Below are 288,358 nucleotides of genomic sequence, written 5' to 3'. Positions count from 1 at the left end.
CGTTCATGTCTGGGCAGTGGGTTCGTCACCTCATTATCAGCCGGTAGAACTGTCAGAAGTGGGAAAAACTAGGTTGTAATGTAATCTGGTCACTGGACTTTTTCCTCTTCTTAATGACGGCCTTTCTCGTTCTCTCTGCCCTTCTGCTCTGCCTAGTCACGTCTGATAGACTCACGCGGTAAGGAGAACGGGCCGATTGCATAATATGATATTGATCTTCACCCGCGGGCAAGCGCCATTATCGCTGATAACCATGTAGACAAGACAAACAATCTAAAATTAAGAAAAAAAAAATAGAAGGAAAGAATGCATTAATTCGCAGTGCAAACCTCCGAACATCTGTTAACTAGTTAGGCTTGGTTAATAAGCAAAATAATTAGGGTTTCGTCGTGTTTGATTCCCTCAGCTTCTTCTTCTGTGTTCATATCTGGAGAGCAACGAGCGCTGCTACCCTCAGGCAGAGGAAGCAATAATATGAGCCCAGGAGAGCCATTCACAGGCAGGGAGAGAGGAGGCATCCAGAGGAGGCTCCCCGGCTCTCCACCTGGGCGTCTGGGAGGCTAAACGGCGCAGATATCGCTTATTAAACCATCTGCCTCATGCTAATTAGATTATCGCAGATAAAGAGAAGGAGTTTTCTTTGTACATTTTAATGAGATAATGTGTCAACCAATTGCACAGGGAAGATGGATGCAATTCGGGGACGCCGACTGCAGAATTTCAGGTGAAGGTGTGCAGGGGAACAGATGCAGGTTTGAGGGTGATTAATCGCATGTATCCCAAAAAAAAAAAAAAAAAAAAAAAAAAAAACAGCTAAGGGGAACGAAAATAAAAACAGAGTACAGAACCTCTAGGATAAAACTTATTATCCGAAAGCTGCAATGATGGATCGACTTCATGGTTCGAGGACACCCGAATCGGCAATTCACAAGCATTACTGAGTTTTTCTTCAACTCACAATCCATAGGTCATTAAATATTATTAACTAAAATTCAGATGCCATAAAAATCTGTATCAAAACAAACTGTGAAATAAACAAAGCATATCAATATTTATTATGTAAAAAAGATAAAAATCATTTCAATACTTTTAAAAATTTTAAGTGAATAACAACATGCAAGTGTCATTTCCTCCACAACAAATTATTTTATAACACTTTTTTTCTCAAAAGTGAGATGAGTGAAACAAAAATGTCAGCAAAGAACATCCATGAGATGAAACGAGACAAAGCAAATAGTATTTTATTACTGTTTTTACTGTAATTGTCAAATTGAGTATGTATGAAAAATTATGATTTAGTATGGGTTTATGATTTAAAAAATTGCTAGCTATTAAATAAGCCTTAAAGTTAATGAACAAAAGTCTTAAAGTTTTTTTAAAAGGTCAACATTTTAAATAATGTTAACATTTTAAAGGTTATTTTCATCACTGCAATTTGTGGTAGAAATTCCTGTATGAATAAGATTTTCAATTGAATAGAGGTTGTAGAAATTAAATTAGTTTGGAAATGTTCATGAGTTTGGGTAAAGAAAAGTGAAAAGAGTGTAAGTGTGTTCTAAGAGATTTTTCAAAAATACATATGACTAAAAAAAGCCCCAAGTTGAAGGAACAATCTATTATTATTCATACTAAATATAATCATAAATCTAGGACCAAACAAGACCAGTATTGATTTAGTATTGCACGCTGGTAACAGGACTGACATAAAACACCTGGTCTAACAAGCACCTGGTTTCCCTTTTTGCTATACGTAGATAAATTCCAGCTCTGAAGGAGGGAAAACTGAGAGCTCTGCTAACTAATGAAGCAAAGGCTATCGATTAGGCCCGTCACAAGAGGAAGGCATAAAAGTACACATTCAATAAAGGACTTCATATCCCGTCCAGCTAGTGTAAAGGTTAAGTGCTAAGAAATATTACCGGGATCAATACGCGACTGCAACTTCACATATAGCACGCCATGTCTTCTCACCTTCTCACAAGACAACTTACAGAACAGAAAGGAAGTCCCATTTCTGTGAAAAAGCATGGAAGCTCGCATCCAGTGGCGAAAACCCCAGTTCATTGCTCGCTGCTGGTTAGCGGCATCTTGTAATAAAGCCTTCGCTGTCATCAGCAACTCAGCAGTGTAAACTGGAGCTTATTAAAATTTAATAACCGTCACTTTGTCTCTGTTCACAATAAATAACAAACTCAATTTCCTCCCCGTTACGGCAAGAGAGGCTCCTTAAGCAAGACAAATGAATGGTTTGCAGCACAGACTAACAACATTAACTGGCTAATTAAACAACAATAGAGGATGCCGGGGCTTCTTGCGATAATTATGCAATGTAGTTTAATGAAAAGGTTAACTGTGCATGAGGAATACGATGTCTTTGACTCCGTGCCAGACCAGTTGGGAAGCAGAAAAACACATTTTCTTGATTCAGGCAAATGAAATATGTTGCACAGCCCCTGCTTGGTGTTTTCTACAGACTCCAGCCATTAGTATCCCAGACAGCACAAACCTTAAATGAGGTGTAAGCATATGCTTTGATGGCTCTGTGATGATCTATTCTCAATTCAGTTCAGCGGGACCATGGCCTTATGGTTAGCATGTAGTACTGTAGTGCTCATGTGGGAGATGTGGGTTCAAATCAGGTTCACATCTGGTCCCAACGCCATTCAGTGCTTTTCATCCCATCATTTCCGGCCAAATATACATTTGTACACTTCTGTAAATGAAAAAAGCAAAAAAAGAGCTATACTGTATGTGTGTGTTTAATATATATATATATATATATATATATATATATATATATATATATATATATATATATATATATATATATATATATATATATATACACACACATACAAATACATATATATCCACACATACATATATATCCACATACATATATATATATATATATATATACATACACACACACACACATACAGGTGCATCTCAATAAATTAGAATGTCATGTAAAAGTTACATTTATTTCAGTAATTCAACTCAAATTGTGAAACTTGTGTATTATATATATATATATATATATATATATATATATATATATATATATATATATATATATATATATATAGTGTGTGTGTGTATACACATAAATATACACACTGTTTTTAGAAATTAGACATTTAATAAAGTTGCAACAAACTGATCAAAAGTGACAGTAAAGAAATAATGTAAGAAAATATTTCTATATAAAAACTTTTAAAAATTGTATTAGTCCAAAAAATAATTTGCTCCACAAAAAATAAGCAATACAACACTGATAACATTTTCAACATTGCTAATAATAAAAACTTTTCATGAAACATCAAATCATATTAGAAAAATATGAAAAAGCATTTTAGAAGGATTTCTGACAGATCATGTGACTGGAGTAATGGTGCTGAAAATTAAGCTATGCATCACTGAAATTAATTATATTTTGAAATATATTAAAATAGAAAACATTTTATTTATTTGTTTGTTTGTTTGCATGGGATACATATATAAATCACAGCGCAAATCTAAGAACAGCTTTGAGCTCAGGATCATCTGATAGGTGAAATCCTTACACAGCAGCACACTCACTGTGCTTCATATACCTGTATGCCTTTGGAAGCTTGCAGCGGCTGTAGTATACAGATGTGACTTCCAGTGTGGCTTCCTGGGGTTGATCAGGTGACTTACTGAGAGCTCTCCTCCACTGGCCTTCTCTCACTGAAATGCTCTGAGAATGTAATTACAGCCCCTGCTGAGAGGTATGGATAGCCATTTCAGTCAGCCGCATTTCCATAAGCTAAGCCTTTAAATATTCCATTAATTGATAATGTAAATGCCCTTGAGACGCAGACTTTAAGCTGCTAAATCACTACTAGGGCTTCCTTTCCATTGCAACACTACAGTCTCAGAAACAAAAGCTCTTCTAAAACCTTCCAACGGAGACCCAACGGCCCTCCTGTTTCTACATCTACACAGCAAGCCGTTTTTTACATCCATATCCCACCACAAGTTTACTAATATGAAGGGTTTAGATGTGGTTTTCACTAGTCCCTTGGATGAAAAGGCAACACTGGCCTTGTCAGCTAGTCTTCACTATATTGTTAAATGTCACTCTAGTTTGTGTACTGTTCTTTAGAATGGCTTTTTTTCTTTTCTTTTTTTTTTTTGCTGGATTTGAGATGTAGCAGAAAATGACAAGAAATTAGAGATCATGAATGCAATTTGAAGAGCTCGAACCTACATATGAGAATCATCACAGCTCAACATGCCTGGAAAATACACAAAGCTCCTCCTAATGTTCTGAGCCAGTGATGTTCTACAAAAATGAGAGAAAAGGGAAAATTGATTAAAAAATGAATACGGTACATATGTTCAGCATTATTTAAAACATAGCAAACCATGCTGCTTAGAAATGTGTGCATATTCCAACCACAGAGTGTTTATTAATTGAAATAAAAACCCTTTAGAGGAGTCAAAAACAAGCAATGGATCAATAATGTATGGCTGCGCATTGTGCACACGATGCGGCTTTTAATTATTCAGTAAACTAACTGACATACAAGTCCATTAGTGTTTTTTTTTAAACACAAAATTACTGTGCAGAAGAGCAGCTAGCTTTCACTTTTTCATGGCTTACGAGCGTAAAGAATTTATGATAGAAAAATATTTATCTCGTTTTGAAAGCGTAGGATGCAAATCTCCAATGATGAACCATAATGGATGATGTCTCTTCAAAAATAAATGCGGCGTACGGAGCATTCCCACTGCAGGCGTTTGAGAGGCTTTTGTCATGAATTTGTGATGAACTGTTGGTTGACAAATAGAAAAACATGAATATTGTAAGCATTTACACCGTTTTACTTACAAGTTGACACATTTAATATGCTCACTAAAAGCTAACAGGTTTAAATGACTTTTCCTCTTGCGGAGCGCAGAAATGTATTTTGCATGCAGGAGTGATTGTGTAAAAAGTCTTGTTAAGAGATGCATGTATGTTCTTGTATAACAGCATCTGTGCATAACATTTATCACAAAATTGCAGAACATTGCTCAGAACATGGTCACTAGCAGAAGCATGTAAACTCATGCACATACAGCATACAGCAATAAAACTGCCACTGTTAACAAAAATCATTATAGCATGATTTTATAGCAAGAAAGTAATATATATATATATATATATATATATATATATATATATATATATATATATATATATATATTCAAATGAATCACATAATATGCTGATTAATTAATCAAATGAATCACAGTTAATTGCATCACATATGTTTTGTATATATATATATATATGCATGTATATAAGATGCCTCTGTAAAGTTCCAAATTCCAATTTTATTTTCTACTGAAGTGTGATTTTTTTTGCTTTATAATATAAATTACAATTGTTAGTCTGAAATACCAATCTAAGGGTCTTACTATAGGGCCCAAAAGATATCCATCACAACTGTTTGTTACTAGTAAACGTCAGTGCCTTTGATCACTTCTTAGCTGCGTATACATTAATGATTTATTTTCCATACACCCCTGGAGGTGTGCTTAAAGTATTTACGCACCCTTTCTTTCCACCGCCTCATCTATCCCACAAACATGTCACCTCGTTACGCAAACTGACAGGAGTCAAAAAAGAAAGCAGAGACGGTAAACAGCTACACGACTCCGGGACCGAGCATTGCTTTCAGAAGATCACAGAGCTGAAATTGCACCTGACATTTCAAAAGACAAAAAAGTTACGCGCACGCACACTCCGCTGACAGAGTTTCTCCCCTGTTGCCCTCTCTGGGGTGTTTCTTTATTAATGAGCAGCACACATAAAACGCAACAGTATGACTGAGGGTGTCACTCATCAAAAAAACTCCATTCACAGCCGTCTCCTCGCATGGAGAGGAACCGTTCTTTTTTATAAGGACCAGAGACAATCGCTGATTGCCCGGTCTTTCAGATGACCAGACCTTCAAGCCTCATTTTTCAGACATGGTATGAATATTGTATGCAAAGTGAAGCTAGTTTTTGGCAGCACAGGGAGGCTAGGAAGGAGCCGTAGATATACAGAGGAAGGCTTTTCCTCAAAGACAGCTTTACTCTGTGGAGATGTGTGTGCGTTTGTGTGTTTTTTTGTGTGCAGGAAAAAGTGAAACCAAGAAAATACTTGAGTGAGTGACACTTTTTTTATTTTTCTCCCAAGCAAGAACTGTTATTTTATTCTTCTAATGCAACACGCCAACCTCTGGATGTTGTTTTTTTCCCCCTTTAAGATGTGATGCAGTAATGCGCTAATTTCTTTTCTAAGCTAGAAAACAAGACAAAAACAATCCCAAAATAGAATCAACTCTGCATTTAATTGTCCATATAATCAAAGAAGCTGAGCACGACAGAAGTTTTGGTGTGCACAGCAGAGGCGGCCGCTGTAACTCATAGCTGTGGGGCTAATAGGGTGGAGGGGGGAGAGTCTGGCAGGGACAGGTTTGATGTGGAGCTGTCACTGATGGAGAAGGTAGCTGAGCATGTCCAAAACACCAAACACAGACCTCTGCTCCTCCTCTGCTCCAAAAAACAGAATACAGGAACACAGTTGTTTGAATAATAAATACTTGTGGCACTCGAGTGGCATGGTGCCTGCAGAGACGCGCGCCCAGAAAACGATGTTGATGTGTGGGGAAAGCCAGGCCCGACATATGTTGCCATGAATAAGGTATACGGGACACATCAATGCAGCTTCCGGATTTCAGGTGCAGGAGTTTCTCTCTGGCGTAAATTGACACATCCTGAGAGGGAATAAACTTTTGCAGGAAAAGCAGCGTCCTTAGAAAAAATTTGCCACAATTCATGTCCCGAGTTGCTGACCAAGTCTGTGGAAGTTTCTCTGCTGATTTTCTCGGGAGATAGTATCTTATTACCTGTATAAAACCCCACTGGAGGAATAAAAAAAAAAAAACTGTCTCTTGCTGGTCATTAACTGGCTGATATGGCCGGGGTGACCATCTTGGATATTACATTTCTGGACTGATTATCAGTTACTATCATAATACAGCCGACAAATATACAACAGACGATATTAAAAGTCTACAGCATTTTCTCCAAATAAAAACAAATAAATTAAACTAAAATCAACAGTTTCCCAGAATAGCTTATTAGCTTTCTAATAAAATTATTATTGTGGCCTGTGACACATTTTAAGTTTTCCTGGATGAAGTTGTTCTGAAGTGAATTTAGAAGTCAAATTTGAAATGTGTATAAGATGGTTAAGTTATAAATTTCTTTCAAATTAACTTTACAAAGGTGATCTAAATGTAAAAACAGAGGAAATCATATGTGATACTGACTCATACCAGCAACATGTAATTCATTTTTAACTATCACTTTTGTTCCATATTTACAAGGCATTTATTAATTGTTGTTGTGCCTGTTTGTTGATCAATGGACTTTTGTGATCTTTGTGCGTGTTTTGTTTTGTGATGGCTGTGATACATTAAATGATTTATAAAAATTAGAAGATGCATATCAAGGGGTTTATGATAATACATTAATTCATAATCTCTTATTATATCCAAAAAATAAAAATAAAAACATGTTCATATATTAGATTCATATATACTGTGCATCCTCGGTCTTGGTCAGCATGGTCAGAACTAGAAGACCGCAAACTTGCATTCAGGTCTGGCTCTGTTCTGGTACAGAACTCTATTCACATTGGAAATTGCCAATCTGGTAAGTGCTAGCTAGTTAACATGACAACAAATGGCTGCACTTTCTAAGTCCCTGGTCTCTTCAATTCAACATTACACAAAGAAAAATCTGACTTTTGAGCTTCCTTTCTGGCTGCAAGGAACTAATAGTAAAATAATTACTTATTGTTTTAGGCTACTTTAGTATGCAATCCAGCAGTTCTTGCCTGTAGTAAATGCAGTAAAGCAAATACAAATGAAAAACAGAACCATCATCGATGAGATGCTCTAGAAGACGAACTTTACCTTCAGCCTCCGCTTCCCAGACAAAAGTCTAATAAGTGGCATCTGGTGGCGTTTCAGGATGGGACATTGTGAACTCTAATTTTAAGGCTGGCTCCATTCTGGCGTGTAACGCTTTTCACATCTAATATTCAGTTTTACTCTGAAATATGACACAATATGAAGTAAAATGGGTTTCAAATGTCATTCCTGACTTAAACTATGTTCCAAGACACAGTTTGACCACCTAAACTTAGTATAACTTCTTTTTTTCCACCAGGGAGTCTACTTTACATACAAAAAAAGGTTTAAAAAGGCTCTTAATTCATGTTTTGAAAAAAGATCACCGGACAGCTGACTAATAAAAATCAAACCGTACGCATGCAGGTACTAGTGGCGGAATATTTCATCCACTTTAGGACAGCGGTGTCTTTTGATGGCCCTGGGAATGGAGCCATTTTAGTAGTTGATGTGTCCATCCGTCGCCGATATCTAATACGCTGTTGCGCCGCGCACCGAACATGACAGAAAATCATTAGCCACCATTGGCTGCTAACTGTCACATGAATGATTGAAGAAGCAGTGAAGCGTTCAGTTTTGCATGGCAGTTAAACGTCCGCCTGAAAGACCGAGAGCCCGGCGAGACCCATGATGAAGCATCTTGGGAGAAGGCCACCGTCACCCTCCAACAGAAAGTGAGCGGGAGGGGAAAGAGCACCTGTGTTACAGCCAGCTAAGATCTGACACCGGGGTCAGTCGAGCCATATGGTGTCTGTTCTATACCAAAGAACTCTAAATGCCAGCTGATAGTGCAGTGAGTCGCTTTGCTACGAGATGTGGCTTTGCACAGCTAGCCGGACACAAAGAGGAAGTCAACACTTGAAGGGCACAAAGGGGAACGCTACCTTCTCAAAATCTCAGTAATCCCAGTCCCAAGGTGGTTTGAAGGGAGAGGATTTGCCTAGCAGACCAGTGGACGGGTGCAATGCCTGCAGACTGGAGGAAAGAGTCGTTCTGACATCGCTCCCCCAAGTGTGAGCCTCTATACTGTAATGAAAGGCCGTTTCCTGTCTTCTCCCCATACTGGGCCGTGTAGAGATTCTCCAGAGTTCCCCTGAGCCCCATCAGCTTCTCCTGAGAGAGAAAGAGAGAGAAAGACACACACACACACACACACACACACACACACAGAGACGGAGACTCAAGGGATTGACCAGTCTGTCTGTGCTCACTGACTACAGACGGTGTTATTCCGGCTCCCTCTCATCTCCACAGTCCGTGTTCATTAAGGTCATTACTGTAAAATGTTTTTCCTTGGTTTCAAAGTGGGAAACACGTGAATTAAAAAGGTGGAAAATCGTCAAATTACAAATTGAGCCAGCACCTCAATTATTTGCTTCATTTGATAATAACGTGTGGTTAATTATTCAAAGAGGTTAATTAAAACGAGGCTGATGAAACTGGAATAATGCGAGGGCTGCTAATATTTTCCCGTTTGTCCAACTTGCATGTTGGAGCTAAATATTTTTGACAATTAAATCCTAATTAATATAAACATCAAAAGATATTAAATCAACACTCACATGTTCACTCAATCATGTGTCTCAGCGCTTAATGGGTTTGCCATAAAATGTACAGGAATATTATATTACTCTCATTCATTTTATATATGTCTACATCAAAATCATGAACCGACTGAGACCTTATTGCATTAAAAACTGTATATTTTAAATACAAAAGGAGTATTCTCCCCAACTAGCATTTAGTAAATTATTAAGCACAAACCAGCAGAACATTGCAATGATTTTACTACAGTTAACTGGTGTAGATATGCACCACGAAGTGGAGAAACTAAAACCCTCTAAACCTTGTAAAATTACTGTAATAAATGACAATGTGACAAAAGACCCAATGCTCAATACTACTAAATACCCTATACTACTAATAATAAAAAAGATGCAATTATTTGTTAAACATGAGGCCTTTTGGGGTATGTTATTATTATCATCATTAATATTAAGACCGCAAAGAGTGATTACACTTTTATTTTTTATTATTTTCCTTTTTAAATTTGGTGAATTAGCATAATTGTTGTTCATTTACTGTGTTCATTTTTACTGGTTTATAATTGCATTGAATTAACTGAACTGATAGGTGGTCAATGATGGCATTATATAAAAAAATGCTAAAAAAAAGGCTTGTCGATAAATTTTTGAATCTGGAATTATGCATTTTATAAATGTGTAATGTAATCATACAAGCAAGCTATACTGAAAAGAAAGCAAACATTGTGTTTTTATTGGTGTCAGTGTGGATACCAGGTTAAGTTGGTGAGCGATAATCAGGGAGGTGAAAGCACTTGCTCAATCCCACTGGAGAGTCTTGACGTGAGCCCTACGGGGCATTATTATGGGACCCGGAGCGATGTTTCTGCTCCCAGTCTAACCGCCCTGCCAGTCAGCTTGTTTTATTTACTCTGAGCGCTGTGTCCATCTCACTGATCTGTCTGCAAGGGCTGGGGAAATAAAGCTGTTCGTCTTTTTATGGCTGCCGGTACTGTTTACGGCTGATGTGTCCTAACCGCCAGCCGAAGCTATTTATCTGCCTCCAGACGTCCGGCTCACTCGCTACGATTCCCTCGTGCAATATTTCACCTCGATCTCCATCCTCAACTGAAGTGTGTATACACATGTGTTTGGCGCTCACCGGGTGAATATCTACACACATAAAAAGACATTTAGATGATCACAGTTGTTTAACAGCAAAAGTTAGTTAAAATGGTTTGTAAAAAGGTTCGAAATCTTTCTTGCAGTATTTGCATAAAAAAAAAAAATCTTATCACTTAAATTGTTTTCAGTAGTTGAAAATAAAAATAAGATATTTTGAAGAATGCTCATATACTATAAAAGTCAATGGCTACCATCAATGGTTTGGTTACTAACATTCTTCAAAATATTTGTGTTTAGCAGAAAATAGAAACTCATACAGGTTTGGACCAAGTGGAGGGTGACTAATAATGACAGAATTTTTGTATTTTAGACACTTTGGCATCTTACTTATGTGTGCTACCAAGATTAACTACATCTCAAAATATTGATATACTCAAATACTATAACTATCCTCAATAACAATACTATAAAATAGTTATATTTTATTAATTACTATTCATTAAAGATCAAACTCAAAAAAATAACTTTTTCTTATTAAAACAGAAATATATATATATATATATATATATATTTTTTTTTTTTAAAGATTTCTCACTATATGAAAACAAACTTGTTTCCACAAAAAGCATCATGAAAGATTCTGCTGTTTTTCCATTTCCCCTCCCGTCTCCAGTCAGTAGGAACTGACCGGGCTTTTCGACTACAATATTTTCATCATGGGCTGGCAGCACCCTTTCATGCTTTCTCCTGCAGAGTTCATATAGACATGCTTGGTTTAAACCACCTTATTAAAGAAAAGAAAAAAAGAAAAAAGGGATTGCAGGAGGAGGGTGTGCGTGCAGGGGAGAGAAAGAGAGAAAACGAGAAAAAAAAAAAGATGCCGGGGCTGTAGTAAATCCTGACACTTCCACGCACACTTGAATTTGGTTTCAAACACTTGTCTTTCCGTACCATAATAGATGTCAGCTCCTCTGATGTCGCACTAGCAGGAGGCTGAATAAGGTCTCACTCTTCTGCGTTTTGAAGCTATCAGTCGACGCGACTCTGTGTTGTGCCACATCAAAAAGGGAAGACACCGCATCACCTGCCGTGCTCTGAGCGAAGTATCTTCAAATCAGTTGTCCAAGACATTTCCCCCTATTAGTGCTCCACTCCCACACAGGCTTAAAGACGCAGACGGGCCCCTTTTGGATGTGCTAAGCGGGCCTCTGTGTTACAGCTGATAGATCATACAGCCTAGCTGCTTTATTACGCTGAGTGGTGACATGTCCGTTAAAGCTCTGCGTGGAGAGGCGAGAAAAGAGGCTGGGGATGTAACGCAGGGATGGAGACACAAGCTGGTACGCAAATAATAAACAAAAGCACACTTGTGTTCACCCATCCACTGCTGAGTGTTTTGAAAATGCCACGTTTAATGCAGAGCTGCTAAAAGGGCCAAAAAGAACAAGAACATGGCAGAACGCATTATTACAGCTAATAAGTAAACAGCTGGTCAGAAATTTTCATTCCCATTTTTGTGGAAATCTGAATCATATAAAGGAGTCTCAGATAGACAATACTTGCACAATATAAAAAAGTTGAGTTTCAGTCACAATACAGCACAACTTATTGTTACCTAACACTTAATCATGAGGTTTAACATTTATATATGGTCAATTTGCAGTTTCACTGTTCGGAAAGACAAATTATGTCAAGTAACAAACATGCTTTTGAAATTGCATAGCTCTGGTACTCACATGGGTGACATGGTTCGAGTCAGGCCTGTGATGTTTCCTCATCTATTTTCCCAAATCTATTTCATGTCCCCTCCTCATGGTTTCTCTCTGAAATTATCTCTCAAAAAGACCTCAAAAGTCCCAAAAATTAGAAATGGATCGAATGTATTTAAATGTAAAAAATTAATAAAAATAATAATAAAAATTAATAAATTATAAATGAAACAAAACACATTTAAATAGAAACATATTAAATGTTATTAACAAACTGCAAAGAAACGTAAAATAAAGAACTGCAGATAAAATCAAATGTAACTGAAGCGAGTTTGAGGCGATGCTCTTGATTTCAGAAATGCCTGAAATACATGAATGCATAAAAAGAATGACAAAAATAAATATACTCACAAATAACATTAATAATACAATTAATCATTATTATTATTATTATAAAATCCCTTGTGCATGTGATTGGCTTGGAAGTGGTGTTTGGTGTATATGAAATAAACTAAAGGTACATCTACACTATAGGTCTGTATACAGATGCAAGACTCAGGGGTGTCTGTTTGCCTGTGTGTGTGCATTTCCTGAAAGCACGTGGGTACTGGAGGTGTGTGTTTTGGGGGTGAGTGTAATCCGAGTAGATCATGTTTTCCAGACCTCAGATGAAGAAAAACAGCTCTGGCAGTCTGCCGTTTCATCTCCTGCACTGGGGTCCAAAACAAAGAGAAGATGATTGATTGGATGATGAATAATTTAGAGGCGGAGAGCTGTGGGACGAGCAGCACAAGCGTGAGGCTGCCCCGCTCCTGGTCTCTCCTTAAAGATTGCATTACAAGAAAAAGTTGCCCCTGATTATACTAATGTGTGTCACTGTTCATTTGCTAAACTGTTGTATGGAAAACGAAAAGAAGCCAAAACAGAGTGGCACTTTGGGAGGAAAGAAAACGGAGGATCACGTGCAGTTAGTGCAGAACGGATTCAACGTACCTGCTCACACTCAAACAGAATCCGTTCCTACAGATCTTTGGGCTGAGGTGGACTCCTTATTACATGTCTCTGTAATGTTTGAACATATTTAATGAACATGCAGTACAATACACTGAATGAGCATAAATGTAAATGAGCACATCCTTAATATAAAGCACCTCTCCTCTCAGTTAGGAACAGTTACAAGGATGCTGGTTCAACACCATTCACCCATTGCAGTTACATGACTGACCACAGGGGGCGCTGATGTGATGCATTAGCAGCCACACAAAATGAAGAGGAGATACACACAGGGCTTTTTTCCAATATCAACTCTCATGAAATTTCATTTGGATTGTAAATGTACAGTAATTTACTGTCATAAATGTGTAATGGGTCCCTGAATCCACCGACATTGTGCTGGCTAATCAACTCATTTGAAAATGAATAGAGATCTATTAAGAAGGAACTCAGCATTTTGCATGGTTAAAAATGGACTTTTCCGCTAAAAGCCAGGAAGTTTTTTGGGGAGCGTTGTTGATGCAGGTCTCATTTTCTACAATTTCCTCTAACAGCCTAAACTTAGTTCATATTTATCATTGCCATTTTAAAACCGATGGTTTCAAAAATCCCCTTTGAATTAGATTATTGCACATGAAAACAAAACCGCATTTACAATGTTATTTAAAATTGAAAAAAGCCTTTTTAATTAAGAAAATAAAAGAGAAATTTTAAAAAGCAACAGGAAAGTGCACTACAAAACTGATTATTAGTTATGTTCATATTTACATTTTTTATATTATTTTATCTATATTTTTTATAGATTTAATGCAAAAATAAAAATTAACAGTTGATATATGATTTGCATTTACTTTATTAAATGAACAACAACATTCAAAAAAAGACAAGTCTAAAACAGAAAAAAAGCAAAGAAAGCGATATAACTTCACAACACATTGATGAAAAACCACTATGCTAATATCCCAAGAGGCAATCCACTGTAAAAACATGTAATCAAATTGAATTTCAATTTTGTGACCAAGTGGTGTGTAATGGAAAGATTGCTGGATGCAAATCACCTGCGCTTCTAGTCAGAAATCAAGTGGCGTGTGCATGCGTGAGTGTGTGTGAGAGCGAGAGTATAATTCACCCCCCGGTAAGAGTAAATTCAGAACGGTGAGGGTGAATCAGTGTCGAGGCGAATGATTGAGCCCTCTTCCTCAGATCCCGCCATCAATGTACAAATGAACAGCTTGGAGGTGAGATACCTGGTGAGGAAGAGGCGCTATCACACCAGTCGTCATTATTCGTCTCCTGTAGTCCCTGAGAATACTGACGCCGAGGGTCCAGGAAGGGGTTGGCCAAGATGGTGTCCTGTTCCAGGCTTATAATGGCCTCCAGGACAGAGAGAGATGGAGTACTGACAGACTGAGGCAGTGTGACAGGGCGCTGCTGCACTCTTTTAATTCTTCCACTTCTCTAGCCCATCACTCCTGTGCAGGGTACGGCGGACAGCGCTGGGAGGGCTACTGTGTGTGATGTGAAGCGGACCAGCATCCACACACACACACACACACACACACACGTGTGCTTAAAAAAAATGACTGAAGGCTCATCTATCACAGGAAAAGTGCTGCTGTGTTTCTGGTTGTGGGGTGGTGGAAAGTTGTAAGGTCATAGTAATTAAGAAAGACCTGGCTTTAAGGTTAGGATATCTCTGGCCACCTTTAAAAGTCCTTTCAAACAGCATTTTCAGTGCATTCTGTGCTTAACGTGAGCTTGAATTTATCATTGCAGTGTTTAGAAGTTTAAAGCTTCTGCATTGAAAGAGGTAACATTGTAAAACATTTTTTAAAAACTTTTACTCACCCTCAGGTCATTCCAAAGCTGTATGTCTGTCTTCCTTCTGTGGAACATAAGATAGTGTTTAATGTGTTAGAACTTTTATCCAAAAATGACAGATAGAAGAAAAATAGTATTTAAAAAAAAAAACTGTAAACATAAAAAAATGCCAAGGTCTTGAGAAACCTTTATGTGAGGGAGGAAGAAAATAAGTCATTATTTGCTCAGATTAACATATCGAATTGTGGTACAGTTAGTTGGTCATAAATGAAATAAGGATCAAAAGTTTTTAGACAAATAATGGTTAAAAATTTGGCCTATCGAAAGGGTTCAGACTATAATGAAAAAGTAATGTGGGCCACTTTTATGGTATTTACAATACTATAGCATTAAACACTGTCACTAGAACCTTACCATAACAATGATGAAGGGCTGTTCATGGCATGAAATGAAGTTTCCAATGCAACTGACTCTGAACAATCCCAGCTGCTGCTCTGTGTCATAGATCTCTCAGGTAATTTTGAGGTGAAGTCATTTTAACCTGTGAACACACACGGGTTACAGCTGAAGTCTCTGGAAAAGAAATGGAGGATGATAAGCAAGCAGTAAATACCAGTGCCAGTGAGGTATAGTGTTATACTCCTCTGACAGGAAAGAGACTGACATCACTGGAAAACAAAGAACAATAACACCACACGTGCCCAAAACATCGGTGACATGAATTTGCCAATTTATATCATAAATTGAGCATTCTAAAGTTTAAACTATTTTAAATTGGCTAAGATGTATTATCATATCTCATTTCCCTGAAATAAGATTGTCTGTTGAATTAAGTGCTTAATTTTGTGTTAAATGATTGACAACTATTTGGAGTAATTGATTCTATAATGACATATAATTCATGAAAGAACCTTCTGCATTTGATTACATATTTTGGATTATTGTATCTTCATGCAGCTAGTGAGTTTACTCTAAATAATAGGAGAAAAAGCAATTATCTCTAAACAATTTCACAATAGTCTTGTTAACAAGTCCAATTTACCACAATTATATTTTCGAAACGGTGGGTATTTGAAATGTTCATCCTGTAATTCTTCACTGAGACCGTAACTGTAAATGTGATTTTTGTTTATTTTTAAAAACTGATGGACTATTTAAATTCATTTTCTAATGATAAATGACAGCAGGCCGCAGAAATAAATGCATACTCTTCTCATATATTTCATAGTTCCAAAATAAGTCACTAAAATGTGTTTACCCAAATGATCCTGCTTGGATGCTTATCCTTTGTTCTTGATATTGTGTCACACTTTCTCAAGCATGAATGTTTTTTTGTAGCCTGTTATGATAGCCGTATTCTCTCAATTATTCTAGTGCCAAAGCCTGATTTCATATCACTGAGCTGATGAGGGAAGAAACTCATATGTGCAGAGCATGCTGGGAGACCAAAGAGTATATAGGACCTGGATGATTTTTAAGAATTGCATGAGGCTCTAGTGCTCGGGACAAATACTACTCACTCACAACTATCACTGATGCTCAGTGAGCCCAGATTCTTTTTGAACAAAACAATGCAGAAACACAATATCAGTAGACTCAAATACCTACTTCAAATGACTTTGGGCAAAACACACCCAGAGACTCCAAACGCCATCAGAGCAGCACTTTAACAGTCTTCTCCTCAGTACTTCACTGGTCAAAGAGAATGCAAATGACATGCCAGTCAAATCACCTCAGAGGCATGGGATGCGTTTGGAGCCTGTTTAAAAGGCCAGACACATAACTATGGTTTACAACACTGTATGAGTGGGAAGAGAATGAGAAAGAGACAAAAACACAGCCGATATTTTTGAAGCCGGCAGACGCTCCACATGGGGATTGCGAGCGCTCATCATCTTGTTTAGAGTGCATTAGCAGGCAGCGCCTCAGCCTCCTTTGCTCTAGTTTTCTTGTTGTCGGGGTGGAGTGTCCTGGGGCGATAACAGGAGCTATCCCTCCCTCTCTTTTCATTCCCCAGTACGCAGGGGCCTAATTTTCCATCAGCAAAGCATGAAATCAGCTGAGAATGTCACACAACAAGAGTCGCTGCGGCTTTGCTACGTGAATTTCGGCCTCTAAATAAAGTTAAACTCCTGGATGTAAGTAAAGTGGCCATGCCTGCGGTTTGTAGACTTGGTTCGAGTGAGTTAAACAACACACGCCAATTATCTAGAAATAGCCTTGAATTTATTCATTTAATTTAAAATCAGGGAATTCAACAAACATCAAGCAACATGTGACTGATACCCCAGACCAAGTTATTACTTTTATAAGTGATCAGACTAACCATTTTTATCTGGCAGATAATAAACTAAAAAAGTCTTATCTACACTAGGTAGTAAAATATCAAAAATACTTGGATTTGAGCCCAAGAACGCTGAAGTAATCACCTAGTAACTTCCCAAAAAAACAAAGTAAATGTATAGCACTGCCTGACAACCATTCCACAACAGTACACACTACTCACATTTTTTGTACACTAAATGTACTGTTATGTTTCAAAAGTTTCGGGTTGGAAAGATTTTTTTTTGTTTTTGAAAGAAGTCTCTTATGTCAACCAAGACTGCATTTGATCAATATGATCAATATGTTGATATTGGTATTCTTTCTATTTAATCATAAATACAGTAAAAATGGCACTATACTGCAATATTCTTAATACGGATACCGATTTTTAAAACCGATATATCGATTTAGCGATATTTTCCCCGATAATTAAGCGTTTTACCATAATCAAGTATCAGTTTTGTAATATCAGATTCACCTATAAATGCCACGATCTGCTGGGTGTTTTGAGAATTCCGTGCTGGATCACCATTGCAGCATGTCTGAGGGGAGACGAGACAACAAAGGCATGCAGGTACTTAATTTGCTGTAGTTAATAAACTATTTAACATAACAGCCATTTATGCACAAATTAGAGGCATTACATAAAAGCGTGACTCCTTGAGTTGGTCTCTATTTCTTAAAGCCATGTTAAATAATCCATCAAGTCCTGTCCCAATATAGACACACAACTTTGCCAGAATTAAATAATATGCAGTCATGAATGAGCGCATGTTGGAAATAAAAGCACTGAATTTAATTCTCTCTCTGTTGTCTATGCTCATAGTTAGTCTCGTGAAGTTGGAGTCACGTAGATAATCCGTCAAGATCCTCTCCCAATAAAGACGCAACTTTGCATGAGTTAAATAATACAGCCTGAATTTAATTCTCTCTCTGTTGTAAATTTGCTCATCATTAGTCTCGTGAAGTCACTTTCATATTGCTGTTCATTCAGCGGATTGATGATCAGGAACTGCTCCAGCACGGCTACTGCATGTAACTTTTAACAAGATTCACTAAAACACCTTAAATTGTATTAACATTCCATATCTAACCATTATTTTGCGAATAAACATCGAAATAAATACAACTTAATTATTACTGCCACGAGCAATCGCAGTGGGACGAATAGTTCTGTGTAACTGCATAGATAAACCGTGCTCTCAGCAGGCATTTCATAATGTAGAAGGACAAAACCATTATTAATCATTTTGATATAACATTCCAGCTGAGAAATGCACTAAAATACGATGTTTTGTTTGTTATATTCCAATACTCCAGAGATTATTATTCAGTGAATGAACATTATTCAGTGAATTATTCTCGACTCTGTAGCTATTAAACAGCTTATAAACCTACTAGAACGGTAGAACGGTTTATTTATTTTCTCCATTTGAAAACATTAGACATTCTACATTTATTTTGCTTATGGTTAATTTAAGAGTTGTTTCTGTTGAGGCTTTTTAGAAATAAAATGTTTTTTTATTGTTGTAATATAAAGATTAAATTTAACATGAAAGACTTATTTTCAACACTTAAAAAAATTACTGAAAAGAGGAAAAAACAAAGTAAAGTATGTTCTTACTTTATAACAGTAAATAAATATTGGTTCTGCATATCGGTTATCGGGCACATAAACATGTAAATAATTGGTATCGGTAAAAAAAAAAAAAAAAAAATATATATATATATATATATATATATATATATATCGGTCGATCACTAATTTTCAGCATCATTCCTCTTCAGTGTCTCATGATCCTTCAAAAATCATTCTAATATGCTGATTTAATTCTCAAGACACATGTATTTATATTTAAAACAATTGTGCTGTTTTTTTTTTCTTGCCTGTATTCTTTAATGAATAGAAATTTCAAAATAACAGTATTTATTTAAAATAGAACATTACAAAATAACATTATAAATGTTGGTAACACATTTTAAAGATGTCCTTGCATGTTACATGTACTTACTATTATAATAACAATAAATTATGCATAATTACTGTACATGCAAGTAACCCTAAGACAAACCCTAATCCTAACCATAACCACATAGTACTGTAAGTACATGTAGTTAATTACATTACTCAATACTTAAGGACACAAGGACACCTTAAAACAAAGTGTAACCTACAGTAAATGTCTTTACTGTCACTTTTGATCAATTTAATACATCCTCATCAATATATAAAACAAAAATTCTTACTGACTGAAAGTTTTTATTAAAAGAATCATACAAAAAAAATCTTACAAGAAACATTTGCCCATAGAGGAGTGTGAGGACTGTTTAAGTTTTGAAGTTGCTCAGAAAGTGAAAACTTTTAGAGAACAAATACGAGTCAAACTGAACTCACAGATGTGGTACTTTGCACTCCAGCAGTTCAGACTCCAATCGCAACTTCTTTCTCTCGTTCTGCTACACAAAACAACTTCCTTCATCAGAGGACGGTTACTCCAACAAACACGCACCCTAAGAGAGCAAGAGCATTTGAGCTATTTCTCTGTACTGACTGACAAAAAACCATGCAAAATAGATGACAAGAACACAAAAAAGGGAACATAATAAACCGGAGCTCAGTTATGATGGTTTTCCCTCTCAATAATGAATCGCCATCAGTGTAGCATCAACATGGAGAGAAGAGAAAAATACTGTAAGCTTGGCTCTCTCCGAGAACAAAACTTCTATATTTAATCTGTGCAGAGAGCGTCTTGTGTGCAAAGTACAAAAAAACAAAATGGATCACAAGTTCTGTAGCATGCAAATTGCATCCCGGATACACTCTGAGCTTATCTGGCCTTGTCTTTGTGATTGACAGGATTTTTTTTTTAAATGTGCAGATTATAAATATTTATAATTGGGTTGATATCAGCGCCGCTGAGTTGCCAACTGCATCTATTGAACTAAGGGAGGCAAGGAGACAGCGCTGTAAATCTTAGAGCACAATATGGCATGCAGATGGCATGGCACGCTGATAAATAAGCCTAGCTTTTGAGCGCTGCCACTTTTTTCCGCGAGTTAATGAGTGGAGCTATTTCAGTTTGGAGCTGTCAGCGCTGACGTGCGGTGCGGTCCTCTGCGGACTGCGCACGGCTCCTTGGGTTCAGGGTGAAGTCAACGGGAGCTCGCCGGTTCTCGCGTAATGGGAGGTGACAGTGAAACGAAGGGGGGAGACGGTGGGGAAAATATGGAACTGGATATCCAAGCGCAAAAAAACCTGATCCAGAACCCAGGAATATCACTGAAAATCGTTTGAGAGCACAGGAAGCGGCACCATGTCCGTCCTTGCACGGATGTCGTGCACGTTTTACCCCAGACTGCATCTGTCTTACATAAGACGTATGCTATATATTGCCTGACAGGGGTGACTCCCTCGCTCTTCCCGTGTACAGCCTCAACAGAGCCGTCCAACATCAACATCTCCTCTCCAAATAGGAGCTCTGAACCTCCTCTGGTCCTCGGAGTATTGCGGCAGAGCAAATCTCAACACAGTGGGCACTATTCTTCTAGAAAGGGCTTCAGGGTGAGGAATTTGGACACAGCCACAATGGCTTCATTATTCTTCTGTTGCCTGGCCCACTGAGAGTCTAAAACAGCTCTCTCCGGACTGCTGTCAGCCTTCCCCGTTTCCCCTAACAGAGCAAGAGAGAAAAAAGGGAGGGAAAGAGAGCAAGCAGACTTGATATGATGGTATGTTTTTTTCCGAGACACAAACAGTTTGCCTTGAAAAAAAAAAGGACAAAAAATGGAGAATTAAACCGGGAAGTCTCAGCAGAGGGCCAGCGTTTGACAACTAGGTCAACTAAAGGTTCGCTTGCACATCTCTGCTTAGTGTTTTCATTAATAAAACCACAGAATATTAAAGCTTAGACTGAAAACTACAGCATGAACCATCTTGGAGTTTTCTGCCACTGTGGGAATTGCTTCGGTTGAGGAGCTACGGTGGTGATTTCAGCGATACGATCATGTGTGGCCTCGGCGGTCGTATTGAACTCAAATCTACTGAACCTCGCCGAATCTAAAATAGCCACCCGTCTTTGATTGCTTTGCGGCACGTGGGTTCATACGGTACCTCACGGTATCGTGAGCTCTTTCAGCCTCGGATCAAATGTGAAACACCAGGCTAGGCCTGCATAAGACAGTGTACTGCATAAACTCGCCCGGCTTTCCAATAGTCAGAATCGAGGGCAAGCCTGCACATCTTCTCCGCTCAGAGATATCTCAGTGTATATTAAAAAGAGAAAAACGGCATGACTTTGTGCCAAACTTTGACATTTAGCTACTGATCTGATACTAAGTTACACATAAATACATGTAAATGTGCAAAAACAATTTGCAAACAAACAAAATAAGTCACATTTTTTCCCTTCGTCCTCTCATTCTATGCTATATTAAATCCCAAGGGGTGTTTGAATTTAAAGCAAGCATGAAATCCAAACCCTTCAAGCAGATTAAATTCAGAATCAAGCAGCCCATGTAAATGCTGTGACAACAGGGGGCCCTGTGCAATTAGCATGCTGGCTATTGCTAGTGCAATTAGGCAAACCAGGCAGCAAGAGCTGGGAGCCGGGGACATTGAGAAAGGGCCCGTATTTCCATTTTTTCCAGAGGACAGAAGTGTGTGAATCAGAATGAGAGAAATAAATGTTTCTGTTTCCTAATTTAATACTTTATACACTGAAAATAAACCAAGAAAAAGAAATGTAGTGTCGCTATGGGGAAATTTGTCAGTAAACAAGCCCAGAGCAGAGCGGCTGTTGGGAGAAAAGACCCATTTAGAGGAATCTCTCAGGTGGATCCATCAAAGTGGCAAGCTGAGGAACACAATGGAGGACCACCTAGAGGAATAAAATGCTCTCATTTGAGGGTACATCACATAAACAAGCATGACAGGCAAATTCTCTCTGAGCGTCCCACTGGAAATGCATGCAAACACGTTGGACTTAAACAAAAGGTAAAATTAATGTCAGTAAACAAAACCTGAATCCAGTGGGATACAGAACGTAACATGAAAATAATTTAGAACTACTTGAACTACTAAAAGAAAATTAAATGAAATGCAGCATTTACTCACCTTCATATCGTTCCAAACCTGTATGAGATTCTTTCTTCTGTGGGAATGAAGAGATTAGCGTTTATTCAGCACAGATGCAACGGATCAAAAGAGAGAGTGATACATTTACAATGTAGAAACATTTCAATTTCAAATAAACATGGTTCTTTTAAGCTTTCTATTCATCAAAGCATTCTGAAAAACGTTAAGCTGTTTTCAACATTGATAATAATAAGAAATGTTTCTTAAGCAGCTAATCGGTATATTAGAATGATTTCTGATGGATCGTGTGACACTGAAGACTGGAGTAATTCAGCTTTACATCACAGGAACACATTACATTTTAAAATATATTTAAATAGAAATAAATTACCTTAAATTGTAAAAAAAATAAAAATTTCACAATATTCAAATAAAGGCATGGTAAGCATAAGAGACTTGTTTCAGAAACATTAAACAATCTTATTATCACAAAGTTAACATGACTTCAGAAAACTAAATAATAATGCAAAATAATAATAATAGAAAGTCAAACAGGTTTGGCATGACACGCAGGTGTGTGAAATACAATTTAAATTTTTAGGGTGAACTCTAAAAACTAAAACTGTCAAAACATACAAAGAACAAGGCTTTCTTCAGTTTGTCAGCTGATTGATCCCTGATAGGTCAAAATTCTTGGCTCCATTTTGTTTTCACATTCATGCATCTTCCCAGTGTGTTTACGTGTCATATTGATGTGGACAGCTGCCACGAGCGATAGTTCCAGTGCGATGTGCCATTCCCAGACTGCTGATTTTGGAGAGCTCTGTGATCTCCCATTGGGTTGAGTGTCTTTAGCCCAAGGGCTTAAACTCATCTCACACTCCCAAAGCCCAACTCTGGACACATGACTACCTGTCAGGGGAGAGGCAATTGGGCTGCTTGACTGCAGCTGGGGTCCAGTACACACACACACACACACACAGTCATTTAATGGAGCATGCCAAGGTGATGGCAGACTTCTCCTGCATGTCTAACCCTTGCTGCTCATTTTTCCCCTCAGTCAGTCTGATGGGTCTTATTTGACATCTATTATAATGTGGTATAGACTCCATAGCACTCACAGCATGGTGAGACCGGAGATTCAAACACTGTGGTGAATACTACACTTTACTTTCGTAGACTTTAATCAGAGCAGATGCCATATTCAATTCGACAAATGAAAACGAGGCTTTGGGATAAAAGTACAGCCTGTTCACTATGCCATCCCTTTCAGCCAAAAAAACACTGAAACAGTCAAATCTCCAGTGGTCATAAACTCTGGAAAATGAGTTGTGGAAATTAAACAGGACCTAAGACCTTAAGGCTGTATGACATAATGAACAGACCATACATCTGACCATCACAACCTCGTTTTCATTTGCAAATTGAATACGACATCTACTGGAGCAAAATCAATTATTAGATAACAATTTGGTATTGATATTATATGCAATTATACAGTATTATATTATGTTATATTATATATTCAGACAAATTCTCAAAGGAACTAAGAATGATTTATTAGAAATATCTCATTATTAGTTCCCTTAGTTATATAAATGTGAGAAATTATTTCTCTTTTAATGCAAATATAAACTGTGCATATATATTTTACAAAGCTATTTTATATCAATTAAATTTGTACAATTTGTTAATATTGCTAATATTGTAGCATTTGGATATAAGAAAAGTGCATTATAAATAAAATGCATTATTATTATTCATATTTTTATAATAGATATTTTTTACTCTGTTTATTTATTTTGTTTATGGACAAGTTGGGTCAAATTGGGAAAGAAAATGACTTTCAGGGATGACTTTTAGGAGGACCACTTTTAAGAAACTAAAATAAGAGTTTTGATTTGGCAAATATTTTTGGTTACTTCATAATTTCTAATCTACAATTCACTTCACTATTATTTAAAAATACGAACAATAGCTGTAGTGTATGTGGTTGTAAAAAAGAAAAGAATGTAATGACTAAATTCCAGCCATTGCTGACATTATGTCAGAGATGCACAGAAAGAGGATCGGTGCTGGTTTTCTTTCCTGTTGCCTGTGGTTCTCTCTTCCCCTTTAGGCTAGCAGTACTTCCTCCAGTTTAGGAGCACATGGGCAGTAGTAGAGAAGGCTTCAGTTGTCCCAAGCAACCACAAAATACAACCTCTGTGCAGCAAACCACAAAAACGGCAAGACCTAGAAGCATCCATTTCAAATGTTGGTTCTAAAGACATCTTATTATTAGTAACAATGAATTTCAGCAATGTTGCTTTTTAACCAAGGTAGTACACACATTAAACTACAATCATTTCTCTACAAAAACAGATGCTCAATCACTCATGTGGCTCATAATCATGTTTTTCTTGGCAGTTATTCTAGGTTACTCCAAACATACTGATCACAAATAGGAAAAATACTGGAAGTGCTAGAACAAGTTCAATTTGCACATGTGACTGCAAAGAGTGAATCACAGTTGGTCTAGTAAGGCCCTCTGAAGATTTCTCCAAATTCTGTTTTCTTAGGGTGAAGTCAACAGTGTCCTTTACAGGGTGTACTTCTGATCCCTGATCATACAGAAATAGAAAGACGTTAAATGTAGCATGTGTCCTGAAGAACTGGGTGATGCTATTGTTCTCAGATGGTGGTTTGACAGAGAAAGGACTTCAAGACTGTATAATAATGCTTCACTTAAGAACAAGTGACGTTAAAGACATGATTATTGTGAGGTGACTCACTCTATAGCAGCAAAGATGAAAGCCAGTGCTCCTGAAGACACATTACAATATAGAATTACTTCAGAATGATAACGGACAATTAATCATATTTCTATATTAATAAATTACATATAATATAAAATTATTATATTTCACTCCAATATCATTATTTTTTATGTACATTTCATTTATTTATTTATTTATTTATTATTTAATTTTTTTGGAGACATTTGAAAATGTAAACATTTGTAGTACTGTAATAAAATTGCAAAAAAGAGAAAAGTGCTACAAATTGTATTATTACTAATATTACTATTAGTAGAACTGTCTTTTTAATGCATGCCACACATAGATATTGTGATACAGTGCTTAATCTTGAAAAAAATGAATTATTAATAATTTATTTAATTTACTCATTTTATCATATATACACATATGTACACTTACTGTAACAAAGTGACAAATATTTTATTGAAGTTATTTCTTCATACATTAGCATCTATTTATATTTTAGCATCATGCTAATTCTGAAGGTTTTACCTTATGAAAAAGAAATAAATATATAGAATAGATGGAAAAATAGAAGTTATTTATTTGTTTTGCATAAAGAGGAAATATGATTGGAACTAAATATAATATTGCATTGCTATATTGCTTTATCTGATACCATCCATGATACTTCATTGACGTTTGTCTCAACCTAAAATCTTTCAAAAATTTCAAAAGAGCTAGGCCTACATAAAAGATTTAGAAGAAAAGAAAACAGATGAATGAATGAACAGAGAGAGAGAGAGAGAGGTAGATACAGAGCTTGTGCCATGAAACTCTCATGTGGGTACATAAACATTAAGGCCAAGGAATGGAAAAGAGCATATTTGAGTGTAAACTGATGATTGTATTAAAGGGGCTGTGGGCTCACTCTGTGGCCTGTTACTGCTTTACAACATGGACTTCCACTTTTTACAGAGGGGGTTTTCTACTCGAGGTTTGGCTGCATAGTGAGGTCTTTGGACAAGGGCCCCTCGTTGGCACAGAAAGCCTCTCGGCACGGACTACAATGTTTCAATTACAGTCCACGTGAGCGAGGGTATTCAGAAGCGCTGACAAAAATGACAGAACAGATGCAAAACTGAAGCAAAGAACACTGCAAACTGCAAAACTTGTAGACACATTGCTCGAAAGCAACAAGGCGAATGCTATTTTCATCTGCAATATCACAGAAAGCAGTGAAACAAAAGGTTTCGCTAACAAAGCTTTCCACAGAGACTTGACACTGGTGTTAGTATCTATTTACATACTGAGAATGCGCTCGCAGCAATTTGCATAATGTTTTTCTGTAGCCGCGTGCTCTGGGGAGCTGCATTGTAACATATTGGTGCTTAATGAACTCTGAAAAAATTGATTTTCCACAGAGTAAATTAAGAAATGCATTATAGCTGTTAAAGCAATCTTGGGGGAAATCTGAGACTTCCACGGCGAAAGTATGCTTAGAAAGTAATAAATTACATGTTACACTTATTTGCTTTAATTCATGCTAATTTCACCCAATTAATGTATCACAGAAGCTTTGTGCGCTGTCACAAGAGATTTAATTATTTATCCAGGGATTTTGTTTTTCTTCTTGTATGTTTGCCGCATAGCGTCTACCTCAAAGCACATATACTGGTTGAAGTGTTTATGCTAATAAACGTCTGATGTATTTGCACTGCTGTCTTAATGACTTTGTGTGTTTACTTTATACACTGATTCTTTGTTATTTTTATTGCAGCTAATGAGCGTGGCTGTGTTCCAAATCACACTAATAGTATGTACATCTCTGATGATGAAGTACATACCTTTAAATATGTTTTAAGACAATGAACCAGTGGTCTTCCTCATCACATGCAAGCATTAAAATGTAGCTTATCCAAGTCATTTCACTTGTAGTTTTATGTATTTTTATTCAACACTAAAGCAGCTTCTCACTTTCTACCGCAATCTGAAATAGTATGATAAAAAACAGGACATTCAACGAGAAAGAATCAGCCAAAACAGAACAATCAGGCACAACCTACTCTTTACAGCACAAAGAATGAATGCACACTTTGAAAATCTACCAGAAAAAGTATCTTTGACATAGTATGATTTAAGATGCACAAATTATTATTTTGGATTACGGATAGTGTGTGAACTGGCTAGAGCTGGGGATATGGTCAAAAATGTTATCATGATATTATTTTCCATATCATATGATATTTATCATCATTATAATAGAGAAGGAAATGCTTTTCACAATTAATCTCCAATAGAGCCCCTAAATGGTGCTTTATGATTTGATACAAATTTATCATCGAAATTGTCTAATAAAAATTGTAATTGCAATCAAATTAATGCAACAATTGTTTTACAATAAAACAAGATTTTATTATTTTATTTATTTATTTTTATCAAATATGATGCTGCACAACACAACCCTAAAAAATATGAAAGAATATCTTGGGTGGACAATATTACTTAAAATAAAAGTACTATTATAATAACTTAAAGTTCATTATAAAAATTTTATTTTGTTGGTTTGTCATGAAGCATTTGAGTTTCATTGCATATTTGAAGGTAGCTTTTTCTCAAATGAAATGGTGAAAAGGTAAAAGGTGACTCTCAGAGCAGCTCTGGAGATGTAGCTCATGATGCAGACATTGAAAACATCTGGCGTCACGTGTGTTTGAGAGACATAAAACATGCAGACTTACTAGAAACATGCATTGACTGGCTTGTTGTCGAGTTTATTTCTGATGTGTGATAGACTGTTAGATTAATCCATATTGAGCAGATAGAAAGACCCCTTCTGTGTATTACACAGTGTGGTTGGCCTATGGGCGGCTTCTTATGAAGCATGAATATCTAATTTATGAGTCTAAAACAGAGGCCTGATTGTGTTCTCTTCCTGTGAGCGACATGGACAGGAGATCTGCCTTCCTTTGCACTCAGGCACATGCCGATGAGTCATTGTTTACAGACTTTTCAGATCTGCTGCCCTCAAAACAACCTTCCTGACATGACTTTTCCATTCACTCAGAATGCAGGCAATTCAAAGCCTGACACTGTGAAGTCAAACAACTCCTTTTTTACGATCTAAGGTTAAACTCCTTTTCTTCTAGTGGGCCATGGTGACATTAAATTAAAGCTAGCTCTTCAAAAACACACTCACTCTCTCTCTCACACACACACACACACGGTTTGCATTTCTTACCAGAAGTCTTATAAGACATCTGTGGACAGTTTCAAACATTTGCACTCCATGCAACACAGTTCCACTCACTATACAAGCCGGTTATGTCTTAAAGGCATTGATACACATCATTAAATCCCACAAATTCTGTCGCACATGCTGGAATCATTTTGCTTGAATTAGAGCTTTGTTTACCGGCTACAGTAAACAAAAACATCTATCTACCACCCAGACCTTTTTACAGCCTGTAGTTATGCGGTTTATAGCTATTCAGTGGTTTTACCAATGCTTGATAGTGTTTGATTTTGGCTGTTTATGTCTTTAACTTGAAAAACATTTTAACTATAACTATTATGCAAGTAATTAATCTTTTTTGTTTCTTATAATATATTATTTATTATATTTTTAGCCAATGACAATGTTTTCGTGAACACATGGCATGGAAATGCAGCTTTATTTAAGATTAAATGTATTTATATATTTAGCTTGGCCGTGACAGTTCTGTTTTCCCGAACACACAAAAATTGAAATGCTTTATTCTAAAAAAGTATAAAGAAATATCTTTATTTATTTGTTTTATTATTTAGCCAATGAAAATGTAGTTTTAAAAACATGGGACAGAAATTCTGCTATACTCAAGAATTGTTTTTTTGTGGTACCGTATATAGATTTTTTTTTTGTCGTTGTTGCTGTTTTTGTTGTTTTTGCATAGATTATATTCAGTACATGGAAGCAAAGCTAACTCCTGACAGATAAAATCAAGTTCCTAAATTGTCACACTGTAGAAGTAGAATGGCTTACGAAGGCAGTTTCATTATGATAAACAAAGAAATCTGCCCTAAACTGACACATTGTAGAGCTGTCAAAGAGTTTTAGTCACAGACCAAACCAAGGATAAAGAGAAACCCTGCCCAACATCCCTTTCTCTAGCGACACCTTCAATTTCTGGGGCAGCTGTGACTGTCCCATTCTGTTGATATTAAAAAGCTTATGTGGTGCTGGTTTTCCAGTAAATTAGAGAAAACAAAATCTCTTGATTAGTCAGTTAAGTGCCACATTAGTCTGGGACTTAATTAACAGATAGGGCAGCCTCTTTAAGGATATGCGACGATGTGTACAGAATGTTTAAACAGGAGATTGAACAAATGGAGCTTGTTAAACCTCGCTGCGAGTCACTTGACATCTTACACGACTGCAACTAGGGCTTCACAAATAGAATGTCAGGCTGCAGAGCTCCATAGATTTTGCTATGCTAATCTGGGATGGGGCAAGAAGAAGTACCACGCAACACCAGCTGGCACAACAGGATGTAAACACTCACAGAATCACAGGCTTGGCAGTCCAAAGAGCTGATGCAAGCAGACACGCACCGATACACTCGTGCATGATCAGACACATAGGTAACCCTGCATGGATTGCACTTTGAAAGACTGAGGATACCTGAAGAGACCATATAGGAAAGAAAAATCCTAAATGAGATCACTTATAATTCTCCTAGAAAGCAATGAGATTAAATGGAGAGCAAATGTCGAGTTTTCCTCTCAAAGCACCTGTTTCTCAGATGTTTCTCCTCTCACCGATGTCAAATTGTGCTGACAAGTGCAATCAATCAAAGTGAAAGATCTCAATCTGAACTCAAACACTTCTCAAATACTTCCGACATCAAAACGCTATAGGTTTTCACTCCCTACTGTTTGTCAATAACTAGAACGAGTCTGGAAGGGCATAACTGACAAGCGTTTACTTTTTTGTGGTGGGGCTCTAGTCTGAAGTTTAAAAACACTGGTGTACCCGTAAGTCAATCACATAACATTTGGTTTTGACGTGTATTATGCGCCAGTTCAGCTGCCTCAAACTTCCACTGGAAACACAGATATGCTGCGAACAAAAAAATTATAATCAAGCGAGTTTCGCTGTCTCTTTAACCTGAGCCTGCATGAGAGCAATCAAGGGAGACACAATCACAATTATTGCCTTGCCGGACTTTGGCCTCCCCAGTTTCTCGCTGACGACTGGTAACAGTTGACAAATTAAACTTTTCCCAAAACCTGTCGGGAGTAGGGCCACAACAACACCTCCATTCAAAATGTGAAACAAACACTCTTCTTGTTCGGGCTTCAGTTGGCTAATGCCGGGTATATTCTCCACAACAGAGCGAATTGCATCCAGTGTCTCCATATCTGCGATCGTTTTCGATTTCCCTAACCTAAACTGCAATCTTAAAATCGGCACTTACGCTTAGTTTAGCTTCTACGTCACGGCTCTCAGCCTGCCCTCTGTTCATTGATTGGACGGCTGTTGCGAAGCCAGAGGAAATCTGGGAGAAGGTATGCTTATGCTATCTCATACAGAGTACAGAAGCGAACTGAAATTGTGCGGAAGTACGAATTCTGACGTAGTCAGGCTAGTCAATAACTGTCTCAAGTCTCAATTTGTTCTACATTTACTATCAAGAAAAAACAATAAGATATTGAAGTTGTTACTGTAATGAAAACTGATGACTTTAAAGTTTCCCAGGAAAATAATTAAGTTAGTTAATTAAATTTCTGGAGCTATAAAACAGCAATCTGCAAACAGTAACATTTTATCTTTTAAATCCTACTGTAGGTTTGCATAATAACAACTTAATTACAATAATGACAATTGCATAATTAAATTGCTCCAAAAGCAACCTTAGGTGAAATATCACCTAAGACAAAGTTGGTATTAAAACATAACTAATATCCTATGACAAAGCAACCTCTGAATAATAAAACTTCCCTCTGGGTAAATGTATAACTGCTCATTGACTTCCTCAGTAGTTGCGAAAATAATAATAGTGATGATCAGGTATATCGCATCATTTTCAGGAAATGGCAACTGTAAATTCACACAAGACAATCCAGACACGGCGCTACCAAATTCATATCTGTAATTTAAGAGATGAGAAAAAGGCGGATATTTCCTTTTGAGGTGGAATAAATTATGCATCATTTCATTCCAAAGAGAGGTAATATTATACTGGCTTTGTCTGTCCTACTTTATAAATCCTGAGCTTTAAAACACTCACAAATGCACGCACACCAACACGATCCCTTTCACGCTAACACACACACACAAACGACACGATTTTTGCCAGTGCCACGAGATTTAGGAGCCAGTACACTAAAACATCACAGTTCACTGCCTGTGTTGCCGTCTCAGCATCACATTCTATCCAGAACAATGCGATAGCTGACAGCTTGCACAAAGATTCATCCCGCTAAGCGGAATTATTTCTGCCATGTGCTAATTTATTAACAACCTGTGCATGCTCTAATGTAGTAAATTTGCATATACATTTTTAACCTGAAAGCTAGATCATGAATATTCCTCGGGCAGTGGAGTATTTCTCTTTGTTAGTCACTTTCGATTCTTAGAAGAGGGACTGAGATGAGAAAGAGAAGCCACAATCGCTCCAATCTTCCATGAGGCACGTATTCTTCCAGGGCCGTATTCTGGTCCTTCCTTAACCTTTTGCTCCGAACACAGCTGAATCCCACATTAAACCAGTTAAGGTATGTTGCAATTTACTGCATCTACATGCGTTTGACTTGAAATAACGTAATAATGCAGGAAATAGATCACATTCAGTAATGCAGAAGTAGTGCAAGCACAGTGGAATGAGGATGGAGATTAAATTAATGAATGAACAAGTCTAGGAAGCTGGGGTGGCGGATTTTCATGAAAGACCACAGGATGAGCAGCTATTACGAGGTTGGTGTGGGGACACAAGCGGTTATTCCTGCGAGAGCAGGCTGCAGGTGCACGTTTCACACACCTGTGAAGTTTCCCTGTATTCCCTCGCGTCGCCCAGCGATGCAACAATCAGATGCAGACATAAACACCACACTGCTATGTGCAACAAATAGTACCTGTCAGCCTGACAGGTTGCCTCTGAATGGTAAAGAAGTAAAACAGAGACATAAACAGGTGTAGCTATTGTCTGAGGAGCCTGAAAAACAAATCAAGAACATCTGTAATGGTGTAATTACAGCAGAAAACAGATTTAATCTTGTCTAAGCTTGTTCTGAAAGATGATCTCAGGTTCAACCAGGAGAAGTAAAAAAAGAAGATCAGTTAGTTCTGGTGCTTTGGTTGGCCTTTTTTTTTTTTTTAGCTTATTATAATAATACCAACATCTTTATATTATAATACCTATAATTAGCATAACATCCATCCGTCTATCATTTTTTATTTTAAATAATGTAATGTATATAATATTTATCTATTACAGTGATTACTACCTAGCAGGAAGTTGTCATGAAAATAAATGTCAATGTAAAAATCATACTGAAAGACATCTTAAATGATCTTAAAATAGGCCTCATTTTCTTTAAGCAAAATATACATTATTTCATTTTCAGTTGATTCGAGTGTAAAATATGGGTTTTGTGTTCCATTTATAGTAGCACCCTCTATCATAATGTTTTGATGTCAGCGTAAAGATCGCATCAGATCTGCACACTGACAGACTTGAGTAAATACGCTAGCCAGATCTGACATGCCACTGACTTCACCACAAGATATCAGACTGAAAAAACTAAGTGATTAAACTGTTTATCTTTTATAAACCATGCATTCCACTGCTGATTGACAAAACCATAAATAGCCAAATGTGCTGCACATTCAGATGCATCTTTAAAGGCCAGAAGAAAACTGATATCATGTGTTTTTTTCTTTAATTACTGTCAAATCCAGCGTGTGTGGATCGCTATACACACGCTCAAAGCATCGCGGCAAACAAAACTGCCAATCATTGAGAATGACTACAGGCTATTGAGGCCTTTCATTTAAGTGATGTTAAGAGCAAACAAACAGCCCCCTACTTTGGTACCCACAACACATCCATATCAAAGAATGACAAGTAGCAAAGGTGACATCCAATTTCTAGCTCAAGGACTGCGAACAAGCAAATAAACAGGCATTTCCGAGCCACACGTCCAATTTAATTTGCCTCTCCCATGGTTCAATGCATTCAGGGGGTGCAAAAAAAAAATTTGAAGGTGCAAAAGTTTAATGTCTAGCTAATAGGCTAGACAAGCCTTCACAGCTGACTCTTGATAAGCAGTTGAAAAAGTTGGGAAAATGCATATGAAAAGTTAAGACATACAGTATGTTCAAAATATGTCTCAATGTGTCTCTTTCATTTTAAACCCAAAGCCGGTGTTGTCAGTGCTCGACTTCAAAAAGACGAGCTGTAGAAACTTTGAACTGCTCTGTGCCCCGTCTGTGGCTGTGGGCTTGTTTTCCTGATCTCGCTAACTACCGCTTGCTGTCGTTACATTGCTGTTGCTTCGCCTGCAGGTAAAGAGAGATTAAACAGCATGCGGTGCCCTTGTAAAGTAGCAAAGGTTTTATGGAGGGGGTCTTTAAATATTTAAGGTGTGAGTACAATGAGGCAGAGCTGAAATACAAAATACAAACCTGCAAATCATTTACATTTCATTCGCTGTGTCTATTTTACACTTAATACAATTTTTAGGAACAAAATTCCAAAAAGGAAAATAAACGCACAATATGACAAGCTGTTTATCGTGAGGTGATTGTCATAGGTTAGAAACGGGCTGTATTTTTCCTTGTTCCCAAAAATAATATACGAAAGAATTAAAATTAAACAACATCTGCTATATAAGAGTTTTCCATGTCACTATTTTTGTCACTTCACAACTGTATTTCAGCTATTTTTTTTTCTGAAATTACAAGAAAACAAAAATACTGAATGCAAAACATCCCCAGCCCTTGTCACAGTCAATTAAGTTGGCTAGGTAATGAATGCATTGTAAGGCATCCTCCATGTGTGAGGGTTTAAATGGGGACAGAACCTGAGGAGATTAATTGAGAGTGACATTTTTTTACTCTATTTTTCCCCCTTCCATGTCCTCCACGACTTGCCTTTGCTTAACTGATTGACAGATCTACCTTTCAAACACTACTCTCTGAAAGACTGTCCACTCAAAAGCCTCATTGACTCTGATGTTTAAAAAAGGGCAGGATGGTACATTATGCATATGCTTGACTTCAAGAAAAGGGATGGGTTTGGCTCACAAGGCAACATTTTTTATTGAACACTACTTTTACGCAAATTGATTCAATAAAACGTATTAGTCATGATTTAAGAAATCTTTTAAAACAACAAATAAAAAATTATGTGCATTATGCATGGCAAATAATATTGGTATGTTATTCAGATTGTGTTCTGGTCATTTTGACCAGGAGAGGAACTTTGTTTTCCCAAATATGCTAATAGTTATTGTTAATGTTATTACACTGGACTAAATCCAACTGCTATGCTCATACAAGGTATAACAACTTGGATCAATTTTGTACTTCTTGGAAATTTCCCATTCCAAAATTACTGGCCTACTACCAAATATCAGATTTAATCTTTGTGTCAACTTGCGGTCTTTCAATTACCACAGGTTTGTTTTGTGTTGTTCCTGTTAGGAAATGTTTTGGTTGTTTTTGAGTGAATATTGCCAAAATTATCCACTTACATAAGGTGCATAAGCTCAGATCAATCTGGCCCATGACCAATCAGTACCAAAAAGAACAAAACCCCTGCTAATTGAAAGAAAACAGGTTGACAAAAACTTGATTCCAAAATCTGGTCATAATATAGTGAGATTTACAAGCAATTTTTAAAAAGCTGATTTTCAGCACAGTACAAAGGATATTATATAACTGAAAAATTCTGTTAATTGATAAAGGGGTTTAATTTACAGTTCACAATGTGTCTTAAGAATTTAACTGTACAGAAAATGTAACCTTTGAAAGCCACATATCTCTGTACAAGTCCATATTTCAGAAGAATGAAGCATTGCTTTGGCTCTACAGTCCTTCTGCCATAAATATCACTAAAACAGCCATAATGCTGGGTTAGCTAAGGGCCAGAGGCCACTAGTTATCATCTTTAAGCTCTTTATCATTCAATATCATAGTACATGCTTGCACAAATCAAACTGCATATTTGCGTGTCCTCTTATGATGCAAGAACAGTGCAACTACAACTCTGAATATGTAATTTTAGAGTACTATAAAAGGTGCCGGGCAACGGCAGATATTCATTTCTGCCATACGGGGTGAAGGTGGTGGCCACGGGTCTCTAATGACTTATTTAATATTGTAAGAGAAATTACCCTGGTACCAAGGAGCGCTACGTCTCTTCAGCCTTAAAACAGAAACAATGGAGCCACCTTAATTGTGACATTACAAGCGGTGGCACAGAGAGGAACAGAGGGGGTTTGATTAAAAGGAGAAGAGGTGGATGACTTTGTGAAAAGGTCACTACACACTTACCTGGACTTCTCAACTCGTCCTCTTTCTGTACAAGAAAAAAAGTGGAAGAATATGGAGGAAAAAGAACAAAAAAAAACTCTCCCATGTGATTAGAGATGAATTCCAATATTTTCAGCAATGCCATTAGTGAAATAAGATGGTAATTTTCCAGCAGGCGGTATCTGGGCAGAAAATGAAGGAAGTGAGGGGGCGGCAGCAGGTTGTCGGTGGGAACAGAAGGCAGCACAGGTGGGGTGGTGTCGAGGTTAATTGAGAGGTTAACAGGGACAAAGGTTTGTCAAAGGTCAGGGAAGACCACAAGCCAGTGGGAAAGGCTCCGGTTTCTCCTGACTTATGCAATGTGGGTGGCCATGTCCCTGATGTAACAGTGCAATCCCTATTTCTTTAGTGAATGATTTTATTAAAAGGCAGATTTTAGTCATTAGAAACCAAGGTGGATAATGACCAATATAATAAAATGTTGAATATATATATTAATGTTCAGAAATTTGGGGTCATTTTTATTTTTTAAATTAAAACTTTTATTCAGTAAGGATGCATTAACTTGATCAAAAGTGTGAAGCTTTTTTTTTTTTACTTGATAGTCAAGTGTGAAGTTTTTTCTTTTTTTTTTACTTTAGTCATCAAATATACTCCTGAAAAAAAAAAATCGTGTTTGCCAAAAACAAATTAAGTAGAACAACTGTTGTCAGCATTGATAATGATAAAAAAATATTGGATCATGTGACACTGAAGCTAAAAGTTCAGCTTTGCCATCACAAATAAATTACATTTTGAAATGCATTCAAAGACAAAATAATTAAATTAGATTAAATTGCATAATGATATTTCAGAATATTATTGTTCACTGACCCCAAACTTTTGAACAATAGTGTTAATACAATTTGTTTACCATATTTGTCAATATATAAATATGGGCATTATGCATTGCAAAAGATGTTACGGTATGTATATTACAGTATGTAACAGACAAAATGGGAAAAAATTCTGATAATTGACAAAGGGGCAAAGTCATGCCATTCGGAAGCATAATTAACCACCTTCTGTTGTACAACTGAATAGACTGTACAACTCCTCTAACCTTTAATTCAGCATGACGTACCATCCTGAATCTATCACAAACCTTTAAAATCTCTCTGGAGACATTCCAATTTGATCCGCTGACTATGATGCTAACGATACACATTATATCCATCTCTGAACCTTGTACAGGTGAGTCAATTACCACATGCCTGAATGCGATGGGAAACAGCCCAGCTCCACTGATGCATGACATGCACCTGATAAACATTCAGACCACGGGCAGCTTTTTGAGAATAAAACGTGTAGCCGATTTTCAGTGAATAATCACACAATTCTGCATCACAAGCAGCCTCCAGTTTAACATTTTATTTTTAGAAAATTGCAATGTTGATGGTCCATTAACAAAACAACCCTTGGTACATACTGAAAACATTTAAAAAGTGAATTGAGGACAAAGAGGAAAAACACAAACATCAAAATGGGCTGAATACAGTATGAATACAGATAAAAAATGCTAAGCTCTATTCACATTCTTAAAAAAAAAAATAAGTTCCATAATTATGGCACCTGAATTTTTATATGTGAAAAGATTGCTTATTTTTTTTTTTATAGACTATTACATTTTTGTCTGCTCTTCTGATATTGTAATTAGCTACAGATTTGAAGACACATTTGTGTTGCAATTAAATTTAAATAACTGCCTATTTTCATCTTAGTCTTTACTTATTAAATAGTTGTTTTGCTCTGAACAGGGAGATTTTACATCAGTTTATTTGTCAATGTATAGATTTTTGTACTGATCTATTTATGTGCATTTTTCAATTTCTCTTCAATATATATAAATAAGAAATTCCTTCAAATTAATTTGGAGATTAAAACCTCAAGGAAATGACACGAGTTTTAGTTTGCTTACTATTAAAATGCATCTCTTTAATTTGAAAAGCCTTTACAGTAACAAACTTTAAGCATCTTAAATCAATTATACTTTGCATATTTTCAGTGTAAAAGCCAGTCTATGTAAGTTGTTTTTAAAGTGAGTCTCGTCAAAAGACACACAAGAACTAGTCTGATTTTGGAGAGGTAAAGTCTAGAGAGGTAAAGTTGTTTGTTTTGAACCGGGTTCAGTTGAATGTTTCAGGTCAGTTCAGTCACATTGGTGTTCTGAAGTGCAGTTTGGCAAATATGTCATGAGCAGTTCTTACTAGATGAGTCAGACGAATCACAAACGCACAGCGTACCGAAGGCATTGCGCACTATGAACAAAAAACCAACTGTGTTAACGTTGTGATGCTAACATTAGCTTACATAATGGCGACAAATGCCAGCTTTGTACAATTCACAAGAAGGCCTTAGGCAATGCAATCTGAACTACATGTATGATTTAACAGTCAAGGAAAATAACACTATGCCATAGTGTATTTAGTATTCACGTAAGTACTAAAGCAAAAAGGTGCTTTTATAGGATATCTTTAGCAAAGGCTTAATAAAGAAAAACAAAAAGTCAAGTTTACACGTAACTTGTAGAGTTACGAAAAATCTTGCATAAAGTGGATTTCGGCATCTGCATTCTACACTATTCTGTGTATCCAGTTCATCTGTGTTTCTTTAAAGCAACAGCAAGCTAACTGCTCATGTCGTTTCAAGAACTTAGGGACATTTAATTAAATGAGCTACAGTAGACAGTTTAAATAAAGACTACGAAATTTGGCATCATTTAAACAGCCCTCCCTGTTTTTCAGAAGCAGTTCAAAATAAGAATCCCAGTTAACACCCACAAAGGTTTGACCTCTGACAGTGTGAAAGTGCTGCGTTTCTCTCAAATTACAGTGATGTGCAGCACGACCTCAAGTTGTGTGACGTCTACTGTTTTAATTTCAACATCTGCAAGTTTTTAAAATTATAAAGTGTGAAGTGTCTTTAAAAACAAAATGTCAAAAAACATTTGCAAAGAGATGTAAAAACAGTAAATAGAACAAGCTCTGATACATTAAAGGATTTAATATAAAGCACTGAATATCTATGTTTTTATGCATTTTTTTAGTCTACGAGGATACTTAAAGTATGTCATGTATTTTAGTCCCTTTATGGTCATCTTGAGCTCAGGAACAGATTTTTCAGAAGTGTGAATAGAAAACACTCCATAGATCTCACTCACACAGTCACAGACACAAACACACTCCCTCTCTTAACATCTGTCCTGGCTTTGGCCCACATGTATCAGGGCTTTTATGTCGGGAAACAGATCCCGCAGCACTCCATGCAGATCTCCAGGCAGTCCGAGGACTCACAGCATGCATCCATAATGCCACAGTCCATGTCACAAGGGCAGTTGCAGTCATCTCCCAGGTCGTCTGCGCAGCAGCAGCAGCAACAGGCTTCGGACGTGCAGGTGCCGCACGATGCCTGAGTCACCACCATATTGCACAGAGTGAGAAATTCACAAAACAGGCAGGCCAGGATGCAGTGGACACAGCAGTCTGCTCTCAGAGTATTACAGTGGGCAGAACAGAAAAAACAAAAGAATTGAATAAACATACAATTTTTTTATTATTATTTTTTTTATTTAGTGTTCTACATTTCATGCAATGATATTTGCTATGCATTTTGCTGTTGCCAGTGGTGCAAAAACTTCACCTTTATAATCAAAATCACAAAAATTAGCCTTAATATTAAATCATTTGAAAAGGTAAATATATATATTTTTTTGTTTTAACGCAAAATCTTATTAAATTGTTTTATATTAGTATTATTTTTATAATTTAATCATACTATGGGGTAACAGTATGTGTGTCGTGTGTATGTGTGTGTGTGTGTGTGTGTGTGTGTGCGTGTGTGTGTGTGTGTGAAGGAGGTGAAGACGGTGGTTTAGCAGCAGTTAGAGCAAAAGAGGAATCAGAGAAATTCAAAAGGAATGAATTCCACTTTTGGGTTGATTAGTAGCTTTGTGAATAATGGGGTTATTATCATGCAAAAGCACAGGGTTGGTCACGTAAAGCTGATTAACAGCGTCCAACATTTTCGCCAGCAAATTGGCATGTTAATGCTGTCGTTTCGCTCATCTCTGATTAACATTTAACCTTCCTCTCTGAGGGCCACCACATTCGATGCCAAATTACTGTTGTTTAAGATGACATGGATACACAGTTTTGCAGGAGCACTGGCCGAGCATCTTTTAGGAAACTTAAAAAATTATAAAAAAAAAAAAAAAAAAACTAATGTATTTACATAGAGTATCCAGGCAGCCAAGTGGCCTGTTCGTGAATATATATTTTTTTTAAATAACCATCTGTCCAACTGTTAACTGTTTGTATAAGTAAAAAGGGGGTTTTGTAAGATCGCTTGCCAGCAATCTGTTGGGATACGTAAAAAAAATCAAACTATTTACTAGCATTTTCTGTGTTCCGTGTGTTTTGTTTTTTTTTTTATGTAGAGGACTCTCTCAGTTGAGGTAAATACTCTGATTTACTTTACAATCAGACTGTAGTGTGGTAATATGTACAGGGCATACAAAGTTAATGTGAATTACAGAAAAACCTAACTACAACAAAATGTCAATGTAAAAAGAGAAAATTTTTCACTCAAACTAACATTACAGCTTCAATAAGCAGAAAGATGCACTCATTGCGCTTCCGCATAAACAGTGCCGTAGAGAATAACAGTGAACCCCTACCAGCCTGGACGTGCCGCTCGGACCTCTAATCAACTGTAGAACCCAAACTGTGGTGCATTGGAGAAATCACAGCGATGTGTTGTGTATCGTTATCAGCCTAAAACCTGAATTTGCATGGCTTTCATCAGTCTGTGGTGAGCTGTCAGAGAGATCGCTGGGTTTGATTGGGCTCTGGTGAGGAGGGGGGGAGAGAGAGAGCAAGGACGAGGCCTGAAGACCACTGGATGTTCATGTTTGTTTGATCAAAGTGATTTTTTTTGTAGGCGTTGGAGCTGACCAGCGGTGGTGCTGTGCAGCCTGGACAGTGTTTGAACATGAAACAAGTTTGCATGCAGGCCCACCAAAGGCTTAAAACACCAGCTTTCTGAAAGGTCAAACAGCTGTACTTCCAGATTTCGCCCATGCCAACTTATAGGACAGCCACATCAACCATTTACAAATAAAGTACTTTTATATACGATACATATTAATCAAGAATTGCATGCTTGCTATTTGATTAGTCATTAATTAAATAGTGGTTCCATTTGCGCCATACCGGTGTTATTTTAGTATCCTTGAGATACTATTTAAATTTTTAGATTTCTATGAATTTAAGCATATTAAGTTAAACAAGTGAAAAATGTTGCTTTGGCAACTAGCTGAAATAAAGTTGTTGTTGTTTTTTTGATGTTATTTAAAGTTCAATTTATATCAAGCAATGATAACTTTTTATATAGTTTTAGTTAACTATAATAACCCTGTGCCATTCTATTAAACAAGTATGAAAAATTACCCGTCCACATCGATTCTTTCACTCTATTTTTCTTGTCTTTTTTTTAACTAACAATTTCTTTCTAGAAACGGATTTAAAAGCTACAGTACATAATGAATTCCCTTGGATGTATAATTTATCAGCAGCGATTAGTGTGAATCTTAAGGAATGAGAGTCTGTGTAATGTACACAGGAGACAGTCTGCCTTATCTCAGCTGCAAAACCGACACCGGCCCAATGAGAGGGTTCATGTTTAATGTCAGCCCGAGCGAAGGATGCCCAGAATCCACCAGGCCAAAAACAGCCCCAGCGCCTTGGAGGAAATAGTTCGAGACATCTGGAAAACTCCAAAGGCTAACATCAAAAAGAAAGGCAGCTTGACATAAAACAAGCTGGAAGAGTCACAGGCCGGCGAGCGGTGTGGGAACGTTCAAATGAAGAAAGACTGACTGCTGCATTGGTCGTACATGGCGGCTTTAGAGACCAAATGAGAGGGGGATAAAATAAAATAAAAAAGCAGTTAATTTGCAGTCAATACGGAAGTGAGAGCAGTAAACTTTTTGAAAGAGAGATCCAGATACGCTAGGGAAGCTGCAAAAATGGGAAAACACTGCATTACGATGCACCGCTAATGACCGTGCTAGCTTTCTGCGTACACCCCGCAGCCTTAATTGAATTTGTCAGAGGGATTTTAGACGACTGCGTGCTTACAACACAACACAATCACAAACACACCATCACTCAAGGTCCTAACCCACCCGCAACAGAACAAAAGATCTCTCAATTAGTTGATTTTCTGCTGTTATCGCAGTCGGCGACGGCGGCCAAGAACAGGAGGAATCGCAATCCCCTGAGCAGAGATCTTGCAAAGCTTTATTCTTCAGCTTCCCAGGCTGTTTAGAGGCTAATTTCACAGGCAAACAGATTATGGTAATCCGTGTAAACATTAAAACACAACAGCTTGCTGTTTTCCAGGGGGAAATTACTACTTGAGAGAGAACATATTGATTCAAAACACAGTTCTACAAATAACGCACGCACGCACACAAGCTGTAATGAGACAGACTTATTGAACTGTTCACCCACCCCCCCTCCAATTAAGATGTGAAAACTATGACGCCTTTTAAGATACACATTTCTGTTAAATCTGTGGGAAGATGATAACGATGCTACACACACCTCGCAGTAGGCTCCTACTCGCAAATCAGTGATACATTTTTTTGAAAACTTTCCAGTCTTGGAAAATGTTCACATAGTTTCCTGCCTGTTCACACACACAGGATCATGTGTCCCCCAGTAAGTGTGTGTGCGTGCCTAAGGTTACTTTTATAATAAATACATTTTATATATAAAAATTAAATATATATATAAATATATAAAAATTAAATATATATGAGAATTTCATTTACGTGCAGGTTGAGACATCAATTAAAAAAAAAAAAAAAAAAAAAAAAAATTATATATATATATATATATATATATATATATATATATATATATATATATATATATATATATATATATATATATATATATATATATATATATATATTTATTTTATATTTTTAAACGCTTTTGGGTTAAGTACAGTCACTGGTGTGATCCCAAGCCGTTCAGAATGATGATTCCCAAATGATCTCTTCTAATTCAGCTGAATGCCAGGTCGCATTGAATGAAACAGAAAACATACAAAGTGCTTTACAGAAAATCCAAAGTGCTCAGCAGGTGCAAGACTTTGCTTGATTTAAACGGGTTATGGTATCAGACAGGCATGATTGAACATCACGCAGTAAAGAAACCGCAATACATGAGCCAGAAAAGCTTCGCTGGTACACAGGAGCAAGGCTGAGAGCCGGTCTTAATGAGAGGATACTGTGAGAGAAGGTAGCGTCAGCCCCTGCTGAGGTGGGGTTGACACATGGCAGACCCCCCGCTCTCCGAAGTCTTGTTAAAAGGTCACACCTTGGTGACCATTACTAATGCACCAGCGATCTCCTTCATTACTGCCCTCTTCTTACCATCACACCTGACAATGTGCAAGCTGCTTTTTTCAGCTCGGCCTTCTGTTTTTCCTTCCCATTTGTAAGACAATACAACACCACAGAAATAAAGAGATCAATCTAGTTGGAGTTATGAAGGATTAGATAAAGCAGTGCATTTATGGGAAACAGAACAGAAAAGTCACATATTAGTTGCGGTTAGACGAAGGGAGGGGAAGACCAGGATAAGAAATCTGCAAGCGCATACAAGTTTGTGTGCGAGTGTATGTTTGCGTGTAGAATATCACATACCCTCTGGAGTTGAGCCGGGTTTATGGGAACCCGTAGAGCTGCTTTTGCTCCTTCTGCTGCTGTCGCTGTGGACCGACAGACTAGAGCGAAGCTTTCTCTGCATGCGGTGCGAGACAGGTGACGGGTGCTTCCTGGACTCAGATGTGGGACCGGCAGAGGGTGGCTGCGTGACCCCGCGGGGTGTGCCGTGGCCGTTACCTAGCACTGTGTGCAGACCGTTCTGCTGTCTGGCAGTCTCTCCGTCGATGCCATGTTGCAGCGATGTTGCTGGTTGGGGCAGAGGCTGAGGTTGAGCTAAAGAGAAAGAGACAGATTTTTTTGTAATCATCGGTTTGGACCAGAGAGACTTCACAGCTGGATTGGTAATATGGTGTTTTGGCTGAATTACTGGCCTTTTATAGCTTTTATTGCAATATTAAACAAATAAAACAAGAAAATAACTTTATGGCGAAACTTGAATGACAACTTTAGTAAATTTCAAGTAAAAAAAAAAAAAAAAAAACCATGATTTTTTTATTTAGCAAAAATTCACCAAAATGTTAATCACAAACTTTACACAGGGGATTCATATGTTCCATCATGCCCTGTAGAAAACTGAAATAAGGACTCTGTCTCCCATTCCAATTGCACTTAATCCCAGTTTATTAATGAGCTAATTATAATTAATATAATTTAGTAATTTCAAGGGAAAAAGGAAAATAAAAAGTATGGAATTACCTATTCAAATGTAATTCCTCACGCAACAGTGCTTGATTGTATTTTTATTTATTTTTATATAAAAATTACAGTTCTCAATTCCCAATCCTAGCACTATGAGCTCCATAACCTAAATACGCACTTCCATAAAACCAGGTGCTATCAGTCTTCGTACATGTGACACACATGACAAGGTCGGATTCTGAACTGAGAGGCTCTATCTGATGCAACAGTAGCCATGGCAAAGTGAGTACCGTTAGTGACACTAGTGTGTGTTCAGCTCTACTGGGAGTCTTATGGGTTCTCCTTCAGGATACGCACATCATGTTTATTGGGCTTCTTTGAATTATTCAACATTTTCCCGTATATTTTTTTTTTTTTTACTTTATTCTGGCTTTTATGCAATGATCTTTGCATTTCGTGTGGTGTGTTTTAAGGCAGCGACACCTGAAATTCTCAGAGAGCATGTGAAATGAGTTTTCTCTTAATTACTTTTTTCTTTTGATGGGAGGTCCACACTGACTGTGCTATTATTGTTAACAAGAGAAGAAATCCAGCCCACCTCTTTATAACAACATATCATCCTGGGAAGACACTGAGGGGAATGTAAAATAACACAATTAAAAACAGCCCATGGCAGCCTCATCAGCCACCTGTCCATCTGCATGTACACTACAGCTAGCAAACAGAAGCGATAACACTTTCAAACACATGTAGAGAACCAACAGGATACTCTATTGGCTATCAAGAGGCTTCATTTGTTTAATTATGATTCAATTCATTTTTGTATATTTAATAATCACTATACAAAGTGTGGAGTAGTGGTCACCAAAACTCAAGACTAGATGGGTGTTGGTCAGTGTTGTTATTGTTAACTAAAACTATTTAAAAATGTTTTAGTTAAATTGCTAATAAAAACACAATAATTATTAGATCGAATATTTCTGATTTTTTTTTAATAAAAATGAGATTTTAAAATAATTTTTCAAAAAAGATTTATAATATTTAAATGTATTCAAATTTAAATCAACTTCAAATTATTCTAATTTCAGTAAGTTGAAAGGTCACTTTCCTAGTTATTAAAGTACTTGTCATATTACTCTAGGAAATTTTCATGGAACATGATCTTTACTTAATATAAAAGAAAATCAATAATTTTGACCCATACAATGTTTTTTTTTTTTTTTTTTTTGGCTATTGCTAAAAATATACCAGTGCTACTTATTTTCATTTTTATATTTGTATTAAAACAAAATCTGAATTTAATATACACTAGTCAACATTTGAATTGGAACGAAAGGTTTAATCAAAGTTGCCTAAAACCAAAAACAAAATGTGTTCTGATCTTAGGACAATTTTGATGAACTTTTCTGATCCACTACAAATGTTGACTTCTATATATTATATATAGCCGTATATATACACATTTCACTTACCGCCTAATGTTGTCCAACAAAACAATACATATCAAAGGCTATGAAAACAAATATAGTGAATGTAACCATGTAAGCCTTTATATTATGTGCAAAAAAAAGGTTAAATTCACATTTCATTCTAACATTGTAACATCACAATCTAAAAACAAAAATAAGGCTTTTAAAGCAGAAGTTAAGTTCATTAAACTAAAAATGAAAATAAATGAAAATAAGAGCACAGAGTTGTGTTGGGCTATGTTGATTACTCCATTACAGTCAGTGTTATCATAAAACTAGACTTACTTGTAGTTTTAAAATATACTTTTATTGTCCAACTACATACATTTCAGCAAAGTGTATATTTTAGTCAGAATTATTCTGCTCCTAACATCCTGAGCTCTGTCTGTTTGGCGCGCATGAGCGGCGGTGCTTGTTCACTAAAGACTGTGAAGTTTAGCAGAGAATCCCAAAGCAAAAGGTTCATACACTTCTGACAGAAAAAATATAAATATTTTCATGGCTTTCTAACATTTACAAATGGAGAATATACCAGTGACAGCACATCTCAAACACATTAAACAGCACAAGTAGCCTAGTGTCAGCGGCACACGCAGCCCTTCTGTCAGAGCATATAATGGGCCGAGCTGCTTAAACTAATATGTGAAACGAAACCATAAACTATGTCTTAGCAGTTTTTAAAGGCCTTAATATGAAGCTTGTCACATGTTTAGAACAAATTGGATTATGCACTTTCTCCACAGCAGCTCAGTCTTTTTCCTCCGCTATATCTTCAGACATTCTTGTATCAAACTACTGTGTATTGATATATATGGTATTGCCTGATATCGAATCCCTTATAAAGAAAATATCCATATATCGTACAAACTCAATATACCGCCCAGCCCTAGTTCAGGGTCACAAATGGTCTTTTCTCCAAGAACATTTTTTATCAAGCTTTTTTAAGTTAAAGGGGTCATATGATGCTTTTTAAAGATCATTATTTTGTGTATTTGTGTAACAGAATATGTTGATATGCTTTAATGTTCAAAAAACACATTATTTTACTGTACATTACAGTAGGTCCTCTATGCCCCGCCTCTCTCAAACACATCGTTTTCTACAAAGTCCCCTCCTTCCGACAAGCGCAGTCCGCTCTGATTGGCCAACTGACCCAGTGCATTGCAATTGGGCGAACACCGCAAGCATTAGTCGGAAATGTAACCCCCCTTTCCATAATCGTGAGCTTCATCTTTCAAAATAAATGTAAAGACAGTTAAAAATGTCCTTAATATTACCATCAGTTCAAGCCCCAAAGGGGAACAGAGTCGCGTGACAGACGCAATCATGAAGCCCATATGTGTTTTCAGTACACAAGCCACGGACGGTTAAAACCGCTGACTCCACTGTTTGATCTCTCTCGCTCTCTCTCTCTCACTCACACAAACACACTCACACAAAGGACAAATTCAAAATCACATTATATGACCCCTTTAAAAAAAAATATATATATATATATATATATATATATATATAATCTAGGAAACCTTGAGTTTCTTAAGATAACATCAGGTTTTTCAAAAGGACTGTCCTTATAATAAAAGTTACTGTAAGATGTTTTATTTACACATTTAAAGAGCCACACAGATGGGAAATCAAAAATTACCTGCATTACAGTGTATGATGTAGCTGTCCATCAGTGTAAACAATGTGCAAAGTAATTAAACCAAAAAGTACACGATTTATAAAGTTATTGGCTTCTAAAGTAAGGAGTCGACTCTGAATCGCTGTTACGAGTCGTTATAGATTTCAAATCTTTTGCCCATCTCTATGTACGTCACTAGGAACACTTTGCATAATAATCTCCGCCTACCGTCTTGGGAGAAACGGAACTCTGACCTGCTCCACCCCCCACACAGACGCTCTGGTTGGTGTGATAGCGTCATGTCGAGGAGACAGTGTGTTTTTAATTGTAAAGGCAAGTTTGTTTTATTTTCACTGCCAAAGAATGAAGATCAGAAGAACCAATGGCTAAAACTAATTTTTACCACAATACCAGAGCAGTACAACAAATCCTTGTTGTGTTCACAACATTTCACTGATGACTGCTTTTCTAATCTCGGTGAGTACAGCAGGATTTTCAAAGCGTTTGGCCATAAAAGAGGGTTCATTACCAACTTTATTTAGAACAACGAGCATCTCCGAATCACAACGCGAAGTATGATTATGAAGTTATGTGTTTGTTTTCTCCCGAGCGTCTTATCAGTTTGTGTGCTGTCTGCAGCCTGTCTGCGCTGATCTTCATTTACAAAAACGTCATTAAAATTAAGTGTAACTCCGTGAATACTCAACGAAGAGACATGAGAGATATATCTATAGAAAGCTTGACATGTCTACTTTAAAACTAAACAAGTGCTGCCAAAAGCAGATATTCTGTGATAAAGTAATCCATATGAAAACCACGCGATGTCTGTTTTTCATGTCTCCCTTCGTTATATCTAATGTGACCATGCCCCCGCGCTTAACGCGCTATTCAGATTCAAACTGAAGCGCGCGGCTTGAATACGCCCACACAGAAGAAAAAGCAGCGAGACTGTTCAAGTTTTTTATTTTACTGTTTGCTTCGCGGTAAGAGGAATAAGACATAATTCACCCCAAACAGATGCTAACGCATTGTTTACCGTGGAGTTGTGTGCGGAACAACCAATCAAAACTATGTCAGTTGACCAATCAGAACACAGTATGCAACCGAAAGGTGGGGTTTAAGGAAACTGAATCTTTTGAACAGCTTCGCGCGAACCGTTTGGGGATCTCTGAGAATTGAGGTAATTTTAAAATGATATTTTGACAAAATGACAATGTTTTTTAACCTTGGATGGATTTAAACCTAATGTACAGGACTTATAAACAGTGATAGGAAGCTTAGAATTTTCATCTTACTGGCTCTTTAATTACAAATTAAATACTGACTTATAAAAAAGCACATGAGGTTTTAAAATTCTCAATACAAAAGCTCTTTCATTGTCTAACTGCATGCTTGGTAGCTACCTTACAAATAAAATCAAGTTTTAAAAACATAAATCAACAGCAGTTTTTAACAAGAAATAATTTATTAACTGATATTTGTACATCAGGACAGTCCACCCAGAGAGGTCTGATGTTAAGTGTGCTGCCCTAGGGCACAACGGTGATGGTTTATGGATCCTCTCTTGCAGCATTTGAACCAGACCTGATCTTTAATCACAACATTACATTACCTTCTGCTTCACCAGACAGCCTCAAAAGCGTCCCAGTCAGGAACACGTTGCACATGCATATTGCAACACGTTGCCAGAACAATAGAACAGAGATTGTTGTGGGCATCTGGTGCACACTGATAGGATCGCATGGGCCTGACAAAAGCCCAAAGGCCAATGCAACCCAAAAGAAAAGTTCTCCCTCAATAAAATATAAATGTTGCCTTCAACCCAAGGTATGATAGGTGATAAAAATTGAATACCTGCACTAAGCGTAAAAAACAAGCATTGTATTTCAATCGGTGATTGTACACAAGCTGACAGGTCCCATTAAAACACCATGTTATGGTGCGGAAGGGAGGGAGGGGTAAAAAGAAAACAGTCCAAATTGGTCTTCTAACCGCTCTGCTTCCAACATATCAACAACTGTTGAGAGTGTACATTTGTAGTTGAATAATACATGGTATTCCTCTACACACTCTGTCAAACACATCAGAGCCAAACAGGGGGTGAGTGCTTCTTGACTGTCTAAGCAGCATCCCAATTTGGTCCCCTGGATCTGACAGCCTCAAATATCCTGGGAGCATTTTTAAAAGGCCAGTGTTTGATGGATTCATGAAGAACACACAAATATAATTGCCATTTGTCACCGCACGTTCGGCGTACGCCCCACGCGGGGACGGTGAGCCGGGACGCCCAGGAGAGATGCCGTACCACCATGGAGTCGCTTTCTATGTAAAACTGTGGATAAACACCCCTTTGCCTTGGTGTCACAGAAAATAGCTCCGCTGGAAGAATTCAAAATTGTACCCCAAAGACGTGGAAGCAGAGCATGGCAGACCTCCCAAGAACGAATATGTATGAACGTCAACAGCGTGGAGCGGCATAAACAAGACTGTGAAAATTCGGTCAAGCAGGAGCGATGTTAGAAAGGAGGTGAGACAGGGCAGGATGTTCTCTCATTTGTGCTGCTCTCTATGGAGACTGAAAGGTAAAGAGAGAGAGACAGAAAAAAAAAAGTAGGTCCCTGTTTTTTTGCGGCTCGAGGCCTTTTAATATTTCATCCTAAGAGTGGAGCTGTTTGCTGTGCCCCATTAGGATGCCCATCAAACGGAACATACATTAATTCACTTGTCAACTCATGTCATCCAGCTAAACAGCCCCCATCCATTTCTTATCATCATCTGCTAATGGCTAACAATCATTACCTGTACAAAAGAGTTGGCCAGCAAAAAAAAAAACACAAAGTACTGGTCGACAATGAGAACATGAGGGTGAAAAACATCTGAGGATGAAATGGTCAAGTTAGTGGAGATTTCAGCTTAAATGTTTTGATCTTTTGTATGGTGGTGAAGTTATAACTGATAACAAGAATAATATGCGATTCTTCCAAGTTTAATCAGGTTTTATTACAAATTATATAATCAGCCGAAAGTCTAAAGCTCTGGTTTTTATAAATATATTTTTTAAATGAAATAAATTAAAATGCTAAAAACTAAAATATTAAAATGATAATTCATTACACATAATTATTAGAAAAATAATTAAATATAAAATTACATTAAACTGACAATATTATTAATACATAAATCCATAATATGTTTATTTTAAAATTAAATGTATATGAAAAGATCAATTCTCTAATATCAAATATATAAAAAAACATTATTTGAAAAATACTAATAAAAAGATGGAAACATAATCCTTCAGTCTAGGATTTCTGTATTAGAATTTGTTTAGCTCTTTGTATATATGAATGCAACACAAATAACGGTTTAATGCTCCATGGGCCCATCTCTCTGATTGAAATGCTAATTTGTAAATGTGCACTGACATACCAGGAGAGTTTCCACCATCTCCCAAAACAGCCCGGGGTGGCATTTCTCCTAACAAACACCTATGGCAAGCTTACACCTTTCAATCCAAAGAAATATACTCGCTCAGTAGAAATGATGGCCCCATATTTGGTTGGAGGGAAGGAAAGTAGAATGAATATTATTAAAAAGGGCTGTGACAGAAAAAAAAAAAGAAAGAAAAAAAAAAACCTTCAGCATATTAAAAATCGTTTACTCTACTTGACCTTCCAACTCTGTGGCAAAGTCTTACCTCCTGACAAGAGAAGTAAAATAATTTACATTTTCACTTAGGTGATTTATTGGCCACGCCTGATCCATTTTGTACATAAGATGATTCTAAACCTACCAAATAAAGTGTAAAACGAAAGGTACAAATTGCACAGGTGTCTGGTTCACCCAGAACTTTCCTGATATTGTCTCATGCACAACAGCTATATATATATATATATATATATATATAGGGGTGTAACGGTTCACAAAATTCAAGGTTCGGTTCGATACGATTCACTGGTGTCACGGTTCGGTTCGGTACGTTTTAGATACAGCAAAAAGAAAAAATTAGCAGATAAATTTCCTTGATTTTTAAAAAATGTTTTATTTATTAAAACTAACAAAGTATGTTTTTTTTATTTTTTACATTGAACAACGATGGAGCTATTCTTTACCCATATTCTATGGTGTTTTCTTAGCAGCATACTGTATAAACAAAAACAGCTCCTTATAAAAAAAAAAAAATGAAAATGTTATATTGTTGTATTAGTTATGAACAAATACAAAGATGTAACTTTTTATATGGAACTCTATAACTCTTTATATTGAGTGTGTTTTTACTCAATTGGTTCTCTATAGGGCTTATGTTTTTTGGAACAAATCAGGAATTACTGTCTGGCTGAAATGGGCTCAAGAAGGAATATTGTAACGGGGCTCAGTTACATTAAGCATGTTCTTAAAACCTGCGTTTTCCACTACAGAGTAAGGCACTCGCTCACTCAGTATGCGCTGAAGGCTCGTTACATATGGCTAAAGGGTCTTTCACACAGGACGCGGTACGCGCGGCGCTGGACCCTGGGCTCAGCGTTGCCCTTCAGATACAACGCGATTTGCGCTGCACCATGCCAAGAGCAAAGTAGGTGGAGTTTTCAAAACTGCCCGTGCATACGTTCTATTTATAACAGTTCTTCTATCTAATAACGTGCAGGCCTGTTAATTGTATCGTACTGCTCAGGAAATTCCGACACAGTACAGTACTAGTCCATTTTGATTTCCGTGTTTGTTTGGATGCCCCGACCGATTGGTAAAGTGCACCCAAACACCAGACCTGTTGGTTATTGGAGGATTTTCTATTTCTGGTCTGTTAAACGCATTGGCCATTTTTGAAACGAGCCTTCAGCGCGTGCTGAGTGAGCGAGCGCCTGACTGAGTAGCCTAACATAAACATATAAGTTGGTGTTTTTTTCTTCTTCGGGGGTGTCAGGGGCGTTGCCTGTTACGTCGTTTGGGTTATTGGGCTACCTTGTTGAATGCATATCATTATATTTCAAATTTTTTTTGTTTTTCCAAATATAATTAATTAGTCCAACGAACCGTTCGGTACATAGTGCGTACCGCGTACCGAACCGAAAGCCTCGTACCGAACGGTTCAATACGAATACGCGTATCGCTACACCCCTATATATATATATATATATATATATATATATATATATATATATATATATATATATATATATAAAATGACTATTATTTATTTATTTTTGTCCAATTTGTGTCTTTAATACATTTATTTGAGACTACTGTGTGTCTTGATCACAGTAATTGCCCTGTTCTTTGAAGCTGCTCCAAATGTCACATGCCAGAACTACTTTAACTCTATTACGGCACCTCCTCCGGTTTGCTGGCACCCTACAATATCTAATTTCTGAGAGACACCGTAGCTCACATCTTATTTTATACTCATTTCTAGCAGAAGATGAATAGGTAGTCACTATTACTCAGCTTTTTTTGTGCTACAGCACACTTTTAATTCTTTCTGACAATCATTTAAATTTGGCTGTTCGAATGAAACCTGCCGTAGAGAGGTGACACCTGAGAAGGCGTTTAATATTCCAGGGCCACCCTTTTTCGCAGTCATTCACTGTCTGTCCCGCTCTCACTCGCCTATTCTTTCCCTCCATCTCTCTGTAACAATGACAAGCTGAGCCAGGCGCCTGGGATTTACTAATTTCAAATTTAGTAATTTGGCTGCTGATTGAGTGGAAAAAAATAACCCCTTCGGACCTTGTTCTGCTTAATTACATTTTATAAGGCAGCCGGCAACTCCAAAGACAAGGAGAGAGATTGTGAAGGCTTGAGCTTTTCATCAATTATACTTCCATTTCAAATCTACATTTACACTATGTGGCGTGCTAGCCATCAAAATCATCCAAACCCTCCAGAAAACCCTATGATAGCATGGAACAGGCACAACCTATTTTCAAATGAATACTTATTGACTTTGTGATCTTAAGAAAGTCCTGTATTAAGCTGGTTTTGGATTAACCACCCTTGGATTTAACACATTTCACCACACACATTACCTATGTAAAGCAACATTTATTCGTTCAAACACAGCCAATGAAATAGACATTGAACTAAAGTGGCAGGGCTTTTTTTTTTTTTTTTTTTTAAGGTGCGTTTTTTAAAATGTTCCCATACATTGATTTATTTGTGGCGGCTCGTCACAATATAAAAACTGACCACCACAAATAGATTTTTCAAAAGGCTTTTACTACGTTGAATAAACATGAGCACTGCACAAAACCGGCATGGGTGTATTTATATCACTATAATGCTCAAGGAAAACAAGTGTCTTTAGAAAATTTTCAATGTCATTTCTATTTCATCTTGCCTGTAATGCCTGATAAAGCAGCGTTTGTGAGCTCAGCGCTGCTTTGTGTACAGCTGTAAGTGAAAAACCTTTATCTCTCCCACTCTAAAAGCACCTCCTGCTGGCAGAAAATGAATTTGCCCATCCAAGTCTGTTTTATCCATAGTGAATTGCATCCTGCATTCAAGTTTATATAATCAAATTAAACCCATTACGTAAACATTGATATCGTCTTGCTCTTCTGATTGCACTACAAGAGCTTGTTGTTGTTGCTGCTAAATTAGGCCAAAACTAGTAGTAGTAGTTTTCCTACTTTCACCTTGTTTCGAAACCCTAAACAACACTCATCTTCCCTTCTATCCGTTTCCATCATGATGGAATGGAAGAATGCCATAAACGCAGAAGTTTTTCACAAACGCGGTTATAAATGCACATCTTGCACGGATTTAGCCGTTTTACACAGCTACCACATTTTCTCGAAAGATCAATTATGACGTGACTCAGACCGAGCCTGAGGGAGCTGCCAAACTTCATACGTTGAAGACTACTCCACCCTCCCTCCTGACGACTGCAAACAAAAACTCCAGCAACACAGATGTGAGGAGGCTGGGGGTGTATTTTCAGTTTCAGTTACATCGGTGACTCAAAGATTCCACCAAATCCACCCAAAAAAAAAAAAAAAAAAAACTCAAAAAGGACTTGCATAAGGATCCAGATGCAGCCTGCATCTCTTGGAGGCTGTACAGCATGAGGCCAGACATATAGCGATCCTTACATACACTCCAGGGGCAACTAAATCCAGCCAGGAGAGTTTATTAAAAATATATATCTATCTATGGACAAGGTTCCTTTATTTGCTCAGCTTCAATCTCAGCATTAACTGCACTAATGTGACAGCTGTGGGTCACTGGACTCTGTCTTCGGGGTGCCAATCAAGACCTTAAGCCCAAGAATCAGGCTAAAGGACAGGGGTGCTCGTCTGTTTCTGAGAGGCTTTTTAACGGGAGATGGCCGTATCGATTTTAGCAGTAGCGAGAACGCTGTCTGAATGGAGTTGGTCGGTGGCTCCCCAGTCACCCCCGAGTGATCAGAGGCCTGGCGGAATGACCTAGCAGAGGTGCAGTGAACCTGCAAACATGCAGGGCAGGAGGGGAGCACATCACAAGAGATCACTGTAATAGAAAAGGGGTTTAACCTTAATGTTGAAGCCAAAACCCTGTTAGAGGACCAGTAATCCCTCCTGCTCAACTCTCATATCAAGTGCTTTTCTGCCTGGAAAAGGCAGCGTTGTGTTCTGGTTGCATTCATGCTCTCAAACATGCATCGGTGTACAGTTAATCAAAGCGTGGGCCTCAAATCTACATCTTATTAACAGTCAGACGCCACTATGCAATCTATTCTTCTTCGCATAGTTCAAACCCCAGTGCAGTTTCCCATAATGTCTACCTTGCGAATGAAAAAACACTGAGCTGATGGTCAATGAGAACAATCAGAAACCTATAGCTCACAGATGTGTAGATCACCTCTTCTCTAAGGTAATTTAAATAAATTTTACACACATAAATCTGCAGAGCACCAAAAGGGCTTTGGCACTTGCGAGGATGCTCACTGAAACGCTTGGAATTTTTCCATATGAAATATGTCTACACCAAGACAATGAGGAAATAATTAGCAGAGAGGTAGAATCACAATGGCCATTTTAATCAACCCCTGCGCAAGCATTTCACCCTATTTATTCCAGTTTTGATTCCATGACCCACGGCTAAGTAATCACTTGAAAATTACTCCTGTGTTCTAATGGGCTCTTGCGTCTGAGGAACACGTGGTCTGAAAAATTTGCATCTTGAATCAATCAACTCTTTCCGCCCAAAATGATCGAAATAAAGGCACTCTTCAAAAGTTAATGCAGGTGAAATGCATGTGTACTGTCTTAGAAATATTGTTTTGATTTTGAGAATTAATAGGAAAGCCTAATCATGAAAGTAGCCACAAATACCTGATCCTAGACCTAACATACCCCTGAGTGAGATCACAAAATTCCTGCCATAACAGAGGCGTTGTCTGTGCACAGAATGATATAAATGCTAAAAAATGACTGACAATCATGTGAAATATTCAGTGATTAAGCACCTCTTGATCATTACATCAGTCTCTTGAAATTCATTCAGGACAAAACAAGCTTTTCAGTCATTCAGCTAGGAGGCTGCCACATCCCACACATATGAAACTGTGAGAATCTGGATGTGTAATTGTACTGTATTGTCTTTATTGAAGCCCAAAATGACACCGATAGCTCAAGCATGTTCAGCCATCGTCCATTTCTGGTCACCCATGTTAACGGACAATGCTTAATAAGCGTGATTCATATTTTGTGAACTCTGCTAGCAAATTAAAGTAAAAATATAAGATAAAATGTTGTAAAGTGGCCAGTCAAGTTGATTTCCTATCAATTTCCTGCTCTGGGTTTAAAATATCACATCATACTTCCTAATCAAATTAGTGCACTGCCCTACGACCCTACTCCATACATACTAGGCCAGACAACCTCATATACATTGTATAGGCACACATACAGAATCTTGGGTAGATATTCACTTATAATCATTTATTAATAATAACTTTTAAAAGTGAATATATTTTAAAATAATTTATTCCTGTGATGGCACAGTTGCTTATTATTATCAATGTTAAAAACAGTTCTGCTTAATATATTTGTGGAAACAGTGACATTTTTTTTAGGTTTCTTTCATACATAGAAAGCCCAAAAGAACAATATTCAGTTGAAAAAGAAATATCTTTACCGTCACATTTGATCAACTGAATGCATTCTGAAAAGCATTCAAATTATTCATTTCTTTCAAAAAGAAAAACCTTTCTGACCCCAAACCTTTGAAAGTATGTGCATATCACTAGTACGAACTCATCTCGAGAGAAAATTAGGACAAAGTCAGCATACTGCAAGAGAGACAGATAAGGAAAAGGAAGAACAAGAGAGAGAGAAAGAGAGGAAACAAGGTTGATAGATTAGAAACAGGCTATTTTTGTGTCAAACGTGCATCTTGCAGGGAAGAGTTTTCTATCGCGGTCCACCAGATTTCCACACAACAGGACTGTGGGAAGTAGTTGTGTCAGGACTTTTCCCCCTCCAAAAGTGGTGAACATTTTCCAATCACATCCTTTGTTTCAAATCTTTGTTTGCCTAATTATTTCCAACCGTCTCAGTGATGAGTGAGAATTTCCAACACTCCACATCCATCTGACCTCTTTTGCATAAAACAATGCCTTGAGTTAGTCAGTTCAACAACTGAGCTGATCCAACTTCAATCTTACATGCGGAACAACAACCTCTGAGATGTTATCAAGCTCAACATTTTTAAAGTGCACAAACCCGTATGAGCAGAACAAGAAAAATCCTTATGATGCAACCTCATGCTTCACCAGGTAAGAGAGCACCTATTTCAGTACATTCAAGTTCTCAGCCTTGATTTCCAGATCCAGGCCAAACAAGGCCAAACCACAATGGGATATCCTTGCTCACTAAGCTTCTGAGACTTTGGCAGGAGAACAGCTGAAAGTAACAACTTCAATGCAATAGAAAGACGCTGGTTTAATTTCAGTACATTTTCTTTTAATCAACACAAACTTCACACAAATTAATGTCAAGACTCAATGCTTATGCACCTATAGCATTATCTTACCAACTAAAATCAGCAAGCAAAAAGGGCTTACATATACATTATTCATTATCGTAATCTCAAATCAAAGCTAACCCCAAAGGCAAAGAATATCAGCGCAGCAGTGAATACTGAAATCAATTATAATCACAGTAAACGTTTTAAAATCACATCAGTGTTTTTTTTTTTAGATGTAAGCTTCAGTTTTCAGTGGTGCAGAACTGTAGGAAATGCTGACAAAGGTTGATAATCCAAATGAGATTAGATCACAAACTCTTTGAAGTTTATGACAAAGTACTGACTAGCAACAAGAGAAACATTTTTTATCAGATCAGTTTCATATACGCATCACTGACTGATAAAAAATAAATAAAATAAAGTTAAAAACTAGATATTTCTGATTCAATAAAACTGTTAAAGGGAACTGTTTTTCTGTAGAAATGGCATCTGTTACACTGCTTCTGTTGTATAAAGTGAAAGTTATGATTCATTCTCAGTCAAGTGAATACTAAACTTTCGAGCAACATTCACCAAAAAATATGCATAAACAACTGTCACTGGAGTCTGGCCAAGGATGTCAAGCATGTTTGGATTACACTACTCACACATTTGTTAACACTTACTTCTTACAAGGTCATTATGGGATTGGTTCTCGGTCATGTGATCCTGCCCGTCTGAAGTGGCATCTCCTGGTATCGGAGTTTGGGATTTTTCTGTAGCATCTGAGGATTCATCAGTGCAGCTGTTGCATTTATCTGGACAAAAAAAAATATATATATACATTTTTCTTTAGAAGATTTTGCTCTACTTCACAGCTGCCTGGAAACCAAGCATGCAAAAGGCCAATACTGTGGTTCATACTGGCTCGCCTCAGTATCAAGAATAGAAAGACGAGCTCTAATTTTCCAGATAAAACAGATTCCTTTGTTGAACAGTTGCAAAACCATGTGGGCGGATCAGGTAGGCCTGGGCCAGAACTCTGGATCTAATTTTCTCGATTCTGCTCCCGGGTATACGATACCTGCCAAGGTTTTTACAGCCATAAAGAGCGCATTCATCTAAACTGGAAAATGGTTGTGAGCAAAACCTGCCTGATAGGCATACAAAAAGATAGGCATCCTTTAAATGCTACACTTAAACTTACTCAGCTCTAAGTCCGTAGAGTAAACGAGGCGGTATGCTTCTCCAATTCATTCTATTTGAAGTGGCCTTCGATGTGGCCGCACTCATATGGAGGCAGTAGGCGACCACTCATTTATTTAGTACTGTCAAAGCAGTCCTGTTACACAAACGTGTGTTTTTCTGTCACTCAACTGCATGCTGGTAATAAAGCATGTGACTCAGCAAACAGAAGTGCGTTTTCACTTTTGGTGAGACCAGAGTGTTTCGTTTTGGGGTTTTTCCTTTCTACAGCCCTCGTTACAGCATATCATGGGACAAGATCAATACAATACAGTAGCTCTAATACAGAGATTGATATCACTTCATCTGGGCTTGAGGCTGATGAATGGAAACCCTTTATTCCAGCCATGACTCCTCAAATGCACATACAGTACCAGCAGCCTCGTGATGCATCGCTGTATTTAGTGATTACAGTTTGAAATAAATTGCTCTATTCTCCAAGCATACACAGTCCCCAGGGAGGGAAATCCAGTCTTAACGGAGAGACTTTGAAGGCCCTACAAAAATCCATTTGTCACCGGAGCCTGTGATTGCTTACTTTGTCCTACTTTGCCATTTTTTGACAGTGCTATAATGATGCTTGGTATAAATAGGATGGTTAACGGTTCAGTGCCTAAGAAAAAAAAAATAAAAAGAAGAGGGGGGCCAAGCTTATTTTACATGTGATAATCTCCCAAGCAACTAGGAAGTTAATTAAAAGCTATAATTGGCAGTGGTTCCTGCTAATAGTTACCAAGGCGCTCCTTCAATCTTTATTGGAAAATAATGAAAACATTATCATGTCTACTGGCGCAACATACATACAGGGAATCTGTTTGCTACTTGCTATTTATGCAAGTCAGTTACTGAAAGTGGGTTCATCAAGAATGGGACACCAGGTAAAGTGAGACAAATAACTGATTTTATGATCAATTATCTTTAAAAATAAAATCAGGAGATAAAACAAATGCAATAATTAGCAATAAGGGTCAAGAAGCAAATGTTTTAATTTGTCTGATGTTATTACAGTGGGCATTGTCATAATGCTCTTTTATATTTCTAAAACATAAAAAAACTTTGAAAAAATAAAAAAGGACAAAATAAATAAAAATTAAAAAACTGCTCTAATCATGCTTTGTACTATTAAACACACATTTGCTATAAATTCAAAACCATTGTTTGACTTTTGCTGATGATTTCCCAGTTGTAAGTGTAATAAATTGACTAACTGTGTTTAAATACCTGTAACGTTCATTATCACACTAAAGCCATATTAACAGTTGTTTGGAGACTGTCATAACATTACATAAAAGGCTTTTGTTAGTTCTTTATTATGCAAAAACTCTAACTGTTGCATAGTCCACCATATTACTAGCATTATGAAGTAACGTCACAGTTTACAAATATGCATCCATCATTAATCGTCACAGCCCCAATACAAACATACAATTCATCATTCATGTTTCAAAACATGCATTCAATACAATAAAACAATCCGCACTTCCATTATATACATATGAATCAGAATCTCAAAAATTTAGATTTTCCCCGTCTCTCACCTGTTGATTTGGACAGAAGTGGGTTTGTCTCCTCTTGTAGCTGCTTTTTTGGCCCTTCAGGCCCCTCCAGAGGCAAAATAGTCTCCGAGGACATGAGCCAGATGTTTAGATACTAAACACACCCAAAAAAACAACAATCCCCCACGCAATCAGCCCTCAAACCTGTGAGAAAAACAACAAATTATTAATCACTGCGAAACCGGTTCACTGCGTTACAGTAAACAAACTCAAATCCAATATCTTTCTTAAGGGGTTAGTGACGTCATACGGCGAAATGTCGTTAAAGTTAGTGGAAAGTTTCGCTTAGGTTTTTGTCTCCACAAACGAAACTCAAAATGCCTCAAACACACTCCTAAACACCCTAGCAACTTCTTAAGTCAATGTTTTGTGTTTGCCAAACGTGTAGCAAATCATTTCGAAGTCTGCTGGTTACCTTTCAAACATGTAAACTCCCAAACGCCATTATTCGCATCCTTTCTTCAGGCAAAACGAAGTCCCGTTAGAAAAGGTTTCTTTACTAGTCTGTTTAGGATTACAATTCTGTGAAAACTATCGGATTCCTCCCAAAAACAGTACAAAAATCCCTGTCAAGCAGACGCTGAATGATGAGTTTGTGCGCGAGACTCCCGCGCGCTCGAGCTGCTGCTGCTGGAGAAACTTTGAGCTCAAACATTTTCATCACATCCGGATTCCGATGATCACAACCAGCTGCATTCAGATGTTCAAGCTGAGACTGTGAATGGTTCGTGAACTGAGACTGTTTGTTAAATGACTACGTCTGTCTTACAGACACGCATGTTTGTTTACCTAGCGACCTGAAGGAGTACTTCAAATTCTGACTTCAGTTGTTCCCACCATACCTGTCTAAATATAGCATAACGTTACTTGTGAACCAGATGCATCTAAAGGTTGTTGAAGTAGACTATTTATAAATGATAATCCAGGATTTTTGATTTCATGAGAACATTTTTACTTTTCTATTAAAAAGTGTTTCCAGCCTTGACAATTGCAAATTAAAAAATAAACAAACAATCAAATTAGGATACTTATTAATATAAATATAAATATTAACACTGTCTCTTTAATAACCCTATAAAATATACTATTAAAAAGCAGTATGCTATTAAAAAAAAGTTAATAGCCTTGACAGTTCCCTGACATTTATTTGTTTGTTTATTTATTTATTTAATGAATAAATACATGTTTATTGTAAGTTTTTTTACTGTCTCATTGACTGAGCAACTTTTGAATTTGAAGCCTCAAATACATTTTTGAAATAAACACAAAATAATTTTTCTGACTTCTTGATTTCATGTGAACATTTTCACTTTTCTATTAAGGTAAAGCCTATCTATCTATCTATCTATCTATCTATCTATCTATCTATCTATCTATCTATCTATCTATGCTGGTGGCTAAGCAAGGCAGATAACCAGGAGTTAGAGGTTTTCCATAATGGTTAGAACAACAGATTTCTATTGCGATTACATCAGTGCTTACTCAGTGTCTTTAAAACCTTTCAGTTCTCAGCTGTCTGAAATATGCATGCATACATAGCCTACACAAAGAGCCCTCACCTGATTCAGTCCATTCTCATGGTGGCCTTGCTGGTGGATAAAGCGTATGAGCATGGAAGTGATTGATGTGAAATATGCCCTCCTCATTGACTGGGTGAACTCCATTTTCTGCTCCTAATACAGAAATCACTCCAGGTCTGTGGCATAATGATTTACGATGAATCTGTGTCAATGTTGAACTCACAAACCCCACCTAATTCATCTTGCAGAGACCCTCCTCGCTGCAGAGAAATGCTGTATTCTCCATTTATAAGTGTTGAATCTATTACCCCACTGATTGGTAATAACTTTCGGCCTCTGTGCCCCTTAGACAATAATTACTCAGATACTGATGCTCTTTGGGACCCAGCACCAAAGGTACAACTCAGCATCAGCAGGGCTTAGCTGACCTGACTTGCTTTCAAAGTTATACCTTTCAAAGTTACAAGTAGCCTATTTAAGGGATGGGTTACCAGAAAATGAATGCGTTGTGTGAGAAACAGATGAAAATCTAATTATTATTCCCTTACATTCTTCCCCAAATCAAAGTGATATGGAGTACTTTTATGTATTGAAAAGAGCATGTTGCTGACATGAGTGTGGGTAAATAATGACAGGAATGTATTTTTTGGGTTCATTGTTGCTTAAATAAGTTGGAAAAAGTCTCTAGTTTGAAATTTTAATTGTAAAAGTGGCGTCTTAGTGTGAGGTAGTAGAGCTGGCATAAATGCATTTACACAATAATTACAGCTATATAATTTGATACTAGAGTCTAAGAAGGGTCAGAGCAGGCAAAATATCTAGTCTGGCTTTTATATGGCATTATGTCTTTACACTAAATTTGAGCATGCACATTACAGCCTTAACTTGGCTGTGTAAAGGATGCCTTTCCTAAAAGCCAAAATCATACATTCCCATTTGAATATTTCATTGTGTTTTTGTTCACGCGAGACAGCAGTTCTATGATATCCTGTGTATTCCGCAGTGACACTGCCACACAAATATTTATCTTGTGTTAAATCATGCACTTCTGAGCCGGAATAAGGAACTGAAGTCACAGAGAGTGCGTCAAGCCGTCATGTTGTGTCAGCAAAGCATCTGTCAGAGTCACATTTCAGAGCAAAGGGGAAACGTCTCTATTGACTTCATCTGTTTGTGTGGCAGCATGCCTGATTGCTGAAACGCTGCCAAATCACCCTGGGTAATCCCACTCGACGGAGTCCCTCCGAACGTTGGGGTTCACAGTGCATGCATGCAGGAAAACCGTCTGTCACCTCAACAACATCGCTGACAAAAAGCCACCTACCGTGATTTAGTAAATATTTGAGCTAAAGCACCAAGAGTGGATGCATACATGGCAACACAGGAACAATGGGCAAATAAAAAACAAACCAGAATTGAAAATGTGAGCTTTTTTTTTTTTGGAAGCTGACCCAATAGCCACTTAAAATTGTTCTTTGAGAGACTCTCGCACTGCTGAGTAATTATCATATGAATAACAGAAAACGCAAAGATCCTACGAGTACAAGAAGTGATATGCACACGCTCAGAGATCCGCCTACAGAAGTAGCTGCAGTGTTTTGTGTGAGCTTGATGTAAGGAACCCACTTTGAAGTTGGCAATTTCCTCAACTTCTAGATTGGCTTTCCTGAGAAAACTGTGCCACTCAATTATACCTGTTATTCATCAAGGAGAACAAATTGCTCCAAGCAGGCAGGCAGGCAACGAGGGTTACCTGTAGCTAACAAAAAGGCGCAGGAGGCCCCTTGCGGAGCGCTGCGACTCGACTCTATGCGTTCTTACCATTTGGTTTTTGTTATGGAATTAAAATTTCACACCAAATGGGTAGAAGGAAATGTGGTGTAATAGGAAACCTGTAATTAGCACTAATGAGCTTATTCTTGGGCTCTGTGATTGGAATAAAAATGCGAGACTTACCGATACTTTTCCCATCTCGACTTTAATGGCCAGCGAAAGAAAGGTGTCACTTTGAACCAAGGCGCAGGCACAATGCACATCAGTAACTGATCAAATCTTCAAAGAAACCTCGCAGAAGTCTCAGCTGAATGAAAAGAAGTTAATAAGTCCTGCTTTGAAGCCAACAGAAAGCCCCCCTACTTCTCAAGCGGACCGTGAAAACTGGACGAACCCTGACGACCTGGATGATTAATGGCGTTATGGTTATTTTTGACCATTTTTTTTCCATATTCGTACTCTTTAGGTCATTCTCCGATCAACATGCTAATGGCACTTGTTGTCCATTTTAACAGTAGGGACATCAGGGGACATTATCAGGGCAGCGCTGAGGTGGCATGGATAAATAAACTCATTAAAACAACAGGCCTCGTGATTAACAATGTGTAATTTCTACGATAGAACCAAAAACAAACATAATTTATTGCATGGTGAGAGAGAGAGAGAGAGAGAGTCAGAGGCCGAGAACAGTGGGGTGGCTTGTATACGCTAAATGCACATCTGGAAGGAACTGTTCAACCACTAAAATATGCAGGTATAATCAGTAACAAATGTCTGCACAGGCATGTTTTAAGTTCATAAATATGTATCTCTCAAATAAAAGGAATTTTGTTTGCTGTATGTCTGCGAGTTGTTAGATACTGTAACTAATAACATACTTTAAAGTAAAAGGCCATTGCCCAGTGTCTGCTGTGAAGTGCAGGCTGGAGCGTGCAGTCGCCCTGACTTACACATGAACAGCTGCAAAAGCACTTGTGATCAAAGTACTGATCCATATGCAGCCAATCTGACCTGGTTGACATTTCACTAACAACCTAAAATATATGTCAAATTATCCAGTCTGTCGCAATACCCCAGATTTGCTTTTAAGGATGTGGGTGTTCATGTATATTGAAAGAAAGCTCTTGGAAAAGAACATGGAGCAGAGAAGACTGCTTTCTGAAAAGTCAAAAAGATATCAAAAACCATACTATTAACTTTCTTATTGCATATTTCTGGTCATACATTTCCAGATTTATCAGTACACATTATCATATTTTACATTTGCCAGACAAAGTACGTTTTTCCAAAGCATGCTTTTTTTGCATGGAAGTCATTCATTTGTGCAAGTTCATGCATTCCCTGGGAATCGAACCCAGGACCTTGGTGTTAATAGTATAATGTGCTATTGCTTGAGCTACAGGACCCCTACTTCAAAAACAAAAAATACACCTTCTCAAGCATTACACCATCCTTTGTTTTTCATTCCACTTTCTTTGCATTCACCTTTGGATTCATACTTTGGTTACCTCTACCAACAAAAATATTTCCAAACGAAGCCACAAGCAGTTACATCTTGCAGCTCAATAAACAAAACAAAAACACCAGTATGTGGGTATACAACTTGCAACACACAGTATGTGGTGTTTCATTTATGAATTAATCATGTTTTGAATGAATTGATTGTGTAACTCATTCAATGTCTTCCTCATAAAATTTACTTTTTTCAATGGATTGATTCAAATGACTCACATATAAACACAGCCATCAACTGGCATAACAAGTTGCATTTAAAGTGCAATATGACAAATTTTACCCACATATGAATTCAAACTTGTGTAGCTAGAAACATTTAACATAATTGCTTAGAGCATGTTTCTGGCCTCATTTAGCAGAAAGCCTTACGTTTTCAGTTTGTGGATTCCCTGGGAATCAAAGCCATGACATTACATTTGCTAATGTGATATGCTACTATTTGAGCTATGGAAATGCTAATGCAAATGCCTCAAATGTGTTCTGATTCACACTAATATCGCTGTACATTATTATCATAATCTCTAAGGAACTTGTTTATTGATGTGATAATATTGTCATTCTAATCTCAGTTGTTTATTGTGACTCACAGATGTGGATTTAAAATAAACATTAGTAGGTAACAAGGGTCACGCTCAGGCAGGGGGTGGGTGGCATTTCTTTCCAGGCATACGTGACGTCCCATATTCACACTGCCCTGCAGTAAGCCCCCTCACGCTGAGCATACATACCCCTGAGTCCTGTTAACCCACCCCCGGGTACCCATGGATCAGTCTGGACACACACACACACACACTCCAGCGAGAAGCCTCCATGCATTATTGAAATACGGGAGAGAACACTAGCATTTCCACCCACTCTGATTAATTTAATGCTCTCTCTAAGTCCAAGATTAGGCTCTGGCATAGGTCGTAATTAAATATTGAAAATAAGAAAGTGCAGGAATATTCAATTCTTTTAAAAAAAAATCAGAGTTTTAATTTACCTCATGCGGTGGCGGCCTCGGTCACCTGCAGAGAGAGAATCCACACCGCATCACCAGATGCATGAAGCCCGGCTTGGCAAGGCCGTGCCTTTAAATTGAGCCCCCGTTCCAATTTATAGAACAGGAGTCAAATATTTATCCAGTTGATGAGGCAAACGCAGCGTGCTGCACTGACAATAATTAAAATCCGGCCCAGACAAAGGTGAACACCTGATCATTTCTAATAGTCTGTATTCGCGTGGTCAGGCCTGGCGCAGTTGATTTTTGTAGCTGCCTACTAGAAGTGTGAAGAAGTCTAAAGTGTATTTACACTACGGTAAACACAGCATGTTGAGCTCAAAATTTGTCAGAGTGACAGTGTCCATGTGGTTTGTTGTTATTAAACTATTTAAATCACATAGTACTGGCTATGTCTGTCTGTCTGTCTATCTATCTATCCAAGTCACATTTGTATCTGCATATAATATACATAAAAATAAAAAATGAACATGTTAATACAATATTTACAGATACATGCCCAAATTCTTTTAACTGAATTTATTATTTTGGGTGTTGTTATATACCAGTTTATTAATGTGAGATGTCATCTAATAATTCTGATAATAATGAGAGTGCTTTCTCTTCAAATAAACATTTGAAACATCTGACTGTATGTGTCTTAAATATATTTCTTTTTGGCAGCGTACAGTTAAACATGTCCTTCTAAATGTCATGTCTAAGCCAGGGACACGCCGCATCATGGCATGGCACGAGAGATGCGTGTTAAAACGAGGATTCCGACAAATCACAGATCAAAGTTGTCTAATTATGTAAATCATGAATTCTCCAAATGTCAGCATTAGGAAAGAGGATTAGGATTTGCCATGGTAAATGATAAATTACCTATCAAGCAGACGAATCAACAAAAGTGCAGCTAATGTAACGCACATTTGGCCAGTTTGAGAGATGTGGGTATGTTATCAAATAAACAGTGGAATGGATTGAATTACAGTTTAATGGTGAAAAAGCAAATACTGCCAGTCAATTTAAAGTGGTTCCTATGTTAGACAGTGAAATTTTATCTAAGACCACAAATGGTTCCCAGGAATAGATTCTGTACTACTAAACAGACACTACACATGACCAAACAGCTGTTGAGATGTTCTTGGATTGTGTGTGTGTGCGCGCGCTATCTGGTATTTATCTCCTGGTCATGGTGACAGCAGAATGTAAATTTGGCAAAGCACACTCCACAGATGGCAACGGCAGCCAAGAATCTGACCCATTTTCTCAGTTTCTCTAAAAGTCAGGCCACCCTGCTGCAGACACGAAGCACTGGGCTTATGAGACCAGCATGTATGTTCATCGATTTCTTGTATTGATGTCCAGCCAACAACAAATAAAACACAAACTAATAACATAATCATGACTTTATTTACTAGCCTACATGATGACACCATACAAAATCCCGCCCATCAGTCCAAAAATAAAGAACATATGGTACGACGGCTCTACATAAGCCTGTACTTTAGTGTTAATAAGAAATTCAGGCCTGTGTGATTGCACCTGGTCTGTCTGTTCCTGAAAATTCCTGAAATCCACTGTAGCGTCATGAATAAAAAATCATGCCCTCTTGCCTGCAGGTCTGTGGTGTTACTCACCTCCACGCAAAACACGCCAGAATAAACTTGAGACAGAACAAAACATTCGATATTACACCATTTGCATATCATTAGCAGAGCAGGAATCACCACCCCCTATGGGTTACTGGCTTATAAATATATTTAAATATATAAATATCATGAATACATTCATTGATATTGCCCTCGCATCCCCAAAAATGCACTGCTGCCATTATATAGCTATTTCTCCTGGGAGTGAAATGACATATTTGCAGAATCTCAGTCAGACATGTACACATTCACACACGCAAAAAGCAAGAAGCTGTTGGTGTGTTTTTCTACTTTTATCATCCTCATGCTGGAATCTGACTTAAACCACTCTTCTCCTTGTTCTGTTTTTGCGGTTCACAAGACAGAGTGATTACATCAGTGTCTTCAAGCCTGAAGACGTGAGCATGGCTCGGGGCGAACACCTGGATGTGGTTACAGCAGTGGTTGAAGGGCAGAGTGTGTATGTGTGTGTAGCGGAGAGATACACAGCCACTCTGATCGGCTCCCTTGCAAGCTCAGAGAAGCCCTCAGAAACTCTTATCACATGCGATTAATATTACAACCCTTCAGTCATGAGACAAGAGGCCACCCAAGTTTCCCATAAGGCCTTTAGTTTAGCGCTGCTGGCCTGTGTGTCGCTGTTTTGAAGAGCGAGAGTGAAATGTGTCACCCTTCCTGTCTCAGACTCAACCGCTTGATGCGCAATATCCTGGAGATTTAATGTCTAGACAACAAACAATGACCTATTTTTAGCTATTTTGTTAGTACATGATTTATCAGTGCACATTATTATTGCAAAAAATGTCAATTGTTTTGAAAAACATACTAAATTAATGTTAAATTAATATTCTGATTAAATGTCAATAATTTTTCCATAAATAAAAAATGTATTGCTTCTATATACTGAATTGTTTACCAAAACATGAGTTTCTCCTCCCCTGACACCACTTTCATTTTCAGTTGACATCATTTTTTTAAGACGTGTAATATAATGCACAAGTAATATGGACTACTTTTTTTAATTTACTTTTTTTTTTTCTTTTTACATTTTTGGATATTGAATGGCCCTGGTCACTATACGCTTTCATTTTATGTAAAGAGCACTCACAATTCCACTGAAGAAAGTCATACAGAAGTAAATGATTTCATTTTTAAGCGAACTTCTCCTTTAAGGACAGCTTATTAAGAACACTTTCTTGTTAGTGCTTGACCATGATTCATGTGACCATGATTCATCCAATCCTTTCATCGTTACTTGTTGCTAGCACATTGCTGCCGTACTCCACTTAGCCAATTAACAGTAAAATAAAACCAAACAGATTTGAGCTGATAAATCTTTAATGGTACGAGGGATTTAACACAAATGCACACTTGACAGTGCTAATTTAAAATAAATACTGAGCTTGATTAAAAATTCCCCCGGCTGATGGAAGATAAATGTTTAAATAATTTATCAGATTTAATTGACATGACTGTGATGTTGTAAACAGAAATATTTTGATGTTCATAATGTATTTCGACACCATGGCTTCTTGGGCCTCATCCAAGAGAGAAAGGCAGCAAAAAAAGGGATACGACCGCGAAAGTGGTAAAGGGGTATGTGTGTATGTATGCATGCAGATTTTCGTGTGTGTGTGTAGCTGTCTGATTCATACACTAGCTATGCACTGTGTAAATGAACTTTTGCTCATCTGTATTTACACATTACAGAGTTTGAGTGTAAGCTGCACTGCCATTGGGCATTTCATAATGAGTAATTATGGGGAAAAAGATGAAAGGATAGGGAGAAAAGGAAAAAGGGAAGGATGGTAAATTAAATGAAAAGTGACGAGAAGAGCATTGCAGTCCTGAAGCTCAAACAATAAAGCATGGTGCTAGCAACGTCAAGGTTATTGGTTCGATTCTCAGGGAATGTGTGAACTTATGTATATTTTTTAATGTAATACAGGTTGCTTTGGATAAAAGTGTCTTTTAAAAGCATGAATGTAAAAAAAAATAGGTGAGAATGGAGGAGAAACAGATTTGCATAAAGGAAATCTCTTTGAATATACATAACAACCCCGAGGTTATGGGTTTGATTCCCAGGGAATGTGTGAACTCATATAATTTATACAGTACTTTAAATGCAGTATAAGTTGCATTGGATAAAAGCACCTGCTTAGTTCATACAGTAAATAAAAGAACAAGTGAGGCCAGAATGAGAGGAGAAACAGGAATTATCTTTAAGCACAACTAATAACCTCTCATTCTTAAGGTTCAGGGTCCAAGGTTTTGGGTTTGATTCCCACGGAATACAAGAACTAATAAAAAAGTATATACTGCAAAAATGTATGCAATATAAGTTGCTTTGGAAATACTACTACCAATAATAATGAGGTGAGAATGAGAGGAGAAACAGATGAGCATAAAGGAATCTATTTAAACACAACTAGCAACACTAAAGTTGTAGGTTTGATTCCCAGGGAATGCATGGATTGATTAAATGTTAACTTTAAATGTGATCATTTAATTTGGATAAAAGTGGCTACTAAATGCATAAATGTTAAAAAGATGAGAGGAGAAATAGATGAGCATAAAGTAATTATTATTAAAATACAACTAGCAACCACAAGGTTATGGGTTTGATTGCCAAAGAATGGGTGAATTGTATGGAATAAGTAAATGAATGTTTCTGTGGATAAATGTGTCTGCTAAATGCATGAATATAAAAAATAAAAATAAAAATAGTGAAGCAGGAATGAGAGGAGAAAGAGATGAGCAAAAAGGAATTCAGCCTCACCCTGGAAAACTGACACTAAGAAAACATGTAAATACAGCAAGACATTCATTGTCAACATGTGCACATCTACTCTCCGTCATCCAGCAGGGCAGGCCGCGGGGGAGGATGTGACATGAAACTTCCTGAGACGCTGATCTCAAACCCACGAGTGGCATGTCAACCAGCTCCCATCCCAGATAAGACTCATCAGAATGCCGATAGAACGGCTTGAGAATGTCCACCAAGCAAACATCTCATCTATAAACAAACACTCTCACTCACCACCCTAAATGAATACATCAAAATTTGATGGAGCGGCCATGTTGCAGATCCACGACCCACAGCAAGACACGCCATGATACAATGTATACCAGCATACATGAATAGCAAACAAGAGGTTGCGATTGCCAGATGCTGTTGACTGAATTTTTAAAGATGTTTTTGGGATTTGACACAGGCACGACAGGGAAACACAAAGGCATACATGCTAACCCAAGCATTCTGATCCAGTAAACAGAGAAGATTTGAGAGGTGGAGTACACAATCTCAGTTTCAAAGCTGTACAAATCACATCAAGTTTACTGAAAATGCAGTGTAACACACAGAAACTACACGAAAGAGCATCTGCTTTGTGCTGACATTTCAGCACAAGATAGTTTATTGTGCCCTGTCGCCCCGCACATCAAAGGCAGACGTCGCTTTTAAATGAAGTCGCCCAAGTGGCAGAGCTTTTTATTAACTTCCAATCAATAAACATGCAGTCGGGGCGAGAGGTAATCAGGAAACACTGCCAAATAAGCTGACAATGAATCAAAGCTGCTGCTCGGAGGCAACAGCTAAATCCTAACAAGCAGTTTATTACCGGTAGCTGTTACTGACATTAGTCAAAACCAAGAAAGATAAAATAGAATAAGGAATGTGATGCTGGGAAAGCGCCCACAGGCTGCGTGTTCCTCGCATGCTTTTGATAACTGCACGCCTCCTCTTTGATATGATAACAAATATAAATTGTTTAAAAACATCAAATGCATGGGAAGTCAGGACCCACACTTCTATGGAACAGATGCAGCGGCAGACGAAAAACTCAAGGTGCTGAAAGTTTGCCTATATGGGATGATTAGCTGCTTTTCTGCAAAAGTTTCCTTTTGTTTTTAACAGAACCTCATCAGTTGGTCTAGAATTGCTTTCTCAAACCAATCGGCATTTGCTAAATGCATATGTGTAAAAAATTATTTACATGAGAATGAGAGGAGAAACAAATAAACATAAAGAAATATTCTTTAAACACAACTAATAACCCGAGGTTATGGGTTCGATTCCCAGGGAATGCATGTTCTAATAAACTCTAAGCTTTAAATGCAAGAATTTCCTTTGGATAAAAGTGTCTACTAAATGCATAAATGTAGAAAAGATAAGGAAACAACAGATGAGCAGAATTCTCTTTAAACATAACTAGCAACCAAGGTTATGGGTTCGATTCCCAGAGAACACGTGAACTAAAGCGACTTACAAATTAGGAAAATAGAAGCAATCAAAATCAACAAAAGAGCATTGATACGCAAGTGCTATAACAAGTCTTAGTTAGCTTAATGTAGTACACGTAGCAAGGTTTTTTTAACCAATAACTAGCAACCGGGTTCAATTCCCAAGGAATACATGAACTAATAAACTTTGCAAATGCAATCATTTGCTTTGAATAAAAGCTAGGAAATGTAAAAAAAAAGATGAGAGGAGAAACAGATGAGCGTAACAAAATTCTCTTTACAAACAACTAGCAACCAAGTTATGGGTTCGATTCCCAGAGATCATGAGAACTAATAAACTATAAACATTAAAAGCAATACTTAGCTTTGAATAAATGTGCCTGCTAAATGCATAAATGTAAAAAAGTTAATATAAGAAACAGATGAGTATGAACAACTGGCTACCCCAAGGTTATGGGTTCTATTCCCAGAGAACTAATAAATAAATAAAAAGATCAAAGTCCCAAGTTCTCTATACATTCTGGCATTCTGTTGGTATGTCAGACAGTGTGAAGAGCTTGTAAAACTTACTACAGGTTTAACATCAGGTGAAGGGGCAGCTTGAAATCAAGCCTGCTCTTGTTCAGGAGTTTGTTGTTTAAATCCCGGGCTAAACTGAAGCAGGAGTTATTAAAGGGCTGTACAGCGGATAGTGTGTGATCCATATGCCTCTGGTATACTAAGAAGATGCTACTGAGGAAAAAAAAATCTCATCCAAATAATTTTCTTGCCCTACAGGCAGTTACATGCAAATAAGAGATCAAAAGCATGTTGGGTGAAAAAAAGCAGATTGGTGTGAATATCATCAAGCAGTGGACTACATGCACTGGAGAAAAATGATGCTTATGCTCACTGACCAGGTACAGAGAGAGAGAAAGAGAGGAAGAGAGAGGCAGCAGAGCTCTTCACATGAAACTACAGCATCTTTGATCAGCACATACACGGACACCACTTTTCTTCAATATAAGTTCAGCATCCCAAAGAAAAGATGTGAGGCTTTTGAAAATACATGCACACTCATATATAGGCAACGCTAACCTAACTATCTAAATGAGCATATATTAAAGACTTCAGATTTCATTTAAAGCTGATAGCTACTAAACAAGGCTGTAAATGACAGAAGTACATTTCATTCAGTTGATTATAATATAATAATATACAAATAACTATACAAAATAAGAAACTTACACCCATAAAAATAGAATTCCTGCTCTTTATTACATTTACATACTAAATAAATGGTAAATAAATAGCAAATATATTAAAAAGTAAATATATAAAAATACATTTGTATTAAATAAAATTGAGAGTACAATATTGTCTCTAAAGTATACTAAAATATGTTAAACTAAATCTGGTTATGACACCTACAGCTGCTGTTAACACACTCTTTTTCTCTCACACACCTGCAAGAAAAATGCATGCATTCAGATTATGTATGGACACATTTAAGGCAATTAAATCTGATCAAACGTTTTAAAACACAGGCATATTATCATTATTATTATTATTATTTTAGCAATTTGATTTTGAATTTCTATTTAAAGTAAGCCTATTACTATTTTTTTCTGTTTAGTGTTAGGTCTTCATCACATCAGAGGAGAACTGGCCTCAAACACTGCATTGCTGTGACTATTGTTCCATGTTAATAGTCCATAAAACAGGGCCTTGACCAGAGGTCACTGTAAATTCCATTACAGCATCTTTAAGGACTTTCAAATATTTGCATATTTAATATCTGTTAAATATTTACACATTTAAATAGCCAAATATATATGAAAACTACACCTGATAAAAACGATTCAGCTCCAAAATCATGTCCTTAATTGTGCTCTGATAGTGTTTTTTAATTGAAAGATTTCTGCATGTATAATTTAATAAGATGTACATTTGAAATCGTATTAATGTGATGTTCTAGGGCACAGGCAAAGCCAGTGTATGCATTCAGACCCCAAAAAGCGAGTTAATTTTACTGGAGAATAGATATTTGCTTTAATCTCTAAGGAGTCGTGCCATTTAAATCCTCTAGTCATGGCGTGTGAATGCCAGCTATCCAGAGCAGCGCGCGAGAGAGGCTTCATCCGGCTGGATTAGAGACACATCCAAACACACAGCTGCATTTTTAACACTGGTCAGCAGAAGCATTGAAAGAGAGAGAGAGAGAGGGAGAGAGAAAGGAAGGCTTCTCCATTGAACATGAAGCTTTAATCCATCCTCTCATATCTTTTTCACCCTCTCTTTCTCTCTCGCCGCACCTTTCCGTGCCTCATTATTGCCAATCATTTGAATACGAGTGCCCACTGTCACCTGCTCTGTAATCTGATTACTTCATGCAAGAATTAGTATGTATATTTAATGCAGGATTTTCTTCTCTTTTTTTCTATCCCTCTCTTCTCAATCTTGATGAATGCACGGGCGAGGAGCGCGGCTGCCAGCGTCATGCTAATAAATGACAGCTGATTTATGCATCTGTATTCTTTTATTTATAAAAAATAGCAAGCAGTCCGATATTAATAATACAAGTGGATCCACTTTGATTAGGCCGGCGCGGCGAGCTGTGCATATTCAGCATTACAATTAAATCTTCTGATGTGAAATAGGAATGACACGCTAATGAAGCGAGCCAGCGAGCCTGAACCAAGACTGTCCAACATCATTATGGGATATCTCAGATGAAGAGTAATTACGCGCGGAACACTGAAATGTCATTAAAAATCTTCAGTAAGTGATTTAACCCACTATTCCTCACTAACGCCAGACTGTTTTTTCTCCTCCACCCAAGACCGAGGCCGAGCAGAAAGTTCATCTTCAGAAGTTCTGGATGGAGCGGGAAATAATAATAATAATCATATGCAGGGACTTAAGAGAGTGATACAATCGAGTGTCCTAATTTACTTTTAATTCGGTGCGTCGGTACTCTATACTGGGGGCACGTAATTGAAATCATTCTTTAATAAATTCTGATGATTTGGCAATTAGGTCGTGGTCTGTTTCCTGAGGTCGCCCTGAAATTGATAGCGATATTACTCAGGACTCTTTTAAATATCAAATCTCATATGTGGCCTGTATGTTTAATAGATGTTCATGCATTTGATTAGACGCTTAATCTGATTTCTTCGCGTCTGAAATCCCCCCTGGACCATAAAAATGTAATATTATTATTATTAGTGTTATTTAAAGAACATGATTCAAAACAACTGTGCAAAAACTTCTGACCAGTATATGAATATAATTATGTGTCTGATCAGTGTCAGCAAGTGTTTATGACTTTCATTATTTAATTTTTTTTTCTTTACTGGGAAGCTTTTGTGTAAAAATAATACCAGTTCTCCTGACTTTTAATTATCTTTGTGTGTTTTTGTGCTATATAAATAAACTCAGCTTTACTTTTTTATGAGACGTGGCTCTTAATTTCATCAATGCTTGTTGTTAACCCCTACGTGAAATTACATTTCATTACGAACGCCCATCATGCAAAAATTTTCTCCCATTTATTTTTAGCCTGCACAATAACTCTCGCATTTGAATCCAAATGGTGGTCCGCATCTTTAAGTGGCTCAGTGATCTGTGATATAATGTGTCAGGGGTTTTGTGGCGATGCAGAAAAGCAAATCAGTAATGGGGCCATCGTCAGCTGAGAGCAGGAGACGGGGTGAACACCAGCAACCCTGAGGAGGAGAGACAGATAGACAGAGAGGGAGCCGTCCAACCCAAACGTGCCTTGCAGCCATGCAATTATTTTCTGCAGTGTGTTCCAATATCAACTCGAGAGCAATGCAAATTATTTAAGACACACTTTTTTAGGAGCTGCAATTATAATAATGATGATCTCAATTAGCGTTGCCATTGCCTCGGACTATTTAGCAGGCGATTCTGCAGCCGCAGGCGAGTCCCCACTGGAGAGCAGGAACACAATGTCAGGGCTGAGCGGAGAGGGACGCTTTTGGCCTCTGAATCTCTAAACCTAATTTTGATATATATGTATATATATATTTTTTCACTATAGCACATCATTTTTGACACTTTTTGCTAAGAGACAACTAAATTAGGCTGTTGTATATGCAGACTGTCATATTAAATATGCAGTCGACTATCATACCCAATCATTTAAATAGGACTCTGAGTTTATGAAAACAAACAAAATCACATATGGAGCAATGCACTGAATGTTAAAATACACTTGTGAAAATATAGCTGCAGGAACCACGTTAAATTGTTAACATGACACTAATTTGATAAAATCACTTACCTTAGGATGTCTGTTTAAGTTTATATCACATTTATCAACTTAGTTTGACCATTTTAAGTCGGTTCACACTATGTCTTTGAGTGTATGGTGTGCAATGAATGTTCATCCGCCTAGAAAAATAGTACTATAGTACTATAATAAACATATGATTTGTGCATATAATACGTAATTTATATATGTGTTAACAAAACTGGGAGCTCACTTCAAAGTAACACTCCACAGACGTCCATTGCAAGTGCTTTACATTCCTAAATATAAAGGTTCCAAAAGAAGGTTTTCAGAGTAGAACAATTTTTAGTTCCCCAAAGAACATTTCTGTGAACAGTTCTTAAAATACCTTCTTCTTCTTTGGTAGTGTGAAGAACAGGATATGAAATAAGATCATTTAACACCCATGTGCATATTTGTCTTAAAGGTACAGTGCAATTTTTTTTTTTTCAATGTTAAAAGAACAGTTCAACCAAAAATGAAAACGTGATGGAAATGTACAGAATTTCTTAATTTTAACAGATTTGGAGAAATTTTACATTACTTCACTTTTTTTTCGTGCTATTTTTATTATTATCGCCTAGGAAATTAGTAAATGTGTCACCTCTACCTAAAGAACAAAATGTATGCTGACCTATTTCAGCTCTCTCAGTTCATGTGGAAAAGGCTTGCACCGCTATCCCATTCTTTTATTCATTGCTCTGTAAATAACTCCACTTTATGAAAAGCAGCGAATGTGACTCACGAATACCTCTAACCACAAGTCATTATTATTTCATGGCCTTTGAAAGAGGGGTCTGTAATGTGGCTCACACTTTAATGTCTGCGCTCGCTCTGATGTTGTGTGGTACACAGCGGCCCTTGTTGCACGTCGTATACCATCCCACACTTGAATTCACAAACACTTCCAAGTGCATAAAAAGCACGGAAGAAGTGCTGCGGAAACTGCTGGAGTAACTGCAGCAAACCGGGCGCAGGGGGGCGTTTGATTGGGCAAAACCTACACAATCCAAATTCTTCTCAGTGACCAGTGGAGGAGCTGCTAAAAGACAGATTCTCAGGGGCCTGTTAGCTCTGTCTTTGTGGTAAAGTCGAATCCCTTCAGAGTAAAAGGCCACTGACGGAGCGGCCCATCAGTCGAGATAAAACTGTTATGCATGAAAATGAGAGCTGGGTCACACCAGGGACTTGGGTTCAATCACAGCCTGCCCATGCACCTGCTCGTGACTTTGACAAGTTTGCTTTTACTATTTTACGCGCCTTTTACAATATTCTTGCAAATTCGTGGTCAACGCATTTCAATTTCAAAGGCAGAAATGAGGTTAAATCACATCTGTCTGCACTGACCCTGAGTAAAACGTGCCGTTTCCTTGGGAAAAGTGTTCATTTGTTTGATCAGAATAAAACCAGGATAAGAAATAAGACCATTTAACACCCACATACATATTTGTCTTAAATCTACAGCACTTTTTTTTGTTTTGTTTCAATATTAAAGGAACAGTTCACCCAAAAATGAAAATTTGATGAAAATTTACTCAACCTTAGGCCATCCAAGATGAGTTTGTTTTTAATTCAGAACAGATTTTCGGAAAGGTTGCATTACATCACTTGCTCACCAATGAATTCTCTGCAGTGAATGGGTGCCGACAGAATGAGAGTCCAAACAGTGGATAAAAACATCACAGTAATTCACAACTGCCTGAAACAGTTCTAAATCAATGTTAGTGGATTTTGATATAAAGGGATGGACTTTTTCAATGGAGGAATTGTTATAACAGATTATAGACTTTTTTTTTTTTTGCCAGAAGTTATAGTTTAAAGTTATAGTTTTAAACCCTGCCAATAAAACTTGTATTTTACCCCCCAGAATGTGATTTTCCCTGGGGACCGGCCTGTTTAAAATGACTTATTGATGGATGCAGCTTTTCGCTTCACAAGACATTAATTGATCGACAGCAGTTGCGTTACTGTTATGCTTTTATCAGCTGTTTAGACTCCCATTTTGACAACACCCCTGCAGAGAATCCAGTGGTGAGCAAGTGATGTTATGTAATGTAGTCTAAATATCTCCAAATCTGTTACTGTAATCCTACATCTTGGATGGCCTGTAGCCATTTTTAGCTAAATTTCTCTTGTGTGAACTATTGCTTTAATTAACTGTCACTCACGTTTTTGAAGATAGACTTGAATGTGCATGATACAAACCTACATTTTTATAATTCAAGACTGGAAACATTTTGTAACATGATATTGATGTACCATTTACATGGTAATGCAATGTTTGAATTTAAAATGGGTTTTAAAGGACGGATTTTGCGATTTTAAGTTTTCAGTTGATATATAATTTCTGATGATTTCTAAAATGTGATAGAGAAAAAGGCAAACCTTTCCACCGATATACGGTTTGTCTAGATTAGATTTAATTGTAATATAGTGAAGTAAATGTAGGCGTCCCGTATACGGGACCGGGTGACAGTTAAAGGGTTAAGATTCCTTTCTCCTACACTAACTTAAACTGCACAGACCATTGAGAGTACGACATCAGTAGGTTTAAACGTTGATCTTTTTTAATGGGCTGACATTTTGGCTCAACCAATGGCATGAGTTCGGGGCGGGACAATCGGTCAGTTTCTTTATTATTTATTCTTATTATTATCAATCCTAATTGGTTACAAAGTCACTAACAAAAGACTTAGCGACTCGGCTAGCGTGCTATGCAGATGCCCGGACGCCATGCATTATTTCTGGGAAATAAACCGCTCCCTCACGCCCTGCTTTCAGCGTTTAAAAGTAAACACGCTGCAGCTCAGCAGGGGGCCAAAATCATAGCAAATACGCATGAAGATGTGCCGTTTCCCCCTCAGAGGACCCAACTGCATCCAAAATAGCCTTTTCAAGTAAGTTGTGCCGGGCCTCGCTCTCCTCAGATCAAAGCCGAGGACAGAGAACAAGGGCCGCGTCCATTACGCGCACCTCTGGCTGCCTGGGCGGCTCCTCTCCCCTCGTCTAAACAACACTCGAGGTGCCGAGAGCCGGAACAAAGCCATGTAAGTCGGCTATTAAAGTTTTATTGTTTTTTTCCCGCCTCTCTTTTCCGAGCTGTTTTTGAGTTCCTGCGACGAATTCCTCCACGTTGCATAAAAGCATAATGCAGCCCCATTTCCACAGACTGCGTCTTTGTAGAATAAAAAATATATGTGTACAAAAAAAAAAAAAAAAAAAAAAAAAAAAAAAAAACTCCCTGATGTTGGAGGTAGACAGTTGCTTTTCAAATCCTAGTTTTGGTCCTTTATTTTATTCAGCAGTGAAAAGCCATGAATACAGAAAATAATGACGGCCGTTACAGTTCTCAATCGTGACCTCTATCGCAGAAATCCGTAACATATGGACAACAGTACACGGTAAAGAAAAGTATCAAAAAGGAGTCTCGATTCGAAGGAACCGAATCCAAACGAAAAGTCAAAAACAACCAAAAGGTATTCACCAATTACATAAACATTTTTTTTTTTTTTTGCTACAGTCTCAATTTACTGTATAGTACACAGGGGATCATATTCCCGGAGAATGATAGTTATTAAAAAGGATACATGACTCAACTGCCAGACGTAATGCTTCAGAACGTATGCACAGAGGTACAAGCAATAAATACACACATTAGGAAAAGCCTTACAGCTACGCAACGCAGATGCAGGAAAAGCAGGTTTGCTATTCTTAGCAAGCAATGAGAGAACAGTAAAAATTCAGGAAATTCAGGAGAAAAAAACACTGATCTTTTTAGCTTAGAAAAAAAATGTCTGGTAAATTCATGGGTCCACCAACATTTTTTTTTTGTATCTTTTTACATAATATGCACAATTATCAAAATTACAGACAAAATCATCCCAGAAAAAAAACCCAGACAATCCTAAAATCTATTGTAGGGGATTGCCGATCCGGAGGTTCTTCTGGTATTATGTGCAAGCAACTATTTTAGACATTTTTTTAAAATGTTTTTACAAAACCCATGCAAACTCTACAGGAAATATGCATTCTGTGGCTGAGAGTTTCTTTTGCCGATCATCATCATCATCATCATCATCATCTCCTCCCGGAAACAGTATAGCTGAGGTATGCACACTTTATGCACTTAGTCCATCAACATCATCATCATCATCCTGACGTTTTATTATACGTGTTTATTAATTCTTATTTCCAGTCCACCAAATGAATTTAGACATGCATTTTTTTAATAACACAATATCCCCTTACAGGTATTTTTACATATTCATTCTACAAATGTTCTGAGGACAAACTAGTTCAATGCAAACCTTCCACATCTGCCTTTGGGAATGTAAACTGGTGCTTTTGGTGACATCCTGTGTGAATCGGGCGGAAAAATGTGTCAGTGGCGTTCTAACGATTCGTGCAATCGGCCATTTTTCGCGTTGTGAAGAGGTAGAAGCCTTTTTTGGATAAGTGGGAGAACCCATTTTGTATCTTCTTATTCAAAGACGCTGCGTCCTTATATTTGGTGCCATAAAAATTATTATGAATGTCATCTTCAAGTCAATTTGCTGACTCTAGCAAAGGATAAGGGATACGCTTTGTTCCTGGATTCAGCTTTGCTGTCTTATTAGTGTGTGTGTGTGTGTGTGTGAGAGAGAGTGTGTGTTGGTGTGCTAAAACTAGCAGCCAACCCTTCGGTTTGGCACAAAACGAGAACAACTGCACAGTATGTTTCACACACAGAGAGAGACAAACTTTGACATTATCGGTTACAACACAAAGCAGTTATCCGTTTCAAATGGGTTTTCTGCATTAGAGAACAATCAAGGAAAGAGAGAGAGAAGAAAAGGAAACAGGCTTTGCGTTATTTTCATCTCCATCCGCTGTATAAGAAGAGGCAGAAGTCTGTATAACTTTGGTTTGACTGAAAACAGAAGCAAACTTTAAAGCAACAACCGCTTTTCCTTGATGACATCAGCAACGTTCAAATCAAAGTGTTTCATCTCAAATAACCAGTTTCTACTTATACATCATACATGGTTTAACCACAAACCTTCCCATGATCCAACACGGGCTGTGTCTATATAGCCATGAATTATACAATGAGTCTGAATCAATGGAGCAAAGCAAACGTCAGCTGGAAAAAGATTCGTCCTCTTCCTGTAATGGCTCTGTTGTTTGCTTTTACAATATAACCAAGCCACATCATTTCATATCGACTTGAAATCATGACTTTTTTGGCTTCACTAGATATCTTAAAGTTTGGTTACTATATTTTCGGTTTCGGCTCTGAAGAAACTGACGGATATAAGACATGACACGTTGGACAGTCACAATGAACAGTACATTTCACTAGTTAAAACGATAACAAGATGGCTTACGCAAATCATAATAATAATAAAAAAGAAGGAATACTAAAGAAACGTTTTCTGCACTTCCACAAATGGTTGTTTTGGTCATGATCCATTTATAGCTGCTCTCTTGCTCTACCTCTGTGATGGTCGCTGAATCGAGGTCTTCCCGTTTTATTTGGGGTCGACCGACATCACGAGGTCGGAGCGAGCGCTCCGTAAGTCAATCAAATTACATTAAAATCATTTTCTCTTTGTACAGGGCTAAAGGAGACGATCCCAGAGGTTATTCGAAGGTAGTTAGTGGAAAAAAATCTTCTCTTTGTACTAGTTAAAGTCACAGAAGACTGACCAAAGAGGCTGGCGGCTTCTGTCTAAGCTATCGGCCGTTGATAGTGTTGGCTTTGGTTTCTAGCTGTTGCCTGTGACTCTCTGCAGGTAGACAAAGCTTTAGAACAAGGAGGTAAAGAGACTAGAAGAATATGCAGAAACGCATCTTTTTCTTTCGTGTTTTTCCTCTCAGCGTGATACTCGCAGCACATTTCACGTTTTCAGCAGAAACGGAGCTAGTGAGACTCGAGACCTACTTTGTGAACTTTTTTTTTTTTTTTTTTTTGATGGCTGCAACAGTCTTGATACCTTGGTTGTGTTACTGATGTGATTTGAAGAAATGCCATTTACAGTTGGTGGTGCCGCAAACATGACTCAAAATGAACGTAAGCTACATTACGGGCAAAACAAAACGACAATGATGGGGGGGCGGGGGGGCAAAAACAAATTAACAACATCAACAACAAAAAACAGCTTTTTTTCCTTTTAAAAATTTTGTCAACATACAGGCAGTTACACTAATTTTTGATACTACTTGTGTGCAAAAAATAACAGAGCAACAACTTGAATTGAACCAGCAATTGCATCTAACACTGACGACTACTGTGGCTTGGATATTCACAAACTTAAAACTTCTTTTTTTGGCAGTATATGTGGCCGTTGGCATTCTACAAAACGGACTCGCTCCCGTTTCACTTCTGTCTTTTTTCGGTCCGTGAGCCTCGTGTTCGTTGTGTGAGGTGGCCGAGCTGATTCGAATGAAATCTTGTCCTTTTGTTCTTCCTTTTATGTTTGTTTTTAAACAGCAGACGTCTCATGTCTGTCCATCTGTGGTCCCTAAAGATCTGCGCTATAGATTTTCTTCGGGCCAGTCTCCAGATGCATGCTAAATAAATACTTCCGCCTGCTGCTTCCAGTCTTTTTGGGTTCGCGGTGGTTGTGGATTAGTATAGGGGTGGGGCCTGAAAGGGGCAGAGCCCTGGCGGAGGGGTGGGGCAAAATAGTCATTCCAGATCCTCCGATAGGTTGCCCTCCTCAAGCTCCCGGTCATCATCCAGCTCAGGACTGTGATTGGCTGTGGTCACCAATGACATCGGACAGTCCTCGTCATCCATGTTTAGTGGCTCCTCCTTGACGTGAATTGGAGGCCTGTGCAAGTGAAAAAAATGTTCAAAAATTTAGAGGAAGGTCTGGTCAAAAGATTACACTAAAATACTGCATTAATTTAATAATAATAATAATAATAAATAAAAAAAAACAGTATATAAAGAAAGCTTCCAATTTTTTTATATTTTACTAATTTATTCCAGTGATTTATTCCTAACCCTTCAGAAATCATTCTAATATGCTGATCTGGTGCTCAAGACACATTACTTATTATAAATGCTGAAAACAGTTGTGCTACTCAATATTTTTGTGGGAATGTCATACATTTCTCTCAGGTTTCTTTGATGAATAGAGTTAAAAAGAACAGCATTTAGATGAAATAGAATTGTTTTTGTAACGTAAAAGTCTTTGCTGTCACTTTTGATCAGTTTAATACGTATCTTCAGAATAAAAGTATTAATTTCTTTCAAAACCTTACTGCCCCTGAACTTCTGCATGGTAGTGTAATAATAATAATAATAATAATAATAATAATAATATTAGTCTTAACAAAATATTAACAAACAAATAAATAAACAGGATTTTCAGGACCTTTATTTATTAAATAAATAAATGGACATCAAATATGATTTAAGTTCAAATTATATTGTTAAATGAGAAGAAACAGACATGAAACTAGAACAGCTATAGAGAAATGTGGTTGCCAGTATATAATTTCCCCAGTGTTACACAAAAAATATTTGAAAGCAAAAATGCAGCTACTGACCAATCGGAATCAAGCATCACAGTAAGCGGCCAAATAAAAGTACCTATAGGCTTCGTAGTCTGTAGGAAAATCAAATCTACAATAAGATCTAATAACAAAACTGTAATGAAACACAAAACAGTGTAAAAAAAGATTAGACGCATTCAACACGGCACCCTTAACACAAGATGTGCGTTATCAAAGTCGCCAAAAAAAAGCGTTAACAACAATTAAACCCCGATTAATGAAGCGCATGTGGAAACGTGAAACCGTTGACAGTGAAATATGCTCGCCGCTGAGAAGTTTACTGATGGCACCTGCTATTTAAAAGGGAAAAAAGGAGTAGCTGCAGCCCCATTATAAATAATGGAGAATTTCTCATCCTCTCGCCCCTGGAGCAAAGAGGGGGGGTTTGTTGGGTGGGTGGGGGTAGAGTGGAGCTTTTTTTTTTTTATCTTGTTAATAGAAAGTGCAGGCCTTCGTTAATATGCAGTGGTCGTGATGGCACTTCTCAAGTGAGGAGACAACCTGCAGCTAGACTCCACCATTAATCAACTTCAGACTGCCAGTTGCCTCGGACACCATGATCCATGTTTTTAACTCCAAATGGATGAATATCTTTACCGACTGTCAATAAATGTAGGGAGGAGGGTAAAAAAATGGTGAAAAAACACAGAGTGGTTTGGCGAGGAGCAGTGAGATGCTGAAACGAGGGCGGAAGTAGGGTTACTAACAAGAATAATAACTCTGTCATACACAAACAAGGCTTAACATGATCTCGGGCCCTTGGCAGGGAGAGAGGTTTGTGCTACCATGATAAATCTGACAAAACCTAATTATTTCTGACACGTCGGATGCATCAGGAAATCCCACTGGACTGGAGAGAGAGAGAGAGAGAGAGAGAGAGAGAGAGAAAGAGAGAGGAATTCTTATCAACTAGTCTCTGTATTAGGCCGTGTCTGGCTGCTCTCTCCTGGGTCGCGCTCATCAATGGCACGGGGAACTTTGAATATGAAAAGAATTTTAAAAGGTACAGATTACTTTAATATTTATAGCAAAATAGATTAATATTCAGATGTGGAAGCGCCGGGATGTTTCTGTCTCCTGTACTCGGCTACGTGCGCAGGAGAGAAAGGGGCCGACTACGCCGGACCGCCACAATGATATATTTCACACCCTCAAGAAATACCTGCGAATGCGAATTAAAAAGTTCTCCTTCCTTTATTAAAGCAATTAATTCAAGCACAATGGCATTTGGTCATCAGACAATGTAATCTTGAGTAAAGATACACCCTCTTTGGCATGTCCATTGACTAATACCAGTTATTTTTTCTTTTAATGTGAATTTGACATGGTTTAATATAAATTTCATAGGCTTATGGAATTGGTTATTGTCATTTCCATTAGTTCTTATCATTTAACAGGCATGTTAAACATTAAAACATTGGTATAATGTTTGCAATCATTTATTTTGTTCATTGCAACAAAATCAATCTATAAAAGTCGTTTTTGACTGTCAATGACAATGGTGTAATTGCATGAATTCACTCTGCGATTTTTACAATGATGATGCTAAAATGTTCATAGACCTCTATTTTGCCATCAAAACATTTTGTAACTTTTCACTTGCCGCATTTATATACAAACTGATACACACTACTTATTATGTAGCAACAAATAATCAAGCTTTAGTCTTCAAACAACATAATTTTGGGATTTAGTGCAATCACCTGGGATTGCATATGTTTTTGTCATTTTAATTTGTCTTAATCTGCTCATTACTAAATATCTTTTTCACAGCTTTTCTTTGCAAGAATTTTATGCAGTTTTCGTAACTGTATTTACGTAAATTGTTTATTCTCATCATTGCTCTGCAATCTTAACCATAATAATGATGCCACAATCTATTTTGGTTTCAAAAAGTAGTACATAGTATGTTCACCTGTTGTTTAAAAAGATATTTGTCATTATAGTTCACCATGTTTTTATTAGGTCTTATCATTTTGCTGACACTAGAGCCATAAAATTGAAACTATAATGTTAGTAAACATCAATTTTGTCATAATTATGTTTGATGGGGCTATAAAAGACAGCACTGACCGTCAACGCTCACCTAACGTTTTACAGGCCACATTTATCGTACAATAACAAACAGATATACTTAAAGATATTACGGCGAGACAAATGATCCCGGTCGGTCCGACGTTCCACTGGCCATTAAGCTCGACACAGGCCTTTACTTCTAATGTGAAGAAGCATGGCTTACAGCTTTCATTTGCATTAATTATAAATCAGCGGCATGCTTGTGAGGTCGGAGGAGGAAGGAGAGAGGAAGAGAGAAATGATTAGTCCTTGCCGTCCCTTCTCCACTGTATTAAGATGTCAGGATGAGTCATTTTGTGTTTAATGAGAGGCTGGCATGAGAAAATCTGGAGCCAGAGTCTGTGCCAGTCTGTGTGTGTGTGTGTGTGTGTCTGTAGACACTGGCACAGTGCTTGAGCAAAGATGCTTCCCATGCCCAAAATGATCAGAGACAACTACAAACACTACCAATTTCAAGTGTGTGGGTTTAATAGTGTTTAAAATGTTTATTGCATGGTTCTCCGGAATACTTGATTCTGATTGGTCAGTTGCAACACAGTGATGTAATCTATGTATATATATATCCTGAATAATTACTGCTAAACATTCTTCTTTTTTTGCCACAAAATGCACATCATTCCTTAAATGAAGGAAAATTGGAAATATTTATCAATTTTACTTTCATAAAGTGACATTTTTCAGAGTAAGCAGTGGATAAACAGTAAGTCAAATTTAAATGTTCTCAATTTAATCCATTGAAAATTCACTTGATAAAAAGTGCATTTAAAAAAAAATTATGATTAGGTTTTATTTCATATTGAATTTTTAGATTATCTTTGTATTTTGCATGCATGAAAGCAAACAAAATAGAGAAAACAGAACATGTCAAAAATCATACATGTGCTCACACGCACACATCTAGTCAGACAGAAGCCATTAATGCAACATGTTCAGAGAAAGGTTAGTCAAATTGTTCTGTTTCTCAGGAGACAAAATGTGAATATGTTGTCCTCTTTAGCCTCTTCATTATTAAATGCAGCCCTTGAAAAATCCACCAGCAAAACATATTTCTTCCATTTTGAGCATGTAGAGGTCGTGTAACAGTGACTTCACCTTTTTTGAGCATTTATGTCTCAATGCTTCGGCCAGAAAGAAAGAAAATATGACAGACGGACCGGCAGAAAGAGAGAGAGGGAGTCTAAAAACACCAGACTTAACTGTCCGTTATTAAAAGTTAAATAACCTGAGGGAGTGAGAACACAGGGATTATGTCTGGATCTCAGATTTGGCCCAATTCACACTACTGTCCCACTTCTGAATCAAACACACTCCTATTAACACACATTTCCAGAGTGCGCAGTGTGTTTTTTAGCTAATAGGGTCTTGGGGTTAGCATTAGTAACTCTGTACATGGAAATGCATGAAATGTGTGCATGTGCAGGTCTGATGGCGTGCGACACACTTCCCGCTGCCCTTAACGCTCGTGCTACTATCTTTGGCTCGGTAAACACAGCCATCCAGCATGAGTGACATCACTTATTAGGGCGAGCACATGTTCTATATCACCATTCCTCCGACCGGCACCGCATTAATCTTTCATCAGCCTGTGCTCTCTCTCTCTGTCTCCTTCTTTCTCTCTGTGAGCCATTAAAAAAGATGGAAAGGCAAAGATTTTTAAGTAATTAATGATATAGTTAGCTGCTAAATATTAATAGGAACAGTCTTGCATAAAATATAACATCTAAACCTCTGCGATGCGGACAGTGGGGTAATTACAAGGGAATCTATAATTATGGCAGCCTTCACTTCTTACCTATTTTTACTGTATGTAAGAGCTGTAATCCAAGAACCAAATGTACACTTAACCTTCAGGTCTAGAGTTTTTTTTTTGTATGCATATGTAATTTAAATGTAATTAAGGAACCTTGGGAATACTTATACCTCTGCTAGTTCAAAGTGATAAATAAATAAATATATTTTTTATAATTAATAAATAATTATTTTATTACTGTGAATGTACAATACTCAATTTTCTGGCACAAAAAAAACATTGCTTTTCGCTATAATTTTTAAACACCTTCCCTTAACATTTTATAAATTGTAAATAAATAACATCAATATTAACTTTATTTTATTATCGCTAAACTATAATGATTCTCTCAAAATTGAAGGTAAATGAGCAGTTTACAACCCATTTTATTTCCATGAAATTACGCATCTTAAAATGAAACTGGATAAACAATGAGTAAGTTTGGTGAATTTGGTGAATTTAAAGACAATTTAGGAATTAATTTAAAAATTAGTGGATTTAATTTAATCAATTTAGGAAACTTGTGAATACAGAATAATACAGTGCTACAAATCTGAAATAACATATATATTTCTATTTAATTTCAATAATAATTCATTATTTCAGGATCTTAAATTCAAAATAAAATAAAAATTGACCCATATACTATACCACATGTTGTTGTTCCTCATGATAAAAAAAAAATGAATATATACAATATTTATATTTATAGTATTATCAATATTATCTAATAAAATAGGCCTTTTTTCATGATCCAATCAAATTCTGTTAGATGAAATCAAGCCATGATGAATATTTTGTATACCCATTACATTACTGACTTAATGTGCCACTTTCTGTCTAAATGCATGTGTATGTGTGTATGTGTGTGTGTGTGTGTGTGTGTGTGAGAGAGAACTCACAGTTGGGTCTGTGGGGAGTATCCAGGACTGCTGTGTCCGTTAGTGTCCAGGTGATCTAGTGTGCCGTTGAGATCTTCATGCATGCTGCTCTGTAATAGGCCGGTCGGGCTGCCACTCATCAGTCCTGGAGGACTCGCCCCCATCATACCTGACGCGCTATTCATCAAGCCTGGATTACCCAGCAACGGCAAAGAGGTCTCCGCCAACGCAGCCTACGAGAGAAAGAGTGAGAGAGAGAGAGAGAGAGAGAGAGGGAATAGTTATACTCAAGCATTTTCAAGGCTTTTCAGCAGTTGGCATGTCACAGCACACAGCTTCCAGCTCGTTCCAGATTATCTCCTCTTTCTTATCGAGTTACTTCCAAATTATTGCTGAAGAATCAGTATGATAAAAACAGATGAGAACTGCCACAAAGTGGCAGGAAAAAAAACAACTGGAAAGTTTCGAAGTTGCAAAAACAATCTCTTCACCTTACAAGACAGGCCTCAAATGAAGAGTGAATAAAGAAAGCCCGAGCATCCACATGATAATGAAACCATCCAAAACTTTACCTCAAAACAGTCAAAGAAAAAAAAAGACTCCTGACATTTTTGCCTCCTGCACATTAAAGTTATATACAGTAATTAAATTTTAAAGTTTTTGCCACGAGCACCTCGCTGGCCGACACTGCGAAGCCAAATCATTTATGACAGTTTGGATAAATATTAATGATTATGCCCTCGCATTTGCACAGGCTGCTATCAATCTGAGGCCAGGCTGGCAGAGAAGGTACCTGCCTCTACCACACGGTGTCCTTCTAGACTCTCACTGCCTGTGCCAACCTCACACACACACACACACACACACACTACCTGTAAGCTGGCGTTGAGAGCTGCCCCATAACCCAGACTGGATGGCAGGTTCTTAACCAGCGTTGGGCTCCTGAACACAACACCACAAATGTTGAATTATATATCTATTAATCTGACTGTAATAACATCTGAAAAACATTTACAGTGTGTTTGTTTGTGTGTACCCTGTTATCTTCTGAGATCTGCGTTTCTGATATTCCATTTCGTCCACGGTCCACACGGCACCCTTTACGTTCTCCACCCGGACGAAACACTTGTGCAGGCTGAGGTTGTGTCGCACTGCATTCTGTTAAACACACACACATACAAAAAATATATAATGAGTGCATTTACTTCAATACATTTATTTAAAATGCAAGATTTATCCATGCATTTTATTCTAAAAAAGTATTTTTTAAAGCTTTCTGCTGGTTTAATCAAAAATGAAAAATATTAACCAATCATATCACTGACTATTATCTACTGCTAAACACTATTATTGTTGTAACATACTATGACAGTTATTTAAAGATTAATGGCAGTAATGATTAGGAAATGTAGATGTTTCGGGTTTATAAAATAAAAGGAAAAAAGAATCAAGAAATCAAGAAGCATAAATAAAAAATAAAGGAATAAGGCGTGTATTGTACGTCGCCATAAAAGAATCTAATTAAAACATGTAGCAAAGAAGCCAAATAATAACCTTTGCTCATATTACATTTTTTTCATGTTTTATTTGAGGGGCGGGTGTTTTTTTGCTCTAAGAAAAGGGAGAGAGAGGAATAAAAAAAACCCTCAGACGCAGATCTCGCATCTGACCTGAAAATCCCAGGATTTGATTGATCTTAATGCCCATGGCTCTGAATATGATAATTTTAATATTAATGAGCAAATGAGCAGTTTTATTATGCATGCTATATAGTTATAACTAATAAGCTGGCGGGGCTGAGAGCTCGATCCCCAAGCTGAGCTGATGAGACCAAGCACAGATATTAAATCACCTTTCATTCCTTTTTAAAAATTCTTTCTGTTAATAAAATGACAAGCCCGTCACCAGCCGGCCGTGCCCGGGCCCTCACAAAAGAGCAGGGAGGCTCCGAATGGAAATTCCTGCTCCGCTATTGTAGAAGGAGGGACCCGAATATGCCGAAAGCCCCCTCTTTGTTCCAGTTGGGACCAGATTAAAATAGGGAGTTAATAAGGACAGAAGCGAAGAGAGCTGGAAACAGGAATGCATATGTGGCCACAAGGCCATAAAATGCCTAAAAACACTTTTCCTTGCATCTCCAAACACACGCTCCGGCATAAATAAGTCGTGGCCCAGCATGCATCTGTACGGGGAGCTATTGCACACCCTTGTGGAGCTGTAATCATACACCAGCATCATTAGCAAGCCAAATCCAAATTAATTCACTTTGCTAAATCTAGTGCTGGGAAATGCTTCGCATGCTGATGAGAGCCGGAGAAACCTTTGAGAGGACCTGCATCGAAGTTAAAATAGAAAGGGAAGAACGGCTGGCTGTGTATCTTATCGACACACCCCGCGCTCTCCTGTCTAAAAATAGAGGATGGTTTTTATTGTATCCTCCTTTTCTTTTCATCCTCGTCTGACAATGTATTTGTTGGGACAGAGATACAAATGAGGCCTTTTGTACTGGGAAATAAAGTGTGCTTCTTGGATGACAGGGGCATTAGCGCTTTACAGCCAAGCGGGTCTTAACCCCTCTCTCCATTTATCTTGTTCTCTTTTACTTTTTGTCTTGCTGCATGAGTTATAGTGTGTATGAAGCCTCAGCCGACATCAACAACAACAAGAAAAGGGATATAGCAGAGTATCCCTACAAGGCAAACAGCCATCTTTCAAACTAATTAACCAATAATATGCAGGGTGGGGAGGGAGAAAAATGAAAAGGAGACACTGAGAAAGCAGTAATACGCCACGTCTAACAAAAGGTGCTGATGATTGAGTGGCTGGTTAGTAATTAGCGCATCAGAGCGCACACCTCCCCATCAAGACTCGGCTATTAATTGCACCAAATTAGAAAACGATATCAGAGGCTGAATTATTCTTTCACTTGTCACAGAGCGAGATAAAGAGAGAATTCGTCCTTTTCAGGATGCAGGTTAAATAGAGGCGCGACTGCCGCTGAACGGCCCACGTCCCTTGCAGGCCTGAATAGCATGTTACCTTCCAGGTGGCGGCGTTGCGTCTGAAGTAGGCGAAGGTGCGCGTGAACCAGCTGTAGATTTCGTTGAGTGTTAGCTGCATGTCACCTGACTCCATGATAGCCTGCGATGAGATGCCATTAAGCGGCACGTTAGAAGCTGGAGTGCGTCAAAGGCGCTCTCACCCAGATTTAATTCAAGCAGCAATTAATTACAATCTAATCAGGCTAAAGCTAATTTATTTCCCACTCACCTGCCTGATGAGGGTTGCATAAGTAAACGGCGGCCTGACATCGGCGTTCTTGTAAAACTCGTAGTTTGGGGCAATCTCTGTGGAGAAAAATAAAGAAAGAAAGAAGCAGATAAATAAATAAATAAATAAATAAACCCAAATGTCGCCACCTGGGATAATTGCTAAACGTGTCTCCGCCAGGAATTCGTTCAGAATTTTATCAAATTAAAATGAGGGGCGAGCTGGAGGTGGGGGGAGACACTTCAAATCAGCATTTTACATGTCCAACTAAATACATTTTTAATTAATCTCTCTCTGGAGAAATCTTAAACATTAACACGCTCGTGAAATTAGAGCCTGCGTCGATATTTTGTATGTGTTTGAATAATTCATGCCTTCCCCGCTGCTCCAACACTTCCGGAAGACCAGTAAATATAAACATCAGACAAGATGTTTTTATATGCATCGCCTTCTTGAATATTGCATCATTTTATATTTGGCTGTAATTAAAATGCATTGAATATTGATGATTTATTTTATCCCCATTTGCATAAAGAGCGAACAAAAAAAAAAGCATCTACGAACCTGAGGACAAGGCCATGGAGTATTTGTCGGTGTGGCGTCTGCGCATTGCACCCATGCTGGGCACATTGGCAGGACTCAGGACGTTGGGCACCTGGGGCATCTGGGAAAGGGGCGTGACTGGAGCGGTGGGCGTGGTGGGCGTCTGAGGTAAGTTAGGGGGCGAGACAGATGGGAGGTTCTTTGACATGGTGACGCTGGAGACGAGATTCAGCTGTAAGAGAGAGAGGGGGATTGAAACCTGTGCTGGCTCATTCCTACAGCTGTGTTTCCCCTAATAAGCAAAGGAGGAAGCAGCCAATCTTCACTAATTACAGGATGAAATTGTATCATAAGAATTCTAATTAGAGCACGCTGTTAAAGATTATCTAATGATCAGGCTGTGAGTTATCCTGGCCCATCTCTATCCCATAAGAGCTCCCTGGATGCAAAACACACACGCGGTGAGAAGAACATCACCTGGCTTCCTGCCATAACCTGGTGCTTCGTTAGTGATCCATCTCGCTCTTTTCCTTTCTTACCACCCAAACACAAGAGTCAGGTTTTTTTTTATCAATATGCACATATCCTTAGCTTTTTTTGTGTCCCAACTTCACCCGAGTGGAAAATTCCACCCTGACCTTTAATCTCACCGTTAACTCCTTCAAATGGTAATGACATTACATATTCAAACCAAATTGCCTTAATTGCGAATTGGCAAGCAGAATTCCGGTGCTGTGAGAATTAAAAACGACCGTCAGTTGGACATCAACAATCGTTTGTGGCACGTGTTGATAAATACAATGAAATGTCAAGCCAGCTATTCTCTGGTGGCTGCTCTATAGACAATTACAGCTCCACTTAACGATAATGAGATAATGCCAACACTGAGAGTGGCATGCGCTATACCACTTCGCAAGAAATCAATGACTCCTCTAGGGGAATGTTGTATCCTGGCTAACGACTGGAACTAAGACCTTGAAAAGAAATTAACGACAGAGACGTGTTGTCTACCAGAGGGACATCTTAGCGAAAGGGTAAACGGTTATGTTGTTGACATTATATTACATGCTAAGTAAATACTTGTGTGTTAAAGTCAATAAGAAATCTAAATTTACCCCATAATTTTAAATGTGTTATTGGTCTTATTATGAACAATTAATTGTTGCACATCATAAAAAATAAAACAAATGATTACATTTTCTACAATAAATATTCTTTCATTTTGAATTTGATTCACGTTGAAAAAAAAAATCTAAAAATGTTTTGTCACTGTTACAAGCCCCCCCAACTCTGAAACAAAAACTAGCTTTGTTATATAACAGAAAATTGTGCTAAATGTATTGCCATTAGTATTCCCCTCTTTGTCCTTGCTTGCTAAAATGCAGTTTGATGCATATAATACATTGTGTAATTTGTCAGGGGCCGGGTCACGGCACCAGATTTGAGTTACGTCTCTCGTAATATCTTTCTCATTGTGGCCAAACCACCACATCAGCCCATAATTACACAGGTTCTGATACACTGTCAAACACTGCAAAAAAGCACTTCATAATAAATCCTATCAGTACTGAGCGAGCGGGGAAACAGATAGAGAGTGCGCTGCATGTATATTTAAAATGTTAAGACAAGATTTTCCTCCCCTCTCTTCACCTGGTTATGGCAACAAGCATAACATGTTTGCAGGCATACAATCTGGTGTTTGCAAAATGGAATTTATTAAAGCTTAACTGAGCAGGAGTGAATGAGACACAGGGATCAGCCCTTTACTACCGCTGCTCATCTGAATATATATTCAAGGTTGGCTGAGAGGATAGGAAGGGGTTGGGAAAAAAAGAGCCCCTCATTATTCAGGACTAGCAGCCTTGGTAACTTTGATTTTCAGCCATCCATGGCATGGCCAAAAGGTAACATTTAATGAAGTGCCATTCAGATTTTAAATGGGGTCGTATAACAGTGTACCAGCACCTTGTGTTGGGCTACTGATAGCTGTTGAGGGTTTGCCGGTGCTCATTTTGTCGTACTAACAAATTTGCACTATTAATCTTTATCAAATGTGTGGGATGGTTCTCTGTCTGCCCTGTGTGTACGAGGGCATGAAAGTACTGCCATATTATCAGTAACATCCTTTTTTGTTAGGAGGACACATGTGTTCTCTTTTGTACCTGTGAAACAGATAACATTAAAGCGTGTGCGTGAGCCCGACACTTGCACTAAGACAAAAAGGAATGAGCTGAAAAAAATCGCAAACCCTCGCTGATTATTTAAGAACTCGCCATAATTGCTCATCATCAAATGCAATTAGCAGTCCTTTCATGTGGGGTTTATGTAATGTAATACTTCATTAATATTATTCATTCATATGCGGTCGTGGATTATAGGCTGAACGTTTTTTTTATTAGAGTCAATTTCACCAAGTTGCTTGAGATCTGAGGATGAAAACGGGGAAAAAAAAAACCTTGAATAATAAATCGACAGGTGAGCAGTCGATTCCTGATAGATTTACAGGATAATTATTCTGTCTTGTGATTATCTGCTTTATACGGTGGGAGGTAATGAGAAAAAAATATGCTGGTGAAATTAGCTACGTGCTAAGTATGTTTTCCCCCACAAAATACTGAATAGCTAATAAATAATTCCAATAAATACAATTTATCACAGCCTACTCTCTTTTGTAAACACTTTAATTTCCAGCACAACACAACATGTCTTTTGTATTTTGCTTTTGATTAATGGTTAAGAACATCTTTGGGTGAAATCGGATCCAGACAGATGGGCCGTTTTCATACATTGCTCCATTTTTCTCCAAATACACAGCTATATCTCTGAATGTTTACAGATTACAGGTTATTTCTTCGCAGATAATCTTGCGGTTTCCATCTATCATTTCAAACTGTTTGTTTTCTGAAACGAAACGTCTTCCCCCTACTTTAAGTGCGCCTGCGGTCGTGGCACTAAACAGCTTTTACCGGCCAACAGGTTGTTTGCTGTGCTAAAGCCATCAGAGTGTAATGGCTTTGCGTTTTTGCCTGTGATCGGGTGTATGATTTAATGCTCTCTCAGTCCTGATAGGGTCCCAAGAAAGCAGGCATTACAAATCCCATTCTCCTCTCATCCTCCAGCCGTGTTTAGAGAGCTCATTTACCATCCGAGTCCTGTTTACTGTACGCGTACCAATATGCACTCACCGGTTTTGGTGATGGTTTGGGCTCTGAGGGCCTCATGTGCAAGTGTGCCATCATCGCCTGAAGACGCTCACGTTCTTTAGAAAGCTGTTAGCAGAAAGAGGGAGGGAGAGAGAGAAACAAGAAAACAGACCTGTTTTAGAAATGAGTGATTTTCCCCAGACTACCATAGTAATACATCTTGTTATCAAGATGATATCTTGTTATCATGTCTGCTTGTAATAAATCCTGCATACGGCCCAGACCGGCTTCCTTAAGCTCGTCTCAAAGACAGACATAAAGCAGTGGTTCTCAACCAGGTAGTCGTGACCCAAAAAACAGCCACAGGTCTTTTCCAGTGGGGTCATGGACAGCTGCAAAGCAACAATGCTAAATGCAAATAAAAAATGCAATTAACCATAAACTTGAGTATAGTTAGGATAGAACAATAAACAGGCTTATCAACATTTTAAAAGGAGAGGTAAACACATCACATATCTTCTCAAACAACTATTTCAGAACAAGTTCATCTGTCAGTTGGTAAAATGCAACATTTGTCTGTTTTATGCATTTTAACAAAAGTTTTAATTTTGTCATGTGACAAAATTGTGGCCTATATAGGTCTTGGCAATATTTATAAATAGTATTAATAAATGTTTCCCTATAGATCCTTGTTAAAATGTATTAGGCATAATGAACTATTAACTGTATTTCTTTACAGCATGTATTTATTAATGGGAATATTAATTCTTAAAGTTGAAAATATATTAGTATGTGTTAAAAATTTACATTAACCAAGATTAATAAATGCTGTAAAATACAGGTATAACCTTATTGCAAAGTGATTCCCTTTTATGTGTGATTTTTAGGACATCTTTGTTTCTTTTAGACAAGAAGCAGTTCTGTACAGTGGTGGATGCTTAATGTCCTTGTGTTCTGAAACAAAACCAGTTGAGAACCACTGAGAGTGAGAGAGAGGCAGATTAAAGCAAAGATAAGAGAACCATTCCTCGTGGTGCGGTGATGGAGAGCTGAAGGTGGTGCTCGGAGGTCACGGAAAACAAATAGCACTTCATCTTTTTGTCAATAGCAGAATTTAGGTCAGCAGAGCTCTGACAGTAACAAGCTACTCAGGCCATAAATTAGAGGGTCCTGGACGGTGATTCAAAGTCCTGTGGACACTGTTAGGGCTGGACTGGATCTAGCAGCTGCCGAGAGGTGAAGGGGTCCTGCAAACAGACTGCCAGTCGGTCCCGCCTCCCTGCCTCCTCCCGGGTCCTCCGAGGTCCAGTTAGTGCCCCGGCGATCTGTTATCATCAATCTAACTCACAGAGAGTGACAAAGACCGGCCCGCACGGCACACCGCCTTGAACTCTGCCGGTGAGCCAGCATTCGAGCTCTGAACCAGGCCTCATTACCACTGACGGAGGACAAAAAAAAAAAAAAAATGCCAAAAAGAGTGGAAAAAAGCCCAGAAGGACAGAAAACAGCAGCGCTGCTGTAATTGGTCACAGTGTAAGCACGCCGGATTTGTGGTATCAGCGAACAAGAGAACAAGTCAAGGGAGAAATCGTGATGTCCGTCTGTTATTTTACATATAAACAAGAATTATTCATTGTTCTGTTTCAAGAGCCCAACAAATAAATAGGGATGGTTTTGCAGAGCGTAAAAACCTTTAAAGGTTGAGGGGAACGCTTGGCTTGCATTCAGATGGGCATCACGAAGGCTTAGAGGAGCCACGATCAGAAAGCAATCCAGACTACAAAGGCTAGGCGGCTCTTTGCGTGCACAAACGCAAGGGAACCGCTAGATTTACATAAAAAAAATATGCACAGGCCGCAATTATTCTGAAAGCGAAACTGGTTATTTATTTGAAATTAACAGACGAAAGAAGGATTTTAACCCTGTGCGCCACATCCCATGATGCACAAGAAGGTGTGAGGCAAAGGACAAAGCGTTAACTGGCGGGAGAGATGGCCGCAGCGCTGAGTAATAGCATCCCTCAATCACAGCTCTCATTATCTCACCAGCGTGACACCTTAATAAGGTCACGCTCCAGCTACTGAAAATAGTGGCTCTCTTTAGAGGTTCCTTCAGGTGCAAAGTGTATTTAATTAACACAGTCCAGCCCAGATGCACGCATATTAATTGGACGGGATAGAAAATAAGCACAAACCATGATTCAATTATAAAGGCTTGTGATGGCTTTCACCTTTGTTGGGACGGATTTGCTCAAGGTGTCCCTTGTGAATTTTTTCACTTTATGTGCTTCAAGATTTTTATGGCAACAAGCTAATTAACAAAATGTTTGGTGTTATTCTGCAAAAAAACAGTTATAGTTGAACAAGTGTGTGTTAAAGACAACATGAAATCAAAATCAAGCAAAACATGTTGGTACTGAACATCCACTATTATTTTCAAACATGTTACCCGAACACTTCCACTGTCTGTCACTGGATAACAGGGCTTTGAACCAGTTCAAGGAATGAGAACGAAAATTAAAACCTGAAACTAACCAAATTTTGACAACAGAACCAGAAACTGAAAGGGCCATTAACCAGTGAATAACGTTATTTTATTGTTCAATTTAATATTTGAAATTTGCTGTCAACCAATCATGAATTCAGACATGCAAATGTGACGCTGACGATTCCAAAATGTGAAATCCCCTTGCTCAGCTGTAAATTCGGTAAGTCGCAATGGCAATGCATTAGAATTTATCTGAGGATAGTGTAAGATGGATTCAACAGATCACGCGCACATGCAGCACTTGTAAACAGAGAAAACAAAATAAAACTATAGACTTACATAAAAAGGAATAGCCTATATTGGCCAACACTAAATGTATTACACTTAAATCACTGACAGATGAACAAAGATGAGTTTCGGTTTATTGTGACGCGATCCAATGTTCGCGGAATGAAAACGAAACAGCAGAAAATTGTTTTTGTTATTTTGCAAATCTTGACAGTTTTGATCTGTATAAACAAACAGTGTTGGTATGACCATATGGCGCCGGTGCATCACACGCACAGACACAACATATTTTGTGACATTGCAGCCAGTTCATTATCAAGATAAAATACAGTTAAAGAAACATAAAAAGTAGCACTATTCCATTGTACAATCTTTTGCATTCAGCGTTACCGCCTCACTTGTGCTGATATAGCCGATGTGAAGAATGATGTCCATGTGTGTGAAGTACAAAGCTATTACATAATAAATAATATTTAAGCATCCAGATATGTCGCGAATATGGAAACATTTGGATTTGTACCAATCAAGGTAGTTTTACCTTAAATATATATATATATATATATATTTTTAATTTACGTTTTTATTGCCAAAATGCATAGCCTTAACCTTAGAGGATTTGTTGTGGAGAAAAGGAAACTAATCATTGTGTTTATCATAGATGGCCTTTGTGTGTGTGTTTATATGTTAAGATACCAGATATCTTCCTGTTTTTTGTTCTTCTGTTTTTTTTGTTTTTTTTTTTTAGAAAATGCTGTACTTTATTATTAATATTGTAGAATTTTTTTTTCAGAAAATAACGTTATTAATCTGTATTGTTTTTTTATGCGAACCGGAACGGAGGAACAGAAATGTTAAAATATAGATTCAGCTCAGAGTGAACAGATTGGATTTATTTTTGATTTTGTTTTCAAGCCCTGCTGGATAAGCAGTAAGCAGAGAGTCCCACACACAACCTGCCAATGCTTCAATTAATTCATTTATCAGATGTTTTTATCCAAATGACATATAAAATGTAAAGTTTAAAGCATACGTTAGTACACAAACTAGGCAAAGCTAAGCTGAGTCAGGCTGATTTCAAGTTTTGAAAATGCAACAAAATTTTCAATTTGTAGAGAAATCAGCTTACAAATCACACATGCATTGTCAATGTCATTTCATAGCAATAGTTCGCCCAAAAAAGAGAATTGACATTTACTCACCTTCATATTATCCTAAACAAACACTAAACGACACTAAACCAAATTAACTTTCATTGTATGGACACCAAAACACCAATACATTTTTCAAAACACATGCTTTTGTGTTCCATAGAGCAATGTCAGTCATACAGGACAACATGAGGGTGTGTAAATAATGCCAGACTTGTCATTTTTAGGTGAACTGTTTCTGTAAATATGTATATGCTTATATTCATGTGTCTACTGTACCTGTATCTCTAGCTGTTGTACCACCTGCATCTGTACTCGGCACTGGGCGGTACTCCTGTCATCCAGAGCGTGTTCATTGTTAAGGTGCCTGTAGGCAAACAGGAGAAACGGATGAGAAACCAAACCTTCATACACACATACGCAGGCTGAACTAATAATAGATGGTTGCTGTTGATCAACTACCACTGTTGTTGATGAATATGATTTGTGGATTACAGGACATCCATTCCATTAGCTTTTAACAAACCGCCGCCGTCTAACAAGTGTGTCCCGCGCTCGCTTAAAGCTGGTGTTTAACATCACAATAGCATGACTGTCATGCGAATGTGAGGCAGTGTTCAGAAGACAACGGCTTATGAGGGATGTTGGCATACAAAAGGCCTCGCGCAGAGGTTTTGTCTTCTACATTTATCAAGAAATAAATACAATAAATGCAATTTAACTCGAGTAACGTTTAAAAAGAGCCTCCTACGAAGAGTGCATTATTCTGCCGACATATTAAATGTATCTACTCATCCTTTCATTAGAATATTACGCAGAAGAAAAAAAAAAAACACTTCAGACTGCAGAAGCAGTCAATGGCGGTTTTCCTTGATTGGATTTTGTCTGCAGGACACAAAAGAAGCCTGCCATTAAAACAGACCTTTATTCCCGGCGAACGCACGGAGGCGAAAAGGTTTTTAAAAGTGTTGTGATGTTCAGTAATGAGCCTCTATCTAAATTATCATTGGTGACAAACCCACAAAGCGCTCTTTTAGAAGACATGCTTGTGAAATGCCAATGCTGCCACTCTCTTTCCTGTAATTATAGGTTAGCTTGCAGACCCTTCAATGATCATTTACAGTACAACCTCCAGTGCATTAGTGTGAGCTTAAATTGCACATACACACTCGCACGCAAACACACACCCACCCACACCGAGCTAGTTTTAACACTACTAAGCATTTTCTCTATTCATTCTCTATTCATAGCACAAGCTATTGTTTATGTGCAAAACGCAAAATAACAACGTATTCATAATCCTCCTCAAACACGCCAATCAAAGCAGAGGACATTTGAGAACACAATGGCCGCCGCTACCTTTCAATTACGCCCGTGCCCATTTAAAATTATTTCATTCCATCACGCCCGCTTTTGCTATTGTAATCGTTTCAGGTCTAATGCTCAGATATTCTCTATTATAAATCAAGAGTGAGATAGCATTGAACAAAAAAAAATTAAAAAACACCTAGGATGACTGGAGAGTCGGTGCCTTTCTCCGGCCCCATGCCTAATTGCGGTTTCAGAATGCGCATGCAAAGGAGCATTTCATTAATCATGTAATCAGGTTCCGCGCAGGGAACTAATGCTGCAAATACCCTTTTCATTTCAATGCTCATAATGCTATCTTATGCACTTGATGTATGGTGGATGTCATAAATTACAGCTGCTTCAAAAGCCTCGACTGGCTAGTTCTGCAGTCCCGACAGGTAGCTCGCTAAATAACACATCTTATCTTGCACGCCCCGTTTCTCATTAGCGCCTATCTAGATCTTAATCTCATTTCCTTGTTTCTTTTAGGAACGTGAGATTTTCTTATCTAATGGAAGCAAGTTTCTTTCTCCAAGAATAAATAAAATAAATGTAATTGTCAGGAAATGTAAAGAGTCACAATCATCGAAAATAGTCATAATTTTGAGATATATAAAAGCATAGATATGAGAATGTCACAAGTCTGAGACATGAAGTCACGACTATGAGACACAAAGTCAAAAACATAAATGTAAATATAAATGTAGCACCAATAGTAAAATATAAAGTGAAAAATGTAAGCTATAAAGTCACATTTGTGAGTTACTAAATACAGTAGCATACTGTATACTGTAGCAGTTCTGAGGAATTAAGTCGTAATTACCTTTATTAATAGCCAGCAGAATTAAATACAGCACAACAGTCTTAAGCGAGTGCTGACGTTAGCAAGAGCTAGTTAGTGTTGGTGATTACATCCAGATTACTACATGGCTATGAAATATTCAGGCAGTAGGTGTTTGACTATGCATTGATAAAAGCAGGGGGCTAGAGGGGGGTTAGATGCAGTCACCAATATCTCTTAATGAGCCTGTGGCGCTGGGTTTAGTTCAAACAGAGAGGTGAGAGGAGAATGAGATGGGGCTGCCAGCTCGCTCTGAGCAAACATCTCTGGAGCCGCCTGTAATTTATGGGTCACTTTACAGGCATATTGATTTTTGTTTTGAGATGGGGAATGAGGGCTCTGATGGTCTAAGAAACAGACGGACAGGTACGCAACGGACTGAGAAGTGCTTCGAAAACCAGAGACAGAATGAAATCATCGGAGCTAAAGTACGAATTACTTGGGCTTTTCCAGAAAGCATGGACCAATCAAATAATTTTGGTAATTCTCAAATGACTAGCAATTTCTAAAGGACTCATGACCTTCAACTGGACATGGGCTTGATTAATGTAACCTGGGACTTCCTGTTGGCTTTCATTAGCGCCCAGTTTAAGACTCAGCACTCTAAGTGGCGGAAGCTCTGCAGGTTGCTTCACTGGTATTAAATGTTAAATAGGTGAAAAGAACAATTAATTTCCCTGCATTAGAATGGGCAAGAGTTTGTTTACTGAGATACATAATCTCATATTGTGTCCAGATGGGAAAAGACGCTACAGCAAATGGCAAGCCTGCATTGACAGCACGTCAATCTTTATTACAGGCCAGCAGGTATGTCTGTATTTTTCTCTTCTTAAACACGTGAGAGGAAATCAATAAGGGATCTAGGGCAGCAATCTGGATCTTAAACAATAACAAAATTGCCTGCATGGCAGAACAACATTAGAACGCTATGAATTCATTAGCCCCCTCTTTTAGCTGCACATAACCCCCAAATAAGTTGCCCCGAATCAGACCCACAAGACATGTGCTTTGTTGCATTAATACACACGTCTCGAGGTGTACCCACGTGCTTGCATGCACATTCACGCACGTCTATTTGAACTTCAGAGCTAATATAACGTGCCAGGCACCTCTTGGCTACCCCTCTCCAGGTGCACCGCGCATGAAAGAGCACAGAGCTGCGCTTAAATGCTGATCTTGACAACTTTCTCAGCAACACAACAAAGATTACAAAACCGTGGCTGGTTACTTCTCCTCAAGCTACAAGCCTGCGCAGGTTGGGTGAATCCCTCCGCCCCCTGCTTCCCCATCAAAGGTGCCATTTGAATCTGACACCCATTTTATGTAAACCATTTTAAGCGTGTGTACCTGGATGATACGCAGCAGTGACTGGCATCTCCGAACAACATTAAAAGCTTCTTTCTGACACAACGATTGCTCCTCCAAGGCACAGCGCCACCCGCCATCTCAGATCACACTGTCTTTTGTGGGAGAATTTTCATGTACGAGTTACAGTACGGGCGTCTCACCCCCTTTTCTATGAAGATTTGGAGGATGACTGCTGTAATGGCATCCTACTGCACAGGCAGTCAGACAACAAGCGTTTTTATTTAGTTCTCGTCAATCATTGATTTGCATACCAGCTGAATTTTGCGGGAAATTGTCACATTATTTTTGATGTATGCTGTGCCAAAATAAACGTACATCAATGGGGTAGAGGGGGATAATTAACACTGTACTTTGAAGTACATGCAGTCTTTTGGTTGACAGTCATGACCAACTAGTTGCATGGTAACGCACTCAAAGGCGCTAAATTCTTGACTTGTTTGGAGTGGACTCTTTAAGACTAGCTGGTCTATAAAAGAATAGAACCACGTCGCCACTCTCAAAAGTCGTTTACAAGAACTGACGTGGACATTTACACCCACCAAACGCACCAGATTATTATTTCACAGTTAATTACAATCTAATTAGAATATTCAAATTAACCCTTTTTTCTACATTCTTTAATAGTGAGGCTCTTTCCTCGTAGTGGCAACGTGATAACCTGCAATCTTCAGCACTGTAAACACCTTCTCTTTTAATGTCCCCCCACTCGCGTAGCGGCAACAAAGCTGACCAATTACAAATGAGCTAATGAACTAAATTGTTGATGGAGCATGAAGAGTTCATTTCACTCCGTTAGGTGCACCATGACAACACCGCATGGCTATGAGGGTTGCCATTAGTTTCTGCTGCTCAACACAAGCCCATCATCCACTCACATAGCCGTGGAGATGCATGGTCATTTTCAAAACAGACGCCTTTGAGAAATCTGATTCACCATCCGTTTTGTGGATTTACAGCCAAGTGTGTGAACTGAGGTATGAAAACTTTTTAAATTGAAAAAGTAACAACTAAGCATCCAATAAGCATTAAAATAGATAAACAGATAAATTACTGCTTTAGGCCAACTGAAATTTTTTATGGATTCTTGATGATCACTTACTTCAAAAACTGTCCGAAGTCATCACAAATACTTTCACATCCTGGCCACTTGCACACTCCATGACCATAGAGAGAGTGTGATGCTCCAGTCTCTTCATGCAACGAACTGAAAAGAGAAATAATGAGCATTATATACGTGGTGGAAAACATGGTGGTGGTACCTGTCAGGATACTCTTACCAAAAGTTGGGTCAAACTGGCTCAATTTGGTGGACTTGATGCTTAGAAAAGCTGAAAAAACACACATGCTCTTTCTCGACATCACACCACCTTGTGATTATTGATCCAGAGTATTACTGAGGAGACACGAGTGTGTTAAAAAACACATGGCCCGGCCAAGTAAAATCGCCCATCAACATTTTTTCCACAGACTTTCACCTTGTAAAGCCATTACGGACAACTTGTGTAAACATCAGAAAACCGGCCCCTGCACTTTAATTTTCACCAGGAGATTCATTTGCGGTGGAACGGGCATTTTTAAGGACACAACCTGTTGTGAAAAAAGACATTGCGGTAAGTTACAACAGCCACTTCTAATGGTGCTGAGGGGCTAATGTGCAAAAGTGAGGCTAAGCAGACCAGCACGGCATGTGTTTATGAGCAGCATACACTCACACACACACACAAACCTCACTGGCTGTTTTACCTTGCCGTTATCGATCAAGCACATCTTAGAAAGCAGCTGGCTTTGACAACACAACACACTCCGTGATTACGAACGACCGGGGACCCGAGAGACTCCGCCAACACACAAGAAAAGAGTCTAACCTATTTCTTAAATTATTTCCCTGTCTCTCTCTCTCAGTTTTTTCCTTTTTTTCTTCTCTGCCTCTAAAGATATCTCTCTCAAGAAAGGGCTTTCTGTGAAGACGCTACGTTCTTGAAACCAATTACACAACACATCCACCCCCAGTGAAGTCAGCGGCTGTTGCTATGTACTAACATATGACCGCTACAGACTGAATAATACATGGGGAAATATGCGAATCTATGTCTTACAGCAGCCGCGGAGCGTATAAGAGGGCCATTGCGTGTATAAACGCTCAGGAAATGCCACACCGGCATAGTGTATTGTATTTACATGACAAGCCGCGCCAGTAAAGCAATTTCAAAAGAAAAGCGAGGTATTAAATACTTAATGTACAGTGAGCTGTGTGTTCCTGCCACTGAAAGATGCACCTCCATGCGTTTGATATACCGGAAGGCACTGCGTTCAATAGCGCACTGTCTCATGGGAGGTTTTGTCTCATTTCGACTGTTATCCAGATATTAATAAACTATTGATGAGCAAACAAACAAAAACACACAGCCCTCTCCCTGCAGGAATGATCATATTCCTTTTGCAAATGGGGACAAATACATCAACTGTTCTTTTCGTTTTTGTGTTGCACATGAAAAGCAGTTTAAACGGCTGTTTGGTTTGTGTTTGTTAACATGCCTTTGTGTTCATGTGCACACAAGACCCTCTATCAAGAGGTTTGTGATCACATATGTATGAAAAGGGATTTGGAGTTAGTGTCGAGTGAAACAGAGAAGACGCTTTTATCCAAAGTGACTTTACATGGCTAATCCAGCTGGATCTCAAGGAGTCAATGGTGATCGGGTAAGCGGAAGGATAAACCAGTGCCCTTCCGATTAGCTAGTGTGTGTGTAAGTACCTCTCTCTTCGGTTGTTGAGGGCCGGGGACTGGCCGTTGGAGATGCCATGATGGGTGATTGGAGGAGAAGCTTTGGGGTTGCTGGCGGAGGTAGAGGACGAGTTGTTGGTGGTGCTCAGGTCCAGACCGCTGTGTTTTAGTCCATTGTCCTCCATGGCGTGGCTACTGGTGACGTCTTTCCAAAGTTGCTGGAGTTCAGCGGGGCTTAGACCAGCTGCAAGAGAGTCACAAACAGGTTTAAAGACACAATCATTGACGAAATGGTCATCATGAGCTCCCATCTGCCCTTTTCTAACAAGGTAGGTAAACCTTTTCTGCTGTGCTGCGAAACTTGAGCATCACACTTAAGCATCTGCAGGTAAACTGGTGCAAGATCGACCTGGACGCTCATTCCTCGATTCGTTTCCGTGGTATCCGAAAGTGCAAAGCAACCAGGAACTCATCTGCACATGATTATGCATTCATAAACAAGCCTCTGTGTGCAGCATCAAATCATCATATAATCCCTTGGATGATAAAATGACTATTCCGCTTCGTGTCACCCCGGCTATACTCCAATTAAGAGACATTTCTAAAATATTGCCATCCAGCGCCATTTCGATAAACACAGTAGCACCAGGTGTTTGTTCCAGGAAAAAAGCAAATGGCAACAGCTCGTCTTCCTCAGAGCTCTGAGCTCGTACTGCGAGTCCGTAAACAACAACAACAGGCAAGGAGGGGAGGGAGGGAGAGAGTGAGAGAGAGAGAGAGAGGGGGAGAGAGGAAAACAACAAGCACACAGACACAGACGAGAGAGAAAGAGAACTAGGGGAAAATCATGAAATGGCAAGGAAAATGCAGCAAGAAATAAAAAAGGGGAGTTTAAAAGAGGACGCAAACACACACGCATGCTCTCAGGTGATCACGTGAGGATGTTACCTGGCGGCAGAGTCTGTCCGGGGAGGGTGGGCTGTCCTGGGCCGGGGGGCAGAGAGAGGAGGCCCTGCCTCTGCATGTTGAGCAGATGCTGCTGCTGCTGCAGTTGCTGCATTTGCAAGAGCTGCTGCTGAAATACCAGCTGCTGTGCTGCCAACTGCTGCTGCTGCTGTTGTTGCTGTTGCTATAGTGAGAGAGAGAGAGAGAGACAGAGAGAGAGAGAAACACTAATCACACACATTGACGAGAAAGTGTGTTTGATTATACATGTGGCCCAAGTGAAACAGAGCAGTCTCGTTCTCTTCGCCTGTTTGCGTGGACTCAAATCTGTGTGTGAGATGTGGGTGGGAGGGTGTGTGGAGCCCCCTCTTTCTGCCATTGATGGTTAACTGTCTTGCATTTCTAATGGTCCATTACAGCTTATGGGGACACAGGGAGGGGGTGACGGAGGGAGGGAAGCTGAGAGAGATTTACAGCACCCCCCCACCATCCCCTCCAAGCCCTGTTTACTGCCAGGCGAGCCTCTTGCATAAGCTGGCGAAGACAACAACAAAAACAACAACAACAACAGCAGCAGCGGTGGCGGAAACCACAGAAAACAATGCAGCGCTTCAGTGATCAAAGCGCAGCAACTGTGCTTGAAATCTTTTCATAGATAAAAATAAATCTGTAAAATCAGGCAAAGGCTGATGTTTAGATGCGAACAAAAAGGATTAGCAAAACTCAGTGAACAGAACAAAACAGAGAACAGAACACTTTTTGTGACAAAAAAAACCCCTTCAAAACAAAGCATTTAATTAAGTGAAATGAAACCGAAAATCATAGTATTTACAGTAAACATTTTTGTACATTGGATCTCATTTATAAAACATCAGCTATGAAAATTTATCAAAACTGTCACATATGGACATAAACTTGTAAAATAGATATACATTAATGTTACAAAATAATTAGTATTGAGTTAAATTAAACAATAATTAGCTAGATCCAATCAATAAAGAGCAAAAATTTGGGCCTCATTTATGAAACAACTGCAGATAAAAAGACATTATGTCCAACACATAATTTTATGTTGTATTGGTTTATAATACCATTTTTATGTAAACTCATATATGCAAATTCATTCTGTTGGTAAGTGAGGCTCAGTGTTTGTATAATTCCGTATGTGATGAAATGACAAGACACCATTCTTTAGTCTTGACTGTTCGGAAATGTAAAATGGTGTAGTAGTTGCATTTCCATGTTGTACAGACTCAATTTATTAGCTGTTTTTTAGGAGGACTGGCTTAAAAATGACTGAAGTTTGCTTCTGTGGACAAAGTCTCCAGAGGTCCATTAGCAAACGGAGAGCTAGTTTCTGCTGAGACCCTGTTAGCTCTCTCTCTCTCTTTCTCTCCCATCAGCTTTCCCCTTCCTCTTCTCCTGTCAGAATACATTACAACCTACTCAGTGACAAGAAAGCAAAGACCCCCATTACAGGAGGAAAGTTAAACTTACAATTTTTGCTTGGAATTACACTAGCGGTAGGACTGAGCAGACTCCAGAGGAAGACCTTCAGTCAAGACCGGTGAGGAAGACCTCACTCCTTTAGTTTAGGGATGAGAGAGCAAGAGAATGAGAGGAAAAACTTGTGATGCGCTCACTGGAAAACAGACTGCATAATGGAGTGAGCCGTGCGGATTGGCCCCGCCGTCTCGTGAGAAATAAGGGAGCAATTTCTATTCCATATTTGATGGCTGGGGCCTGAAAAAAATCTATTCTCAAATCCAAACAGAAACAAAGCCTTCGGGAGGTCAGTCCTGCTTTCTGTAGGCCCTGCATAATGGCTTGCTTGAAGAGAGACAATGGTAGAAGATGCTAGATGAAGAGACTGGTGGGGGCGGGGGACATTTCCCATTCACGATACCTAGCTGTTCAATTTAACTGCTTCCGCACGTTTTGTTTGGATTGCCGCCAACCCCCCCCCCCCCCTTTTTTTTTTTGAGCACTTCGCTTTTTGATGCCTGCTCCTGCGTGTCAGGAACCCTCAGTCTCCTTCTGTCTGTCTGTTAGATGGATCTACGGTCTGACTGTCAGTTTGATTTATGAGCTCGCTGCGGTCAAACTTTTTTGCTCATCGGCCCAAACCTGCTGTGGTGGTTCATTAGCGAGTGGACCCTGCACGGTACACTAAAACCCACATTTTACCGTCAACTTAACTCTGAACTGCCGACAAGAACGGAGTTGAGACACCTGACAATGTTGTCAGCCTAATTTTAGCAGGAAGTTTTCTCTGTGGTACTGTGAGCATAATGACAGCTCAGACTGATTTACAAGTCGCTTGTGGCTGGCGAATGCAAGGAAAACCATCAATTTGCTTCTTACATATGTGTATTGGTGTTTATCGTACCTCTTTCACTTGTTTTCCCGGGTGCTGTTGCTGCAAAAGCTGTAGATGGAGTTGTTCCTGTTGTTTCTTATAATACTCTTGCAGGTGTTGCTGTGGAAAGACATGGACATTCTCTATTACAATGTGTGGAATACAACAGATCATAAAAAAGTATAAATGCTTAGAACAAATGGGCTAACCGCTAGGCTAATTTATAGCCCCCAAAAATGATTGTTTAGGGGTTTAAAATATTTAATTGTACATTGTGATTGTTTCTCTTTTCCCATTAAGTTTGTTATAAGAACATCTGCACTCATCGCTAGGAGCAGATGCGTTTCATATAAACACTCTCAGAGAGCAAATGTGCTAAATGCTAGGCTAAAGCTAATCAGTTGATGTATATGGCTTGAAAATGTATGTAAATATCAATATATTTCCCTTGTTCCATAAAGTTAAAGTGCTTTCACTAACTGCTTGGAGTAAATACAGCTTCTAGAACAAATACGCCAACTGCTAGGCTACATCTGTAACAAAACAAAGCAGCTGTTGTACATGGCTTTTTATAATTTATATTTTACTTATTTCCCTTTTCCCACAGAAGTGTGGCCGTACCTCAAAGCAGAGCTACAACAGAACAAACAGATTCACAGCCGACTCTGGGCTCCTGAGGCCACACGACATGCCTGGATGTGCTTCTGCATGTCACATCATAAATAACATCTCTCTCCGGTCGAGACAAAGAGACCAGCACTTCCCCTCATCATGCGTCTCCATATGGACTTTTATGCGGCTGCACATTACCGCTAGAGGAACAATTAATCTTATTGCCTATATATTTTTTCCTCTCTGATGCCTTGACAGGCAGTGAAATTCTGAAATGAATGTGAAGCACTCAAAGGAGAGGATTCATCATTGTGAATTAATGCATTTAGCACACTTCTCCTCTTCTTAGAGTGCTGTCCTCAGGAGCTCATCGTCACAATACAGGAGCCAAGCTCTCCCGTCTCGTTCAGCAGGAGACGTCTTCAGCACAAGACGCTCGTCACCGTTTATACAGATCTAATTATAATCAAGGCTAACTGAGTTAATGGAGATGTTTTTAATGAAGAGCTCACTTGGAGAGATTTTAAAATCACTTTTCAAGATGTAATCTACTCTTGTCAGAGACGCGGTCTAGTTGTTAACTTGCATGCCTCGATATGATGTGGTGCTCATGCGGACAATCAAAATTTTAGCTATTTTTCCTAATCATTTCATGTCCTTACAGTACAACACCTGCTGAAAAATCAGCTTAAACACGTGAAAGCAAGTTTGAGTTCACGTACAACTAACTCTGTTGGACTTTCTTTTTTCTGTGCTCCATTTGTCCCCAAAAGACGTCCCCACTGAAAACAACTAATTACAAGCCTGTCCATATTTGTTTCTCTGATCTAAGTATGTCAAGGACAGATGAGAGGATCTGTATGCTACCATTTCAAAACACGACTGCATTTGGGACAGCGAGTAAGAGGGTGTGTTTATGCATGTTCACCTGCTGAAGCATGACTGCTTGCTGTTGTTGTAGGAGGGCTTGGAGCTGTTGGGGGGAAAGGACCTGCTGTTGAAGGATCTGCTGCATCTGTTGGGGTGTGATCACCTGTGGACTCATCATTGCCACAGACACTGGCACCTAAGAGAGACGGAGATAGAGAAAACACATTAGCCATGTCTTGTGAAAACTCTTCAACTGTAAAGCCATGCACTTCTCGAACTCTCTGGAAATGGTGCGAGTGCAGTATATGTAGTCATTTGGCAGTGCATGTGTACTTTCTTACTCTATATATTTTCTGTCAGCTACTCCCAATGGGCTGCGCTTTAAATAGAGGAGGACCTTAATTAGCTGAACCCTTCAACTCCCTCAGGCAATTTCTAGTGGTACAACACACAAGGCAGGCAGGAAGACGCACATCTCCAGAGCCAGCTGTGGGTCGTAAGCGGACACATGGCCTGTTGAGTAGCAGCTAAGATATGTAGCATGGATTCAGGCTGGCAAGGGTTTGAAGCTTTGAAAATTCTGTGAGAAACTCCTGATTGAAGCCGAGCTGCTATGAAGTATTCTGTTTTACAGAGGTGAGGGGAATTACCAGCTGCCTCTCGCTGCGCATTGAAGTTTCCAAGTTGCACACTTGGAAGAAAGCAGCCAGAGGCACAAGTCTTCCACGAGATGTCATTTTTAAAAATTCATGTCATTTTTTAAACGATAAGAATCATTAAAATGCCAGCTGTCAAACTGTGCGAGACAACTTTTGCAGCTAAAAAAACAAAAAAAACAAAAAGAAAATATTTTCGCAACCCAGCATTGAAATATAGCAAGCGAGATTTCTGGAAACATGTAAGATTTACATTAATTTGGCTAGATTCTTTGCTCGTGTCTAAAACTGTACAAGGAACAGAATAAAAATAATTGCCAGACAAATGCTATTTGAGAAAGACTGAAACAATTTTCCCCTTCTTTTTTTTCTGGACGCTGCACCTGTCTACAGCTGACTCTTCAGGGCATTCTTTGTACTTTATGAAGCAACAGAGCAGCTTCGACAGATGCTGTCTATCATCAAGACAGCCGAGCCTTTGGCGTCATGACAGGTAAACATCTCTATTGTTGTGGTTTCTGAGTTTGAGAAAAAGACGCCTGGCTCCATTAGACGTTGTGAGGGGTCCGAGCGACTCTTCGCGCCAGCTAATCAAGACTGCTTGATTGCTTTCCGTACGTCTGAGCTCTCAGGGCCTTGACACGTCCTTGTTTTAGTCTCCTGGCTCGGCCCAGCTCAGGTTCCCCTCTTTGATTAGCAGAGACATTTGCATGGTCACTACACATTTTTCATTTTAGAAGTCATTATGCATTAGCGCTCCTGAGCGCCGAGCTTGACTAATCCTGATGAACTGAGTAGCAGAGCTGAAGGTCACACTCCATCCCCACTCATATTCATATTCAAACAAATCCAAGCACCATTCTTCATTATACTGGCCCCAAAACTCAATGAGCATCACCACCATGGAGGGAAGCACATACACAAATACACTTTCTTTCTGTCTGTCTTTCTTTGGGGAGAAAAGGTGTGACAAGGGAGAAGGTATCAAAAAAAAAAAAAAAGGAACAAAGCAAAAAAGTCACAAATTAAACAGCTGCATGTAATTATGCAAATGTATGCTTACACCTTCAATGTTATTAAACCTTAAGACACATTTGTGATGTGTAATTACCCCCAGGTTCAGCCAGGGTTCTGTGCCGGCCTAAATGACAATATAAAGACCAAAGCATGAAAAAACAAGAGGAGATGTTCTCATTACGCTCATTATTTGTATATTTAAATGAGCTACAGACTGAATAACAAACGATCACCTCGCCTGCACTGTGGCTCAGCGAGTACAATAAACATGTAAATTTCAGAACAATTCGCTAAGTTTATTTATTTTTACCAAAGCTGACTGTGTGTTATATTTTCGCCTCGAACTTGCCAAAGAGAGACTCGAAATACAAAGGCGACTTGAAATAAAATGGAATTAGGATATGCCCCTCAGCCTCTCATTAGCTTTTTAGCAGATCGATGGATGATACGCATCATCATTTCATCGTTTTTCCAAACAAAAAAAGAAGAGACAAAGTTGAAGTTTCGGCCCACTTACTTCCGAGTCGCGCACAATGCTAATTCCAGCATTTAACGCCAGCATTTTCTGCATGTTATATCAGAGCTTGAAAGATGAAAGCAGATAAGTAATTGCTCTCCTGGTTCTTATTCTTCACTGACAACCCATAAATTTAATTTTACACACACGTTCATTTACATTTTCGAGTATATGACATGATAATTGGCGGAATATAACACCTCCATTCCGCTGGATACTGCGGGGGGTGATGATTGACAAGCTGGGTGAATTGAAAGGAACAGAGGCTGAATTGCTTCTCCCCGAAATGATTTCACCAAGACGGGGCATAATTAATGAGCGTTTGTTGAAGGGTCGAGCCATAAACAGTCACAGACAATGGGTCTTTTCCCTTGCAGGATGCCAGATGAAGAATATGACTGTGAGAAGCAATGATGCAACCCAACGAGTGCTAGAAAACCTAGCAGATAATGGCATTCTTCATGAATCAAAGCATCAACTTCAGTCGTCTGCACTTGAAGCACTTGTGCTGTGAGAAAATTCACTTACAGACCATCAAATGACATCAGTTTCTCACTCTCCTTTTAAACTACATGCACGTCCAAAAATGGCATTCCATGAAGCTTTGATTTCTATTGGAAAACTACAAATACAAGCTGATCTCCATTGACCTGCTCTTTAGAGCCATGAGGCTCAGCATCTATGAGAGAGCAGAACAAATAGCTTTAAATTGGTCAGTGATGAGAAAACATCAGTGGCCCTCCTGAAGAACAAGCAAATCATTACAGGGCTTTGGCTATGCCAAAATGGGTCTCGACGGTCAACTCCATATCATAAAAATGAAAAGCGCAAGACTTGAGCCTACCTGAAAACACATAAATTGTCCCATTGGTGTATTTCCAACAACAATGGCTGAGGGAGCCATGTTAAATAACTATAATTAATATAAATGCAAACTAGCTAAATGAAAGAAGTTTCTGAATTAGATGATTCAGGCTGAATGTGTTGAATCTTGGGGGCCACCACTTTAGAAAACCACTAGCCAGAGATACTTATGTTCACCAATTTCTCTTGTTCTCAAGGAATGGGGCTTTTCTTGGACTTCGGAAAAGATCATGACCTTTCCACTTTGGTAAAGCTAGGATTGCTAATTCAGTCAGTAATAAATGGTTTCACAGTCAAGGGTTTATTGATGGAGTTGCTTTATTTTGGGACATCCAATACGCACACTCACTGATTTGTAAGTCATTGACAATATAAACACATACTTATGCTAATCTAAACCTGAAACACGCTAACATACATACACAGTGATCGTTTGGATTAAAAGATCAATGTGGATGTTCTCTGGGATCGGAGTTAAGTAGATTACAAGAATGTTTTCCTAAATCAATTTATTTTACCCATGCTAAACAGTATGGGAAGTGTGATGCACTTCAGATGATGATAGAGTGGATGTGGCCTGCATTAGAGCTAACAGGGATACAATGGATCTTTCACACAGAATTAGATAACAACACTTTCATTTTTGTCATTGTAGGGAGGGATCAAATGCATACTACAGGAAGTTAAGCCTAATGTGCTTTCCAAAGGGAACTACGAGCGGAAGAGGAGAGCTTGTGCCATAAAACCGCTCAAAGAAAACAAACCAAATGTGATCTTCAAGAGTTTGTAAGATGAGAACGAAGTCTACATGAGTCTGAAAGTTGTCTTCCTTTGTTTTCCTCAAATATGTTTCTTAACATATCTGAAACGAAGCATCGTGTGGCAGTTAGAGGGAAATCTGTCTCTCTCACTCACTCCGGATCGTCCCCCTCCTCTTCCCTCTCTTGAAAGCTTTGTGATGTTGCAGGTAATAGGGAAGCTGTTGGATCGCTCTCCTCGTCAAGTGACACGAAGTAAATTACACAAGCTTCAAGCAGCTCGCTGAATTATAGTTCATCACTTGGAAAGACTTCCCACCACCGGGCTACACGTATCAGATCTGCCAGTTAGGATCCAATTAACACCCTGGCCAGAGTAATCAGACTGCATGGGTAAGGGCTGCTGGAACTGGTTTATTACTCCCATGCATCTTCTGTCAGAAGGTACAGTTGTTGCTTCTACATCAAAGCGGTGCAATGGCACTATTTTTTTCCCTCACTCCCACCATTCCACTGGTTCTTGCCTAAGGGTTGTGCTTCAGTTTCCTTTGCATTGCAATGTGAGCCCCTGCAAACCGAATCCCTTGCAATTTACAGATGCTGCCCACCAGTTCAGGTATCCGGGGTAAAGAAGGATGCTTTCCTGGTTACTAAAGATCACAAATCTGCAAATACAGTTTCTTCCCCCTCCTCCTTGGTTTTGGAGTGGCTGAACTTTGATAAACTTGGAATTCGAACTGAATTGGTCATACCTCAGAGAAAGCTGAAATGGAATTTTAACTGGAATGCTCAGAAAGTGCTTTCTAGGCAAACCCTCAACCCAATGAGGCCTATAAACTTCCAAATTCAGTGCTTTTTAAACTTTTACCAAAACTTTCCATCACTTTTAAATTGTAATTCTGTTCTGTTTCCTGTGCCAGTTTTGTAGTTCTTTTTCAATGGTTCCCCTTGATTGTTTTCCCAGTTATATTTTGTCTTCTTGTTACCCTCATTAACCCAGGATGTATAAATATCCCTTGTGTTTCCTATGTTTCGTGGTTAGTTGCTGGATGTACATAATGTGGTTCCCTCCTTTCTTTCCTTCCTTTCTTTTAATTTAAAGTCTTGAATTTAGATTCAAATTTTACCTGCCATCCATTGCTTGCTACTCTACTTAAGTTACAGTGTTATTGATTTATTTGAATGTCAATGTTTTTTTGTTTTTGTTTTTACAATTCTTTCTTACATTCAAATTCAAATTGCAATTCTGCACTGTTTTCGACCTCAATTCAAATTCACTTCCAATCAACTGAATTTAAAAGGCCTTCCAAATTCTCGTCTGAAAGGTGCACAACCCTACTGTTGGGTGAATACTGTTAATAATCAATGTTAATATAAGGGCACGAGTCTCCTCTCATAAATTCCGCCGCCTTTGTGCACGGTTCCAGTTGGCGGTCTGAGTAGATGAATTTTAAGGAACATGGCGCAGGAGTCTGATGCTCAGATGAGCTGTGTGTTGGTGACCTTTAAATCGGCGACACTCTGAGGATGGCTCACTGCTCAGGAAGTGATTGGGTTGAGCTATCTGCTACTTCTCTCTCGACTTGGAATACATGCGAGCAACGAGCCGCTCAGCCATCCTTCCCAAACGCAGGAACGAGGAAGCCTCTGGAAGGATGTTTGGTTGTGAAAAAGTTACATTAGCAAAGCTGGTTGGGTTTAAAACAAACTGTATGTTTCTGTTGTGGACGCAAATGCTGTAAAGTGTACCGTAATTGCATGCTAGTGAGCTGAAATTGCTTTGTTTGGTTATTTAACCTTGTAAATGTTGAGATATTGCTCTCTGAGCCTACATCGTCAACAGGTCAGAGGTCAACTCTTCCTCTTTAAACACCTTCCTGACACCTAAACAGCTGTATTATATCACCACAACAGCCTGTTGTAACACACCCACATGCCTCTGTTTGTTCAGCATCCTCCTGTTATCTTCTAACTGCTGTTTCGTCAGTATTCAGTATTGCTAACATGTGTTTTCACACAGTTAAATGCCCATCCTTCCATCAGGACGAGATGCCTGGGCGGCACACAGAGCCAAACAAACAAACCTGCATGTAGCTTATAGTTGGAGAATGGCAGCTTGGCTGATTGGGAGGGCAGGAGACACAATTGCCAGTCGCGCAAGCTTTCTGTAATCCCCCTTCCCTTTCGTCCTCTCGCTTTTTATTTGTGTTTTAAATGTCAGTGTATAAAATGCACAGGAGATATTGCCACTCGGAGGGAGAGGCGGTACGATGCGAGAGGACTGTTGTGTGCCTTGGGAAATCCTTGTAAGCAGCATGAAGAAGGCACAAGGATTTACGAGGAAGAAATAGGTGTTTATTGACTTCTCCTCTGGGCTTACGGGGTAATAATAGACCTGTCACATTACGCAAATGTGGAAAAGCGGCTTCTGAATGCGTCAAAAGCGCGAGATGAAGCACTGGATAGAATTAGTCAGCCAACAGGCTTTAGACACTAATACAAGTAATTAAAACCGTGAGCTGCAGCACTTAGATGCTCGTGTAGTAAATAATTTATACGCCATGATCTATGGATCACTTTCCCTGCCTTTCCTGGACAGGGAAAGGGGCGGATTCATCAGTGTCAGGGAACAAGCAGGCGTTTACTTTTTTATCCAAATAAGTCATTTTTCAAAATGCTTGTTACTTGGCATGTCTAAGTACACGCACATGATCTGAATTGAGTTTTTGTTATCATTTAAAAGAATAGCTATCAAAGAGAAAAGATATATAAAAGAATATTCCATTGGAGGTGAATGGAACCAATGTAAATGGTTTCAATATTACAGCCACAAGTCGAGAACAAGATGTGTGTTAACATTATTTTAGTGTGAAAAACTGCTTTCTAACCTGTGTTAAGTTAAATCCATGTTTAGAACTGTTGCTATGACAATGTACCTCCATAAACCCTAAAACAACTGTAAAAACTAAGATTTAAAACAACTTTAGAGCTCAAATAAAACAAGTTTTAAGAGAAGAATTGCTTTCGTAAAATCACAAGCTTCAAATTTCTGCTCCAGAAATGGGCCCCATTCACTTCCATTGTACGTACATCACCGTAATCTTGATTTTTTTAAGCCTTTTTTTTTTTTTTTTTTTTTTTTAAGAAAAAGTAGGGATGAGTCAAAATAATTTTTGGGTAATCAATAAATTGTTGATTGAGCTTAATTGGGTAAATGAGCATGAAATATTTCTTTAAACAGTTTTTGGGAAATAAAGGTTAACTAGATATTTAGATATTTAAAAGAGCACTGAATAAGTTAGTAAAAAAAAAAAAAAAGACTCAACAGCATTGATTAACTACACCTGAAGACAGCACTCAACAAGCCCTGATTCATATTGATTCATATGGCTAACATGAGGCAAGGATGGTATAAGCAAATGTAAATATTCAATATTTACCATCCTCTGGTGTTATTAGAGTCAGGGGCTCGGTCATGGGCCACCAGTTATCACAGACCTTCCTCATCCAATATCACTCGGCTTCCTCAGGAAGTATCGCACTGCAATTTGCAGTCACGCTGTGTGCCGGGAATCCATTCTCTGAGTATACAGACGGCTGCGAAACTACAATAGATACATGAAAGTGCATCCACCTAGGCTTTGCCTTTACAACTAATATCTTTGCACAGAAGGCAAAAAATAATCAAACAAAAGGAAAAACTTTCTCAAATACAAAAGTCATATTTGCCCAAACAGGCCTGAATATATTAAAAGCAAAAGGGACCGAATCTTTAACTTCCGCATAATTAGATACACAAGGGTGAGACTCTTGGAGAAGGTGTTGCCATTGTTATACTCTGTGAAAATATTAACGACGAGGGTTAGCGCCAATTTTCCCTTCCTTTAATTAAATGCACGGGGTATTAATGAGGTAAACCACCGCTAGCTGATAGCACTTATTAGCAGTGAGGAGGGCGCGCTCTCTCTCACACTTAATTTAAACCTAAAAATATGTAGCCTGGCAGATGTCAAGCGCTTACATAATTTGAGGCGACACGTTTGTATTGTGGGTATGTGAGAGAAATAACACATCGGCACTCAGTGGGTAAGTAAACAGGTTTGGTAATAGGGGATGCGACGTGTGCAATGCCGCTGTGACCTTTACCAAATCACCGACAACAGCAATGCGGCGCAGCTGGAATCAATAATGGCAAATTATCTTGGAGGGGTACAAATGACAGCTAGTTAGGATACACAATGCTACAGGAAGCCAGGAAAAGCTGCTATTTGGTTTCTGCGGAATTGTATTGTAAATAATCCAATAGAAAGTTTCCAAAAGCTTTTTATTCTTCATTTAGCCTGTTTAATTTTGACTTTGTAAAATCTTACAGATGAAGCGAATGGGGCAAAATCTATAAATGTTAAAACTCACTTTTAGACCACAAAACATTAACAATGTGAGTTATCTTGATTTCAGAGTGAGAAACAGATTACTAACAGCTTCTATGTAAAGTTATATCTAATTTTTCTTTGTTGCCATTTTAATGTAACTCATAAATCTCTCAAATGACTTGGAAAAATTATGGTTTAGACAGCTTTATAACACAAATAGTACACTTCAACATAAAAATTATAAGCTACACATCAAAAAATTGCCTCATTCACTTCCATAGTAAATGCTTCACTGCAACCTTGATTAATGCCTTTTTAAAGACAATGAACAAGTCAGTATTATTTTTTGTTTTAATCAAGAATATGAAACAAATTCTATCAGTTGAGCATGGAATATTCCTTTAATATGTCAATATCTTTTGACAGCAGAGATTTCAAGGTTGCCTGACAGTGAGCTGGGGGTAATGTAGCTGTAAACAAAAGAAAGGTTTCAGGTGTGAGGTATTTTGTTTAGTTTCTTTTGGAGAAGGGCAGGCCTGACAGGTTGAACAATTTTACTGACAGCTCCAGAATTACATTGCCAAATCAAACAGAGTAGCTGGAACAGAGGAAATCTTTTCCAGAGCACCATGTATTATGGATGGACTTAAGAGATTAGCGAGGAACTGCTCACCTGCAATGGACGCTGTTTGTCGTTGTTCTTTGGAGATTTCAGGCCACTGCCTGGTTGCTGTAGGAGTAATTGCCTTGCTGCTTGTAGGGCCTGCAAAGAAAAGAAAAGAGAAAAAAGGGACGCAAAATTAGTTTTTTTTTTCCATCCTTCTTCCTCCCCTTCAACTCCAGCACACTCAAATATCAAACACTGTGAAAGGTGACATCAACCCGGCGCATTCCATCCACTACACTATTCATTGTTGTTGATGAGCCATGAAGCATCTCTCAGATATACATTTTTCATGATAATCCATGAAGCCGTGATGAAAGATAAATACAGTTTGTCTAGCACCTCTGAAGAGCAAGAGGGGAAAAAACACACAGAGAGTGTCAGTGGTATTGACCTGTCTAGTGTGTGCTCAGCTGAAATACCCACTTCTCTGCAAATTACCGGCCCATTTGCATATTCATAATATCAATTTGAAGTAGAGGCAGGCGATGTGAAGTGTTCCTAGAAGCTGTAATTAAAGTTGACAAAATCAACATCAGATTACCTCAGGAGTGAATTAACAAGGAGCTGAGCATTAGCCGGGCCTCTGAGCACATGGGTGATGCTGGCCCTTCTCTACCAAATCACTCCAGATACCTACTTATCCAATGTCATACAACAATACAAGAATATTTGGTTGCTAAGGCAAGCGTTCCTATTGCTCATCCTTAATGTTAAGGGTTTGTTCAAATCTTTAACCCTAATTATTAAACTTAATAACACATTAAACTAATGAGTAAAGAATGTAACTCTACTTGTTTATGCTAGGGGTCGACCGATATGTGTTTTTCTGTGCTAATGCTGATACCGATTATTACAGATCAAGTAGACCAATAACCGATATTTTGAACCGATATGTATGTCTGGTGTAAAAATAAGACGTATAATAAAAAAGAATAACAAGGACTGTGAAAAAAAAACTTTCCTTAAAAGCTTTCAAATAATTTTATTAGCAAATCGGATTTGAAAGTAACCGATATGATAACTACAAAATTCTTAATATCGGTGCCAATAATCGGCTGACTCCTTTTGCTACTAACAAGATTGATACCCATTACTTTTTTTTTTTTTTATAGGGGATCAAACTGAAGAATTGGTGAAAAAATGAGTGAAAAAGAAAACATACATTTACATTGCATGAGTGAATGCTCTAGGCTCTTTTAAATTTGACCAATAAGCAACAACCAAGGCCGCCCTATCAAAACCACTTAGAAATGTCCTAGCCCAGCCACATGACCACATCAATGCTCAAACAACACCTCAGAACACCTTAGTAACCACCACATTCCCAAAGCAATAACAATCACCCTTAACATCTTACTAAGTTTTGCATAAGGAAACATCCACTCCTTTTTCTTCATGTTACAGTATATTTGTGTAAGCCTGATGGCAGGTTGTTGAAAGTATGTACCATACAGTGTTCCTCATGTATCTACAGTAATACTAATGCACACCTTCAAAGGACAGCAACTCTTTCCAGACTTCCAGGAGTTGTATATCGACTGTAGACAGAAGTGAACAACTACTCTGTGAACACTGCCACAGACGGCCTCAACGCCCCGACACAAGAAGAAAGCAACAAAATAAATAAAGCAATATAAACAACACAATAACTTCACAGGTGTTTCATCTGTCGGGGAAGAGGAGAGCGAAGGTCGAGGGGCGCGAAAAAAAAAAAAATCTCCTTCAGATAAAGAGTGACACTTCTTCCAGCAGAATCAAGGGCTTGTTTTATTTCCTGGTGCTTGCCAGTATCCATGACAACAGCTGCCCTGACAGGATGTGCATATGGCACTGCTCTGCCAGCTGGTGAGAACAATGTTTGAACTAGTACATTGAGATGCTGAGCAAACAGGGGGAGAGAAGGAGAGAGAGACAGAGAGAGAGATAGGGGGAAAAGTTGCCACGTCTTAACCCGCTGGGAAGGCAGCCATCCCCCTGATCAATTATGAAGAGACAGGGTGAGGAGCTGCCACTGTCTGTCTGGCTGTGCGGTGAGGAGCCAGGCTCTCCAAGATCCTGGTAAACAAACAACACAGTGGCGCTGGGTCCTAACCGCATCGATCTGTCTCCTCTGATGCACACACACACACAGAGCTGTTGTCTGATACTTCAGGGGACACCAGGATGTGGAGAAGAGCTGGACTACTTCAAATCAGTTCCCTGTCCTGTCCTGTCTTTGAACAAACCAAACAGAAATCAACCTGATTCTTGTGCTTTGAATGTGGCGTACTTATCTAACTGGATAAGTTTTGGGGAAAAAACAAAATTTCACATTTTGCAAACTAATATTTTTAGTCAATTTTAATCAAACTTTGTTGTAACTTATTGCTGCAATGTGACACTAAATGTTCCAGAATCAGATAAGTTTAATTTGAATGAATCATTTACATTAGTTTTGTGAACAGATTCAATGAATCGGGTTCATTTGTTCATGAATTGGCTGTCTGTTCATTCTATTCTGTACAGAACAATTTAAAGTTGACTTCTTTTATGCATTTATGATGCTTTTGGTCTTCTGAACCCAGTTTTATGTAAAGAATGGATTGAAAATTATGAAGAATACTATCCTTTTTTAATATAACAAAGGTGAATGGGAACTGGCAAGCTGCAAAGTGACAAAAGTTATAGAAACATAAGTCGGATTTTAATTAATCATTTAGATAAAATTTGCAAACAGGTTCATGAATCTACTTAAAAAGTACTTGCAGTTTGAATGGGGCATAGGCCCTACTTGTAAGTTTTGGGGAAAAAAAAACAAGGATTTATGTTTTGCGAACTAATCAAGTAGTATACTAAGAAAGTTTCTGCAAATCACCCGGCCTTATTTTTCCATTCTAAATGATGCATTTATCGATTAGTGATGGTCCTCATGGTACTTTAGGATGCATGAGTGAGTTATAAGTTCCTTCGCAAAGTCATTATTGGCAGGACTGCGTGGATGAGATTGTAAATTGCGGGAGATTTCACGCCCATCCAAGCGGTGATTGTGATCATGTGGCTTTAGTGGTCGGCTAATGGCTTTGGCACAACAATTAACAGGAGGAAATGTTTATCCGCGCACCGATCGATACAGACTCGCTGTACTCTGATTAATAAAAGGACAAAGTCAAAGAAGTCATTCAATACACTGCAGAGGTCAGGAGAGTGCCGCTTCCCACAGCACACGGGCGGAGACGTTTAATGGCTTTTCCATTACGAATGTGAACTCTGGGAAGGGGGGGAATGTAATCAACTCCACTTTGCATATTAGAAAAAACATTTGTTTAGAACAGTTAAAAGGATAGTTCTCCAGAAAACATGGGATTTTTTACTTCCTCATCCTCATTCCGAACTCATTCAGTTTTTAGTGAAACACAAATTGTATTCTAAAAGACTATTCTGGGCCACTTTTCAATATAACAAATGTGAATGAAAACTGGTAAGCTGCAAAGTAACAATAAAAGTTCCAGAATCAGATAAGTCTCATTTGAATGAATCATTCAGACTAGTTTTGTAAACAGGTTCAATGAATCTAAATTGTTTGTTAATGAATCGGGTTATATTTCAGTCTGTTCTTTACATAAAACTGGCCTGAGAAGACCAAAAAGCACCATAAATTCATAATGTAGTCCAAATGACTCTATATTCTTGTTTAAAGAACAGACTAAACAGACAGCCAATTCATAAACATATGAATCAGATTCACTGAATCTCTTCCCAAACCAGCCTATAAGATTCATTTGGACTGATCTGGTTCTTGAATTCAGTGATCTGAACACTATGGTAAACAGTCCATAAGACTGCATACTTTTGCAACTTAATGATTAAAGAACAATAAGCCACACGAGCCATATGGGCTACTATAATTATATATTTTTTTGCCCTTCTGAAGTCTCAGTTCTCCTTCATGTTCATTATATGGAAGAGTGACCAGAAATGGTTTTTTTTTTTTATATATATATATATATGAATGAAAAAGTCATAAGATTGGAATAATGGGCTGAGGGTGAGTAAAAGATGACAGAACTTCCACTTTTTGGCTGAAATATTCCTTTAAATGTTTCCAGCAGAATTCTTCACCTGTCCTTGTCCTGTAATGCTGCAAAAACATTCCTTATTAGTGACAACACTGCATTATACAGCTGATATTCACCCTGGTGTGAAAATACCCAGAATGCAACACAAAGGCATATTGGGTGCTTTCCAGATTCAACAAAAGCAAAGCAACCACTGAAGTTTTGCTGGACGGCTGAAAGCTGCTTGCTTTGCTTTGCTTTTCTTTACCCTATAAGTTTTGTTGCTGTGTAGAAGAAATGCGTGCTGCCATCCATTAATGCACACATTGTATAAACAGCACAATGCATCACATTCCTCAGAGCTAGGAGCTCAAGGAGAACCCGGGCTGGAGCGTAAATAACAAGGCACTCAGGAACATATTTGATGTTGATATCTATCTCTAAGGACTGGGAGGGGGAGAAAAAAAAGAACAGAAAGAAACAAACTTGCACATTCAGTACAATGAAGAGCACATGGAAGACACGCACACAAACACATGATTGTAAGGGCTTGGCAATCCTTATGAAAATATCATTCTGCCCAAATGGATCAGCTGTAATTGGTTTCAGAAAGCGAGGTGGGGGGGGAGGGGGCGATACTGGTCACTATTATTCGAAACTGGGGGAAAAACACGAATGTTTACACAGGCGTTTCTCAGCTACGTTAATAGCCGAGCGGAGCTCACCGGAGAGAAAAAGAGACAGGCGAAAGAAACAATATGTCAACTCTCTCACCCCTTTCACCAGGCAGTCTGTGTTAAGACTTAACACAGGGGTAATGAGGAATACATCTCAATGTTCCCGGCGCTAAAACAAGCATGAAAAATTTTAGCAGCCAGTCGCAGCTTAGCACATCATTAAAAACGCATCCTCGTTCCCAAGGATCAGCACTTGAACAGAGCTTTTACCGTCGCAACTGTGACCAAATGCATTACGAGACAAACAACTGTTACAGTGTAAAACTAGCTAAGGGAAACGTGGTGAATTAATCTGGATTTTTGAATTGTTTGTCCACAAGGGTGGGCTGTTTTGGCAAATGTCTTTAATTCAATCATATATATATATATATATATATATATATATTTTTTTTTTTTTTTTTTTTTTTTTGGAACGCAAGGCTTATCTGAACAACTCTAGATTAGAATGCTACACGTGTTTCGTTGGAAGTTTTGTGCTTCAGAAGATCTCCATGCCTGCAGTCGCAGAGGGCACATCAACCCTCGGCTTATGGAAAAGACGCACAACAAGACAGAGAAAGAGCGAGAGAGCATAGCCCTTATCAAGCCAACAGGAGTCGGCTGCCACGAAAAACAAAGGACAAACAGTTTAAGCTGAACAAACAAACAGAGCTGATTGGCCGGTGGTCTGTGCGGTCTGTGCAAAGATAGGGCCCCACTCTTGACAGCAAAATATTGACACCATATCTGTTATGTAAGTGTGTTTAGGACATAAGGGTCTGATGAGGGGCCAGGCCACTCATGAATAGAAAGCGTCGCTCCAGGCACGGATTTCAGAAACAAGACGTGCACTGAGGACATAACAGCCCTGCAGTGGTCCTACGTTGGGCACCACATGCATGTCAGTATGAATGACAGCTGAACACGTTAAAGGTCCGTTTGGACACAACGGCAGTAGGTCAGTCTGTGGACAATGTCCCAACCTCTGTTGTGAGGAGGCTGACTGACAAGGGCGGAACAGACCGCCTTTTATCAAAGGTCATCCATAGCTGTGATCTGTGTTAGCACTCCAGTCGACGGTGAACCAGGGCTTATCAGAGAGGCTGGTCGGGCTTGTTGAGCTCCAAAGACTGAAGCTGCACCTAGCTCTATGGAGACAAACAAAGTTCAAACTAGCAACCTGAAAATGTTGAATTTGGACTGAATTTAGTTTTTATGTGAAAGCTCTGAATACCATCAAACATTTTCAAGTAATTAACAAGCTCCATTTAATATTACAACACTTATAGTAATAATATTTTAATGTATTTTTGATCATGAAAATTACTTTTAATAATAATAACCTAAAATTTGATTATTATTTAATGCATTCTTGATACAAATTAATAACAATAATAATGTAATAAAACAAAATAATACTAAGTAAACTCAATTTATTATTAGAAAGATCGACATGATGAAAACTGATGATGACAATTACATTTAATAACAACAAAAAACAAATAGTTTTATGTATTTTTAATGATGAAATTATTGTTGTTTCTAATATTAATAATAATAATAATAATAACAAAAATAATAAAAGTAATTAGAATCATTCCAAGTAAATTGAATTAAATTAATAAAATATATTTAAAAACTCAGAGGGAAAATTAGCTATTTTTTAGTTTGTTTATGTGTTGTTAGTATTAGTAACTTGCCACTTTCACTTGGATTTTTTTGATTTACTTATAAATAACATACATCACCCTTTGTTCTGTTGCTTCTTTTGGTCTTCAACTTTCTTCTTCCTTTTCTGGCTTTAGCTAAAGGAAAATTCTGTCTATCCACCATGTGCATATGTAACAAATAAATGACTTTGACTTGTGTGGTCTGAGTTTAGTTCTTTAAAAAGGACTCAAGTGGGAAAACAGCAACATGTCCAGTAAGGATGAGCCGTGTGCTTGCAGCATCCATTCCAGCAGCCGACACAAATAAAAAATGAGGAGAGGGGAGTGAGCGAGATGGAGAAAGGGAGCGAGATCTCAGTTATTGTGGATACAGACACAGAGTGTTTTTCCTCAGCCAAAAGCCATACTTCTCAGACAAGAGAAAAGGATGTGGGAATAATGAGTGTTTTTATGTATGACTCAATAAATCAGCGGTGTGTGCAGCTCGCGGGCCGGTCCGTGGAGACGCTCCTCAGCTGCAGGGCCAAGCGCGAGCTAACCGGCAGAACAATGGGCTTCTGTGAGCTGCGCTCTCTCTTTTTCTCCTTTCATTCCTTCTCCAGCTTTTTCCTCTCAATCGCTCGTAAGCAGTTCCCGTCTTTCCTCGCTCCACACCTCATATCTCCGTCTCCCTCGCTCGCTTCTTGTTTATTGATTTTCTAGATTAAGGATCCCATGGAGAGGGATTGTAACACACAACCATAAAATTATTTTGGGGTGTGCTTATTTGCCTTCCCCTTGCATCTATTTGGCCTGTGTCTGTAGACAATTATGCTTCCCCAGCCCAGTCTCAGGTGCTAATAATGAAGGACAAATAGAATCATATGTGTAAACTTCCCCTTCTGATGAAAATTTATATTAACTTTCTGCCACTGTAAACACAGAGGCATAGCTCAGCCCTCCCTGGTGAATTCGAGATGAATTCGCTCATTTCTACCCCAGAAAGCCGGGCATTTACGGGAGGGAGAGAGAGAAAACAGAGATCTGCTTCATTGTGTAACCTCACACTTATTTTTTCAAGTGCAAGGAGACAAAACACGAGTCTGTCCAGCCCATCAGGGTGAGTGTGTATGTGTAGACAACAGCAATGTGTGCCTGTGTGTGTGTGAATGCATGGCCCTCATTGGGGAAACAGTGCCAGCAATAACAGGCCAAACAGAGTCGGCTTCCTCCGTTCACTGCAACCACAAACATTCATATGCTTCCCGCCTCCTGCAGACACCGTTATGGATGTTTCTCGCAAATCCGCGCTGCACTTTTGCACTGGACCAAGTTTAATAGTTTACAGTATCGCCAGCAACCTGTGGAGGGAATTAGACGGCAGGAGCCCCGTACTGAAAACAACATCTGTATCCCATTGAAATCCAGAAACGTACTGAAAAGAGCAAGAAAAACCATTTCTACTCTAATTTGATGCTTTTGCTAAGATGAGCATCACTATTACTGTTGCTTAGAGTGATTTTTGAAAGATTCCTAGGCCTAGTTTTAAACTATGTTATGCTACAAACATAAATGGTACAGTACTTTTATTCATGATGCTTGTTTGGGAAAGGTGTGCTGTACAACAATAAGGATTTTTATGCTTGCTCAGTTAGGCCAGCTAAGATTTCAAATTGCACTGCCAACATTTCATTTGCCGACTGTAAATTAATTTCACTTGCCTATTGTTATTTAATTTATAAATGTTAAAAGTATTTTGATGTAAATACTAAAATATGTAATATTTAAATATTTTAATATTTTAAGATGTACATTCGCTTATTGACTAACTATTTCTTTTGGATTCTAAAAGTTTTTACTGGTGGACAAGACTTGTGATAAAAATGTTTGCACAGTAACAACTTACAATTTGGTATCATATAATCTAATGCAGTTAATTTTAAAGATGCTTCATAAAGAGGCATCACAGATCAGTTCTGAAACCAAGCACCTCTCCTCCTCTGTATCTCTCTGGGAGCTCAGACCTTGTTTCTCCACATCTCTGTCTGGCTCCTTTACTTATGAAATTCGATCTCTCCCTGCTTCTCAACGGCAGGCTTTGGTAAAACCTTGCTTTCAACTGCTGTATATCATCTGGGTTTAGATAAGGTGACTCTACTGGGCCTTTTATCTGCCTTCCTTACAGAGGCACGATCAAGGATGAAGACTGCTTTTCACTTATACCATCAACACGTGCCAGCAAGTGCAGGTCAGGGAAGGAAATAAAGGAAGAGCGAAGCGGCGACCGAGTCCCCACTTCCTAGCATGTGCTCGATGCACTTGGCTTCTTTTTCAAGTGATTATGATCCATCTCTTTTTCACAGTTCCACGCCACTGAGCATCACACGGTCGGAGGAATACCTCTTTATAAATGTTGCATTGAGGGGCGAGAGAGAGCACATGCAACACTTCATTTAGAGTGAGGCCGGAGGAAAAAGAAGGAAAAGAATAGCACAGAGCCTTTGTCAGGCTGAGCGAATGGACTTGTTTGCATAGTGTTTGTTGACAAGAACTTATTAAGAAGCACATATAGCGGAGTACACAGCTAGAGGCAAAGATAATAGCACAGAGCCTCTCTCTTAGTCTCAATCTCTCAGTCCCATTGAAAAAAGAAGTGTTTGTGCAGGGTCTCAACAGCAGTACACACAACCATGATGAAAATACAAACGCACATATGTACTCCAGGTAGGAAAGTTAAAAAAATGCAAATCCATTTTTTTTTAGCCATATATTAGGGTATGTATGTATGGTAGCTTCAACTAAAAGTATGAGATATATCCTCATTTAGGTAATTGTATATATTGCCTGATCACCCTCCTGGCAGCACTCTAAAAGTCAATAGTGTGTCTGAGTGTGCATGTGTGGTCCACGGCGAGCTCTTACACTGTTACCCACAAAGGTCGATTGGCCCCTTTGTGACCTTTAATGTAAAGCACAAACCCTTGATTATGGTGCAACTAACCACAGACAGCACGTTGTGAAACAATATGCGGTTTCTCCTCCAGCTGGAAAATACGTGCTGAAGGAAGCTCAAAAATGGTGCTCTGACATTATCGCTTTTCAATAGCGCAGGAAAAATGATCACCACAAAATGGAATCGGGTTACAAGAGCACGAGCCACTCCAGGTGAAGACAAACTATTGTTTTCAGTCCATTTACCTGAGTGTTCAACTGTCATTAGTTTGCGGTGGGCCTCTAGTCCATTCAGCCTGGGTGATGGATCTTCCCAGCCCATCTCAATGAGCGTCGGGCTGTGCTGTAGATCAGCAGAGTTAATAGTGTTACATCTAGCTGGTGGTGGGCCAATGCATCTCCGTCAATCCTCCTCGCTGACGGAGCGCTGGGGCCCCGGGCCCTCCCGGCTACGTGTGCCAGCGATCTGTAGCGTTTGTCTTGTGAATATTCCAATTACAGTGTGTTCCTGACCTTTTGAGTGAGCTGAGCTGGGGTTGAGTTATCTTCCCTCCTGACACACGGCACCTATCAGTCAATGTTTCAGTGAAAGAGACAGATCTCTTCTAAGGGTTTCAGGCTGATTACAAAGAGCTATGGATTGTTACACATACCCCTAGACATGCGGCGATTAAGATGCATTCAATGCGCAGATAAACATACGTGTTCACTCAAACACATCGGCTCTGTGTATTCACATGCCATGTATCTGCTATAATCAGCCGGCTAACTGCCTGACTACACTCGCTCCCGTAAACAAACCCTTTGACGGGCCTATATGGCTTTTATGAGGTTTATTTCACAAACCTAGCGTGAACGAAAAAGTAATACTTTTGTAGTTCCCTCCCCCTCCCCACAGCTAATCTACATCTTTCATTGAATCAAGAATGGAAATGGCCAAGAAATGCTTCTTTTTCAATTTCATGCTGAGGTAGCTCAACTTAGTGGATGTAATTTCTCCTAACTAGAAAATTCATCACAATGTCGTTGACTTATTTCGACCATGAGAGAACCCCCCCCCCCCTTGTGTCATTCTTTTTTCCCCTTTCTATGCTTTGATGAACATCCCTAAAGAATCATCACTCCCTTCATAACATGTCTGATCATAACTAGACAATTACATGGGCTGTTAAAAAGAAGTGACTACGATCTACATCAAAAGAAATGACAGAGGTCACCATCTAAGAACATGCATGCCTGGCACAGTAAACCACAACTTGTATATACAACATGAAGTATATCACATATAATTATAAAAAAAGAGATATAAAATAAGACTGGATGAGCCACATATCAAAACAGACAACATTTACACAACCGAAATCAAGCAGTTTAACTACAATACTTGTCTGTGAATATTGATTTTCAGTATCTGATCATATTGCTGGTGCCATTGTTTTATAAAAGGTCCTCAAAACCTCTTAATCATGGTAAAAATCACAGCTAATTGCTTTAGTAGCAACTTCTTTTAAGCCAAACCGAAACAAGCACCCATGTCGCCACACAACTGAGAAAATACCCAGCGGGCAAATTCATGCATCAAATAACTCCTGGTAAATACCCCTAGCAATAACAATCACATTTCAATTGAAATGGAGTAGCATTGGAAGATTTAAGCGTGAAAGCAATATCAGCTTAGCGTCAAATCAAGCATGAAGCCTCACACACAACCTTAATTCATGTTTTGCATACGACGACAGCATTTCCTTATCGCCACGTTCGCTCAATCCCTCTCACGCACAATGTGGCTGGCGTATGCTGCTAGTTCTTGTTTTTTGTGCACTCTCTGTGGTTTTCTGGCTCATGATGGAGATGTTTGGGCTGAAATGACAGCGACGGAGAGGGGATATAGCATCGATCCTACACTTTAAAGATAAAAATGTCCCGGACGAGCCCCCAGAAATAACACCCACTGAGATAGCCTGCAAGCCTGGGCTAAGTGACATGTGCGTGCATTTGAAAAGCCTCTTGTGTATTTGCGAGCTGAGGCTGGGCTTATTTACAACATTTGTTGAAAAGCCCTGAAGAGCTGCAAGCTGAGAGGGTCTCTTACATTTGTATTCAGTGTCTGGGGGCAGTGAGCTATGAGCCAGGCCAGACGCCACTCATATGATCCCTCTCCCACTCATTCTCTACCAGCATTATGGAATTCAAATATTCAAGTGGAAGAGTGGCAACATCTGACTACCTTGTGCATAGTAAATAGAAAGAGGGAAAGAGGGAGGAACAGGGGGAACGGGGGGGGGGAGAGAACAGCTTTTGCAATAGTAGCCCTTGACTCCTTAACCAGATTTACATCATTTTAATATTTGTTCCGGAAAACCTTCACATACAAACATCCCCAGGCAGGCGTTTCACAGGCTGATTTGTTACTATTCATGGATAAACCGGAGAGAAACTGTAATACTAGACATGCTTGTTAAATTCACAAGGCTCCAAAGCTGCCTTCTAGAAAATCCTGCCTCTTGGTTGTCAGCTTAAGACGCCGGGCATCTGCATATGTGAGCTTTTTAAGCTCTGTTAAATGGTTTGTGGTGTCATAGGCTGTCAGAGATACTGGGAGGATGAGGTTCAGGATGCTCTAGTTTCCTCACCATGTTTTTATTGCGTCTGAGTTCAAGGCGACTCTGAATGACTCCCAACTCTCAGGAGCCTTGCTCTGAATCACCTGCTTCGAGAAATACAGCTTTTGGTTCAGTTGATCAAGGTTTGGGGAAAGAACTACACTACCCATAAGCACCTGCTCCAAAGTCTTAAAACGCAAAAGTATGTCACTTTGGTCTCCAGTGGAGGCTTCTGCCCTGAGGGCCGTTTCTACAGGCAGGGCTGTTGGAAAACATCGAAACAGCAGGAAATGAGATGTGAAGTGGTCATTGATCTTGACTGGCTGACTGCTGGAGTTTTATTTACACACTGAGGTTAAATGCAATTGCTAAACACAAGCGGCTGGTCAGAGTCATGGCGTAATGGTTAACCCATACGCTAACACATTGAGCCATGGACAAGGAGAGTCTAATATTGAGTCATAACATTTGCCAATATCCCACTTGCTCCCAGCCTTCTCAATCAGCCTTCTTCAATCAATAAAGTGGTATCAAATTAAATAAAACAAAATACAACAAGTATAAATTAAAAAGGGGTATTTATAAGAGTATAGAAAAACAATAAAATAAAAAGTACAAATACATAAAACTGTAAAATATTGTATTAATATTTAATACAAAACAAAGATGGACTACATAAGCACTGGTAAGGTAATAAGTCACCTTTGCAATATATAAATAATTCTGTTCCAAAAAAAAAAAAAAAATTGCCCTTGTTCCCTAAATATGCAAACGTGGCTCATTTCATTCATAACTCAAAGACTGAAGGTGTGTGTGTCTCACCTGCACGTCTTTGACCTGTGTTTCCCCCCATGACGCTACTAGTGCCACCCAAGCATGAGCAATGTTCATGAGTGTTTGTTTCCAGCAGATTTCACTCTGTTCCTTTTTCTCTAAATCCCCCCCTCCTCATCTTGTCCCTCGCTCAATCTCTCTTTCAAAGCCACGGCTTGACATTTCACTCGGTCTCTGGAGAGGCCGATGGGAAATGGAGTTACTACTGCAGGCGCACTGTAAATTCCATACAGCCACATGTTATGTGGCCTAAACACAAATGACCACTCCAGGATCTGAGCTCAATGGTGATAATAGAATAATGCCTGTTGTCGTCTAGGGAGAAACGAAGCATGCACATCCGTCACGGAGAGCCTTATATCTTGCAGTGTCATCGCGAGAAGCATCCCGCCTCTATATGTCAAAACGATGTCTGCTGATAGTGAAATAGTAACCACGGAAAGTCATTGAGACGCGTTTTATTTTGTTTCTAGCATTAACCTTTGTGAAAGCTTTATGAAATGTGGCTCTGATGAAACTGTATGTGTGTGTGTGTTATTTACACACTGTAGTGGAGGAGTCTCGGGCCGGTGTGATAAAGCTAATGAGCTTCTTTGTGCTGGAGTGTAAATGAGACAGTCACCTCACTTTCACTATCTGCACGGTAGAGACTCCAGGGGTGATTACTGCTTTAAATTATGCTCAAGGGCAAAGCGCTATTTGCATCAGAGGGGCTTTTATTTGGCTGATGAGCGGCGAAAGCCGTCATCACCCTGCCTGAAGATGTTGCACTCGCAGCTCCCGGTGGACAGCGGGGGAGACGGAAGCGAGACTGGCTGTTTGTGTGGCGTCTCTGCGTTACTTTGTTACTTTCCACTCCTGAATGACAGTCAATGGACCCCTAGAGACGTTCCCTCCCACCTCTTCTGAATGCATGCATGTGTGTTAATGTGTTTGTGGTGTGATGATGGAGTAAGACTCATTGAATATCAATTAGCACTGTGGTTTTTCTCGGTTATGCTTCTGTTTATGGATATTTTCCAGGAAAATCTATGTGGAAAATGAAGTAAATAAGTGCAAAATAAGTCCTATTTAGATAATTCGTTTTCCATGGACACCTCCTCCCTCCTCCCCAAGTGGCTCCCTCAACTGCGATACTACCTCCAATTTCATTTGCTCTTACACCTGGAGAAGACGGGAAAAATATGGCTGACACTGGCTGTCAGGCGTCTCATCTCAAGCTAAAATGTCGGGTTAATTGCTGTCATTTTTACACTGGGCCAGTGACTTCCTGTAACAATCACTGTTAGCAGGGGAGAAAAATATAACATGAACAATGTCCTGTGCATCTGGACACGACATTCATAAATACACGTGGAAGAGTGGCTAATAAAAAGAAAGAGGCTGATCTAAATATAAATAAATAAAACAGAAATATTCCATGAGCCAATGGCATGTTTATATAGTATAAAATACTGCAGAATCTATAACTGAATTTTAATGAATGAAAACAAAATGCATGGCATGTGGATTTTATAATGGCACCCTTTTTACTAATATACCACAGAGAACTTCCTCTAAGGACAGGAAGTTAAATTGCAGAGTACAGCTAACTCAGTGGTGTGTGGTGGTGTTTTAAAATGAGGCAGAAGTTGCACACACACACACACACACACACACACACATGTATAGATATTTAGGCCTCCGCTGTAACTTTACCTGCTGGTGTCGCTGTTGGACAGTGTTACTTTATAAAATTGTAATGTCGTATTTAGTAATATTTGCGATTTAGGTTTGTAATATTGATTATTTTGTCATCCAATTTTTTGAGGAGACACTGACTCCCTTACCTCGGAGGGAACGCCCCTGGGCTAACTATACACTATACATCCATATGATCACAGATTATTATACTAAAACATTCATCTAGAGGTTCCATTATATCACACCACATTATCAACAGATCAATGCAAACACATTCTTGTATGCACACATCATTATAAATATTACAACATTAAAAGCTCATTTAACAACAGCCTACAGATCGATGACGTCCAGGTCCTTTACCACCATTCTTGCAGAAACATGAAAAAAAAAAACTTCAATGCTGCAATGCTTCTTTCATAAGATTATTATGGAAATATAATGTATAGCAAATGTAAAACTGTCTCTGAAAATGTTGGCAGAAATATAGCCACAACACACTGTAAAACTGAATGTAAAATGTAAAAATTGTTAATAAATAATAATAATAATAATAATAAAACAAAAAAAAAAAGATCAGAAGGCAATTTGAAATTTCTGAATGTTTTTTTCTGAGTAAGAAAGTTTGGCAATGGACAAAAATATTCAATAGTTCAATTACTAACGGCCATTTTTAACTGGACTGTTTCATCTCTCTCTCTCTTTCACACACAGCACCAAACTCAGAGATCTAGGTGGTTATTAAGCGGATGTGTAGGAATTCTCTGACTGTGGCGTGTGTGAGAGGGAATTGTGCAGGAAGTGTGTGAAGTTAACAGCACCTGGCCTCCGTTTAAAAAGCCTCCCGAGGCCTGTTAGCTGGCCCACTCATTTCAATGCGTCTGTCTGCGCTCTCCCGCTCGCTCTCTGGAAGTCAAACATTGTCACTCTCTCCACTGTCTCTATGGCACTTATCTCTCCTCTCTTCACTCTTTCTGCTTACACTGCCCTTTTCTTCCACTCTTAGTGTGGGTTATCTACAGACAGATAACACTAAATCTATTCAAGTAATACAGGAATAATAACACTGTATTAATATAATATAATGATAAATAAAAGGAATAGAATTAAATATGTATAAAATGAAACTTTTACAATTGAATAAAGCAAGATCAATGTTATTTGTTATTGTAATCTATTGTTAACTTGTTAAACTAACATGTTCAACAACAACATTATTTGTATTATTAATACTAATAATTGCAGTAATATTATCACTTTTATTTCTATTTGTGTGTACAGTAATAGCAAAACAATAAAAACAACATTAACTTTCTACCAACAAGAAACAACAATAACAGTGATTATTATATAATAATGAATATAATAACAGTAATCATCATCATTTAGCTGAAGGCTAGTTGTTTTAATGGCTTTTACTGTATTCTGTTTAATAATGACACTGAATATACAATTTATTGTATATACAAATTTTTGTTATTTATTTTACATTAAATGCACATTTATATACATTCATATTTAGAATATCAATATTTCATTTTTATTTTTTATAATTATGTGTGCTTACTGTAACAATAAAAAAATATTTTATATAAAACATCTATCTCTAATTTTAAATTACAATAATTCATTAGAATACATAATATTATTTAACACTTCATTTTTTGAGTTGGTTTATAATATATTGATCATAATAAATACAAACCAAATATATAATATATAGATATTGACATTTGCATAATTAATATAAACCTATAGTTAAGATGTTCATTGTTTAATATTTCAATAGGTTTATAATAGTTATAAAAATGATAAAACATCATCGATCAACGACTAATAATTCACAAATATGAACCATTATCAATAATGGTTTTGATACAAGTTTACAAAAACACTTTTGTAGGACCCAGCATTAACCACCGAGCACTGATCTCGCACACGCTGAAGTGTGCAGGTTAAAACAGAAGTCAGTAATGAGAAAGCAGGGGGGGTTGACCCCAATCAGACGCGTGTGTGAGACACAGAGAGAGCGAGAGAGACGGCCGGTGTGATGATGAATGGGAGGAGAGGCCGTGAGATGGGGGTGCCGTTGTAATCACCAGCTGGAGAGGGTGGCTATGAAGGGGGGGCGCTCGGAGGGGCCCACAAAGAGCCGCAGGACACACTTCACTCTGCTACACTGATCCTGTCTTACCCACGGGCCCATGGGCTGCTTTCAGCTGCTGTCACCAGGACGGATATTACACACACACACACACACACACACACACACACACAGTCATAGTAATAAAAACAACTGCTGTTTAATAGCTATAAACTTAAACTGCCAAAAAAAAAGAAAAAAAAAAGAAAAGAAAATACTATTAGGAATTATATATACAAAAATATATAAATATACATTAAAAATATAAAATCAATAATTGCGGAATTATTTGGCCTACTTCTTAGCATTTTAGTAGTAAACATTCACATGGCAACAAAAAACATGGAAAAAGTATTGAAAGTCTTACTTAAATCCTTGAAAACACAACAAACAGTGCCTGAGGAATCACAAATTCTGTTTTCAGACACATACTCACATCCAATGACACACTTGCGAGTGAATAAGTGAACACACACTCCACACCGCCAGCAGACTAACCCTGAGCTCAGCCTGACCTCTCATGCTTCTCTTTTGGTGAGCTGTCAAACCCATCATTCACTGCACCGAGACACATACATACATGCATACAGTACACAACTGTGCTGTTTCTGAAGTCAAAATAATTATGCAAACATCCCCTATATATATTTTGAAACAAATACAACATGCACTGGTCAGTTGGGGTTTCTGGAGTGAACGAGCTGTAAAGGTGTTGTGAAGTCAAATAAGGAGGCCCTCTAGTGGCCACAAACAAAGAAACACGAGCAAGGCTCCGTACTTCACACACAACATGCTTGGCAAACTCAGCCAGTACGCTTCTTGCACAGAAGCACCAAAACACCTACAAAACAGTAGTCAAAAACAGCCCAAATTCAACCAGATTTCTGCACTAAACTCTTGAAATCCGTATCATTACACTAAACTTAAATGTAAACCACCACTAAATAAGCACTAAAATACAGTAAAAACAAGAATAAAACAATAAAACAGTCCAGTTCCTGTCTAAATGTGCACAACTGAAGGGTGTCAGTCAAATAGCTGCCTGCTGAGCCCTATGTGAAAGCCAGCGAGAGAGAGAGAGAGAGAGGGAGGGAGAGAGAGAAAGAGACAGAGCGCGGCGGATGACAACGGACGAGGGGGGAGAGAGACGCAACTTACCTGCTGTTGTTGCAGATGCAGCAGCTCGACTGCGCTTACTTCACTGCTCGTCTCCCCACTTGATCTTCCATCTCTACTGCCAGCATCTAATTGGCTGCTTAGGATGCTCATTCCATTTTGACTCATTGAACTGTTGCTTATTGTCTCATTGGCCGACTCCTGCATCATGACTTAATACCTAGAAGTGATTAAGAGGCACCGGTTAAGGCTCTTGTTACAATCCCCTTTAGTTGCCTCCTAAAAAGGGAGGGGGGGGGGGGGGGGGGGGGGGGGGGTAAAAAAGTAAAAGGAAAAATGGGGGCAAGAAAGAAAAAAAAAAGCTTTCCATTATCAACCCCTGCTCCCTTTGCAAATTAAAGCATTTAACGGGGGGAGGGGGTGGAATTATGCATTCACTGTGTAAATGAAGCAATACAAAGAGATGCACGTTTCTTCCTGCCTTCTATTTATTTATTGTTTCATTTTGCTTAATGCATGCTTTTAAAAAAAAAAAATATTTCCTTTTTTTTGCATATCGACCATCACACACACAGATAAACATCACATGGTGTGCTTAAAAATACATTTAGTGAATTTAATGTGGTGTGAATAATTTCCAAAGGAGCATATTTGAAATATAACACGTATGAAGCCTTTTTTCCCCCTGTTCAAACGTCTTAAAATATCCCCGTTGCGTCTCGACTGAACGGAGTTGCTTAATGACGCACAGCTAATCATGCAAAATTAAAATTTGGTACAGGAGGTGAGGGGAGAAGAGGGGGAATTACAAATCACATGCTTCTGTACGGTGATGAACGATATAATGGTCTTTTCTTTTAGCTGAAGCTATATAAAATTCACCTGCTAGTCAAATGATGAGAGAAAAAAGCTTGTCACATATAGACTAGTTCCCTTTCTCCTTTTTCTTTTAATCACATATTCAAATATTCATTATTTCCGTATATTTAGTGCCGTCCGCCGAACACAATTAAAATTCAAACACCAAATTCAAACAGAGAAAAAAAAAAAAAAAAATACGTCAATTTTTACTCTGTCAAATAAATGAAAAGATATTAAATTAATTTTCCCTGCCATCTATTAGATATGAAAACAGGGGAGAGTGGTGGCTCAAAATTCTTTCACGAATATCACTAATGATTGTGCTAAAAACAGCATAAATTATGCATATTACCTCTTCTCTGGTAATAAATGTTTTATCATTTTCCTTGCATAAATGTTGTGTATGTTCACAGGAACCCTGCTAAGATCTGTGGAGATCTTTGCAATAAATAAAAGAATCGTCCGACCCAACAAATGCAATTCAAGGTGTGTTCTGCATAGCTAATACACCCACAAGAGTCTTAATACACACTCCGACATTCACATATTCATCGAACCCCCTCCTCTCTTCCCATCACACATTTTGTTTTTTCTCACAAAATAATGACGGGCTGTCTCATATTTCAGCGCATTCAAACATAAACAATATTAATTACACTAATGGCGAGCATGCACAATAAAATAGCCCTAATCTCGTGTAATGTTTAGAAGGGATTCGTTTTTCCAGCAACACTTTCATTTATTTTCCTGACAGCTCCGCCATCCTTCTTTCCACAGATTAAACACATCAATTTTGTCACCTGCTACGTATGGACAATTAGCAGCGATCCTTGAATGAGAGCGTACAGTAACTCGACAGCAGAGACATAAAAAAAAAAAAGAAAAAAAAAAGAGGAACGGCACTAATCAAACACACGACACAACAAAGACTTAGTCTTCTAATCCACGGCTGCTTTTCAGATCAGCAAATGACATTTTAACAGCACGGCTTGCGTCTTATGAGAAACACTAGAAGCAAGAGTTTTAATTTATTTAAAAAGAACACCACCTAACCAGTATGCACTGGTCAACTTGGGAACAAACACAAGTGCAGAAGATTAGCAGACCAGGAGAAAGAGAGAGAGAGAGAGAGAGACAGAACAGTGTGAGGGCTGACGAATCTCTCCTGAAGAAACACAAAGCTGCCGTAGAGATTAGGCGACTAATAAGTATTCAAATTAGGCATAAATTTTACATGCCCCATGTTTAAAATATTCAGAGAAAGGCCGCTTGATTGCCTTTACATGAATTTTATGAACAACGTAATGGAGTGTTTTTTAATGCCACAATGAAGGAGACTAAAAAGTGAGGGACGAGTTTAGGACACTGTTCTTACTCAAACCTTTAAAAAAGAAAAAAGAAAACGCTAATTAAAATTACATTTCAGATCAGTGTAATCCCAGTTTGCACTTTGGAAATTCAAATATGATTTCTACAAACTCATTATTCCACACATGTTTTAAAATAACTAAAGAATGGATGACATTTTGATGTAATATTGGGAAGGAGGAGAAAAAAAAAGAAAGACTTTTTTTTTTTTTTCTTCAAATTTGGTTTTGGGTTTAATGACGCGGAATACTGATCCTGTCATTATAGAAACACACATTATTAACACTGTATCCTCTAAATCCACATGATCCACAACTGGCATGTAGGTGTCTAACCAAAGTAATGCTCATGCAGATGTATGCAAAGTGTATTCAGAGAGATCAGGTGCTGCTTTAACCTTAATGACAGCGGTGAGATAAATTAATTAGCCATCTGAAGGCAGCATCCAAATCTGCCAATTACAATGTCAATTAGAAACACATCCTCGCTCACGATCGTTTCCACGCAATGAAGCGGACGCGAGGAGGATGGCGGTGGGGGGGTTATGTGTCTGAATGACACTGAGTGAAGGAGAGAGTCTAGTACAGTACTGTACCGCCTGAGAGAGATAGACGAAGAGAAGGTGCGCAAGTGAATGAGAGAGAGAAAGAGAGAGAGAGGGAGCAAAGCCAGCACCCAAAGTCTGTCTTTGTTCATGTCTAGTGTAGGACCCCCATTTCTCTGTCTTTGACCCTTGGGGCCACCTGCCTGTCATTATAACACACTGTCTTTTCCTAAAAACCCACTGGGGTCAAGCGTTCGTGGTACTGGAACATATTTACAGCCCTTGCTAGTCTTTTAGTGTGGACAAACTCCAGCCCATTTGACACTGGCAAAATCTTGCAATAAACACTGAGCTATTACCCATATCATCATGATAACAGTAGTCAGCTAAAAGAAAGTCAGTGTGTATTCAAGAAGGTTGATAAAAACCAAATTGCTGCATTTCTGGAATAAAAGATGTTATTTGGATCCGTTTCTTTTCTCACTTGTGTGTTTTTTGTGCTTTAAACGCTGTAACAGTACCACGCTTGCAATTCCTTTCTGGCTGTGTAAATGTTTGCCCTCGAATCGTAGGCTGTGCAAATCTGTCCTTTCCATTAGACAGGATTCTGACAATGCATTCAAGGGCTACGCCTGTGATTTTGGGTGGGTGGGTTTGCAAAGAAAGGTGTGGGGAGGGAAAGCCACAAATATAGCCCAGATGTTTCTCATACACACACACACACTCCTTCCTCATCATGGAGGAGTAAAGTTACTCATGCTGGTTTGAGCTGATCTGATTTTACAATCACAAATGTTGCCTCTTTATTAAATATGGCACCCTTCTTATCGGAGCTTGGATATCATGATTCTAAGCTCTCCATCATCTAAAGCGCTCGGAAACCGCGGGACATGTTTTATACAAGTCGCTGAAAAGGGGCACCAGAGGCTGCGATTCTGACATTAACACCTTCTTTCACACACACACACTAACAGAAATCATCCACTTTCGCCGAGACGCACTCATTTTACCCCTCCCGTGGAAACCGGCTGCCCTCTCCCCTGATAGGACATGCAGAACAGACCTGAAAAATAGCTTGATGATTATTTCAGGGAGGCATCGGAAAGGCAGACTCCGTGATCCAAGAAGCCTAGTCATTATCAGTGCATTGCTCAGGTGCCCGGAATCCTAACATTGCAAGGAAGGGTGAAAAAAGATGGGAAAAAACCCTAAAAATTACATTTCACAGTCTGCTAGCTTCACCCACTCTGATTCAGTTAAGATATGGATACCATTTAAAATAATCACAAATTCTGTGCTCCACTGAAATTAATTCATCATTGCCATAAGTTACAATGCATACAAAATAAAGCAGTGCTCTGCTATTCTCCAATATTAAACAGTAGGGAAATGCTTAATAAATCAAAATGCCAGCTTTTGAAAATGATGATGCAAAGTTTGTATTTCATCCAGTGTATCTGTACTACATGTGAAATTGAGAATATGCTAATTAAAGAAATACCACTGAACAGCTAAAAATGCTCTTTAAAAGTTCAACTGTGCATGCCAGCAGTCTTTTTTGGCTCTTAGGGGTTGCCGTACACCGTTAATGACTCTCCTCTAAACTGGAATGTACTGTAATATTACAGGCCCCCTCTTCTCAGATAGAGGGATTTCAAAGTGATTCACAATGGACGAGATTATAGAGTAAAAAGAGCACGTGGGAAATCATATTTATACCACGAGTTCAAAAATGAAAAGGGAGGATGAATACATCGCTTTTCAGGATTAATAGTATGCAAAGTAACTGAATCAAGTGTTGTTATCAGTGGTAAAATGAGAACACATTCAAGAAAAAAAAAATTCAATTCACGATAAATAGACCATCTGTGATTCGATTCATTCAGTGCTGAATGTTCAGAACTTAATTCTGGGCTATTTACATTAAAAGAAGGAGAAAAGGAGAGGGAGATGAAAAGAAAGAGAGAGAGAGAGAGAGCGAGAGAGAGAGAGAGAGAGAGAGAGAGAGAAAAGCACAGACTAAGGGGACAAAGAAAACTGCGATAAATCCTGAAGAAGCCCTGAAACAAAACCAAATCCTTGAGAAATAAAAACACACATAATTCATAAATGCTAAAACAACGTGACCTAAAAAGCCGGATTTTCGTTCAGATTTTCCAGCACTTCCGAAAAACAAAACAAAAAAAAAAACTTAGTGTTTCAAGTCTTTCCATTCCATTCAAATTCTACCCAGCAAGCACCTCCCTCTCGGACGAAAGCAGATCCAAAAGTGGGTGACTAGACAGTGATGCTGGCATCTCATCAAGCAGTCCCTGCACTTGCATTTTGGGTAATTTCTTTAATTAACTCAGCCCAGCTAATCAACCAGTAATTGACCTATAAAAGTAGGAGGCCCCATTGTCTGCTCCAATCATCTCTAGCAGGAAGAGAAAGTCTTTCCCTCGCTCTCTTTCCCACTATTTATCCATCGTCTAAGTCTTACACTATTTACCTGCCTCAAACGCATATTTCATTTCATTTCATGCTGCAATTATCCTTTGTGACACTGGCTGCATGTGGGGCGAGATTAAAAGCCTTGGGGTGGAGGGGGCAAGCACACTCGCCCCTGCCTGGGACACGCTGCCGCGTTAACGACCGGGACGGCCCTGGTGCCGCCACACAGACACGAAGCCGCGGAGAGACATAGCTCATGGTGACGTTTCCACTTATTTGAGGCTGATTAGGGTCATTATGTCGCACTGCTCTGATTTATGTTGTCATTCTTTCGGCCCGGTCCTGCATCGATAGATCTTAATGAATTGGTAAATAAGGGTGAAGATTACACTTGACAACACCCCAACATTTCTCATTCATACCCGACAAGATTTATGTAACCAATTAGGGCGGTAACAGGCGAGATTGGTCGAGAGAAAAATAATCTTTCCCGAGGAAAATTACCCTGAGTCTAAAACCTCAACAAAATAGATAATGGGCAGTCTTTAAGGGAGACTTAGTCACAGAGCGAGAGCCCGGGCTGAAGGGTTCTCAGAAGTGCATTTAAGGAGGGAAGCGGCTCTTGCAGGACTTTCAAATTGATTTTTTTTTCTTAAAAATTCAACCACACGACTGCAGGAACTCAAGCACACGCATGCCAGCCACACACACACTAACTAATCAGTCACCATCTGCATGTCCAAACCAGAGGCCATGAAATCAATGGATTAAAAATTAACCTCTCGCCAACAAAGAAGCACTTTGATGTGCAAATGTGAACTCAAGGAGGTAGATTGCAAACTAGTACAATGCACACATGCGCACAAAAAAAAAAAAAAAATTGAAACACAAATCAATCGTTTCTCCATGACTTCACTGTGTGATGATGCCTCGACTGAAGAAATCCATTTGCATTTTTTAATAGTCTGGTATTTCAATTATTTAATTTACATCTGTGCAGCAAGAGTAACCAGTCGACTCATTTCGCATTAAAATATCAGATAAAAAAGGCTGATCATCAATGAGCGCAGACAGGCCGAGGAGGACCCGGAGGGACGCGGGAGAACAGAGGGAGGAAAACGAGAGTGATGCTGGCGTCGTCTCATCCAGCTTCCCCCTTCAAGCACATGCAAATAAGGCTGTGATGCTTAACTGCATCATTTATGGGGATAATAGCGGCATCATCATTACGGGACTCAAATTAAATTACATCACAATTAGCATAACAAAGTGATTGGTTAAACTTTCAAAACAAATACCCGCCTTAGTTAATGAGCGGTGTTAATTAGCACATACAAAACGTAGGTAAACATGTGTTTTGATTAAACAATTTTTGAAATTCATATTTACTTTTTTGGTTTGTTTGTGGTTTTCTTTTTATTTATTTTTGGAGAGAGTGTACAATGAGGCATTGAAAAAGCTCAGGAGATTTGCATAAAAAAAAGCTCCAAATATGCAGCATTTAATTTTATCGCACTAAACAAGATATTACACAGACTCATGAGAACAATGTAAATGATCCATCTGATTCTCTATATAGTATGTACTAATCATGCAGCTCATTATGCATCAGGGTATTAAATTATAAAGAAGACCACGTCCACATTCCAGCACAAAGCCATATAAAACGTAATAATATGCTCACAATAGCCCAATAGCGAGCGTTGCTCGCCCTTATGAATATTTAAGTAAACAAATCATCTGCCCGCCTTTGAGAGGGATAATTAGTACTTGAGGGCTAATCATTTTACTGACCCCACCTCCTAAATGGGACAGGCTCGTTTAAGTTTTAGGTGACTGTGTAATCTTAACTCTTTAATAAATATATAAAACCATAAAAAAGAAATAAAAAACACACACGTACATGTAATTAGAATTGTACAATTATTACCCTACAAAAAGGACAACAGCTGTTTAAAATGATTCATCTCTTAATATACAGCTGACAAAAAAAATAAACTATACAATTGCTCAAATGATTTAATATCCCACCAACATGCTGTAAACTCCACAAACACTTCGCTTCAAATAAAATCACCAACTAGGCAAAGTCAAAGCACACTGTTCTTCAGCACACACTCACACACACTTAATGGCACGCGCGCACACACCCGCACAAAACCACATTCATTATCGTCATTGCCATTATCACCAGCAATTAACCCACAGATGAAAGCAGCCCACAAACCAAGCCGGAGCATGGCACAAGCCTTGAGGAATGACAGCGAGAGTGAAAAGACCCGATGGAGGGATGAAAGCAGGAAAGCATGGATGGATGGAGGAAAAGGTGTTTTTATTACCTGCAGGTGAGCGGTGTGGGACAGCAGGCTGGAGAGGGTGTTTCGCGGAGAGTCGGGCGTCACGGGGAAGAGCGTGCGATTATCAGTGTCATCACTCCAACTGTGTTTATACAGACTCGCATCATAAACAAGCACCTCTTTGGCCCCGTCCCTCACGCGTCGCTCATGCATACTTAAATCGGCAGTGCACCCATTAAAAAAAAAAAGAAAAAAAGAAGAAAAAAAAACGACCCCTATCTCCTGACAATTATTCCTTCATCTCCACTTGTCACCGAGCAATTACGACAGCGTGCAGACAGGGCCCAATAGGAGACGCGGGGCTTTGGGAAGCCGTGCGACCGGCCAGGAACGAGGGGTGGTGTTGAAAAAAGTGCCTAAAATGGAAATGTGTCACCCTGACCTGGAGCTTTTCTGCCTTTGTGACGCACTGGAAATACTGGCATCATTAGCATTAAATCTCTCCGAAAATTATCTGAAAATGCAAATAATTATTGCAGGTTTTACTGCTTCTGGGCTTCCTAATCTAAAAATGCTCTTCAAAAATGTCTCTCTCCCTCTTCTTTAATTTAAAAAAAGAAAAGAAAAAAGGAAGTCTTTCGTCTTGCTGACCGAGTTGCTGACTGAAAGAAGCGAGTGTGTGAGAGTGTGTGTGTGTGAGTGACTGTGCGCACCAGCGTCTCTCACAGCCTGCGCACGGAGCCGAGGACTCGGATCGCGCTCCGCCAGCAGCCTCTCACTGCTCTCATTTGAGCGCGCGGCTTGCGGCACACGCACACAAGCTTTCTCTCTCTCCTTCTCCTATTTTTCTCCTGCATTCGGACTCCAATTGAGAGGGGACTTAACACACACGACCAGCTGCGGATGACATCCCGAGCCCCTAAAAACGTGAGGTACGTGTTCCTGCCTGCTTTTTTTTTGTATTCATTGAGATTAGCCTGCATGTGATCTTCTTGCAAGTCAAAACTACTGAGCTTTGCGTTTTCCTAAATAAAAAACCAAAACATGCAACAATCTCAGCCGGGAAGAAAAAGTAACCTACCTTTTGAGGAACGACACACAATCTCACTCCCTGAAGGTAGAGGCATTTGAAGATATTCTTAGAAGCCTTGAAGCATTAACTTGCATCAAAAATGAGGAATAGGATGCCACTGGTAGGCAACAGCATCAGAGCACGAAAAAAAAAAATAGGAGGGGGGGAGAGAGGTGGGGGGTACAAAGAATGAAAGAAAGAAAAAACTAGCTGACATTCACTGTCAAAGCCATCATCAGTGAACTATTTACAGCGGTATTTACACGAGTGCCTCTTGCCCGATCACGTCAGAGAAACCCGTGGCATTTTTACGCCTGCAATTAAAACAAATCAAGCAGACCTCTGATTGTTTTGGCACCCGAGGACTAATCGTACACAAAAATCAGCGGTTTGATTGTCAGGGTGGGGAGGTGGAGGGGTGGCACTTCTTTTTCCTGTGTTTCCTTTTTTTCCACTTTCGAGATGGATGGAGGGCTACTTTAGCAAGTTGAGTGATAGTATTGTGGCAATAATAAATAAATACGCCTGCTGCTGCTTTCCTTATTAGGTCAAACTATCCCAAAAAAGTCCTACGAGGGAAGTATTTGAGTGAGGAAGGACCAAAAAAGCTTGGAAATCAGATGGGTTTGCAAATTTGTTTTTACACATGCATATTTTCTCATTTACTGCATGTAATTAAACTTTCAAAATCTTTAGCTTTCATATCTGCAGTAATTGTAAACTACTGGTGTTTGTCAACCCTTTTTTCTCATTCTCTCGCCCCGCATGCCACAGATGTTTCTCCTAGCTGCTCCCGCAGACAGGAATCCACTCGCAGAGACGAAAGCCACGCTCTCCCCCAGGAGAGGAGTACAAAGGCCAGTCTGCACGCGGCAGATGCAAAACCAAGTCCATCTGCTGCAGGCTTCCCATCGCCACATGGAGATTGAAAAGTGAGGGGAACGTTTGCGTAGACGCCGCTGGAACGAGAGCGAGGAACCAGCTGTTATTAAATGGGGGAGATGTGAACGAGCAGGTTTTAAATACAAAAGACTGACGCAAAAGCAAGATTTATATGGAAATGGACAACTAAGCAATTCCATATTCAAGCTCTAATAAAATCAATTACTTCATATACAACTGTAGAAGTTCTTTCAAATATGCACACATGATGGTGAGCGAGAACTTTCACGTTGTGCACGATCCACCCAAGCCAAGCATGACAGATTTATTTAGCTAAAAAAAACTCCTATGCACCTTAAGACCACTTGAACATCCAACTCTGAGCATGATATAACAGGCTCCAAGCAGCAGATTAACTGCATATTTTAACTGTACAATATCATTAGAAAGCGCTAGGCTCAAGTCAACGCGTTTTTTTTGGACCTCCAGACTAGGGCAAAGGCTCAATGAGGAAGTGTAAATGGTTGTACTGGCAGGCATGGAAGGCCTCTAGGTTTCAAGCGTCACTGCAGGAATTGTGTCTAATGCGTCATATTTACATTCTGACCCAAATGCTATAAGGCTACATTGCGCACTAACCTTCACTTCACGAGACAAACAGGCCGCTTTAGCTTTTAGGGCTTGTTAGCTACTCTCAGTTCTCACTCATATCTGGTTTTATTCCGTCTGTTTATCACTTAACTCCCTCTCTTTTTTTCCTCCTCATTTCACAGGGCTTTGGACCGCAAGGTCAATGAGGACTAACAATTCCAGCAGCGGCTCTCGAGCGCACGCAGAAGAAAGTGTCGGGTGATGGGGGATGGACTCGTGTGATGGCAGAGCTGGTGTCTCTGAGCGCTGGCATAATTTCCATGGCAACCCCCTTAACTATTAATTTTCAATTAAAGCAGACACAAAATGCCCTGACCCGAGTCTCTGCAAGGTGTCCAGAGTGGGAAACTGGGCCTTTTTGGAGCCATGATATCAATAGGCTCCTTCATAGTGGCAAAAATCACACCCCTAAACAACACTGAACATCTAAATCCTATTTTTATTTCACAATCACACAAGTGAGAACACCAAAACCACAATTTAAACTCATGCATGGTAAATATTAATGTTTAATGGGATGATATTTGAATTATGTCCCTTGGTCGATTACCAGAGGTGTTACCTCCCCCTTGTGTCAGTTTTGAAATCTGACAGGATTGTCAATTGCTAATAAAAAGCTATTTTTACAATTTTGGGGTGAATTTTAGTACCACTGCGTGAAATAAGGTGTACAAAAAAAAAAATGCATATATGTATATTCATAAAGTTAGACAGAAATCATTTAGGAAAAATATGAATTATTTTTTCATTCCAAATTACACTATTTAAAACCTGTTGGGGAAAAAAAATATGTGCACAAACTAGTATAATACTTTATCACATTCTCCTGTGTGATTTTAGATGATCCAAAGTAGCCTTGAAAATCTGACCATTTTTACATAATAACTGAAAAAAAAGAGGTCATCTAGAAATACTGCAGAATCTAACATTTCTTATTCTTTTTTTCCATTTTTAAAAACACCAAGTCATTGTTTACACCTAATTAGATTCAATTTTTAATTCCACATTTTCAATTAAACCCAGTATGCTGGTGTTATATCTGCTCTATAGAAATTGGTATCAACTCTTGAAAAACTCCTACCGGTCGACCACCACTAAAGACTGAGCTAACAGCAGATTAAGCTGAGCTAGTGTGCACTCACTGAGAGTCTGATGTGTGTTCCAGGCCTCACAGAAACGCCAGCAGCATTAAAGCTGTTCTCTGGCTGGAGAGTTATCCACTTGAGCTCATCTCCGCCTCCGATCCATTCGGCTGATGACTGAGCCTGTGGAACGCACTCCGTGCTTGTAAACAGCCCTAATAAACTCTCAGCCGAGGGTATGCCTGTATCAGCAGTGTACACTTATTTGCACATGTATGAGTTTGAAACAAAATGTGACACTCAAACACTGCAAATTTAAAAGTATCTTAGTCCCTAATCACAGTCAATTTAAATCAAGCACCTTCAGCCTTCATTAAGAGTTACACATCCCAGACTGATCAGCTGCTGTTTACCCAATTTAAGATCGCGGAGTAAGTCAATAACCATTGGCTTGGATGATTAAAACAGAAGGTTTAGTTCCCCCTTGTGTCAAAATCTACAAACAGTGTAACTAATAAAAACAACAATAATAATCTGCATTATAAACAAATGCATATATTATTATTATTTTTGGTTATTAACTATTAATTTATTATTTTTATTATACACACACACACACACACACACACACACACACATACACTTAATTACTTATCTTAGTCCGATTACCATGGTTTGATCTATCAATATACACCGTTCTCTTTTTGAGTTAAAAAATGTAAAGTAAAACCGCGATTAATGGCCAACTCATAAAAATGGCCTCTCTTCATCTTAATGATGTTCTTCATCACCGATCGATATGACCTGAAATGGACCATTAGAGCACAATGATTATATAACAGGGAGCTAAACATTATAATATACTGTACTTAAGCGCTGCCGTACCCATGGCAACCTTCTTTTGCCTTGCATGGCGGCACCTTAATGAAGTCCTATTAAGTAGCCTATAATGATAGTGTCCAAATGTATTTGCATATATACTTCGGCAGGCGAGGGAGGGGGACGGAGGAAAGCTCAACAATCACAACAGTGCACGATAAGATGCGTGTTTAATCCACAGCATTACTCTGAAAATAACAACCCCGAGCCTCAAAGAGCTCTGAGACTCAACGCACATCAAAATAAGCCGCTATCTGTGCCGGTAAATAAGCTACGTTTGGTGGCACCTCCATTAAAAAGCTAATTAAGCTCAGGGGCCGGGAGCTAGACGGGGGCCGGCTTCAGCTCAGAGGTTCCCCGTGCAGGATTCCTCACATGTGACTTTCATTTGCGACCCTGGCCGGACGCCCGACAGGACATCCCAGAGAGAGTGTTTGCTCGACTCAATATCAACAGGCACAGCGAGCGGCCCCAGGAAAAGGGCCCTGCCTTCAGTTCCTATTGAAAACAAACCAACCACGGCAGCCGCGACGACATTCTCGTGCTCTCTCGTTCTCATTTTCTCAGTTTAATGATACCTGCTCCACTCTAGCATCTGTAGGGAGGATTGAAGTATACATTTCAGTGGAGAAATAAAAGAGATAGAAATGACAGAAGTCAGACAGTTCAAGCTGACCGGCCACTTCAAACAGAAAGCCCCGCAGAACGAGACAGACACTCCAGGTTAAATTGGCTCTTCTGTGTCTACCCTTAAAATGTGGGCTCCTTCAAAAGCGCATTTGAATTAGATGAGTTGATGAAATCAAAGACTTGACTGTGTGGGTAAATTTATACAAGCAAGTGCAGCTCACAGCAGTTTACCTGTTATGCGGCAGATTGGCGGCAGATGAAAGCAAACTGAATGGCAGCCGACTTCCTCTCTCGCTCAAGAGATATTATCATACTGTAAAGGCTGTAATTTGTATTAGCGTCGCATTGTTGGAGAAATGCAGGTAATGGGTATTTGATGCGCTTGGAGCTGCCAAACTTGTAATAAGATGAAAGGCAACATGACAAGTACTCAGTGACGACCACTCAACACGTTTGTCAACATGACAAAAAAAAAAAAAATCTAAAAAAAAATAAAACTGTGATTTTTAATATTTTGGACTCTTAACAACTCAAAAGATAAAAGACATGATGGAAAAACATTGATTATTGTAACACAAAACAAAGAAATAGATTTTTTTGGCAACATTTAATGTTTATCAACATGACCAAAAAAATAATAATTAATTTGTTTTTAGACTAATTTGTTTGTTTTAATCTTAAAAGATAAAGGACAGAAAGCGGAAAACAAAACAAAAAACATTTTTGGTAATACATTTAACTCAACACCTGTCAAAAGAACAAACAATCAAAATAACTAATAATAAAAAATAAAAAAAGTAATGCATTTGTTTTTTAGACTCAAGATAAAATATAAATGAAAAAACATTGATTATTGTATTGAAAAATGTATATATATATATTTTTTGGTAATACATTTAACTCAATATTTGCCAACAAGACAAAAACGTGCATTTGTTCTTGTTTTGAAAACTCAAAAAGACAAAAGGAGAAAAAAAAACACTCTAGTGAAATGGATATAATAATAATAATAAATGTAATAATAATAATAATAATAATAATAATAATAATAATAATAATAAATGTAATAATAATAATAATAAATAAATATATTTATTATTATTATTATTTATAATAATTATAATAATTATATATATATATATATATATATATATATATATATATATATATATGTGTGTGTGTGTGTGTGTGTGTGTGTGTGTGTGTGTGTGTGTGTGTGTGTGTGTGTGTGTGTGAGAAAATTTTTCTGCCCAAATCTTCATTCTTCAAATGAAAATACCAAGTTAATTCTGAATTTACAAACAAAATAGTAAGACGAGTTTCATACCTATCAAAAAATCACACATAACTCTGCTCAATAAGATTGAAATGTAATATTTAGAACAAATGCTTTCCTTAGGTATGAGAATAAACCGGGCTTAGTTTATTTTACATTTGATTTACACAATCTGATCACAAATACTCCAAACATTTCAAATATATATTTTTTTTTAACACAAAGACTGGGAGAAAAAGAAAACAGAGAAACATACAAGGATAATAAGCAGCAGGAAAGTTGGACACGTCTTCGCTCGTTTCACATTACACCAGAACCCCAAATGTACCATGAGCTTCATCCAATCCAGAGGTTTGATTCTATTCAATCAGACAGCAATTACTCAAAAAAATAGGAAAAAAAAGAAGAGAATTAATTCAGGAAAATGGCATCCCACCAAAGAATAATAAACTCATTATAAGGAAATTTCAACTTAACCATTCTCCATGCCGCAGCTAATTTAAACCTAATTTTTACTAGCCACTAATTCAGTAGGGGGGCGGGGATAGGAATTACATCTGGAGGTAATTCGCTGTATGGAGGCTAGCCAAATAAAAAGAGGGGCAGGGATGGCTGAGGGGGGTTTCTGGTCTCTGAAAACTGCTGAATGTTTTCATAGTGCTGTCATCAGACAGGTCAGAGAGGTGTGATTAGCAGGAGAATCCAACAGAGACACTGAAGTCCTGATGAAGTCCCAGATGATCAGACTCTAGCAAGGAGGCAGCCTTGTTTGGACTAGACGGTCTCACCTCACCACCGACATTTAAAACATCTCGTGCTGGATCACACGCCTGAACATCTGTGTCAACACATGACAAAATATGAAGCGAGGAAAAGTTGTTTGGGTGCATCAGACAGCCTGAGAATGCACGGAGAAGAGCAATTCCCAACCCCAACCGTGACCCAAATGGGTCTTTCTTTAACGACGAGCAGTTTTATAGCTGAAGGTTTGATCTTTATTAAAACTAACAGAGATCTTTAGGTTTTATGAATGTCACATTAAAACCGTCTTGGAAACTTTTTATAGTATAGGCCAGATTTTATTGCTTTATCCTTGTTCTAGACCCAATATTAAACTATGAAAATCCAATATGACAATATAAACAAATATACATGTTACAATTAATATTAAAATAATATTAAATGAATTTTTTTTTTTAGGCAAGTTGCAAGTCACTGTGTCATTATTTCCAATCACATTATTAAATATTATTAAAAGTATTAAGAAAACTAAGTGATACTGTGCCATTTAAATCAATCAGCAATTTTCAAATTATGCAAAAAGTTTGAAAAAGGTTATTTAATTGTGTGCATTTAGGATACATACCCTTAGCACAACACGTTTTACACTTAAAGGAGGAAATGACATTTGTTGCTGCAGAAAAATTGAGAGTTGAGAGTGTGCAAGAAGTGTTTGCCATCACTGAAGAATCCCCAGAAATTGAACATTAACAACCTGTGAACGAGCAGACAGGCTCCTTGAATAGTTGAAACCCTACAAAGACTCGAAGTGAAAGACTAAGACTCGACGTCTCGTTTGTAGGCATTGCGGATACACGTCGAATCTGCTCCAGGTGGGAGAAAATGAAAAGTTTGGACTCCAGTAATCTACAGTGAAAAGTGACTAAAAGAAGACATTTACATTCGACACAGAGCTTGACAGCCCCCACCTCAATCCCAACTACCCCCGTGTCCTCTTGAACAGAAAATGTGTTTTCCAAATGAAAATAAACTGAGGCCGGCCAGTTTGAGGCAGTTAAATTCAGGAATATGAGATCAAATAAAGACTCCTGTGGCGGCTGAAAAGAGAAATGAAATGGCTTCTAAGGAGAGATGTACTGGGTAATAAAATCACTTCTTTATATCTTCCTAAATGGCACATGTTCCCATGGAGTGGTTAAGCTTTGGCGCGGTCGGTCAAAGACAGTATGCAAGTGGCAATTTTTACTTCCTGAAGATCTCCCTACCGATATCCTTCTTAAGTCTTGCGCTCTGCAATTTGGCAGAAATGGCGAACTCTTTAAGCGTCGAGTTTGAGGAAAACTTTTGGCCCGAATTGCTTTAACAACACGCGGTGAACGAGAACTCCATATTCCATTAGCCGAACATAACTGGAGGTCGTAATCTGGTGCCTCCGACGACCTGTTTCCATTATGGCTGGAACGGAGGATGAATACTTGCTCTTGATTGGACGCAGTCAATAGTGCAGAGCGCAAACAAAAAACATCACAGGAACAACCGCTCTACTCTGAATCGCTTCAATTCATCCGTTCGTCCATTGATGGCGGAATTATGGTGCATTACCGAAAACATGTAATTGATTTGCCTTTGAAAAGGTAGCCACAATAACTTTCAGACCACATTTTAGACGGCTATATTGAAGGGCATTAGCAAACGGAGGAATACATTATAATTTATAATACAGTGGTTATTAAAGTCCCAATAAAAAAGGTTTAGAGAGTGGAATGATTCACTTATCAGTTTGCTTGCGCAGTACTTAAAAGCAGCCCTCTTCTGTCATTTTAGCCGCAAAAAAAATTGCCTGTGATGACATTGAAAACAGCACTGCATGTACAAATTTCCCCCCGATGCAAATGGTTTCCATTAATTCTTGGAATGGAACAAAAATGGTAATTGTTTATGCAAAAGGAAGGGAAAAATATTAAATAACAAAATAAGAGTTCAAAATGGAAGCATTTGCTATTGAACACGCACCAGTCCCCATTTGATTTTCACATACAGGCCAATCAAAAACACTGAAACAAACTTATTAAATGGCAGCTTCTATTCAAAGCACAAATTGCTCTGTACCATAAAAAGCTTAGAGTATTTGTACCAGAAGCTAAAGCACAGGAAAAGGGCCTTTCAATCCACAATAAGTGATTTTAAATAAGCCAAATTAAACGTTCCCATAGAAGTCAGGAATTTGAAAAAGTACAGTTGTACAGAAAGAATGAGACATGGGTTTCAAAACATACATATACACTGTACACTATCAGAAAAAAAAGGTACAAAAGTTCACAAAGGGGTTGATACCTTTTCAAAAGGTACAAATATGTACCATTTAGGTACACTGTAAAAATCCAACTTTTGAAAAGTTATACTAACCAATGTAAAAGAGAAGCCTGAACAAAGAATTTTAGTAGAAGTCAGTTAATTTTTGTGTGTGTGAACTGAACAAAAATACTCTAAACATGTCGCTAGTTTTGTTTTACCTTACTGGGATACTCAAGTATTTGTTCATAACACATCCAAATGTTTTTTTTTTATTTACTGATTTAAAATTGTTGATCCTGGTTGATCCTGGTTGAGAATCATGTGCTGAGGCACTAAGTGCATCTCATTGCAACTTGTTTAATTCATTTGTCTTTGAATAAATGTTTGCCTTTAGTTTTAAGAGGCAAATAATATACTCATAATATGTAGAATTGCGACTGCTGTGACTGTTGACGTACGATGCAAGTGACGTGTTTTCTGGTGCGCCCAATAACAAAGATAACACCTCACGTGTATCTTTTGACAGCTTTTGTACCCTTTTTCCTGGGAGTGTACATATATGCAATTGAAAGGCATATTATAACATTTTATATTAAATTTTTTCCATTTTCATTGTATAGTATCATTGTCTACGTTTTGATAAATGTCTCCAATCAATACAACCTGAATTCCATTTTAATCAAATAGCATTTTTCACATGCTATTACAATGTTTTCAACAGTTGATGCTGCTCTGTTGCGGTTTAATTCACTTCTCGGCTGATAATGTTATCATTGTGAGCGATAATTGATTAATTAATAGATTAATTGGTGTGCATCTCTTAATGAGCATCTTCAACACATCCTTGTATCTGAAGAATCACAATCAAAACAGAAGAAACTGTGAATGCTACAACCATGACACATTTGAATACACACATCCGAACTAAAGCCGACAGCATACTTCCAACATTTTTCCCCTCATCAGGACTTCGGCACGTACAAGACTCTCTGTCTTTTACTGGATTGAAAGCAGAAGGGAAGGAGGAAAAAGGAATGGAAGGATGTTCTGACAGTTTAAAAGTGCCCAACAGCTGCCGCCGGGTCATCTAAACGCACATCCACCTCCCCAAACAAACTCAGACACGACTTCAAATACATAGCTGGACTCTTAGCTAATCCTTCCATTGTTCAGGCTCACCGAGTTTTGGCCCCCATCGCCCTTTCTGCTCAAACTACACCCCTAGACTAACAACCTCTGTGCCAGCGACCAAACTTAACTATGACACGGTAATAAATACCTACAAAAACCACCGAAACATGCATGACGCAAATTTTTCGGCTTGCATCATAAAAGAACCCCATCAGAAGAAGAGCCCAACAGCAGGAGACAGGCACTAAACAGGGGTCTTTTGTTTGGCCCGGACAAATCCAAGCTTCCCCAGAGGACATTTAATACTGTGCAGAAGTAGCAAACTGGTGTCTACAGTAGTCCAATGTGCACAAGTATGAGAAGTGCTTCGGGGTTGTGTTACGAAGTGCTCTGTATTGAACACCAGTCAATTAAAGACGAATTTGAATGTTTCCTCCTGACAAATAAATGCATTGGGGTGGATGGCTGCCACCATGGTATGAGCCAGAAAGAATGTAAATGTCTTTTAATTACTTCAAAAGTGAGAGGAAAGTAGCTTCAAAGCATTATGCTGGCACATGGAAAAGGGTCGGCGTCCAAATTCGCCTGACAAGTTGCCACAGAATCAAAGACAAATGTTTCATTAGCAGGTAACCTTTTTTTTTTACTAGTCTCCGGCAGTTCCGATTTAACACAGACCTTGCACAAAAAGAAATTTACACACGCAAATTATAAATGCAAGGTTCTTGCAACGGGACTTGAACTTTTCACACCTTTTAAAGCCACAGAATTGGCTGCGTTCAGCTTCTCTGCAGCTGCTGCCTTGCACTAATGCAAGACGGTGTCATATGAAAACTATTCCTCTACCCAAACCACAGAGCTGGTCATTAATGAAACACAGCCTGCACAGTGAGGTCATGAAAAGTCTACATTTCAGCAGCCACATATACAGTGAAAAAAGCATAATTCCCAAAGAATAGAGTAACAGGAACAAAAAAAAATCAAAATCAAATTCCAGTCCCAAGGACAGGGAAAAATAAATAAATGGCAGGGAACGGTGGCCTCTCACATTTTCCCCCCGCGCTTTGCAAACAACCGTCAACTGCTGCTCAGAAACAGTGCTGCTTCACAATGAGAGCAGACTAAACAATCTGATCCCGGCCAAGGCAAACGCTCTGCAACTCTGCACACAGTCGCATTTCAGGATGTCTCGGCTTAATTGCCAACTATCAAATCTCACAGTGGAATCTGTCCATTTGGCAGGGACCCCGTCGGCGGATCTGATAAAATGTTGTTTAAAAAGTGTCAGATTTGTCCCATGATGAGAAGAAAATCATTTTGACGGGATTCGAGTTTCAGTTGGCCCTTTCTTTTGTCAAAAAAGGAAGACCAACTCTGCATAGTTACATTTGCAAAATCATAATGTGTGGAGCAAGTTAAAGACCTTGAAATCAAGTTTTATGGCTCTTAGTCCGAGTCTATCAGCTTTGAGGTCTACAAAGAGTACTCTAAAAGCTGACTAATATGTATATGTGTGTAGATGTGTTTATATATGGTCTATGTACTTCTATATGAACATTATATGCATTCTAAAGAGCAATTTTTTAGACAAAACAAACTATGCAGTGCAGCATGAGTTATTCATATTTTTTCAGTTTCTGTTGTTTCAGTTTTTTTCGTATTTTCAGTTTATGTAAAAAAATGAATAAATAAAAAAAAAAAAATTCTGAGACTAAATATAAATAAATAATACAACAATTTCATATGGGACTTCTAAATAAAATAAAAAGCCACACCTCAATGTGTGTCTGCACAGCAGAAATGCTTTTGAGCTACTGCTACATAAAGTTCCTGGGGTACTGAGGCTACCAATGCAAACCATTTGAAGACGCAGAGGGGACAAGCGCTATCAGGACTACGAGGGCAGCAGGATATTCGGTTTGTCACTTGCGTCTTGTTGCATTCTGTTTTTCTAAGTCTGACTTTCAAACTCCCAGATCCCCAAAACTTCAAACAACCAAAATACCAGCACATTCATAAAACAGAACAGAACCGCTGGGAATTTAAGACGGAGGGAGAGAGTGCACGCACACACATACTCACACTCGTTCGCACAAAGGTAGCAGGCCTCGACAGCAGATGGTAAAATTAACATTTCAACAGTTCTCTTCTTTCATGTAGGTCTCGGCAGAACCGCCTTTTTTTCTGGAAAAATGTAAAGGCTAGGGTTTGGAAAGATGCAAGGCTAGAGAAAGCATCTGGAAAAAGGGAAGGAGAATATTGGCTTATTGCTCCTGATGGTCCTCCTCTATGAAAAATTAAATAGGTCTGTTTTGCAGGTTTGGCTCTCTGGAGTGCCCTCCGCTCTGTTATGGAAACATCATCTCAGTAATTTATATGTGCTAGAACACCTGGTGATGAAGGAAAATAAACTTTTTGGGGGCTTCTTTAAATCTAGTCGGCTGACTTTTTCACCCTTGTCTAATCTCATCCGGTTTCCCTCGTAAGCGTCCAGGCGACGCTTGGCATATGCATTCAGAAGAAATAACCTGGAATTAACAGTGCTTTTCACAAATCGACGCGCCCTCCAAACAGACACGCGCAGCTTCGCTGAGATATATTCAGAAGCTGTCTAATGCATTTCAAATAAATACAAAAAAAATAAAAGATCAAAACACCAAAGTGACAGACTCATTTGTGTCCATTGAATGGAAAGCCTGAGTAGAGGCCATTAATTTGGACACAGTTATGGCTAAATTACATGTGTTTCACCTCTGTGACATTTTAAATGCAATTAAAAGCTGGTTATGAAAGAGTGCAGACTTCCTCGTGATGAGGGAAATCGCTGCGGTGATTAACATGCAAACGAGCTCACGCTGGCGGAGTAGATTGAGGTTTGAAAACCCCATTTACTTTTGTGTGATTATCTATTTACCAGTACACAGCCTTCAATCTCTCGCCGTTCCCCTGGCGCACATCACTCAATTACACCCCCACCTTTATTTACGACTGTACGACGGGCTCGAAGCGTCCATTCTGCCGAGCAAGCTTTTGTCTAAAAATCACGAGTTGGATCAGCAGTGGCCCTCCTCGGAGGGAGCGCACAGCTGGAGCATGTCAAATATCAGCCCTACCATTTGGCTACGACGATTCTGTAAACGCTTCATTAACAAAACGTCTCCAACCGCAGTTTTACAAGTTGGCCCCTGATAAATTGTTAAGTTGGAGGAGATGTTCCAGATGAAGATGAGGGGTCTTCTGAACACACGGCCTCGCCAGAGGAGCTCTGGATTTAGATTGAAATGAACTGCTCTGGAAACACTCAGAGCGCTATTATGTTTCGGCGTGTTGATGCAATTATCATCTGAACGCCTGGCAGCATCAGAGGAATCTAATTTAATTAATTTCAACGGATGAATAACCACAAAATTCCTGTTGCAAAAATGTGCACAGCGATAAATACTGGAAATTCAAAAAATAAGTCATATCTCGATTTTAAAATCCAGAAAAACATAAATACCCATTTTTATCATGCATAATTTTTTTTTACAAAATTACGATTTTAATTTAAAAATCCACAAATATAAGAAAAAGTGTAGATAGCACAACTAGTTATATTTTTGCCTTCACTGCTTCATTTTAAATGGACTTGCATCGTGCTACATTATTTTTAAAATGCACAAATATTTAAAGCGGTCAATTAATTAATATAAGCTTATAAAAGCTGTGCATAATAATAAAAAATAATTAGCAAATGCTGTTTATTATAGTGCAGATCACACCACAGGATGCCAGCGTCCCTATTTAAAACTACTTAATTTATTGTCACTGCATTTATTAAACATGCTAAACTAGATAATAAAATATCATTCTAATCAAATATTGATATTCTCTTAAACAGAACTAATTAGAATGTTTCAATAAACATTCTTCTTGAGTATAATATCCCATCACTAGCAGAGCACAGGTTTTGCCACTCACTGCAGACAGAGGAGTCTGGTCTGTATGATCATTTTCCCCAGGATTCATGCTTCCGCACTGGGACAGAGTTTAGAGAAGCCCTCGGCTCTCTTAAAGCTCCTGCCTTTTCAAGTGCTCTCAGCCTGCACAAAACAAACCCTGTTGATCCAGCCGAGGGGGTTCAGGAGAGCAAAAAATGGAAACAGTGCCATCCAGTGATGTGTCTGGGCATTCCTCAAGTGCTGACCTCAAGGCATGATCTCCAGGAAGCCCACAGACTGATATGTACTCTGGCAAAAGCCTGTAATCTGTCATTTTTTCTTTGTGGTGACTAAAGACAAAGAAATGTCTCGACGGAGCAGTGGGCAAAACACATCAGAGTGAATAACGGTAAGACCCTGCATGTGTGCGAGCTGATTCTCAAGCAACTGTGAAGAGTTACATCAGAAAAACCAGATCAAAACTCACCTGTCGTAATGTGATCTGTGGCACTGTAGGGGAAAAGCAGATCGTTTGTGTCCTGAACACTTGACAAAAACCATCCGAGGCTAAAAGGTTGGCTGCTATTAACTACTACTGATCTTAACGCAATCTGATCGTACATCTGAACATCTGATAAACTTGTACTTAAAAGCATCTGGACTTCATTTATAGTTTGAAAATATATATATATATTGTGATGCAGACAACAAGCACTGTCCATCTAAACCTCATAACACTTCACATTATGTAATCATCAAACACTTCAGAGTTAAAACTATCAAAATTAGGGTTAGTATGAAATCAAAACTGACCTGTTTACTTATTGTGCACAAATTATTATGATTTCTGAAACTACTTATTTTTGCCTACTATCATTAGTATTTACCTTCCCCTCAAATAATACAAAAATCATATTATATTTTATATATATATATATATATATATATATATATATATATATATATATATATATATATATATATATATATATATATATATATATATATAAAATCCTGTATCACTTGAAAAATACAATAGATTAAAAATTATATTTTGAACATTTTTAATAGTGATTTTTAGGTTTAACATTTTAAATACTTCACTGCATGCTGCTCCATTTCCAGAAATTTGCATAGAAATGCTGTTTTAAACATGTATTTATTGCTTTTTGTCCACTTATACATTATAATAAATATTTCATGCGGTATAAAGCAAATAGTGTAGTAGCTAGAACGATTAAATTTGCATTTAATTAAACATATATGAAAGCTAATTATATAAATAAATGATAGATTGGTCTGTTAAAGAAACATCAGAGGAATATTTTGTCCAATCTTCCCCCTTATTCCAGCTATAAATCTATTGATCTGTGAAACACAGGACTCAAGGGAGGAGATTCACTTAATATTATACAACTAATCATGAGATGAATAATGATTATACCATTTTGTAATTAAACGTCTTACAAACCATTTAACTCACTGTACGTTAGAAAGGGCCACTGGAGGTTGAAGCCATTGTTTTTCATTTTTAGTTGTGAATCTAGTGAAAGGGAGGGGGGGTACAAAAAAAAAAGTGACAACGGTAAAAACACGTTGATGGTTGTATTGCTAATCCTCTATGCTGTCAAGGCAATGAAAGGAAACAATTTGAGCAGGAAAAAAAGCCACACAAACACCTCTTTCTCATTGTGAAGTGGGTAAATTATATATTTAGAAAGCTCATTAGTAGACATATGCGCGGTTTCATATAAGGAGAGAAAAAAAAAACAGCAAATATATGCACAAACTCGTAAGTGTGTGTATATGTTGTGAGAGAGTATTCTTGGCTCTGTGTATCACAGACTCTGATCAACACGCAGGTGCACAAGACGCATGCTAAAAGCCAATTTGCTGTCAACAATTCCTTTCTTATCCCTGCTTAAAGGTAATAATTACCCTGCATTAGCGCTGTCAGTTTGTTGTTGAGCACGAAGGGCGGTCTTGCGAACATACAGTGTGTTTGTACACGCAGGGTCCAAAATTAACACTCCCTGAGCGCCAAACTCAACTAAAAATTGGCTTTGCTTGCCAGTTGGCTGAAAAATGTAAGAAATGCAACATTATTTGGTTTTAATCCAACTGTGAGAATGAATCGCGTTGATTTATTGGTGCGTTCAAATCAGGTTGGAAAGATCACACTTGCGAGTCAAATGAACATCACCACAATCTCATAACTGCAAGTGGGAGAACTTTTTTTAATCCTACTTTGGGGGCGTCATTAAGAAAATACAGGCAATGCAGTAAATTAATCGTTTGCATTAATGGTAGATTTGTTGAATTGCTTATTCTTTTCATTAACAATAGAAATATCTAATTTACAATTACAACAGCACCTTAATGAAGTGAATAAAAACAAAGCAAAAACAGATTCATTATTCATCCCCTTTTGAAAGTAGAGTTCACATTTTTTTTTTTTTTTTTTTTTTTACAGGTGCAGTACCATATTTTTTTCTAACCACAAATTTGTAACAAATTTAAGTTTATCTAACACGCCTGATGCTTTTTGTTTCTCCAAAACTCAATATTGTGACATTTCTTCCATTAAGTTACCATAAATGGTACCATGAGGAATAAAACCACAATACCTCTAAGTTTATTTAACAGGTAGCATTTCAGGCCACATTGTTGTTTGTTTGTTTGTTTTTTTCAAAATAATGCAAATTGCATTTTCACAGCCAGTAAGAAATAACGAGTAGTAATATTTATTGTACTATATCTTAGTAAAAAAAAAAAAAAACTTTTACTTTTCCCACAATTTCACTCATAAATACACTAGATTACGGAAGTTAGATACGTTTTGAACAACCGGTGTGAAAGAATGTGCTGTAAACTTTCTGAATTCATCTGCTATCCAGTAAAAAGTGATTTTTGGACCCTGTGTGTGAGCGCATTAGTGCATTATACAACGCGAGCACACGCAGACACACTCAAAATCGCTCTTATGTTCTTGTATCATTGATAATACTTCATGCTTTGCCTGCAACCAGTCAAAGGAAACATTGAGGTACTTGAGATTTTATTGAACGACGGCTTGTAAACGTTGTTGCGAGGAAAGGCGTGTATATTAAAATCCTCTAAAAAGCACTGAGCCAGGCTGAAATGGGGCTAGAAATCCCAACAATGGTTTCCAGGAGGGCAGTATCACGGAATGCAAAAGTCTGCTGTGATGAGCGTGTGAGAGATTAGAGGCGAAAATCCCCCCTCCCCCCCTCCGCCATTTACATAATGTAAAAACTCTTTTCTTTCATTCTCTCTTTCTTTCTTCCTCTCCAACTATTCACTAAATAAATGAGGAAACTATCAAAGCGTTGGGATGTTTGATAAAAGACAGACAGAGTGGATTCAGAACGGCCCGGCGCTCTCCACAATACACACGGCGAGTGGCAGCATTCAGAGGCAGCCGACTGAGGAAGGGCTGGCAGAATATTTATAACGGAGGACAATGCTAATGTAATAGGGTGACACCTATACCTCCTCTAAGCCAAAGGGAATCACATTCTAACACTGGCTTTATCTTCCGAGGGAGAATGCTGCGCTGGGAGGAGGTTTTTATAGATATTTGGACAAATGTAAATGTATAGAGAACGTGGATGATTCTTCACGAGGTTGAAAGGGAACAAAGATTTTACTGAATGTGACTCATTTTGTTCAGTTTCGGTGTTTAAACCTGCTGTTCATTCAGATCAAGATGCAGTCGAAAGACTGACAAACCTGTTCGGATTGGGTTAAAGACAAGGCCTGTTGGTCTCTGTTTAAGCAAAATGCTGTTAGGACGTCTTAAACTACAGTAGCAAGTTTAAAAGACAATTGACTAATATATATATATATATAACTTATATATTTTTAAATTTGCTTCAGAAGTGAAGATAGATATTGAATTTTCCTAATTAATTTATACAATTTCTTTTTTTTTTTTTTTTAAATCATGTCTTTTAAGTCAATATCTAATGGAATTCACAAGCCACTGTGAAAGTAATCCATCGTAATAGATTGAAGATGGTAAAAAGTGTCATTTTATGATATTGTACAGTGTTAAACTACACTAAGTGGAAGAAAATCCTTCTGTTGACAGCCTAAAACAACAAAAACGTCTCCGCACCTTTCATTAAATAATTTGCATAGTACCATCAAGCTGTAAAGTCCCTCAAAACTACTTAAAACTAAGTAAAAAGAAACACTGGATTACATAACCTGACAGCATCTGACTGAGCTCTGTGGTATAACTGAAGTACTTTTATAAAAGTCATTCATTAGAAAGAGATTTAAATTGAGCCGTTTGCTTTCTCTCAGGCCTCTCAAAAAACATTGAACTTGTGAAATTCCTAGCTTTCCCATACCTTCAGAAAACAGCTCATCCCAGTCATTCCTCTGGAATCTATGAACCAATCACTGAAGCCTCTGCTCACCTTGTGTGAGAGTGTGTTTTCTAGATCATTCTGGTCTATTTCAGTGAATTCTCATAAGGCAACCTATTTTATTTACTTTATCTTCAATAAAATGGTTCAGTGAGCATTAGCAACTTTGAGACACGAGTTTCAATCAGTCCAGTCGCAGCACTGTCAGTCTGCATCCAGCTCTCTGTGCCTCTGTGTGTGTGTGTGTGTGTGTGTGTGTGTGTGGTGCAACATGCCACAGACAGGCAAGACAGAGAGCGAGAGAAAGTCATCTAATAACAGGAGGAGCAAAGCTATGAATGAAAGCGAGAGAATTAAGTAATGAAAACAGACCTGGAGAAAGCAAGATAGAAATATTAGGAGAAAACAAATGGAAAAGCAGTGAAATGGGCCAAGAAAGAAGCGAGTCTAAACAAAACTCATTTTACTTACATGAAACTTAAATATTCGATCAACAACATCTGTTGTTCATTTTGATTTAAACAAAAATTCAATTCAAATTGTCCCCCAGTTCATAAAAACAAACCAAAATCACTGTAACAGCAATGCATGGGTCTATCCATCCATCCATCCATCCATCCACTCCTTCAAAAAGGCTTTTTTACACAAACTTTCAAACAAAACCAACATTCAATAATAATAATAATAATAATAATGCATTTTATTTCATGGCGCCTTTCAGAACACCCAAGGACAATAATTTTGTCTTCGCTTTTTTTACTTGTTGTTGCACTACACTATTCAAGATTTTTACCTTAAGATTTTTTGACAAAAAAAAATTCTGCAGTAATCGACATTAGGCCACAAATGCTGTCGTTAGAGCTTATCTTAATTCCTCCTCACCAGCCGGAATGATGGAAAAAGAATCTGCTCTCTGAGAGTTTCATTTAACGGGACTTAAAGAAAACAGCTGGAGAAGTACAAGAGGAAAAGAAGAGGGAGACAGACAGGAAAGGAGAGTGAAAGAGATTTGAAAAGCCTTCACAGGTGAGGTGGGCTGAGGGACGCCCTGTCTGTTTGGTCTCTCTTGTAGAAGAAGAAGGGCATGTTTATGCAGACGGAATCTCTCTCACATGACTCCCTCTGGCTTCAGCACTCAACATCACTCCACGAGCCTCAGAATCAGGTAGTGTGACCGCAGAATTGGCCCAGAGGCACGGCTTTCATGAGAGAGGGTTACAAAAGTGAAACGCCGCACCATGGAGGGAAATCAGAGACTCTTGGATTTGGCAGCACAGTCGCTCCGACACATACATTCCAGTCTGAGACGGACATATGACCCGAATCAGGTTGCTCTCGTCCCAACAACAAACAGTTTCACCATCTATCAAATCAGGTAACCGTGACACAGTTTGATTGTACAGGCTTGCGGTTTGTGGTGGGGAAGCCAAATTCCAGGCTCTACCAATCCTTCCACAAGATCACTTTTCAAGCCACGATCAAATTATCATGAAGAACAAAGTGGTGGGCTTGTATCTTTTGTAGTAAAGCTTTTCCTGTGAATGAAGCCAGACAAAGCGTTCAAATGGAGAAAGCATTTCAAAACAGCGCTATCAAAGCATTGAAGGGGAGAACTCTTAACATATAAGATTTCTTTCTTCCGACGAAAATAACATTAGCTGTTTATATTAAATATCAAATGCGAGAAATGCATTGAAATCCTACAATTCTTGTGAGAATAATCACATTTTATAAAACACACAGACAAAAAATAAGACTAAGCTAATTTAATCTAATTTACATTTAAATGAATCCTTTTTGTGGCCAATTATTCACATAATCTAGTAGTCTTACAACTCCACAGGAGGCCGAAATCCTTCATACTCAGTTGGTTCAAAGCCTCTAAATAAATTGGCTGCAAGAAACCAATGGCAGCTTCCATCGCATGTTTCATGTCATAATCCCCGTTTAGTCAACTCAATTGGAGTTGATGTGACAATTGTCCGAACATAAGTTACTAATCTGAGTCGTGGTTGTTTAATACACATTCTTAACAATGAAATTGGCAGAAATTGGTAATTGGACTCACATGCTCGTATATTCAATCTGCGCCCATTCATTTCTAATCCACCCATGACTATTCTACACCGCGATCCATTTCATGACGAAATGGGGAGTTTAAAATATACTCCAGGCAACACACGGGGGGACGAGACGGCGTGAGACCAATGCACTGGACATGATCACCTGCAAGCAAACGTCTGACTAATTCCCGCCACCTGGACCGTCGGGGTCAGACTTGTGTCAGAGCACTCAAAAAGAGGGTCTCGTTTCACAATCCTCCCACCACTTGGAAACATTCCAGCGCTTATAGCTTCTTCACAATAAAATGCGTAGAATTCTGCATATCAGAATTGCTGGGCATGTATTAGAAGGCTAGAAAGACCAGTGGACCAAGCAGAAGTCGCAGAGAAGGACACTGACTCTCGGCCAATTCAGACGGCTGATTAGCATAGCACTCCTGCCGGATCGATAACCTCATTGACTCGGTCTGTCTCCTCTATCAGGAATGATGGCAGACTCTCTTTTGTAACTCTATTCTTGAGGCAACTGTCCATTCTCTACAAACTCTGGCTCTATTTTTCAAACTGGTCTCAATTTGTTTCCTTCTGTCTTTTGGGATGTGAGTAAATAAAGCTGTCTAGATGCCACTGAGAATGATTAGCATGTAGCTTTTTGCTTTATCTGGACCTGAAAGCCTGGAAGTGAGGGAACGAAGGCGCCACCGTTATTGCCAGAGTTTACTTTGCAAACCTCTTATTATCACTTTTAAGAAAAAAGATGCGTCAACGGGCAAGACAAGGAGCTACTCAAGCTCCAATTTGCTCACAGCATGGCTTTATGAGTCCTTTCCAAAACCAAAGCTTAATGGGAATATGGAACGTTGGGCAGAATCCAAAAAAAATCCTTCTTTCTTATACGGAGACAAAACAATGAAGCGAAGAGAGTTTTTAGAAGAAGAGAAAGACCAGAGCCATGAAGTGAACCTCTGATGGCCTTAACTTTTTTTTTCCATCCATCATAAAAAGTCTTAAGTTTAAAATATTCGATCAAAATGGGGGGATTGACCAGTGACCTGATCCCAGGAGCTGCTCGGGTTCTGGGGGTTAATGGGGGATAAAGATTAGGAGGAACCGGGTTTCGCTTCATCTCCATCCCCAACCACCTTCCCTTTCCAATCCCAAATCAGCCACATAATGAGAGATGGAGCCCGGTTTGCTTTGATATTCTTCCGAGCTCTCGGCTCCGAGTGTCCAGAGCAAAGCCCCGTGGAGGTTACTCTCAACTCCAGGGAGAGGAAAAGCTCTCTCTGAGCCATTTTAGATGGAAATGACAGGCACTTTACTAGAACAAGAAATACATTTTCAAAGTGAGGAACACACTAGTCTGTCCAACCGAAGAGTGAGCAAGGCCATCCCTCGTCTTTAAATTCGGGTGAGATATGCTTAATTGCTATAGATTTTGTAATGTGTGTGCATTGGGGGTGTGAAGTTGGGCAGCAATTATACTTTTTTACTCACTGATCAGAGAACTTCTGTTCCAGAACAGATATGCTTTAAGAGTTCATCTTTGAAGATTTAAGTGGATACTCGTCAAATTAAAAACTAATATTCAAATCTCTTTAAGGTGGGGAGAGAGGAGCCGGGCTTTGGTTAGCCTTGTGAGGCAGTGACTTCTGGGGATTTCAGCCCCTGCCTAAAGCCAAGCCACCCAAACTCTTCAGCAAATGCAAACTTTAATCAGTGCCGCACCTCAAAGGGAGAGTAATGGCTCGGAATAGCTTTAATGATGGACGCTTCTCTACAGAGCCGAGTTGAGCTCTGGACTCCACTGAGTTTAGCAAATTGTGGGCTGTTATTGCTAGCATAATGTGAAATTCTCAATTTTTTCTCAATCATTATTTGTAGACTAATTATTAAAGGGAAACTTTTACCCAAAAAGTGTCAAAAAGTCATTTACGTAAGTTGTTCCAATCCCATATTACTTACTTTCTTCCTTGGAACGCAAATGGAGAAATGTTCCAAAATGTACTTACAACTCTTTTCCATATAAATGAATGAGGATACAGGTTGCACCATTAAAGTTTCAGGGGACCCTTCAAAAAATGTTTTTCATTTGTACTTCTACATATTAAAACAAACTTCCTTTTTTCCCTCCATTCATTATATGTAAAAGATTGGCCAGTACATCCTTCAACATTTCTTCTACAGTGTTTCACAGTTTTTAATTTCTGATTCCATTCATTATCACTTTAGAACAAAAATGATTATAGCAACTGAGTACCTACAGTAGCTAATATCAGGACCCTTAAAGTGTCAACAAGTCTCTTAAATTATCAAACATGACATGAACTTGCCCTCCGCATGATCTGCCTTGAATAGATGCAGGTTTCTCTCATTTACCCTTCGCAACTGTAGCCGCCTGTCTGGCAATGTCTACATCGCTAATGACGGTGACCACAACCTCCACATAATCAGCGGTCACATTTTCAAAGACGGTGGGATTCCATATGCGTATTTTTCACTTACTTGGTGACAAAACCATCATCAGGGCTTCAATGAAGGTCCGGAGGGAGCTGGATAACATGCTTCAAATCTTTACCTGCTGGGTTATGCACCACAATACATTTATCTTGACTTCTACTGCCTTTAACGTGAAACCTCACAACCTTCGAGGCCGTCAGAAACTAAGTGGACTCTCTCGACTATCATGATGCATCAAGAATCTTTAAGAGGTCCCCGGACTCCTCATTATTAACGCTCCTCTCAGGATGTGGTTGATGGAATATATAATGGAAGTGATTTTTGAGAGGACATATCAATTATGGCCGAGACAGACAGACTGAACATGTAAATTAGCACTTTAAAGATTGCTTTTACTCACCGCTTTCGCCTTGGTTTCAGAGTACTCCTGCTGCGCTATGAGCAATGGCCATACCAGGTTTCATCCTGAACAACACAGAATGGGAAATGTTTGTAACATATTTTTTCCCCCGAGGCATGCATTATTATTATATATATGTTTTTTTTTGCAAATTACTTTTTTAAATGCTATAAACGTGGTAAAATAGCAAAAAATGACAGTGTAAGCATGTCGTCAGTGATATTTAAGGAGACTGCAATGACAGACAAGGTTTACAATTTGTCACGCGATAATTTTTCATCTCCACTGCAAAATAATTACAACAAAGTCTGTCACACTCCATCAATACAACAGGTCAATCAAATAACTGGATGTGGGCTCGTTTCACGTCAATGTGCCGCAGTTGTGTACGATCACACTCTAGTTTTTTTATCTCATTTTCAAAGAGTGCATCTGCCAAAAAGATGAAAGTGTTGACAGAAGTACAAGAGAAGCTGTGTTTTTCGATCTTACCCTGAGGGGAAACTTTCAGTTGATGTCCGTTTGTTTGGGAGAGCCGAGTCCAAGTATAAAAGAATCTGTCAAAAAAACAAACACAAAAAAATATATTATAACATACTCAGATAGCAAAATTTTCAATTGTACATTTTTAAATGCACTCCGATACCTTCGTCTGAATTTCATACTGACACACATCACACCCGGAATAATAATATGCGTCAGAAATGAGGGAAAATATTTTGCCCTCGAAACAGCTTGCCATGCCTGGCAGGTTAAAACTAAGATAACATAAATCAAACTTTACATCGAGGCTTCTGCCGTTTTTTTTGCTGACACTCACAGATATGTTCAACTAAATGAGCGTGTGCAGCTCAGTTCACCTCATTTAAAAAAAAAAAAAAAAAAAAAAAACTGCAAGTTGGAACATATTACTTCTTTTTTTTGAAGAGTACAGTTCACTTGTGAAGCTACAGTATGGGACACGCACACACACACAAACCAGCCGAATGGCTTCGGATTCTCTCTGTCCCAGAATTCCAAAGACCCCTGTAGGCAACTAACAACTTCAGGATCCCATGGAATGTGCTCCCTGAACTGTACAAAAAAAGAGGAGGGGGTTTGCATAGGAGAGCGTTTCTGCAAACACAAACTGCCATTACTTTAACCGCCTGTGTTTGAGGAGGTGTTACAAACTGAGACTGAGTGTTTAGAGGAAATAGCACAAACTGTCTATTAGCCCGAGTATTAAGATACACATCTTGCGCACTCAATTATACATGCACGTATATGGTGTTTGTTATTCTGGAAGTACACTCGGTTCAGGAGCACAAATAGAGTATATTTAAGCTCACTTGCTCAGTCAACATTTGAATGAAAGATTTACTATAAAAATTAGATTAGACTGTGCTTTTTGCGCGTGCACGTGTACACAAACTCTGGAAATGAAATGCGATATAAAAAGCTTGTTAATGTTCCGTTCATTCCCAACTCATTTCCAGTTTGTGTTAATACCGCGATGTCTTTGGACTGTGAAAACTGACCTTTTAAATTGACTTTTCCGATGCTATTAGTTCACATGACCTCGTGGTGACGGGTTTACACAATCGTGGACCTGTTTCAATTCGAGATCTCTAAATACTATCAAATAATATACACACATACTACATTAGCAGAGGCTGTCGTAATGCCACTGTCTGATATTTTCATGAATCCCAGCATTAAAAGTCATGATAAACTATTTCAAATCAAGGACAGGAATACCTCTCCGGACCCTCTGAGGGGTGTGTAAATGAAAGAAGACATTATGCGAACAAGTCAGATTACAGTACACAATCATTTTTTACCTTTTCAAGTAAATACCATTCCCGTGTTAGGAGGTGGAAGCCATCGTAATATATTTTGACTGAGGGCCGAACGGCCCTTATCAGTGCTAGTCAAGCAATTCAGGCCCCCCGAACAAAGATGAGTCTTCAAACTCCCTCCATTCATCAGCGGACGTGTAATTACCCCCGGTTCACAGTCTAGACGTTACCGCTTTCAGGGTATTTAAGATCCCCTTTGCAACATGCAGCATGCTCGCGCCCGGCCCAACGTTAAATCTGCGGCAGATAAATTAACGAAGAATACAAGTAAAAAAAAAAAAAGAAGCGCGACCACAATGAAAAGAACTTTATCCTCCCTGCTGCTAAATGAGATTTCTTTGAAATGCAGATCAGTGGCGCTAGATTAGTGAATTTTAGCTGCTGTCAACATCATAACAAAATACAAATGTGATTGTTCGTCTAGGCCTTATCTCCTTGCTTCCATCTGCTTCTTCCCGTATTTACTCGGGTCGATTTACTATGCAGATCTAAATAAGACGCGCTTGCGGCACAATGGCTTCTTAAGCTTCTACATCAAGGTATTTGAGAGCGCAGTCACATGAAAAGCTGCCCCATCAAAGGCACATCCCTAATGAACTTCCCTATCACAGAGGGATGGCGCGACGCTCTGGAGAGGCTTGCAGAGAGGCGCTAAATCACAGGAAGGATACCTCAGCGGCCCGGGAAGATTAGCACACAACGGGGACCCTCAAACAGGAGGCTGTCCGAGCCAAACCCAGGGTAGCTTGCGGATCAACAGCCAAATTAAAACACCCAGGTAGTGGAATAACAATGTGTACCTCAAGGTAAGATGGACGCTTGTAACAGTGGAGCACACAAAGCTGTGTTTGCCACAACGATGACAGTAATCTTCAAAGCCGAGGAATAACCTCTAATTTCACGCCATATTTGTTGCATCCTGCATACACAGATGGGATTACAACTCAAATCCCACAACTTACCCCAGAAATGGGTGAAAAAAGTGCGGTGGACGAGAGAGAGGGAATATATATGAGGGTTCAAAGATGCATTTTGGGTTCAAATCGGCATGCACCAGCGGTTTACAAAGAGGGGCCAGCGCAATTAGCCCCAGAAGCAGCACACACACGGGACCGGCACATGTGGCTCGGAGTAGGGCTCTGACATCATGGCATGATGAGAGAGCAATGGGAATATGGCGGAGGGGGTTGAATGGGAGCGTGTGCCAGCCACGCGTGTGCCAGGTTTCAACTTCCGGAGAACGAAAAAGACCAAGGGGAGGGGGTGGGGTGGGAGACTGTATTCTCCACTGGGGCCCTTTCGGAAAACATCCTCACACGGAAGCATCCAACAGCCCTGCGGTCTTGTGACACAAACAGCAGTTGTCTTTTACGTGTCTTTCCCTCCTCCCCTCGCTGTCTTCACCCTGCCAAGTGGGCTCGATGCCAGTCGCATTTGCAACCACAAGGGACTGTTGCCTTTTTTTTCTTGTTTAATGAAATGACAAAACAACAGATCTACATATGCAGAAACAGGTGTTGTAACAGGTTTGACTCCTCTTGACCTAAAACGTGTTGCGTTGGGGAAAACAGGGAAAAAACAATGGAGAAAAAAAGTTTATTAGCAACAGCTGCCTGGAGGGTGTTTAGGCTCTGATGGGCATTCAAATCTACACCATCTGCCCTGCTGGTTGCCAGAAGTGACAATCTAAATTAAAAACCACTCATCAAATATCATAAAAATAAACTATTGTATTGCTGCGGCCATATGCTGTAAGTGGCCCTATCAAAGACAAAGAGGTAGTCAGTGGGAGTATAATTAACCCTCCACAGTCTAAAAGACATCCCTGAGCACCAAACACAACAACGGCACACACATTCCCACAGGCCCCTGAACACACACTCAGAGTCATAGCTACGGTTCAGAAAGGATGCTTTGTGTTTCATAATTCAAAATACTATTGTGCTATAGATTCATATTGGTGTCAAAACAATTTAGAGGCTAGAATATAAATATAAAATCTGATTATTCAACACAAACACCTTACAATAAACTATTGTGGACATACCTTGATATAGTGAAGAAATGCCGTGGTATTTTGATACATACTAAACAATGCACATTCATGATTTATGAATTTACATTTAAGTATGTAAATGAAAATAATATACATTTTAATGATAAAATCTGATTATTCTACATTTACCCTTACAAAAAAAGCTACTCTAGTGGTACCATGGTATAATGTTGGTATTACACTATAATATTTACCATGGTACTCCTTGGTTACCACCACATGATGAATCTAAGTAACTAAATAAATAAAAAAAATCTGAAACGGATAATAGATATCAATAATATCTGATATCTGCATGAACTCTTACAACACATGTGGCAACATGGTAAATTATGGTAAAAAAAATTGTTTTTTATATCTACCATGGTACTGAATGATTAACAAAATCATAATCCATATACAGTACATTCTAAATTTGTAAGATCACTAATAAAATAACTAATGCATTAATTCTTACAAAAACCATGGTTTTACAAGCCATTCAAAGTTATTATGAATACAACAGTACAGGTCCAAAAAACAAAAACAAACAAAAAACATTGTATTATTGTTATCACATCCAAAAAATATGGCAATACCAAAGTAGTGTTGTAAGCATAAAATATATTTTGCTACACAAATTAAATGTCAAGCACAGCAATCAGGCATTCCTTTAAAACAATAGAGAAACATGAAGGTCAAACACATTAACTAATAACGTCAGCTCAGTGACTCAACAACAACATCATGAAGCAAAACCAAGAAAACAACAATTCGGGCCAAAGAGTCAAACTAAAAATATTCACTCTGCCCTTGTCAAAGACAAAGGGAGCATTAATTTGCCCTGTTATTATTTAGAGAGGGCAGGAGGAACAAACCTGAGCCCGTTGTGACCCTGCCACAGTGTTGCAACTTGTTCTAGAGGGATGCCAGCAGAAGGCAGCACCATATGCCTTCAGCCTCGGGCCCGATGCTCTTTCTGCAGCCTAATACGCCTGTCAGGAGACGTTACTGTCACAAATCCTCTGTTTTTCCACAACGTGTTTCAAATAAACACTTTTTTTTTGTTCTCTATTGCTAACAGAATTGTCCTCAGAGATTCCACTTAGAAGGTCAGAATCAGGTTCTACTGTACTGACAGCATCATTATTTTAAATTATTTTTAAATTATTTTTAAAAGCAGAATCTTTGTGTATGTGTGTACACACACACACATATACATACATAGACACACACACACACACACACACACACACACACACACACACACACATACATACATACATACATACATACATATATATATATATATATATATATATATATATATATATACACACACACACATACACACAATTTTAAATAAAGAGTCTGCTTCAACTAAGCCTGGCGTAAACAGCATCACGCAAACTAGCATCAAGTCAACTTCCACACTTCCTCTGGTCACAGGCCACAGGCAAGTTTGGTCCGAGTGGGGCTGACCTTGCCGTTTACTACAAATGACACCCCGCTTCATCCACAACGACTAGGGTTTAAACTCAACCAGAGACTAAAACGCTCAATAAATCAGTGCTTTCAGCCAACAACATCCTGTCATGCCTTTAAATTGAAAAAAGGGTGAAAAAACATATCAGCAATGATAATATCAGCTAAGCATACAATTAACAATTTCAAGGGCATTTGTACTGAGATAAGATGCTCATGGGTGATTTTAATACCTCTTCATAAAGGTCATGTGATATCATTCGTGTGAAAGAGCACCGTCACAGTCAAAAGACTAGAGTTGGGGATTATATTCCATGTTCAAGGAAAAAAAAAATAATTCACCAAAAAAACATCAAACAAAAGGTCTAGACTGAACATAGTAACCTCAGACTGAAAAGAAACATTCCGTTAGTCAAAACATTACACATTTAAATTGATCAAATAAGCATAAAAATTACATCTACAGACAAACAATGCTTTAAAACAACAAAAAAAAAATTTCTTATTTCTAGTAGCTGACCTCAGAGGAAACACTCAGTGTCTTAGTTACTGAAGCACACCAGACGTCATTAGGATGATGTGGATAATTACAGCACATAAGACCTCTTATGCATGTAATACAGTCTTTTATCCGGAGAAGTCAATCTCTGCGAAGCTGACAGCTAGCAGCATATGATCCCGGTAAACAAATACTTTCACACGGCACAAAAGTGCCATTAAAGGCCAGAACTGTCAACACAAATTCCACTCTTGCGAGAGGAAAGGAAAGGGAGGGGGGAAAATGAAAACCAAAAAAAAAAAAGAAAAAAAAAGAAAGACTTGATCACCTCTGGTTGCCTTAACATGCATGGAGGTTGTCATGGAAACATTTCTGTGAAGTTAGCATGGATACAAACAGAAGGCTTTCCGGCTTAATTGCCATTAGAGTTTTATGACCCTGTTTAGAGATGTATATTAAAACACACACAGGGTAATATGCCGCTTATTGTGATAACGCGAATGAGAACTAACAAAAAACCCTCAAAACACCTTAACTTTAAGTTCAGGTGTACAATTTATTTATTTTATTAAGACTCTATATGAAAGAATGAAACTCATGTTTTCAAACAATGAAACAGTCCCACCCACATGACTCTCGATACGAATAAAGGCACAACCAGCTCGCAGTGGCATCTTAACTCAGACAAATGATTTTATTTTACTCAATGCACACACATTAATCTTAAAAGGATGTGTCTTTTTCCTTTTAACGCGAAGCAGTGCATCGCACACACCCCAGCCGATGATGAATGCCGTAATCAGGCTGTGACTACAAAAACATCGGGATCATTCGAATTTAGGCCCCTCTTTCCTGTCGTGGGTCAGCCGTGCCTCCCTCCCGCCACGTGTCGTACGTGAAACATCACGCTCATTGAAACACTGCTAATTAAAATCACCTGGGAAGAATTGCGTGGGGCTAACAAAGGGCCGGGCTTCACGTTACAGAGCACATCTGGAGCTGCCGAGGTGTGTGTGCTTGAAATTTTACTACTGCTATTACGGCCTCTTTGAAGCGACACAGCATTGAGTGACGAAGCGGCGTGATGCACACCTGCACAGCTGCCAGAGTGAAACTGAGGTGCTTCTGCAACCAAAACTCTCAGAGCTAATCACAGCCATGATAGGAGCTCTAATACTATACACCTTGTGTATAGTAGTGAAAAAAAAAAAAAAAGTGTCATGTACCCTATTGATTTAGTCCCAGATCCCTTGAACCCACTGAAACTGTTCTGGCAGTAGATGTAGAGTCTTAAGAGGAGTGCTGTCCATTAACACTCCAATACATCAACCTTACCGTCCTGACACTCACCTCTCCTGTGAGCAGCTCCAAAGCAAGGAAGATTTCACTCTGGATTATGGAAATGGAGCAAGCAACCATGGTAAGATTAATGTTAACCTTGATAATAATCATAATAATAATAATAATAATAATAATAATAAAATCTACTATAAATTATTTATGATCTTTATTACTGTTTGAGTGTGTTACTTCTTAAATACTACATATATAATAATAAATATCACTTTCTATACAGTATTTTTTACACTTCGTGATTATCTGACAATTCTAAATTTTATGCGAAAGCACACACCTCAAAAAATAACAAAACTAAATTATTGAACAGACTACTGCAGGAGTGCATTACAATTAATAAATTAGCTCATTTAATTTAAATTTTTTAGAAGCTTACAAAAAATTTAAAATTATAAACCTATAAAACACTCATATTGATAATAACTGTACAAACAGTAAATGTATTGAAATCAATTATAGATCATGTAACGTTACATTTCTCCAGATGTTTACAATTGATGCCGTAATGCATGAACTCAAACCGTTTACTGTTAAATAGAAATTGTGTTGCTATTTTCAATAACAAACTAATGCATACTAACGTTTCACAAATAAACACAAGAAAAGTTGCTTAGCATAAAAAGACGTGCAATAATCAAATATGCCAAAACTGTCATTGGAGGTTTATTGTTTATAAAGACAGAATCACAGTACTGACTTCTCCCAAACTCTCTAACAACACAAACACTGTCAAAACAACAAATAAACCATCCGACAGGCACTAAACAAGCCGTCCGCAACTTCTCAGTGAAGTCAAACTCGTATGAAAGGCATAAACGTCAAAAACTCACCAAAACAAGCGAAAGCACCTCCTTCGCGGTCGCAAAGTTTGGCGTGTTTACGAGTCAGTGGTTTAAAAAAGCGCTAAAAAAACAAACGCACAACACGCGCTGTTGATATTCCTCCGCTCGGAGTTGCGAGACGCTGCTGTCTTCAGTCAGTGTGCTGCTGTTATTAACGATGCAACAGTAAAAAAACGCCCGAGTAACACCGACTCCTGTTTGAATGCGCTCGCATGACGCGCGACGCGAAGCGGCGGCTTGTTTTTTTGTATCTCGATTCAATACATCGCAATGTATCGGTCGAGTTTGGTGGGGGGGACTAGCTTATTAGAATGCAGGGAGGCACTAACGCGGACGAGCTTGTTGTTATTTTTTGGCGTACTGCGACCCCACGTGACGTCATGTCCACCTGCCGGGTAAACAATACAGTCATTAGAAGTTAAAGGAGTTTGTTTTGTTTGTCGAGTCTCTTAAATACACTAATAAGAAGAATGCAATATCAGTTGTTTCATCTGCTGAAGAGAGCAGTAGAGATAAGGAAGAGGAATGTGGCGTGCTATCATTTATTTTCCCCTTCTTTTGTTTTTTACTCACTTTTTAATTTTTTTTTATTAAATTGTAATTCCTATTTATCTGTGTTTGTGATAAATACATATTTATATATAATATTGTTTATTATGAATAAATAAAATGAAACCAGAAATAAATAACGTAATTAAAAGTGTAATTTCTAAAGGTTGAGCATAGAATCTGAAGATGTGTGCTGGAAACAAAGGAACAACCAATAATTATTTTGTTTAGTTGAAAAAATGTTTTGTGTGCTTTCTTTCTTTTCTATTTCCTTAATTGTTTAACATAAATTCAGGCTTTATTTTATGTTATTTTAAAATAACTTAAAAAAAAAAATTGAGCATGAAATGTATTAACAGTTCACACACCCCAGATTCATTTAAATGCACCTTAAGCAAAACATCTTTAGATCATCAGCAGTCTTTTTTTTATATTTTCATTGTGATGAAATATTATTTGAGTTATCAACATATGTTGTGAAATAATGTTTGCTTTTGAACATTTATGTGTTTGAATTACTGTAGCTCTTTGGTTGATACACATACTGTAATGGTGATTTATGCATCGTATGTGAACTGTAACTGTGTGCTACTGCCTTGAAATTTTCAAATGAATAAAACGGGAAAAATTATATTTGGATCAAAGATTGATAAAATCACAAGTCTCCCTTTGTGAATTAATTATTCTTGCCTCTGTCTGAATTTACTATCTTCATTACCTATTGTGGTATCAAAAACTACCTGTATTAAATATGAAATTTGTATAAAGGATGGATATATTTATTTGAAAATCATCAAAATATTGTTCATGCATATTTATATAAATGCACTATATAGCAGATTTTCACTTAGTTTTATTATAACATTTTAACACTTCCAAAATCTGATAACAAATATCTGCCAGATGTCTGCAGGGGTGTTAGGAATGTTGTGTTAATTGATCAGAAATAGAATATTTGATGCCTTCGTTTCACCACATGCATGCCATTTAAATAAAAGATTTAATTAAGAAAATGCACCATTTCATGAGTTTTATCACAAAGAAATCAAAAACGTGCATTTTCTATAAGGATTTTAAGGGAGGAAAATCGTTTTGAGAAGACTGCGTGAAACATAAGAGTTTGCTGCCACCTACTGGAATGTTTTGGAATTCACTTTTGACTCTTGAAACAGTGTGCACACAACTTTGGTTAGATACTCCCACCTAGTGGTCAGTTGTGAAAGTGCACAAAAACACATAAAGCAAACCCAGTTTTCTGGAATTCACAACTCACAAAGATCTATATTGAATAAATAACTATACAATAAAGGACAAAAGCACATATAAATAAAATAAAAGGTTTACATTTTTATAAATTAATGCAGTAAAAAAATAATTTCAGTCCTTCATCTCTTGGCTATATAAAACATACAGTTTATTGGACACAAACTGATCTTGTGTAACACTATGTGCAATGGCAGAGCAGGTTGTCACAACAGGGTAAGTTGTCACAATGGGAACCTACTGATCACTGACAATTATTTGATAAAATGCTTTAGTTCTGAAATATGAGATAATATCTGAATGTAATAAAAGCCATCTTAATGTGCATTTAAAATATATTACAGACCGAAAGTCTTTTCAACTAAATTAAAACAGTATAACTTCTGAGAAAAAAAATAAAAAAACACAGTCAATACATAAACAATAAAATAACATTTTTGGGCAGAAGAAATAATCATTTAATGATTTATATAAACTGTAAAAAAAAAAAAAAAAAACTTTCTTAACCTGACATATTATCATTATATAATTTGAATGTAATGGCAGTGTAGTTATTATTGTGCTCACTTGCCAGCAGACATAAAACATGACCACTGCAAAACTTAGTTTGAAGAACAGAATTCACAAAAATGTGTCTTTATTCTGTAGGCAGTTTCATCTAGGTGTTTGAAACCAATATGCAGGGAAAAAACCAGAAGCATTTAAAACTTATAGTGACTTTGATATCGCCCGCTCAAGTCAATTTCCCACGTGACAACTCTCTTCTACATTTCCAAACAGAAGCATTGTGTTGTTTCGGAACACATACACATATATAATTCAAAAGCATTTAATCGAAACTACCAGGTTCAGCAGAGTTCAGCAGATGACATGAACACATCGAAGTGTCCCACGTCGACCAGACACTGGTGACCAGGAAGACCAGCATAGTTGGGTAGCACCCACAGCTATTTTTAAGCCTGGCAACTACACAATGTTCAGCTGCAACCTGACGCTCTGTGCCTAGTCACGTTATAAGTGACGGTTTCAGCCGGTTGGTGTTGTAATCTCAGACTTTACCCATCCAGCATTACCCAGGCTTGTCTGGGGAAGAGCTTGTGCTCTCCATGGTCTCCTGCAACCTAGAGCCTCCAATATATAGTCACTAGACAATGAAAAACAACAAGACAAATGTACAATTGGAGAAAACGGTGGACAGGGCATTAGAAGGATGCTCTGGAGATGAATCTGAGGAGGTGGAACACGAGCCCCCACTGGTAGCCATACGAAGAAAGGTGTCATTTGCGGATGCCTTCGGTCTGGACCTGGTTTCTGTGAAGGAGTACAACAACCGGGATTCATCAAGGCTGGATGCAGATGGAAGAGAGGGTGGGGAATATTACATCTCATGCCTCTTCAATGTCCCAGCGTTGCACCAGGACATGGAGGTGAGGCTTCAGCAGCAGAAGCTGGAACTGGAGCGCATCGAACTGCTCCCTGGATCCACCAAGATCCGGGGCATGGTTCGCGTGCTTAACCTCTGCTTCTACAAGGCCGTCTACGTCCGTGTCACTCTGGACGGCTGGCAGAGCCACTTCGACCTGCTGGCAGAGTACATGCCCGGGTCCAGCGATGGCGAGACCGACTGTTTCTCATTCCACCTCGCGTTGATGCCTCCGTTCCAGGTCGAAGGGTTGCGGGTGGAGTTCTGTCTGAGGTACGAAACTGCTGTTGGTACGTTCTGGGCCAACAATGGAGGGACGAACTACATTGTCTTCTGCCACCAAAGACGAAGAAAAAGTGATCTGAAAGAGAAAGAGAGTGGAAAAGAGAAGTTGGCAGAGGAGAGTAACCAAAAAGGTATCAGGAGCTGCCTTAAATCAATCAGGTGGGGAACACTGCAGAAACACACACTAGGATCATCTCTATTACTCATACTAAGTGTTAGGGATGTGAACTTTGGTGTATAACTCAGATGTGTTGAAGCTAAAGACGTGTGTTGCTACTTTTACCAAGTAATCACACTTACAATTCAGGCTTAAAATTTTAGTTCCCACAAAAATGAAAAGTCTGTCATTAATTACTCACCTTTGTTCATCTTTAGAACAGAAATTAAGATATTTTTTATCAAATCAGAGAGCTTTCTGACCCTCCACAGACAGCAATGTAACTAGCATGTTCAAGGCCCAGAAAGATAGTAAGGACAACGATAAAACAGTCCATTGTGACATCAGTGGTTCAACCGTACGAGAAAACAAAAAGAGTGACTTTATTCAACCATTTCTTCTCTTCCGTGTCAGTCGATGCACTGATCACACAGCCGGTCTGATGTAGAACCCAGATGTGCTTGTTTGCAAACAGAGGGATGCACACGAATAAACGTAAATTGCTGAAAAAAGTCATTATTTTTGTTTTCTTTGTGCAGAAAAAATATACTCGTAGCTTCATAATGTTACGGTTGAACCACCGCTGTCACGTGTACTGTTGTAATGATACCCTTGCTATCTTTCTGGGCTACAATATGTTTCAGCTGATCTGCTGTCTATATGCAGTGTCACAAAACTCCTGGTTTTTAAATCAAAATATCCTAATATGTGTTCTGAAGGACTAACAGGATTGGAACAACGTGAGAATGAGTAATTAATAACAGAATTGTAACTATCAAAAATTCTAAAACTGTCCAAAAAAATCTATATACTGTATGTACAATGAAAGAACAAAATAGTTGCACTGCAGGAGGCTAATCACACAGCAACCTTTGGCAACCATCCAAAACATCCTACCAATTGCATGACAGCACTAAAAATGACTCCTAACACCTTACAGTATACTGAAAAACATGGTTAAACGTGTTCAAATGTACACTTCATTTCCCAATAAAACTAGATGTATTTCTCTGGTTGTCCAATCAAGCACTGTGTTTTGACTGGAGATTGTATGTTTGAACATATGGTCGGTGAGTGTAATTGAAAGCCTGCCTTATATTTACAGTAAAAAGACCTACTCGGAGGCGACACCTGCAGAGGAGAGTGGTGACATCTCAGGTGGGTTTCTTATGTGGAGATCTGGGAATGGGGGACTTCGATTCTGAAGACCAGTCTGAGGTTTGTTTGTTTTTTCCAGAACAAGTCACACCCAAGACCGGGCATACCAGGGAGAACAAAACAGAGAAAGAAGCAGGAATCAATTCCTGCAAATCCCTTAAGGACTGCTGCAAATCTCTGGTAGGGTCAGAGGTGCAGAGAAAACAACATTTAGAGAGGTAGTTCGCCCGTAAAAGGGGTGGTTTGCCGGTTTGTGGTTTACTGATAAATATACAACGTTATTGGGGGAACAATCTCTTTAAGTGCAAAGCAGTAACTTATAAGTAAGAAAAAATTGATGCATTTTATAACATTATATTCCACTGAATAAGTGACTCTTGTTACAAACATGGCATGGCTCTTTTTTGACAGGTGGATCGTCGTAGGAAACGTCAAGCTGCTCGTTTGGCTCGCGTGAAGGACTACTTCGCTCAGGGAGCAATGGAAACCCAGTTGGGATGTAATTCCAACACAGATGAAAGTACAACATCCATCCCAATGCTGTCTATACCAAACAGAACTGACTTGCCAGTTGTCCACAGCCGACAAGGATGCAGTATGGACACACCACCAATACTAATGTACCACCAGGTCCCTTTGCCTTCTCTGGATTGGGGCAGTACCACAACAACACCCCCCCAAGCAAACCCTCCAGATGTCTATAGTAAAACAAGACATCAGGTTGAAGATCACCTAGCCATATCTGCTTCTGAGGCCTGGGAAACTTTTCTTAACAGCACTGATATGCAGCACCAAGTATGTGTTCCTGAGGTTTTAGTCCCAACGGAGGACAAGAGAGCTGAGGAAGACCACAGTGAAGAGTCTACTGACAGGATAGTAATGGAAACTATCCAATCTGTTCCAATAGAGCAATCAAAGGATCTCATCACAAATCCTTCTAGAGATCAGGTTGTGGATTACCAACCAGTGAAAGAGCCAAGGGCTACTACCCTACCATGTTCTACCCAGGGATCGGAGCCAGAGAGGATGGGAAGCGAGTCAGAGGCATCTCGTGACCGCCAAGCCCCACATCAAGAGACCACAAGCGGTTCTTTGAGTCAAGACACGACCAAAGCTAACCCTAGGGACGAAACTCAAACCACACATGACACCGAGACTCAGAATTCAGAAGCCCGAGATGTAATCTCACCTGAAGAATGCACAGGCAGCTCCGACACCTCAAAGGTTAAAGAAAACACACACAGAGCGGTCAAAGGCACCCTGACATTTACGGGGATCATGGACGTGCCACTCGCAAATAGACAGGCCGAGGGATCTTCTTCAGAAAGGAAGGATATAAATAAAGATGCTAGCGAGGAGCAGGTGGAAATAAGGGCATTCTGTAGAGAACTACATGAAGAGGACACGGAAAGCGGTAGAAAAGGACAAGATGAGACAACTACGGATCACAGCGCAGAAATACAAGGCAAGGCATTTAATGAGAACGAATTATGCACGTCGAGCAAGAGTTTTAACAAAGACAATACAAAGCTCCTGAAAAACGAAAAGAGGCATTTTGAGGCAAGCGAAGGACTTAAAATGAAGGAGCGACTGAATGAGACGACTATAGAAGCTACTAGTGTTGAAGAGAATGAAATGCATTCAGAAGCGCTTATAGAGGACTCACGAGCAGTGGGTGACAATTGCACAGATGGAGAAAATAAAGCACCCACCAAATTTGCCCCCACCCACATACCTACCTATCCAACAGTTAGCACTGACCCATCCAGGCACCTCCTTCGGTCAGCATCTGCAAAGGAATCTTCTGCAGAGGAGGACTTTGAGCTTGGGAAGACCCTCAGAAACTTTCAAGAACCCCAGAAATTGGACGGAGAGGATGAACTCTCCACGCCGTTACCCAGCATTCACCTGTCCTGGGTGGGCGGCAACAGCAGTAGGCTGTTGAGAGAATTCTGCTCGCTGGGTCACACGGCCAAGGGTCTTGTGTATGCTCTTCTGTTTGTGATCTTCATAATGGCGTATCTCTACAACCTGCCGGCCTGCATGGCCCTCTATCTGTTTTCTCTGTGCTGGTGGTGCAGCCAGGGTATGAAGCAGCGTCTGGACGGGGCTGTCGATGTGGACTGACACCAGACAGGATGTTCTTGAAAGGTTCTGAGCAAGTTATGTGTGACGCTGAAATGAAAAGTGATTCTATGGGCCCAAAATCACTTGATAACATGAGATTTAGTAGGGCATTTTTGTTTGTTTCTTTCTTGTCACTTGTGTTTCCATTAAAAGTCCCATTTGAAACAGAAGTCTTTTAATATCATACTAAACTCAAACTAGACTAGTGGATATGTGCTAATCCAAATTTATGATATAATTAAATAACAAAACATTCTGATAATGTCAAAGGCAACAACTGCTTTCACAGATACATCTCCAAGATATACAGTAGTGATATATATATATATATACAGTCTTAATGTCATGCATTGTTTCTTCTTAAGAAAACTTATCTTGTTTTAAAGATTTTTAGATATTTTAACTGGAAAATTACACAAAATATCTTTTGTAGTAACACTTTAGTTCAGGGACCAATTCTCAATATTAACTAGTTGCTAATTAGCAAGCCTATTATTAACACATTGGCTGTTTATTAGCACTTATAAAGCACATATTCTGCATGGGCATATTCTAAATCCCTAATCCTAAACAATACCTAAAATTGACTACCTTACTAACTATATTAATAAGCAGGAAATTAGGAGTTTATTGAGACGAAACGAGAAGTGACATGAAGTGATTCTACGGGCCCAAAATCACTTGACAAAATTAGGTTTTAAGAGGCATTTTTCTTTTTTCAGTTGTGTTCCCATTAAAAGTCCCATTTAAGTCTTTTAATTAAATACTAAACCAAGCGAGAACTGGACCTTAAAATAAAGTGTTTAATAAAGTTTTTGCAAACAAATGCATACATCTAAGCACAGTTTAGTTGTGACTGTATCCAAAATATTTTTTCTTCATGAGCCTTAGTATTAAAAAGTGTCACAATGAACAATATTCAGTCCAAACCTTTGACTGGTGCTGTACCTTTATGTAATGTTTTACTGGGTTCATACAAAAGCACATTGAAAGCACTGAGGACACAGCTGCATTTCATGTCTCTTTGGGGATGTGTGTGACTGACGTGACATTTCCTGCCAATCCCATCATATCTCTGTTCCCAGAAGAGAGAGAGAGAGAGAGATACGAGGGCTGGAGAAAGGACAGGGCTTCTCGACCTTCTGATCTGTGAACATAACTCTAAGTCATTTATACTTAAAAGCCTTAAAAACAGTTTATGCACAAGTGAAAGTTCCCCTCATTTACTCACAATCATGTGTGGTGAAACGCAAAATGAGTTTGCAAGCTCTTCTCCATGCAATTACAACAAATGGAGACTTAAGCTTTAAAATGCCATTAAAACATCATAAAGAATCATAAAAGTAGTCCATATGTGAATCTATAATGAGCCTAATTTACATAGATACATGGTGTGCTTGGGCTCAAAAGAATGGCACGATTTTTACGCCTCGTTGAACTAGATTATGGGTATTTAGTGAGACAGACTCATCATTTTGAGCTGAAATACGACACTGTTTATTGAATTTGCCAGTGTGTTGGTCTTTGCATGTGCTTGTTTTAGTTGTGGGCAAATGCATTATCTCTGTTTATATGTGAGTGTGTAATAGAGATGGTGTGTGTGTGTGTGTGTGTGTTGCTGCAGTCATATGATCCAGTCTACTATGACTCTGACCTTTCGATGTTTGGCTGCTGACCTCACGTCCAGCTTGAGCTGCTCATCTGTACAGAAAGCGCAGACATTCATAGTTGTACTGTTCTTAATGCCTCTGTTCAAAATGTATGTAACTATTATTAAGAGCACTAAAATCCCTATGAGGACGAAGCTAAGAATTATATACGTATTTATTCACACATAAGATATAAGACTGAATGGGGTAAAATACTACAGTGAACTCAATGAATACTTGTCCTATTATATATGCTTACACTGCTGAAAAAAAGAAGAATATGCACCGTTTGCGGTTTTAAAATGCAGTTTGCATTGACCAACTTCAAAACAAACAGGATCATTGAGTCTTTCCTGTGCGTTTCCATTGAGCTCAGCACAGTTTGTTATGAACGTGAAGAGGAGGAACATGATATTCCCAAACCCCACTCACAGATGAAAGACACGTAGGCCACGCGATAAATGTTGCTGCGATCACATGAGGGATTTTTTTCCGAGGCGTGAATACTTCAGATGTTTCATGCATGCCTGCTTTGCAGTTAATTATGTTTACGTGTTGGCACCCTTTCCTTTTCCTCTTTCGTTCTTTCTGAAAGTACAGGCATCTTAAAGCTGAGTCTAAAAGTTGGTGAGCTATACCAATCTGCATATAATGTCAAATTTTGTGCCAACTTCACGAACAAATATACCCTTATCAAAATTAAAGTTAATTTCAATCTAAATAACTGAAAGCCATATTATATTATTATTAAGATTTTAACTTTTTTAAAATCGTTTTTTATTATTTTTATTTTTTTATTAATTTTTTTTTATCTGAAGCACCTTTAATTTTTTACAATTTTCTTATATATATTACTTTCATTTTTTTATTAGTATTTCCATTTTGTACATTCATTTTTTTATTTTATAATTTGTTTGTATTTTATTTGTTCTTTCTTTTTTGTATGTAATTTGAACCTTTTTTATTTCTGTTTGTTGTTGTTGTTGTTTTTTTTCAAATTTATATATTTTATTTTATTTTATTTTTGCATTTTATTATACATATCTTTTTTTTTTTTAACTTATTTTATGGACAAAGTAGGGTTGCAGCCACTAGATGGAGCAACAGCAGCACTTTTACTCCTGACAACTCAAACTGGAATAAAGCACTCACTGTGACAGATTGAGCTGGGTCAAACACTCATGCAGCAGTGAGTGAAAGCCAATGAAATGTGTAGCTGCCACGTAGAACATCGTAATATAAACAAATACTGATTGAATATGTTTGTTTTGGGGACAGAAAGGCTAGCATTAGCTCACTGGTAAAACAGAGCAGGCTCCCTGACACATGATGGCAGCACATACCACTGAGACCTGTCTTGCTTTCTCATATAAACACACGCACACACACACACACACATACACACATAAAACATATAAAGCACACAACACAGTCATCTGTCTTCTCGCATGTCCAAGCACAGAATCTGGGTTACATCCTGGGTATCCCAGGAGGCCAAGTGCTCATACATCATTATTGAAACGCAGATGGGAGTTTTACTTACTCAAACATGTTCTGAGGGCAGAAAGGAAAATGATTGGTTTACAAATTCAACCAATGAAATTGAAGCAGAGGCGGAGTCAGGAAATTTGAACGTGTGGAAGGAATACTTCAGACAGATACATTACTGACGCTTCGTGGGAGGCATTTATTGCAAGGTAAGTTCATTTACCATACATTCTCATGAAAAAAATGAAAATCTCTAACATTTTAGATAATTAGACACAACATTATTAACATAAAATATAATTAGCAAACAAAGATAAACAGAACAAATAATCATGCATTTTCACTTGACTGCTTCATCAGTTAATTGCAGCAAAGCTGGTTATGAGGTAACTGGAGTAAAACATGCTTTTCCAATGTTTCCACGCTGTGTGAAACAGAAATGAGCGAAAAAAGTACTCATTCGTATCTCCTTGACATTACATCAGTCAGTTAGCGTTAGCATTAGCATTAGCACTGCTATCAGGGCAGGAGTACTCGATATAACTGTTATTTTTAATGAACTGTGTGCTGCTTTTAGAGCAGGAAAACTCCATATTCATATTGCTAGTATTTTACTAAACTATGTGCTGCTTTCAGGGCAGGAATATTCAATATTCATATTACTGTTATTTTAGTGCATTTTGTGCTGCACTCAGGGCAGAAGTACTCAATATTCATATTAATATTATTTTACTAAAATATGTGCTGCTCTCAGGGCACGAGTACTCAATATTCATATTACTGTTATGTTTAGTGTAAGGTATTGCTCTCAGGGTAGGAGTACTCAATATTCATATTACTATTATTTTACTAAAATATGTGCTACTCTCAGGGCACGAGTAATCAATATTCATATTACTGTTATTTTTAGTGTATTATGTGCTACTCTCAGGTCATGAGTAATCAATATTCATATTACTGTTATTTTTAGTGTATTATGTGCTGTTCTCAGGGCAGAAGTACTCAATTTTCATAATACTGTTATTTTACTAAACTATGTGCTGCTCTCAGGGAGCAAGTACTCAATATTCATATTACTGTTATTTTACTAAAATATGTGCTGCTTTCAGGGCAGGAGTACTCAATATTCATATTACTGTTATTTTTAGTGCATTATGTGCTGCACTCAGGGCAGAAGTACTCAATATTCATATTACTATTATTTTACTAAAATATGTGCTGCTCTCAGGGCACGAGTACTCAATATTCATATTGCTGTTATGTTTAGTGTAAGGTACTGCTCTCAGGGTAGGAGTACTCAATATTCATATTACTATTATTTTACTAAAATATGTGCTACTCTCAGGGCACGAGTAATCAATATTCATATTACTGTTATTTTTAGTGTATTATGTGCTGCTCTCAGGGCAGAAGTACTCAATATTCATACTATGTGCTGCTCTCAGGGAACAAGTACTCAATATTCATATTACTGTTATTTTACTAAAATATGTGCTGCTCTCAGGGCACGAGTAATCAATATTCATATTACTGTTATTTTTACTGATCTATGTGCTGCTCTCAGGGCAGGAATACTCAGTATTCATATCACTGTTATTTTAATAAACGGTGCACTGTTCTCAGGGCAGGAGTACTTAATATTCATATTACAGTTATTTTTACTGATCTCAGGGCAAGAGTACTCAATATTCATATTACAGTTATTTTTACTGTTCTATGAGCTGCTCTCAGCATAGGAGTACTCTATATTCATACTACTGTTATTTTTAGTGTATTATATTCTGCTCTGGGGCAGAAGTACTCAATATTCATATTACTGTTATTTTTACTGAACTATGAGCTGCTCTCAGGGCAGGAGTACGTGATATTCATAGTTTTAACAATAATCAGTTTTTTTTTTTATTATTATTACATTTATAAATCAATAGAACATTTCTGCATTATTGAATTATCTTTTATTTTGTTTTCCAGTTACCTGGAGGAGCTGGCAGAAACAGGACAAATCAAAGGAGCTAACACTGAAGAGGTATCTGATGCAGCTGGGTGCAAAATGGTGCAAAAATGGAGATGAATGAAAAATGGTGTGTGTTTGGTTCCACCTGATAAATGCACATAATAGCCAAGGGTATTCGAAGGGTAATTGGTTCTCATGGGGACGTTAGTGATTATCAACATTTACAGGGGTTAGTCTGTGATTTTATTGCCATCTGAATCCAGAATGTCATTATTTTTTCTCCCACAATCCCCATGAAAATCTCCAGCCGAATCCCAAGGTCATGTGTTAATTTAATCGCTGTCCAAATCCACATCTCTGAGATTAAATCATTTCAAAATTAACAGTTTAAAACCGTTTTCACCACTGTTTAACACCATGGGCCCTATCTTGCACCCAGCGCAATTGACTTTGTACACCGAGGCATGTGTCATTCCTATTTTGCACCCGCGCAAAGCGCGCTTTTCCCTCCACAGAAGCACGTCACTAAACTAGTGAATGAACTTGCGCTCCCTGGGCGGTTCAGCACAAAAAAGGAGGCGTGTTCCGGCGCAAACAATCCCAGGTGCTATTTTGCTGTTCCATTAAACAATTGCGCCACTGACCAGAAAAAACCTAGTCTAAAGTCAGTGGCGCGTTGCGCGTTGTTCATTATGCTATTTTAAGGGCGCATGCTTGACCATAATGTATAGCGTGCACAACGCGCATACACTTTGCTCATGTAATCTACACAGATGCAACAGTTATTTTTGCAAATCATAAATTGTTACACTAAAAAAAAATACACATGAGATGACGGAAATTATTGTGGTGTGCCACTAAGATGTGAAAAAATAGGCATAAATCTAGCTTACAAATTATTCAGGCTACTTGTAGTAATTAAGGATCAGACCTGTTTGCCCAATAGTGGCAAGACATATATGTATATAAGGACATCTGACAAATTGTGGCTATTTCCTCCCACGCCTGTTTAACCGACGCTATTTTGTGTGGGTTTCTCCCATCCCCATACAACACAACTTCTCTGTCTTTCACTGCTCTTACAAGAACAACAGTCTCCTCGGCTGTGAACCGCTCCTGGCGTGCGCCTGGTAAATACGCCATAATAATAGCAATCAATAATGGAACTTGTGCACCTGCTTTTAAAGGGAATGTTGGATGACGCTCTGATTGGTTTATTTCACGTTACGCCCAAACCACACCTATGAATAATGAAGCTACTTCAGGCCAACCCATTTTAGATTTGCGCCGGGCGCAAGAGCCATTTATCCCGCCGGGAAAATAGCAACAGCGCCGAGACCCGCCCACAAAGTTACTTGCGCTTCGCGCTTTGACACTTGCGTTTCAGATCGTTAAAATAGGGCCCCATATACTATATATATATATATATATATATATATATATATATATATATATATATATATATATATATATATATATATATATCACCGTTATTTTAATAAACAATGCACTGCTCTCAGGGCAGGAGTACTTAATATTCATATTACAGTTATTTTTACTGATCTCAGGGCAGGAGTACTCAATATTCATATTACAGTTATTTTTTACTGTTCTATGAGCTCTACTATTTTTGTTGAAATACTAAAATGTTTACGAGAATACTTTTTCAGAAATGCTCCATCACAGTGATTGGATGCTTATTAAGAACAAAAAGACCAGAAAAGCACGTAAACATTTGAAATGGTTCATTATTATGGCAGTAACAGGTATGCAACACAAATTTTAAATATTTATAGGCCTACAATTACATACTTAAAAATGCAAACCAAGTAGCTTTGTTTGCCTCGTGTAAATAAGAGGTTGCATTTACTTATTAATGCTAATCTCCACATTTTGAATAACACCATCATTTTGAGGGATAAAATTTAAGAAAACCATTTCAGCTATATTGGGTCTATTTTCCTTTTAAACCAGAGATTTAAATAAATAAAAAATATTATATTATCACATTTAAATCTATTATTCCAAAAGTATGACATTTTATTTAGAGCAGACAACCATGCAACTGGCAATGTCTGCAGTGCATTCCTAGGTTCACACATCTGTCTTCTCCACTGTGAATAAATCATCAAATCCATGAGTTATCACTGAGGTGTCATGTAAATAATTATTTCTGTATGTTCATATGAATAACAAGTGCCATCTGAATTGTGAGAGAAGTCCTGAGTTGAATTGGTGATACATAAATGTGATTTCAAAAGTTCCGGGTGTCAATCTTTGTGCAACCACTTAATGTTCTCATAGGCTGTTGCAGAGAAATTAAGCCCTGTAATTCTAAAAATAACCAAAATGTATATATATATATATATATATATATATATATATATATATATATGTGTGTGTGTGTGTGTGTGTGTGTGTGTGTGTGTGTGTGTGTGTGTGTGTGTGTATATATATATATATATATATATATATATATATATATATATATATATATATATATATATTGTGCTGTAAATGTTGTTTCATTCAATGTATGTTGTAAAGATTATTTGTGTAAGAACAAAATGAAATGTTGATTGAAAATAATCAGTTTACAGGTCAAATATTACAAGAAAATAATCAAATATAATTAAGACTTCTTTCCTTTTTTAAACAATTACAAACAAATCCAGTGAATTAGATGCATGTACAATACACAGGAAGATTTCGCTGCAAAAGGTAGGTGCATCATTAAACTGCTGTAGTTTGAACATGCTCCCTTTAAACCAGGCCCTAGGTCGTCTTGCAAGATATCTTCTCAAAGCCAGTTTCAAGTCTCCAGAAGTGTTTGCAACGTCTTCCTGCATTTGAAATGCATAAAGAGTCTGGTTTCAATTTACACTGATGATTATGAAAAAATAAGTAAAAATATAAAAACAAAAACATTATTTTACCCTAAGTTTTAGTTATGGACATTGAATGAACTTCATGAACATCCTCATTTTCATATATTTCCTGGACCAATTTCTTGTGTGGAGCAAACTTGCAAACCAGGAACATTACATATATGAACAACTCACTGTCCAGCATCTGAAATTTAGCAATGTAAGCAAACATAATTACTAGTAAAATCATAAAAATCACATTTCAACTCCCTCAAAATTGACAATTTCTTAATGACACATAATACATCCTTAAACCCTGCCATTTCTACAGCCTACTGTACTCTGTTTGGCCTCAGCTACAACTACAGTGATTGAGGGCAGATTAGAGTAGTAGACGTTTGAAGGACAGTCGATGACGTCCATAGGCTGGCATTATGTAAAAAAACCTAACAGGTAACTGGTAACATAAAATGAGATTGGAGTTTCTGAAACTCATTTCAGCACAGTAGTTCAGAATCAGTTTTCTTACTTTTCAGAGACAAAACTTTATTTGTTGTGCAATTTGATCTGTAAACCTTTGCAGACCTTTATACATTTACAAACAGCTAAACTGCAATTCATGAAAAATAATATTTGAGGGGAAAATAATATGGGCACTTATATCAGCAATAATATGGGCACAAATATCAGCAAGATTCTCAAATAAAACTAGAGAAGCTTACAAAGAAAGTCCAGAAATGTCCTTTCTCTAAGAAGGGACCACTGAAGACTTCTGCCTTTTCCAAGAATGTTATTCTGCAAAGAGAAGACAAACGACATGACACAGTCACAGCTGTAATAAAAACAAATGTATGCGCCCTGAGTCCAGCACATAGTTTAGTAAAATAATAGTTATATGAATATTAAACAATCCCGCCCTGAGAGCAGGATATAATACAATAAAAATAACAGTAATATGAATATTGAGTACTCCTGCCCTGAGAGCTGCATATAGTTTAGTAAAAGAAAAAATAATATGAATATTGAGTACTCCTGCCCTGAGAGCAGCGCATAGATTATTAAAATAATAGTAATATAAATAATTAGTATTCCTGCCCTGAGAGCAGGGCATAGATTATTCAAATAACAGTAATGTGAATATTGAGTACTCCTGACCTTAGAGCAGTGCATAGATAATTAAAATAATAGTAATATGAATATTGAGTATTCCTGCCCTGAGAGCAGCACATAGTTTAGTAAAATAAAAGTAATATGAATATTGAGTACTCCTGCCCAGAGAGCAGTGCATAGTAAATTAAAATAATAGTAATATGAATATAGAGTACTCCTGCCCTGAGAGCAGCACATAATACAATATTGAATACTCCTGCCCTGAGAGCAGCTCATAGTTTAGTAAAATAATAGTAATATGAATATAGAGTACTCCTGCCCTGAGAGCAGCACATAATACAATATTAAATACTCCTGCCCTGAGAGCAGCTCATAGAACAGTAAACATATCAGTAATATGAATACTGAGTACTCCTGCCCTTAGAGCAGCACATAATTTATTAAAATAACAGTAATATGAATATTGAGTACTCCTACCCTGAGAGCAGCGCATGGATTATTAAAGTAATAGTAATATGAATATTGAGTACTCCTGCCCTGAGAGCAGCTCATAGAACAGTAAAAATAACAGTAATATGAATATTGAGTACTCCTGCCCTAAGAGCAGCTCATAGTTTATGTAATGGAGGCCAGCGAGTAGTGCTGTGCAGGTAAACCTCACTCCCCGATCTCAAGAGACGCACTAGCAACAGACGCTAGTGGCTGTAGCCATTTAGCCTCCTTGTTAGTGCGTCCGCCTCCCATGCCGGAGACCCGCGTTCGAGCCCTGCTCGTCGCGAGTGCGAGGAGCGTCAGAGAGGACCCGGGAGAGAGGGGTTACATGTAGTAAAATACCAGTAATATGAATATAGAGTACTCCTGCCCTGAAAGCAGCACATAGTTTAGTAAAATAATAGTTATATGAATACTGAGTACTTCTGCCCTGAGAGCAGCACATAGTTTAGTAAAATAACACTAATATGAATATTGAGTACTCCTGCCCTGAGAGCAGCTCATAGTTTAGTAAAATAATATTAATAAGAATATTGAGTAATTCTGCCCTGAGGGCAGCACATAGTTTAGTAAAATAACAGTAATATGAATATAGAGTACTCCTGCCCTGAGAGCAGCACATAGTTTAGTAAATAACAGTAATATGAATATTGAGTACTCCTGCCCGAGAGCAGCTCATAGTTGAGTAAAATAATAGTAATAAGAATATTGAGTACTTCTGCCCTGAGGGCAGCACATAGTTTAGAAAAATAACAGTTATATGAATATAGAGTACTCCTGCCCGAGAGCAGCACATAATACAATATTGAATACTCCTGCCCTGAGAGCAGCTCATAGTTTAGTAAAATAATAATAATATGAATATAGAGTACTCCTGCCCTGAGAGCAGCACATAATACAATATTGAATACTCCTGCCCTGAGAGCAGCTCATAGAACAGTAAAAATAACAGTAATATGAATATAGAGTACTCCTGCCCTGAAAGCCCTGCAGAAAAGCATGTTTTACTCCAGATATCTCATAACTAGCTTTGGTGTAATCAACTGATGAAGCAGTCAAGTGAAAATGCATACAATATAATATTTAGTCCTTGATTACTTGTTCTGTGCATCTTTGTTTGCTAATTATCTTATTAAATGTTAGAGATGTGAATTTTTTCATGAAAATACATGGTAAATGAACTTACCTTGCAATAAATGCCTCCCACGAAGTGTCAGTAACGTATCTGTCTGAAGTATTCCTTCCACATGTTCAAATTTCCTGACTCCGCCTCTGCTTCAATTTCATTGGTTGAATATGTAAACCAATCATTTTCCTTTCTGCCCTCAGAACATGTTTGAGTAAGTAAAACTCCTATTTGCTATTGAAACATCCCAAGCTCCTGAGGACGGATCACACATAGCTCCTAACGCTCTCTAATCTTTCTCTCTCCCTCTCTGGGTTACGTGTGAGCTTGCCAAGTAACCTCATCCCTCCCTGTACACATTTATATAGTGTTATGTATGTTATCAAGAGGATGTAGAGCGGCGTTCTGCAGACTCTGCAGAAACTGGAAACTGCAGAAGCAATCAAGTTAAACGACTGTCCCTTCATGCTATTCACAATAACACAACTTTTGATAAATAACCACAGTTGCTAAGTTTACATGCACTAATGATTCATTAATAATTTGACTAATACTGCAATCAGAATAAAAAGCCATAATGTGGCTTGAGAAGGTAGGTCATAACTGAACAAAAAAACCTCTAAAACCACTTAACCAGACCAGTTAAGACCAGCAAAACATCTTAGTCAGTTTAAGAAAGTTTAGGATCTGACTAATTTGATTCAACAGAGCAAAATCTCTTTGCAGTTGCAATCTGACTGACAAAGGTGCTGCAGATCTCAACATACCATGGCAAAAAACATCTTAAACCTGCCTAAATTGGTTAAATGTTTTAGAGCAGTTTGGGGCAGTTTTCAGCCAATCAGATTGGGAAACTAGATGGGTGACCATCTAAGATCATTATAAACTAGCTAAGACCAGTAGGACCATCTTAGGCTGGTTCATGACCTTGTCATCAGTTTAAATCTTAAAATATATCTTAAAATGTTAAGATTAAGGGTTGAAGTCTGATTAAATTGACAGAGGAGTTATAACATGGAAAGAAAACATTTTAAACTGGCTTAAACTGGATTGCTGGTATTAGCTGGACTCGTTGGCAGGCTTTAGAAAAGTTATGGGGGCTTTCCAGCTAATCAGACTGGGAGACCTGATAGACAACCAGCTAAAACCATAATAGACCAGGGGTGTGTTTCCCAAAAGCATTGTTGGCTAACTTTGGTCATTTTTTCCATTGAGCTCTATTGGTAACCATGGAACTTGCGACCATAGTTGATTTTGGGAAACGCACCCTTACTGGTTTAAGATGACCTTAGCAGCAGGGTAAATCTTAAAATCTTAACATCTATAGATTCAGTATTGCAGTCTGATGAAACAGTTTTTTAAAAACTTTTTTAGCAGGGTAAATATTAGGATATAGCATTTAATAGATTCGTAATCTGCATTCAGGCTTCGAATTGATGAAAACAGACATAAATTATCTCATGATGCTTCTTACCCATTAAGTCTCTATTCACTTTGTACTATCAGTCATTCAACTGAAGCTTGTCTGTCACACAGATCCAAAACCATCTGAACTCCTTGAGGTCAGAGCTAAGAATGAATAAAAGACGAAAGAGAGAGAGAGTGAAGGAGGAGAAGTGTTGTAGAGAAGTGTGTCCATGGACAACTAGGGGCTTCTGTGGTGCCCTGGTGGCGCTGGCTCCAGTGGATGAATCACGATGAGGTGTCGTCTTGTGCTCAATGCAAGAAGACAGGGGTTGACCTGCGTTGCTCTCTCTCTCTCTCTCTCACTCATTCTTTTTCCTCCTGCGGTTTGTCACGGGGCCAGTCTGGACAGCCACTCATCCTGAGCCAATCACTTCAGTTTGTTTTTATGGTAATTAGTCATCTGTGAGTTCACAACAGAATGCAATCAGCAGTGTGCGTGTACCGCGACCCCAGATACCTCGGCAGGAGTCTATACCAATTAGTGAAGTGCCAAGATGAATGAAATGTTAGGAAAGCGTTGGAGCTGTGTGTTAGCGGTTGATGCACGGTGCACGTTTTTTTTTTTTTTTTTTTTTTTGGACATGGGAGCAAAAACAACAATATATTGTTTCAGACATCTGCATTATAATTCACATAACTACTTTTTATAAGGAAAACCACTGAGCTGTGGTGCTCAAATGGGAAATGTTATTTCGAATCTGGCTCGCAACATCTATCTATCAGACATGTTCCCATTGTAAACAGACACATTACTTGTAGCTGGAAACTTGATGCATCACGCCTGGTTAGAACACGTGTTAACATTACCGTGTACTCTTTTTTTTTTTACCACAAGAACAGTTTACTGCAAGACTTGGAGAGAGGTGAAAACTGGATGATTCATCCCAACTGTTCCGAGAGAGTTTCACTCCCCCGCTACTCTCAATGTTCTGTCTCATTCTCTTTCTCTCTTTCACACACACACGTACACTGTGAGATTGTGAATGTCAGATGAGTATGTCTCAGTGTGTCATGCTCTTTTATTCCTGTCCTCTTTCTGTAACACACTCACTCTCTTCCTGTACCTAAATAACGAGGTGTTTTATTCTATATAGTCCAGTTCTCACTTTATATTAGGTGCCTTTTACTACTATGTTCTTGTTCAAAAATAGTGAACCATTGTAAAAACGCTTGTATGCAAGAGAAAGGGGTGGTGGTTTGGTTACTGATAACAAAAGTACTTTGGCATTGTTAACATTGTTCACTCCATAATACTTCCAAGACTATTACCAATGCACCATAAACAAAATGCATTTCTAAAACACCATGATAATAGTAATGCCAAAGTACCTTTTTATTGTTAGTGAAAGCAGAAGTGTACTGCATTGATATATGGCTTCGTTAGGGTCACAGCTCTCTACACACACCTACACACATCTGAAGGTGCTAAAGAAGGCTGCAAATGGATTGAGGAAGTGTCTCCTCCGTCCGCTGGAGCCTCAACGCTTTCAATCACCTGCTCCAGGCCTAACTCAACGCTCAGCTCCACAGCCATCGAATTACGCTTTATTATCACTCCCTGTCAAACACATAGGCCTCAACATGACATCCATCTCCTCCACTGCAGCGTTTACCGCCTGACAAGTGCTCAGACCAGGCGTAAACACAACCTCTGCCGTCATTCCCATTGCTGAAGGCAAGAACGCAGCACAGACGCTCGGCTCCGAGTCCTGCCTGAAAGGAAGGGACCAGCGAGACACTTGTTTGTGGAGATGAAGAGGAGGTGTGTTGGATAATGATGGCTAGTTTGTGATGGGTATATCTGGTGTGGAGTGTAGGTGGAAACACAAGTAGCTGCAAGTAAACCAATGCATATTTTGAAGAGACGTCTGGTTGAGATTCGATTAAAACAGGCTTTATTTTAATAAATACAGGAATAAAGAATAATTAGGTAGCAATGCATTCTGCATGGGAGCTGTGAAACGTCACTATGTTTATTCAGGCTAAAAAAAACTTTCAGCATATGCCGACAGCAGAAGCCACGCGCAGTAATAATGAAGTGCAGAGATGCTATGTGTGAGATATTATTCTTGTGCATTTTGTCCCCACAGCCGTCAACGACTGTCTGTTCACACAAAGTTGGAAAAGAAGATCTCAAAACGTCTGGCTTCCTCTTCTGATGCACACACACATTTGCTAACATCATCCATTCCATACAGCATGGAGAATGTGGCCAGTGATTCACATGGGGTCACATCACAGGGTTTTGAGGCTGCTTAAGAGATGAGACCGTGAAGGCATTTCAGTGCAACATCTAACAGTGGAATACGGCAAACGTCAGGACAGTGTTTCTCAACATGTTCCACTGGTGACCAGTGTGCAGAATTGGGTTTTTTCTGCTTCATGTTGTCTTGTAAACAAGCTGAAGTTGCTGACGATTACATCAGCAATGGTAATTAATGTCGATGACAACATTTATTCTCTTCCTCGTTGGAATTCTGACTAGGCTGCCAAAACGGTTTAAATAAAGTTGAAGTCCTCCAACCAGTAACCGTTGTTGGTTTATCTTCTCAAGAAAGGTGTGCTACGTCGCTGTGCAATAGTATATTGGATATAGAATATACACCAGAATAAGCTGTACTGTCATGTTATTTTGGGTGTAAATATATAAATATGTTATAAATATGTAAATGAAAGATGGTAAATACCATGGTCCATGAATTGTAGTACCATGGAATGGACCTTAGTATTACCATTTGGCATCAGCACTATACCGTACTAATATAGTATATAATAATAATAATAATAATAATAATAAAGATATTTAATATAATACAATTATTAAATGAATAATATAAATAATTTTATAATTATGAAAATATTATATATATGGTTCAAAGTACCATAGTATTACCACATATTAACACATGCTCTATTACCATCTATACATGTATGTATATAAAGTAATATAGCATATATAATAAAATGTTAATAAAATAATAATAATAATACATTTAGAATATAACAATATAATTATGAAATGCAATAATTTACTTAAATGTTAAATAATTTAATAATTGTTAAAAATATATACCTATACATATAGATATACACATATACATACACACATATATATACTATATGGTTCAAAGTACCATAGTGTTACCTCTTGTAATGAAAAATACTCCAAAAAGTAATAATATAATATAATATAATATAATATAATATAATATAATCTGAAATGGTACGCATTATAACATGGTATATACATGAAGATGCACATAACTATCTGTACCTCAGTACTTCTTTGTGAAGGTTGATGACACATTTCAAACCTCACAGAGCAGAAGCTCAAATAAAATTGTGTGGAAAGTGTGAATGAGTGATGTCATGTTTAACAAAAAAAAAATAATAATAACACCACTCTTTTCACCTCAGCAAGTCATTTAATGGTAGCAGAGAGGTGAGGAAACGAGACACGCAGCTTCCACAGGATGTGAAACAAAGTCGACAGCCCTGACTTTCACCTCTGCAAACGCTGGCAGCTAGAACTCCACCTCCACTGAGGCGCTCACACACGGCTTCCATTGTACTCACAAATTACACCTGACTGAAAAAACTAAACAAAAAAAACCTGGCCTTGATTACTAAAACCAGTGGGCTTGTTTTTATTGCTCTGGTGGAGGTTTTATGCTTGCTATGCATGAGGGGGAAAACGTACATTTCCTTGCACAGCTTTTCACAGAGATTGATTTCACCTTGAGTGGCGTGCTAGACAAACAGCACCTCGGCCTGCAGCTGTCAGCTCATGAGAATTACTGCCTACAGCTCATGTGGACATGGTGTACCGGCTTATGTATGTGTGGATATATATTTGTTAGAGAGAAAAAAAAAAAACAGCTTGAACTAGGCTGAAGTGGTTTGGTGCTCTCGGCTGGTGTTATGCTATAGCTGATAACTGTCCAAAACACTTCTGGGACAGCCATGGCAGAAGCTTTATTTTGTGCTCAGTGACCCATTTTTGTGTTGAATTTGATGTGTGTTCTGGATTATTGTCCTGATAGAAGATCCAACTATGGCCCATTATAAGATTTCTAACAGAGGCAGTCAGGTTTAGATTTTTTATCTGTTGGTATTTGATAGAATCCATGATCCCATGCTTCTGAACAAGATGTCCAGGACCTCCGGCAGAAAAACATGCTGGAGTTGGATGCTGGATGAGCGAGGATCATTTTTTATTAGGCTTTCTGACCCCAGGACACAACTAATCTCTGCAATTCTCCAGCAGTGATCCTTGGAGAGCCTTTGGCCACTCAAACTCTCCTCCTCACCGTGCATTAGGATGATGTACACACACGTCCTCTTCCAGGCAGGTTTGTAACATCTTTAGTTGATTGGAACCTCTTAAATATTGCCGTATGGGACGTGATAACACAAGTCCCTCTCACAATATATTGCTTTACAAATCGATTGCTTTTGCCGCTCAGAAATATTCACACAGTCATGCAGCACGTAGGCTTATGAGAAGATCTGCATTCTGGTGCGGTTAGTGTTCACACTCACTGATCTATATATAACTGAACCACGCTCTTGCCCACCTCTTCTAACCGAGCCAGTGACTGCTGAACGGAGCGACCACACTAGTCAAACGAACCAGGCTTTAGGGGTCAAACACTAAACCCTTAAGATTGCCTAGTATGAGCACAAAATTTTTTTTTTTTTACAGTTAATAATATTACATTAACTGTATATGTGTCCTTGGACCACAGTCTTACGTGTTATTAGGATCAGATAATATTTGGCCAAGATATAACTTTTTTTTTTTTTTTTTTTGAATCTGAGAGTGCAAAAAAATAAATATATTGAGAAAACCCCCTTAAAGGATGTCCAAATTAAGTCCTCAAAATATTACTAATATTACTAAGTTTTGATATATATTAATGGTAGGAAATTTACAAAATATCTTAATGGAACATGATCTTTACTTAATATTCTAATCATTTTTGGCATAACAATTTTTTTTTTTTTTTATCATTTTGACCCATATAATGTATTTGTGGCTGTTGCTACAAGCATACCTGTGCAATGTGGTTTTGTGGTCCAGGGTCACACACACGCACACACAATCAGATCTGCTGCATCCACCATTGTTTATTTCTGCATAGAAACACTTACTTACATTCAGTCACACAGGCCAACACAAGCGTACCCCAGACTGTTTGTACTTTTCTAAAGTAAAAGCGGTTGGTGAATTCCGTACAGGTAGATAACGATGGCAGAAGTGGAAGTCTTCCAATCAGATGGTTTTCACAGCTGTCACAGATCTATAGGAGCCATCACATATCACGTCTCCATGGCCTATGCCTGGCATAAGTGTATGAGGGGGCGGAAAAGCTCCCTTCCAGACCTGATAGGTTGCCATAGAGACTGTCTTTGCATTGAATCGATATAGCCATCAAAAAAAAAAAAAAAAAGAAAAAAAGAAAAGCCATGCAATTCAGCTGTAGCCCAGAAAAATCTAATGAAACATGCCAGCCTGCGCAAGACAGATTCAGCTTGATTTGCAAATACGAAGGTTGTTTCCATTTGAATAATTCCCATTTGGTTCGGTCTGCTTGTGTTCGGGAGGACAAACGGGCATGTAGAGGTTGACCGAGTCCCGTCAAACAACAAAATCAATCAAGTCTCCAGCTCTCTGAAGCACTATCGAGCTTTGCGGAATTTAACATTGATATACACATGGGATTAGCGTACAAGTGATTTTTGCCAATGCCTGTCCTAGCATTTTAGAAAACAGGTTCGATCACCTTAACATTCTCAGTCATTACCAAAATGACCAAAATAAACACCTATTCGCCAGAAAGGGCGGTTTGTCTGTAAAGTGTGTGAAATTGAATTCGCTCCACATTTGTTTGAGACGTCGGGAATGGACCTGGCATCATTTCACAGCGAGGGGAAAAGGATTCCTGCTTAAACAGGGACACAGTGTTGTCGGGGAGTGGGAGGAAGAGAAAGAGAAAGAGAGAGAGAGAGAGAGGAGGGATGTCCTTCTTCATGCACAGACACAAGGAATACTTATCAGCCGCTCAGAGACACCCGAACACATCAGGACAGACTCCACCAATGGCAGCTCACATGTGTGGTGATACGGAGGGTTTCCAAGGCTACCCCACCCCCCTCGTCTCCATCGCCTCTGCCTGAATGTCAAACAGCTAATAAACGTGACTGGAACAGCTCCATCGGCTCACAACCCTCTGTTTGCCTTCATCTACGATCCACAGCATATGAGGTTTAAAATGCATTCAGATCCGAGTGAAACTACATTTTTATGTCCTCTGAAGAAAATGTGAAAAGGTGCTTTCCTTATTGCTAGGGATTTCTGGGTGGCCAAAATAGTCCATTTCCTAAGTCTCTGTGAAACTGTGGTCAATAGAAATGTCTCGGGTGCTCCTTCAAAGTGAAGATTTTTGCAAGAATCTTTTTTAATTTTTTTGCCAGTTTTATGGTAACTGAAAACCATATGAGTTTTTGGTAACACTTTAATTAAAGCCTTTATGTATAATAGATTACATAATGTAATGTATTAAATTATTAATTAATCATAATGTGCATTGTAATACATTATATCTTGTCATAAATGATTATAACCTAATTTAAAATGCATAGATTAAGGATGAATTGATAAGTGTTATTATTCATGAGTTTGTAAAATGCAGTATGAGGTGCATTACAAGGCATAACTAATGCATAAAAAACTACTTTTACTACTTTTTTTTTTTTTTTAAGCCAACATTACTATAATAAGATCCATCAGCTACAAATACCCAGAAGGGCACCTTTTGGTTAAAGCTACTGAGCAAATGTACTTCTTGAGAGGGATAATCTCTGCTCCCTTTGGACATTTTGAGAGAACTCATATGTGCTGAAGATCTCAGCCACGTGCCTTTGGCTTGTCAAATTGATTGGCAAATTTAGGTCTATATTATCTTTGTCAGGATGGGTTCCAAGATTCCAACATTGAAACCCTAATAATATGACCTCTTATAAATTACTACATTGTCTTCAATGAATACATGAATAGTACTACGTATATTAAACCAAGGGAGCTCACAGTTTCCTGCACAAACATGATGCCTCAAATTGTGACACTTATTTAGGTGTGCCATTACTTTTGTAAAAAATCCACCCAGTAAATTTTCATACAAAGAATGAGGGACTTGAGCCATATCTATACTAGAAAGAAAGCAACCAACACCTAGTAACCATTCAGAACAGCTTAACACCCTCTCAGCAACCACTTGGATTTTGCACAAGCGTTTGAGTTAAAAGAGCATCACAAAAACAGACAAAATGATTCTTGTGGAGTCAACCCTGATAGTCCTTTTGTTTAGACACTCCAGTGTGTGTGTTTGTGTACATCGCTTCGCTATTTTGTGGGCATTTGGTTCATTAATTAGACTCTTTGGCCCAGTGGGGTACTGGTCTGTTATGGAGCAGTGATAATGCATGCAAACGATCTGCATCTCCAAACCAGCAGAAAGAATAAACAGCATCAGATATTGAACCCATGTACTATGGGAGAGTGAGCCTTTTTCTCGCAAATGCGTGTTGAAAACTGAATGGGAAACAGTTTTATTTTTTTTTAAATTTAAGGGAGACAAATCACAAATAACTTCTTTTTAATATCTCAAATGTTCAAATGTTGACAGCACTGAGATTAAATAAAGAGCAAATGGTGACTTTCCAGGAAAAAAAAGACCCAGTCCCATATGTACTGTATCTCCTCTAGACTATGCTCAGGTTTGTAATAGAAAATCTCTAGATCACGTTGTAAAATTTAATTTCTCATCAAAATTCCTCCAATGCAGTTATCTGAGATATGCCATCGACATTCATTATATAGCTGAAAAAATCCATCTTAAACCAGCCTAAGGTGGTTTGGTGGTCTACAGCCTGCACAAGCTGGTTTGTTGGCTGGATTTAGAACAGTTCTGGGCACTTCAGCACAGCTTAGACCAGCTATCCATTTTAGGTCGGTCTAAAGGCACAATATGTAGCCTAGGTTTTTGACTCTAGAGTCCACATTTTCAAAACAATAACAAAGGCGGAGCATGATGACTCTATGAAGGAGAGTGGAACGATGTCAACAATGGGCTCATCTGCTTCTTCTCTAGAGTTTTTCGGGCAAAGTCTCATAGGTTTGCATTGGAAAGTCTCTAGATCCTAATATGAATTCAAATATTTTTCATCAGATTTTTCCAAAAACAAGATATCTTAGCTATAGGTTTAGCCCTAGACATTATGCTCATGGACAGTTGGATGAACGTCTGATGCATATAGAACACAAAATTGCAAACACTTCAGGAGTCGACAAGCCACAAAACAAAATATGATTGGTTGCTTCAACTGCCAGTCATATGGCCTTCTGGGCAGTCTTTGGCCATTCAAATTGGCCATGATTCCCATACCTTCTGCTGCCAATCTGAAGGTCTGGCTATGCTAGACTATCTGAGCTTAGCCATCATCACTCATTTTATTGCAAAAAAGATTCTAAAATGGCTTTGTGGTCTCCCAGCCTGGTCAGCTTGGCCTTTTGTCTGGTTTTAGAAGGGGTTTAGGAACTTTTTGACTGGTCATTCAAGCTAAACCAGGTAAGACCAGCAAATTATCTTTGATTGGTTAAATTATGTATTTCAGTAGGATTGTATATCAGATATTGGCTCATTAGCTTCACCTCTAGAGTTCTCAGCAAAGTCTCAAACTGTGCTTTGGTTTGCATTTTTTTAAGTCTCTAGATCCTAATATGAACTCATAACTCACTATATCAAATTCTTGATTTTTAAACCAGCTTAAACAAGCTTAAACCAGGACATCCAAGACCAGCAAACCATCTAGGTTTAATTAGGTATTTCAGCTGATGGGTTATATGAAAACAACTGAGCCATTGGCTTTTCCTCTAAAGTTCTCAACAAAATCTCAGCCTTTTAGGATTTTATGACACAACACAAGGTTGTCATATACAGCACATTAAACAACTGATATTGAACTCTGACAAGTACAGTATACCACTCTAGGATAAGAAAACAGTCATTTTCTTTGCATTATTCCTAAATAAACCAGGCCTTTGGATCCTGCTGCACATCAAAAACATATTATGCAGCCATCATTAGTGTATCTTAGGAACCTGTGCAACGTTTGTCCTCAGGAACATCATTCCAAAAACATTTTTCACTTCTATTGATTGTGAATAAATGTGTCATTTCACGTCCATGGCGAAAGAGGACGATGGGGGATTGTTCTTACGTATTCCTAACAAAATCCTGAGATTATTTCCTTCCGTTTAACACATTGAATGTTCTTTCTCTGTTCACTGTTATGTATACCTCTCCTTTCATTGAGACAAAAGAGAGGGAGCACATGGACACATGACACAAGATCGTGTCATCTTAGTGCTTACCGCGGATGCAGTGCATCTGGTCTTTGTCTCTCTGATGACTTCCATTTAAAAACTCACAATTTTGGCTTCCACTTTACTCCTAAAAAGTGTCAACTGAATCAAATTTACAAAGATCTGGGATGCTAGCATCACATTCAAAATTAATGTTTGCAATAACGTGCGTTTGGTTTGGCCATCAAGCAGCTACACTAAATGACCTACAGGAGAAAGCTTTGGAGTTAAAGTGTAATCAATGACAACATTGGGGAAAGTCTATGTAAGCCTTGTGTACATAATCATGTTTTTATAGATTAAGCCAGGGACTGACAAACAGGCGGCTGCTGTAATATGCCCGAACCCGTCTGATAATTCTCTGCATGGCAAATATATCTGCTGGGCACTGGCTCTGTAGATGAACAAATCAGGGCACGTCTTTAAAATCAATTAGAAGAAGAGGAAAAATTGGGGTTTTCTTCTTTGCTGGGCTAAATTAGACTCAAGACATATCTTCATGAGGTGGCCGGGATTAAATTATTAAATCCAAAGGGATTATTCCTCCGTCCATGTCCTAATGTGGCACAGAAATATCAAAGACAACCAGCATCCACACACATGCAGAGCCCATTATGCAATCATAAGGCCAAAAAAAATAAAAAAATAAAAATCTGTCAACGATTTTTAGGAAATTCAGACTTGCCAATTTCACCTGGCAGATGATAAAACTGGTTAAAATATATATATATATATATATATATATATATATATATATATATATATATATATATATATATATATATATATATATATATATATATATATATATATATATATATATATATATATATATATATATATGTATAGACTTATTTTGTAGGCATAGTAACAAAAGAAAATATAACAAAAGAAGCCATATATACAGTATATATATATAATTTGTCTAATTTGACATTACATTTTGTAAAACCTTTTGTATTCTTTAAGGAGCTTTTGTTATTTGCAAAATGAGATTTGGGGGGAAAAGTCAAAGCCAAGAGAAATTAAATTACAGGAAAACCCTTAAAACATCATAATTCATGTAGTAAAAGTTAGTTTTAGGGGCAGACGTTAAACTTTAAGCTTATCATGAAAAATCTCCACTGAAGTTTCTATAAAGCACTTTTAGCATGTAAATGAGATCTAGATGGTACCATCATTTCATTCAAATTGCATTTAGACCTCTTAGACAAAATTACTAGTGGAAGAATCACGGTTTTAATGGGCAGGGATGTTTTATGCATTTAAGAAGTACCTCACTTATGGTGCATGACTGGAGAGGAATTGAAAGAGGAATTTCACCAAAATTTTATATGGTTCTTGACAGCTTTCTTTTTTTGGACATGTGCATTTGATGTGCACATCTTGCATGAGACACAAGTGTTTGATTGTGATTAATATTTAGTAATTTACTGTACAAAGGGCAGAGACATTAAAATAAGAGAGAAAATCTTGGGAAGAAAGCCAATGGAACTAGCTACTTTCTACACTCACTTAAGAACAGGAAGACAAGTCAGGGAATTTCGCATTCATAAGGCACCCAAACATCAAATTATGGCTAAAAAAAGATGTGCTAATTGCATTAGGATGACTTGTAGCCACAGGTTCTTGCTGTGCGGATGACACCAAGAGTTACAACATGCTGAATGGTGTTATGGTATAAAAAGCAAAGAGATTCATTATCATTTAAAATGTTCGCTCCAATAAAATCGAATGTCTCTCAGGAGGGAAAACAAAGGCTTGCAGCATTTCTGATAGGTTGTGCATGTGGGTACTGTATTTTACCTTTATTAATGTCAATATAAAATGGCATTCACAATGCAGTTTCACTTCTGAGTGAAAACTGATTGGATTTTAAAAGTGAGTATTCCTTGCAAGTCATGCACATTTAATAGAAAGTTAACAGAATTTTGACTTAATGTGGGCATTTAAGTAATTGCAATGCATTCGGCAGTTTAACCACTGACTAAAACTACAGCATATTCAAATGTTCTGATGAATACAATGCATTATTAAAAGTGACTAATTGATAAGAATGAATCTTGTGCTGTCATATGAAGTGGCCACAATGGACCGAATCTCCTTGGACTGAGAGCTCTGGAGAAAAGCCTGAGTGTTGCTGTAGGTGACTCACAATCTCATACATTTCTGCCAAAAAGAATCAGAAATCAAACATTTACACAGAAAATCAACAGTGACTGAGTGGTAAACATGTTTGAGTATTCAAAAAGGGCACTGAGGGAACATTCAGACCCAAGAGATGCGTAATTTCTTCTTTATAAGACATTTTCTCTGTTTAAAACAACCATTTTTGCAGTTCTGAAATTACACACATCAACTTTAAAAAGTCTCTTACTTCAAATTTGGTATTCTCTGCTCTTCCAAACTGCCAAATCTTGTTTTTATCGAATTGATTTTTTGCTTTCTTTTTCACCTCTCGTCCTCCCACCAGCAAAATGTGGTTATTAAAGTAGACGACTCACTAACAGAATCCAAATGACCATCCAAAGACATTCACCTGGAAATTCAAAATGAGTCTCTCTGTTGTGTCATTTCTCAATTCTATCACCTTCTCATCTTATATCTTGAGAAATGTTAAAAGTGGATTTTGTCAACTTTTCGGACTGAACTATTATACTTTAAAACTGGTCTAAAACTCAATAAACTCAATTTAATAGTGTTTCCATAAGGTTTCTAAAGACACTGCAAATAGATAAAGATGGACAGAACCTCAGTTTCACACACAGAAGAAGAAACGGGAGTAATTTTATTTCAAACTATTCAAGCCGACAAACAAAAACAGTGCACTTTTGACCATATTTGTATCATTTCAATTTCCCCTATTGAAGGCTTTTGCTTTTGTAAAGGCTGAACTCTTAGACATCTTTACCTGTAAGTCTTTCCTGGAATACAGAAGAAATGCATGCTTAAAAATAACCCACTTCTCTGACACAGCAGCACTTTGGCTGCACTCTGTAATTACCAGCAGTGCAATCAGCAGCGTCGTTCATTTCCCCTGATTGACAGGCGCCGACGGCTCAATTGCAGGAAATGTACAACTACGAACTTCATAACTAAATGGAACTGACATGCGTGTGGTTGCACGACTCTTGGTGCAACCGTAATATCCTTCCACCATGTTACACCTGACTGCTCAGCATCAGTATCCATCAGACGTCATCTAAAACACCGCCTGCTACGAAGCGGAAAGGTAGACGTCAAATCTCGAATGTCAAAACTGCATGTTGCGGAGTTAAATAGATCTAATGCTTTTGAACCAAAGCCAGTGAATCTCCTATACATTCACAGTACAGTCTTGGACTACTTTCATGCAATCTTAATATTACAGTAGAGTGGCTTTTTTTCTCGAGAGGGAGGGGTGCGGTCATCGATTTGAAAGCGAAGCATTCTGAAGTGCTCCATCGCAGACGTTCAGCCAAAGTAATTGCCGTGAGTGAGCTAGCAGAACCGGCCACGGACAAATAGGTCACTTAATAGGTTGTTTACCACGCAGTTGGACATGATTCATGGAAGGAAAGCAGCAGAGGTCCTGTGGACCGGGCCGTGGAGGGAATTCTGGGATGGCGCTGCGATAATGATGGACAACGCATTTGTAACTGTGGGCTTGCTGCCACTTTCAACAGAGCCTGCATAACTCCTACAGAAAAGACCAGTGAAAAATCACAAGCATATTTTGCGTCCTCAGCATGCTTTGCTTCCTGCTGGGCTGCTTAAATGTCTTAACCAACAAAAAGTTGGTTCAAACCAGAACAGCAACTTCACCACCTGGTAAAAGCTGTTCTAACTAGCATTACTAACATGCATGCTAGTTTAATCACTGTGATTTCATCAAAAATATCTTAATTTTTGTTTTGAAGATGAAAAAGGTCTAATGAGTTTGGGACAACAATTCATGGAAAATTCACAATCAATGAGTAATTAATGACAGAATTTGTATTTTGGGATGAACTAACCCTTTAAACCTGGTTGAAGCTGGTTTTACCCTTATGTTCTGGGTAATTTTGACCCAGAAAGGATTTTCTTTTTCCCAAAAATGGAAGTTAATTTTAACACATTGACTAATTGACACATTGACTTTGATTTGGACTAAAAATCTCTCATTATGCACAGGTTTTGTATTTCTTTTAGGAACAGGTTGCTTGTAGGACTCCTTGATCTGAGTTTATGCACCTGGCAAAATTAGGTGCATAAACTCAGATTAATGAGGTCTATGAACAATTACTTCCAAAAAGAAATACAAAGCCTGTGCTAATATAGTATAATGAGAGATTTACGAGCAATTTCCAAAAGGCTGGTCAATTTTGTCTGAGCACACAAAACTGGATAAAGGAGTTCAGCACAGCTCAAAGGTCTCCTGTTTTGGTCAAACTGGTTTTTAGTTGTTTTAGCTGGCTACAAAGCCAAAAATCTCTTCAAAGCTAGTAAACATTCAAGCCTGGGATTCCAGAAATCCAGCTTAGACTGGTTTAAGATATAGGTAACATTGCATTCAATGCACACATTTTATCACTTCAAGGATTGCATGGGAATCAAACCCAATTTCCAACACCTTTCTCTACTATTTACTGTTAGCTACAGGAACACTTCTAAGCACCATATATATGGTGTGTTTACATGCACAGGCAGCATAAACAGGAAATCCAGAATACAATATAACACATTGAATGCTGATTGTTGATTCACATGGACAGCAGACAGAAAGCAAGCATGCCGATTAACATGACAGAGCTGCTGTAGCTTGGTATTTATACCTTCTACAAGCCAGAATCTAGAAAGATTAATTAAAACCATTTCAACTGGGCACAAAAAAGGCTCAAATTATTAAACGGATCAGCCAAATGAACACTATAGCGATACTATCATCATCAGCTGCTCGTTTCCGAAGGGAAGCGCTGACATCTAACAGAACATGTTGACAGTTTACAACTGTCATTGTGGTAAAACTCTCCAACAAAGAGAATTGTAGATGTAATTTGCTTTGAGGAAACAGTCAGTGTGCGTTCACTGAGGGCGTGATGGCCCAATTATTAGTCTGTTGACATCCCTCTCTGAAACAGCCAAGAATCCTCTCCTGATGCTTTCATGTGGACTGTGAACCCCGAGCGAGGGCAGAGAGCTTCATGACAACAGCGAGAGCGAGGCTGAAGTCTGCATCACCATGGAAACAGTGGAACCATTCAAATGTTGCCGTCTCTCTTCCCTGAAAACAGTCCTCTTTGCAGAAATGCACTCCATGCAATCACTCCATGAGGAAAGCATTTATGCTAACAATTTGATGACTGTTTTTACTTCCTCATTTTATCAAGCAATTTGTGCATGGCACTATATTTTGCTCGGGGGGTAGTTAAAAGAGCCAAAAAGCTGCCACGTTGAAAACCGTTTCGCATTTAAACCTGGTAAAAACGAGAAAGGTTTATGATTTTAAAAAAATGTGGGAAGTGCTGTGAAATTAATACGGTTTGTGATATTGTGACCATTTTCTGTTTTCACTGGAGCGTACCCCATACAGAGACATTCTGAAATTAATGTTCATTTTTCAATTCAACGTTACATTCAAACTGTCATGCTGATAACTTAATTTGAAATGGGAAAACTGTATTAGATTAGAACAATGCAATTTAAGACACTAATGGTTTCAGATACTGAATGGCATTGATAGTTTCTAATAGTAATTCTAATAACCAACCAGAGGACAAATACACAAAGCATTGAAGAAAGACAATGAGTACAGCCCAGAAATGATAACCACAAAGTAGTGCCGTAGGCTTGAGTGTGTCTGTATTTTCCATTTGTTTTGGGTGATACTCTGGCTTGGTAACTCCATACCTTTCTGCAGATGTTTTCAAACTGGGGCCCAGGACCTCCAAGGGGTTTTCAGAGGAGTACTGGGTTCTCTGTCGAAAAGTAAAAAACTGTGTTAAAAAAAAATAAAGATAAAAATAAAAAGGTATAATATAATTATTGTGGCAATGTAAAATTGCAAATAGTGTATAAATATAATAATCTAAAAGAAAAAATTAAATAAAAAAATATTTTTATATAAAGAAAACAAATAAAAAAAACACATTTAATCAGTTATTTTTCTCTCTACACTATATTGACTGCATTATATGTTTTAATTTTAGTGTCAAATTAAATTACAATTTCCATAATGTTTTACACATATCCATAATACAGTACATTTTCCACACTAGTCTTTAAAAAGGTTTTATTTAACTCAACTGTTGTTTAAATATGACAATATGGCAATATTTAACATATTAATACATGTTCATTTCCAACATAATTTGGGTTCATTTTAAGCAAGAATTATAGTATTTTTTAAGCTATAGACGAGTTAAATAAAACTACTCAGAAGGTTGGGTTAAACATTTAATCCAACCGCTAGGTCAAAACATCCAATCTTCCACAATATATTTTAGTCTGAGGTCCCCCCCAAAGGGCAACCATATTTTGGATGAATGAGTGAAAAAGTGAAACCCTTGCTGAACATATTCCCAGTGCTCTCCATATATCTGAGAAGAGACATTCCCAAATTGTCATTAAAAAATAAAAATCTGATTCTGTGTACTGTATATATATATATATATATATATATATATATATATATATATACACACACACACACACATACAAAATTAAGATGCAATATGTTTTCCTTGCGTGACCACACGTTTGCCTTTGAGAGGCAAAAAGGTCTGGTTGTAATCACCCAGGCACTGGCCCATGAAATGGTTTTGGATTTTGGTTCCTCGGACAGAGGCTTGCACTCGAGGGGTGAATTCAGAAACGCAGAAAGAAAAAAGAAGTCGCTTCTGTGTAATTTATCTTTGTAAAAGAAAGAAAAAGGGGGGGGGGGGGATACCAGACAGAACACAAACAAAACAAGAAAATAAAGTGGTTTGGTCTCAAAACCATTGATCATAAAATCCATTAAGATTTGACAGCGCACCAGATTGGAACTAGGGCAGCGAGCTACCTTCACCTAGAGATGGAGCAATATGGGAAAAAAGAAATGAAAACCAGAGGTATAATTGGATTAAAAGGCAATCAAGCTACTCTAAGATTAATCGCATTCTTGATTATTGGAACACAACTCTCAGATTCTGAGAGGAAGCAATAGCTGTTTTACATATTCACCATATAACGATCATCATGAAGAACACTTCGAGATGCTTTGAAGAAGAGACTTACCTCGAAGTCATTTCACAGTGTCCCTCTTTCAGTTGTCCAGCCATGAGTCATGAGACCCGTCGCCCATCGTCTCGGCCGGCATCTGAGCTCTGTTAAGTATTTAACATCCAGAACATTAGCACAAAAGCCATAGGACAATCCATTCGTCATGTCTCCTCAAAGGAATTCATTATGGATGTACCAAAGGCTCGTTTTCAAGTCAAGAAACCTATTTCAGGGCACAATTAATCATGTGTGTGTTTTGTTCTATTCCAGCACAGGTGCTTTGGTTTGTTGTGTCAGTGGACAACCGTAATTAAGCACTCAAGTTCACTAACTGAAAAAGACTGAAAAACAAACAACTAAAGGTATGAAACTAATAACACCTGGGTAGTGCATTGAAATGTATCAACCAAAATGTGGCTTTTCAGTTCATACCAAAGTAAATCTGCACCGCTTTCAGTTATAATATGCAGAGCACTATAGCAATTTAGTTTAGTATTTAATGAATGTGTGATCACAGGAGTGCAGCACATTTTACAATGGCAATCCATATTTTTCCCCATTTATAATAATATATAAACATAAAAATGTATTATATTATATTTTTGTAAGATTGCATGACCAATGGCAGTATGACCTTAAATCCCTATATAATAATATAATTTATCTATATTTTTTAAATATTAATATTAGTTTCAAATATACATATACTGTAAGGTATAATGCCATAAAATGACCTCATACAATGATACAAGATCATACTGACATTGGTCAAACTGCCAACTCCAACAGAGTCAGCTAAAAAAGAAAAAAGAAAAGAAAAAGAGCAGTACTGCTAGTCACCAGCATGTTCAACTTGTGTTTTGAATGTTGGTGTGCTGGTCTCTAGCTTCTTAAACACCACCCACGTGGCTTCATCATCGAGTTCTCCATAACCCTACCATCCCACCCGGCTCTGAGCGGCCCGTCGGTGCCCTGGTCATCGATCAGTGCTCAAATTGCAAAATATCGAAAAATGAGAGTGTTTCTCTAGCGGGTCAGGACAGCGCCATTTATCTCCTGCCCTATGTGTCCTGCATCCAAATGAACACTTAAGCAGAGAACTCGCATTTCAAACCAGGTGATAATCTCGGAGCCAGCATGAGGGAGGGACGGGAAACGGGTCGGCAGGAGGAAGACAAGGTCGTACAAGCACCACGGCAGGCTTACAAGGTCAATACTTTTTAGTTTGGCAGGTGTGAGCTAATTAAATTACATAGATCTGCGTGGCACGCAGACTCTAAACCCCCCTCCATGACATACGCCAATTAATCTGTGGCATGGGGTAAAAACTAAGAAACATCACTAGTGGAAACACTGGAGCAGATTTGTTTATTTCTGTCCAACTGGGCAGAGCTGGAGTCAGAGCTGGAAAAATCCCTAAAAAGTGAGATAGTGGAATAAAAAACATCATTCATGGCATTAAGTAAATAGAGGTAGACTGTCATTTGACATGAAGTGACACTTTTTATATACGACTATAAATTGTCAAGGGAGACCTACCAATCAAAGTGAATTATTACTGAGGACATTTGATGGCTTGATAATTTATCTTAATTTTTATCTTAGCTACTTTTTCGACGCTCACCTGCTGTCAGTGTGATAAAGAAGAATGCTCTTAAGAGGTTTCCAAAAACCATAAACAAACATGCACAGACACACATTATCAACAAGGGTTTTTTGAACACCAAATTAATGTAATATTAATACTTATTTACACAGACTGACATATTATGAACTCTGTGCAAACAAACGCTGTTTCGTTTTATTTTCAATCTTTGATGGAAATGTTTTTATGCTCTATTTGGAAACTTGAATAATTTCTAGCTCCGCTGTTATGAAACGATGTCTGGTGTTATTTGAATCTGATTTCCTTTGGTTAGTTTAACAAAGTTAATTTACATTTGTTAAGCCACCATTACGTTTTCAGTATTTTCTCGCTGGAAAAGTTCATGACAGACACCTTTGTCTTTCAAGAAAAAAATAAATATTTGGTTTTAAAAACACAAGTATGCACATATAGCCTTAGTGAGTTGTTTGGTTTAATTGGGTTGCATCACATCTGTTGTATTAACTACCATAAAAAAGATTCATAGGCAGCATAAAATGCACCCACGGACAGTTATCTTTTATTATAGGTCTGCATTAATGGGGTCACATTTGTGGATAATTTGATACTTTTATCTGAATTTCATATGACAATACTTTTTCTTCAAGGCCCTCCACATAGGAGTCCTTCATATACAATGTCCATTTCCAAAAGAGCTCATTATTCAATTCAAACTACAGTCAAAAGCTAATTACCTGATTACATAACCAAGACTTCAAAGATTTTTCTTGGCTCATAAGTAAGTTAGTAAGTAGATTAATGTCCTTTCTTTTATTTAAACCTATAGAGCTTTTCAGCCACAATGCCAAATTATAGGCAAACTCAGAGGACTCATTTGCTATTGATTCCCTTGAAAACCCTGGCTTTAGTTATACGTGTAGCAACCATGTTTTTGGCGCACTAATTACCATTAGTGTAACCACAGTTTTACTACAAATACCACGGTTAAACTATGGTTAGAGTAGCAAGACCATGGTAAATTTGTGGTTACCACGGTTTAATTATAGTATCTAAGTTTTTTTTTTTTTTAGTAAAGCCAAGGGCAATTTGAACAAAAGTCTCTTGTTAACCACAGACATTATTTTTCTCATTAAAAAAACTATATATTTAAAACATAAATCCTGTGTGTCATGAATATCAATACTTATATTAATACATATTTGAAACTGTTTTTGTTTTGTTTTATTATTAAGACAATAGGCTACTTAAAGTAATGCAGTCCCTGCAGTTGTGTTTTGGAGCAGGTTTTGTCATTTCCAGTAACTATTGTAAATAAACCGGTATTGTAAACAGGTAACTAGCTTGTTGCAAACAGCTACGAACTATATGTTCCAGTCAGCTTACAATGGATTTCCGAAATCTACCCTTTAAAAAAAAAAGAAGAAAAAAAAAAGGCTATGCACATTTGGGAGAGATTACGATTCATACTATGGGAAACGTATAAGGCCTAGCTCATGAATATTAATTACGCCATGCGGACGTTGTCATCCAATAGAGAAACAATATATTATTGTGATGCTGACGTCGAGTCTTTACTTTCCAATGGCTCGTCCAAGCTCTTGAATACTAATAAGCAAACCTTTCCCATAGTAGGTTTTGTAAAATCAGGAAAATCCGCGAGATCACATGACGCGTCGTCATTGCTCTTGCGCTTCCCTCCTCACAGGCGACCAACAACATGGCTCCCAAAGACCAAAACTCACTCGTGATGCTCTGCCTTTTGCTCCTGACGCTCGTCCAGACCGCCGAGGCGTTTGACGGGGGAGACGCGGCTGCTTTGCTGCTGGGCGCGACAGTGACGCTCGTGGGGGTCTGCGCGTGTCTGGGCTGGTATGCGCGCAGGCGAAACGGCCAGTTTTAATGACAGCCTGCTGACCAAGGCCTCATCCGGAAATGTGACTCAGTGCGTAAAGACTGCCAGTCCTTTATACTGAAAATAATTGGAAATGCGCGCAAAGGAAGGACCATTATAATATATGCTGTGGATAATATGAGCTATTGTTTGTATTTGACGCATTATCCTTATTATGTGGGACACTGAACACTTCCTGTTTCTGTGCGCCATGTGGGAAACTTCTACAACAGTATTAGCATTAAAAGCCCATTAGGTTATTACTGCATGACAAAAAGACCACAAGATCACATGCAGACGTTATCTGACACATTTCTATGGACTTGGACATATGGTGGACTTGATGTTGGTCTCCAGCCATGCTACAATCACTGCAAGACAATCCGCTTCCAGTTTCAACACTGTGATAAAAGCACTAAATTGTTAAATGGCTACTGCTTTTTCTGTCTGTATAAAGCATTGTCACTGACAGTGTGCTTTACAGAAGGAGGGCGATGCTTGCTTTGTGTGCTTATGTTAATATATTTTGTGAGCCTTGTGTGCCTTTTTGTTTTCAAGTAGGAGACTATATCTGTTGCAAACTGATGGACCATGTTTGAAGTCCTATGCATTAAAATTCTTTTCACTTGAACAAATTAGAAAAACTCATTTTAATTAGGTGTGGAAACAAGTTGTTTGTCTTTTTTGTGTGTGCAAATTGTACTCTTGGATATACAATTTGTACAGTATTGAGACATCAAGTCATTCCTTCTGTGTAATTTCATTAGTAAAATTCCAAATAAGTTACATTGATTTTCAAGAGTTATGGCACAGTCACTTTTTAGGGAAAACATCCACAAAAATACACGTGTTAGCTTCTAAATGATAAAGAAACAGCAGACTAAAATTAGTCTGAACACATGATTGTCAAAGACTTGTAGATCATGTTAAGATACTACTTGTCCATAGTTAGGACTGTTGACATGAAGGCATTTTAACACACATCAAAGCAACTTACATTGCACACAAGATATGCATTTTTTTTTTTTTCAATTTTTGGTTACTGAATCCAGGACAGCGGTGTTAATATTACATTCTACTGTTTGAACTAGGAACTTTAGCACTAAACTCGGGACTAGCTGGTAAAAGGTTGTTGCACTCATCTTACATTTTATCTGCTTTAGCATACATATATTTTTAATTATACATACTAAAGTGTTTAAACAATACCTTTGGGTTCACTCTATGTCCAGTGCCAACTATGCAATAGAATGAGACACCCATCTTGGTCTTTATTCAGGGCAATGATGTGCATCACACACAATAGGCCGTGTTAATTATTTATGTTGAGTAAATTTATCCCGTGCTGCTGAACCATATGTAATATAGGCACATAGACACAATGGATGAAATGATACTCCAATAAGTTAAGTTCAAGTTCAAAATCTTGTTCGTTAAACATAGAATAAATACAATGTATAAATAAGAAAACAGGATTGGCTTTACAATAAATAGATAATTTTCCATTCGTTTATTTATGTGCATGTGATAGACAGACAGATAGATAGATAGATAGATATTGCAGTGCATAAGAAATACATGTATAAAGTGACATAGGCTATGTACTGGACTACTGACATAATACATATACAGTATATACAGTAAACATTTATTATAACACATACGACGGCACATATGACAGTAGTACACTCTAATAAAGGGCGAAAGGGATCCGTGATGCTGCTGCACCCATCAGTGCAGATGATGCTGCTGCTCGGATCACAAATAGCGCCAGTGCGCATGCGCCGCCCGCACCGTTTACTGTATAATCACAGTGGGGGAAAAAGAGCAGGCAACAAAACTAAAGCTTTTTTTTTTACGACAAAGTGACTGCTGCCATGTAAATATCCGCCAGGGAAACAAAGGGGGACTTTCAACAGGTATGTTTTTAAATGATATTTTTATAGCGCTGTCTCTGTTGATCTCGATATTTGCATGCATGTATTTGAAGGAATTGCTGTGCCTATAATGGACGCTCAGCCATCCAGAAATCATTCCGATTTAAAAAATTTTTAAAAAATAAAATAGATCGTGTGTGTACTGAAATCATACGCAAACACCCTAAAGATCCGGTATCTGTTGCTTATTTTGATACAACGCTCTGAAACGTTTTCAATGGTGGATATTTTGTAAAAATGCAACTGGAGACACAAAGGTTTATTATTTTATTATATAGGGAAAGGCTCTTCGTGCGTTTAATATAAAAGAAACGGCAGGCTATTATATAGAGTCGATTTATAGACGCAAATCTATTGTTTGTTTATTTATTTTTACTCGAATTAGTCATCATACCAATACTAATAAACAATAAATCTAGGTTAGAGGGGGGATAAAACTGGAATGTAATTCTAAAGCTCGTGTTTTTTTCTCCCCGCAAATGACTTGCATGAAACTGTGTTGTTGCACTGAACGTCTGTATGAAAGACACAATAAGCTATATATTTAAAATATAACATGACGCATTTCTTCATATTCCTTTATACAGTCAATCATATGAGGATTCATGACTGATTCTGCACAGTATCATGATACACAGAGGGAATGAACACGGTCAGATTCTGCAGGATCTTTGGGTGTGATCAACAGCTTTTCTTGCTGCATTTCGACAAATGTTCCTTTCGGGTGTAGCGGATAGCAATCATTCGCTTTCAAGTCTTTTTCCATCATAGCACCAATGAATATGCCTCTAGACGGATGTCTAGCCATGATGATGAGCATCTTGTCGACTGCATTCTCTATCTTTGCCATTATTTATTTAATTTGCTTTGGAAAAAGGGGAGATGTTGGGGGTGGGGGTCTGTTATTTTAGCCAGGATTTATGTCAGTGTCCAATGCCGAATCCTTGTGCTGAATTAAGCAACTGTATGAGCTCGGCTCAGACAGCATACCGTTGGAGCCGCAATTTCGTATGCAATTAGAAAAGCAATGTGAATGACAAAAGAAATGAGCGATGCAACGCAAAGCCCCCCAGTTTGTTTTGTGTGAGCGAATCCTAATGGGTGGATCATGTTTTTCAGGGATCCTTTTAGGTGTGATGAGACAAAGGAACAAAGGATGCCTTAGAAGACAGTGACGAACAAGGCTGGAACCTGCTTCAAAGCACACCAGATGGATCTATCGCTCCACGCTCCATCCAGATCATGATACTTGGCTAAAGCTTTAAGCGTTCTCTATGATCCCTTCTCCATCTATGGCGAACTACAGCCATGCAGGGGACCACAACATCTTGCAGAATGTCTCTCCGCTCGCCACTTTCCTTAAACTGACCTCCCTGGGTTTCATCATCGGTGTTGGCGTGGTCGGAAACCTCCTGATCTCCATCCTGCTGGTCAAAGACAAGAGCCTTCATCGAGCGCCCTACTACTTCCTGCTGGACCTCTGCGCTTCGGACATCCTCCGCTCAGCCATCTGCTTCCCCTTCGTCTTTACCTCCGTCAAGAATGGCTCAGCCTGGACGTACGGCACGCTGACCTGCAAAGTGATCGCCTTCTTGGGCGTGCTCTCCTGTTTCCACACTGCTTTCATGCTGTTCTGCGTTAGCGTGACGCGGTACCTGGCCATCGCCCACCACCGCTTTTACACCAAGCGGCTGACCTTCTGGACATGCCTGGCCGTCATATGCATGGTGTGGACGCTGTCGGTAGCCATGGCATTCCCTCCGGTGCTGGACGTGGGGACGTACTCCTTCATCCGCGAGGAGGACCAGTGCACCTTCCAGCACCGCTCCTTCCGTGCTAATGACTCATTGGGCTTCATGCTGCTCCTTGCACTCATCCTCCTGGCCACCCAGCTTGTCTACCTCAAGCTCATCTTTTTCGTCCACGACCGCCGAAAGATGAAGCCGGTGCAGTTCGTGCCCGCCGTCAGCCAGAACTGGACCTTCCACGGCCCGGGGGCGAGCGGTCAGGCTGCAGCGAACTGGCTGGCGGGCTTCGGCCGGGGCCCCACGCCTCCGACCCTGCTGGGAATCCGGCAGAACACTAATGCGGCGGGCCGCAGGCGTCTGCTGGTGCTGGACGAGTTTAAGACAGAAAAGAGGATAAGCAGGATGTTCTACATCATTACCTTCTTCTTCCTGAGCCTGTGGGGACCCTACCTGGTAGCCTGCTACTGGAGGGTGTTCGCACGAGGCCCAGTGATCCCAGGAGGTTACCTGACGGCAGCTGTGTGGATGAGCTTTGCCCAGGCGGGAGTCAACCCCTTCATCTGCATCTTCTCCAACCGGGAGCTCCGGAGATGCTTCAGCACCACGCTCCTCTACTGCAGAAAATCCAGGTTACCGAGGGAACCCTACTGTGTTATATGAAGGTTCAGTGGCGTTTCTTGTTTCTCCGATGTGGTTTATGTTTGGATGCCCTGGATGATCAGGGATGTGTTCAGTTGTACAGCTCTCTCCTCCTCATCCTTCTCCCATTCCTCTCGCTCCCCTTTTGAGGCCTGTAGTTGAACCGTCTGAATGGAATATGATGACGAACAGACAAAGGACACGTCCCGCGTTTATGTTCTAGTAAACAGCTGATGCGAAAGGCCATTTGAAACCCAACACGCAAAAAAAAAAAAAAAGAAGAAGAAGAAAAAACTGAAAAAAGAAACATGGAAAAAATGGAAAGAATAGAATAAACGGATACGTCGAGAAGGGACTGGCCTTTGCTTTGGATATCTGGAAGACTCTGGAAAGGGTGTAAAGAAATCAAACTGTTACCTTAAGGAATCACTGGAATTTGTGTCTAAAAAGTTGCACTAACGAGAAGACCCGAAGATGCTTTTTTTGCGCCGTCACATTGCAAGGATGTCTTGTTTTTCCCAAACTGAAATACGAATGCTTTAATCTGCAACAGACTTCTCTTTCACTGTAAGTAAACAAAACATGTGGGGTGACTAACTGTTGGAATACACCTTCACAAGAGGATAAATTGGTTTAAATGTAAGTGATATCTTTTTTTCCTTTTAGGGTGGGGTTAGGGCGGGCTGGTGGGTGGGTCTTAAAAGGGAGGGTACTGTCGTGTGGTTTCCAAAATTGCAACTTAAATTATTTCCTGTAGTTTTATGATCCATATGGTATGTCTCTGTTGTCTGGCAATGTTATTTTCTTATCTCATTTTTCTAAGTCTAAAAACTACTGTTTGAATTTTAAAACGTTGCTCTTGAGAACCTTGTACTTAAACTGACAGTGGAGAACCAGTTATGCTAAGTTCAGTGTGGCATATCCATGTACCCGAACATGCCAATTTTGTTACAGATACCACTCCAGCTGTTCTTGCCTTAATGGTTCTGGTGTATTCTTCATGTTTTCATTTGCAAGGTGAGGGTTGCTTTTGAAATACACTCCTCTAAAATGTCTCCTTGAGGCATATCGGGATGCTTTCCACATCAGGGTGAAGTGCATGTTCATTTGAAACACGGTATCCACCATCACTATCACAGGTACAGCCCGTGCACCGACAGCCCATTTCTTACCCTGTAACATTTGCTAAACCCCAGCGAGTGCGCAGAGCACAGGGAGCATGTGTGTGTGGACGTCTGTGCGTGAGTGTGTGTGTGTGTGTGTGTGTGCTTGGCGAACAGCTGTCATGTCAAGACCAGAGCCTTAGTCTGAAATCTTGCACAATTTGTAAAAAATGTAATAGGAAAAACAAAAAACATTGTATTTAAGGCACAGAGTCTTGTTTCTACTTTCCCAACATTTGCTCTCTACTAATTGTTTTGATTAACTTACTTTTTTCTCTTGTGGCCATTTTAATATTTATTCTGTATTCTTTTTGTATATTATAGGTAGATAGTGTGTAAGTTTGTGAGTCTTTCATTTTGAAGTCCCGAATGTGAGTACTGTTTAAGTTAGGACTGCAATTGCTGAAAGTTAACTGTGTAATCTGTTGCTTACATTTTTGAAAATAAAATTTTACATTTTGCAAAACCTGTTCTTGCTATTTACTCTAAAAAGCACCAGCTTGGTCCCACGCTTGGTTTAGCAGGCCCAAATCGAAACGAAAGCTCAATTAGCGGGGAAAACATGTATAAATATTGACCGAGGCAGGCTAACTAGCTTATCTTTGCTATTAATGAGTGCTTCGCATTGAACTGTCATGATTAGTCTCTCGCTAATATGTTTCCGTGGCCTGTTTGTGTTCCTGTTTAATTACTGTAAAAACGTCCTCTTGTCTCCTCTCTGATATTACTCTCCAAAACATGGCTCACTTTAGCCATTATGTGCTTTTTGCTTTGTCACTTTACCTCTTCATCTTTTCTATTTCTGGCTAATTTTGGACTGTGTGAAGTTTGTTTGGATGCCACTTTTCCCTTGTGAGTGCTTCTGAAAGTGATGAATTATCTCTGCATTCTGCGATAGAACACAACAACAGAGTTTTCCTCAGTTAAAAGTAGTATTTTCGTTGCGTATTTCGAGCTGACCTGAAAAATGCTTCAAGTGGGCATGCATTTGCTGCAAAATCACCCAGTTATGATCTGAGGGGTGTCATTAATATCACTGGGAAGTTCTTCATTTAACTGCAGCCTTCGTCCAAATCCATTTAGGTTTTGTAGGCGACCAGGGATGCTTTCATTTGAGTCCATTAGCCCTTAAGTAATAGGACACTGGTTAAAACAGATCCTGCCAAATATTTCACCAGCCTCAATTGAAAGCCTTGGATTTTATGTAAACACCCATAGAAATTTTGACAAATGTGGGGCGCTGTACATCTAAATTAGGAATGGAGGTCCCAGAGCGAAGCCTGGTGCAATTATACTGTGATTTTAGCTGTAGTTTCCTTTGTAAAGGTCACCATTGTCTTATAACCTCATGTCAAAATTATATCATCAAAAGTGTCAAGTAAGATGACAAAGTTTAGGACCCATTTGGGGCATTTTCAGTCTCTATGATTCATGTCTTTGAGGTTAATGTCATATTTGATCGTGCCAATTAAATTACACAATTTTCTATGGGATTGATGCTAATATATACAGTGGAGAAAATATTTATTTGATCCCCTGCTGATTCTGTAATTTATATGGTAGGTTTACTTTAATGGATAGAGACAGAATACCTACCAAAAAAAACAAGAAAAAAAAACACATATATATAGGATAGAGATTGATTTGCATTTCGGTGAGTGAAATTATTATTTGATCCCCTACCAACCAGCAAGAATTCTGGCTTCCACAGATTGGTTATGTGTACATGTGGAAAACTTATTAGTCCTGAGCAGTCCTTAGCCATCTTCAAGAATCGGCTTAAAACACATCTCTTCCATCTTTATTTGACCCTCTAACTTTGCACTCACTATTCTAATTCTATTCTTAAAAAAAATCAAACCAAGATTACACGCCCTTGCTACGTGTACTGTGTTAAGCTAACTGAGACTTGTTATAGCACTTATTTATCATTGCTCTTTTTGTTGTTTTTGATTGCTTACACTGCCCTCATTTGTAAGTCGCTTTAGATAAAAGCATCTGCTAAATGAATAAAATTATGTAATCTTCCCAAGGTCTCCCACCACCATGAGCAAGACCAAAGAGCTGTCAAAGGATGTCAGAGACAAGATAGTAGCTCTACACAAGGCTCGAATGGGCTACAAGACCATCAGCAAGAAGCTTGGTGAGGAGACAACTGTTGGTGTGATTATTCGGAAATGGAAGAAATATAAAACAACAATCAAGTCGCCCTCGGTCTGGAGCTCTGTGCAAGATCTTGTCTCATGGGATAAGGATGATCAGAAGGTGAGGGATCAGCCCCAAACTACACGGGAGGAGCTTGTTAATGATCTTAAGGCAGTTGGGACCACAGTCACCAAGCAAACCATTGGTAACACACTGCACCACAATGGACTGATATCCTGCTCGAGAAGACACATGTACAGGCCTGTTTAAAGTTTGCCAAAGAACATCTAAATGATTCAGAGAAGTCTTGGGAGAAAGAGTTAGTGGTTAGAGTGGTTAGATAAGGCCAAAATTGAGCTCTTTGGCATTAACCCGACTCGCCATGTTTGAAAGGAAAGAAATGCTGACTATGAGCCCAAGTACACCATCTCTACAGTCAAGCACAGAGGTGGAAACATTATGCCTTGGGGCCGGTTTAAAGTGTACAGGACGACTTCACTGCATTGAGGGGCAAATGGACGGGGCCATGTACTGTAAAATATTGGACGAGAATGTCCTTCCCTCAGAACACTGAAGATGGGTCATGGATAAGTCTTCAAGGATTGCAATGACCCGAAACATATCCCGAAGGCAACAAAGGAGTGGCTCAAAAAGAAGCACATTAAGGTCATGGAGCGGCCTAGCCAGTCTCCAAACCTCAATCTTATAGAAAATCTGTGGAGGGAGCTGAAACTTAAAGTTGCCAAATGACAGCCAAAAAACCTTAAGGAAAGAGGAGTGGATCAAATTCCATCCTGAGATGTGTGCAAACCTGTTGAGCAACTACAAAAACACGGGTTTCTAAACAAAGTGTTAAGTCATGTTTTGCTTGGGTATCAAATAGTGAAATGCAAATCGGTTTCTAACCTATATAATGTGTGTTTTTTATTTTTTGGGATTTTTTTGTTGATATTCTGTTCCTATATGTTAAAATAAACCTACCATAAAAAATACAGACCCTTCATTTTTTTGTAAGTGGGCAAATTTTACAAAATCAGCAGGGGGTCAAATAAATATTTTCCCCACTGCAACATTATGTGTACAACATTTTGATACATTTGTTCCTAGCAAACCCCTTGCTCACTAATAAGCTCAGTGAATGTAAATTCTTTAAACTGACTATTTTAAAGAATTTGGTTTGTTTGTTTATTCCTTGTCTAAAACATGACCTATGAAATGCAAGTCTATGCGAAAGACGCCGAGATTCATTAACCAGTGCCATTGTAAAAATACATTATCCACAGACATATTTGCAACCCATTAATTCTGCAACCAAAAGTGTTTAATAATGGGGGATTATAGAGGTAATGTAAAATAGTATTCAGCAGGTCATGTGATGTAAACATGGCAACCACCATGTGTGTAACACAACAAGACCATTAGACCATATACAGTATGACTTATGTGAGTGTACAAACATCTTTATTCGCTGTTTATTTTTTGTTAAATGTTAAACCAAAACTATTTAGTGCTCTTTGAATGTAACTGAAAAGTATGATGAGCTTAACAGAACCCTCTTACTTTTCATATGCCCACTTTTCACAAATCCAATTAATTGCAAATTACCCCTATTTTTCTCACGGAATATTCAAATTCCCTCATAAATACATAACATTATAAAAGTAAAATGGCTTGCGAACGCTTTTATGTTTAACTCATTGTTCATGGGCGGAATGCAACAATGCACTACAAGATGAGAATCCTGTGTGCATCAAAAAACATTTTTCTACAATTTCTTCTTTGCCAAGAACATGATGTATTCTTCATCTAGACTTACAATTACATTAGATGACATTTTACAGCCTTCCACAGCAGAACAACTGCCAATTATAGTCTTTGACTAAGCTTCCGCAGATTGGCTTTTTTCTATTACTGCCTTTAGCATCTAATAAACCTCAAATAGACTTGTGAGAGTCACGCAGTCCATAACATGGCTGACCAGCGAGGCTGCTTTAATGTATGCAGTGGGCAGAGTACCCTCCTGTAGCATGCTGATGTACTGCGACAGCTTTATGCACGTGTGTTTTGTCAGTGCATTACCCAACGTGTGTGAGACAGGTGAAGCGGAGTGGATGGGGAAGGAGCGAAGGGGGGGAAGTTCATTACTGCACTGTTAGCTCGAGCTGTAAAGCACGATTGGGGCCACAAGGTCCCCGTTTCTCTCAGCATCCCTGGTGAAATATCACAGGGCCAGCTAACAGTTATCAATGTTTCAGGAGACGCCTGGTGCTGTCGAAGCAGAGCTGGAACTGCAGGGGTTTATTGTAGCTTTCGAGGGGGCAAAGAACTCCTCGAATGTAGCGCCTGCAGATCGATACCTAAAGTGAACAATAATGGAGAAGTCATTGTGTTCGTTGTTAAATTTGTGCCCTGCAAACAAAATTGACTCAATGCTAACTACAGCAGAGGGGTTCAGCATTGTGGTTTCAATCAATCCACATTCTGCAATATAAAAACGCAAATATTAGCATTAATATTGTTAAATCTTAATCGTGGTGCTTTTCTGATAACAAACTACTCTGTTTGCATGACACACTTCACTTTCAATAGAAATTTTGAATGTGCCAAGCAGGGTTTCTACATGAAAACCGCTGCATCATGAGCAAGTTTGTTGACAAGCTGTCCAGAAAAAACCCTGTCTGCTTTAGTCTGAAGATGTCTGGATGGGCTTCGAATGCCCTTTATCTGGATGAAAAAAATGCATGGCAGAATGTGCAAGATGGAGGTGCTTGAATGAAAGGCCAATAAAAATCAAGATGATGATGGCTGTTCCCTTGGGACCCGCTACGTTGCTGTATTTATCGTCATTCTCATTCCTGTAACGGCCCACCAGGGCCTTTGAATACAAATGATCAGGTAGACCGGACCATAAGTAGGCTATGTGTGCATGACTAGATCCTTGTCTGAAAAAGCCTGCATACTTAGTTTTATCTGCCTGGCTTTGAAAAGTATATCCTCTGCTTTAAATTATAACTGATTAAACAGCGGGATATGAATAGAAGCAGCTTCAAAGTGTTCCTGCAGCTTATTTAAAGAGATGGTCATTATTTACAACCCCTTACATCATTATGTCTTCCGTGGATCAAATCTGATGAAGTGCATCACAAATAGTTAACTCAGTAAGTGCCGAGAATCAGGGAGTCATTTAACGATTCATTCAAAACTCACTGAATCATTCACTCAACCAATTCGTTCAAAAGCAGATTTGCTCATGATAAAAACAAGTCACACATAAGTGAGTAATTGAATTGTTCATTAGAAACAGCTGATTCATTCTTGAGCGAAACAAGGGACTGTCTTTATGTGCAAGATTCATTCAAAGGCACTGATTTATTCAAGAAATGAAACACCATTGTGCTTGCTCGCAGTTTCATGTTTCGCTTTTGAATATGCAGACTTCCCCAAACACAACAAATATATCTTGCAATATTATGTTTAAAGGGTAAGTTACCCAATTGTATCATGTTTACTGCACTGTTGTACAGAAGCAATATCACACATGCAACATATCATAACATACTATCATAAAAGTCAATGAGTTGTATTGTTTTTATACTATATTAAATGAATTTATTAATATTTGTATTTTTTAATTTTTTTATTTAAGTTTTCAAATTTGTAGTGTTTTCGTAAATTGTTATAAGCTTTTAGTTTTGTAATATTTGTATTTACCTTTAATTTATGTCACTTTTAGTCGTTTTAACATTACAATCTTTTTTACTTCAGTTAATTGCCAAGCGAACATTTCTAATGTTCCTTAAAATTTTTAAGTTTAAGTGTTGCAACTAATATTCAAATGTAACTTTATTTCAACTTTACGACTCCTAATAGTTTTACTTTGTTAAACTTTGTTAAACTATTACTTTAACAGTAACAACACTGACATCCAGGCTGCGTACAGATTAAAACGCAGTTGATCAAAAAATATTTGACATGACATGAGAATAAATAATGATAGGACTTTCATAGCTCTTTAAATACCTTAACTTTTGGTTGTATCTTATCTGAATCAAGGATTGAAATGTAGTTTAAAGATACTCCCTCTCCCTGACTTACATTACACCAGAGGAATTCAGACATTGTCAGATCACCAGTGCCACACTCAGTAATGGATGACGTGCACACCAGCTGTTTATTATTCTGACATGATGTTGAGAGAGAACATTATTCATCCATTCTCCGTCGTTTCCTTCATGTGGGTGCAGCATAAACAATGATTATCTGCTGGAGATCAAAGATCTATCCTATAGCTGCATGGGAACCTTGATTAAAATCGAAATGTTTGCTTTTGTATTCCAACAACTGACACGTCCCCTCCAAACCCCTTCAGGGTGACTAGTGAATCAACACACTGCTGTAGATGCTTCGCTCAGGTCTCTGAGAGAGCTAATGGCATTGCATGTTATTTAATAAAAAATGAGTCAGTTTATTTCAAAGACAGACAAATTGTTATGATAAATGTGAAGATGTTCTTCAGCGTGCAAATTATTCTATATTGTATGTGCATTACAGCAGTTTACTAATGTTAGATCAATGTTTCACAACTGGTTTAGCTTCAGGACCCAGATATTACGTTGTACATCAAGTGGTGAGAACCAAAATTGTGAAATATTGAATTTCGATGGTTTCATGCTCTCGGCAGCCAATAATTCACCTCACAAAACACATTGTGCTCAACACAAAACCATATTTATCCTCGTTATAAGTGAACCTGTGTTTAATGTAGTTTGGGTTGTATTGTCTTTTACCTTATGTGGTTTTATTCATGGTTTCTGAGGATGAAGATATATCACACAACCTGTCGATGACAGCATGTGGCTAATTTTGATGAATTCGTCTCAAAATAACTGCACATTTGATTAGTCTTGACATTAACAAGAAGATATGAGAAGAGTTTTCACGTTTCTGTTTTATACGTATCAAATCTCTTTTGTTTTTTCCTACATTCCACAACCAGAATAGACTCAATTTTGGGTTGTAAACTGACCAGTCACCAATGCTTTTAGTGCATGAGTGATGGTTTTCATGGCAAATGTGTTAAATGTCCAGTGGTCAGAAATCATTGTCATCTCATTTTCAGCCTCGTGTAGTAGTGCAACAAGCTGGCGTGTTTGATACGCGAGGACAGGATGTCATTTGCATGTCATCTCTTTCAGTTACAGTGACACAGAGTCAAATGCTGAGACTGCAGGCTGCATCAACGTAAATGGGACATATAGAAGAGGCCACAAGTAAAAATGATTCTATGTTATAATTGAATTAATTATTTAGGCGATTTACTATTTGAACTGTATCAGAAGATTACTGCACTGAAATACTGTGAGCGTTATGTGAATAGAAACGCATAAGGTAACAACTTTGTCTTGCAGTGTGCATTGGGTTGAAAAGCATGGTAGACCATTTGCACCACAGAATTTAAAATAAATAAATAAATTAAAATTTAAAATGTAAATAAAATAATCAAATATTTCGATTTGAGAGATAAAAAGAGGCAAGTACCTTTCAGTCTTTTGCAAAAAAAAAAAAAAAAAAAAAAACAACATTATCAAAATTGCAAATTGTGACCTCACAGTTTCGAGTTTATAAACTCAGATTCTGAGTAGAGAAATCTGAATTGTAAAATATAGACTTGCAGTTATGAGGGAAAAAAATCCCAACTACCTTTTTTATTTTTTATTCCATGCTGGAATGAGTTTGTTATAAATTGCAATATGTAAACTTGCGAGAAAGACTCAATGATGAGTTTATATCTTACAATTCCTGTTTTATATCTAATAACAATTATTAAAAAAGGTTTATATCTCAGAATGGTTCCTTATACTAATTAACAAAATACAGTAAATGCATTGTACCAAATGGTTAACTGAAAGTACATAGTAGTCAGAATTGTGTGAGAGAGAAAAGACAGATTTGTGAGATATTAATGGGAGGGAGAAAGTTGCAACTACAGTGCCTTTTTTAATCCCATGCCAGAAACAAGCTTCCATAGAAAAGAGCTGACTAAATGCATAGTCAGATTCGTTTGAGATAAGACACCAAAATATTTTGAGCAAGATGGATTGACAGAACATGTGTTGAGTAGTTGTAATATAATCCAAAATATGGATTACTTACAATCTCTCATTCTCAGCGAAAGAGCTCTGTTGTTTTTAATACATCAAATGAATCCTGAAGCAGAAGTCAATCTCCATTGGCATACACAACACTGAAAGGGAGGGTATCCTCATACTTTTGAACCCAGTTAGAAAATGAGGGGTTTGATTTGTCATTTGAACCAAGCAGATTCAAACCTGAAAAACTCAGGGACCTGTGCCTGGTAGATGGGAATGAAGTGGAGAGCTGAACTGAAGAAGAATATGAAAAAAGAGAGAAAACAACGAATAGGAAGCTTTGACTGTTGTCAAACCAGCAGCTCCTCTCTAACTACCACATGCTTGTCCTGGTTGGTTTGTCGGCTGTGTGTTCAAATGCCAGAAGGATAAAACAGGCACCGCAAACATTTTCCCTTTGCCTTATGAAATATTTAAAAGCCACTCAGAGAAGGATAAATTCAGATGCCTTTTCCAGGAATGAATTCTAGCTTTAAAAACTGCTGATTTTTCAAGCTCTTTACATATCATCTCTGTATACTGCAAAGCCAATACTTTGATTTATTGATAAATTGTATATCTTTTGTGTACCTTTATTTCTCTTTCTTAATGCATTAGGTAAGATTTTACTACATTTTCTGGTTTGGGTTTGTAAACAATACAGTTTTAATGGTCTATACTTCTCCACACAGGACTTACATATTCTGCAGAATATAGTTGATATTATCTGTATGTTCTATTATTTATTTAATAGTCTATATATAGTGCTTTATAAGGTATTATTTTTATTGTTGCTTTTTAAGTTTTTTAAAATGTATTTTTAATAAAAAAAAATTACATTGTAATTATTTGTTTCTATGATGTAACAAAGTTAAATTGTAATTTGTGTACAGCACATCATTGTCAATATACTGCAAATTTTTCTCTATGCATGAAATACTAAAAAATGTGCAGTATAAATCTCATTGACCCAGTATTTGATGAATCTGCCACAGCAAAATATTTGAATCTAAACTAGGATTAATAGTCATAATTCCTTGAATGCAACTCACTTTATAAACAAACGTAGTGCACTATTGTTAACATGTGGTCCTTATGGCTCAGCCAATGGCGTGAGTTTGGGATGGGACTTCTTGTTTGACTGTCCAATGGGAGACCAGGGGTCGAGTTTAAGGGCCTGTTTGAAAAACCAGTTTTGCTTTTCTATTTGAAACAACTAGGTATTATAAAAAGTACTGATTAATACTCTTAAGCGCATCAATTTTATACGGTAGTATATATTAATTGATATTTTTATGAATGATATAAGCTTATGATGTCATCACATGCACAAAACCCATACTTACACACTTCATCTTAAATAAGTATTTTGCAAATAGCCATTCCCTTAAAATCGATTTATATTAATACATCATATACCATATGGCTTATTTTAAGCATTAGTGCCTACTCACAGCTATTATCCTAACAGCTATTTTCAATATTTTTCATCTTTTTATAAATCTTTTATGCATTATGTGTCTGGCACTGCTCGTAACAACTTCATGTACAAAGACTCATTTATTGGTCATTGTCTCACTGAGAATCTCTCAAGAAGAGCTGCTCTCGCTGCCTGAGAAACTAGATCAGCGATGATGGCATTCGTCAGCTGACACAGATGAACCAATTATCACCACGTCACCTTATGAACCTCACCATGATTAGAGCGCTACCCGTTTGTCATCCCGAATGATTGTGTTTTGGAGCTTGTGCTGGTCTGATTGTGTTTGTCAGCAATGCTGATAATGCAGAGAGCCTGTACTGTATGTGTCGATAGTTTCCAAGGCAACTAACTCCACTGTGTAAATAATGCAGTGTTATAGAGTTGTATAAGAGCTTCTCTTGTTACTGTAAGCTGACAGCATCAGGGACGAAATAAACATAACATTACTCCCTCTTTGTTTAAACATCTACTGTCCCTGAAGTGTTATGGACTTTCTACTCAAGGGCTCAGTGGTTCAGTGCAGGGTTTAAACTTACAACCTTGCGGTCACCAGATCAGTCTGTTAGGAATGCTATTTCTACTTTAGAAAAAGTGCAACAGAGCCACGTTCAACTTTGGAACTGATGTGGAAATCCACAACAGAAGATGCATGTACACAGTTAGTGATGAACTTTTCAGAAAAATCTAAATTCGGAGCAAATAGAATGCATAAATGAGTACATTTTCAGATATTAAATGACTGCTTGGCCAACAGTTGCAAAGACAGTCATGCATCAAACCTGGAAAATGATCGTTATGCACTTGCATAACAAATGCTTAAATACTGTAGCTTTAGGATTCAATTGCTAGAAGACTAGCTACACAGTGCTTCACAATGCCATAGAAGAACCTTTTTGTCTAAATGCTTCCAGAAAGAACCTTTACCATCTGAAGAACCTTTCTGTTGCACAAAAGGTTCTTTGTGGCGAAAGAAGGTTCTTTAGATTATAAAAAGTAAAGAAAGAGATGGTTCTTTTAAGAACCCTGACTGAATGGTTCTTTGTGAGATCAAAAATGGTTCTTCTTATGGCATCGCTGTGAAGAACTTTTAAGCATCCCATTTTTAAGAGTGTATTTTATCAAACAACTATAAACTTAAAATGAGTTATCTTTTGTTTCCTTGTTACTTAAAAATGCTGTCCCTGTGGTATAAATAAAAATTGTGGATGTGCAGTGATATACTTATTAACAATTCTGGTAGTGCAATTTATTTTGCAGTACATCATCCCTTGATGAAAGGGATATCCCAGAATTTTCTTTAAATAATTATTTATTTATTATTATTTATATATTATTACAGTATTTATTACTATTTTGAATTATCTTTTATTTAGCAATATTTCTACATTTTATTAAATATTTTAAAACTCTTTTTAGCCTTAGTTTTTATTTAAGTCTTCGTAATATTAGTTTAGAACTTTTCATTTCAGTTGATTGCCAAGTCAACATTTTATTTTATTTTTTTGTAGGTGTTTTTACGTTTAGGTTTTCACTCTAATATTTATGTTTTCAATGTGAAATTATAAAATGGCCACTTTTAATTTTATTAATACACAGTATTGGTCTTGTTTTGAACAAATCAATAATGTGCGTTTTTCCACACAAAATGTATCACGGTATCTTGTTCCACATCTGAAACTTGGTTGATGTTAACTTTATCTTTTTAAACCCTAAAACTTTTTTTCCTGGTGGATTCTTTTTAATTACTAATATCCCATTTCACTCAGGAATCTGTCACGTTATGGAAGTAAAATGGATTGCAAATAAAACTAAAAACTCTAAACTATATCCACAGCTTGAGCCCTTGTTGCTGTGATTTTATGAAAAACTATGATTTATTAATGTGTCAAAAGCTTCAGAACTGATCCGACTCATTTTACAAGTGTAGCCTTTGAAAACCTTGAAGGTTATAATGGGTCAGACCCATCAATGAGGATTTTAATTTCGTTTTGATTTAATTTATGCATCTACGTCTGTGTGACACATTCACACGAAGATGAATCTTGGATGGGATTTTGTAGGGATTGTATCTGCATGCAGCACTACACCCATCTGCTTGTATATTTCCTGATTGCAGACAACGTTAGCATCAGATAAACCTAAAAAGATTAGCATAGTTCACTAAAGGTTCTGTACTAGTGAAAAAACTAGTGTCTAGCGGGACATTTTGCATTAACAGAGTCGACACAATGTAAAGTGGAAGGGAGATGAGAAAAATAACCCATCCTCAGTAAATCTTGTACAGCGTGCAAATAAAAAAGCAAGTAGCTGCACAAGATGTGGCCCTCAGCGTTGTCACGCAGCCATGCCTTATCATGGCCAGAGAGTCCTGTTGGGCCTGAAAATTACAGTGCCACGAGATACCGCTGTGAAACTTGGCCGCGGATTCCAGTTCGTTCTAACAGAGCTATTACTTAAACCAAACGAGCCCCGTCGGATCACCGGGGTCAAGTGTACTTTTGTGCTCCAATTAGATCACAAATGGGACTTGAAGCATTGTAGCAAGGACAGTGCTACTCAGCGCTGTCGCTAGTGGTGAAGATTATAGGAGCCCGTGGCTGGGGGGGAGGGGGGTAGCCTAAAAAAGATGCTCAGGACAGTTGATGGGCCACTGCTGCTCATCGTCATGAAAGCTTATTTTGCATGTGTTTTTAAGCCTTGCCAATTTAAACATTCCCAAAAGTTTAAAGCATTCAAACACAAGACGCGGAAAATCTCAAATCTCAAAAGTACTCGCGAACCGTGTTCATCTCACGGACTGCAACACCGAACAGAGCTCTCCTTCATGTCCTCCTGCACCTGAATGATCAAATACAAATTGCTGTTTAAAATGCAAACAGAAGAAGCACCATGCACCATTCAGCACCATGCGTGGTGTTCTGTGCGCATGAAGAGAGACGCGTCCCAAAGCACTTGAACTTGCCTCTTCTTGCTCTTGTACAGACAAATACATACAAAATTATGTCAAAATACCCATCTTGGAGAGTATCCTAGAAAAAACTGTCTGTTATGTCTTAAGTGAAAGTAAACAGTGGAGAAAGAAATCGAATGTGTATCATTATACTGGATGCATTGTCTCTTAAAGTGGCCGCGTGTATTTTACTAGCTGCTGTCAGTGTCCTTAATGTTAATCCAAGAAAATGAAAGAAAGAAAACTATGGCTCGATCCCCTGCCTCTTTAATTGCCATCACTAAAGTGCCCTTTCTACAAACCCCCCCCAACCCAGCCATACTAAGACCTTGCCCTAAGGGACCCACAGACCACAGCTATGGTCCTGTTGCTATTCATCTATTCAGATGACTGCGGTGTGAAATAAACACTGAACGCTTTGAATCAGGATGAGATCTGTTTATTGACAGATATTGAGGTATGTTTCCATTCACCTGAAACACATTCTGCCATATTGTGTTCACACTGAGAAATCAATGCTACCAGAAATATTCTTATGCTTTTAAAATCCCCGTCATTGATTGATAAGCAGGTTACCAGGGTTTCTTATGGTATGGGGAGTTAAAGTAGCAATACTGCTAACTTAACCACATTTTCAATTGCGTAACAAAAGCTTAGCTGTTTTCAGTTGTATAGCAAGCTATCGAGATACTTTTGCCAACACATAGCAGTGTTTCACTGTTTTTGTCACGTATTTGCCTTCCAGCCTTACATCTGAGCGAGCTGATGAAATAACCCAACACAATTCCCTAGAAAATCTCCCAAACAGAAGTTTCATTCATTTTGGGGGGGATTGGGTTCAGTCAGACAGATTCATTGATTTATTAAAGCTATTTAGCAGCTTTTTTTCTGTTTTGTAGTATACACATCTAGGTAGGTTCTGCTGTTAATTCATTTTATAGTTGAAGTTAGTGAAAATTCTTCTATAAGTTTCATTCATTTGGCGACTGGATTCGTTCAAACTGATTCAGCAGTTTTACAGTTATTTTTGTAGTGTGTAAACATTTAGGTATATACTGTTGTTTATCACTATTTATCATGGTGTTTACTAATTTTATTAGGTGTTCATCTATCTATCTATCTGAGCTACATTCATATTTACAATTGATTCCAATGTTTCCTTGTTCCTTTATGAGTGAGTCACTGAATCATTCACTTAATTGACTCATTCATAAACAGTGATTCATTCAGGAATTAAACAAATGGCTGTCTCTATAAGAAAGTCGCTGAATCATTCACTCAATCGATATGCTCAAAAACAATGATTCATTTAGAAACTAAACATGTGACTCTCTTTAAAAGTGAATCACTGAATCGTTCATTTAAAGGATTCATTCGAAAGCACTAATTCATTCAGAAACAAAATAAGTGACCGGCTAGTTAGGAAAATAAATCATTTATAAATTCAATAGGGCAAACATGAGTGCTTCTCATAATCCAATGGCTGCTTCCTCGTTTCCTCGCTTCTCGGTCCAGTGACCTGGAAATTGATCGAAGTCATGAAGGACATGTAAGCTCTTTAAATGCACTGCAAGGACATGAGAATCAAGGAAAGAGGAAGCTTCCAGACAGGATAATACAAAAGTGTTCTTTGTCAAAATACCTGCATAAATTCTCCACCTTCGCATCTGTCACAACAGTTTTAAGTCATGTTTTACCTTTGTGATTGAAAAGAAAAACATACATTTCGCACATTTCAACAGTGCATATTAACTTATTAAGATTTATTAAGAATGTCTTGATTAATTAAGATCCAGCAACATAACAGCAGATCCCGTAAGAACCGTGAGGTAACACAGCTGTGCAGAGACGACGCTTTCAAAGGATGCTTGAGTGAGCAGGATATATTTAATTTGACATCATTTTTAGCTTCTTGCATCCATATCACACATCTTAAGAGTCAGGAGCTAACATGCAAGAAAAAGCATAACTTAAAAAATGACCACTTGAGCCTTCAATCTACATCTACTTACAAATGTTTCAAAATAGCTTCCCCAACACTTGGGCAATCAACCAGAAGCTAAAAAGTTACAAGTTAAGATTTAATACCTGTCTAGTCATCCAATCTTGGTATTTTTCCAGCAATCAAAAGCCTCCCTGACATTTTAGAAGTCAAACCTAAAGAGGCAGATGATGATTTTGGGTAAGTGAGACGTCTGCTGAAAGAGCTTCTTGATCATTGGACTCGTGTGTTTGTGGGATAGGTAGAGAGAAATGTCAGGTTAGATTATGCCCCTGCTACATCATATTCAGCTGTCAGGGAGAAAATGTGAGAGCTGAGAAGACGAGAAGAACAGAATCAACGGATGAAAAGATGCAACTTATTTTGAAGGCATTAGCAAACGGAAGCAGAAATGGAAGGGATGTGAAAATATGCTTTCCCTTGAAAGAAAGGATTTGTGCTTTTGTTGTTGGTTTTAAATTCTGTTGTTTGCATTTTTAGTTTTCTCCAATGCACCACTTTTCCAAGCATTGAAAACATTCTTGCAATTGAGATTAAATTGAGAGTAAACAATGTTTTTTACAGTAGAAAATTAATTGATTTGCTACTATTCATTTTACTGTGTGGCATTTTCTGTTGAAACAGGAAGTTAGGGCGGGCTAATCCAATTTTTTTCTAAAAAAAATACTTTATTTACCTTCTTAGCAGATGTATTGGATAGTCACAAAAAGGCTCATGCAATAAACTTACCCAAATACCCTTATGCAGAGACAAATGCTTAGCCTGAATTAAAATGACTGTAAGCAGCCATTTATAATAATTCCCAGTGTATGTTGTGGCAAAACTGAAAATGCCACATACTTGCATTGTGTTGTGATTTGCACTCATACATCTCCAACACAGCAACACATAAAAAAATGATATGAGTGCTCATGAGATGCTGCAGGGCCATCTCAGGTGAAAAAACCTCGTTTGACATGAACCTCACTGTTAACAGATGCTAGTGCTTCTGTGTTTTATTTTTGGGTGAACTGGCCCTTTAATACCCATGTAAACCCCATTAATGTCATGGTATTATTTATGCAATTATAACTGCAGTGTAAATGCATTCATCCCACCTCTGACCTGTAAGAAACGGTCTGTAAATATTTTCAAATACAAATTATGCAGCTTACGAAAAAAAAAACATGTCAGTTGTAGCCAAAATATTTATGTTGTGTTTTGTTCTCAAATAAAATATTTCTTTCTAAAGCTATACTTTGTATTTGATGCTTTTCCATTTTTGCTTTTCTTTGGGGGTAATTTCCCAGCCAAATTTAATTTTTTTTATATTTATATTATTTCAGACATGTTTACACACAAACACACCCACACACACACACACACACACACATATATTGCATGGTTCAAGGGGCATCTCTCAAGTCAAAAGCCTGTTTGGTCCAAGCAGGTGTCAGTGACTCTTTGTCCCAACATGCATCTCTGTCTCTCTTATCTTCTGGGACGAAGCTCCAGCAGCAGGTTTGCGTCAGGACCTCTACTCAAGATAAAGCTGAAAGCAAAATCCTGCTGCTGACAACCTCTCGCTCTCAGATAAGCATCCCGGAGACAAAAGGGTTACACCACAGCCATTTTATTGCCGTCTAGTAGCCCCAAAACCTCCAACTGATGAATAGATGCTTAAGCAGATAGGTCACTGCTTTGTGCTTCAAATTCTCAAGAGCAACTTTATTTATTTCAAAACACAAATATAAGCTCAGTGAAAACAAGCCGGATGTGAATGTATTTCCACTGCACACTTAATCAATACGCTTCTTAGTGAATTAGGCCATGCAGACAGGGCCGAACCGTCTCTCTGAGCCTCGGGGATCTCGGCTCTATCTGTTAATGTACAGTTCGCTGGCTGAGCCAAACTAATCCTCTTCAGGTCCATCCCTAACATTGACTGTGTTGTACAACATTATATCACAACAGAGGAACTCAGCTCTATTACTCATGTGGGTGTATGTCGTTTTGGAGGACTGAGCCTGGTGGTGTTGGGTGCATGACCCTTTTTTCTTAATTTTTTTTTCAGCCGAAATACATAAAATGTCATTCTGCAACACAGTTAACCTCATTAATGTGACACTATTGAATAAAAAAGGATAACCTGTGGACAGGATTTGACTGGATAATGAAAAGTAGGTTACGTTTGGTTTGTTGGTATGCTGAGCATGTATGGTTTTGTATTGTGCATCATTTCAAACCATTTCACTGAACAATAATTTCAAAGGTCTGCCTTATTTAGAGACACCAGCACATTTGTTACACCGCAAGCATTTGTAGCAACATGGCACCACATGCAACCTTTATCTCTGTTTACTTTGAACCCATAAACTGAGGTGGAAATTATACAGTTCAATTCAATTAACTAGAGAACAACAATCAATGTTCAGGAGGAACAAACTCTTGGCTCGCTGCAAGCCGATGGTTCTGTTACACACTGACTAAAACTGACTAACTGTTTCGTCCCTTCTGTTTAAAATTGCACACACAGTAGTTTTTACAAGATGACTCCGCTGATGAAGGATTCTGGGCCGTCTGACCCAAATCACTGCACACCGATATTAAGCATTCGGCGTATGAACTAATTAGAGCAGCATTAGCACCCGCCCTTCCCTTTCTCTCTTAATACATTATCATTTGTGCAGCAAAAGCTGGAGGGCGAAAAAAAAGGGGAAGAAACATAAGAAAGAAGAAAAACATGCATTAATCATCTTTGCCGAAATCCAGGTTGGTCTGAACATGCAAATTTAGAATATTGTTTTTCTGTGAATGCTTTGCGGCTTGCTAGTTAAGATGAAAGTGTCCTTCTGTTAAGCACATATGTTTAAACCTTGCTCAATATAAAGAAATGATTGCAAAAAAAAGTAATTAGGGTTTGGAATGTAAATGTGGAAGAAGAGGTGAACTAAAACTAAAACTAAAAAGCTCATTTCAGACCCCATTAAACCCAAAAATTCAAATTTGGAATTGTCTTTTGAAGGCTGCACAATGTAATGCTTAATGGCCATATTAAAGATTTTAGTGTATTGAGATCCTGTTATTATTTTGTATATATATATATATATATATATATATATATATATACATACTTTAACAATGTTCGCTCAAACTCTTTTTGTCTTTCGCAGCTAAACCATTAAACCAACCCAAAAAAAGAAAAAGTTAACAGACAAATCAATGAATGCCTGATAAAATGTACATGTAAAAGAATTTTATGTACATTCTATCAGGCATTCATTGATTAGTCTATTAACTTTTTCTTTCTTGGGGTTTGTTTAATGGTTTAGCTGCGAAAGACAAAAAGAGTTTAAGTGACATTGTTAAAGTATGCTCAAAATTGACTGGTATTTCCCAATTAAATGATCTCTGTTCTCTTGGTCCAAACAGCAGATAGAATACTGTGCCAACCAGATCATCTGCTCAAGAATGGATTTCTCATGCAGTCAGGTTGGCGGATTATGTGCCAATACGGAAAACGAATCGTTATGCAAACTCATTCCTTCCCTCTGCTATAAGATTCTTGAAGGATAACTCATAACTACCCAAATGGCTTTTGTATTCCACTGCTTTGTTCCGTCACTGGCAGGTGAATGTGTGTGTTGTGCTGTATGTCAGGGTGTGATCATTTTGTATACATTTTTAACTTTATAATTGTTATATTTATTGTGTGCTAACAATTCTAATTCAACCCTTATTGGATGGGTTGGCTGTAAAACTGAATTTCCCCCTTGGGGAATAATAAAGATACCTGAACCTATATATATATATATATATATACACACACACACACACACACACACAAACACACACACCTATCGAAGTGAACACACCGTGAACACACCGTGAACACACTTGGAGCATGTCGCATATATATATATATGTATATATATATATATATATATATATATATATATATATATATATATATATATATATATATATATACACACACACATATATATATATATATATATATATATATATATATATATATATATATATATATATATATATATTCTTTTATGTGTGTTTTTGTAATTTGTATTATTATTATATATTAGTGTCTTATCAACTGAGATTGTATTTATTATTTTATTTTTATAGATATATTTTACATTTAAAATCATAAAATACAATTGTATTCTTTTATTATTAGAATTTACACTTTGATTGTAATTTCAGTTGAAGTTTTAATAATTTTCATGTGTTATTTTTTCTTTATTCAGAGTTGTTTTAGTATCAACGGAGATTTCATTTATTATTTTATATAATTTTTTTATATTGTGAACTAATTTTTTATTTTTATTTTCAATGTATTTTTTTTCAGTTTTAAACATTTTTTTTGTGTTTTTTGTCATGTTTTAAATATATATATATATATATATATATATATATATATATATATATATATATACTTACTATATTTTATTCGTTTTTATTTCATTTTAAGCTTTAGTTATATCAGTACCTCGATTTAAATACATTAAAATGAGGACAGAACAAGTTCTATTTTATCTTACTTCAGTTAACTTTTTTTTTCTAATTTCAAGAAACTAAAACTTTTTTATGGTTTTAGTTTTAGTTAACAACATTAACCCTGTAATGAACACAGACGATATGTACTTTTGCATAGAAAGTGTGCTGTTTTTACATTTAGATTGCCTTTGTCACCATCCAAAACTCACTTAAAGTTAATTTTTAGACTAGTAAGTTTATGACATTTTATATGTAATATTTTGTGAATCACAAAATGAATGACCATACTTTACATCAGCCATTACATAAAAGTAATTATTTGCCTACCACATCGGACATTATTTTGTATTAAATTTCTTTGACTTATGACAAACAACCATACAAATAATTTGCTCTGATATAAAACAAGCACTGTTTACCCTCAATTAACTGTATTTCCTAAGGTGTCCATTTGTCATTGAAGGTGTTTCAACTGATGTTATGCAGCAGTTGTATTTTGATGTGTCTGTCCAACACTAGAGTCTGCATGCACAGTTTAAAGCCTCACTGCTTTGTTTTTCATGTAATTGTACATGCTGAACGCTGTTCTGTTTTGGGCACCGCGCACACGGTTGTGTGGTGTAAGCCAGCCGCTTTGTTTTGCCAGAGTTTTGATAAAGAGAGCCTCTCAACACTGATCAGAGGAAGCTTTGTTGACGAGTCTTTGACGATTTAAAACCACACATGACACAAATCTTTATGAACACCCCACTGCTTTCCAAAAAAGAGGACAGGAACGTAATAGGAGCACCTTAGCACAACATAGCAGTCAAAAAGCCAACATATACAAAGACCATCACATATATACAAGACCAAGGCATCATCTCTGCCTCTGACCTATTTGTTTTGCACGCAACAGAGAACAACATTGCAGCTTCTTACGTAAGAGTATAATTATAGTCACTGTTGATGGTTTGCAATTGGTGCGGATGCTAAAACAAAGAAAATTGGAGGCGTTACAAACATGGATGCGGTCTACTTCCTGACAAAAATCTTTTTTTGGTTTGATATAATAGTTTACTCAGACAGTGGTGTTTTAAAAAGGGAATGCATCAACCATTTATCCCATTCGATTGAAATGATTCCTAACACTTAACACACACAACATCATGCAGCGCTCCATGAAGCAGTGGGTGCAAAATTGTTCCAAGAAAACATAATAAAGATGTATTTTCCTCTACTTCAAATCACAAAGTGCCATTTTGCGTCCTTAGAGCTAAAAAGACTGAGAAACAAAAAGTCAACTGTCTTTGGAACACTTTCCAAGTTATTTGTTTGGTGGTGTTTGAAGGCATGAGACAAAAGCTCTTCATATCTTTTAAAGCATCAAAAGGCCTTTTAAAATGTTTTGCAGGAGTTTTTTTCATTTTTTTTTTTTTTACTTTTTTTTTTCTTGACTCCCACAACTGTTCATTTGATGTGTAACAAAGGCGAGTCATAACTTAAAGTGATTAAAGGAAAAGTTAAACCAAAAATGAAAATATGCCGGCAATTTACTCACTCTCAGGCCATCCAAGATGTAGATGAGTTTGTTGCTTCATCAGATTTGGAGAAATTTAGCATCACATCACTTGCCCACTTATGGATCTTCTGCGGTGAATGGGTGCCGTCAGAATGAGAGTCCAAACAGCTGATAAAAACATCACATGTAACTCTATGTTTGCATAGAGTTGCACTACATCTATGTTTTATGAAGCGAAAAGATTAGTTTTTGTAAGAAATAAATGCATCATTAAAGGCGTTTTTTTCTTCAAACCATGGCTTTTAGCTAAAATACGAGTCCTCTATCCATAATACTGCTTTCTTCAGTGAAAAGTTAATCTTATCTGGATCAAGAGAGAAATATGCACACATCAAGCACTGTTTACAAAGGAAAAAGCTTCCGAAACAGTTCTAAACAAACATATAAGTGGATTTTGATACAGCAGGACAACAGTGGATGGACGTTTTACTGTAGGAAGTGCTTATTATGTATCATGTACTCATACTTTCACCAGAAGTGATGGTTAAAAAGTCAAAACATCTTAGCGATGGATTTGTTTCTTACAAACATATAGCTTTTCACTTCACAAGACATTGACTGATGGGTTGAAGTGGTGTGGATTACTTGTGGATTATTGTTTTTATCAACTGTTTAGACTCTCATTCTGACGGCACCCATTCACTGCAGAGGATCCATTGGTGAGCAAGTGATATAATGATTCATTTGTCAAATAAACAAACCATCATTTTTGGTGACATGAGGGTGAGTCCATTTTAATATTAGGCTGAATATTCGACTAAAAAGTGTACATCAGGCATCATCTCATATTTAGAAAAGATATGTACATTTTCCAAGACAGCATATCTGTCAAAACTGTCATACATAATTCATCACATTTGCCATATCTGAGGATGTAAATGTCTTGTAGTGTCAATCTGTTTAAACTAAAAATATGTAATGTCTGAGCCAAAGGAAGTCAGGTTTGAGTATATTGTGATGCCTAGATTTCACCTGACAACTGGAGATGTTTATGTGGATCTGCATCCATCCGCCGTGGAAAGCAGGTAATGGAACGAGAGTTAATGGTGTGTGAATGAGAGGCAGTAGGTGTGGAGTGGGTGTGCAGATGCATCACGCAGGGCGGCTGAAATAACACACTGCGTTACACCATCACTGTATCCTCAAATACCTTTGAAGATCTTATTCATCTCAATAATTAGCGCCCCTGCAATGTGATCATTTTCCACTCACATCCTCCTTATACTGTGAAACTGATCCATAATCTGAGGTTGTGACGTAAAATTTCAAAAATAGATCATGGCAACACTTTGATAGTCAACTTTGGACATTTTCCTTGACTTTGCAACTACTGAACATGTTAGCTACCTGCAGTGTTGCCAAGTCTTGGCAGTTGGGCTACTTTTACGCTGTTGACGCAGGAGTTAAAGCAATCTCCCTGGAACGAGAGGGGGAAAGTTGGGCTAGTTTTGGCATAGTTTTCATTTGCATTTGGGCTGGTTTTGTTTCGCAGACATGGCAGCTACTATTCATAAGATTATTAATAAACTATATTCTTAATATCACTTTATTTTGATGACATATTCTACTTAATATAAGTAATTTATTCTACTAACAATAAAAAACAAGATCAAGGGCATGTATTAAAGCATGCAAACTGGGTTTACAGAATTACATAATTACATAAAGATGATACATGCAAGGCTCACATTAATTCAGTATAAAATCATGGTTTATCCACACTGAAACAAGAAACAAAATGGTGCAGAAACAATATTTAATCAGAAATTACTAGTAAATTTCACAAATAATTACAAAGAAATAGTAAATAACAAGGAATTAAATGTGCAGATTTGAAGTCGAAAGACTTAAATAGAATATTCTTGTAAAACATGCTCTACTAATGTTTATTTATTAACTTCAAAAATAACTTTTTTTTTAATTGTGAACATTAAAAGGTTTACATGTAAAGGATAGTTTGAGACCTAGCTGAGGTTTGCAAACGAATGTTAAAAAGTCTTCAAATCACCACAGGCATCATCTAATTTACTGGGTCGACATATTAAATCAGTCATTCCTAAACCTTCACAGCAGTGTGATATATGAGGATCTGTTGAGCTGCATTCCTGATGTACAGAAAATGCAAAATTCACATGTGTATTTTTAATGTTTTATCCATTTTCTTGTTGATATGTGTGCTAACCCCTGCACGTTCCACCACGGGAGGCTGGGTGATTAAAGGTGTTTATCAGCTGGAGTGGACGGTTTGCCAGCCAGCCAGCGCGCATCATAAGATCCATCGTTCAGAGCGGAGTTCAGGAGCACCGCTGATGTGCCCCGCAGTCAGTGACGACGAGGAGTGAGGCTGACACAGCATGGCACACCTGTTTCACTGCTCTGCTTCAAAATCAACAAATGACTGGCTGCCAAAGCCAGCGCTATTCCCTCATGACGGGAAGACTGGAGGCCAGCTCTGCCGAGGTACTAATATTTCAAACTAATGAGGTTCCGCACTACTCGTAATTATACTTTATATTCTAAAGCAGCTTCTGTTGCCCAGGGTCTTTCATAGGATTGCACTGCTAAAATGCGATTTGTAATGCGATCTGATTAAAGAGAATCCTTATTATGCGTATTCTTTGAAATTTATTTTGCTGCAGGAAAGCTGCCTACATTATTCTAATAATGTGTAGTATAATGGGTGGAGCTATTATCTATCTATCTATCTATCTATCTATCTATCTATCTATCTATCTATCTATCTATCTATCTATCTATCTATCTATCTATCTATCTATCTATCTATCTATCTATATCTATCATCTATATTAACAACTATCCAACTACCTATCCATACATTTGTAAGGACTATAAATCATTCAGCTTTAAAGCTTAACAAACTTTTCCACAAAACTGTAAACCAGTATAATATGGTTTCACTTTGGTTACACAAACCAGATGGTTGAGCTGAGCACCTTAAAATGTTAAGACCAGCTGTAAGCTGGTTTCTTGAAAAATATGGGGGTGGTGTTGGCGCAGTGGATAAGACACATGCCTTTGGTGTGAGAGACCCGGGTTCGAATCCACTGTAAGACACCAATGTGTCCCTGAGCAAGACACTTAACCACTAAACACTTGACATATATATAGCAATTGTAAGTCGCTTTGGATAAAAAGCATCAGCTAAATGAATAATATAATGTAATGTAATGTACAAATTGACAGCTAGGTGGATTTTAAAACTGGTCATTAGTGGGTTGACCAGAAATCTAGTTCTAAAAACCTGATAAATATGGCTGGCGAGCAGTTAGGACCACCGTGAAATGGCAACAGACCAGCTAGAAACCTATAACTGTGCTCCTGCTAAACCATCAGCTTAAGATGGATTTTAAATAAGGGAGATGGCTGACTCACAAGGACAGAAGATGGGAAAAAATAACTCACATCCTGATATATTATGCTGGTATAGGCTGTAACCAGCAATAACTGTGATCCTGAAGATGTCGTACAAGCACACACAGATCTTACTGCAGGAGCTTGTGTGTCTATGTGTTGTACTACAATCACAGTAGTGCTTGTCAGCACACACTCTCATATTAACTCCAAAAGCTGTTGGAGAGCCGCCCCCTGCCATATGACAGCTGCTTCCCCTGGAGCGTCTGTGTTTGCCCCCGCTAGCACTGCCTGCCGCGAGCCAGGTAGCAGCCAAAGGGGTGCACAGACCCTGATCACATGGTTATGTCACTCGCTACCTCAAGCTCAGTATCTGTACTTGTTGTTCATTCTCGTTCTGCATGATTGTAATGCATGAGACATTTCAGTTCTCTGCCTGCATGGAGAGAGTACTAACACCAAAGGGTCAAAGGCCAATCTGACACGGGGGTTTTTAAGGCGAGTGGATGCCCGAAATGAACTACTGTACATTGTTCACAGCTCTGCTGTCACTTCCTTCTCACTGTGTGCTGTTTCTTAATGTCTGCCACAACATATATTGGTGATATTTTATTCTTAGCCGTTATATGTACAGAGAAATATATGGTAAAATATTTTATTCACTTGTTTTTAAAATACTACTAATAAATGCATAACATAATCTTCAACTACACATTGTCACAAGATTGAGCAGTCAGTTACTACACTGATTTAAGTCACAGACTAGTTTGCTAACAAGTATGAATAATGTTCAGGAACTGGATAACCATTGTTTGGGATTGTGCTAGTTTTTGATTCAGTACTTGCTCAAAATAATCATTTACTGAAAAAACAAACTATCCTGTTACTTTATATCCATATATCTGTTCACTAGCTGTTATGCAATATTTTATACATATATATTAATACAAATGAATATGTCTGTAATAGCAGCTATCAATGTCCGTTTTACATGCAGAAGGTCATGTGAAACCTTTTACATGATTCATTTTTGTCCTTAGGAGAAATGTCTTTACATTTATGAATACATTTGCATTACATTTCTACATTTGGCAGTCACTTTTATACAAAGCGACTTACATTGCATTCAAAGTATACTCTTTATCAGTCCACGAATTCCCCGGGAATCAAACCCAATACCTTGTCATTCTTGTAAATTATATTTTTGTTTGTATGTGTATGTATATATATATACAGTGTATGCACTATGCAATGACATTGATACGCTTTAGGCATTACTTCAGTGTCCAGTTACTTTAGGGGCCACTGGAGGTCTTCAAGAATGGTAAAACTCTCTGCAAAAATATATTTTCAGTGGACAAAAGCCACTTACTCCAAAAAATTCACATCAAATTTCAAAACTAGACCAAAGATGACAGCGTCTGTTATGATGCCATGGATGACTCCATGAGTTCTTTGAAAACGAGAGAACTGTCATTAGCTCGGGATCCAAAGCCCTAGCAATCCTCCAACCCAGTCACAATGAATTTGAATTTCATTTTAATGATTTAGGTGCAAGGTTATTTCTTATCTTTATTCCTAGACACCCCCTAACACACTCCAGTCAGGCAGCGCTCCCTGTCTTATGACCTTCTCTGCAGCCATATTATTCTTCACAGAGCAAGAACACAGCCCTCATCGAGACACGGCTTCTCTCTCCAAAGTCTCTCCATGCTTTGGCGCTTGTTTAAAATGTCCCACTGAGACAAAAGACGGATTAAGTAAAGTTGCTTCAAATCCTTGACAGGCGAGTTAAGGGTTCTTCCTGAATAATGATGATAAACATGTGCTTTCTTTCCTCCCTCAGATTTGATTTGCGGTGAACAATGCAGCAGTTTTCATTCTGCCATTCCTCCCAAGTTAATATTTTTTAAAACAAATTCTCCCTCCATGCACGACGGCCCAACTCAGGCTTGAAAAACAATGCTTAATATTACAAGTCCCTGTAGCTTTAGCTACAACGTGAATTATTAATCTTCCACAGCTTGCGAAATCTTGTTTCAAAGCTTTGTATTTCCAGGGGGGGGGGGTAATCAAACACAAAGAAAGAAGAGTCTGAGGGGCGCTTGGAAGGGTGCACAAAGTCTTCAGAGACAAACTGTCGCTGTGAGAGGACAGAAAAGGACAAGCCTGACCTCTGCTAACATGGTTGAGCTTCACCTCAGGTGAGTTTGTGCAGCATGCGTCTCACTTTGTCATGTTGCTACCGCAGTACCGCATCTGTCTCTCTCTCTCTCTCGCTCTTTCTTTCCTGAGGCCTGCTCGTGAAGAGAAATGTTATATTTAGCTGACCAGTATTTTGTTTGTTCACTGAATGTAACGGTGCCCTTGGAAGACTGCCAGATTGCTGCAGAGCCCAATCTCTCTCTCTTTCTTTTCTCTTTTCGTCTCTCATGTATATGTATACATTTATAAATATATATTTGACTGACTGCCTCAAACCTTTCAGTCAAACACTGATTTGTTGTGAAAATGCCATTTCCAAAAGTACCAAGTTGACTTGCATTGAATTCCCAAAATACTAATAATCTTGAATAAGCATCAAGCGTTGTTGAAGAAAAGTGTATGTACATTTAATCCTGTCAATCACAAAACACCTTGGGTGTATTAATACTGTACATTCATTACTATTTTATTAAAAGGATAGTTCACCAAAAAATAAGCTGCCATCATTTACCCTCACCCTCCAAATCTCTTCCATCTGAAAACAAAGGAAAAAGTTTTGAAGAATGACCATGCTGTACTTTTCCATATAATAGAAGTGGACGGAGACCAACGACACTCAAGCTCCTAAATGACAAATTACAAGTCTTACACTCAAACCCGTACAACTTTCTTTCATCCGTTGGAAAAGGAGATGTTTTGAAGATAATGCTGCTCTTTTCCATACAATATAAGTTAATGGGTACAAAAAGGACAAAATGCACCATATAAAAGCATAATGAAATCGGTCAACACAACCCATGTGTTATATTCCAGTTATATTTCTAAAAAAAAAAAAAAAAAAAAAAAAGCACTTTTCAAAGCATACCAAAAAGTCATTCTTCACTGAATAGGCCTATCTTGCCTTGACATTTGTGATCTCCATTCACTTTCATTATCTAGAATGATTAACAGTTAATGCTCCTTTGGCTTCTGTTGGTACAATTTTCATTGACAGAGCTAGCTAAGCAGAACAATTGAACATTTTGTCAATTGTCAGTTATTTTCATATTATTCTGAAAAATGCAATGCATTTTTGTATAGTTATGGGGTCAATGCTAAAATGGCATTGACCCCTCTTCTGTCTGAATTCTGACGATTCATCATGCTCAGCTCACATCAGATATGGGCTTAATCGGATACATTACCTTGGCAATGCTTCTGCATGCATGGGTTCCACGATCCTGGAAGGTTTTGCCATGTAAATGCACTTTAAGGTTGTTAAATGCATTTGGTTTTGAGGACAAATATCCGAGCAGACACTAAAAAAAGACCCTGACCTACTTCTAAATGTGGACATACTCAAAAGGAAACAAGTCAGTCTGTGTATGACTTTTGTCTTGATTACAGCATAAAGTGCAGTAAACCTGCTGCCCTGGTGGATATTGACTCTGGGAATGAGATTATTCTTCCCAGAAAGCTTTTGTGCTCTCAAAATTTGTTTTCCATGTACTCACATGTCTTTTCACAGAATCTCTTCTCTTCATATGAGAGATTAATGCGAGCAGACAGGAGCGAAAAGCTGAATCACATTTTCAAAGGCTGCATCGCACGACAGTGGGGTGAGAACCTCTGCTCTGGCCTCGTCTGGTCGCTGGACCGCGTTGGCTTTTATCAGCACAATCTGCTCCTGTGTCCCTCGTGATGAGAAAGCACCTGACCTCCAACTGGGGACAAGCTGGCCAAACCAACCGAGGTTCACCGGACACCCACAAGTCCAATGTCACCACCATTCAAATACAAAAAAACAGAAACAACAACAAACACTTGACTGTTAGTCATTACGAAGATGATTTCCGTGAAAAAGCTCGGATTGAATTTGCTCATTTTAACTGGATGTATAAGGAAGGCAACTCACATTTCCTAAACAAACAGTGGGAATTGAGCATTGCCATTTTACGAGTGCATCGAGTCTTATTATACATCAACTAATGGAAAGTGCGATGAGGAGGAGCTGCAAAATAATTTACGTATTCATAGAGAATTTACTCAACCTCTGCTATAATGTTATCTTACTCTGAGAGTCAGTGTAAAAGCCCCAGACTGAGAAACTTCAGATTTTCGGACAAAAAAAAAGGCAAGCAAAAGTTTTAATTCATGTCAATAAATGGTAGTGACCCTTAAAGCACCAGTGCCTGCTGCCAGCACAATGGAGCTTACAGTTTCCTGCACTACATTGTAATTAGATTTGTATTTTTTGCTTTCCTCTGCCAACCTTCCTGTTTTGGTGTCACACCGCTAATTTAAACGATTTACTGGCAAGGGAGCTTCTTCCACATTGACCTTAAGACAAAACTCTTACAAGTTAAAATTTGTCAGCTAGCAATGTTCTACAGTGGATATGGATCATCTTTTCTCAATTTGTAAAATTCTTTCCACCACATCTCAATATGAAATGATATTATGAAGTGGAAATTATATTTAAAAAAAGTTTTGCCATATATCTGTGCCTAGCATTTAAAGAATATTACATATACAAAAGAATATTTAATAATAATAATAACAATAGTAAGTTAACATTTTAGAACATTTACAGCTTGATAATAATACGTAATAATATTGAATAAAGTCTAATGATAATGATAATTATTTTACATTTTAATGTATAATAATTATATATATATATATATATATATATATATATATATATATATATATATATATATGGGTGAAAGACGTTAAGATGTCCGCGTCAAGAAAAATGTACAAAAGTGATTTTGTGTCCATAGAAAGCACATTAAATGTAAGTAAAATGTCTACTTTTAAGGTTTTAAATAAGTTTTTGGAGAATAAAATGTCAAAATTTGGTTGAAATAATGTTACATTGTCATTCAGTGTAACACAATATTTATGCAAAAATTCAAACAACACGCTTATTCTGACGTGTACATATTAAAATATCTAAATTAATAATGGAGCATACTAAATTTTATTGTGTTTTAAATTCGTAAAAAATTCTTACTGACAAATGGGCAAAACCAAGGATAGTGGCAAATGTTAAAAATGTAAATTACAACTCTTTAGTATTTGGTGTGAAAGTAATTAGTCTTTTAATATGTCAGAAATGGATTTTTGTTGTAAATATGCCTGACAAGCTTGTTACACTGAATGACATTTTACTGGTTGTCTTCTGTAAATCAGGGGAAAATGTATGATATTTATCTTCTGCTAAGAAAAAAAAATAAAATTTGCAATTAAATTAAACAGAAAACTTTTTGCATTTTTTTTTGGGGGGGGGGGGGACTACAACAGTTTAAAGCAGTATTACACTTTTTTATGGTTAAACACTTTTTCGTCTTTGACCCATATATATATATATATATATATATATATATATATATATATATATAAAATTTCACACCAAAATTACGGCTTGTTTGCAAATGATACACAATAAAATTATTCTGTTTACAAAGGATTTTTTACCTTGATTTTTAATTTCACATTTCATCTCGGTTTGCTCCTAACTGATGTTGCTCCTTGCTGTGTCTTTGTAACCAAGTAAAGAAACTAAAATAAAAAGTTGATATTAGTGGCTAAATTGTTGGTTGCTGTGTAAAATGTTGACAACTAAAAGACAATTTGGGATTTGAGTAAAAACTACAATCATTTTCCCACAATAAACATAAAAAATGTTTATTTCAGTATTTGTTTACATCATTTAATTTTAAATGTTACATTTTAGTTTAAAAATATGTGTTTATTATAATTTTATCCTAATGTATTTCAGATTTCAATATTGAACGTCTGGGACTAGAGAGAAAACAGCGAAAACCATGAAAACAGAGAAAACCATAAAATAGCAAAAATAAGTTTCCAAGACAAAATCTGTTGGTTTTAATAAAAATCAACCCCTGGAGCTCTAAAAATGTCTGTAATTGAACAAACACACATATATGTGCATCATACATCTGCAGAAAAACCGTCGCAAATGGCTTCTGTAGGCGGAGAACAGCCGCCTCCTCAAGTTGCAGCTACGCTTATCTCAGTCAACAGACTGCGGAGAGTCTGACTCGTGCTTTTGTCTCGGCCCACGTGCACTCCTTTATCTCTGTCTTTCTTTCCTTCACTCTCCTCTTCTTCTTCAACAGCTGTCCAAACCCAAGCACCCCTCAACCTCTTCATCACCCACTTACGCCAACTTAGCGCGGCCCATTAGCATGTTGAAATCCCAATCAAAACAACGGCCGTCAGCCTGAAACAGAACGACACTCGGTTACTCTGCCTCCATTATCCATACGCCTGAGACTTGAGCTTTGTCAGTACAAGTGTTCTAGCTGTGCTGATATCCATGTGTTTGTCTGGAGACTTTCTGGATGTCTTAGTATGCCAGCATACACCTCGACTCTCAATGCAATGCAGAGATCGTTCCCGAATGGTAATCTGTGAACTGGAGCCCTGAGGGCAAATTCATTTAGTGTACTATTGCTTGGTTCAGCACAATTTTTGCATTGTGTTCATTTACTCTAATGGGCTTAATATAGCTGTTGCCAATTTGGTAGAAATGGGACTAAAATTTAACTAGGCGACTGCGATTAGTAAAATTAGCAACAAGCAAGGACATTTCCATAGTATGCTATTGTTCAACGGCTGGTGTCATTATTATTAGCAGGCATTGAACGGCCAAAGGCTTTCTGTCACTTGCAAATGAAGATATATGGCACCAAATTTCTCCCAGTTCAAGTAGCATTATGGACTCTCTGAAAAGTGTTTTTCTCCCTCCACAGATGCCCCAGCTTCATTCTGTGTTCATTTCAGTGTACAAAAAAAGAAAAACATCTGCATAGGGTGAAGGGCTTGTCATTGGAGGACGAATGAAGAGAGAAAGCGTATCATTTGCATGAGCTGTCTCAGCATTAGCTTTAAGATGGATTTCACATCAGTAGCTTTGTGATCCCCGACTGTAAGAGTCTCTCTGAGATCCCAGACAAGATGATAGACTATTTAAGATTTGATAGCAGAACGCAAAACTGACACTCACCAAATGCCAGGAAAACTTTTTTGAAAGTTGAAACACTCTTTGAGTCATTGATTTGAGTTGTTTAAAACACTGATTCATTTAGTAACAACACTACTACACTGAATTTGGTGTACATTTTTAAAATTGCTAGTCAATTTTATAATTAATTACAAAGAAACTGCAAGTAACATTAAATTAATCATGAAAATTTGAAGATAGGATTTAAATGTAAAATATAGTCTGGTTACAGTGCACCTTAAAATAAAATAAGAATCCAGAGTCATGCAGTGGTTAAATATGCTTTAGTCTATTTGGAAATACTTTGATATAACTGGAAAAAAAAACAGACAAAGTAACTGGCAATATTGTGTCTAAAATGTCAGTTACTTAATATTAGCTTTTTATTTACTGAACTGCTGTATTGCTGTAATATCATGCAAGTGAAGACACAGAAAGAATGGTTAATATATAAAGTCTGAAACAATAACTGGCTCTGTTTGTTGCAAATATACAAGGGGAATATTTCTTTGTCACAGGGACACGACTGTTTTATAATGAAATACTGCAGCATACAGTTTCATTGCCAGTAAGAAAGATTTACGGCCCGTAAATTTTCTCAATTCACCTGCTTTTGGCAGGTGAGTCAGAAAGTAATTTTTTGACCCAGCTTGTTAACTCTTTCTGTTATATATTCTGCTCTGTTTACCAAGATGGAGAGTAGAATTTAACACAGCAGAGAGACAAATCAAGCGGCCAAGCAAGCGCCGCAAATGTTTTTTCAAAACAAATTTGTGCATGGATTCCCTCAGGTTGTGGAACAAGCGAGCAGATTTAATTGGGAAGACGCCCTAAAACAGGAGCTCACCTGGAGATGACCATTTTTTACACTCTCTCCTTGTGTCTCTCCCTCTCTCTCTCTATTCTTTATCTCAGTCTGTCAGAGAGGCTCTGTAATCACTTCATCTGTTATCAGTCATTCCCACTGTTTCTGCCATCCCAGAATACTCAGCTCTTGGTTGAAAGTCTCCTCTATCGACAGCCGCGGGTTATCAGCAGCCTGTGAGGGAACATCGCTCAGATACTCTGTTTGCTGTGCTTGACTCTACATTTATATTGCTTTATTCTCAACTTCTCCAATAAAGTTTTAGATAGATAGATAGATAGATAGATAGATAGATAGATAGATAGATAGATAGATAGATAGATAGATAGATAGATAGATAGATAGATAGATAGATAGATAGATAGATAGATAGATAGATAGATAGATGGATAGATAGATGCACATGCAATCATTAGCAAATCTCAAAATCTGTAAACTACTGTACATTGTACTGTATAATGTATACAGCATATGGTAATTCACGTGTAGCGTTTGTAATGAATCATTCATGTTTTATTTTTAATTTGGACAAGATGCATAAATATGCTCTTCTTTGTCTCAGTTACCGTGGAATTTATACTGACACCTACTGGTGTGGATGTATAGTTAGTTTACTATATATATATATATATATATATATATATATATATATATATATATATATATATATATATATATATATATAGTTTATATGTTTATCTTGGCATGCTTGCTTGTTTAATGCAGATATTACAGTATAGCATTGTTTTACAGTGTGCATCCATCACCTTGCTGTCGGATCCATTGACTTTGATTCGTCCATTGTCTTATTTGTTCCCCTTTTTTGCATCAGCTCCAAATCCATAGCATGACTCAGCCCACAAGCAAACTGTCCACATCTATATTTGCACCGACTCGAAAGCGTACCGTTAAGTGGGTCACATCTTAGGAAACTTTGGTCTGCTTTGCCAGTTGGACCCATGGTAATGAGGACAAAAGGAGGGCGAAATTTGTTGGCCCTTGTGCGGCGCTGACTCATAAGCACAAGCGCCGCAGACCGATGCCGTCTGACCAAACTTTGGCCCGACTAGCCTTGATCTCGGCCTGTATGACCTCGTCGAACATCCTCATGAATCAGAAAAGTTTGGCACACCTCAAATTCATTCTCTGTTCAAGTCTGCTGCAATCTACACTGCCGTTCAAGTTTGGGATCAGTAAGATTTTTTAATAAGTTTCTTAGGCTCGTCAAGCCTAAGAGTCTACAGTATTTAATCAAAAAACTCTACTTTTGTGAAATATCATTGCAATTTAAAATGAAAATTTTGTTGTTGTTGTTGTTGTTTAATACACTTTTAAATATAATTTATTCCTGTGATCCAAAGCTGAATTGTGCTTCAGTGTCACTTTAATCGTTCAAAAATCATTCTAATATGCTGCTTTATTAGCAATGTTGGAAACAGTTTTGCTATAAAAGTATAAGTAAAGACTTATATTGTTAGAAAAAATATATATTTTAAATTAACCTTTTATTCATCAAAGAATTAAAGAAAAATACATCTGTTTCGACATATCAGAATGATTTCTGAAGGATCATGTGACACTGAAGACGTAGAGTAAAGATGCCGAAAATTCAGCTTTGATCAAAGGAACAAATTATATTGTAAAGTGTATTTACACACACAAAAAACTGTTATTTTAATTGCAATAATAGTTCACAATATTACAGGTTCTTGATAAGCATGAGAAATTATTTTAAAAAAACATTTAAAAAAATATTACTGTTCTTCCAAACTTTTGAATGGCAGTGTTCATAGAATCGGTTAAACAGAAAAGCCTGCAAAGGAAGCAGCAGTTTTATGACTTTGCAGCTGAATTAAATGAGGCATGTTGATGGCTTTGTGCCTAGAGTAATAAAAGTGATTTTCTTTTATTTTTCACAACGATGCCTCGGTGGCACAGGTAGCCTCAGTACTTGACTTGATGGGGCCTGTCCATTTTCAGATCCCTTTTGCTCCAGTGGAGATGAAGAGGACGTGTTTGTGCCGAAAAAAATATCCGGGAGTGCATGTAACCTGAATCAACCCTGGACAGTGTAAGGTCACTCTGGACGGCTGGAGGGAGGAGGGCACGTCCTGCTAATCCAAGCCCTCGGCCGGCTCACATGCAGGGATTACATCCTCGCTTAACATTACCACGATCGCCTCCGTGCATCTCGCCGCTGACCTGCTCTCTAAGCCGGAGAAAGAACATGACCAAAACACATGCTCAATCACGCCGCATCTCCACAGCTGTTTCTGCACTTGAGGAGTTGCCATGGCGACAGTCAGCCATGTTGGCCTTGATGTTTTCACAGTCCCCTCTTATTACGCTCTGTGCTTTGAAATGACTCAGGACGTTTCGGTGCACCGTGCAAATGCTTCTGACAGCACGGTCCGCTGAAAGAGAAACTGTGAAGGTAATGTTTGCGCCATGAAAACTTGAGGACAACGGCTTTGATTCTGATATACTGCACATCCTAGATATTAGGATGGTAATGGTGTATGTGAGTTTTCAATATGATTAATAGGTTCTATAAATTCTACTAATCATGCAAGTAATCTTACTCTGCACCCTCTCTAGATCTGATTATGAAGACAAACACAAGGTATAATAATTATAAAACAGTAAATAAATATGCAAACATTATTAATAATAATACTAATTATTATTATAAGTATTTGTAAAATATTGTAAAAAAAAAATAGTTTTGTAAAAGAAAAAAGATGGCAGTAGATGGTGGCCGACACTCTCTGACAGCATCTCAGAGAGGGAGCGCTGAAACCAGCCCCTCTGGCAACCCATTTATTTTTAACTCTCCTCATCCCACCATCTGTAAAAGAGAGAAGCTTCTGGCTCTCCATTAGTGCGGTCACGTGCTGTCAGCGATGCATGGGCCAACGGATGGCAACAAGGGACCAAGAGTCCCCTCTCCACAGCTCCTCTCCACGTGAAGGGTGATGCCCCGAACTTACATCTTTACCTTGAGGGTCTGAGGTTACTTATATCTAATGTTTCCATTAAACTAGCTTGGACAAACTTTACTTCTGATTTTAAAAGCTGGTCAATATTTGACTAGATGTTTAAGCTGGCTGGTTATTTTTCAGGTACAGCTTGACCAGTATGACACTGATGACACCAAAAGCCCCAAATGTTTGGCTACTGTATTAACATAAATGTAGATTTATTCATGTGGAAAGCACATTTCAGATATTTCTGTTTTTGATGGATATAATGAAAGATCTTTGAGTTCATAATGAGATTTCTGACTTCTGATTGCAGACTTCTTTGCGAATCTAAGGGGAATGGTGAGTTGTGGTTAAGATGTTCTCTGAAAGAAGATCTGAAAGTAGAATATGAGATAATTTGGGTCTTTGAGAAAATGGTCCTGGTTTCTATTTTCAGCCAACTGAAGATGAATCTGTTTTTTTGAAAGAAAGAAATACTTTCAGTCAACAAGGTTGCATGGTTTACACAAAAATATTAAGCAGCACAGCCATTCTCAACTGTGAGAATAATATGAAAATAATAATAAGATATGTTTCTAGAACAGAAATCAGCATGAATGGTTGGAGTAATGATGCTAAAAAATCATTTGCTTCACAGGAATATTACATATGTGTGTCTCTTATGTATAAAATATTGTAAAAAAGTATATATATATATATATATATATATATATATATATATATATATATATATATATATATATATGTGTGTGTGTGTGTGTGTGTGTGTGTGTGTGTGTGTGTGTGTATTTATTTTTTAATGCTTTAATTCATTTATTTATTCATTTATTCATTCATTAATTTATTATTTATATTATTACATTTTTAACTGTATTTTTTATAAAATATATCCTTGGTGAACAAAAAAAATGATGTGACTTTTTTATGGTCACCAAGGATTTATTTGATCAAAAATAATTTTTTTATTATTATACTGTCCACTTTAATACTATAGTTCTATGTCAATATATAATATCAAGTTAATGCTTAAATGAAACATTAATGTTGCTCCAGGGACTGAATGGAGTTCTTCAAAGCGCATCCAGTTGGAAAAATACAATTCCTGTGGTGGGAATGAACATTTGCAATTGACAAAGATGAGACCGAGCCAATGGATGTTCGATGGAAACGTGAAAGCGCTGTAACACAGTTTGTGTGTTTGCGATGCTTTATTTTGTCGCGCTGGTTCCAGGACTGCCAGCTGTGCCGTGCTCCAGTTTTAAAAGCTGAAGAATAGTCTCTCCAGAGAGCAAAACATGCAGTCTTAGATGCAGGAGAGGAATGGATGCCCACTTTCTAGCATTAAAGGGTTAGTTCACCTCTTACCCCATCATTTACTCACCCTCAAGGCATCCTAGGTGTATATGACTTTCTTCTTTCAGACCAATCCAGTCTGAGTTATATTAAAAAATGTCCCCCTGGAGCCGCATGAGAAACGGTTAACTATGGATGTATGCGCTTAATTTCACTTCTTTTGGACTGATCAACTTTATAAAACCCTCTGAGTGAAATTCTAAAGATTGAAAGAAGAAAGACACTTTTTAATATAATAATCCATCTCTGGTTAATATTCCAAGTGTGTGGTGACCCTAATAGAGCACTGCATAAAAACTCCCACCCTCTTTGTAATGACAGTCGTGATCTACAGGCGAGCATATGACCATGCATGCATGTGAGACCATGGGTGTCTTTTTTACGATTTATTCTTGGAGCAATCAGGCATTTCAACCGCTGTGTCTATTCTGTCATTACCGCTTTAATGAAGCGTGAAAGTGGCTCGCTAGCTCACCTTGAGTGTGTGAGCGTGTGTGTGTGTGCTCTTGTTTTTGTGACATATCAGAACACAACTGTGTATAATGACATATGACACAGGTATTACAAGGAGAGGGTGACTTATGAGGACATAACCCATCTCCTAATTTTTCAAAACGCTTCTAAATCATACAGAATTAGTTTTTTTTGAGAAAGTAAAAATGCACAAAGTTTCCTGTGAGGGTTAGGGTTAGGTGTAGGGCGATAGAATATACAGTTTCTACAATATAAAATCCATTACGCCTATGGGATGTAACCACTTTTTCACAAAAACAAATGTGTGTGTGTGTGTGTGTGTGTCTATAGGAGTGAAGAGTGTGTCAAGTGTCCGCTGCTGTGTGTCAAACTGACTCACCAATCAGGAGAGGAGGTGTATTAGTTCATTGCTCTTTCCCTCTGTGCGTGTGTCAAACTCTTCAATGGGTCTTTATGTAATGGCCTAAAAAGTGCACAAGCCGCTCTTAAAAATTGTATGAACGTCATTGCATTCGAAAACAAAATATCAAAACAAGTGGAATTTATTTTTAACAAAGCAATGTCTCTCATCTGAACTGAACAAGAACGTAACTGACCATGTTACCCTCAAACAAATATGACCCTGGAGCACAAAACCTTAAGTCGCTGGGGTATATTTTTAGCAATAGCCAAAAAAACATTGTATGGGTCAAAATAATCGATTTTTCTTTTATGCCAAAAATCATTAGGATATTAAATAAAGATCACGTTCCATGAAGATATTTTGTACATTTCCTACCATGAATATATAAAAACCAAATTTTTGATTAGTAATATGCATTACTAAGAATTCATTTGGACACCTTCAAAAGCAATTTTCTCAGTATTTGTATTCTTTTCCACCCTCAGATCACAGATATTCTAATAGTTGTGTCTCCAATATTGGCTGATCTTAATAAACCATACATCAATGGAAAGATTATGTATTCAGCTGTCAGAAGTTTTATAAATCTCAATTGCGAAAAAAGTATAAGACTGGTTTTGTGGTCCTGAGTCACAAATGTGGTGCATAATGGTGTTAATTTACCCCTAAAGTCTTAATACTGGATTTCATAACAGTTTTATGCAGCACAACTGTTTCCATCACTGATAATAAATCAGCATATTAGAATGATTTCTGATGGATCATGTGACACTGAAGACTGGAGGAATGATGCTGAAAATTCAGCTTTGATCACATAAATAAATTATATTTAAAGTATATTAAAACAGAAAACCAGTATTAGAAATTTATATAATATCTCACAATATTAGTCTTTTTCTGTAATTTTGATCAAATAAATACATGTATGTATACTTATTAGTTCATAGTAATATTATTTATTTTTTATATATATTTTATTTATGACTATATTTAATAGTTAATATTAAAAATAAAAGTGGCCGAAGTACTAGCGCAGTGTGGCAAAAAATAAATCTGGGAAATGTGCCATCCATGTAGCATAGTTTCATAAATCTATTAAAATTCACATTGTTGGTTTAAAACCACTGCTCAAGTTGGCTCAGAAAAGTGAAAATAGTTCTGAGAAAAGCTCTAGTGGCATTTATTTGCATTCAGTGCCGCTTCTATGCATATTTTATTATCTAATGCAATGATTTTTAAATGTAGCTTTAGCCGTTCAAAAATGATTTGGGCTACTTCTCATCAGGGCCTATGGAGCCAGTGCATATATGCTAAGATATATCTTAGCAAGAAATAAGGACAGAGAGGAATAATCATGGCTGTTCTCTCTCTGCAGGAGTTTTGGCTGTGAATAAAACCTCCCCAACACAAATTCTCCCTGTCTCTATCTATCTAAATGCCTGCTCTCTTGCTTTGTTGAAAGAGCGCTCCCAGAGGGCTCAGCGTTGTCTGGTTTAGGGGAGAGGAATCTCTCTGACTAGGCCGGGTACGAGGCAGGAGGAGGGTAAGTGGCGCTTGGCTCGTGGTGCTGCTTGAGTTTTTTTCTCCCGTGTTCCCAGACTCTCTCTGGCTTTGGCCGTAGAGCACTGGGAGACGTGAAGGGTGATGAATGGAATGGTTTGTGTTTTGGGAGGAGTGGAGTTCCCTCCTGAAACCTTTCAGAAAGACATGCCATCACTCATGACTGGCCGGCCGGGAAAGCGTAATCAGCCCAGGTGCTGCTGGCTGCTGATTTTCAGCCAGGTTTTTTTTTCTTTTTGGCACACTGCTCAACACAACGGATAATAGTGTGACAAGAAATAATAATAATAAAACAGGACTCTGCGGTTGAGATATGTTTCTCCTTCAATGAGCCGTTGTTTTACTCCACAAATAAGCTATGGTTCAGTCCATACCAGAGAGCAAAGTTCGAACCAATTTTGAGTTCAAATTCAATAAAATCTGTAATATATATCAATTTGTGTGTATATAAGCAATTGAATGCATGCTGAACGCAACAAAAATAACAAAATGAACAGCCAAACTGGATCATATTATGCACATTCTTCTTTTAAATTGCTCTGCTTTTATGTATTAAATTGCACTTAATTAAATGTTCAATGCTGAATGTTTATGTCATATAAAATATGTCAGCCAGGGTCTAGTTTCTTTGATTTGTGTATAGCATCAAAATACTCTTATGAACATTTTCAATAGTTCAGTAAAAGGCCACCAACACAGATTAATCATGCTTAATTCTCAAAAAACATCTTCAATGGAGAATCAACACTGACCTTGTAAAATAGTCCAATGTTAAGTTTAAACTGTTTCTAAGTGCATTGTGTATACATATACATATGCTCAATAATGTTTTATAAAGACTTCGCAAATGGTTGAATCAGAGTGTCAACAAATTGTCAGCCCACATTAGATTAACCTTTGAAATGATATCTGGTTGAAAGTAACAGTTATTTGACCCTGAATCCTTTACAGTCACTGTCATTTATCTGGCATTGAGAAGCATGAGGGACACGACCACCTTCTTACGCTCCATCTGTCCAATGTGTGCTCAAGCGGCAAACTGCTGACTCAACTTAAGGCGACATCCTACTATAGCAGACTCGAAATAACTTCAATTGGGTCCCGTTGTTACACCTATCAACAACCTGTTTTTGCAGCACTTATGAAAAGAAGAGGGAAAAAAGGGTTAATGCAGTATGAAGTATATAAGCAAAATGTTTTTTAAATGTATGTTACATTACTAGAGAAAACTGAGAAAAAGAACTGTGTTATTGCCTATTGCCAAAAACATCAACACCCATAAACATATGTACAGTGAGACCAAAGATTAGCTTCCAGCTAAGGCTGGAAAAGTTTAGAGTTTAATGGTGTATTTACAACAAAAGCAATATACTAATAAAGAAAAAAAAGAAAAAAAAAACTGTTGTCAAAACAATCCTGTTCACATGCATCCATGAAAATTGATTATTATGCATGCCAGGCCAGTAGTTGGCGATGCTAGTTTGTAAAAACTCACTACGCTTTTGCGCACACACCTATAGACGAAACACATAATACACACGTGCGTGTCGTCACCATTTTCACAAATTCAATTAGCGAAATAACTTGCACTATGGAAACCCGTTTTCAAAAGCTTTTAGGCCCCCATAATGCAGTTGTTATATAAACGAATGCCCAAAATGAATAAAAAGTTGTAATTTTTTAGTTGAAAATGGTTTTGTTTAAATGCGCCCTGCCGCCCTCAAATGTAAGGTTTATAATCTACTGGGTTCGATTTGTGAGCATTTTATGTTATCTGACTGTTCGTGTAGACTTGTCAACAAATAAATGGAAACATCTTTGTGCAGGTAACGTGGAAAAAGAGTACACATTGTTCGTTGACATGTAATACTGACAATGACTTCATATGTAACAATACAAAGCTAGCTGAAAACAGGCAATACGTTTAACTCAAGAAGACTACGTAAATAAATATGGGCGGTACATTTACAAAAGCGAATTTTTTGTATCTTATTTACCCCTCAAGGGAGCATACTACAACCAAAGTGTACATCTCTAGTCTCAACTTTCGTACCTTTATTTAGGAGAGTGTAGGACTAGAGAAGATTCATTAATCTGATTGAAAGGATCGGTTGACCCTGCATCCTACATCACCATTCACACTGACAGGGCATCGTGGGGCATCTGAAATCCGGACACACTCCATTTGTCCGATATGTACTCAAGTGCCTGGGCTGGGATCTCACACGCTTAACTGCTCACTCAGCTTAATTGATCTGACGATTTGCGTTTAGAGCCAAGAGGAACAACTGCATCTTTGCCCAGGATTCATCCTAAGGGATCGATTTCATTTACTTCCAATCTTTGATCGGTGAAAGTAATGGCTCGGACAGAGAGATACATGCAACCTCTGAATCTAAATCAAGTGGAAGATCAGAGGTCAGTTCGAATGAACATCACCGTATGGGACATTTCATCCCATTCTGAGACTTATTGTATGACTGTAATACATTATCACTAGAAGAATTAATCAATATTTCATTTACTTCATGTAAATGAATATGGTGACTAATGCGTCCTTATGTTAGTATGTTAATAATTCTCTCTATTGGCCGTGATGGCCGTATTACAGTCGTAGAACAGCCCGCAGTCCTGTTGTGTAGCTTCAGCGTCAACAAACAGATTAATGTTGAATTGCAATTTCCTCGCAGTCACCTCGATTAATGAATCCCATTGTAATTTTAGCAGCTCAGCGGTACTGAACAGGTCAAATTATTAAAAAGTCATTTTGGCTCTACATGAAGGTGATAAATGAGGTCACTGGAATAAAAGGAAACATCCTAATGTTTAAGATCAATCGTGTGTTTTTCTCTCTTTTATTCATAGATCACACTGTGCAAAAATGTAGAGGAGCCGCAGACAAGCCACGTGTATATTTAACTCTTGTAGGCTAAAACAGAAATTGCAGTTTGTTACTTCAAGTCACTTTTCCTTTTTTGGTTCTGTCAGGGAAAATTTGCTGGGTAAAATGATTAAATCATGCTAAATGAAATGCTCTAATGTAATACACCAGAATGAGACACAATGTGTCAAATGTCATGGCGTAACATGCACCAAAGATGCACCGCAGTTTAATATATTGACAAAGCCGCCAACATTCATCCACAGAGACTTACAAGAAGCAGTTCTGATGAAAGATTGTCCTTTTGAGATGGATGAGTTTTGAGTATTGTGAGGTGTAGCTTTAGCATTCAACAGACATTAATACACATCATTTGTCTTGTTACTGAATGCTGATAAATTGAAATACATCACTAAGATTTGACTTTTTACTCTCCATCCTTGGCTTTTTCATTTGAAGCCTGACATGTTTCCTGATTTAGGCTGTGATGTGGCTGCCTCTTCAAACAGACTCAGTTCATCATATTGATTTCTGTGGGAATGAGATTTGAAGCAAGCAGATCACTCTTGCTGCTGATGCTGTTCTTGTCAGATGAAGATGGTCGTGCACCAAGAACATGGAAGGAATGGAAGGATGGTGTTTGGTGAATATGACCCCAATACCAGGAAAACGTAAATTGAGGTGGGCTGCATATCGGCTGTATGGCGGCTACGGTCTGATGCTAGTTCCAGACAGTAAACCAACAAAGCACCCGCAGCCTGTTCACTGTCTGAAGCATTTTGCACACAAAAATTGCAAGCACTGACTGCAATAACCGTTTACAATCGGAGTCGGAGTACATCAGTACACCTGGAGACAAAGTCATTTTTCAGTCAGTTACATAAGAAAGTCCATAATAAATCTAAAAAATAGTGAAAGCTTTTTTAAAGCACCACTCTAGTTTAAACACATATGCCTTAGAAATATACTCAAAAAGTTCATGAATTATATAATAAAATATTCTCTAACGGCCTCGAATACATGTGTGTGCGTGTGTGTGTTTATATGTATGTATATATATGTATAAATATCATTGTTTCAATTCATGAATATAATTTATGAATTATAGTTTGTTAAATGGTTAATTCAGTAATCAGTGCTTACAGTTTCTAATTTTTTTTAAATATTAATATTATTATTCTTTTTTACATACATATAAACCTGTTTTGAATCAACACTTTGGCCACTATAATACACCCGACGCAATGCGACGCAAGGCGCAGCACAAGTGTGTTTGCTAGTTTCAGTCTGGCGCTGTTCACATTTTCCCCTTCCAGCTCCACGTCGTTTAATTAGCAAATGTACTGTATTTGCACTCATTTTTGCACCCATGGGTGTGCTGGTCTAAAAAAGAGGTGTGTTTAGGCGCATTACTTGCACATTGCTATTTTAAGGAGCTGAAAATAGACTGCGCCATAGACCAACTCAAACTCAGTCTAAAGTCTGGCACAATGTTTTTTCTTTGTTATTTAAAGAGCGTATACTTAAAAAGCGTATAACATGGCAAATATAAAAAATTAAAGGATTGCAATGCATACTTTTTTTGCGCTTGCCAAATTCCGCTATGTAAATAGCAAATCCGTCATGGCATGAGCACAACTGGCTCTGAAAGGGAATGGAAGATGAGACTCTGATTGGTTTATTGCACGTTACACCCAAAAAACACCCATTACTCATTAAGAGAATAGGGACAACCCGTGTAGGCCCTGCGTCTGGGCGCGCCAACCATTTTTCCATCGTTAAAATAGCAAAAGTGGATTTGGACACGCCCTGAGTGCACCTGCGCCGTGCGCTTTACACTTTGCATTTAGATCGTTAAAATAGGGCCCTTAAATCCCAAAAGAAACTGTTTTTGACTTTACATTGGTAAAATTATTTGTTGAAGCTGGTTAACCAACATGACCTTGCTGGTTAAACTAGTCAAGAACTCTCTTTCAGGCAGCATCCAAAAGAAGGCCAGCCCAGATGTGAAACCACAACAACACAGGCCTAGGTAAACACTTTTTCACACATTTCTTTCCCCCTCAATGTGGCAGCAGTTGACTTATACATTGTGTACATGGTCAAGAGGGACATTCAATTAATTAGAGCAATTACCCTCTCTGGAAAACATTTAGTCAACGTTCAAATCAAATTCAATCAGCTTAACTGAAGATGCTTGCTGCACTTTTTTTTCAGAGTGGTATTTATATTTGATATGGCTCTTTTTAATATGATGCTACATACAGGTCGCCAGGTGGTGCGGAGGAGTACAGGTGTGCATTATTCATAGGTTTTTTCTCTCTTATTTTTCTCTGCGGGGGAGGAAGAGGTGGATGGAGTCGTGTAGCCCACAGAAAGTCCAGAAATCACACAAGCATTGACTTCTGCGATAGTCCAACATCTTTAAAAAAAATGTATTATGTGCATGCTTATTTGTGTTTGAGGGACTCAGGAAGGATTCAAACACATTGCTCAGACCTCTCAATTATACATTCAACCGTCAGCGCTAATTAAAAAAAGCCCGTCCCCTTTGTCGCACTTATCTTGTTACTTCAGAATTACATGGCCCATTTTGTGAAGAATGACCTCAATATTTCATTCAAAAAGGTGAATGTGGACTAATTGGGTGTATTTATAAAAGGCTATGACCCTTTAATGCACTCTGAGACCGTGCACACTTCTCTTTATTTCATCCTTTCTTTCATATGTCTATATTATCATGTGCCTCAAACTGCTATCCCACACACGCAGACGGTCATACAAACCAGCTAACCTCCACTCTATTACTGTAAATGGTTTTGATGAGCAATGGATGCAGCTGTGTACATTTACTTTGACTCAGTTTTAAAAGACAACACACAATGTAACACACAAAAATCTAACAGGAAGTATCTAGATTTTCTTTTTAAAACACAACCAATCAAAATGGCACGCTAACCAATCAAGGCTTTAGAATAGGCCTATACTGGAAATAAACATCTACACAACTCCACATGTGTACTGTGTAATACTGTATTCACAACCACAAATGCTTGCAGCAAAAGAAAAGTTTGGTTTCAGTCTGTCTCTCGTGTTTACTGTGAATATTTTCCACATCTCTCTGCCAATTAGGCTATTCAATCTTTAACAGCAATGTACATATGAGCTCATGAAAGAAGAGCTTAATTTGAATAACTGTGTGTATATGATATATCCAAAAATATAAAATTATGGCAAAGGTGTTGGCAACGTTTGTAAAAAAAAAAAAAAAAATTACTTTTGAGATGTGTTTGTGTGAGCAGGAAAACTGTAAGTCTAATGAACTTTATAAGTGCTCAAAATAAATTGAGGTTTAGTGAGCGAGTCAAATGTTGATTCAGTAACCGCTATGACTGATTCACTGAATTGACTCATACAACAGCCTAATTCAAATGGTATTTGAGGTCGTGAAAGCTTTTCAACAAATGAATATATGAATCTAATACATGAAGCTTATTGAAGGATTTGTTACAGCAACAACAACAATATGTGTATATGTATTTGTATGTATATATGTATATGTACACAATATCATATTTGTTTTTGCGTTTAGTCTGAGGACAATTCAATAAAAAGATGTGTTTTGACATGTCAAAACAACACGGCCATGGTGATTTGAGACTATTTTGGTCGGAAAATTTCAAAATGTTTAGCCTCCCTAAAATTAAACAAAGTCTTTCACGAGCTGCTGTTAATCTTAAGTCCTTCTTCATCGCCAAAGTAAAAGATATAATGTATTTGCACACTTGGTTTTGATGGACAGTGGGTAAATATACATTTGATCCAAGCATCTGTTCTACGGTAAAATTTATATTTTACGCAGAGGTATATCTACAGCTTCAGTGCGTGCATCAGCTGTTAGAAACCATTTATTTTAGACTGAACAATTGCTGCTAATCCATTTAAAAGGAGAACCGACTCAAGAGTTCATTCATTTGCGAACCGGGAATCGTTCATTCTGATTCTTAACAGAAAATATGCAGGAATGCTGAAAACTAAAATATTACCAGTTATTGTGTAACCTTTACCACAGACCTGATCATTAAATGGGTTTTGCATTACCAGTTTTGCTTGGTAAAATGACACAAAATCCTTTATAGATATTTGTGTAAGTTTAGCTGATTTATTATTTATATAAAGTAGATTCCTAGCCTTCTTCAGTAGGGTCATGCACCAGCTGAGCAACTGCCATTGAAATGAATGACACTAGTTTTCTCCAAGTATTATATAGACCTCCTTGATGTAGGTAGTAGACAGCTATGTGAGCTCATAACCCCCCCCCCCCATCCCCCACCCCCCCTCTGTATGCTTGCAGAAGTTTGTGTGGGAGGAAGCCTGCCTTGTTTTACCCATTCAGGGAGCTCCTACCTACGCAGGAACCTTGGAGAGAAAATGCCTTTGCTATGGGTTCCATTTTCGGAGCTGATCATAAAAGGAGAGAGCCGCTTCACGCCAGTGTTTTTAAAGCATACTGAGAGATTTATGATTTCTATTATAAAGGTTCTGTTTATAATGCTTGATATTAAGAATTTTATTTTTGCCATAAAAATGAGAAATTATCATAACTGATGCATCTTATAAAGCTTGCCCATAAATACATAATAATGCATGGCTTTACGCATTTCTTCAAATCACTCAGCCCACAGATAGTAACACTTAATCGATAGCCACAAAACATTCACATTCTAGGACCTTTTATTTATTTGTTTGTTTGTTTGTGCAGGTTGCACATGCTGTGTGAAAAAAAAAAAAAATCTGTATCCGAGCAAATAATCGAAATAATAATAATACAGCAATAATAATACAGAATGACTTTTTTTTTTTAAATCATTGCAACTCAACAAATGCACTGGACTCAAAACATTTTATATATATACAATAAACAATTAACTGTATTTAATATGACAACACCTGAAAATGGAAGTGATAAGCACAAAGTCAATGCGGATTTTATACTTCGCCTTTGTCCCGTCTCTGCTGCCGTAGTTCGGAGTCCGGAAGTATCATGGACATCGGGAAGCCAAAAACTCGTTGTTGTGAACAAATGTAAGAAATTTTCAGATTGCATATGTTATTTTTAAACGAAGATGAGATGAATTACATAAGTAAGTCGTTAATACTCACATTTCGAAGTGTTATCGCGATATATAAATGCCTTCAGTGTTTACAGTGATAAAGTTGAGTGTCTGGTCTGTGCTGTTCATGTGGCAGTTTCACATCTGACTTCTATTAATCCTGAACTTTGGCACTCGTATTGTATCGAACAGGATCGACCAACATAACTATTATGTATACATCGTTGTCAAAAAAATCGTATGATCGTTTTAATTTGGCAAAACCATCAAATGCTTAAAACAACTGATCTCCTCTCTCTTTTTGTTTAAGTTACATGTATATAAAGGTGACACCAGGGCTAGTTGCACACCTTTCACTCCAGTTACAGTGAATATTACTGTTGAGATGTTTTTTAAATTCAGCATCTAAATATAAACAGTGTTCTGTACATTCATACAGTTTGTAGTGTATTCTGTAAAGGAAATATGCACATTTGTATAATTGGACTTTAAAGACAAAACCTTTGATTTACCAGAGTGAAATCATATATATATATATATATATATATATATATATATATATATATATATATATATATATATATATATATATATATTGCATGCTTGATCAATACATCAATTATATGAATGTGTTTTTGATATTTTTGTAATTGCATCACTGACTTTAGTACTAACACCCCTTTGTTCTATTATTAATTTTAGTGGAATGCATCAACATTGTCTTTCCTAGTCTTGGAGCAGTGAGGCCTAATCCTCTGTGATTATAGCCTATTCAAAAATGTCAGGCCAAGAGGAATCAGACAAGGATGTGGACATGTGGTCCTCCCTCCGCTGTCTGGGGTATCTCTCCAGCTTCAATTTGCTGGTAGCCGTGTGCTTGGGAATGTACGTACGATGGGAACAGACTGCAGAGCCCGTGATTCTGGTCATCTTCATCTTGGGTTTGTTCGTATCAGCCATAGCCTGTATCCTCTATTACTACTTTTCAATGGAGTTGGCCAGTTTAAGTCTCTTCCACCTGTGGTTCGGCTTCCTGCAGGGACTCCTGTGCTTCCTGAACAGCCCGTCTCTGGAGAACGACATAAAAGAGAAGGTTACAAACTACCTGTTGCTCTCTAGTGTGGCTGTTCGGACGCTTTGGGCCCTAACAGATCGTCTGTGCAGCAGCACTATGTATAAACCAGTCGTTCTCACCTCATGTGAGTTTCTAGAGCTCCTGGGATTTGCCGTCGCAAGCATCAGCTTGGTATTCCACAAATCGCTGTCCATGATTGCTCTGACATTATCGTTAACGGCCCTCGTCATGGACCTTCGCATGAAGTCGCCCTTGGCTCTCCCTAATCTAGCCTGCTTTGCTGTGATCAGCGGCGCTACCTTCTTCCACTCCTTGGAGATCCAAGCAAACCCCTTTGCGTTCAGCTGCTTCCTGGGCCGGCTTATCTGTGAGCCTCTTCTGGATGTGTACTTCAGCAGTTTGTCGGCGACAGAGCGCTGGAAGCAGTTTCTCTCAGCCGGTCGTCTACGGAGGAGATTTTCTCTGTTCCCGCTGGCATTCATCGAGCTGGCCTTCTTTGTGCTTTGTGCCTTGAAGCTGGGTAACTTGAAAGTTTGGTACCTGGTCATCCCTGGCTTCTGCATCTTTGGCCTTTTGTGGATCCTGTGCCACATGGTGTTCCTCGTCTCACTATGGTGCTTCCACACCAAGCTAAGCGAGTGTCAGAAGACGTGGGCAACCCAACGCTCAGAAACGCTCAGTTTGGACAGGATCATGGCCTCTAGGGGCATGCGTCATTTCTGCCTCATCTCTGAGCGGCTGGTGCTCTTCTGCCTGATGTCCACCATCATACTAGGGGCCGTCTCATGGCAGGTAAAGCATGTTGAATAATGTTTTCAGAATCATTCTGATTTATCTAGATATCATGAATCCTGTCCTTAACAGCCAGCGCCAAAGAACAATGAATTTGCATTGCCATCCTATCACTCAAACCACTTTTAAAGGTGTCAATAGGCACATTTGTTTCATAAATGCTAGTAAAAAGCATAATTTACATAAAAATGAAAATTATGGCATTATGAACTTACCCTCAAGTCATTCTAAACCTCTGTGACTGGTTTGTCACCCTAACCCTAACACAAAATAAACACCAATAAAATAAAAGTCAATGTATCCAATGTATTGGGGGGGGGGGGGGTTGTTACCAACATTCTTCAAGATACCTTCTTCTGTGTTCTGCAGACTAAAGTTCCTTTAGAATGACATTAGGGTGAGTGAATGATAACATAAATTACTTCATATTTTTATTGAAGTATTCTTTTAATATAGTCAAAATAATATATGCCATAATATCTTGTCTACACCAATAATTCATAGTGTTGGGGACAACTAATCCAGCCATCAGGCCTTGGGCACAAGTGCCAAATCTAACCTTTAAAGTAAGCCACTTACAGATATGAATGTTGCAATGAGTCAACTTTTCTAATGTTATCCAGCATGTAAAGCAAATGCAATGTTTCATTTTTTTTGATTATGGAAACAGTATATGCTGGTGAGTCAGAGGTATATCCAGGCTGTAGTACCCTTGATTAAAATGAACAGGCCTGAGAACAAGAGGAATACTAGCATACTGCTCACTGAGGACTGCACAGTGTGCTCTATTTGTAAAGCAATTGTATGCGAAACATTATGTAGCATGCAACAGAATAATGTAGAATTTAAATTTAGATTCACATGGCATCATCACATTGCATGTTTAATTTAGCATGTGGCATCTGATAAACTTAAAATTGAAAATCAATTTGAGCAAATATCAATGTTGAAATTAATCTAAACAGCTAGAGTAGTGAGCTAATACGCTATTGCCAGCATAGCCTCTTTTATTGTGATTTTGTGATCTTGTGTGCATACATCAAGATGTGCATGTCAGTCTTTTGAAACTCTGCCTTTAAGTTAGAGTGTGTTTGTTTGGATGTACCTCTGAATCCACTTCAGAGTTGTTGATCACCAAGGGTTCCTCTCCACAGGTCACTAATGGACTCTTCATGAGTGTGTTTTTAGTGGTACTGCCACTGGAGTCTCTGGCTCATGGACTCTTCCATGAACTGGGAAACTGCTTGGGAGGCACCTGTGTTGGGTATGCAGTGGTAATTCCCACTTGCTACAGCAGGTACATACACATATACACAACAGAGATACTGCATACAAACACATTTCACATTTCAAACTTACATGTTCAACCTGTTCAACTTCAGTCACAAGTACATTGATAGAAATCAATGCCATGCAAAATGCTTCTCATTGATGTGTTATATAACAAACATTAATACCTGAGAAACTGTTTTTCTTATGAATCATATTTCTTAGTTTACATGCACTTACATGTATTCATCTAGCAGAAGCTTAAAGTGACTTCCAACTGAGAAATACTTGTAATTTATTATAGAGTAATAATATTAGCAGCAATGCAAGACTGAACTTCAAGTGAAATTCCGTTTCGGAGAAAATACATTGAAAGGGAATATTTTTTATTATTATCTGAAATGCTTTTATTTATGCTCGTGGATTAATTTTTTCTTCTGTTTGTGTCAATCCATATATACAAGGTAAATATCTGTACCCACTGCAAAAGTATATTTATATATTTATTATTAGTTGTTGGGTGGGCCATGGTCTACACTAGTATTTTTCCCCAATGGCCACGCACAATGCTTTAACATGACCTCTTTCCATCCTTTCTCTTACCCTTATAAATAAACAGTTTTTCCTATTTTACTCTTAATACTTTGACAGTATATGCAAATGACTTCTATTTTGATTGGCCTTTATTTACCAGTATAGTTCTCGTTGTTCTTCAGGTGAGGTCAAGTTGTTGAATACTGAATAGATTTTGATATTTGAATCTGACCGTTGTTGTGTTTTCACTAGGATGTAGATAAAGTATTTTAAAACAGCTTGTTTTGTTCATGTATCTGAATCAGGAAGATGATTGAAGTAATAATCATGATCACACTCTTGCTCATCTTGAATCTGCATCACCATCAGTCCTTTGCTATGTGTCCAGAAATAGAAGGGTGGAAAACCACCCCAGATTGGATCTTATGAACACATGTTAGCGTTGAATAAGCTCATAGCCTTTAATAAACTTGTCTATTGCTGGTCCTGCTGGGGGAAGCATGTGCCATGCATACTGAGAGAGCGAGAGTGGGGTACAGGGCAGGCCTTCAGTCGGGTCGCTGATTATGATGTCGATTTGGATGCAGCTCCACAGCCTCTTCACGCTTAGTATTCCAGCACTGTTGGTGAAAAGGCTCAGTGTGGAGCGGGCGCATGAGGGGAATGTAGCAAGGTGTAATCTTCCATTTGATGGGTACAGATCATGTTTTTACCATGACAAGGGCCTCTTGGGAAGATGAGGGGGAAATGCTCAGGTCGACAGGCTCGCCTTCAGCAGCAATAGCTCGTTTTCATTCTTAGCAGATGCTGTGGTACTGTTTCCTCTCGCATTTAAAAGGGAAGAGCTCTGGCCATCCTCCAAATCTTCTGATGATTCACCCAGAAAGCATTTTAATAGTTTATATAAAGTGTGAACAATTTATTAGCCCTTTTAATTAAAATCTTGTTTATCTGTTCTGATAAATGCCTTGTTGCTAGTAAACTTCTTGTGAAATGGCATTTCAGTGAATTATTTTTAAAATGTTGTGTTGGGGAATGAGAGGCGTTGAACCAGGGATGGGTTGAGCAGAAAAAATAGGATCAAACAGGAAAGCTACTAGATTGAGAGAGAAGAAAGAGTCCTGACAAACAAGCTCAGAGAAGCGGTCATTTACGCTTGAATAGATCAGCACCTGCCTGGGTAGTTTCATGGGTCACTGTGCCTTAGACTTGCCATTTCAGTCTTCAACGAGCATGGGAAATTATCTTTCAACACTGCAACCACAAAGAATTGGTCTTGGTTTTATAATCACAATCTTTGGAAAGCAATGGTATGGGGAGAATCATAATGGTCTTGGTTGCTAATTGTTGACTGTTCTTGGTGATATTTACCGCGGAAGCTTTGCTGTGCTCTTTTAGAAAGGCAGAACGGGTTAGGTTGACCCTGCGAGGAGCTGCTAAATTACAAAAAAAAGTATTACAAAAAAGAATTAACATCACCCTTTCTATGGCCTTTCTCCTTTTCTTTGTAACTTTTTTCTCCATCTTACATTTTCGAAACTTTTTTGAATTCACTTTCCATTGTGCTTATCCCTCTTCTTTTTTGTACATGGGTCAGTGTACACTCATAAGGTCAAGGTGACCCAGTTAGCAATTCAGAATCATTTTATCCTCTTTCTCCATGGGATGCAGTGCGGATGGACAGCCATTGCTGTTGCCTCCGGGGCAAGGCCAGGAATTGCACTCCACAGCTACTTTGAACGCTGTGCAGAGGCTCTTCTCCCACCACCTCATCCAGACCTTTGGATGTGACTACTCCACCAGTCTAAGCCTGGACACCCTGCAGGCCAATCTGCGCTCCTTTCTGGAGCTCTGCACCACAGAAGGCCCACGTCATGACACCTACATCCTCTACTACAGTGGCCACACACTTCCCAGTGGAGACTGGACTCTGGCAGGTAAGAGCTGGATAGCAGTTGCAATTTGTAGGGCAGAAATTATCTAAATTAAACAGAGTGAAGGTTATGAATTGTACAGTGTGTATAGGTGAAAATGTGTGTATGAAGACCCAAACTCAATTTATTTCTGTATGTCATGCACCAATCGGGAGTTATTCATATCACCTGTTCTTAAATGCTAAAATCAATATTGCTTTTTCAGGTCTTTGTAAAAGACATCAAGGCATGAATGCTTTTATTTTGGCTGGGCTTTAGCAATTTATCGTTCTGAAAGCTCTCCGAACTGTAAAGATATATCTTGGCACCATCGCTCCACCATGCTTTATCTTCCTGCCGGTGTGTGCGTCCTGTAACTCGGTGAGGTATTAATCCTTATGAGCGATATGGGATGTCACAGCCTCTGTCATACTGTTTGATCAGAGCAGGGGGGGTGAGAAACAGCCAGGAATCCTCATTCAGTTTTTGAACAAGGTTCTTGCAGAGCGTTATTCACAGTCTTTCCCACAGCATGGCAAACTGTCAGATTTCTTACACCTTTTCCGTGTTGCTCGCACTGTCTCTCTCCTTTCCCCTGCAGCAACAGCCAGTCACATCTTTGCTTGCTTTATTTGTGAATGGGAATTTCTCGAGTTCAAGCTGCTGCAATGATGATTGAATAAACTCGTTTTTTGAACTAGTCTAGAGTTGGCAACCCCTTGGTAGTAAACAACCAAGGGCCAGATTTACTAACAGCTTGTGCCAGTGAAAACCATCTTTTGGCATTAAAGTAGTTCTGTCAGTATTTACTGAAGACGTGCAGCAGTGAAGAATTAGTGCTGACAAGTTGTGGACAGAGTTATATTCGCGCCTGATCTTACTGAATATGCATTTGTAGGATTTTCCCTACAGAGAGGTCAGTTTTCAAATGAATCACGAAACATGATTTACCTACGTTTGCTCTCGTCAAACTTACTGGCATTTGTGTCATTATTTAACACCCCAAATAGCATGTCTTTAACTGTTTTGCGCTAGAAAATGGCTGCATTTCTTGTTGCTAGGAGGAGGCACCACAGAGAACAGCAAGAGCGTGGTAGAAGGTTTTTTCCACGCACATTAATTTACTTGGAATGCCAGAACAACACATTATCCGAATCCTAACATATCCTAATGCTAATTTGCGCTTGGTAGATTGCATTGGTCATTATGGAAATTAGATGTTGCATATGTGTTCTTTAATTTGCACACTGTCAGTCAATCGCCCGTAGGAATTTTAACACCCATCAGCGCAGTATCGTAAAACTGGCCCCTAAGGTCTGGTACAGCCTCTTCTAGCCACCTGGTCAAGAAAATAAACTCCCTCTCTTTCCATTGATGACAACCTTTCTTGTTCACAGGTGGCGATTGCTTGCGTCTGCAGCAGATCCTTGATATGTGGAAGGAACGGAATGCCGGCTTCTCCTCCCGCCTCATCCTTGTCCTCGACACTGAGAATTCTGCGCCATGGGTGAAGGCGGTTCGAAAGGTGGAAAAGATGTATGTGGCAGTACAAGGAGCCAAGATGAGCCCCGTTCAGGATGCTGAAGCCCAGGAAGCCCCTCGATTGGGAGACTTCACCGCAGAGTGGGTGAAGTACAACTGCGATCCTGACAGTGGCGTGCAGTGGTCAGAGAGGGGTCGGGTCATCTCTGCTATATACGGTGTATCCAAACCCTGGAGTGACTACTCTCTCCACCTGCCAACTGGAAGTGATGTGGCCAAGCACTGGAAAACAAACTTCCCCAAGGCCACGTACCCACTGGTGGCTGTTGCGAACTGGTGCTGCGGACTCAACCTCCTGTGGCTATGTAGTGTGTGTTTGCGCTGCGTCAGAAGACTGAAACTTTCTTGGTTCCCTCCCAATATACTAGACACAGGGCAAGGGATTAAACTAGTCCGATCATAGGTGACCGGTTGGTTTGCCACTAAACAATGTACATATATCACCATATATCTTTTCTATGCAATTGGGATATGCTTTATTGACTGTTGCCTTTAACAAATAACTTTAAACAGTTATGGACAGGAAACTTGGATTGCTCAGTCTTCTGTTTATCTATGTGCCATATATACACAATATAGTCACTGTCTTCTCTCATATACAGCATTGTGACTATCAGCGCAGAGTGCCTTGTGTTAATTTATTAAGTTTTTAGTGGGTTTTCTAAGGATTTGGGTGAAATGTGTATTGCAATGTATTGGGTCTCAGGCAAAGTAAAGCAAGAAATTTAATTGTACCTTTTTAAAAGGTTGTTACTTTTTTTGACAAGCAGTAGAGCAGGTCTGAATTTAGTTGTTTTTCCAAGATCTCTACAAAAGCCAATGTTTAAACCATATCATGCCATATTCTATTTTGTATTGTCTGTAGAGTTTTTGTGTTGAAGAGATGACTTCATTAATTATTTTTCAACAGACCAGTATCCTTCAATAAAGACTGTTTAAAATAAATTAAGGTGGTGTTCTAGGTGTTTTTTAGTGATGATTAACTAGAATAGCTTGTTCTAGCACTACTGACTGCCTCGCTGTCAAAATCATTACAGTGCAAGGAAAAGTTCATTTTCTAAACTCTCACAATGTACAGTAAAAACAATAATCCTATACTGAAAATCCTTTCTGTCTCTTTCAAGCCAAAAAATGGAGGTTGACTGCATATAGCACTGCACTTTTTGAAAATACATGTGCATCTCAATAAATCTGAATGTTGTGGAAAAGTTCATTTATTTCAGTAATTCAACTCAAATTGTGAAACTTGTGTATTAAATAAATTCAGTGCACTCAGACTGAAGTAGTTTAAATCTTCGGTTCTATTAATTGTGATGATTTTGGCTCACATTTAACAAAAACCCACCAATTCACTATCTCAACAGATTATAATACTTCATAAAAAGCATTTTTATTGAATTGTTGGCCTTCTGGAAAGTATGTTTATTTACGGTACATTTACTCAATACTTGGTAGGGGCCCCTTTCAGGTCTGGTGAGTTTGTTGGCCAGTCAAGCACACCAACACCATGGTCATTTAAACAAATTTTGGTGCTTTTGGCAGTCTGGGCAGGTGCCAAATCCTGTTGGAAAATGAAATCAGCATCTTTAAAAAGCTGGTCAGCAGAAGGAAGCATGAAGTGCTCCAAAATGTCTTGGTAAACGTGTGCAGTGACTTTGGTTTTCAAAAAACACAATGGACCAACACCAGCAGATGACATTGCACCCCAAATCATCACAGACTGTGGAAACTTAACACTGGACTTCAAGTAACTTGGACTATGAGCTTCTCCATCATTCCTCCAGACTCTAGGACCTTGGTTTCCAAATGAAATACAAAACTTGCTCTCATCTGAGAAGAGGACTTTGGACCACTGAGCAACAGTCCAGTTCTTCTTCTCCTTAGACCAGGAAAGACGCCTCTGACATTGTCTGTGGTCCAGCAAATTCCTTGACACTTTTATGTGTGGAGGCTCTTGATGGCTTGACCCCAGCCTCAGTCCATTGCTTGTGAAGTTCACTCAAATTCTTGAATCAATTTTGCTTGACAATCCTCATAAGGCAGCAGTTCTTTCGAATTGAATGTGCATCTTTTTCTTTCACACTTTTTCCTTCCACTCAACTTTCTGTTAACATGCTTGGATACAGCACTCTGTGAACAGCCAGCTTATCTGACAGTTAATGTTTGTGGCTTACCCTCCTTGTGAAGGGTGTCAATGATTGTCTTCTGGACAATTGTCAGATCAGCAGTCTTCTCCATGATTGAGTAGCCTAGTGAACAAAACTGAGAGACCATTTTGAAGGCTCAGGAAATATTTGCAGGTGTTTTGAGTTGATTAGCTGATTGGCATGTCACCTTATTCTAATTTGTTGAGATAGTGAACTAGTGGATTTTTGTTAAATGTGAGCCAAAATCATCACAATTAAAAGAACCAAAGACTTAAACTACTTCAGTCTGTGTGCATTGAATTTATCTAATACACAAGTTTCACAATTTAGAGTTTTATTGAATTACTGAAATAAACTTTTCCACGACATTCTAATTTATTGAGATGCACCTGTAAATGAAATACCAATGACGTTTTAATGCACACAATTGAGTCATCAATATCCCAATGTACACCAGCTTGAGTTCCTTTTCCATGAAAATTCATGGTCACAATATCCTGATTCAGAACATAGAGAAAAGGGTAGAGTAATGAGATGAAGCACCTGACTCTGTTTTATATATAGCTGTAATGCAAATATATAGCATTTCAGTTATGTGAAAACAGGGCATGTAATGTCATGGAAACAGTGATTCTGTCAGTTTGTTCATTCTTGTCCTTTAGAGAGCATGACCTGCGTTTCACTGCAGCTGAACACATCTCCCAGGCAACATTTTAGAGTCACTTTCATGCATTTTATTAGTTCAGCACAGCAGGTGGGTGAACTACGGCTACCTTACCTTGAGGCTGTTCTTTCAAAGTGAGGGGGAAAACCTTTCCTTGCGTGTCTCTTAAAGGTATGTCAGTTTTATTAACTACCCTCCACAACCAAATTCCTACTACTTGTTGACATTTCTCTGTTGTTAGCAGAGGCTGAGTGTAGCATCTTTGCTAAGGTCAGTGATTTACAGTATGTACATTCGGCAGAATTGTTTTATGCAGAGATTAGATTAAAGCTAACTTCATCCTCTGAATTAGCATTGCTCTGCTTCATCCATAGAGGACTGCTGAGTCAGATCACGATGAACAAACACACACACACTCATCTGGACCTTGTGTGTCTTTCCAAATCCAGATACATCAGCTGTGAGTAAGCAGATGTCAGAGTCATATTATGAAATTGCACAACTGGGTCAGAATCATAACATGGAAATGCACAAGGTGCTTTCCACTCAACAAATAATTAATTTGAAGATATTCAATGCATGTTTAAAGACTTGATTTCTCATGAGAGCATGCAGAGACTCATGGCTTTTACCAGAGACAAATCAGTTGTAAAAAAAACAACAACTATTATTTTATTTTACATTACATGCTGATTGTGCTGGAGATGCCAATTCTAATCCTCCTCAGAGCGAACATTTGAGAAGAATTGGTGCCATGACCTGGAGGGGTTGACTGTAACAGAGTCCAGCTAGTTAGTGCTATGCAGGTAAACCTCACTCCTTTGATCTCAAGAGATGCACTAGCCACTGAAGCTAGGGGCCGCAGTGTTTGGCATCCTTGTTAGCACTCCTGCCTCCCATGGCAGAAATGCCATTTCAAATTGCACTTGTGGTGAGTAGAATCAAAGAGGTTACATTAGAGGCTTCTGCACCATGTAGTTCTAATAATTTAGGACTAGGAGCTAGCCATCTTGGTGGTTCCTAGAAAACCAATTTCTCCCTCTGTTTTTTTTTTTTTTTTTTTTTTTCTGGTTGCATTCCCACCGGCAGGAGGGATTCTGAAGCAGCTGACAGCAATGTCTTTGTTTGAGGCGTTTATGGATGTTAACCGTTGAATAGAGGACATCGTGATCGGAGCTGTTTCTATTGCATGTCGTGGGTCTCGTAATAATGGAGATGGAATGTAAACGCACAATATATGCGATTGAAAGGGCATGAAAATCTGACTGAATCTCCTATGACAATTTGCAGTGTTGCATATCACAGTGGCTGAGAAAAGAACACAATGCTGCAATAACAGGTTAATAAAATGTTTGTTTTTTTATACATTTGGCCAATCAATGTACACTTACTGGTAATTCCTATAGAACTGTTTTAGACCCTACTCTGAAGCAGGAGCTAATTTAGTTTCCCCCAAATGGATTTCCTAGAACTTAAATCGTTCCTAGTTCCAGTGGTGCGAACACACCAATAAATGGGTACTTCCTCTAATAGTTCTAGGAACTATGAAAAGATTCCCCTTGTGCGAAACCCCCTACTGACATCAAGAAAATAACTATGACATTAATTATAGATGCAAACAATAACATTCTGTTTATCCTACGTGCACTGTAGTTATGCCATTTACTGCTTAAAATACATTAGTTAAAAAGTATCCATTGCATGATCCCCTCTAGTGTATATGGTCTCAAAGCTCATAGCTCATCATTTCAATTGTGATTTCAAATTATTTATCTAAACAGCTGCAGTTGAATAGCTTGAATTAAAAGCGTTGATGTAGCCAAACAACCTTGCAAGGGTAATTAGCTCACCTGTCATGAGCAAAGCGAGGCAGAGAGACAGAGCGATGGCAGATAGAAACTCACTCAGTGGACTGTGTCTAAAATAGACTCTCCCCACAGATGCTTTGGATTGAATATAGTAATTAAATTCAATGCCAAGAGGAGTTTGAGACTGCAAATGAGAGACTCTTTATTGAATCACCTGGTAGCATGTTTTTTTTGTAGTTAAATGGCAATAATGTGCGTCTTATAATCTTTTATTATTGTTAGGATTTTAGACAAGGACAAATTTGTGTTTGCAAGATAACAGACTGTGAATATGAATGGTTAAAGGAAACTGATGGGTTTACAGGGTTTGTGTTATTTGTTTTTATGTTTAAAGTAAATACTGGTTCTTAATAATATTTGTGATACAGTCAGTACAAATTAGTCAACTGTTTTTTTCATTGTTTAATTTGTAGCCAAACATATAAATATTCTGCTTGTCCATTTCTTTCTGCTCTGTAATTGTTTGTTTCAGATTTACTTGCACTACTAAAGAGAGAAAATGAAGTATGGTTGGTTGCTGTACAGATAATCAGATGGTTTCTACCAGGCTAGAATGACACTTCTTGTCCAAAACTAGTCGTGAAGTGGACCAGACATAATGCAAGTCAAAACTATCCTCCCTATATAAGAAAGACTTTGAGGACAGTTTCATTTTAATGCATGTGCCTATTTTCAATTTTATTTTACTTTTGTTTTTGTGTTTTTGTTTTATTTTTTTTTGCCAAGAATCTCTCTTTCTCCATCTCAGTATTTCTTAGCTGTTGGGCAATTGGGCAGTGGAACGGAATGGCCTAATTTAGAGGCAGCTGACAGTGACTGTGCCTGAATTTAGTGTGTGTGTGATTTTGAAACTACATATATATATGCACACTGATACACACTGTTCCCTTCAGGATAGCTCATCCTCTGTGTGATGCAGTACGGAGCCAGTCCTGAATCTACTGCTAGTGAGCTTAATGATGTCTGACCTAGACACTGGAGGTGAAAGCTGTCCCACACAATTATATAAAAACATTGCAGGGTGTTTAATCTGCATAAAGCAGAAGTGCTCCCGCTCTTGGGAAGGGTTAATAACTAGCATAAAATGTCATTTCTGGAACTAGCTGATGTCAGTTCAGACCTTAATCAGGGTAGCACCATTTTTGTGACCCTGGACCACAAAACGAGTCATATAGCACGGGTATATTTGTAGCAATAGCCAGAAATACATTGTATGGGTCAAAATGATCTTTATTTATGACAATAATCATTAGGATATTAATTAAAGAACGAATTCCAGGAAGATATTTAGTAAATTTCCTACTGTAAATATATCAAAACCTAATTTTTGCTTAGTAATATGCACTGCTAAGAACTGGACAGCGTCTAACCTGATTAAGGTCTATTATATAAATAACGACAACACAAATAATTACATGGACACACAGAGTTCTGTTGTTTTGTAGGTACAACATTAACCTTGCACAGGATGATCGATACGACAGCGAGCCAGAACTTCTGACAACTTTTTATTTTCCTCTCAGTACCGTAACACACACAAAAGGTTCCACACATGCTATATGCATTATTATGTTACCGAATAGCACTTAATACTACATCCCCCCTTTCCAAATAAGGGGGAGAGCAAATAAGCAATAAGGATATATTTTTCTTTTTAGATATTAAAAATGTATACATGAATCAAATAACAATTCTGTACAATTATTTTTCCTTTACACAAAAGACCAGTAAAAACAATTATTTTTTTCTCTACCTAGAAGGATGAGGTAGACTACCCAAAACCTTCAACCGAGTGTGAGGATTATTACATCGATTGAGCTGATTTTCTCGTGTTCTGTGAGTCTCGTGTGGTCATAAGAGAGAACATAAAAGGCTTGGTGCTTTAAAAAGCTTCTTTCATTAAGTTATCTCTTTGACAGTGTTAAAAATATCAGTAGAACTAGTCTTTGATGAGCTTTAGTTAAATAGCCCATCTCAGAAGCCCCATTTAGATTAAAAAGCTATGAATTTAAAAGACAAATCTTATTTTATATCATAAAATGAGTTGAAAGGAAATTCTTTATCACTGAATGAAGCTCAATCCAAGATTCAGGTGAAAATAACAGCCTTTTCACGTATGTATGACTAGTGAAGATCAGTTACATCTCTGTAAAGCTGTGAAAAACAATTGAAGTTTCCTTGAGTGTTTTTGTGGCCTTGGAAATTGGGTAGGTGAGAAGACTGCATAGAGCAGTCACGAATCAATAATTTCATAGAAATTGTTTTGCAGGCTTTGTACATGCCTATTCATTTAGTTAAATTGGTTATTGGATGTTGCACTTTAAAATTTGTTTCACAGATATTTTAAAATTGAAAAGTAGAATATAGGAAAAAATGTGCTTGTCTGTGGAAAACTCGACAACATGATTTTAAGGGGCTGTGCATGGTTGTCGTGTTTGCTATTTGGAATATTTTATATCATGTTTCTGCGGTTGCTAGGGTGTTCTGGGTGGTTGCTAGGTGCTCACATCCAAAATATGCACTTCTGGACTGATTTATCTCCTTTGTTTTACATTAGGGCAGGCGATTGTTATTCAAATTGTCTAAAAAGTAATAGCACAATTTTAATTCCCACTTATAACATGCGGAACAAAATATATTGTGGCCACAAATTAAGTATTCATTCCCACAACATGTTTATTTGTGGCCTCAGTTTACTAATTCATTCCCTTGTTGTAAATCGTGGCCACAATTTACTAAATTGTTCTCTATAGATTTATTTCAATTGTTGCCTCGATTTACTAATTATTTCAATTTTAGCTGTAAATCATGGCCATGATATACTGATTCGTTCACTTATAACTGTATATCATGTCCATGATTTATTAATTTGTTCTCTAGTTTTAAATCGTGGCCACGATTTCCTAATTCCTTCAATTTTAGCTGTAAATTGTGGCCATGATTTACTGATATGTACCCTAGTTTTATTTCAATTGTTTTACTAATTCGTTCAATTTCTAAATTGTGGTCATGATTTACTAATTTGTTCCCTAGTTTTAAATTGTTGCCACAATTGACTGATTAATAACATTTTAACCGTAAACTGTCACCATCATTTACTGACACATTCATTCATTTCTGTAAAATTTGGCCATGATTTCCTAATTTGTTCCCTAGTTTTAAAACGTGGCCATAATTTATTGATTCATGCACTCGTTTCTGTAAATTGTGGCTATGATCTACTATTTTTGATTTGTTCCTTAGTTTTATTTCAATTGTGGTCATGTTTTACTAATTTGTTCATTTTTATAGCTTTAAATGGCCATGATTTTCAAATGTGTTAGCTAGTTTTAAATCATGGCCACAATTTACTGATTCATTCAATTTTAGCAGTAAATCATGGCACGATTTACTAATTCATTCACTTGTTGCTGTAAATCATACAATTTACTAATTCGATCCTTAGTTTTATTTAAATTGTGGCCACAATTCACTAATTCATTCTCTCGGGTTAGTTAAATCAAAATAAGTTAACAAATTAGTGCAACGTTGCCACAATTTACTAAATCTAGGCAACAAATTATTAACTCATGGATACGAGATCTTAAATTCTGACCAAAATACATTTTCCTTCGTTTACTGTGTGGGGGTCCATATCAAAATGAGTTATGTGCTGAAGTTCAATACCTTAGTAATTCAAAAATTGAGTGAGTACAGAATATGATCTGATGCAAAAATATCATCTATTTTTCTTTCACATTCATTAATATACTGGGTCTAGGCCAGGACAGCCTCAAGCAATGGACGGGATTTAATATATTGAGTGAACTATGCAAACTTCTCATCAAATGCCCCTTCAAGGTGTGTGTTCAACTGTTACAGAAGCAAATAATCAATTTTGACTTCCCTTATCAACAAAATGACTAGATGTTCAGAGCATACAGATTGTGTGTTTATGACTTGGCATACTTTGAAGACAAAATTGCTGAAAAAGAACCCCAAAGTGAACCATCTTTTGACATGTTCAAAAAGCGAAAGCAGCTTATAAATAAAGTAAATAATGCTGTTACGGTCACATTTAGTAAACGCGTATGAAGACCAGTCCCAACAAGTGTGATATTTGCTTGTATCTCCGTATCATTAGCATCACAGGCATGTGTTCCAAAGCATTACAGACTAGCCTATTTGAAGACTGAGTAACTTGAGCACAGTGCTCTAATAAGAGCTCTTCTCAGATGGATGAGAAAGCAGTAAATGCTGTAATTACATTTAGAGTGACTGCTCACTGCTTTCTGGACAAGCAGTTCTCTGCATTAACATTTCCCAGATGCCTTCGGATAAACAATCCTGTCATTTCAATTTGCATTTTACTAAAATTAGCATTACCCTTATGAATGTTGGTGTTTAGATATTAATCTACCGTTATCCTGCTTAATTCCATCTAATCAATAACGCTGAGCCCTCGATGTTGAGAGTGCATAAAACAGATTTGTTTTGGCATTAGCTTTAAAAACTGAGATAAGCTACACAAAAACATGCCGTTCATAATGAATGTCAGGAATCAGTCTTGCAGGATATATGAGAGTATTTGGACACATCTCAAATTAACTTTCAATGATTAACACTTATTTTTTAAACGATTGTTTGACAACCAGGAGATTTTCAAATGCTTATTATATTTTTTATTCTATTCTATTCTTTTTTTATATATTTATTTTATTTGTATTCTATTTTTATTCAAATTTATTCAATTTTAAACAGCATGTCTGTTTTTGTAGTCCTCTTATTATTATTTTTTTTAATTAAAGTTATTGTTTTTATAAATAACACATTAGTTTGAGGCCTGTAATATTTAATTTTAATGTTTTTATAAGAAGTATTTTATGCTAAATAAGGTTGAATGTATTTGATTAAAATACAGTACAAATAGAAATAATGTAAAATACTAATTTCTTTTAATAAATGAGTAAATGAAATACCTGTATTACATGTATCCCTTGCAGGTAAGACAATCCCAGAATGCACCACAGCAGCTGCCTAAAAAAAAAAAAATAAAATAGATAAAAATAATCCAAGATGTACAGTACAGCTTAGTATTTTAGAGACAATGCAGTCCTATTGTTTTCCTATTTTTAAATCAGATTCCATTTCAGCTGTAATGAAGTCTGTAAGCTCCAACATCTCCATTTATGAATACAGTAGGAACACTTGCCACTGTAAGTTCCTGTCCTTGCCATTGGCCCTCGAAAGATTTAGTAAGACACAGTCACCTAGACCTTCAAGCCAAGCATTGCACTAATTCCAGCACGGCCAGCAAGTGTACGAGACACATTTTGTGAAAGTTACATTATGGTCGGAGGCAATCCCATATAGTTACTTTCTGTCTGACCTGGTAATGATATTTATGCCCTGCTTGAAATTGCTTTTCATTTCTCCTTTGGTGGGACTGGAAAATGAGCCGTCCGACTGGGATCCCGGGTTTATGCAGGGCTGAGAAAAGGCCAGGAGCCGTGGTCATCGAGCATGCAGGGCTGATATTATAGAATTGATTTATATGTTCAGAAACGTTGCACTCCTCCTAATAGAAGCTCATGACAGCATGATGGACGGCTCTCTGAATAGACTGCATTGGTGCATTTCTCCCTGTTAAAAGCGCTAAATTTATAGTAGCTCTGTCGTGATAAATAAAACACACGTACAAAATCTGCATCCAAGGCTTTTCACTCTAATCAACAGCGTTGTAGCACTGCCAGATATGTCACAGCACCGTGAAGCCCTCTCTTCATTTATTGGAGGAATAATGAACACTTTCATGCTTTCCATCCCACGACGTGATGGTTTATTTGCGGCTGTTAACAGATAAAAGTACTTCATTGCACAGAAGAGATCCTGACTGCTCTTTGCAGTGAGAGCAATATGACATTTGAATATGAGTGAGAGGATTTAATATCTGTTATTTCGACTGTTTCACATTTGATTCAATTGCTTTTTCAAAACCCAAGTTCAGTTCCACCCTCCTCTCCTGCTGGTCTCTTTTCACCTTATCCTTTTGCTTAGAATTACTACTAGTTTACCACTGAAATTAGCATGATAATTGACTAATGACTGGTATTAATAGACATTTCCCGATTCAATTTGATTATGATTAGATTTGATTCTATTCTGGATATAGTTTATTTACAATGTCCATTTTACTTATGTGAAAGCTATTGCTGATAATTATATAGGAATCTTCTTGCAATTCTTTTTATTAGTAAAATATATTATAACTGTGTGAAATGAGTATAAAATTATAATCACCATGAATGAGTAAATAAAAAACTGAATTAAAGTTAGAAGTAAATTTTTTTGTGATGATTCATTAAAGCGACAGGATTTATGAGAATCGTTTGTGAATCCTACAGCACTGGTTGTGCTGAATGGTTTTGATTCACCAAAAGGATCTGGTTCATAAGAGTCATTTGTTAGTGAATCATACGGGTGCACTGTATGGCATGGTAAGAGTTGTTTGTTTTTTAATCAAACAAGGCTGGTTGCAGATTCACTAAAACGAACCAGTTCATAGGAGTCATTTGTTTGTGAATCATTCAAATCTGGTTGCACTGTATGGTTTTGATTTACTAAAAAGAACGGTTAAGAATTGTTTGTAAATTGGACTACAGTCAATGCTGTATCTTATAGCTTGTAGAAAGATGTATTTTCTTGCCATTAGTTCACAGTAAATGACAATTTCATCTCATCTGATTCAAATCAGACTGCACACTTGGGGAAAATGTTTTTTTTTTTAAGTTAATGTTGACACGTTCAATGACATATATATCAATGGGTGGCAGTAGATGATGCTTGATACTTTCACACAACTTGTACACTACCCACTCTATCTCCTTCTTATGGATGTGGGTGGCCATCTTTATTTATTTCCAAATGAGGATAATTGTCACATTTGTGAATGGAAGTTTGCTATCTTCACAGTCGTAATCCATGATTCCAAGTGTGTGATCCAATCAGCCGTAGCGATTCGCTGCAGCCCCATTCATGAGATTGGAGGAGTCCTTAGCATATCAGAGACTGATTGACCCTTGTGAGTTCTCTGCAAAGTCATCTAAAACTCATTTACCTGCTAAATGACACAGATCTGCTCTAATCACATAAAGTTGTGGAGAGGGCTTTTTTGTGATTTTTCAAGTGCCAGGATTTGATTCAGCTATCAAGGACTAATGTGTCTTGAGCCCCGACTCTGCATTTATAAAGCAGAACGCCAGAGCTGTGGAAGCACACGTAAGGACTTCGCAGGAAAACCGAAATGACTTTAATTAAAAAAGACTAGAACGTACCAGCTGTTCTCGTTGTGTGCCGCTAAATCTAATGAGCTTTTTCCACTGCTGCCAGGCAACTTGACTGGGATGCTCTCATACAGAAGCTCCTTCCACAGCTCCTCTTTAGTTCCACATATAATTTTTGCATATCAAATTGTGTTGAAGAAAACAGGAGGCTTATGCTGCTTAATATTTCGGTGACATGACATTGGAAGGTGTTGTGCCCTATACATGCAGAAATCAGATCCCAGTCCCGTAGGGCCTGATTCATTTTCTTTCCATGTAGGACTAAGTTGGAAAGACTAAGTTGGCTACATAGAAAGACTAATAAGATGTAGCAGGCAGTCTGTGAGTAGCATTTAAATAAATAGATAGTTTGGAGAGTTAAAAAAAAAAAACTTGATTTGGCTATTTGTTAGTAAAAATCTAGAGCAAAGACACTAATGCATTAATTGCAGTTTAATGTGTTGAATGACAGAAATACAGCCAGTAAACAAATGAGACAATAAATTCGCCAGACCACCTCATTTTTTTATTTGTATCTATTTATTTATTTTATTTGACTTCTATGGATGGATGGATATAATATCTCTGTTTTATAGATTTAGCCATATTATAAATGTTATTTAATTAAAAATGTAAATACTTTATAATTGAATTGGTTTCATAAATATTACTTAAATATTATTTTTGCTAAGAGTGTAACATTGTTAAGAAGAATTGGTATTTTATTTGTCATAATTGTGACTTTATATCTCACAATTGCACCTTTTTAAATGTAAAAGGCACAACATGACACTATGGCCTTTTTTTCTTCATTACACAATTAAATTTTTGGGGGGGATCCAAGGCTTGCATAAACTCTTGGTGCTATGATGAGTCTGGACATTTACGCATTTAGCAGACGGTTTTATTGCTGGTTTAAAGCTATACTTGCAAAAGAGGAGCAAAAGCTTTTTTCTTTTTTTTTTAAACCAACAGTATTTGTAAAAAAAACAATGCCAGGTTTATGAGAAACTTAGATAAAGAAGCAAGCTACAAAGAGGTTGATGTTTACTACCTAGACATTTTATGCAGCTGAATGTAAGCTACAATAATGAAATGGCTAATGCAGTCCATTTCCTGTTAGACTGAGTTTTTGGTGTATTGCACACTCAGTTATGACCATGAAGCATAGGAGACGGGCATCTCTGGAGCACCAGCGCTCTTGACCTTCACTGCGGTTTTACAGCAGCACCCAAATGGCTCCATTGGGT

At 38.1% G+C, this 288,358-nt stretch overlaps 5 protein-coding genes across 15 annotated transcripts; 3 read left to right on the top strand and 2 right to left on the bottom strand.

Annotated features, from left to right (window-relative positions):
* Positions 1-37,201: 37,201 nt before the first annotated feature.
* LOC113058645 (myoD family inhibitor domain-containing protein-like) lies at positions 37,202-60,825 on the bottom strand. Its single transcript, XM_026226745.1, has 5 exons — positions 60,456-60,825; positions 60,023-60,184; positions 57,926-58,057; positions 43,563-43,856; positions 37,202-39,327 (listed from the first exon to the last, which is right to left on the bottom strand). Exons 2-5 carry the CDS (start codon positions 60,114-60,116, stop codon positions 39,077-39,079), a joined length of 771 nt encoding a protein of 256 aa, XP_026082530.1. The 5' UTR covers positions 60,117-60,184; positions 60,456-60,825; the 3' UTR covers positions 37,202-39,076.
* Positions 60,826-79,265: 18,440 nt separating this feature from the next.
* Positions 79,266-176,794, bottom strand: LOC113058622 (forkhead box protein P2-like). 7 transcript variants are annotated; one of them, XM_026226684.1, is made up of 19 exons: positions 176,251-176,794; positions 168,697-168,761; positions 168,205-168,269; positions 136,865-137,042; positions 119,099-119,188; positions 110,299-110,436; positions 108,789-108,878; positions 106,403-106,583; positions 105,485-105,698; positions 103,829-103,933; positions 99,450-99,537; positions 95,290-95,373; positions 92,126-92,336; positions 91,562-91,638; positions 91,331-91,432; positions 89,328-89,449; positions 89,164-89,233; positions 88,313-88,524; positions 79,266-82,815 (listed from the first exon to the last, which is right to left on the bottom strand). In XM_026226684.1, exons 4-19 carry the CDS (start codon positions 137,030-137,032, stop codon positions 82,671-82,673), a joined length of 2,097 nt encoding a protein of 698 aa, XP_026082469.1. In that variant the 5' UTR covers positions 137,033-137,042; positions 168,205-168,269; positions 168,697-168,761; positions 176,251-176,794; the 3' UTR covers positions 79,266-82,670. The 7 variants fall into 7 exon arrangements, with proteins under 7 accessions (XP_026082469.1, XP_026082506.1, XP_026082498.1 ...); XM_026226721.1 differs by lacking the exon at positions 136,865-137,042 and having other exon boundaries at positions 176,251-176,792; XM_026226713.1 differs by lacking the exons at positions 168,205-168,269; positions 168,697-168,761; positions 176,251-176,794 and adding an exon at positions 145,407-145,491.
* A 2,305-nt stretch (positions 176,795-179,099) lies between these two features.
* LOC113058606 (uncharacterized) lies at positions 179,100-184,200 on the top strand. Of its 3 annotated transcripts, none has more exons than XM_026226656.1 (5): positions 179,100-179,941; positions 181,045-181,097; positions 181,177-181,213; positions 181,268-181,277; positions 181,509-184,200. In XM_026226656.1, the coding sequence occupies exons 1-5, from the start codon at positions 179,226-179,228 to the stop codon at positions 183,222-183,224; spliced, it is 2,532 nt and encodes an 843-aa protein (XP_026082441.1). In that variant the 5' UTR covers positions 179,100-179,225; the 3' UTR covers positions 183,225-184,200. The 3 variants fall into 3 exon arrangements, with proteins under 3 accessions (XP_026082441.1, XP_026082448.1, XP_026082433.1); XM_026226663.1 differs by having other exon boundaries at positions 179,102-179,941; positions 181,177-181,277; positions 181,509-182,115; positions 182,176-184,200; XM_026226648.1 differs by having other exon boundaries at positions 179,102-179,941; positions 181,177-181,277.
* A 33,099-nt stretch (positions 184,201-217,299) lies between these two features.
* LOC113058593 (probable G protein-coupled receptor 85) lies at positions 217,300-224,125 on the top strand. 2 transcript variants are annotated; one of them, XM_026226636.1, is made up of 3 exons: positions 217,300-217,441; positions 218,579-220,485; positions 223,043-224,125. In XM_026226636.1, exon 2 carries the CDS (start codon positions 218,734-218,736, stop codon positions 219,865-219,867), a length of 1,134 nt encoding a protein of 377 aa, XP_026082421.1. In that variant the 5' UTR covers positions 217,300-217,441; positions 218,579-218,733; the 3' UTR covers positions 219,868-220,485; positions 223,043-224,125. The 2 variants fall into 2 exon arrangements, with proteins under 2 accessions (XP_026082421.1, XP_026082411.1); XM_026226626.1 differs by lacking the exon at positions 223,043-224,125 and adding an exon at positions 220,864-221,475.
* A 43,756-nt stretch (positions 224,126-267,881) lies between these two features.
* On the top strand, positions 267,882-276,071 carry LOC113058578 (transmembrane protein 168-A-like). Of its 2 annotated transcripts, none has more exons than XM_026226609.1 (5): positions 267,882-267,974; positions 268,706-269,870; positions 271,025-271,167; positions 273,345-273,610; positions 274,984-276,071. In XM_026226609.1, the coding sequence occupies exons 2-5, from the start codon at positions 268,782-268,784 to the stop codon at positions 275,529-275,531; spliced, it is 2,046 nt and encodes a 681-aa protein (XP_026082394.1). In that variant the 5' UTR covers positions 267,882-267,974; positions 268,706-268,781; the 3' UTR covers positions 275,532-276,071. The 2 variants fall into 2 exon arrangements, with proteins under 2 accessions (XP_026082394.1, XP_026082402.1); XM_026226617.1 differs by having other exon boundaries at positions 267,918-268,033.
* The last annotated feature ends 12,287 nt before the right edge of the window (positions 276,072-288,358 follow it).

This window comes from Carassius auratus, chromosome 4 (assembly GCF_003368295.1).
Source record: "Carassius auratus strain Wakin chromosome 4, ASM336829v1, whole genome shotgun sequence".
In the NCBI taxonomy this organism is placed as follows: Eukaryota; Metazoa; Chordata; class Actinopteri; order Cypriniformes; family Cyprinidae; genus Carassius; species Carassius auratus.
This window is presented reverse-complemented; position numbering and strand designations above follow the sequence as displayed.

Coding starts and splice junctions, on each gene's coding strand:
- LOC113058606 (XM_026226648.1), top strand. CDS start 179,226: ATGAAAAACAACAAGACAAATGTACAATTGGAGAAAACGGTGGACAGG. Junction 179,942..181,044: donor AGCTGCCTTAAATCAATCAG/GTGGGGAACACT, acceptor TTATATTTACAG/TAAAAAGACCTACTCGGAGG. Junction 181,278..181,508: donor AGGACTGCTGCAAATCTCTG/GTAGGGTCAGAG, acceptor CTTTTTTGACAG/GTGGATCGTCGTAGGAAACG.
- LOC113058593 (XM_026226636.1), top strand. CDS start 218,734: ATGATCCCTTCTCCATCTATGGCGAACTACAGCCATGCAGGGGACCAC.
- LOC113058578 (XM_026226609.1), top strand. CDS start 268,782: ATGTCAGGCCAAGAGGAATCAGACAAGGATGTGGACATGTGGTCCTCC. Junction 269,871..271,024: donor TAGGGGCCGTCTCATGGCAG/GTAAAGCATGTT, acceptor TCCTCTCCACAG/GTCACTAATGGACTCTTCAT. Junction 271,168..273,344: donor ATTCCCACTTGCTACAGCAG/GTACATACACAT, acceptor CATGGGATGCAG/TGCGGATGGACAGCCATTGC.
- LOC113058622 (XM_026226676.1), bottom strand. CDS start 144,538: ATGCATGAGCGACGCGTGAGGGACGGGGCCAAAGAGGTGCTTGTTTAT. Junction 119,189..144,367: donor CCCACACCGCTCACCTGCAG/GTAATAAAAACA, acceptor TTTTCTTTGCAG/GCCCTACAAGCAGCAAGGCA. Junction 91,433..91,561: donor ATGCAACCCTCATCAGGCAG/GTGAGTGGGAAA, acceptor ATCTCATCGCAG/GCTATCATGGAGTCAGGTGA.
- LOC113058645 (XM_026226745.1), bottom strand. CDS start 60,116: ATGTCCTCGGAGACTATTTTGCCTCTGGAGGGGCCTGAAGGGCCAAAA. Junction 58,058..60,022: donor ACTTCTGTCCAAATCAACAG/GTGAGAGACGGG, acceptor TTTTTTGTCCAG/ATAAATGCAACAGCTGCACT. Junction 43,857..57,925: donor CCATAATGACCTTGTAAGAA/GTAAGTGTTAAC, acceptor CTTTCTCTTTAG/CTCAACCTCAGCCTCTGCCC.